Here is a 281,038-nt window from a genome sequence, read left to right as displayed (position 1 = left end):
ATTTCTTGTTTGGTCTTTTCCTCTCCCTTACCCCCCTCCCCCCCCCCTTTTTTTTTTTTTTTTTTTGCATTGACAAATCCTAAATGTCATCGATCTCCTTCGAGAAAGAGCCTGGCTGCCCAGGCAAGGGAAAGGAGCAGCCAGGAGTTGGTGAGAGAAAGCGTGAGAAAAGAAAGAAAAGGAGAGGAGAAAGGTAGATCCTATTGCAGCAGACACTGAGATGGACGTAGGCTTTGGACACAACAACAGTTCCCCCCCCCCCCCAAGAGCCAACCAGGTGCAGCCCTGCTAGGCCGCCTCTTCCAAATCAGCTGCAAAAAAGGCAGGCTACTGTCTGCTTCGTCATTCAAACAGCCAGAATCATAGAATAGTAGAGTTGGAAGGGGCCTCTAAGGCCATGGAGTTCAACCTCCTGCTCAATGCAGGAATCCACCTTAAAGTGGCGATGGAAAAAGGTCAAAGAGTTCTTTGCCTATTGCACACTATTCGTTCTGCCTAACCTTCTGCCCTCACTAAGCCTCTGAGCACACTAGGATCTGGCTTCCCCCCCCCCCACCCACATTAATCATCTTAAGAAGTTAGGTAATTAATGACCTCATGGTAATTTTAATCACTATCAATGTAACAGATTAGCCTCGGTGCCTAGGCCAAGCCCCTTTTCTCTCGTCCCCAAGAAACACAGGGAGAGGCGGGCCTGGAGTTGTAAGCCAGTCAGGGAATTGGTGGAACTATCCAGCTAAGAGGGAAGCCTGGCACTTGAGCTAGGCTCCCTGACTCAATAGCTGAAACAAGATGGGAGCTGTCCAAGGTAGCAAAAGCATCTAGACCAAGGAGCTAGGCAGGAAGAGTGTTGCAGCAGCATCTGCCAACCAGCAATTGAGAGTCCCCTTGCAGACCCAACCTTCCTGACCCTAGAAGGGCTTAAGGGAGGTTCTTCTCATCAGAAGCAGAACTTGGGGAACGGTGCCTGGCCAGCCTCTAGTGTCCAAATGGCAGCTTCTATCCAGGCCCCCTATCATCTTTGTTAGAGGGTTCCAAGGAGGTTATCAGGGGCAGGACTTGCATAGCCCAGGAGCCTCCGAAGTCCAGATTTAAGACTCTAACCACTACACCGCACTGGTTCTTCTAATCCTTCCTAATCCTTTGCTTGCGATGCCTCCTAGAGACCTTTTCTGCCACAGGAGAGAGCCTCTTCTTAGGGAAAGGAGGAAAAGAAATGGAATACCGACAGCTTAGTGTTTCAATGGAATGCAGCTCCCCTCCGCCAACCGCCCACCCCCAAAGTTCACTCCCAGTTCACGCTCCATTCTTAAGAATCAGGAAATTAATTTGCTCCCGTTTCGGTTTGCTGTCGAGTGAGCTGAAAATCTAAACGTGCCCAGAATCTAAAAGTACCCTAACCCTAACCCCACCTCTGCTTCAGCGTGGGTTTCCTTTTGCTCTGTGCTTGCACCTGCAAGCTTGCAAGAAAACAGCTTCACCCAGACATATCCCACCCACAAAAACCCACCTTGCTGACACCAACAGGTGCAGGATGGAACCACAGCACTGCTATGCAGCACGCAGGAAATAAGCCACGATTTCTGGCACCCACTTTCCCATGCCCCCCAATCACCATAAACATCGGACACCAATCACCATGGGCACAAAGCATCAATCACTCAATGTCCATATAACCCTGCCCTCTTCAAGGAATTTGCCCTTGCTGACCCCTTATGCATGGAATTCTCTACCCAAAACCCCTAGGCCCACTCCCTCCCAGCCATTAGCAATAAGTACCCATCACCAACCGTTCCAGCTTCATAGAACCCATCACCCTCCTGCGACTCCTGCTATTCTCCCTCGCTGCCCCTTGTTCCTAGAGATGCCTCCCAGAACACCTGTGCCCGCTCTCTCCCTGTTGAGCATGATAAGCACCCATCACCAGCCATCCCACCTGCATAGAATTCAGCTCTCCTCGGTGGCTTCTGCCATTCTGCTTTAAGAACATCAGAACATCAGAAGTCCCCTGATGCTGGATCAGACCAAGGGTCCATCTAGTCCAGCACTCCGTTCACTCAGTGGCCAACCAGCCATCGGCCAGTGACCAACAAAGCAAGACATGGTGCAACAGCACCCTCCCACCCATGTTCCCCAGCAACTGGTGCACACAGGCTTATTGCCTCGAATACTGGAGATAGCACACAGCCATCAAGGCTAGTAGCCATGGATAGCCTTCTCCTCCAGGAATTTATCCAGCCCCCTTTGAAAGCCATCCAAATTGGTGGCCATCACGACCTCTTGTGGTAGTGAGTTCCATCATTTAACTCTGCGCTGTGTCAAGAAGTCCTTTGCTGATCCTTATGCTTGGAACTCTGTCCCACAATACGTTATGCCCACTCCCCAGTCATGACAAGCGCCACGCACCCGGCATCCCACCTTCCGTCAGGGATGGAGACAGGTAAAACATCAAGCCTAGTTACCCAGAAAGCTTTTTTGCCACATTGAAAAGCACCACCAGTCCTTTCGGTCCTTTAAATTCATGAGGGATGGGATCACCCGTTCCGTTCTTTTTGCCTGGAACCTCGTGGTGCTCCAGTTCCAGACTGGAGGACAGCATGAAGTCACCCAGCAACTGCACCATGAAGCCCTCTTCCCATGGGGTGTGGGTGGGTGTGGGTGGGTGGGTGTGTATAAAAATTTACTGCATTTATATCCCACTTTTTTTCGTCCAAGGAACCCAAGGTAGCATACACAATCCTCCTCTTCTCCATTTTATCCTCACAACAACATCCCTGTGAGGTGGGCTGGGCTGAGAGTCTGTGACTAGCCCAAAGTCACCCAATGGGTTTCCATGGCCAAGCAAGGACTAGAACCTGGATCTCCTGACTGCCGGTCTAACAGTTTAGCCACTACGCCACACTGGCTCTATGTATAGTTATATACATTTGCTTTTTCCTCTCCAAATACCTTTAAAATTCAGGATTTGTTTTCCAGGCAATGCTGGAACCAAAAAAAGAAAAGACAAGGCTAGTAACACACCACAGCACCCGAGACTTGAGCGATGTGGTGACATTATGAGCATCTCCCAAAGCAAACATCGTTATCGAAAGGCCGTGAGCATTAATTACAGCGAGAACAGAACAGCCTCAAAAGTACCTGTGTAGATAGATAGACATGCAAAGAAAGAGACGGGAAGAGAGAGAGAGAAATGGATGCAGAGAGAAGAGAAGGCAAGAGAGAGAAATAGATTAGATTAAGATAGGTAGGATGATAGACAGAAAGATATGCAAAGAAAGAGGAATGAGAGAGAGAGGGAGGGAGATAAATGCAATGAAAGGAGACGTCATGGATAAATTGCTCGAGCCTCCTGTTGCAACAGTGGCATCACGGGGCGTGAATTTACGTCCACGTTCAGTTCATCAAACTGGATGTTAACACTGCAGCAATTTGGGGCTCGTTGGACGCTGTTCCGTCAGAACCACTGCCGAGGCAGTCCAGCACTGCACTGCTACAAAGCGTCTCTCCGGACTCCACGCCCTGCAGGCTGCTGTGGGCCATGCTCCGTACGGAGAAAGCGGGGTGGGGGGGCAGCGTGTGCATTCCCTGGATGTTTCGAACCTGACTAGGAGTGGAGTTTAACATCCCGGGGATTCCTAAGGAACCAAAGGAACAGAGATCCACAATCTGGATTATTTCTACACACGCCGACGCACAAATGCAAAAGAAACTTTAGGCAGAGCTTGTTTTTAGATGTTTATGCTAGTCCTCCTCTGAGGAATGTATAGGGTGGTATGGCCCCTTTTGCCCCACCGACAGCCCTGTGAGGTAGGCAAGGCTGAAATGTAAGAGCCTCACTGCCTCTGTCTCCATTGAGCAGATATCAAACAACCTGCATTTTACCACTCCGTTGAAGATTTAGTCAGTAAATTAATTTTATGCCTGGTATGGAGAATGTGGACAGGGACATTTTTCTCCCTCTCTCAAAATACTAGAACCCAATGGGGTTGTCCCATGAAGATGATTGGTGGGAGATCCAGGACAAATAAGAGGAAGGACTTCGTCACACAACGCAGAGTTAAATGATGGAACTCACTACCACAAGATGTAGTGATGGCCACCCATTTGGATGGCTTTAAAAGGGGGTTGGATCAATTCCTGGCGGAGAAGGCAATCCATGGCTACTAGCCTTGATGGCTGTGTGCTATCTCCAGTATTCGAGGCAATAAGCCTTTGTGCACCAGTTGCTGGGGAACATGGGTGGGAGGGTGCTGTTGCACCATGTCCTGCTTGTTCATCCCTGGCCGATGGCTGGTTGGCCACTGTGTGAACAGAGCGGTGGACTAGATGCACCCTTGGTCTGATCCAGCATCAGGGCTCTTCTCATGTTCTTATAATTCTAGATCCTCCCTTTCCATTAAAATTGACCATCAAGGCAGTTCACAATCCATTTTAAGATGATAGAACAATATGTTTTAGCATCAGCTTTAACATGTTACGTGACATCAGAAGCAGAACAGCAGTACTAAATAGCAGTTAAAATAATAATAATAATAATAATATGATGATGATGATGATGATGATGATGATGATGATGATGATGAGCCCTAAAAGGCTTGGAAGAGCAAGGCAGGTTTAGCCTGGCACTAAAAAGATGAGTAACTTCATTCCCCGGTGAATTCACATTATAGTGAAGTGCAGTCTGGCCGTGGGGAAGGAACTTGCCAAATGGATCAGGACACATCAAAACTGCCTCTAGCCTCTTAGGAAATTTTTGGTGTGTTTTTTTTAAAAAAAAGAAAGAAAGATTGGGTTGTAAAACATTGATATTATTTGCCAGCTGAACTCTCCATTCATTCCACGGCAGTTTTTGCTGAACGTCTGGAAAGCGGGAGCAAGAGGGTGTGATTTGCATCCGAGAAGCATCTTGGAAATGGAGACCGGCTGCTTGACCCTTGACCCTGCCTGCCCTGAATCCATCACGCAGACCCGACCTGCTTCTGAATGCAGAGGTCAGCCCCAAAAGAGGCACTTTGGGCTCAGCCGCGAGATGAATTGTTAACAATAATCTGTCACAGAAAGATTCATCCTCAATTGCACGCCAGGAGCAAAAATTATCCAATGTTTATTGTTATGCCATAGAACACACACACACACACACAGCAAGTCTTTGGTATTAGCCATTAAACCTGATTATTCATCTGTTATCCTCTTGATCGCTGTTGCGGAGAAATGGAAAGTGCTCTTGTTTTATTATTATTGTAAAGAAGGGGAGAGGGTAGAAATCCCAGAGTAAGGAAAACAGATCACAAAAAGCAGCAGGGAGCGCGGGGTTCTGTCTCTCCATCTGCTTTGTGGTTTGGTTTGGGGGGTTTTGTTATAGGGCAAAGCGGGCAGAAATGGGATGCCTGCAGTCGACTCCAGTAGACGCTACCTGTACAGTGAGGAGGCCTGATGGAAGCAGGTATTGAAAAGCAGAAGAAGAACAACTCACCACTGGATGTCTCCATCTCCTATCACCATTCTCCTGATCATCATCATCATCATCATCATCATATTTATATCCCACCTTTTTTCCTCCAAGGCAGCGTACACAATCCTCCTCGTCTCCATTTTATCCTCACAACAACAACCCTGTGAGGTAGGCTGCGCTGAGAGGCTGTGACTGGCCCAAAGCCATCCAGTGAGCTTCCACGGCCGAGTGGGGACTAGAACCCAGATCTCCTGACTCCCAGTCCAACACTTTAGCCACTACATCACACTTACACACTACACCACACTACACAAACTTAACTTCAGTTTGTCCTGTTTCCACATCTGTTCAGAGATCCAGTACGGTGTAGTGGTTACAATGTTGGACTGGGACTCAGGAGATCCAAGATCTAGTCCCCACTTGGCCATGAAACTCAGTGGGTGAGTTTGGGCCTGTCACTGACTCAGCCTGACCTACTTTGCCTCTCAGTAGACATCAAGCCGGGCTGGCCCTACCATGAGGCAGAGTGATGCATCCACCTCAGGCATCAGATGCAGTGTGGACTGTGCCCTGGGCCAGCCTAAAGCCCCCAGATGCCACAAAGGATGCCACCCCATGGGCACCCTTGAAAGAAGATGCAACTGCCAGTCTGATTTTCTCTCACACATGGAATGGGGGCAGGGCACCATCCTCTCCTTTGCCTCAGGGAGCAAAACACCTTGGGGCCTCCCTGGTATCACCAGCGCCTCCTTCCCCATGACAGATCTGCCTTTTGCTTAGCTCCTTTAGAGTTCTGACTGGAACTCGGAGCGGATTCACTGCGCCACTGACGCTGGAGTCTTCACTGGGGTGCACCGACCCTTCTCCAGTGCTGGAGTAAGATTCAAATGCCAGTCCAATTGGCTTCTACACATGTAACTGGGGAGGGGGATACCATCTCGTCCTTTGCAGCAAAATATCTGGATCCCCATCCCTGTGTGTTGGTCCTGACCCAAATTCAGCCCCACCCCATCTGGGGAGCAGCCTTTAGCTTCGAAGGAAACCAAGGCTGACCCCATCCCTAATCTCCTGCCATCTCATCTAGTTTGGCATGATGGAGGCGCAATTCGAACCTGGGACTTTTCCGTTTATAGCCCCTCCCGTTTGCCTGTTCCCGGCCAAACCGCTAGGCCTAGAGCCTGCCTTGAACCACATCCTTCTTGCAGTCCCAGAGTTACGTAAACCCTTACGAGCGAGGCGTTTTCTCCTGCACTCAGCGAGGAAAGCCGCAGCGTTGAGGCCTGTCACATTCAATCACTCCTAACTTTTACTCGCTCGCACACAGGCGCACAGCACCTTTCGCGCCACACCGAACGGCCAGGCCTTTCCCTTCCGAAAGAGCCTCCACGGCCGCCTCACCATGGCAACGGGAATTTGCCCCTCCAGAAAGAGAAACCAGTGAACCACCGCTAAATGCCGGAGAAAGCCAAGCCGAGATCGAGAGCTGTAAAAATAACCCGCGTCCGACTTCGAGAAATCAGACATGTGCCACCGCAAATCTCTGTTGAAATCCAGAGGGGGCACGAAATACCTGCCGGGTGGCATTCTAAAGCCCATCCCAGCCGCTTCAAAGAAAAGGAGGCCACTGCGCCTTCCTTTCGCTCCCTGCCTTTCCCCCTCCCTCTGCACCAATTTCGTTGCTGAAGAGGCAACCAGAACATTTCATCTGCTTCCGATTCACATGTCCCAAACCTAGGAAAATTCTGCTTCTAGGGAATACTTTGGCTTCCTCAACACCATTGTAGTCATGCTTGATTTGTAGGAAGAAAAAAAGAAAGAGGGAGGGAGGGAAAGGAGAACGGAAGGAAGGATGCCAGAGAGCAATTCCATCTGGAAATCCCACCTTTTAATTAGACCCCTTCCTCCCCGCCATCTTTGATTTGTGGGAAGCAGGAGGGGAATTCTTTGGAGTTAATTGGCGAGGGAATCGCTCCCTCCATCTCTTCTTTCTTACAACACGCTAAGCTTTGGTGTTGCAAACAAATGCCGGGGGTCCTGTCCTGCTCAGATGTGGCAGAAATGAAAACATGGGAAGGTTGTTTTCCGTCTTCTTAATCATGGCATCTGTCTATCCCTGCCAGCGTAAATGCACCAAGCGAGGAGAACGTCTCGGGTTCGGTGGTTGGCACCTCCGGAAAAAGCCAACGTTTTTTGTGAAGTCCCAAGTCTCTAGCTCTCATGATGGCAAAAGGAAGCTGGAAGCCGCGTGGCCGATGCCAAGTGAAATCACAGAAATCAGAAAGTAGAGGTAGAGGCAGCAGAAATATATATATTTCAAAGACACCAATCTAGGCAGTTGTGATTTGCTCACACACTGTGGCTTTCCCAATGGCCACAGAAACTGCTCTGTTTCCTGTCCCCTCTCAATAACTTTAGTTTTACTTCCTTACCTCAAATATTTATACCCTGCCTTTCTGTCAGGAGACTCCGGGCTGCGACCAAGAGCATTATGAAATACGGCAAAGTAAAACTAGAACTAACAGTATTAAATGTGGATCGGAAGGAAGAGCAATAACCCCTGGATCGGTTTTCCTCATTCTGGTGTCCTGGACTGCATCTCCCATCATCCCTGGCCAAATTCTGGGGAGCACAAGAGAATAGGTCCTTTCTCTCATGCCCACCCACCATACCCAGAATGGCAGGGGGAGACCCAGGGCAGGACTGCAGAAAGGTTTACTTTTAGGCCTCAATGATTATTGTCAAATCCACCCCTTCGAGAAGTGACCAGTGGCGTCGTGGAGGTAAGGCTGAGAAGCATGCCGCCCCAACTGTTTAATGGCTCCCCTCCAAAGCCGCCACTCCCTCAGGCCCTCAAAGCAGCAGATGGATTTGCATGGAAGACACTAGCAAAGTCCGGGTCACGCCCAAGAAAAATCCACTTTAGCCAAATGGATGGGGGCGCCTTGGCCCGTTCCGCCTGCCCAGAGGCCTCCTGCTACTTGCAGGGAAAGCTCTTTGCATCCCTTTAATGGACCCATTTAAGAGCAAGGTGCCTTTGAACGGGGAGAGAGCTCCGTCTCAGTGGCAAAGAAAGGGTCTGGATAATGAGCGCCATCCATGTCATGAGCCTGATGTGCCAAGCCTGCCCACACACACACACACGGCCTATGGCGATGGGTGCAAATGTCGCCCCTGGTTTAGAGATGCGTTGCAGCGTCTTGCTGGCTAAGAGACATCTCTGCAGGGCTTTTTGAAAAGGGAAGGAAGTGAATTCAGCAGCCCCAAAGTTGCCCTCGCCACATTTTAGCGGTGTCGAAAAGAGCACGCTGCTAGTCCGGCCTCTCCAGAGTTCCAACCCACAGGCCGCTAATTCATTGGAGGCCCCTCATGCAGGCATGATTGCTATGCACAGCCAATCTACCTTGCAGGGCTGTTGGCAAGGTTTATGGAGATTCGATCCGGGAACACTTGAGAAACACTCTGAAAATGCAACGTGTGAGTAGAGAGCTGGTGTAGCGTGGGGGCTAAGAGGCGGAGCAGCTCATCAGGAAGTCTTCTGTTCAAATCTCGCCACTTCCCTGTACTCACCAGGTGTTCTCTCTCAGCCTCAGTCTCCCCATCTGCAAATTGGAGGAGGAGGAGGAGGAGAACACTGACTTACTTTACAGGGTTGTTGTACGGAAGTCAACTAGATACGGACTAGCTGAAGACCTTTGAACATTTGTCCATACTGTGCACAGATGAATTATGCTTACATTCCAGATGAATTATGTTTACAATCCCAGTCCCTTAGAGGCATCATACAACACAACCCATCATCCCCACCTGGCTAGGGATGATGGAAGATGTAGTCTGCCAGATCTGCGGAACACATCGGGTTGGGAATGGCTGGGAGATAAACGAAATTAACTCCAGACTCCTGCCTGAAGAGAAGCTTCTGCCTTACTTTCCCTTCTGTTGTTTTCAATCTGCACGGGAGGCATGTTTTTGACCCAGAAGGCCTTCCTTCTGATCTTGTTTATTCATTTGTTCCCTTTGTATCTTGTGTGCCTTCAGTCTCTCCCCTGGGTAGAGGGCATAGAAGCATGAGAGTTGAAATTAGACCATGGGTGAAATAGAGAGAGGGGGGAAACACTCTACATATGCCCAGAGGGGCATGATCTCTGCCAGGGATGAATTCTGGAATCTAGAGCCAGGGCCAAGCCGTCCTTCTAATTAAGCCTCATGCTCCTCTGCAAAACAGGATGCATCATAGTGAGTGTTGCTTGGGCAGCATCTCATAATGGTTGTCCTAATGCTACAAGAGATTCGTAACAATTGCAGACCTACATCGGTACATGAACGGCGGTGACACCACGCTTGTAAACAGCCCTTTACCCACTCACCAGTGGCAAAGGAGCATTAGCACTAGACAAACAGGCAGGGAAGCTTTTCTAAATCCAAACTACTGCCAGGAGGATCATCCTGTTTGATGATATCCATGCACAGAGAGCATCTCGCTCCATGTACACACGTGCGCTTCAAGTCACAACTGTTTATGGCTCTCCAGAAGATGGGGCTCACACGTGCTCAGAGCAAAGCAGCCACAAGTATGATTGCCACACGCCACAGCCTTCGTGTGGGTTTCACGCCATGGAACTCTGCATGGGAAATCTCCAGCGCATGAAGCAAACTGAACTGTAAAGGCGCCTTTACTATTAACGCGCACGTCGCCGTTTCTATAAGACACTGTGACAGGCCAAGTTCTCTACAATTCCAGTATCAGCTACACACACCCCAGAACATATCAATGGCCTTGCTAGATGGATGGTGCATCTATATGACTTGGGACCAGGCTATGAGAAAGACCACGTTCACACATATGAGCCTGCCTACGTTTTTTAAAAAAAATCTGGAAAGACCCGTATCACAATCCACCACCATCAGAGAAACTTTTGGTGGTGACATGAGACAGGGCCTTCTCGGTGGCTGCTCCCAAGCTGTGAAACTCCCTGCCCAAGGAGGATAGGTTGACTCCCTCAGTGCTGTCCTTCCTCTGAGAAGCAAATAGAGGTTCACCTGGTGCCTTCACTATACTCCTTCCGTCTCCAGCTGAAGACTTTTTTATTTTCTCAGTATTTTAACACCTAATTTAACTTAAATTTAAATTCTGCTGTTTTAATTCTGTATTTTAATCTATATCAATTCCTGCTGTGTGGTTTTATCCTGGTTGTGCTTTTTATATTGTATTTTGTATTTGTGTTTTTAGACTGTTGGTTGTTTTATTATGCTTTTCATGGTTTTAATTTTTGTGAACCATCCAGAGAGCTTCGGCTATTGGGGGGTATAAAAATGAAATAAATAAATAAATACTTTCCACTTAGGCAGACCTTTCGCATGTAAACTGCTCTGTTGAAGGGGAGCTTTAAATTGATTGTGACTGCTTCTTCCTTTTGTTGGTGTTTTTAATTGGGCTTTTAATTTCTTTGTCTTTATGATTGATTCAGTCGAATTTTTGTTTTAAGCTTGGTTTTGGTCTTGCTAGCACTGTGACTGCCATTTTGGGGTGGGTGGGCGGGTGGAAAAGTGGGATATAAATTAGCCAGCGTGGTATAGTGGTTAGAGTATTAGACTGGAAGCCGGGAGATCCGGGTTCTAGTCCCCACTCAGCTATGGAAACCCTCTGGATGACTTTGGGCCAGTCACAGACTCTCAGCCCAGCCTCCCTCACAGGGTTGCGGTTGTGAGGATAAAATGGGGAGGAGGAGGATTATGTATGCTGCCTTGGGTTCCTTGGAGGAAAAAAAAGTCAGGATATAAACGCAATAATAAATAATAATAAAATAAATAAAATGAATCCATACATAGTGTTCAGTTTCCGACAGTGGTCAGCCGTGTCCCCTCGGTAAGCTGATGGCCTTCCCTGGGCGCCTACCTTTGTTGCCAGCTGGTCTGAAGTTATAACTGCCTGTATATATGAAGGTCCCGTTTAGCTACGGCAGTTCCACTCAGGGGGGAATAGCTGGCAGTATCCCCAATCTCTTGTGAATTTGCCAAAGGAAGCCAGGAGCTCTGCAATGTTGTAAACACGGGCCTCACCCTGCTTTGCGTCCACTGAGTAGTGAAGTTGGGTGATGTTACATCTAAAGGAAGTGTCCAAGGTGCTGAAACCCTATCCCCAAAATGACTTCAGCCACTTAGATAGCCCCATTAGAGGTCTGGCTGGTTCCGACTGAACCAAATGGGTTCAGTACTCTGGACAGCTCCTTTAGAGTTCTGACTGAAACCCAGAGTGGATTCACTGCCCTGCCGACATCGGAGCCACCAGCCTCCATTCGTCCTGCGCCTTACTTCACACCCTTCATCATGGGCCCACCTGTTCCTTCTGCTGAGTGGGGCCCTGTCCCTCTGCCCAAAAGTCCGGCTTCATGGCGCCACTGCAGATATCGGAGGAAAGGCTGTGCAGCACAAGCAGACCCACGACCACAGCTAATGGGGACACCCCAACCTCAGTTGCTGAGCAGCGACCAGACTCGCCGCTGGTTCAGAACTCGGATCCTAAGAGAAGGCGTACCGAAATTCGGCCTCAGTACCCTGTCCCATCGCTGTTTTCTTAAGAGCCACACTCGTCATTTATTAGAATCAGACGTTCCTAAATCCGCTTCTTTTCTGACGCTTCCCTCCAGCCCCCAAACACGTGTCAGTTGCCAGCCTCACGCTTCTTGCTAGCGGGCAGAACATGCGCCCCAAATGGTCCAGAACCAACAGCAGTTTCTCTTTTAGCCATCCCTGTGTTGACCCATCAGAGACATGTTGGGGGCACCTCGCTTTGGGTCCGATCCTGCCATTCTGGCCCTGCTGGCTGGGGAGCAGATGCTCCCCAATTCCCACACATTTCACCTGCAGACCAACATCCTCCACCTTTCGGTTCTAGGTAGAATCCTGCAGGAACATCAATGTCTAGAATAATCACCTCCGCCGCCCTCCAACCACACAGCCTCCAACAAAGACTTCCCCATTTGGAGGGATAAAAGTGGGCGCTCTATACCCCACCCCTACGGTGGCTTCAGCCTCAAATCATCACCAGACACAGCTTTGTGTATCAGTGGAGGTTAAGATTAGGGCTGCTAGTCCTCATTGCCGACTGGAGGACTTTTCCTCTGAAAGCCTTCACACACACACACACTGATGCAACGCAGAGCCACCAACAATCCCCGAATTCAACCCACAAGGTATTTTGAATGGGCTTCGGCCATGATGCAGCATTCCCCAACCTGGCACCCTCCAGATGTTTTGGACTTCAACTCCCATCAGCTACAGCCAACACGACCAATGGTCAGGAATACAATAAAGTCAATTACTGTTGCATATTATATCTATGTATGTTCGTGATGGAGGGCCATCAAGTTCAGTATCCTGTTTCCCACAGGGGGTGGGGGCACACATGGCCCCTGGAAGCCCACAATGGAGGCACTGCGGTGATGCCCAAGCCCACCTCTGTGGCTTCTGCTCTCCAGCAGCTGGTTGTTCGTGGTATACTGCCTCTGAATGGGAAGGCTCCATTCTTGGCTAACGGGACGGCCGGACCTCTCCTCGTATTACCTGTATGAAAATCGCCTTGCACAAGGGGACCAAGGAGCCACCTAGACAGCACCCTGAGTCCGACATATCCGCAGGGCACCGAGTTGGGGAAGGTGGATGTCAAAGCTGCTCTCCTCCCCCCCACCCCATCTCAAGGATCCCTCGTGATGCTCCTGGATGGTGCCCACCTTCAGCGCCACCCCTGGAAGGTAGGGCTCCACCAGGCGTGCTGCTGCGGCTTCTTTTGAACTTGCCAAGGGCTTTGCCGTTCCTTCCACAGCTGCTCAACCCACAGTTCTGTGGCTGGTGGGTGTTTCTTTTACAGACCAGGGGGGCAAAGAAACAAGCCCCAGGCCACGGAAAGGATCTGTGTCACAGCTGGGAGGGGGTCACCATGCAAGGCAGCGTGGATCCATCCAGATCCTTTCAAGCGCCACAAACCCAGCCTGCCAAAAGCTGGCAAAAGACCAGGGCTATACACCTCGCTCCGTTCTCCCTGCCCTATAGCTTCACATCTCCTTCCAGAATTTCACTCTGGATTCACACCTCCTTCCGGAATCCCAGTTGGTCCAAAAGCCACCCAAGGGTCTTGTCTCACGGCACCTCTGAGGCTTCTCACCTTGATCAAGAGAATCCACCGCATGCGTGGACCAGAGCAGTCATCTCCCACAAAGCGCCTTCCAGATGGCTTGGGCAACAACTCCCACCATACTGGGTGGGGATGATGGGAGTCACAGCCCAAACCATCTGGAGGAGCCTCTAGATTAGGCAAAGTCACGCTAAAGAACCCACCGCGTCAGGTGCAGCTTTCTGGGGCTACACGACTCCCTTTGGCTGCTTCCTCCAGTGCAGTCCAAACTCCGGAAGGTCTCAGGCACAGAGAGCCTCCCAAGCCCCGCTCCCTGGGACCTTTTGCTCAGCCTTTCCCAACCCAGCACCCTCTGGCTGGGGATGATGGCAGTTGCAGTACAAGCCCTTGGGGAGGGCTCTGGGTTAGGGAAGGCTGCAAGCAAGGGAAAGGGGGGGTCGACCCCTGGAGCTGTCTGCATGCAAAGTGGCCACGCTACCTCCGAGCCACGGCCACTCCCGCTGGCCACACTTTGATTTCACTAGCCTGAAAAGGCAGGTCAGGTGCATTGCACAGTCCATCAATCCACGCGAAGCAACCTGGCACACCTGCCCAGCCTGAGACGGTAGACACACACCGGTTGTTCGATAATATGGGCACCGATGCCTGACCTACGGTGTGTTTATGATACAGGGGAGCTGCTTGCAGGGGATTAAAACACATGAAGGAGCCCAGAAATAAAACAACAAGCCTCTAGGCCCTGTCCCCTCCTCCCCTTGGATGATGGCACGGACCCTTCGGGATGGACACAGCCCTCGAGGGGAGGGGAACCGGGAGCCGCTTACCTGAAGCCAGGAGGACCCACAGCAAATCTGCGGCAGGGACTTCCCACGGACGGACGGTGCGCGAAAGCCAAGGCGTGTGTCCTGGTTTCCCCTCCGCTGCCCGGGATGAAACAGCAGAACAAAAGAACCTTAAAGAAAGGGGGAGACGGGAAAAGCCAGCCTCTCTGCTACATTGCTTGCCAGCGACAGCAGTGTGCAGCAAAGGGGAGCGAGTGAGGGTGCATGCATGCATGCGCGTCTCTCGCTTGCCGTCTCCCTCAGTGCAGCTGTGGAGCAACCGTGCCCCTGCTCGCTCGCTCCCTCGCTCCCTCCCTCCCTCGGCATGCGCAGGGCGGCTGGGCTAGTCGCAAGAGGCAGCCCAGTAGAGCCCGTCTCCGCCTGGCAGGCAAGGCTCCTGCTGTGCACAGCTTGGCCAAAGGAGGTGAGGGTTTTGGAGGTGGGCGGGGGGGGGGGGTTGGAATGGAGGAATGTGGGGGGGAGAAGGGAACAGCCGGCAGGTCCAACCGAAGGCTTCCCTGACTCCAGCGTTGCCAGGCAGGCACACTTTGGGAAATCATGGATGACATTCCTGGTGAAACACACATGTGCACAGTCAGCTCGCATGCAGTGATTGACACTCAGGTATCTCACTCATGTCATGGAACTCATTTCATAATGCGCAGACAGCACCTTTTTGCGCTTCCACAGTGAGAGGGTTTTTTTTTTTGCACTCTGATGCATTCTGCTTTCTCACGCCCGGCTCCCACAAACTATCAGACTTAACATGATTCGTCAGAAGAGGCTGGGGGTCTGCAGGTGGGGGAGAGAAGGAAGGTCAGGGTTATATCCCCCAAAACTGATCGCTCACGTTGGCTAACTGTGAAATGCCAGTTTGCGATCCGATATGTTGCAAAACCCTGCTAATGCGCCATCTGCCAAATCCAGGTAAGCGTGAAGGCATTTATTTGCTCACTGGGATGGCGATTTACACGTCACCCAAAAAGAGGAGAAAAAGAGGACACCGATCTGCATAACATTTGCACATGCAAATTTAAATGCCTAGGTGCAAATCTAGACATCGCTACGATTATTGAAATAGAAATACGAGGCATATCACCCTAGCAGAGAAGGCGGATTACGTCTCAGCCGGCTGTCCAGGTGTTGCTACCTGTGGATGGACAACTTCAATGCCCCTTTGCTCCCACTTCAGAGGGACGGGGGTCATGGGAATTGTAGTCCAAACCATCAGGATAGGAGAACACTGGCCACCCCTGTTATAAAGCTAATATAGACACTGGGGGCTTGGGAGACCCCAGGGAGGTTCAGGTCCTTGAAATCCCCCCCCCAACAGATCCTCCCACAAGGGTGCCAAAAACGAGGGCTGTTTGCATCTGTTCCTGGACTGAGCACCACAACTGAAACTAGGGCTCAGCCCCAGAACCTCTCAAATTAAGCTCCACCGGCACAGCCTTGAAGCGCTGCCCGCCTGCTGTTGTTGCTCCCAAGGAAGCACGCAGGAAAGCAGGCCCCTCTTGCTCACATTAACATGCAGCCAACGCCCGAGATCTCCATCCGTTCTCTTCTCCCCACGAACGGGGCGTCTGGAATGCCTTGGCTGGCACCCTGTGTAACGGACAGAGTCCCTGCGGCGCTCGTCTTTGCCGTAGAACCTTTAATGGGATCGAGACAGACAAGGGCATGTTAGGGAGCCATGGGCTGAATTCTCATTCCTTCCTCTCTCTCTCTCTCTCTCAGTCCAAATTTATGAGAATGGAAAATGAGCCCAGCCAAGGGCCAAAGTTCCCTGCTTCTAAGGCAAGACGTGCGAACCGGTGAGACTGGAACGCATCAAGGTCCTCCGATTTCCATTTCAGAGTTCAGTTTGTCTCATTCCTGAAATTGAGAGAAAGAGTACTATGGGGGCATTATTTCTAAGTGTGAACCCAAATGTGTATTTCCCCTCCTACACCCACACCCATTGGCTGAAGCATGTCCATTTTTCAAAACGCAAAGGCCTTTTTCTAGCAAGTCCCTTTTTCGAACGCGATCGCAGGCACACGCCCTCCAGCTTTGGCCCAAACGCGCACTCCGGTTCAGGACTGAGAACGGGGCAAGTTCCAAAGCCTCCTGGCCTGAAATGAAATTCTCGTGCGTCCCGACTTCCAAACTCTGGCAGCAGAAACAGGCTTCTGCCTCTCCTTCTGCTTGTCCCGGGGGAAGGCAAGGAAAACTAGAGTGGGAATCCCTCTGTCTCCAGAGAAATCAACAGAGAGGCCTTATGCACTTTCCAGCACACCTTTACATTCATGAGGACTAGAAAGAGTGATCTTCAAGAAACCAGACTCTGCTCTCAATGCCACATTTGTGCAAAACCACAGCATGTCCAAAGCTCTGATCGTTTATCACCCTTCTTCTGGACATTCAGAATATAGGCAACAGGGAATCAATATCTGGCAGCATCGGGAGCTCCAAAGCTGTTCTTGTTAAGTCATTTGGCAAGGCCTCATTCCTGCACACACGCAAACACCAGATCCGGCTTTCCTTTGAAGCGCAGGTTCAAAAGGAGATCCGTGTGAAGTCTGTTTTTCAGACACAGGCATTCGCTTGCCTGGTGTCAATTAGGAAGACGTGGCAGCTCTTTTCAGAAGGCTTAACCTAGAAAAGGGTTTTGCATCTCTTTCATGAGTAAGTGCGGAACGGGGAGAGGTGAGGAGAGAGACAGCTTCCCTTGCGTCTCCTTTGCAAAAATCACACATCTCCCCACGAGGACAGAGAAAGTTTGCTCATGGCCGCTGGATGTGGACGGCACAGAGTCAGCGTTGGTGGCTTGTCCCTCCGTCCAGATGAGCAGCACCCAACTTGCGCTGCCTTCGGAAGGCCGGGTGCACAGCTTGGGGGGCGCTTGGATCCATCGTGGTCATCCAGTGGAGGCTGGGGGCTCCGACGTCAGTGGAGCAATGAATCCACTCCAGGTATCAATCAAAGCTCTAAAGGGGCTAACCAAGGTGCTGAACCAGTCTTGGGGTTGGAGAATCAGCACTTTGGAGGATATGAAGAAAGCTGTGTCGGCTGCAGGATTTTTGAGGGCCCTTGGGCTTCCTTTTTCAATGAATCTTCCTTCTCTCTCTCTCTTTCACACACACACACACACCGGTCACCAGATGCTCTTGGTCCTGCTCCTCCTCTTTCCCTTCATTGCTACCACTTGCTGGCTTGACGGGCAGAGAGCCAGCGTGCAAGGAGGCCGTGGGCCCCACATCCTTCTCACCACCATGGCTTGGGCCAGAGCGAGAGGCAGCTGAAGCAGCGGGGTTTGGGGCTGCATTAATAGAGGTATAGCTTCCAAATCACGTGAGGTCCTGGCTCCTCTCTATTTGGCCCTGGTTAGGCCTCATCTAGAGTATTGTGTCCAGTTCTGGGCTCCACAATTCAAGAAGGATGCAGACAAGCTGGAACGTGTTCAGAGGAGGGCAACCAGGATGATCAGGGGTCTGGAAACAAAGCCCTATGAAGAGAGACTGAAAGACCTGGGCATGTTTAGCCTGGAGAAGAGGAGATTGAGGGGAGACCTGATAGCACTCTTCAAATACTTAAAAGGTTGTCACACAGAGGAGGGCCAGGATCTCTTCTCGATCCTCCCAGAGTGCAGGACACGGAATAATGGGCTCAAGTTAAAGGAAGCCAGATTCCAGCTGGACATCAGGAAAAACTTCCTGACTGTTAGAGCAGTATGACAATGGAACCAGTGACCTAGGGAGGTGGTGGGCTCTCCCACACTAGAGGCATTCAAGAGGCAGCTGGACAACCATCTGTCAGGGATGCTTTAGGGTGGATTCCTGCACTGAGTGGGGGGTTGGACTCGATGGCCTTATAGGCCCCTTCCAACTCTACTATTCTATGATTCTATGATGGTGAAGAGGAGGAGCAATGCCAGGTGCATCTCGCTAGCAGGGCCCTGCTGAGATGTGGGCCATTGGCAACTGCCCACACATACCAACCCTTGACCCCTGGGAGGAAGCAAGAGAGGGGCGGCACACCAGGTGGATATTCCGAGAGGCAACTCCAGGCATAAGGGGCAGCGAGGGAGAAAGGGCAAAGGCAATCACTGGAGCAGGAGGATTTGAGATGGCCAGGTGGGTGGGGGGAGGTTGGAGATGAAGGAGCAAAAGGCTCCTTCCCCAAGAACGTTTGGGTCACATCCTGCAAAAGTCGCTCGCGATTCACAGGCTACCTAAACTGAAATACACAGACAGCATCACATAACCCCTTGGAAAAATCCCATGCTCTGTGGACACGAAATGCTGATTATTGGGGTGGAGGAAAATGGGAGAGGAAGAATGGAATGGAGTGCTTGGAAAAGGGCATGGCTGGCTGGCTGGCTGAAACCCTGAATAGGAGCACTCTATACTGCATCACTTTGCTGCAATCACTCATAACTCCATTATTATGTAAAGTCGTTAACAGATATATATTTGTGTGTGTGTGTGTGCTGGGTCTTAGATAGCATCAATCGTTTTAATTTAACAAATGTCCCCGTATTTGCATTTTAAACGCCAAACTAATAGCAAGGAGAAGGAAAAGATCAATCCATTTCATTTCACACAGAAACTTCTTTTTAATAAAAACAAATGTCTTTGAACCTTGAGTATCTTCCAGCTGAATTCTTTGAAATGCTTTCATCCTTATTAAAAATGCTAAACAAATGCTCCTTTTAAGAAAGTTGGCCTTCTTTTTCCCCCCTCTCTCTCCTCCTCTTCTTTTTAGCTATGGCACTTTTCATCTTTGCTTTCTTCTTTAAAATAAAAAAGGCCTGGCCGAGAGACACCCATCAGATGCAAAACAAGGTCTCCCTAGGGCCCCCATCACCGGTTACCAAATGCCACTTTGGGCTGCTTTTACAAGACTTAAGAGCACAGGGAGAGTGACAGGGCAATGGTGGTCTTTGAATTCCTCTTCCAATCAGCAAGGGTGGGGGGGATGCAATACAAATGTACAAAATCATGCATGGGTTGGTGAATGTGCTTCGGGACGAAATACTAGAACCCAGCAGGGTCATCCCGTGAAGCTGATTGGTGGGAGATCCAGGACAAATAAAAGGAAGGACTTCTTCACATAGCGCAGAGTTAAATTATGGAACTCACTAGCACAAGATGTAGTGATGGCCACCAATTTGGATGGCTTTAAAAGAGGGTTGGATAAATTCCTGGAAAAGGCTAGCCATGGCTACTAGCCCTGATGGTTGTGTGCTATCTCCAGTACTGGGGGCAGTAAGCCTGCGTGCACCAGTTGCTGGGGAACATGGTTGGGAGGGTGCTGTTGCACCATGTCCTGCTTGTTCATCCCTGGCCGATGGCTGGTTGGCCACTGTGTGAACAGAGTGCTGGACTAGATGGACCCTTGGTCTGATCCAGCAGGGCAATTCTTATGTTCTGCGTTAAAAATATTAATTAGTATATCATTACTACACAATAATATTTCTATCCATCATGGTCAAGTTACAATGTCTACTTTTATTTCCAGATTCCAACTAAATCGTAAGACTTCTCTGCTATAAGCTGTGGAATCCCGATCTGGTGGATTCCACAAGGCCAAAAACTGATGGATTCTTGCTGCTATGAATCACGTTGTTTCATCCGCCCTGTCTCTCTCTCTTTCTGTCCTTGAGTACTTATTATTTCCAGCAGATCCAGGAGAAGCCCTGTAGCAACTGTAATAATCCTCCTGCTCTTCCTTTCGCTGTTGATTCAGTGACTCAGCACCTCTTCCGCGCTAATGCTGAGCAAACTTTGAATCCATCTTTTGGGCAAATTAAAATGGCCAGCGCTTCTGACACAAGTGCTATTTCCATCCCTCAGAAAGGTCATTAATAATCTCCAATGAATGTTAATTAATGCACGCAGGGAGGGATTCATAAAACCGATGAGCACTTAGTCGTTGGAATGGGGTTGTGGCAAGGAAACAAAGCAGAAGGAAGATGAAAGCCAAGACTTTAATGAGATTAGGAAGGGCGAAAGGCCAGCACAGTTAATGCTGAATCCAGTTTTTATTGGGATGGGGGAAGACGCAATGGTAGATAGAGTTGGGTTGCAATATAGCAGTGGGTCAGTGTAGGCTGATCGCTACCGTGAATCTGCTCTGGGTTGCAGTCAGAACTAATCACAACTCTGAAGTAGCTCTCCAAGGTGCTGAACTCATTTGTGAGCTGTGGAAGACTGAAGTCTGTGACCGAAAGTTAAATCACCCTTCCCCAATCTACTCACCTGCAGATGTGTTAGGCTGCAACTCCCATTCTCCCCAGCAAGCATAGCCTTTGGGGATTATGGGAGTTTCAGTCCAACACATTTGCAGGGCGCCAGGATGAAGAAGGCTGTTTTCTAGAGCTCCTTTCTAAAGAAAAAGAAAATAAAGAGTTTATTTGGCGTGCCTTCAAAATGCCAGCCACTGTGTGAGTTAAAGGCAGGAGTTTAGGCACCTGCAGGATACTGGAAGACACAGAGATAGAAAAGGAGGACAAGCTGGTTCCATCTGCCACACAGTCCAGAAGGATCATGCATTAGAAGACAATGGCGGCGCGTCCCTCTCTCCGTAACAACAAAATAACGTCTCTTTTGGGGGTGTTTACAAATGTTTTCCTCCCATGCATTCCTCTTGAATGCCTCCCATAGTGTGAATGCCACACTAGAGGCCTTCAAGAGGCAGCTGGACAACCATCTGTCAGGGACGCTTTAGGGTGAATTCCTGCATGGAGCAGGGGGTTGGACTAGATGGTCTTGTAGGCCCCTTCCAACTCTGCTATTCTATGATTCTATGATTCTATCTTCCTTCTGCCTTTGCAATGCTCTTGACGGTGTATAAATATAAGCAATTCAAACACTGATTCAGCCGTCTGCCTTGGACTTTCCCTCCACGATACAGGGCAGCTCTCTGCTTCTTAAAAACATTTTAAAGGACCTCTTATCAGTTTTATTCAATTGACTGTCATCTTTTTTTTTTTTTTTTTTTTAAAGACACTCAGACACAGTCAAGGTATTATTTCAAGTTGGAAAACTGCTTGGCTGAGATGGATTTGTGACATCACATATGCCAGCCAATCAGTGCTGTGCACAGACTGTTTCCCTTGACTAGGAGCCCTGTGAGGGAGATTGCTGTGCAAATAAAAAAAGGTGGTGAGTCCTCTTCTGCGATTTCATCCAGCCAGGCCTTGCCCACACATTTTCAAGCTTATCTCCAAAGTCATAAAGGACTAGTGACATCAGAGTTCTCAGAGATTCAAGCCAGATTCCCTTCTTGGAGCAGTTTGAGCATGCAACACACACTGTCCTGGCACTGATAAAGACAGAATGGCTTCCACTGATGTTCCACATGCATTTGGGCCAGCATGTTCTCATTCGTCTTGCCGCCAAGCGCATATTATCGATAAACTGTCGCAACGACTCAGATGAACATGGCAAGAAATGTTAGGGCTTATTGCCTCATCGGCAACAAAGGCAGAAGATGGAATTGTTACGGGGCTGTTAATATCAGGCAGTTCATTCTCATCCAGTGAGCAGTCACCGAGGGGCGTCATCCTGCTGACATCGTCTTTGTTTCTGACGCAGAGCCACGCGGATCAAGGCAACCATCCAGCGGTGGTGCTTTGTCCCCAAGAGACAAAAATAGCCGCATGGCTCTGTTGGGCTGAGAACTGTCCCCAGCACAGGATTGCCCGTGACCGGACAACTGTGCCTCAGGACAGTCAAGACGCTCTCTCCATTTTGTCAAATTGAAATTAGAGATGGGGAAAGGCTTGATACCGTTGACGAGTCTGCATCGCCCAGCATTTTGCCACTATTTCCCCTTACGTCTCTGCTTGTCACCTTCACTTCTCTGCTCCTACCACCCGGAGCCACCCAGATGTCTCCTGTTCTCTCCAGTGATTCTCTCTCGCTCCCCTTTATGCCTGGAATCCCCTTCCAAGGACACCCACCTCTGCTGAGGATGACAGTCAAGGGGGTGAGGGGAAACAGAGGCAGGCGGCCATTGGAAATTATTTTAATAATAATCTCCAGGCTAGGTCAAAAATTGTTCAAAAATCCCAAGACGCCAAGTTAAAATCAGATGTCTTCAGGTGCACACTGGAGATTATTTTTTAAAAAGGCCAAATCCATGAGGGGGCAGGAGCTCTGCACACATTTGCTTTGCATGTGGTACGGTCCTCTCCGATATTTTGCTGAATGCTTTTTGGGGGAGGGCACAGGGCCAGCTGCTTGTGATCCTGCTCACACCTCTATGCATGTTCAGAAAACGTTCCAACGGGGCACCAGAAGCCCTCGGTCTGATCACCAAGGATACTGCCCATGCCTACTCCCAAAAAAAACCAAACTTGTCCTACAGTTTGACGCCCTGAAGACACGGGTTGGAGGGGAAGATTGGCAGTGGTTCATAGAATCATAGAACAGTGGAGTTGGAAGGGGCCTATAAGGCCATCGAGTCCAACCCCCTGCTCAATGCAGGAATCCACCCTAAAGCATCCCTGACAGATGGTTGTCCAGCTGCCTCTTGAATGACTCTAGTGTGGGAGAGCCTACCACCTCCCTAGGGAACTGGTTCCATTGTCGTACTGCTCTAACAGTCAGGACGTTTTTCCTGGGGTCCAGCCGGAATCTGGCTTCCTTTAACTTGAGCCCGTTATTCCGTCTTCTGCACTCTGGGAGGATCAAGAAGAGATCCTGGCCCTCCTCTGTGTGACAACCTTTTAATTATTTGAAGAGTGCTATCAGGTCTCCCCTCAATCTCCTCTTCTCCAGGCTAAACATGCCCAGTTCTTTCAGTCTCTCTTCATAGGGCTTTGTTTCCAGACCCCTGATCATCCTGGTTGCCCTCCTCTGAACACGCTCCAGCTTGTCAATAGACCATTCAGTCAATAGGCCATTCCAGCAAGATACATACAAAAAGACTGAGCATATATTTAACTATTAAAAGGACAAGTAATCATAGAGGATCTGATAGAAATGGCCAAGTTCAAAAACTTGGCCACTTGCTCAGTGATTGACTTGTCTGAGCTCTGCAGTAATAGGGACATTAGGAATTCAGTTGGGTGACCAGGAAAAGACTGTAAAATGGGGTTCAGAAGATCACTCCTAGCCCCTTGATAAAATCTACAGAGCACATGTGATGCAGTTTCCACCTCAATATTTTTACAGGGACAGCATCTGTTGGGGAGTGGGATTTTTTTGTATCTGCCATCTAAAAGTTTAGAGGGAAGGACGTTAAGTCTGGCTAGTGAGAATACTCTCCTGTATTTGGCAGCGGTTGAAAAACCATGTTTTGGCAAAGCTCCTCCATCACCACCAGACTCTTGGATAAGTAACGGAGAAACCCTGGAGTCCCAAAGGACATCACTTGAAAACACAGGTGGGAAAGTGGGCCCTGCAAGTTTTGGAGATACCCACTAGGAAAGCCCTACCTTAGCAGGGCAGTTTCACCCAGAAGGAGGAGGCCGTGCAAACTGAGAGCCCCCTCGCTCACCTTCTCTGACCTTCTGGGTCGGGAGCTCTACGCAAAATAAAAAGAGCAGCAAGAAAGTGGTCCGTCTTTGGGGCCCTAGCACACGTCCAACCATGCAAACCTCTGGTTCCAGCCCTGTTTGTAAGAGAGAGAGAGGGAACGAGAGCATGTGTGTTTTTAAATCTGACATGTATTTAAATGCGACCTGCGTGTCTCTGGCAGAATTGCACTTAGAACATGAGCGAGTTCAATTCCATTATAGCCCCCGCCCCCTGCCAAAAGAAAAAACCCCAACCCACCTTCTGAACACACCTCTCAAGGACACGTCCAAAGGAAGGCGGGGAAACTAAATTAAACAGAAAGTAAAAACCCTCAGTGGTTTCACAAGATTTCAGGGCGAGGTTATAGCCTCAAGGTTGCATTAGAAATTTAATCTCAGGATGGATATACATCTCCTTAGATATATTGGAGGGATTTAAACCCCACCTTTTCATAAAATTCCCAGGGCACCTTTCAGAATTTAAAAGCATGATAACTGCATCATTCAGACTCGAGCAGATTGCTTGCTCGTTCTAGAGAAAGATACGGGGTGCTTCCGGACGAGGCTTTTCTGGGGTCACACCCTTGCCTCAGTCATGGATTTTTATCGGAGCCATGCGGGGGTCAATTCCCAGCCCTCGCAGGCGTTCCACCCGCTTCTGCCTTTTCTCCTACTGTTAAAAGAGAAAAGAAGGAATCGCTGTCCATGAACCCTCTAATCCATCGCTCTAGGAGCCCGCTGTCTGGAAGCAAGCACAGAGAGAAACAGAGATTTCATTGGGTTATTTATCTGACATTTATAAGATGCCACCCAGAGATCTTTCAAAGAAATGCCTTGGAGAGTTGGCAAACACTTGATTACAACAAGAACCCAGGACAACAGAGCAAGCGTATAAAGACTCAGCAAACAAAAAGGATTTTGCCGGGTGGCAAAAGGACATACGAATGATGCATCTCCAGGCCAGCCAGTCTGGCCAAGAATGTTTTAAATTTCATTGATTTGAGTGGTTGTACTTTCAAACCATCGAGTAACCCAAGCTGTCTGGGCAGTGTACAAATAACCCTTACTGCAGACTGTGGGTTGTGAGGGTGGCTCATTTGTGGGAATTAACCCACCATGGGTGGTAAAAGAGCTCACAGATGACACGCTAAGCCATCGTGGGTTAAATAAACCATCATGGTTTATTTAACCCATTGCAGGTTAATGTGTCATCCAAAACCAGTCAGTGTACAATAGTGTAAAAACACTACACAGAATCTCACACATGGGGAACCAGTAGCAAAAAAAAAAGGCCTTTCAGTGGTCACCTGTCTCATCTCTGCAGGTGAGAGCACCTGAAAATGGATTTTTGTTTTGTTTTTTGTTCCACAGAGAAATGTAAACCTGACCAGATACCCAGGAGGTGATTTTTCATTGTTTCATTTCCCCCCAGTTGCATCCCACCTTTTTGGATCTCAAAGACTTCTGACGATAGCTTGCAGCAATTTTATCTGAACTCACACCCTTCCAATCTGTTATTATACTACAAATCCCATTATCCCCAGCAACACGGACCTTGGTGGGTGGAGATTATGGGCATTGAAGTCCAACGCATTTGCAAGGCGCCGCTTTGGTGAAGGCTGGCTTAGAGAATTCCAGCAGTCTCTTTGCGCGTTACATTTTGATTTTTCTGGGGCGTGGGGGGGGGGGGTGTATTCATTTGTTTCGATATTTTATAAGTTGCCTTTCTGAACCAAGTCCATCCAAGGGATGAACAAAACACGGGCATGGAGGTGCAATGTGAAGATGCGGCACGCAGACAAGAGTAGAGTCAATCGCAAACCTGCGTTTCCGGCCACGTAAATCGGCAGAGAGCCCTTACGTGCAATCATTCCATTTCAGCAGGGTCCAATGCTCTGCTGCAATGCTTGCTTGGCGGTTTTTCTGCTTGAGGGAAGGGCTCTTTCTCCACCCCTCTCCGATTCATGCAAAAGGAGATTAGGAAGGATCATCCCCTCGAGAACGCCCTTGATGGCTTCTCCATCAAATCTCCTCTCTGCGCTGCGTTCCCCTCACCCAACAGGCTTTTAAAGACCAACAAGAGTCGGAGGACGGCTGTGAGATCGCTGCGCTGGGAAGATTAAGCAAATGCGGCAACAACATGGAGATAATGCTCTGTCCTCGCCTGCGTGCGCCATGCGCTGCCCAAAGCATCTTTTGATTAACAACACCGGTACTCTTTGGTCAGGATTAGTAGCGCTACTCAGCAGCAAATTACTATCGTGTGACATACAACCCTGATTTGAGTCCGGCTCACTTATGTACTCCAAAAACATCAGGATTTCAAACCAGACAGCGATAAGATGTTGCACGCACACGCGTGGCGCTAGAAGCGTTGCCACATGCATTCGTCCGGCAGGACTCCTGTGCCGTTCCAGGCAGAAATCTCAGAAGCGCCGTTTCCCCACGTCACTGCAGCTCCAGGCTAGGAGAAACTGCATTCAAACGAGCGCTGATGGCTGGTGGCTACTGGCTAGCAAGCAAGAGAGAAATGAAACTACCTGCTGCAGAGAAACAGGTGGCAGTTGAGCTGCTGGCGCTTTGCAGCTGGTTGGCAAGAAAGAAGCTTCAGTGGCGGCAAATTTAAGCACAGGTCCAGGATTGTTGAGGAAGCCAAGCTTTGTAGCGCAGAAACTAGCTCCTCCCCCTTCAGGCTGGGAACACAAACTGCTTTAGGCTAGGTGGAAATCAAGCCTGAAAAGAGCATCCCCAGTTATACCCAAAGTCCTTGTGCCAGGTGTGATTCCTGGGCCGAGTTTCTGGAGCTCTTGGTACCTGTAATGGACAGGGCCAGCATCCAGGGTAGACACGGGCTTGAGTGGCTGCTCCCCTCCTCCTCTTCCCCACTGCAACTGCCTTGTTCAAGGTAGGCACGGGCTTGAGTGGCTCCTCCTCTTCCCCACTGCAACTGCCTTGTTCAAGGTAGGCACAGGCTTGAGTGGCTCCTCCTCTTCCCCACTGCAACCGGCTTGTTCAAGGTAGGCACGGGCTTGAGTGGCTCCTCCTCTTCCCCACTGCAACTGCCTTGTTCAAGGTAGGCACGGGCTTGAGTGGCTCCTCCTCTTCCCCACTGCAACTGCCTTGTTCAAGGTAGGCACGGGCTTGAGTGGCTCCTCCTCCTCCTCCTCCTTGTCTCCATTGCAACCGGCTTGTTCACCTGCTTCATGCTCTGGCCCAGACAATGGTGGTGGTAAGAAGAAGCAGGAGTCACCTACCAGCTCTCTGCCTGTCGAGCAAGCAATTGGGAGCAATGCTCAGGGCCGGTGCTACCATAGAGGCCACTCAGGCGGCCGCCTAGAGCGCCAAGCTAAGAGGGGCGCCGGGCACAGCGCAGCACTCATGCGCGTTGGCTGTGAACCGGCCCGGCCCGAGGATTCAGCTGGGCCTGGGCGGGTGAGATGGCGCCCCACGCTTGCCCAGCTGAAGCAAAGCCAGGGACGCTGGGGTGGGGGTGGGGCGGCTCCACGTTAGGACTTCCGAAACATGCCTGGAAGAGAGAGAGAGAGAAAGATAATGTATGGGTGCAGGGGGTGCAGGGTGTCTTTGAGTGAATGCATGTGTTCATGTGTGTGTTTGTTTGGCGTGAGTGATGTTGAGTGTGCGCACGCGCGTGAGTTGGGGGGGTGATTTGGAGGTGATATTCCTATTAAATAATGCATTTTAGACCCATAGACGTTCCTTTCCAATTTGTTTGCTATAATTGGCATGATGTATGTCTTGCACTTTAAAATAAATTTAGCAGTTTCAAGTTTTGTGCTTCTTATTTTTCCCAGGAAACATATGTCCTTAAAAATCTAAGTTGGCATTTGGGGGGGTGGGGGGGTGAAAGTAGCTCACCTTGCCTAGGGTGCAAAATAATCTGGCACCAGCCCTGGCGATGCTGAGCAGGGAGCAAAGGGAGCTCGTGACAATGGCTGTGGGGAGGCAGGTTCACCGGCGGAGGGGCCCATGGAGGGCATCTTACCCACATGTGCTCCAAAAGGCCCAGCACTGCCCCTGGATGTATTAAAGCAGATGTCCCCAACCCGGCGCTTCCTAGCTGCGTTAGACTACAACTCCTATCATGAGCCAACAGGAGTGGATGATAGGAGTTGTCATCCAGCACATCTGGGGGTGCCCAGTTGAGGAAAGCAGTACGAAAGAGTCACACGGATGTCTGTATTGCTGCCATTGCAGCTCTGCGTAGTGGGAATATCTTTCGCCGCCTTTTGTGTTTTCAATGGGGAGCAGGGCAGGATTCTCTTTTTCTTCCCCCCCCCCCCGCCTCCTGCCATCCCTCTAAGTGCAACTTAATTGCAGCTAACTCTCAGCAGGACTGCAGGATTATGAAGAGACTGGCTGGGATTCAATCGCGTGTCGTTTTCTATTCACTTGTGCAAAGATGGGTTCTTTGTTTTGTCTTCTTGGAAAGAAGTCTCACACACACAAGAATAAAAGAGGGAGGTTTGTTGAAGCTGACTGGAGGGGGAAACCTTCCAATATATCCCCCACCCCCAAAAAAAGAAGGGAGGAAAGCCTTTTATTTTTAATAGACAGAGGATTCGGGAAAATCTTTCATTCCTCCTTTTTCAAAGATCCGAACCCTGTTTAATGAAAAGAGCGAGCGTGTTTTAATGGGCAAGCAGTCAATTAACTCTGCAAACTAATGCAGTGTTGGTTGCATTTGCAGGAGACTGAAGGCATAAAAGGGAGACGCCAGCCTGCATTTTCTGTCAAGGGGTAAGGGGAGATATCGCAAAAGGGCTGGATCCACCAGAGAGAGAAAAGGTCAAGTTCTGCAGAGGACGCCCCAGTATCTTCAGAGCCAATTCACGCTAATAAATTAATCTCTTCCTCTAAATACTTGCATTGGTTTTACAGCCAATTAGCTGCCATGGCTGAGAATGACAGACATCCTGGTTCTTATTGTATTCTGTTCCTGCCTCTTGGGAATCCTTTGTTAAAATCGGAGGAGGAGGAGAAGGAGAAGGAGGAGAAGTTGTTGCTGAGAACTTCCTTCTGGTATGAAAACAGAGGCATTAAAGTTCCAAGACCCACGCGGCCCCCGGCTTTTCTCAACGTGGCCCTGAGAACATGCCTCCGAAGCATCTCTCCAGCACAACTTCCCCTGACTTATTGCCCCCTTCAAATAAGTTGGACTACCATTCCCATCATCCATAGCCAGCAGGGCCAACAGTCATGAGAACCCTTTCGTGAAAGGAAAAGTGGGACCACAAGCATTTGTAATGGGTGGGGACAATGCCGACAAGGGACTAGCTAACACCAGTGTGCTTGTTTCTCCACGAATTGAGTTTCCTTCTGAAATGCCAGCCTCCGGATGGCTGAAATTTGTTTCCTCTCCATCTCTCTCTCTCTCTCTCCTCTGGTTCATCAATCCATGCCCGGAAATGGTTGCTATGGTGATTGCCACTGATCCTGTCCCAATGTAGAGCATCACAGCCTTCGGCCAGCCAGCAGCAGTATCCGAGAATTCAATTGCTTGGCAGGGAAGGTAGAAATTATCCCCCGGTGGTTGGCTTGCAGGAAAAGATTTATCACTTCCATCCCGCCTTCAGCTCGTCCCTCTCGGAGAAGCGATGGGCTACGTGGGGAAATGATGCCGGTGACGCTTCCCCAGCGCTTTGCTTCCATGAAACAAAACGGTGGGCAAACGCTAGCCAGAAACTGAGAGTCTGGAGCCTGTGTTCATTGGCTCTGTCCATGTGTGGGTGTCATTACTGACAAAATCCCAGACTGGTGGGCAACGGCCGTGTTTCCAGGGTCACCTCATTTTATGCTGTTCTATGTTTTTCCCCTCCTAAGCTGAGCACTCATTAGATACAGCAGCCATTTCCCCAATATAGCAGAAGAATCTCTTCACCCCGCCCCTCCCCAAAGCTTAATTAAGAGTATAGGATTGCTTTGCCCAATTGTTGTCCTAAACACACATTCGGGAGTAAGACCCATTGAGCTCGATAAAGTCTAGATCTGAGTCAACACACCTAAGTTTGTGCTTGTCATTTTAAAAAGTTACAAAACGGCGGCCAGCTGGAATTCCTTTTGGGCAACAATGCAAAAAACCCCACCGCCCTGTGTGATACTACAAAACCACCTGAGAGTTACTTGGATGTAGAACAACACAATACTAGAAGTTTGGTGTACTTAAAAAGCCTTCTGAAACAACGCCATGCTAAGAAAGCAGAATGTAAGACTTCAAAATGGCCTCCAGAATCACTACCCATGCATTCCGGAATCATGGATTTCATGATTTCTTCAGCAGACAAGCTGACATGGAAAAGTTTTCCTCCTCCATGATCCTGCTCAGCAGTCAATCTGAAATCCAGCAACCCACACACTTCACAAGAAGTTTCAGTAATCCAGCAAAATGGGGCAGGCCCTACCATTAAGCATAGTGAAGCAGCTGCTTCAGGTGGCAGATGCAGTAGGGTGGCAGAAAGCAGAGGTGTGCCCTGCCCTCCCCTAAGCGATCCTGCTGCCTGTGGATGCCGTGGAAGATGCTTTACCATGGCCAACGTTGAACTAAGATTCAACTGCCAGTGCAGTTGGGTCCTACCCATGGAACCGAGGGGAGGGGGCACCATCTTGTCCTTTGCCACAGGCAGCCCAATGCCTTGGGTTGGCCCTGCAGCGGAGGGAGAGGAAGGCATCCCCATCTGGCACGGGCATCTGAAAAGGTCACAGAAATTCACACCTCCTCTTGCCGGGTTCCATTACAGTGAGGGAGAGAATTCCCTCTTCCCCACCATGACACGTCGAGCCAAGCAATTACCAATTAACCCAGAAAACCAAGCATCCCAACTGCCGCAATTAATAGGAAACCACAGTTGTTGTAATTAAAAGCCTCGCATGAGAGGCCGATGATGAGGGCCGGGAGGCAAGGAAAGGCGGGTTCTCCCCAGCAACCAGGCCGCCGTGCTCAAATGAGCTCTCTGCGGCTGCCAGCAGGTTCGCGGAGTGAAGGTCTCCCCAGATTTTGAGGGGCTGTGGGGAGCGTTCACACTGGCTACAAACAGGGTCCAGGAGAAGCATTGGCCCACTCAACAAGGTAGTGGAAGTAATCCAGAAAGATCCGATGCCAGCAGCGACGCGGCCGTCCTGCCACGTTTGCCAGCCTCCGCCAGCACTTCCCAATGCAACGGGGGTAACGGAAAATCTAGAACATCCACCGGCAGCCTTCCCCAACCTGACCCACTCCAGATGTGTTGGACTACAACTCCCGCCATCCCCAATCAGCATGGCCACCAGGAGTTGTAGTCCAGCACAGCTGCAGGACTGGCAAAGGCTGTGCAATGGTGCGGAATTCCAGGCAACTTAACCCCTTGCACTTCAACTCAGAAGTAGCTCCCAGTGAGTGCAATAGGGCTGTGATGGTCTAGGGGTCCCCCTATAAGACCCTGGCTGCTAGAGGGCCTTGGGCAAGTCACTTAGTGAACTAGCTAAGTTCAGGCACCCCATAACATCTGCCTTCAAAGCCAGCACGCAGGCAAGAGAGAGAGAACCCAGCCACCAGGACAAGTATTCATTTCATGCTAAATAAATAAATGACGGACACATCTAATACCCCATTGGCTTTCCCTAGCCTAGTTGCTCTCCAGATGTGCCCCATGCTGGCAGGGGACGATGGAAGTTGCAGTCTAAACCCACCAGAGCACCACAGGCAGTATACAACACTGCTATTCTGCAAACTTAAAATAGCGCTACGGAGCTCCATGAAATATTTCCGCCGCGTGCCCGTTCGCACAATAGGTTTGCACGACTGATTGTGCTCACCTGCTCGCACAACCAGTTGCACAAATGTAGGGTTTGTTAGAGTCTCCTCTTGTGGCTTAGTTCAGAACCTAGCTTTCAACAGCCCGGGATCATTTGCACTTGCGGAAGGACCCTGCTGGCTGCCTGACCCTGGTCAGAAAAGGCTGTTTGAGAACACCAAGGCGTGTGTGAAAGTTCGGTTCAAGACCAACGAAAGGAAACATCCCTTTCTGGAACGAAGGCTGAACTTATGGGGCTCACTCCTCCAAGATGTAATGGCAACCCAACCATTTGGATGATGGGTTTTTTTTTAATGGATTCAGCCCGTTCAGAGCGGATCCTTTGGTTAACCACTCTATGCCGTGAAATCTCAACGGAGTTCAAAGACCGCAGAGCTCCAAAGACTGCATGTTGGGGGTCAAATGCCAAGGGATGGCCATGCCCCCCTCCATGTGCGGACAATGAATTCCCCAGAGGCCTCTAGGTGATGACTGTTGGCGCATGAATCCTGGACCAACACGGACCTTTCGGTGTGCCTTTTTGAGCGATTTTAAAACAGTGACACAGTTGCAAGACGATAACATCCAAACCGTTTCCCAAAGGGCTCGTTTTGGGGTGGGGAGTTTCCCCCCTAACCATGCTGATAAAAAAACTGCCGCCCACATCAGCGCTGGGGTGGCTTTGCAAGGAAGCGTGGCGAGGGGCGCGGGAGGCAGGGGAAACAGAGCTCAGGTTGGGTTTTTGTAGGCATGTATGAAATTCATTGCCAAACAATTTAATTGGCTTTCATAATTGCCTCTTTCCAGCCTGCCTGCTGGGAGTTAATGTACAATGAAACAGGTTTCAGCATCAGCAGCAGTGGCTGCTCTGTCCTGAGACACACACACTCACACACACAGATGCCACGTTCCCACAACAACCAGCATGCGCCATGCCTGCCTGCTCTTCCCTTTGGCACGAGCCTCGCGCACTGAACATGCCCCATCTCTCCGCTGTGCAAGCCCGTTGACTTCCTCCTCCCAAAAAGAGCGGTGTCTCCAAAATTACTCATGAACTGCTTTGGCACTGCCGGCGCCAAACCCCGGCGTCGACGGGCATGCGCCAGGGGGCCATGAAGAGTTGGAGGGCCTCGCTAGGCTTTGGTTCGCTGGCCCCCATCCTCTGGCTTTGAAACAGCAGGTAGAAATTACCAGGGGGGAGGGGATATGTTCCTGACGGGGAAAGGGCGGGGTGGGTGAAGAAGGGTGCGGCGTGCGTCATTTCCGGATGTCAGGCTCGTGTTCCAGCCCCAAGAGCGGGGCAAGTGAATGAAGTGGCAAACCCGCTCTCCATCATCAAAGCCAAATGATGGACACCATGCAAATCTTTCCCAATGCCCTTCCAAACCTTGGCAGAGCAGAGGGAGAGGCGCTTAAGGGTGGTGGGGGCACACCGCAGGCCTCTGGCTTGGAAGCAGGGTGCCATTTCAAGTCCGTTTCCTTAGCTCTAGAGCAGCCTGCCCCTGCCCAGGTGCGTTGGACTACAAGTCATCCTCAGGGGTCCTTCTCCACAAGCCCCTGCCAAAGGAAGTGAGGCAGGTGGCTACCAGGAGGAGGGCCTTCTCTGCTGTGGCACCCCAGCTGTGGAACGAGCTCCCTAAAGAGGTTCGCTTGGCACCTACATTATATGCTTTTAGACGCCAGGTGAAGACCTTTTTATTCTCCCAGCAATTCAACAGTCTATAAATAAATTTTAACTTGGTGTTTTAAATTTGTAATTTTGCATTGCTGCTGTTTTTATCTGGTTGAGCTTTTATATTGTATTTTATATTGTGGTTTTATACTGTTGTTTTATACTTTGAATGGTTATTCATTTTTGTGAACCACCCAGAGAGCTCCGGCTATTGGGCAGTATAGAAATGTAATAAATAAATAAACCCCCAGCATCCCCAGCCAGCCATGATGGGATTTGTAGTCCAACACATCTGGAGGATTCCAGGTTGGGGAAGGCTGCTCTAGAAAAACCTGGCACCAAAGCAAGGAAGGAGAAAGAAAGAGCTACATGGCGTCTCTCTCTCTCTCTCTCTCTCTCTCTCACACACACACACACCTCTCTCTCTCTCTCTCTCTATCACACACACACACACCTCTCTATCTCTCTCCCTCCGGCCATGTCTTCTTTCCTTTGCTTTGGCAAATGCAAGAATCGGAAAGTGGAGAAATACCTTCTGCACATCATTTTGTACCATGTTCAGAAACACCTTGCTGAAACATGGCAAGATCTCCCCTGCAAGGCCCTTTAGGCTACCTGCGGCTGCTGCTGCTGAGCACAGATCACCACACCGTGCCTCGGCCAGCGGAGTGCACCAGTTATCAGCCACTCAATTATCCTTATCCGTATCATTTCACCCACGTTCAGAGAGCCTCACGCCAAAGCTGAAGAGACCCTACCCTGCCCCAAAGAGCTTGCAAACAAAATTTTGACCCATGGAAGAGAGAAAGAGAGAACATAAGGAAAGTGAAAGGGTTTGTGGTGGGGAGAGGGAGGGAGGGAGGGAGAATTCCAGAGGTGCATCTATGCCCATTTGCTGTCATGTACAGAGAAACTCACTCCGCTTGGCGAGGGTGCCCCCGGCGGGGTGAAAGCACACGCGCCCTCATCCGCCTGCGTCAGCCCCCCCCCCACCCTGCAGGGTTGTTTTCCGCAAAGCAATCTGCCCGCGCCCAAGGGTTTTCTACCTCCCCGCAAAGAATGGGAGGACCTCGCCTGGGCACGGTTGAGAGGCTTTGAAATCTCCTTCCTGCCTTCCAAATAAATGGAAGTGCCCATTCCAGGTTAAACAGGCCAAATCAGAACTGAGGATGGAGTGAAAGGGGGGGGGGAGAGAGAGAGAGAGAGAGTGGAACATCACCATGGAAACCAGGGGACTTCAGTTCTGGTACTCATTGATGCTGGATGAAGGGATTTGGGCGATGGGGGGGGAGGGGGAATGCTTATTTCAAACAGCTGTGCTTCTAATGAGACTAGCAGCCCAGCACAGAAAGCAAGGCTAAATGCCTCGATCCATTGTGCATACTCTCGCTAACCACTACACCACACTGCTGTATTATTTTATATATATTGCTGCTTTACACCAACCTGTTTCTATATTGATACATTTGTGTATGGGTGCACGTGCCACACCTATAAATACTACATCAGTGTGGCGCAAGAGTTTTGGACTGGGGGTTGGGAGGCCTGAATTCCAGTCTCCCCTGCTGGGCCATGAAGCTCACCGGGTGACTTTAGGCTAGTCACTGACTCTCAGTCTAGCCTACCCTGCAGGGTTGTTGCAAAGATAAAAGGGAGAAGAGGAAGATTCCTCTTTTCCTTGCAAGAGGAAAAACAGTGGGATATAAACGTAATAAATCAACAAATGCATGCGCACGCACAGCTGTGATCTGTTGGCCATCTTGATATTGCTGGCAACGGTGGCCCAACAGCACCGCCAAAGCCCACTGTTGGTTTGGGCTGTATTACATCTCCATCTAAAAATATCAAGACCGCTACAGCAGACGTACCTGCCAACTTGGGCACGCAAAATATAGGCTCCAGCAGTCCTTCTGGCTCTGTTAGCCCTCTCCTGAGCTTGTACAAGGTATAGCTCTTCGATCCATATGCACAGTGGGGCAAAGTTTTCAGATTGGCTGGGGGTGGGGTGGGGGCAACTGACAGTCTCTCTCACATGCACGCATGCGCACACACACGCAGAGTGCTTCAGGCATGTGATTTCTGACAGCACTGTGCTAGCAAGACATACCAGCAATGCCAGCTTTCCTCCGAGGTAGAAGTTGGAAAGCAATTCTAGGGCAACACAGCAAGCAGACCCGGTCCAAATCTCAGGCGGATGGAACCGGCGGCTCATTGCATAGCTCTATCTAAGGCTGCAAATCAGAAGAAGAAGAAGAAGACGAGGCCCAGCCCTCTGAAATTGCAATGACAATTTTATTGCCGCCGTTTTCGTGCCGCTGCGTTCGTTTTGTTGCATCCTGGCATGGCACGAGAGATAAATCTGCCTCCTTCGATACACGCCATAAAAAAAGGTTGCCAAGTTTCTAACGCCATTGCTAGAGGGAGGATAAACCTGGCTGCCAGGAGAGCCATTTCTCATTTCCGGAAGGTAATACAACTAGTAACAGTGGCAAGGGCTACGTAAACCCTACGTAAAATAAAACCGGCGGGAACAAAGCAAGCCAGATTCTGTGATCTGAAACCCGTCGGTTTTGCTCCTGTCTGCATGTTATGCACAATTTATTCTGCTGCTCCACAAGGCGCGGCTGAGACTCCTGAGCAGCTGATTCGAGGGCAGTTCCATAGCCCTGAGGACTAGAAACGTACCCTTTTCCCCTTTAGAATGACAGCCGCCGTCTTGATGCAGAATTCAGGCTAGGTTTTTCAACGCTCTTCCTGGCACGCTGAACCACTGCAAACCTGGGCTCACAACAGAGATCTCCTGGATATCCCCAATGTTGAATAGGGCAGGTTTCCATTATTTCAGTTTAAAACAACCACCACGCCACCTTGTACCAAACGTTCAGGACTAGAAGCCGCAAAGGTGTCCAAGTTAAAGTTTCTTCAGCCAAAGACTCTACCTAAGCCAAAGACCCAGAAGAAATGTGAGGTTTATTTCTATACGCCAAATTTCAGCTGTTATCTCACTTAAAAGGGGTTGCCCCCTGCAAACATTCTGGTCCTTATGATGGGAAAGAAAGGTTCGCTTGGCAACAGGCCGGAAGGTCCATTTCTTGACCCCTTAGCATGCTGTTCTTAGACACACACCTCTCTAGTCCAACCTCTCTCCACCCACTTTTCCCCAGTCCAAATGCACCAAATTCTGCATAAGCAGAAGATCCTCAATAGGAAGAAATACAACTATTTAAGAATTCATGCAAATGCACCAATGTTGCATAATTTATACCAGCTGCAGTGTCTTTGCTTCCAGTTGGGAGTTTTGCACAGAATTCTAACACACACATGTTGATTTTACTGGGTTCGCATTCAGGCTAACTCAGCTTTATAAAAGCATTCAGGAAACAGGTGTAAGAAAATGGATTTTTTTTTTATTCCTTTTTTTTAAGTTCTGATGTTTTACAAATAATGCTTTTACTCTGATAATAAGCCTTGGAGCAATTAAAAAAAAAACAGCACAGGCAAGGCAGTCAGACTCAACACCCATAAATACAGGCTGGAAACAGACAGACAATCACTAAGATATTTTTTTCATACATGATCTATTTTTTTTTCCTTTTAATGTCACATGTTGACAATTGCAAAAATGGTCTACGGAATACGTGGGCAAAAAAAAGGCAGTAGATGGGTTGCTCTGAAACACCAGAGGCGATTCCGCCAACCCTTTACACCGGCGCAAGCCCTTGGGCTATGATGGGCTTTCACCGGCGCAAAAGTTGTGACTTGGGCCCCTTCTAAATGGGGGAGAGAACAGCACATCTGGAACATGGACATTATTCACGTAAAAATCAATGACATTTTATATGTATTCCTTTTAAAGGAGAAGGTTGAGTTTTTCCTCTCTTTTTTTTCTCAATAAAATATTACATTTCATTTAATACTCTGGTACAATTCTTCATACATTGCTGGGGGGAAAGTGAGGGGGCAGCTACTTCAACTTAGATGAATGTAACAAAGATCTTCTCTCATTGAACCATTATAGCGTTATTGTCTTAAAGTCTCAAGAGTGTTCATAAATAAAGGAGAAAAACAGTCTTGAAATGACACGAAAATAAGAATTAGCATTTGGAGGAAGAACACGAGAACCAAGACAAAATTATGATATAAACCACCACCAACCCATTGGAACATCTGGGGCTGGGAAGGATTTCAAACTGCTCAAAGCTAATATCAAGTTCCTAGACATCAAGTTTTTCAGTCCTGGTAGCTATCAGTTCTTTCTAATTTCCCCCGCTATGGTTTATTGCTAGGGGAGAGCAACTTCAATGGTCATTGTTTTAGCACAAATTTCAACCAGGGGATGGGTAGGGAAGAGATAAAAAGAAGATTTGGTCGAGATGAATAGGAGGCTTTAAAAAAGAAAGGAAGAGTTAGTATAAAATGAAGCATGTGTCGAACATTCAGTAAGCAATGGCACAGAGGCAAACCCATAGGCCTGTGTTTCTCAAACATTCTCAAACTCTTTCCTTCTCAATTACAATCGAGACATACCTCGTCCTTAAACTCCGCAATGCTTCAGCGTGTGTGCAACAGTAAGTCACCACGTGCCCACTGGGACGCTCTGCACACAACACTGATATGGTTGAGCCCCCTAACTCACGCAGAGATGTGACAGGCAGCCTCCTCTGAGAGCGGACCGCTTTGCTGCTTTCCCGTGACGGGGGGCGGGGGGCGGGGAATGATCAGGAGCTGCGGGCGCAGGCAAGTCCATCTGCCCGCCCACCCCAGAAGGTGCTCTCCCAGTTCTCCCCGTTCTCGGAGTCTGGGAATCGTTGCCCCGGGAAGGGCTCATCACATTTCAGTCCCACCCATCGTCAAGGTCAGGAAAACCGGCCACGGAAAATAAGGGCTCTCCCAAAAACGGAACGGGGGTTGTGCGCACTTTGAGCAAGGAAACACCATTTTCTGCTCGCTGAGGAGACAGCCCAAAGATCCTGCATTTCAGATTTTGAAACTTTCCATCGAAGAAAATAACAAGAAGAAAACACACACACACACACTCAACCCAATTCCAGGATAGAAGGGCGTCCTCCCAACCCAATCCAGCATGCAAAGTCTTCTCCGACAGAACACTGAAAAGTAAGTTGTGGGATCAATTCCCACAAGTTTGGGGGGGGGGGGTGTCATGGAAATCGTAGTCTAACAGGGCCAGATCTATACCAAGCAAGATATGACACTTTGAAAACATTTTGAAAACCGTTTATGGAGTGCGTCCTGGGCTTCAACAGTTGTCACTACTGTTACAAACTGTTTTAAAGCAGTAGTGTAGCTCCTGCCCAGGTCTAGAGGGCACCAGGTTGGGGGAGGCAGATTTAACAGCTGTCTACTGGGTATAGGTTGTGGCCGGGGGGGGGGGGCAGGGTCATTTGATCACACACCCCCACGAGCCACTGCAAATCGCTTCCACCTCCCCTCCATTTCTAAGTTCACAATTCCGTTTTGTACATGATGATAAAACCGTTTCAAAACTTTAAGACACACTAATTAAAATATGTAACAGCCACTGTGGATTCTGGCCACAGTCAGGGGGAGAGGACTCGTGCTACAGACATTCAATGCCGTGCGGCTTGTGCCAGGAACACACGCCGTTCGAGTCTGCATTTAAAAGAGACAGCTTTTTTAAAAAAACAACATGTCACAACATACAACTCCTTTTGGTTTTCAGCAAGGCCCAACGATCTTATTCAAGTCCTTTTCCTCGCACAATCTTCAAGAAAATTCTTCTTCAAGTTTGAAAATTGACATTCACGTGCCCTTAAAAATAAAAATAAATCCACACGTTCCTGGCACCGCATTCCTACGGAAGAAGAGGCTTCTGGAAACACGCCATCGGGAGAAGCGCACCGCCGGGGTTATCCTGGGATGTACCCTTTGGGGGGTGGGGGCCTGAATGGGTGATCCCATTTCGAAAGTTCCCTGCTTGTAGAAAACGAGCATTTTTAAAAAAGTTCCCTGCTTGTAGAAAACAAGCAGGGCAAGGAGAAAGGGTTTTGGCATTCAAGAGGCAGCTGGACAGACATCTGTCAAGGATGCTTTAAGGTGGATTCCTGCAATGAACAGGGGTTGGGCTCGATGGCCTTGTAGGCCCCTTCCAACTCTACTATTTTATGATTCCATGATTCTATGGCTAGTTTTGTGTGGGATAACCGCCAGTCCCTCCCCAAGGACTACAACCCAGCGAAGGTTGTATCATGCGCTTCTCCTGAAGGGGTCCTTCGGCTCCTAGTTTAGCAGCAACAACCAGGGGGAGGGGGGGGAGAACAGAAAGCCCCCCCTTGCATACTGGAAGGACATGTGCCATGAATCTAGGCCAGCCTTTCTCAACCTGCGGCGCTCCAGATGTGTTGGACTGCATCTCCCAGAATGCCCCAGCCAGCTGGCTGGGGCATTCTGGGAGTTGTAGTCCAACACATCTGGAGCGCCCCAGGTTGAAAAAGGCTGATCTAGGCTAAGAACCAAACCAGACAGTCTTCTCGCTCTGCTTTAAGGTGGAGTTGTATCCCTTTAAAATGCTCATTTGGGGGCGTGTGTTTGTAATCGCATTCTTCCCGTTTCATCTCCTCCAGGGCTCAGCTGCTCTAGCCCCCTTCAGTTTACCCCACCCCCACTTGCAGGCAGCAAACTCGGGAGGGGCCATTTGGGGAGGAATTTAGGAATGAGAGGAACCAAATTTACCAACCTCACCAGCTCTACCAAAAAAAAAAAAAGCACCCTAAACCATTGATGTTCTAGAGCTGCCATCCTACCTGGTGCCTTCCAGGTGTTTGGGGGTCCACCTCCCGCCAGCACAGCCAATGGTCAACAACGCGGAGCGTTGCTTTCTGAAACATCTGGAGGCAGCCAGGCTAAGGAAAGCTGGTCAAGAGGGTTTTCTGGGCAAAGGAAAGTAAAAACAGGGTGACGAGCGCCCAGGAGTCACCCCAAAGACCCTGGTAACTTCTGCAGCCACAATCGCCCCTAAAAGTTAACAGGGTTTCAGCCCCCCCCATTTTTGCCCACCCCCACAAAAAAAAGGGGGGGGAGTTGAGGCAGAAGCTCTCAAACTTTGGTCTTTGTACTCGTTTCTTTCCATAGGTCTCCCATAAATGTAGCACATTAAGATAACGACGTTCGAACTCCTCTCTTTCTAAAAAGCAACATGCGTACGCCCTCACCATTCCAGCCTGGCACCAACAGAAGCCATCTTGCAGCCCCTCCCCACAGCGCAGAACTACGTACTACAGAACAGGGCTCCTTGTGCAGCCAAATTCACACACACACACCCTCTGACAGGGTCACATCAGGAGTTTCCCTGCCAGTAACAGCCAGCGCTTCGGTGGGGCACGGCACGCTGGGGAAAAAAATACTGGGGGCAAGTGCCAATACACGTTACGCAGGGGAAGAGGAGGACCAGACACGGGGATCCTGTTTCTGGAAGCCGGCCCGCATTAACGGTAAGGTGTCTTTTCGATTTTCCAACAGCAGGTTCAGCTCCAGAAATTGTAATACAGAAAACAGGCAAGTGATGATGTTGAAGGAAACCAGGGTGGGTGGGTTAATGAAGGCAGAGCTCTTATTTCCATCAGTTTGGGTATTGGGGGGGGGGGAATCCTATCTAGGGGGGCACAAGGTTTTGCCTCTCCCTTTCACTCAAATAGATGAGTGGTCTAACACAGACCATCTCCGGCATGCGGGCGGGAGAAAGCGACAGGGGCCCAGGAACTCCACCCAGGAGTTTCACACCCTCACCCCAACATCATCGGCTTGTGACAATGGATGCCTCAGTCTGGGGGGGGGCTCTGCCACACCTTTTCCATGGGCCCTGACCTCTTGACTATTGCCACCATCAATGAGTGGGGCCGGGCGGGGGGGCTTTGCTAGGCTGGGAGATCAGAGGAGAACGCAGGAAGGGTAAACATGAGCGGCCCCGCACGCAGAATACGGCCCACAGGCAGGCCGCTGGCTGGGCCGCACGCAGCCAAACTTAGACGTAAGACACAAAGACATCTGGCAGAACAGGTCACAGGAGTTCCCAAGTTCGAAGACAAGGTGCGTGGTGAATAAGGTAAAGGAAGCAGAGCGCTCGGGAGACCTTCCTCCCGGCTTTTAATTCAACCGAGCTCAACGCGCAAGAAGCAGGGCTGGGTGTATGACGCAGTTTCAAACCATGCGGCGGAGGGGGCAGAACTCAATGGCCCGGGAAGCTCACTCGGCTTAAAATAAATGTTAAAGAAGGACAAGAATACGCTCTCCAGCAGGCAGAGGGTCCCATTAGCCCCTTCACCTTCCCTGTGAACGACAAAGAGTGCACGAGTTATGGAAAACAGTAAAAACTGCAGTAGTAGTTCTTCAAAGAAAAGAGAGATTATGCACATTTGCTCAGTTTGCATGACTCAAGCCCTCAAAATGAAGCTTTCCTAGGTGCAGCGTTTTTATTTTATGATATTTAAGCACGACGTACACACAGCCCAGGCCACGAGAGGCCAAATGTCACGGCGCTGCCTTTGCGTTAGGTTTCTGGCTCCCACGAGAGAGACTTCACTAACCTAAGCGGCCAGCTCCCGCACCACACCGCAAGCGCAGGGGTTCGCCCGTCCGCCTGGGCCCGGAGGGAACGGCAGCCCTTCGAGAACACCTCTGACACCGCCTGCGTAAAAGCCGCAGGGAGGCGGCCTGGGCCCGCTGCCGGGATCCCGGCACGACGCACGGACCCGCCTGCTAGCAGCCAACCAAGGCGGTCCTGGCACACCGGAGGGCTGGTTTCTGCAGGATGGAAACATGGCTGAGGCTTCCAGCGCGGAGGAGAGACCCAGTCAGAGAAGCTCAGTGACACCTCTGCAGGAGAAGCTGCTTGTGGGGTGGGACAGAGGAAGAAACCTGGCCAGGAAGGGACCCAGCTTTGGGGGGGGGGGCAGAAAGGCACTTGAAAGAAGGCAGAGCGCGACAGAACGTCTAACTGAACGGAACACGCGGTTAAGTAGCCTTTGCAACCCGCCCGGCCCTTCTAAGGCAAGGCCAAGCGAGAGCGCCCGCCGTGCAACGCGAAGGACTCGGCAGCGGCCACAAAAACCCGGCTGCTTGCCCTTCTTTAAGGAGACAGGCAGGGAAACAAAGCCCCAGGAGGAGAGGCTGAAACAACTGGGCATGTTGAGTCTGGAGAAGAGAAGGCTGAGGGGAGACAGGAGAGCACGCTTCAAATACTTAAAAGGTTGTCACACGGAGGAGGGCCAGGATCTCTTCTCGATCCCCCCAGAGTGCAGGACACGGAATAATGGGCTCAAGTTAAAGGAAGCCAGATTCCGGCTGGACATCAGGAAAAACTTCCTGTTAGAGCAGTACAACGATGGAATCAGTTACCTAGGGAGGTTGTGGGCTCTCCCACACTAGAGGCCTTCAAGAGGCAGCTGGACAACCCTCTGTCAAGTATGCTTTAGGGTGGATTCCTGCATTGAGCAGGGGGTTGGACTTGATGGCCTCAGAGGCCCCTTCCAACTCTGCTATTCTATGATTCTATGAATGGGAGGAGAGGCCAGCCAGATCGTTCCAGGGCTCCATTTAGCACCCCAATGTTCCCACCTGACGGAGCAGCTGGCTGGACCCGCCAAGGGATGGTCATGAGAAGGCCACGTGGAAGGAGGTGACTCCCCGTACGCGCCTTCGGTAAACAGGCAGAGAGGCTGGGTTACTTCTCCTAAGACACTCCCCCAATTCCTGAGCCACATCACTACCACCCCCAACAGACCCCCCACCACCATTAGAATAAAGCCAAGACTTCCCCCTCACTCACCCCCAACCCATCAGGGAACAACCAGGCAGCAGCCCCAGGGGCAAACTGCTTCCATTTGGTGGAAAAAAAACACATTATTGGAAGTTATAGAAAAGCGTCTCCGTTTTGAGAACAGACATGGAACACCATGAGGACTAGGTGCTTGATCAAATTAGCGATCGACAGGCCCTGCTGTTCAAGGGATGGTCGTTGGCGGTTCCCTGGAAGCAGGGCCTGGGGGGGGGGCGGAGGAAAAGCAGAAGAGGAACAAGCTTACGATTAGCGTGACCCTTTTGCTCCCCCCAAAGCATGAGTTTTTTACCCAACTTACTTCTCTGTTTTTGTTTTTTAAGGGCATGAAAAATTCTTTTTTTAAAAAAAGAAATCTGATTGGATAGAGCTTAAAAACTTCTAAAATCCAGAAAAGAGAGAGAGAGAAAGAGAGAGAGAAGAGAGGGGGCAAACGTTCAAGTACAACAGAGTATTGGTCTGTGCTGGTGGCAAAAGAACCGTGACGTTCAAGAAGGGAAACCAAAAACAAAAAAAAAGGTTAAAATAAAATCAGCCATTGTAGAAATCAGACATTTTGAGGGCAAAGGCAGGAAGGGTTTTCGGTGACAGGTGGTCTTTTTAAGTTCTGCTTATTACTTGAAGGGTTAAAACACCATAAATATAAAGAGGCTCTATGCAGCTGTCAAAGTCCACTCGGCGTGGGGACGCTTCTCAAGTCGCTTCAACTTCACTTTCTTATAAAAAAAATATGGGTATTTCGGTTCTGTAAAGGGGGAGAGAGAGAGAGAGAGAGAGAGAGAGAGAGAGAGAGAGAGAGAGAGAGAGAGAGAGAGATTTCAGAAACACATCCAAGGATAACCGGGTTCTGCAAATTCCGTGCAAGGGCAGAGATGGTTCTCAGCCGGTGAGGAACTCAACAGGCTGAAGGCTGCAGCTTTCATTCATGTTTCCAGTCCCTAGGAATGTAAACAGCTTTGAAAGCAGCCTTACCCCACACCCCACCCCACCCTACCCCCAGACTGGTGCCCTTCAGACGTGTGGGATTGCAGCTTCCATCAGCCCCAGCCAGCATAGCCAAGAGTCCAGGGTGATGGGAGTTGTTGTCCAGAACAACCAGAGAGCACCAGGTTGCTGACCCCTGTGCTGGGGCAAGCTGAACTCTGCGGTTTTAAGGGCTGTCACCCAAACATGAGAAGAATCTGCTCGGTCCTTAGCCAGACTAAGGCCCTGTCTAGAAGACTCCTTTAACCGCAGTGGTTTAAGGTTTCTGAACACAGCCTAATTGTCCACCTCACCAGGGACTAGCAGCTAAGCCTTCAGAGTTTCATTCTCTGCTACCAAGATCCTTTCACTGGAGGAGTTGAGAAGTAACCCCCAGGACCTTGGGCCTGCAACGCTGCACTTTGCGGTTGATCCACGCCCCCCTCCGGTCCAGGCCCGGGTCCCTCTGCAAAGCCCGGCCACAACTCAAGAGACCTACTCGCCTTCCCCGCCAGGAAGCCCTCTCAGGTCATCTCATCTGAAGCTTTTCTGCTGCTGCATCAGACCGACGTTTTCGTAGACTCTCATGGCGTTATCCTCTCTCATCCTGCAGGGGCAAGCGAAAGGGTTTCAAGCCCATCAAAAAACAAAACACAACGGGAAGGAAGGGTTAGGGCGCATCGCTGGGTGGTGGAATGGCTCCAATGGAAGGGGCACAGCGCCTCTGAAGGAGAGAAGAGCTGGACAGAAGCTCAGTTAAACAAAACAACCACAAACTCTGGTCCCTTCAAGATGCAGAAGAGCCAAGCGAGGATGCTGGTGGTTACAACAGGCACAGGTAAGGGCGCGTTTTTGTCTTGCAACAGGCTCTGAGAACACCCGGGCCGCGGCTTTCTGCTCACAGAACCTGCCTCCAAAGGACCTGCAGAGCGGTCCTGAGGCCTGGACCACTTAGGTGGCGAGGAGAAGGAGGGGGAAAGGCGGCCTCTGAGCAAGAAGGAGACAGCAGGAGCTCCTCTCCCCACATTGCTGTGTGAAGCGCTGCTCTGAGCCCGCCTGCTAGCGAGATGAAGGGAAGCCCGGAGCAGCAGATCACACAGAGGTGCGACAGGCAAACCTCCTCGGAAAACACGTCACCTTGCTGTTACATCTCTGCCTCAGCTGTGATGGAAGGACCCCAAATGCACCCAAGTACAGAGAGGCAGCCAAAAAGAGACCTGTCCCTCTCGCCACACACACCCCAGGACTGGAAAGAGGGAAGACCAGGGCCACAAGAAGCCATTAATTAAAAATGTAAATACTTGGGTTTCACTCCTTCCTTCCTTCCTTCACACCAGGGTGGATAAAAATCAATGATTTTTTTAAAATCAGAATTTTTTTTATTTAAATCTGATTTTTTTAATAAAATGCTTTTTGAGGAAAAATCTATCTAAAGATAGTTTTCTATTTAAGATGCATTATGGTCCAAAGGAAGCCAGATTCCGGCTGGACATCAGGAAAAACTTCCTGACTGTTAGAGCAGTGCGACAATGGAACCCGTTACCTAGGGAGGTTGTGGGCTCTCCCACACTAGAGGCCTTCAAGAGGCAGCTGAACTACCATCTGTCAGGTAGGCTTTAGGGTAGATTCTTGCATTGAGCAGGGGGTTGGACTCGATGGCCTTGTAGCCCCCTTCCAACTCTGCTATTCTATGATTCTATGACTCTGTGGGGACTAGAACCCGGATCTCCCATCTCCTAGTCCAACACTTCAGCCACTACACCACACTGGTTCCTTTGCAAATCTATGTACACAGACAGAATCAACCCCTTACTTCTTAAGTGCTAAGTTTCAAAAAAATCAATGAATAGAGTGCACTTTGGGGCGGGGGGGGGGGGAGGTCACATGATTAAACCGAGTCTTTCTGAGTAGTGATTTAAATCAAATCCACCCCGCCACACACAGTTCAAGGATTTCTCAGCCAGCCCTTGTGTGCTGCTCTCCGCCATCCTTGGGTCTTCCCAAAAACGAACCCGCCCACCCGTTGCTTTCGGCCTCTGCTTCCACTCAGCGGGCAAACCTGGACGTGCAAGGAGGCTTGTGAGCGTTAAGACCGCGAGCACTTCGTTGAGGAAGCACAGCCTTAAAAGAGGAAAGCTGGGAGTGGGAGGTTGCCCGCCACGAGCGACTTACTCAGGACAGGTCGGGGTCGGGGTACACGGTGGAAGAGGACTCTGGTCTCCGCTGGCCTGGTCCGCTAAGGAGTACTTAATGTTGGTGTACTCGTGTCCTTTCCTCTTGCTCTTCTGAAAGAGAGAGGCAGAGCGTGAGGAAGAGGGGGAACACGTCTACGTAGCGCTTGCGAGCATGCAGAAATGAGCGTCCCCCGAACACACATGGTAACACTATTTCATGTCAAAGAAAGCTCCCAGCCTCCACCAACAAGGACAGCCTAGAAAACGGGTCTCGGCCCGCCGGCCAGAGGTACCTGTTCCTCCTCGATCCTGCGCTGTAGCGTTTCGATGTAGTGCTGCACGGCCATGTAAATAAACCGGTACTGGGCCTCCGTCTGCACCATCCCTGACCGCTGGGATCTCACCATCTGGATGGTCTTTGGAACGTCGATGTCACAGTCCACACCTGGAGGGGGGGCGGGGGGGGGAGACCCATCAGCTGGATGCTCACCCTGCAGGCGTTCATACTCAAGCCCTCCAGGAGCAGCCGCCTTTGCAGAGATGCTCCCAGGGTTTGAGAGTGCGTTGGGGTTGATCTGCGGGTGTTTTGTTGAACCGTGGCTTGGCGTGTCGTCTGAACGCAGCCGGAGTGGCTTGTTAACCATGCAGCAGGGCTTATTTTGCTCAAGTAAGCCACTTTGAGGGCCCACGGGTCTATCTCAGGTTGTTCAGGGCGTTCACAAGCCACGCTGCACGGTTCACAAGCCGGCTGCGGACAGGCTGAATCACAACCTGCACTCAACCCGTGAAGGTGGCTTAGCATGTTGTTTGAACAGCCCTAGATTGCAAGGACCCGGGGAAGTGAACGGAACAGGGCCTTGCAGGAGTCACAACAGCCTCGCCCAACCAGTCCAACCCTCAAATGCCCAACAGTGCCCCGCCCACTGTTCCCCGGCTGATCAGCCTTCACAGCAGCAGGGGAACAAGTGGTCTGAATGAGAATTGCTGGGGGCAGGGGTTAAGCACACCCCGCCCAGAAGTCCCCACCCCTGACCTCACAGGTGGGGAGGTTTGCGCAGGGTTCCCATCCCAGCGCCGCAGGCTGCCCTCAGGGCCAAAAGGACTGCAGACTTCTGAGCTACACCACCAAGCCAACGCTGCCTAGTAGTGCAGTCTCCCTGCCTCTCTGGCCTGGCCGCTTGCAGTGACCAGCAGGGCTCAATGAAGGCCGCTCCATCCATGGGGCTCCTCCTCCTCCTCCTCCTCCTCCTCCTCCTCCTCCTCCTCCTCCTCTCTCTCTCTCTCTCTCTCTCTCTACGTGGCCCCTTCTGCCCGGTCCTTGTAACAGTTATCTACAGGTAAGACTTCCCAACTGAATTAGCTTATTTCCTTTTCTCTCCCCTTCCTTTTTCATGATGCGTATGAGCTTGTATGCCATTACGTGAACCGCCTTGAGCCTCAAGTTGCACAGGCAGAAAGGTGACCCATCAACGTAGTAATTAAATGGACACAATGAAGCATGGGTTTTCCTGTCTATTTGGGGGGATCTTAACCAGGGTTAAGGCAACAAAAAGCCATGGTCAGCTGCCCCGCCATCTCCTGGCCTACCTCGAGAGGGAATGTCAGGGACTCACCTTTCTCTCGGATGATGTCGATAAGAATATCGATCACGATGAACGTTCCAGTCCGGCCGATTCCGGCACTGTCCAAGGAGGGGAAGAAACGACACGCATCTCACATTTGTGCTTCTTGGGACACAGAGACAACCTTGCGCTCAAGAGCCAAGGAATAACCACAACATGACGGTACCTGCAATGGACCACGACTGGACCGGCATCCGAGATGTTCTCCTGCTTGTGGTGAACTTCTTCTAAGAAATCCAGGACTCCGCCAGGGTCACTGGGGACGCCGTGGTCAGGCCAGGTTCGGAAGTGATACTGCCAGACTGTTCGCTCAGTGTTGCCCTGGGGGAGACGCCGGCAAAATACATATTACAAGGTGCCCCTTCGGGGGGAGGGGGGCAATGGAGAAGGGCCTGCGAAACCCAAACGGGAGATGAGGGAATGCTTCTCAGCAGGACACGCCCCTCTCCCCCTGCCCAAATCCCCCCAGCCGTTCCAGGCAAAGGAGAAGGGGAAACAGGGGAGTTATGGGAGCTGGCTGCAGGCCACTGATGAAAGGATGGCCAACCAGCAAGGCTTGTAATAATCTGGCGGAACAAGGCCATGGAGACTTCGGAGGTGACCAAAAAGGCAGAAACAGAGAAACAAGTTGCAAAAGGTGGGCAATGGCTTCAGCGAACTTAGAAGGAGCGAGACCACGAAGTATCAGATGACCCGGTCTCAGAGAGAGTTTTACTTAACATGCACTTCAAATAAAGTCTTATAGGAACATCAGAAGTGCCCTGATGCTGGATCACACGGAGGGTCCACCTAGTCCGCACAGCACTCTGTCCACACAGCGGACACAACAGAGCAGGACATGGTGCAACAGCACCCTCCCACCCATGTTCCCCAGCAACTGGTGCACCCAGGCTTAATGCCTTGGATATTGGAGGTAGCACATAACCATCAGGACTACTATTATTATTATTATTATTATTATTATTATTATTATTATTATTATTATTGAACCCAAGGCAGCATACATAATCCTCCTCCTCCTCTCCATTCTAACCTCACAACAACAACCCTGTGAGGTAGGTTGGGCTAAGAGTCTGTGACTGGCCCAAAGCCACACGGTGGGTTTGCATGGCCAAGTGGAGACTAGAACCCGGATCGCTCGACTCCCAGTCCGACACTCTAGCCACTACACCACACTGGTGTAGCCTCCGATAGCCTCCTCCTGCAGGAATTCATCCGACCCCCTTTTAAAGTCGTACCTGTTGTTGTTATGTCAGGGTTGTAGAACCCTCAGGTGAGGGGGCCCAGCCTACCAGGCTTTCCCAGATGACCACACCCCCTTCCCCCCCCCCGCGAGCAATCATGGGGTGGTGTCCCAGCAACCACGCAGTTCCTTCCCAACTGCAAAAGAATCAAGGGACTTGCAGTTCAAGTTTCGACTGTGGGAGGGAGGGCGAGGAGATGGACAAGGGAGACCGGAAGGTGGGGCGGAAAGGCGAAGCGGAGAACAGCGACAGCTTCCCACGGACCGGTCGCCGCCTGCGTCCCGCAAAGAGCATCAGCCGAAGCCAACGGACCGGCGCCACCCGCACGCACCTGCCCAACCTTCGAGAGCTTGAGTTCGCGCAACGTGTAGTCGTGAGCCGCGCTCTCCTTGACGTTCCGGACGCGCATCACGCCGTACTCCTTGAGCGCGTGCTCGTCCGGCCAGTATTTCACGCACTTGCTCTGGAAGACAAAAACGAGGCGGCCGAATGCTGCGGTTTGTCTCGCTCCGGTTCCGGTTCGAGTCAAAGGAGAAAGAGGCACTTAAGGGTGTTTCAAAAAAGAATAATCTCCCGATTCCTCAACAAGGTAGACCGCTTTGTAAGCGGTGTCTACATACCAGCCTTACAAATAACAGCTGCAATCCCGATTTATTATTCATTGAATTAGTCGTGTTTTAATAGCACTCCAACTATGTTAGCTGCTTTGAGTCATTTTACCTGAAGAGCGGGAAATGAACTCCTTAAAACACCAGAGTGTTTTAATCCTGCCCTTCCTCCAAGGAACACAGGTGGTCCAGGCCTCCCCTCACAAGAAGCCTCCTGGGTAGGCCAGACCGAGACGCAGTCATAGGCCCAAAGTCAGCTGCCAGCTTCTGAGGCAGGGGCCGAGCAACTGCCTGGCCCCCAGGAGGGTCATTTCCTCAAGAGGAAGGACGGCCTCCATTAAAAAGGTCTCCTCAGAAGGAAAGGATTCCTCACAAGTGGGACTCTTGCCAGAGGGCTATAATGAACTACAGCTGAGCCCTAGGTGGGGCTCAAGAGGCTCTGGCAACAAAACCCTTTTGTTTCAGCATAGCCAGTGCTGGAAACAACACTGTTCCTTCAACTCCTCGTCCCTGGTATCTTGTTTGCCTGACCTTGGACTCATGTTTGGAGCTCTGTATTATCGACCTTGGACTCGACACTGCCTCTGGACTGATTATGTTTGCGCGCTTGACCTTGGCTTGCATTCCTGACTTCTCTCTCGACAATTATTGTTTGCCAGTAAAACCTCTGTGTTGCTCTTGGCCTGCTTAATTCACTCCTCCGTTGCCATAAACTCTGCGTGTGCGCGCGCATGCACAGAGCAAGCCGGTGAAGAAGGCAGGGGGTTAGGGCCACAGCCTCCCCTCAAAAGACTAACCCAACCTGGAACGATACCACCCACCGTATTCGCACATTACGCAAACCCAGCTCCGGCAGCTTCCCACTTGCCTCTCCCCCACACCCGTGCTGAATCAACACAGAGACGTTTTTGGGATGCGGGAAAGGACGCAGACGCGTGCAAGCAAAACGCTGCAGCGCCAAGTGGTGACAGTAGCCAAGAATTGATTGGAAAGGTTCCTGGCAAGACTGAAAGTGTTGGTGGGGGGAAGCAGATGGTCCACAGGATAATCGACAAAGCCCAGACAGCGCACTGCCCGGGACCAGGCACCAAACAACCCCCCGATGGTGCCGCTGCAGAGATCCGAGATCCCTTTGGCAGAAGCCGCAGGGAGAGAGGCTCAGGAGTGCCGACCTCCGGAGCAAGAAAAGGAAACTGCGCTGAGCCAACCAAGCCTGGCCCGGGAGTTTGCCAGAAGAATTCTCTCGCTCCCCACCCACCCCCACTCCCTGTATTTATAGAAAGAAGGCAACCCGCAGTTTCAATTCAGGACTTCCTACCAAGAGAGCAGCTGCGGGAGAAAAACACCGAGAAAGAGCAATATGTGCGACGTCGAAAAGGCTGGATGAATGAATAAACAGCAAGCCGATGAATGGAGCTCGGAAGGGCGGGGGAAGAAAACTGAAGGAACTCTATTCATACCAAGCCGGGCGGGCGCTCACTTGTCTTTTTTAACGCCACAAGAATAAGCTTTCCCCCCACACACACACACACACTTCTTTATTAAATGGTAAAGCTATATTGCAGCGCAACAGAGGATTCTGCAGTAGCGATGAAGCCTCTGGCAGCGATTGGCTGAGATGCCTCGAGGTCACGGAGAGGCAGGGCAAGCGGAAGGGCCCCAGGGCGAAGAGTACAGGCTCGGGGCTGGCAGGCAGGCTCATTTCTGCTTTTCGGAGGCGAAGGGCCTCCTGCTGCTGCAACCCCATTGAGTCACTCTGCTCAGAGACGGCAACAGCTCTGCCAGAAGTCTCGGTCCGGCCGCCGTTAAAAGGGGGGCAGGGGGGGGAGACGGACAAAAGAGAAAGCGGAGGACTAGAGACGCTGCTTCTCTTTTTAAAAGCCGAACTCCTCGTGCTGAAAGCATTCCTCAGTGCTTTCGCTTTTAACTTCAGCCCTCGAGGAACCAACTGTGCTCCGTCAAGATGAGGCGATGCTGAGGGCCCGCCCCCCCCCCCACCAGGCTGGGAGACTGACCCGCGCCATGAGCTCATCTCAGGGGTCCTTTCCCCCCACCCCCGGCTCCCCATCAGTTACCTTTCCCCGCTCGACCTCCTTCGTCGTCATGACGATCACGCGGGAGTTCTCCTGAAACACCATCCTCCAGAAGTCGTTCACGGTGTTCTGCAGGCAGCCTTGGGTGGCGATGTAGCTTTTCTTGGGCTTCGTGTTGTTGCACTTGGCTTCAAACTCCGGCTGTGGACGGAGAGGAAATGCCGCCGGGCCGGTCGTCTTAGGACGGGGGCCGCGGGAACGGGCGGCAGCCACCAAAGCCCTCCCATCGTGGCCTGGGCTCTGGACTTGGGGCCCTTCTGCATCAGAGGGGAGGTCTCGGGACATTGCAGACACAGAAAATGGGGGAGACACTGCCCCCGCGCCCTGGAACATCTGGGGCAGGGGTAGGCAGAAGGTGGATCGCCAGGTGTTTGGGACTTCAGCTCCCAGAAGACCCTGCCAACATGGCCAATGGTCAGGAATGCTGGGAGATGAGGCGCAGAACGCCTGGAGATGTACTCTCCGCCCACCCCTGATCTCGGGAAGCGGCCATTGGGACAAGCCTTCCCCAGGCGAGGAGGAACGAACAGGTCTTTCTCGGCTCCTCTTCACCACCGTGCCTCTCCCAGCAGCAGCAGGAGACATTCCAGCCACAGCACATGGGTCAGAAAGGGAACGCGGCAGCCCCCTTTCACCGAGAAAGGCTCTCCGTCGGAGCGGGGGAGGCAGAGAACACGCACCTCCCTGCCAGAGGGGCCTGGAGCAGCCCTGGAAAGGGATCCCATAGGGAGCTTGCCTTTGTGAGAGTCCAGCCATCGGTCCATCGAGATTGGGATTTTCCACTCCAGCCTCCCGCAACCTGGCACCCACCAGACATCTGCACAAGAGTTTAACTGTGGGTGGTTATCCATCAACAACCCAGAAAGAGAACCCATGGGGTCTGTTCACATCACACATTAACCCACACTCGGCGGCGGAGTGTGGGTTGTTGTGGTTGAATTGCTGTCTGAACCCAGGACATGTTCTGCAGGGCGGCTTGTTAACCCCCCTGAATAACCCAACAGCAAACCAACGGCTCTCAAGGTGGCTTGCTCAAGAAATTTAAGCTCCCCTGTGGAAAATGTCCTGGATTTGCGCAACACGCTATCATATGGCTCAACAACCCATACTCAACCCCTGAGAGCGGGCTAGCGTATTGCACAAATCCAGTCAGTTTGTTGTTGGATTGCGAACTCTGAGTTGCTCGTGGTTCACAACCCGTAGTTAAACCATAACGCAGGGTTTGCACATAACAACAAGCCACAATTCAACAACAACTCTTGGTCAACCCATACTTCGGGTTGTCATTATGTGTGAACCAGATCAACATCGTCCCTCGTTGTAATATAAAGGATTTGGGGGTAGCTTAATCCTGAATAAGCAATTAAGACCTGATCCTAGCTGATGAAAACTCGTAGAACTGGTTCACTGATATGGATCAACCCCACTGTCTCGAGTCTCCTTGGGAGCATGGTTATAGGAGCTGGCCTGAAGAGCGCCTGAACTTCAACATTTACCATGGCACCACTGCCTCCAGCTCAGCAAAAGACTAAGGCTACACATTTCCCATTGGCCGGAGAGGCCCCCATAAACCAGGGTTGCTCTTACCATGATGATATTGGCGTTTATATAATCGGAAACCAGCTCATTCGGATCACCGTCATGAAGGACAACTCTGGTGTGGTCAACTGGAAGGAGGGAAGCACAAACAAGCCAAGGCGCATCGTGTTAAACAGCCGTTAACCCACAACGGCTCCATCAGGTTCCGCCACAGTCAGGCAAGGAAAAGGTGCGGCAGCTGGCGCTTTGCCTTTCGGGCCACAAGGGGGACATTTGAAGGCCGGCGGGCTAGTAAAAAGAAGGCCTGTGGGCAGACTGGCCAGCTCGTTGCATCTTCTCTCTGAGCCAAAGAATCCACCTAGCCAGCCATCCGCCCCAGCCTCGGGAGGAGGGAGTCGTACTCTCGCACATCTGCGGGCAGGGAGAGCACAAGGTGTGTCAGGAGGAGGGAGAGGAGGTCCTGCGATACTCACAGGGCAAAATGTTCTTGTATCGGTTCTTGTTCTTATTCTCCTGCCGCTGGCCCTCCTTACGGCTGTACAGGAGTTTGCACTCTTGCTGCTGGAGAGTCTAAAAAGAAAGCCAAGCAATGGGTCAAACACACTTGAGCAAGTTTTCCGGCCTCTTCCCCCACACCATCTCCCTGACTGGGCAAGTCCCTTCCAGTAAGGGTTCGACTGTCAATCACACTGCTGCCAATTAGTTTCCGGGTGAAGAATAAAGTGTTGGCTATTACCTTTAAAGCCCTACATGGTTTGGGTCTAGGCTACCTGGTTGATCAGGGGTCTGGAAACAAAGCCCTATGAGGAGAGACTGAAAGAACTGGGCATGTTTAGCCTGGGGAAGAGACGATTGAGGGGAGACATGAGAGCACTCTTCAAATACTTGAAAGGTTGTCACACAGAGGAGGGCCAGGATCTCTTCTTGATCCTCCCAGAGTGCAGGACACGGAATAACGGGCTCAAGTTAAAGGAAGCCAGATTCCAGCTGGACATCAGGAAAAACGTCCTGACTGTTAGAGCAGTACGACAATGGAATCAGTTCCCTAGGGAGGTGGTGGTCTCTCCCACACTAGAGGCATTCAAGAGGCAGCTGGACAACCATCTGTCAGGGATGCTTTAGGGTGGATTCCTGCATTGAGCAGGGGGTTGGACTCGATGGCCTTGTAGGCCCCTTCCAACTCTGCTATTCTATGATTCTATGATATCTGCAGGAACACTTTCCCCACCCCCGTACAATCCGCCTGGCACACTCAGGACCTCTGGGAAGGGTTTACTCCAGTCAGCCATAACAAGGCTGGCCACTGTTACCCAGGGGACCTTTTCTTCTGCCGCCCCCAGACTGTGGAATGGCCTGACGGAGGAGATTCATCAGCTTAAAGCTCTCTCTGAGTTTAAGACAGCCGTAAAGACTAGTCTTTTCCAGCAGGCCTACCCAGATGAATTTTAAACCTAACAAATTTAAGATGCTGTGATTGTTATTTTAATATTGTATTGGTTTTATATACTCTTTTTACTAATTTTATGTATTATATTGTATTTAGTGTTGTGCTCTGCCTCAATCCAGAGGGACAGGCGGGTAATAAATTATTATTATTAAGGCAGTAATTAAAGATGTATTTGTAGAAGCTTTGGGAATACAGGCAAGTCTTTGATCTGATTTGGGGGGTTGTAGCGACATTCATGTTTTCATGTTGTGTTGCTTCTATGTGGGTCGATAGCCACCTTCTGCTGCTTGAAAGAAAGGGCAGCGTAAATAAATAAAATACAAAACCCAGCGCAGGGAGCCAGAGACTTGCCAAGGGGCTAGCAGGGCCCAATCCACCACGGCGGACTTGGTGGGACGCGATGTGTGCAGGGCAGCCTTCACCTCCCTTTATCTGCGCTCAGAACATCGGCTGGTAGCATTTTTTTTCTCCCTCTCTCAAAATACTAGAACCCAGAGGGGTCATTATCCCGTGAAGCTGATGGGTGGGAGATTCAGGACAGATCAAAGGAAGGGCTTCTGCACAGGCAGCATAGTTTAAATTGTGGCATTCATTAACACAAGATGTAGTGATGGCCACCAATTTGGATGGCTTTAAAAGGGGGTTGGATAAATCCCCAGAGGAAGAGAAGGGAAGGCTGTCCATGGCTACTAGCCCTGAGGGTTATGTGCTACCTCCAGTATCTGAAGCAGCACGCCTGTGTGCACCAGCTGCTGGGGAACATGGGTGGGAGGGTGCTGTTGCACCAAGTCCTGCTTTGTCGGTCCCTAGACGACAGCCGGTTGGCTGCTGTGTGAACAGAGTGCTGGACGAGATGGACCCTCAGTCTGATCCAGCTTGGCATTTCTTGTGTTCTTATGCTGGCCTGATTTGCCTCCTTAGCAACGTTTAAACAAGCCCGCCCACCCCTCTTTTGTTCCCAATAAATTGAAATGTTCAGCCGGCCTCTTGAAACGTGCAACACAGCCAGAGAGGGTCTTTCAAGACAGGAACACGGAAGGACCAAGCGAGGCCACGGTTCCCCCTAGTGGTGTTCTAACAACTCCACACCCACACCAAAGCCTTACCTTTCAGGTAGCCACCCTTGCCCCATATCTACAGATGATACAGCAAACCTCAGCCTGAAGCAATGAAACCTGGCCAGGGCAGCACCCCATATACATCCCACACGCAGCCCACTGTTTTAATGGTAAGACCGAGCCTTTAAAGATGAACAGCAACTCACGAGCACGGTTCTAAATAGATTTATCGAAGACCTAAATGCACGACCGAAACCCAAACGTTAGGCCCCCGCAGCCGAACAACTAGCTGGTGAGTTCAAATCATCACTCTGCTTCGCACGCAATGACCATGGCTTGCTAAATTCTGAGTTGTTATTATGAGTGAACTCAGGACTATGGGTTAATTATGGGTTGTTGCTGTTGTACAACCATTGGGAGTCGAAAACTCTCGCTAATCTACCGCAAATCATAGGAGGTCTACCTGTAGGTCCCAAAGTACATTCCGCCCACCCCTTGCCTTAGGTTCCCACCCTCCCAGAACCTGTGCCCATTCAGGTTTCCAGCCCTCAGCCTGCTCCACACATGCAGCGACTTTTTCCTTGGGGCCCACGTGAGTTTTTAGTCCCTGCTAAACGCCCAGCCATCCCGGACTGGGGATATTTTGTTCGCCAATAGCTTTGCTTCCTAAGCAGTTGGAATGCTTGTGGACATTCCGTAACATGGCACCAGCTCTACTAACAGAAGCTGCCACCAATGCTATGCAAGACGCAGGCAATTACGTATCATGACTGTTTCGGATCACTTTTTCTACCGAGCCAGATGGATGGTTATTTTTGGTAGCTGGTTTGGGCTCCGTGTGAGGCACCTAGAGCCCTCGGACTTCTGAGCCTGGACCAATGCTTCAGCAGCATAAATATACAGCCATAACCCAACTTTCCTGGGCTCCCATTCAGCACACCCAATCCCACTGCAAGGGTGCCCTTAACAAATCAAAGAGCGCCACTTGGGCAGGTTCTCCCCCCCCCCGCCCCCAGTTCGAAAAAGAAAAACAAGCGAGGAAGCCACAACACTGCCTGTTCGTGGAGCACTTTGCCCACCCCGACGTTTGGCTGACATTACCTCAAACTCTTCCCAAAAGCCCTGCTTCACTTTGTCCGTGGTCTCCGCCAGCTTGCTCAGCTCTCGCACGCGGCTCTCGATCTCGGCTGCGTTGATGCGGGTGGTGTTGAGGGGCTGGTGGAAGGGGGGGGGCGAGGAGAAGAGAAAGAGGCAGGTTAGTTAACCCAGACCATGCTAAGAACCGCTACTTGGCCGGTTCGTCAGCCACGAGCGGACCGGGAACAGTGGGCCTTCCGGGAGCTGGTCTGGCATTCCAGCCCTCAACCCCCACCCCCCAGGCATTCTTCACACGACGCCCCACACCTTGAGCTGCTCTTCGCCTCGCTCCTCCTCGGCAAGTAGTCCCTACCTATTCCGGTCCCTATACATAAAGCTTCCCCCTTCATTTATTCATTTATGACATTTCTACCCTGCCCAACAGCCGAGGCTCTCTGGGAAGGCGCACGATTAAAATTAAGTCGGGGTCGAAGCACTGTCTGGCATAAGCAAAGGCTAAAGCAGCAGAGAGCAGGTATAGGAGAGGACCTATGGAGTATAGTTCAAATTCCTTCAATACTTATAATGCAAATTATCTTGTGAGTTGTTTTGGTTGTGGAAGCACATATTTGTTAAATATATATCATTGAATCAACAAAAAAATCTCACAAGATAATTTGCATTCTAAGTATTGAAGGAATTTGAACTATACTACATAAGTCCTCTCCTATACCTGCTTATTGAGAAGGCCACGCTCTTCTTTTTTCTTAAAGCAGCAGAGAACCACAGCAGAAACCGACCCGGGCCCTCGACTTCATTTGTCGCTTTCTGAATGCCTGCTGCGATTTCGAATTCTTGTCTTTTTTTCCCCTTTTTGCAATCCCCCACCTCCCACAATCCCATAATTGGGGCAGGGGGGAGCCAACAAATGACAGACGACAACAAACGTCAAGCAATCCACCACGGTCACTGTAAAGCCCCGAATCCATTCAAAACCGTTCCCAGCAGCAAGACCGGGACAGAGCAAGAGCAGCAAGGAAGGGTTCACACCATAACCGAGAGCGCACGCAAGGGGCCGCCGGCCTCCTCCCAAACCCTCTTTGGGGGGTGCCCTCCAGTCCAAAGGGCTGCCCTCGCACCTGCTTCAGCTGGAGGACGGTCCCCAGAGTTTCGACCATGGGGTTCTTCTTGTAATGCTCCACCAGGTCCGTCAAGGAGTCAAACTTCTCCCCTCCTCCGACGTCGTACTTCATGTCCTTCGAAGGAAGGGTGGAAAAGGTGCGGGTGAACTACTCCAGAAGCCAGCACGTGTCAGGCTGCCAGGATCTACGCCTGGGTATTTATTTATTTATTTATTTATGACATTTTTATACCGCCCAATAGCCGAAGCTCTCTGGGCGGTTCACGAAAATTAAAACCTTAATAAAACGACCAACAGGTTAAAAGCACAAATACAAAATACAGTATAAAAAGCACAACCAGGATAAAAAACCACACAGCAAAATTGATATAAAATTAAAATACAGAGTTAAAACAGTAAAATTTAAATTCAAGTTAAAATGAAGTGTTAAAATACTGAGAGAATAGAAAGGTCTTCAGCTGGCGATGAAAGGAGTACAGTGTAGGCGCCAGGCGGACCTCTCTGGGGAGCTAATTCCACAACCGGGGTGCCACAGCGGAGAAGGCCCTGCTCCTAGTAGCCACCTGCCTCACTTCCTTTGGCAGGGGCTCATGGAGAAGGGCCCCTGTAGATGATCTTAAGGTCCGGGCAGGTACCTTAAGGGCTCTGGAGCCCTTTCCTAGGGCTCTGGAGCCAGATGCCCATCAGGAAGGTGAAAGCAGCTTCTACCAGTCAAGAGGAGGGGATAACCAGCGAGGTGGAGGCCGAGAGTCCAAACTTTCCACCTCCAGGAAGCAACACATGGGCAAACACACACACACCACCCCACCCCACCCAAAAAACAATTCAGCGATTCCCCCCATAACACATTTTCCCCCCACTTACACATTTTTTCGCTTATCTGATTTGGCTGCGCCCCGTTCCTTTACCTGGCACCGGATCATGACGTGCGTCACTTTGGATTTCCCATCATTGCTCTCTCCTTTATCGTCCCCCGTCCGGACAGAAAGGACAAAGTCCCCAGGGTGGCTCTGGCTCTCGCGGACGAGAAAGCTCCCGTGTTTCCCTTTTTCCGTTAACAGCTTCTCCGCTTCTTTTCCAGAAAGATGGCCGTGGAACCACCTTGGGGAAGACAGAAAATGCAAGGCCGGTCACTCCATATTTATCTATTCGAGGCAGTTCTATCCCGTCCTTCGGGTCAAAGGACTCCCAGAGCAGCTTACAAGAATCAACTGCTCTCAAGTTTAGAGTCGAAACCTCCTCGGCCCACTTCGCCTGCACTCGGCAACTGCTAAAAGCGTGTGCTTTTAATAAAAATAAAAACGGAAAACATACTTTGCTCTTCTAGCCAAAGAGGGTTTATTATTATAAAGACGAATTATTAACCGGATCTGCTGCACCGCAGCGCCACCACTGCAGAAGGCCAGAGGGTGGTACTGCAGCTTTCAATCCAGAAGCGATCAGGTGATACAAGGGGCCAATAAGGTCCTTTAAAGCTGCCGGCAATGGCTCGATGCCCCAGGCTGAGCAGTAGGCTTGGCTCAGGGGCAGCTGCTTGCTAAACGCAACACTGGCCACACCCAGCTCTTCCAGGTGAGTCCGGAGACAGGTGCTGCCTGTACCCTACCACGATCCACACACCCCACCGGGAAATCATCCTACTTGGCGCTCAGCCACCTCCTCCAGGCACTCTCTGACATCTGTCTCACCTTTCGGACGTGGGGTCGGCACAGTTGAGTGGATACTTCAGCTCAATCACGTCGCCATTCTTCTCCTTGAGCTGCCCGTGATGTTCCATGTAATACTGGACCAACTCAGCCAAGGTGGCAAACTTTTCCCCTCCATAGAGGTCGTAGTAGTCGCCCGTATTCTGGATCTTGATGTGGGTGACCGCTCCATTCCGCCTGGGCGCAGGCACCGAGGGGGAGAGAAGGAAAACAAACCAAAAAAGCTGACTCGTAGGAATGTATGAATACAAGTGGTACGACGTCGCCTCGTATCGGGTCAGAACAAGGCTCCGTCTCGCCCAGGACTGCCTACACCCGCCTCATCCAACCTGTCACCCCCCCCAGATGGTTTGGACTACAACTCCAATCATCCCTGGCCATTGGGACTGATGGGAGTTAGGGAAGTCTGCTCTACACTGGACTGGCTGCATCTGTCCAGGATCTCTAGACATAGTCAAGGTTTCCTCTCTCCCAGCTCTGCTCCCCTCCACCCTAGGGACAGAGAGAGCTGCTTTTGGCTGGGTCAGAGCCTTGGTCCATCTAGCCCAGTACTGTCAACACTGACTGGCAGCAGCGGCTCTCCAAGGTTTCAGGCAGGATTCTTTCCTCGCCCTACATGCTGGTTTTGACTTATAAAGCCTTACACGGCTTGGGACCACAATACCTGATGGAACGACTCTCCTGACGTGAATATACCCAGTCACTACGTTCAACATCTAAGGTCCTCCTCCGGGTGCCTACTCCGAGAGAGGCTCAGAGTGTGGCAACGAGGGACAGGGCTTTTTCGGTGGTGGCCCCCAGACTATGGAATGATCTCCCTGACGAGGTTTGCCTGGCGCCAACGCTATCTTTCCGGCGCCAGGTTAAGACTTTCCTCTTTGCCCAGGCATATGGCGGCACATCTTAATCACCCATGTTTGTTTTTTTAACGTTTTTTATGTGTGTATGTTCTGTGTTTTAAAATTTTAAATTTTGTATACTTGTTTTTATCTCAATTTTAGAATTTCTGTAAACCGCCCAGAGAGCCCTGGCTATGGGGGCGGTATATAAGTGCAATAAATAAATAAATAAATATAAATAAATACATGGAGAAGCTGAGGATCGAACATAGGGCCTTCTGCAGGCAAAGCATGTGCTTGATCACCCTGAGCCACAGCCCCTGCCCAGACTTCATGCACCACATCCTTTGAAGGCAGGGAGGGGAAAGTATTGGGCAGTTACACCATGCAAATACGCTACTCTCTCTCTCTCTTCTTATTTGCAGACATTTACTCTGGGGCAGCCGCCCGATTCAAAAAAAGGCTTAGCAGATTCATCACACGACTTTTGACTGCGGGAGCCAGAAGCTGGGAGGCTCCTCCCACGTGCGAAAAGCTCTCTCCGCACGCAAGCGACTTACCGAACAGAAAGGGTGAAATCGCCCGGGTTGCTTTTGCTGGGCCGGGCCAGGAAGCTGCCATCAACGCCTCGGGTCAGGAGCAGGTTCTCTGCCTCCACACCAGTGATGTTTGGGTGAAACCATCTAGAAGAAGAGGGAGAGGGGGAGACAAAGGATTGTTTTAAAAAGCCACACTTTAGGCAGCCAGAGGTACTGAGCGCAGAAAGCGAAGTCAGCAGCAGCCAGGCTGCTGGCAAATTCTTTTGAGGCTCCCTAAAAACAATGGAAAGGGCTTCTAGACGGCCTCCCTGCACAAACCTATGCTGGTAACACAAGAAGGTACCTTAGACTGAGACAACTGATCCATCTCTAGCTCTGCACTGCTGACACTGACTGGCAGCGGCCCTTCAGGGTTTCAGACATGAGCCTTTCCTAGCTCTACCCAGGAATCGAACTTGGGACTTCCTGCATGCAAAGCAAGGGCTATCCCGCACTGCTACAGCCCTCCCCTAGTTTTGGTCTTATATGGCAAATTAAAGAGAAAAAGAATCAGCCCAATTCTGCCATTTACAGCCACTTCCCTGCCTGGTCGCCTGGAGGTGACACCCAATTATCACAGGCGAGCAGCTGTTTACAGACCCAAGCGAAGAAAGCCGAGGCGTTCGGAGGACGCAGACCTTCGGAGGCCTCTCTTCTCAAGATGCAAAGATTCCTATTCATGGCAGGAGTCCCCTGGAAAGGATCTCGGGGGCCAATCGCTACATCAAAGAGTGTAAGGCAAACCGAGAAGGCAAGCACAACCTCATGCCTCACGAACGCACGCCACACCGCAGCAGAAGGCGACAGGGCTCAGCTTCGGAGGGTCCCTCTGCAGCGTTGGAGGCCGGCAGATGGAGTCAAGAGCCAACTCCGTCCCGAGGTGGTAATAGCGCGCCCTGATGCCAACGCCTTCCCTATATCCTCTCGGTCTCAGCCACCCACAGCCACCCTCTCCGGAGACTAATATAGCACCTTGCTGGACAAAAGCCTCCATATGGGCTGCACCTTTGGACTTGGCATTCGCCGCCTATGCCATCAGTGCTGTCTGGATTATTTTTAGAAATCTGGTTAATGAAGCCAACGTTTCGGATCAAGCTGAGCTTCCTGCCCCAGAGGGAAAACTCAAGGCCCGGGGAGTTGAAAAGCCGAGGGGAGCCATTATCAGTAATTAATGTATATAACACAGCCTTCTCCGCCCTGGTGCTTTCCAGATGTGCCGGGATACAGGGCCCATCATCCCCAGCTGGCTGGGGATGATGGGCCCTGTACCCCTGCACATCTGGAAAGCACCAGGGCGGAGAAGGCTGACACATTGCCATCAAGGTACATGGCACTTGGAGCAACAGAACCAAGGGGCAGGTCCCTGCCCTGACAAGGTTACAATCAAGATCTAGAGTTCAGCAGGAAGCATAGGTAAAGTCGGTGACAAAGAACAGATCTACCACAAAAGCATCAAGCAAATCAGACAAAGAACTCGAGTCAGGCATCTGTCAGGCAGATGCAAGAAGTGCCCTTGATCTTTTGTAAAAGACAGCAGGAAAAGGAACGGAAGGCCTTCCTGTCTAAAGCTCTGCCCCACCGGCCCCTCCCAGGCACTCACCGCAGAAAGATGCTTGCAAAGAAAAGGTTTCAGATTGCTCAAGGAAGCTAGCCAAGCTATACACCACAGCGGGGCAAGGCAGAAAAACTCCAAGGCGACTGAGCTGAGCAGGTAAAAACAAACAAACAGAAAACTCTTCCTCAATTCCAAATATGGTAACCAGCGAGACTCCCAAGAGAGCTCAATACCGTCACGAGGGAAAAGATATTGAGCAATCAAGCCTGAGTAGCCCGTTGCAACTGGAAAGCGATGTACGCAAAACAAGCAGAGAAGTCGGGGCACAAGCTGGAAACACACACACCCCCAATTCAAACTGCCGCTCAGCCCAGAATTCCCTTGGTGGGTCCAGGCAAGCCTTTGCTCTCTTCTCATTGCTCTCTAGCTGCCTTGCACGGGCATAGATCTAGGGCCCTCAGCTAGAACAGTGGTTTTCTGTTCAGACCTAAAGCCGGATCATAACCAGTTCCGGTTTCTGAACCAACGTCATCTGACAAACTCATGGCTAGCAAGTGGATGCCAAAGCGGGTGCTGAAGCCATGGTGTGAAGGTAGTTTGCAATCCTGCTGGGCAAAGTGAGTTATTATTATTATTATTATTTGTATACCGCCCCATAGCTGAAGCTCTCTGGGCGGTTTACATAAGATTAAAACACCTAAAAACAATATACAAAGATTAAAAACCACAAAAACATACAATATACACATGCATTTAAAACCACTATAACGTCTTTAAAGAACTATGAGCCTAAAAAACAGACCCAGGCGTATCCCATATTGCTAAATGCCCCCAAATACCAGGATATTTTAGCTTAAAGCTCTTATTGCCAGTAGCTAAGCAGGCATTTCAAACTTACAACCAACAAAGCACAGTCTAGGACATCTCTCTCTCTCTCTCTCTCTCTCTCACACACACACACACACACGCACGACCCTGCAGGGATTGACATGTGGGACTGACATGCGGAACATGTTGGGGAAATCTCAGGGAAGGTAGAAAGGGAGGAAACCACGGCTTGCCTGTACACCTGAAACACAAACCATACCTTGTAGCCATATGGTACCTGATGGAACGCCTCTCCCGACATGAACCTACCCGTACACTGCACTCAACATCTAAGGTCCTCTTCCGGGTGCTTCCTCGGAGGGACGCTCAGAAGATGGCAACAAGGGAGAGGGCCTTTTCAGTGCTGCCCCCCCCCTCCCCAATTATGGAACAATCTCCCCGTGAGGCTCGCTTGGTGCCAACATTGTTATCTTTTTGGCACCAGGTCAAGACTTTTCTCTTCTCCCAGGCATTCAACAGCATGTGCACAGTTTTTTTCTTAACTGACCCCAGAACAGTTGTTTTTAAATGGATATTGTCTTTTTTATGCTTTTTATGTTTTAAATTTTGAATTTTTGTTTTTAAAGTTCACTGTTTTTAATCTTTGTAAACCACCCAGAGAGCTTTGGCTATGGGGCGGTATATAAATGTAAATAATAATAATAATAATAATAGCCTAAACCATGGTTAGCACAAGCCATGGTTGGTGTTATATCTGATCCAAGACAAATTGTGTTCTGGTGAACTCGGGGGTTCCTTTTATTGGACGTTCCTGAACGAGAGAATCAGCAACCAGCAGACAAGCTCCCCTGAAAAGCCAGGTCTGCCACCGTGACCAACCAACTCAACCGATGCCCCAGAAGGTGAACCATTAAATCTGCACCTCAGAAACTCCTGCATAAGTCCCATGGCAGAAACGCAGACGGTCTTCAGCAAGCAAGTTGACCCAAAAATGGCACTGCGGAAGGTAGAAAGTTTGAAAGGCTTTGGCTAGGCACCTCTTTGACTTCAGGAAGGGAAAAGGATGCAACGGGGGAGAGGGTTGCCAGCTTGAAAATCACTTCTCACCATTCTCCGTGCTGTTCTTTGCCTTCCTGCAAGACCTCTTTCGCTCTGACCTTTTACCACCCACCTCTGCAGCCCACCACAAACGTTTTCCATCGCACAGGTTAAGAAATGCAAGTTATGGGCACCCCACAAAGTCTAAGTGAGCATCACAGAATTCTGAGGGGGCTTTTTTTGTGGTGGGGGGAGGCATTGCAGGATTTAAAAGAACCATTATGGAGGCATGAAGCAGAGACCATAAAAAGCACCGGACTCGAAGCATCGAGCAGAACCCGGAGGAAGAAAACAACTTCCGCCGGTCGCTGACTGAGGTCGCTGCTCTATTTGCAGCTTTCGCTCTAAGGCTATCTGGTGCTCCAGGTAAATTTGGCTCCAAGTGGGAAGAGGCATTTGTCGACAGCCTGAAATAGAAGGATCTGGGGGCGTATCACGTCAGACGTAGGCCAGCAAGTTATGCCAAGTGGTTCCGGAGACACGCTGGGAACAAGAATACTTGGACAACTTCAGACGTACATTTAAGGACGATAGCCCGCCCAGCGCTAAGGTCTACGGTGGGTAAGACAGTTTTATAAACACCGGGGGAAATTATGAAGGGATTGCAGCAAGATCAAAGACTTCTCAAAAGAGTTTTCTAACACCATCGGAGGATATGACAGGCTAAGGACTTCCCCTACAACCTACAATGTTAAGGATACGTAAAGGATACTATTAACAAAGCAGAACCAGGAATTAACTACTAATATGTTTGGTACTGCTAGAGTAGAATCAGTATTATATGGAACTGAAATATTTCAATTGAAAATGTGATCAGGAGAGTATGGAACAAGAAAACTGATAAAAGTGATAAACATTATTTGATATAGAAAAGGAGAGAGGAAAAATGTCTTTCGAGGAAAAACATGATCATATTTTTGAATGTCTGGATTGGAAATAACAGATACATACTGAATGTACCTCCTGGAATTATTTTACTGAAAAACCTTGTAATGGTGTAATGGAAGAAGAGCGCAGTGTACATTTTTAAAAGGGAAAAACATATACTTCTGGCCCCCAAAGACTGACAGTATTAAGCTAAAAGGAGGAAAAGGTTAAATGAGTCATCACAAAATAGGGCTGGAAAATTATTTCTCATAACTAGGATCAAGCCTTTCATAAACAGTGGTGAGGGGCTTCCAATTTTTTTTAGCAGCAATCACCTTCTTCACTACTCCCAACAAGAACCCTCCACCATATCCCAAGGCTGTCAACAGGTTGCAAAGCAGGCAGAAATGCAATTGGAGAAGCTTTCCTTTCTACAGAGGTGTGATAATAAATCTCATCTGTTGAATATCTACCTTCCATGCAGCTGTGGAAAGCACGAGGAGAGCCCTGCCAGAGAAGAAAAGGGACGAATTTGCCCACATCCACACCAATTGAGCAAAGAAAGGTCCAATTTCAATTGGACCTTTCTTTGCTCAATTGGTGTGGATGTGGGCAAATTCGTAGGGGAAGAGAGAGAAGGGATTTGAACCCATCAAGAAGCAGTGGTAGGTAATGCTGAGAACCAATACCGAATATTATTGGACTACAACTCCCATTACTCCTGACTATACAGGCTGGGGAGAGCTGGTCATGCAGAAATTGGGGAGAGGCTCCAGATTCCACACAATAGAGAAGACGGATCAGACCCGGTGTCCATTTTCCCAGCATCCCACCAGCAACCAGACGAATCCTTTCCACGAGAAGGGTGTGACGGCATCAGTCCTTTTCCCTGTTTTCTTCCCCATCCAGAGGTAGAATGCTTCAAGACACAGAGGTTCTGCTTAGCTAATCACAACTAACATCCACTGACAGCCCTCTCCTCACCTTTACCTTATACCTTTAAAACACACATTCTAAAATCTGCAATCTTACAGCCACTTACCTGGAAGTAACCCCCCATTAAACTCAATGGGGCTTATTTCTGAGTAAGAGTATACAGGATTGCAATAAATTTGTTTCTTCGTGCTAAGATAAAAGTGTATATCCAGCTCTCCTGCCCTAAAAAAAGGTTTCCATTTAATCACAGAAAACTCAGAAGAGCCCTGCTGGATGAGAGCGAAGGGCCATCAAGATCAGGGGCGGGCAACTTGTGGCCCTCCAGATGTTGCTGGCCGACAACTCCCATCAGCTCTAGCCAGCATAGCCAATGGTGAGGAATGATGGGGATTGTGGGCCAAAACATCTGGAGAGCCACAAGTTGCCCGTCCCTGACCTAGTCCAGCATGCTCTTTTGTACAGTGGCCGCTGCACAACTCCAGGAAGCCCACAACTCTTTGAAGGCATGAGCCCTCTCCTGTTGTTGCTCCCAGGCATCCGACATTATACATCAGCGTTGTGCCGCCAACTCTGGAAGTTCCATAGGGCCATCACAACTTGCAGCCTACACCCACGAAAACAAGAGAACAAACAGGAACGCCCAGGGTCAGTGGCTGCTCTCGGGGGGGGGGGGGTGTCGCACCTTGTGGCAGGGAGTTCCGCAAGTCCAGCTTAAGGAAACAGAGGCAGAATAATTGCTCTCCCTTCACTAAGCTTGCACTGGGGAGGGGGTGGGGTGCTTCCATTGTAGAGAAACAACTGGGGGGAAAGATCAAATCTCTTTCGAAGCCTCTCTGTCTTTCCCCCACCTTCCTATATAACAGGGATGGGCAACATGTGGGCTTCCAGATGTCGCTGGCTTACAACTCCCATCAGCCCTAGCAACCACAGCTGATGGTGAGGAAGGATGGGAGCTGTGCGGCCCTCTGGGTGTTTTGGCCTACGCTGCCCACGCGATTTATAGTAAGCGAGCTCTGTGTATCACATAACACTGTTGCACAAGCTTAGAGCTGGAGGTAGGATGTCTGCTTTCACCTGAACCTCTAAAAAGCAAGTTTCTAGCCCCTGTGGCTGCACAGACATGCTGGAAACTGGGTTTCAACCGGCTAAACATGGGTCGCTTTCAAGCTGTGTTTAGGTCCCAGAAAGAGTGGGCGACATATGGGCCGCCAGATGTTGTTGGCCTACAACTCCCATCAGCCCCAGCCAGCACAGCCAATGGTGAGGGGAGTTGTAGGCCAACAACCTCCACAGGCCCACAAGCCTCCCACCCCTGGGGGGCAGAGAAGGGGGGGAGCCCCTCGTGGGGGTGGGGCTCCTCGCCCCCTTCCTCCCCATGGCAACAGCAGGGAGGTGGGGGAGGGGCCAGGCACCCCCTCCCCCACAGGAAGAGCGAGGGGGCGGGGCCTGGCTCTTCCTCCCCTCACCGCCTCCTCACCTCCTCGAGGTCATCTTCCCGTCTCCGTCTTCCTCACATGGGGCCCCTTCGCCTTGCGGGGAGCCCGGCCCGGGAAGCGGGGAGCACAAGCCAGCCCGGGCCCGGCCGCATTCAAGCCTGGGAGGGACAGAGACACAGAGCAACGCGTCGCAGCTCCCAGCGCGTCATCAACCCGCGACGCGCACTAGCAACAGTAGGCCCCGCCCTCCGTGGCGGACTCCCGGCTCTCCTCCTTCTCAGAGCGAGGCGGGGCATGGAGCCGGGAGTGGGCTAGAGTGGCAGTCAACAGCCGCAGTCCGCCGGAGGGAGACGCTCTAGGCGCGCGGCGCCTCTGTGGTAGTGAACACCCTTTCCACGCTGGGCACGTTTGCTTTTCGTCTTTCGCACGCTTTGGGGATGAGTTTGACCACCGACAGGAAATGAATGGGATTTTTTAAAATTACATTTATTACATTTACATCGTGTCTTTTTTCCTCCAAGGAACTCAAGGCGGTGTAGATAATCCTCCTCCTTCTCCATTTTATCCTTACAACAACAACCCTGTGAGGTAGGTTGGGCTGAGAGCCTGTGACTGGCCCAAAGAGAGAGCTTCGGCTATTGGGCGGTATAAAAATGTAATAAATAAATAAATAAGTCACCCAGTGTGCTTCCAAAGCCAAGTGGGGGACTCGACTCCCAGTCCAACACCAAACTGCATAAGGCAGCCTTCGTCAATCTGGAGCCCTCCAGAGGTGTTGGTCTACAATTTCCATCACATCCCCACCCAGTGCAGGCTGTGGATGATGGGAGCTATAGTCCAACACCTTGCCAGCTGAAGGGGAGGTAGCATCAGAGAAGGAAAAATGAGACAATTGCTTCCCCAACCTCAGGGGTGCGTTCAGCAGCTCATCTTCCAATAAGACACCTGCCATCATATTTTATTTATTTTCAATAAATTTATATATCGCTTAACAAAGGAAAATACCAAAGCGAGGTAATACAATGCAAAAAAAAAACCACGACGAGCACACGAAAATACAATATCAAAGAAATGGTAAAGATGGCCATTTCAGCACATATTAAGCAGCATACTCGATCAACACAAATTTAAGGGCGCAATCCTATATGCACGTTTAATAGAACAACGTCCTGCAGCTTCCTGCCTGGAGGATGCTGGGAGTTGTAGGACTTTTTTTCCTATCCAAACAGGCATAGGATTGCGCCCTAAGTGCAAAGGCTTTCGTGGGGGTGGGGGAATGTTCTTAGTTTGCTCACCATCTAAAGCTCATCACCGCTAGCACATGACCTTTTTCAGCCTTCCCCAACCTGGAGCCCTCCAGATATGTGGAACTAAAACTCCCATTATCAATGGCCATGCCGGCAGGGGATGGTGGGCGGTGCAGTCCAACACACATCTAAAGGTCCCCAGCTCGTCTTCTCCTTTAGCTCCGCCGCCCAAGAAACTCAGGCTGCCCGCTGCGCAAGGCAAACTACATCTCCCAGAATACGCTGGAGCGTGCGCGGTGACATCACGCCTCCGCTCTCTTTAGCGCCGCGTTCCCGGATATTGCCTCCTTTTCCCTTCTCCGAAGGTAAGAATGGCGGCAGCGCTTCTTTTCTCTCCTCAGGCCCGTCGTTCGGATCCGCCGCCATCCGCCCCGGCTTGGCCCCCTGCGACGGGCGGGTAGAGCTAGGCTGCTCGGGCGGCGTCTGGTGGACGGTGCGGGGCCGTTCTTTGGCTGGGGGAAGAGCGGGGTCCGACCGCCGGTACGGGGGCGCCCCGGAGCCTTTAGGCCGGGGCTGCTACTACTCGCACTTGGGAGGCCGGTCGGTTCCAAGGGGCTACCGTATTGCGCGGAAGAGTCCCGCAGCACAGGCAAGGACACGTGTTGTCTCTCTTCCCTGGGAAGAAACTCCTGCGTGTTTTTTCAGTGGGATGCGGGGGAAGCCGCGGGCTTCTTCTCTGCACACTCTTTGTCTCTTTCCCCACTCTTGAAAACGGCCCTGCCCCTAAAGAAACCAAAGGGCCGCTTCATTGATGGGCAAGATCACCTGTTGTGGTTTTTGCAGCCTTCTGCAGGTCAACCATAGTGTCCACTATTCTCAGCCACAATGGGAGATTAGGTAGCGGAGGGCCGCTCTAGGAGACGGCTCTTATTGGGGAGGTGGGCCTTTGGTTGCCATGCCTGATCCCTCCTGGCTTCTATTTTTGCCAGCCTTGATATGTGTCACATGTTGGCTGGCCCAAAGGGTTGCCTTTGAACATGGGGCGGGGGTGTCTTAGAATCATAGAATAGCATAGTTGGAAGGGGCCTGTAAGGCCATCAAGTCCAACCCCCTGCTCAATGCAGGAATCCACCTTAAAGCAACCCTGACAGATGTCTGTCCAGCTGCCTCTTGAATGACTGTAGTGTGGGAGAGTTCTAGTCCCAGGCAGTGTGGGTTGGGATCTTCTGTGTTTCTAGCTTGGCTGTAGAGATAAGTTGCCCACAACATCATATACAGACTGGGGCCTCGTTTTATAAGCCCTAAAGGCCTTTGCTTGTTTCCTTGCTCAGATCTAATATCTCATTGATAAGTTTCCTTGTGCCAAGGAGACTTGGAGCATATCTGTCATAGAGCAGGTCTTTGGGCTTAATATATTCAATTTAGAACTTTTTGGCTATAGTGAAACTGATTCTAGGAGACAAGCGCTAAAGTCTTAGCCACACTTACCTACAACTAAGCTGTTTGGGGACTTTGTAGGCCTTGTTTCTGAGTAAGCCTGCATGGGATGTGAAGACTTTTTTTAAAAAAAATAGTTTGCTGAAATGTTTTTCAATGGAGTTGCATTGTCCTTTTTCATTCTTCCTTTTCCCGTTTCTTCCTTATTTTATGCAAGTCATTAATCTTAATTTCTCTATCTCTTAGATGGCGGGCGAGAAGAAAACCAAAAGGGTCCGGAAAACCCATACCAGCCGTAACCCGGTGCTGGCCCGGGGTATCGGGAAATATTCCCGGTCGGCCATGTACGCCCGGAAAGCCATGTACAAGCGCAAATACAAAGCTCCAGAAACTAAGGTAGAGGAAAACACTGTGAGCTCTTAGTTGCATAAGTAACATGCTGTACATTTCCTAGAATCTGCTGGAGAAACGATTCCAGACTCTGTATATCCCAGGTCTGATCTTCCAGGGCCTCTTATGCGTTGTATGGTATGTTAAGGTTGCGAAAACCTTTCAAAGGTTTGTTTCTTTTTTGTCTGCAGATAGAAAAGAAAAAGCGAGAGAAAGATCCAGCCACTATCACAAAGCCTGTTGGAGGCGATAAGAATGGAGGCAACAGGGTGGTCAAGCTTCGCAAAATGGTAAGGATTCTGCCCCAAAGCGCAAGCAGTGGGTGCAGTATAGATTTTAGGATGTGAGGCTGCCAAGGCTGTGCTCAGACCCCATCTTCATTCTGCGTTTCCTGGTTTTGTTGTTTTCCTTCTTCCTTTTTGCCACTTCTCCCATCCCCTTCTGTAAAATGGCAATAAAAATAGCTTTCAATGCAGTTTTTTGTCAGGGTAAGCCTCAGAATGTATTTTTTTTGGCGGGTGGGCAGCCATATGGGTGACATTTTCCCATTCCTGAGATTAAAAATGTTGAAAAATGAGCATTTCGTGAAAGAGAAGGCTCTGAATTCAAAACTCTACTGCAATATTATTATTTCCCTGTCTTTAGCCTAGGTATTACCCGACGGAAGATGTACCCCGCAAACTCCTGAGTCACGGCAAAAAGAACTTTGCCCTGCACAAGAGGAAACTGCGGACTTCAATCACCCCGGGGACCGTTCTGATCCTCCTCACTGGTCGCCACCGAGGCAAGGTAAGGGGAACCCCAGTGGCCGGTCTGTTGGAGGGACAGCAGCTCCCTGATTTGCATTCCTTTCTCTCTGGTTCCAGCTTTACTGGAATTCTTGGAGGGGAAGCCTATTAGTGGCCACTGGTCCTGATTGGCTCTATGCAGCTTCTGGTATCAGAGGCGGTGTGCCTATGTCCAGCGCTTGCTGGGGGTCGTGGGTGGGAAGGTGTCCTGCTTGTGGGTTTCCCAAGGGCAGCTGGGTGGACCCTTGGTCTGGTCCAGCATCAGGGATCTTGCCTTCTAGTTCTCATGTTTACAAACCTGCTCTGTCTTGTTTTTCTAGCGGGTGGTCTTCCTGAAGCAACTTGGAAGCGGTCTGTTGCTTGTAACAGGTAAGCTGGTCTTTGCATGTAACAGTGTGGTCCTGTGCTTTACCGGAAGGGTAAGCGGGGCTTCCCAGCAAGCAGTTGTCAAGGGAGTGGGGAGGCAGTTTGTGGTGCCAGTGGTGGCCAGGGCCAGTTCAATGAAAGCTCCGGGCCCTTAGCCTAACTCACCCTGTTCCGATCCTTGTTTCTGCTGCTTTCAATTATTTCGTGGAATTTGTAAGTGGGCGGGAGTGCACAAAAGCAGGTGCCATAATAGATGTGTTGGCCTTTAAAGGCACCCTTCCCCAACCTGTTGGCCCCTCACATGTGTTGGACTACAAGTCACATCATTCCCAGCCAGCATAGGCAATGGACACAGCTACGCCTCTGGAAGCTTATATATTGTGTTAGAAAAGTACGACTAAATAGTAAAAATGGGGTTGAATAGTAAACATATTTTCTCCTAGATGATGCATTTGTATGATGTGTCAAAGCCTTTTGTATATATTACGTAGTTGTAATCCTTACAACAACCCTGTGAGGTAGGTCAGTATTATGATACCTCCATATTGCAGGGGAGGGGACTGAGAGTGCAAGAAAAAAGAGAACAAGTAGCACACGTGACACATGGCATTTCCAGAGCGGCTTTCAAGAATTAAAGTAACGTTCGCAACAAGAGCAATAAAATAGTCACATACCACTTGGGAATGTTGTAGTGGTTGGTTTATTTCTTTTAAATTTTTGAAAGCCACTCTGGAAGTCTTGGTACCAAAGGGTGGAATGTTAGGTACTTGTAAATAAGTAAAAAGAAATGTTCATGCATTTTGCGGAGTATTCTGGATGTTTCCTGTGTTGGCTGTATTTTCTTCTAGAGCCCAGGACTGTTAGATAAGCGTGTTTTTTCTCAGCTGATGGTTTCAACTGGTGCTGCGTGGTTGTTTTGAGGAGGGGGCCGGGCCATTTCCTGGTACTTTGAGGCCACCACGTAATAACCCTCTTCCTTCTGCCTCTTCTCCTCAGGGCCCTTGGTGATAAACCGTGTTCCACTGCGCAGGGCTCACCAGAAATTCGTCATTGCCACTTCGACCAAGGTTGACATCTCTGGCGTAAAACTTCCAAAGCACCTCAGCGATCTTTACTTCAAGAAGAAGAGGCTGCGTAAACCCAAACACCAAGAGGGTGAAATATTTGACACTGAGAAAGAGGTGTGTTGTGTGTGTGCGCATAGCTGGCTGGGGTACGCTGAGAATTGTAGTTCAGTACATCTGGAGGGCACCAGTTTGGGGAAGGTTGGTCTAAGTCAGCTGGGAAGGGCTCCATGGGCACCTTAATTAAGTATCCAAAATTAGGCACTCTCCTCAATTTAGAAATGCGGTAAGTCTTTGAAGGGAAATATTGTAGGTTTTTTCCTCTTTAAAAAGCCATCCTCTTATCCATACATAAGAAAGCAAAATAAACAAAAAATAACATGCCCAGGAGCACCACTGCTAAGATCAGCTGATAGATCTGCTTGTTGTAGTTCAAGCGTACCTTAAAATCCAAATTTCCAGCGTTACTTTTAGGGAGTTCTGAATCGGAATGAGTTCAGGGAGCCTGCTGTGCCTCTGGCCGTCTGGGTGAAGTTGGGTGATGGGTATCAGGCTGGGATTTGCCTACCTGCTGCAAAAGAGGCTGCCTTGTGCAGAACAAATGTGAGAGCCAGTGTGGTGTAGTGGCTGAAGTGTCGGACTGGGAGTCGGGAGATCTGGGTTCTAGTCCCCACTCGGCCATGGAAGCTCACTGGATGGCTTTGGGCCAGTCACAGGCTCTCAGCCGAACCCACCTCACAGGGTTGTTGTTGTGAGGATAAAATGGAGAGGAGGAGGATATGTACGCCCCCTTGGGTTCCTTAGAAGAAAAAAGGCATAAATGCAATAATAATAAATATGGCCAGGTTTATAAAGAAAATGCCTTGGGGGTTTAGAGATGCAAAGGCCTTTGGAGAGAAAATTGTTGGGGGGCAGTTTTTTCCCAGAGATTTTTTGGGAAATTGGTGGTAGGGGACGGATTTCCCCCTCCACACACCCATTTTTCTTTATTCTCTGTCCCGCTCCTCCAAACCTTCCCACCTCTAGTGGTCGTTCTATGGTTTGCAGATCTCACCTCATGTAAAAAGTTAGCTTTGACCCTTTAACTGAGATTGGGGAGGGGGGGCAGCCCTTTTGTCCTGGGGTCTTTTGCTCCTGTGCTTGGCAGTATCATGAAGGAGCGTTTTGCCAGGCTCATATTCCAAAGAACAACTCGTTTAATCACAGCACCAGAGTAGTTGGAAGTATATTTTGGCATGCCAGTCTAGAGCAGCTGAGAGAAGAGGGAAGGCGTCATGGGCTGCTGGGGGCCCCTGATGCAGGGGGCTTTCAGCTCCCACCTAAAGTAAAGGACGCTCGGAAATCGCTCAATAATTTGCACGCTCTCTTCCCCCTCTCAGAAATACGAGATCACAGAGCGACGCAAGGCGGACCAGAAGGCCGTGGACTCCCAGATCCTGCCACTCATCAAGAAGATGCCTCAGCTTCGGGGCTACCTGCGTTCAACGTTTTCACTTTCTAACGGAGTTTATCCTCACAAATTGGTCTTCTAAATATAATCTGGAAACACCACAGTAAACGTTTGGAAAGAAAAAAAATAACCCACCAAAGCCTCTGCTAGTCCCATTTCTTTTCTCACGTTTTATTCTGGTTTATCTCGCCTTGAACAGATACTGCCCATTGTTGCCTTGTTGAGAAAATTAGGGCTTGGTGGGGGGTTGTTGCGTGGCTTTCCTTTGAGATTTCCCTTCTTTAGCAGTGATTTCCCTTCTCACTGAACCTAGGCTGGGAGCCGTCTCCTTACTGACGGTTCCTTGCCCACCTACTCCTCGCTCTTCAAGCAGGCATGGTCAGGATTCCAATATGTTCGTTGCAGTAAACCCATAAAAAGACTGGTGATTTCCTAAGTTGGTGGGGGAGAGTTTGGGGGCTTTTGGACTGTAGTTCAGCATTTGCATTCTAACTGCATACCTCCAGGCAAGCAGGTGTGTTTAGACCCTGTTCCAGGTTTGTGTGACCCTGGATAAGGGTCTTAAACACCCCTTTCGCATTCAGCCTGGCTTGTTTGTATTTTGGTGTTGTAGACATCGCTCTGGCTTTTTTCTATCTTTGGTCTAAGAGTGTGCTTAGTCCTGACAGAAGTGGCTGGCAACTCTCTAGCATTACAGGGTTGTCCTAAGCTCAGTGTAACTAATTCTTTGGCAGGCTGTGGACACTGGTTTGCATTCTGTCTTGATCAGGGGAAGGCTATCTGCTGTACTAAACATCTGGAGGGTGTCAAATTCCCTACCCTGGTCTAGAAAAGGGACTGGGGTTGGTATTAAAGCTGGTATTAAAGTTCATGGAAGAATTACTGGTCACAAGTGGGCAATTCTTTCCTTGTATTTCAAACCGAATCTGCTTTTGTGCTGTTCACCTTTTATTCAGAAGACTCAAGCTTTCTCTCCAGGCTTGGCAATGAAGTTTGTAAATCTGGTTGGCCCCTGGTCATTTGTCAGTAGGGGGAGCTAGCAGGCAATATTTTGACTTGGAGGTCTGGCTGGCTGTATCAAGCAAGCCATTATGACTCCTCAAAAGTGTAAAAAGACCAGCCTGAGTTTAATTTCCTTTTTCCCGTGCTTTACAATATAAGGGGGTGACCATGTTTCAGCTTCATGTCCAAAGCACAAAAAAATAAGCTGGTTTTTTTTAAGGTTCAGCTTATTCAGCATAACAAAAGGCAAAGATTTTGGATTGTTGATGGTTTGCATTTCTAGATACCCTTTCAGGCTCAATGCCTCCAATGGGCAATTTAAGAAATGTAGCCCTGGGCAATTTAGGGGCCCTCCAGATGTTTTGGGCTACTATGTGCATAATCCCTGGCTGGGGGTGGGTGGGGTCTGGTTCTCATCTTTTCCCTGTGTTCTTGTGCAGGTGGGGAGATGGCAGCTAGGGAAATGGGTGCAGGCTTGGATTCCCTGAAGAGGGGAATGCCTTGAGCCATCCATGTCAGTTATGCTCAGCAAGAGGCTAGCTTCCTCTGTTCAAAATGTTCACCCAATGAGACAAGTGGCGGGGAGGGGGGGCGGAACCCAGTAAATCTGTAGGCTGCTCTACATAGACTGTTGTCTCTCTCAGCTGGTTGAGAGCCCTGTTGTGTTCTTGGGCCTTTGCACGTCCTTCTTTTAAGCCAGCAGGTCGTTTTGCTGCTGCCCAGCTTTGCTGAGTCATTGCTTTTTGCTGTGGGCAGAAGAAGGGCCGAGGCTTTCTCTTCCTCGCACGTGCTTGGTGTGGCCAAGAGGAAACGTTTCAAAGGTATCCACTTCCCAAAATAGCTACGCAAATTTAGCGGTGCCCTTCACCAGCGTCGGATCTGCTTGTTGTAAAGCATCCTGCAAAAAAGCCGAAGGTGGCTTGCCAATACAGAGGGGGGAAAGGGGGAAATGACGTGAGGCTGGGTTGCCCGGGAAGAAGGCCACGGGATGCTTCAGGCAGTTGGCTTTGGTAGCGAGCTTAGCTGAGAGAGGAGTTGCATCGTCCTATAGTATGGGGCTTCATTCAGAAAATACGTGTGTTTATGCTCCACTTTCACACCACAGAGCCTGCCCCAGCTCACCTCCGCCCACTGAGTTTTGCTGTCCTTCACGCCAGCCCTTCGAAGCATCCCTTTCATGGAGCCTTCTTGCAAATGGAAGGTCGCTCAATAAGCTAAACAAGGGTCCAGACTCCCATGTTCATTCCTGTGTACATCTTTTGGCTAGGGGTACAGATTTACAGCCCAAAAGGAATGGGGCGGGGAGTTTTTCCATCCAGCTTGAAAACATTTTCTTTCCTTGGTTAAAACGTTTTGACAGCAGTCCAAAGCTTTCTCCCGTTGCGTCACTGTGAAGTATCCAACACCCGTCTTTCGTTCATAAGGAGAAAAAATATGAATATGGCTGTTAATGCCATCTTTCCCCCCCAAATATTTTTAGTGAGTTTCATATTTTTTAAAAAAAATGATATAGTACATACTGGTTTATAACTTTATAATGAAACTATAAGATAAGAACAAGACAATCAGTGGGTACGTTACATTCCTAGAACTGAATTATTTTTCAATTTAATTTCAGGATTCCAAATTTATACAAAAATTAAGCAACCTTTTGCCTCTTATTTGTAAATCATGAATTATGTTCATTTATATCAAGGCATCATTCCAACAGGGTCCCTGTGAGTATGGAGATTCTATTTTGTTTGAATTAATTGCAAAATTTATGGAAGCTGCCCAATTTCCATAGAAGCAAACCTTAGTGTTCAGACCTTTGTCGCCTAACCTGATTTAATAATTTCTCTATCAGGGCGATAGACAATAACTTATTTTTCCATATCGACATTGAGTTTCCTTTCTCCAAATTAGTTGAGCTGCCACCCATATAAAATTCAAAAGCTCTTTATGTCTTATTTATTTTATTTATTTATTTATTGCACTTATATACCGCTCCCATAGCCAGGGCTCTCTGGGCAGTTTACAGAAATTCTAAAATTAAGATAAAAATGAGTATACAAAATTTAAAATTCTAAAACACAGAACATACACACATAAAGCATTAAAAACCATCAAAAAACTAAATGTGGGTGATTAAGATGTGCCGCCATATGCCTGGGCAAAGAGGAAAGTCTTAACCTGGCGCCGGAAAGATAGCAGCGTTGGCGCCAGGTGAGCCTCATCAGGGAGATCATTCCACAGTGGGGGCCACCACTGAAAAGGCCCTGTCCCTTGTTGCCACACTCTGAGCCTCTCTCAGAGTAGGCACCCGGAGGAGGACCTTAGATGTTGAATATAATGACCGGGTATATTCATATCTTAAATTTGTATTTGTTCTATCAAGTAGAGATAACCAATATTGCTATCTTTGATGAACCCAGTAGACTTTATTATCACTGGGCAACACTTGAGGAGATTGGATTCTTCGTACTGAGGCTTTTGTTAATCCGTAGATAATATGTTCGTGATGACACCTTTTAATTGGAAGATCTCGGGGTTTTAATTATTGAGTCTTGCTATGCTTATTGCATAGGAATCAGTTGCCTGGTGAGGTTGTGGCCTCTCCCACACTAGAGGCCTTCAAGAGGCAGCTGGACAAGCATCTGTCAGGGATGCTTTAGGGTGGATTCCTGCATTGAGCAGGGGGCTGGACTCGATGGCCTTGTGGGCCCCTTCCAACTCTGCTATTCTATGATTGAAAAATTAGGGCAAATATTTTTATTTTCATCATTATTTTTATATCCTGCCTTTTTTTTGTCTCGCAGGGGAACCCAAGGCAGATCACATGGTCTTCCTCATCTCCATTTGATTCTCACAACAGCCCTGTGAGGTAGGTTAGGTTGAGAGTCCCTGACTTGCCAAAGTCACCCAGTGAGGATTAGAATCCGGATCGCCCGAGTCTCTAACCACTACACCACACTGGCTCTACGTATGACGGTTTTGGAATATTTTATTTGGAACATATTAGGTTTATGGAATATTTATTTCTGATGTTCATATACATGGGTAATCTAATATAAGTTAGCATGTGTCTGTACATTGGTATGTATTAGTTTATCTTAAGTTCACGAATAAGATAGATAAAGATTCCAAAATCATCATACATAAAAATGTAATGGACTTGATAAAAGTGAGAATTCCTCTTTTATATAGCAAAATATGTCAATCCTGCAGTACAACATCTATAACTTTGAATCTGGATGGGAAGACAGGTACTTGTATATTTTGCAGAAAGGATGGACAACAGTTTAATGATAGCTACTGATGGATGACTGGGTACCTAATTTGTCAGCTTAGAGCATGGCACTCCCTGCCCATTAGCCATGCTGGGTGGGGCTGATGGCAGATGAAGTTGGACAACATGTGGAAAGTATTTATGAAATGTAGATCTCCCTTAATTGTCCTGGATCGTCTCACAGACTGGAAAGAAACCATAGTGACACATTCCATGTAGAAAGTCCAAGTTCAATAATCCCTGGCATCCATAGACTGGGTTCACACAACATGATAACCCATAGTCAAGAGATGAGTATGGGTTGTCGTTGAACCCTGGATTGTTGTTGAAATGTTGGTTGTTGTGTTGTTGGAACCCAGCCACAATAACAAATGAAGTTTTGTTAACCATGAACAACCCTCAGATCACAACTCCGTAACAAACCATGGGTTCTCTTTGTGGATGGTTTGTGGTTAACAAACCATGGTTTGTTAGTGCAGGTGGATTCAGACATGATAATCCACATGTTGATGTCAACCCACAGTTCAATGACAACCCATGCTCAACCTTGGTTGTGGGTTATTGTGTTGTTTGAACCCAGTCATAGCCTAAGCTGATATAAGGCAGCATCCCAGGTCCTGTGTTTGCCAGGGCCCCTTTGGTGAAAGATATGGGTGGATAATCCTACAAAAATAGCCAATCAAGCGAGACAGAGTATTGAGTCCTGCTCCAAGAGCAGTAAATTAAAGCCTGTCTCCATCCTTCGAAACCCGTCCAGCAACTTTTCATGCCATAGGAATGACAGTGCCCAGGAGCTCCAATTAAATAAATAAAAAAGGAAATGACAGGAAATTGCCCTTGCAAATGCTTGACAAGTCTCATCAGCAATCTGGAAGTGCAAGGGAATGAGCCTTTGTAGAGCATGGTGACTGCTCACCGTGTGATGTGCTAGATATGTGTCATGATATAGGCTGGTGTTGGCAGTCTCTGCTTGGCAGCTTAATCTAAGGGCCACATCCCCTGCTGGGGAACTACTGGATGGTAGTTCTTAATCTTTCTATGCCAGTTTTGCAGGCGGCATTATTTTTCCATCCCAAAATCCAGGGGACAACAGATGTAGATGGGATCCCCATAAAACATTATGGGTCAATAAAATAACCCCACCCCCCACAGTTTATTACTCAGTTCATGCTTATCCTCTATTCTTCGGCCTGAAATAGTTTTGTGAGTTGCATTTTGTCCAAAAATACATTATAAGGATTCACTGGTTATTTTGACTTTTTGGCTTAAAATGCCCCGCTGAAGTCAGAGCCGCCACTGATGCAGCTGGCATTTATTCATTCTCTCTCTCAGTGCGCAGCAGTGCAACAAGCCTGTTATCAGATGGCACTTGGGCCATTTGTAAAGCAATTTAAGTTGAACAGGATGAATAACCACCCGGTGTACCTGATGCTATTTCAGGATTAGTTCTGCTGTGTAATGGAGAGAGACCAACATTGTCACACGTGGATAGCGTCCCGTCCTCCTGAATAGTAATAGCATGAATTTTAGGAGCCTGGAAATCGCTGCTACAGCAAGAAAATATTGAAACTGGGGAGAAAAAAAGACTTGGAAACCAGGCACACAAAATGGGAAGGGTTGGTTTGAAGAGCAAAAAGGATTACAACGTAATAAAAGCACATCGTCGTCCATCCAGAAGACTTCTAAGGCTGCAATCGTAAATGCATTTACCTGGGAATAAGTCCCTGCGCATATGTTGAGCACATGCATTGAATTATGCTGCACCACTTGGAAATTTATATGTAAAATAAGACCTTTTGGAAGAATTCAAGACATAATTCACTCATCACTTACTTTTTTTCCCCGTGAAAAGCCCTATATGGGTTTAGTGGGGCTTCCTTCCAAAGAAGAGTTTTTAGTAATGCAGACAGAGGTAATGGTTCAATTGTTTCACCAGCACAAGCAGACAAATATGGCCAAAAATGGGGAAGTGTCCAATTTAGAGATTCACCCTTTCAAACAAAACACGGGTCATGTGAATTTGTAAGCTCCTTGGGGCAGAGATGTGCCCTTTCCCCACTCCAATGAGGAACAGGTTTTGCCCACTTCTCACCTATGGGTTTGAGTAACTTTCAAGTTTTGTATTTCTCCATCTGGACTAGTCATGGTGACACAGCTTTGTTTAACCTTTTCTTAACCAGTGTTTCCTGAGTCCGACATCTGATGGGTTCCATTTTGACAAGGTTTTGGCAGGGAGGTAACATCCAGTCATGTCATAAACTTGATTATGATTACTAATGTTCTACAGGGTGAGTGTGTGATTTTGATCACGCCTGGTTCAGTTTAATCAAAGCAAACGCCTGATGGCTCATTCCCAAGTGTATTTGCCCGAGAGTCAATGGAATTTAATTCCAGGTACATATTCAGAATCAAAGACCTGTGTGTGTCCCTGTTTAGGGGATATTTCAGGGATGTAACTGAGCCATTTTAGGGGATGAAATTGACAATGATTAAAAGAAGGCTGTGAAGCAAAGTGCTACCCTCTGGCGCCATCTTTATTTGGGTTCAAATGAGTAGCTTTGTTAAATATTTTAATTAATATTTCTAAAAACTAGGTGGCATACTGAACATATAAAACTATACGTAAACATCTTAATACCAAATTAAACCAACTTTGTAAGAAAACTAAGCTAGCCGTACTGGTTCGTGAGGTGGGAAAATCAAAAGCTACTATTCATTTCCTTTGAAGAAATCTTTTTGGTCCCTGCATCAGTCGCTGATGGCTGTTTCGTATGTATTCTGTTCAATAATTCGACCTCTTGCCCCTTACATTGTAAACCAGACTTGTGTGGGTCTCTTACTGAAATGCCCGTGGCACAATCAATCACCTGGGGGATGGAGATGAAAAACACTATCCAGCCTTGGGTACCACTTACATCTTCCTATCAGGTTTGCAATAATTGTCAGCAACATCTGACCCAAAATGTAAAATAAAAATACATTTGAACCCAAGGACAAAGCAAGGGTAAGATTTCCTACAAGGCCAACGGAGGCATCCTGCCTGGTGTTTAGAATGGACAAATCGCAAAAAAAAAGGACGAAAAAGGGACACAGATCTGCAGCAAGATAGAAACATTGAAAATACATAATCATCATGACTGTATCTAACAGCACTTGCTTTGATTTTGGGGATGTTTGCCTAGCAGAGACCATCACACACGGAGATCTCCGCTCATCTCATTGTGTGTCTCTATTGACACACAATAGAGAAAGCAGTGTTGGCTCCATTCAGACATCACGTTAAACCATGGTTCATGGTAATGATGGTTTAGAACCCAAGCTCTGAGTTGAGCTTCCAAACAATGAGCCTTAAGAATGGTTGTGCCAATTTTTGGCTTTTGTTACTCAGCACTCTTCCAGGGACAGATTAAACACGTATGCTGTTTGTTCATTCAGATTTTATGGTAAACCACAGTTGCCCATTGAGTTTAGTCACTGATTCCAGGGTATAGTTAAGTTTCTTTGACCATGATTTGGTGTGTATGTTGGAACTGGACAAATGTGGTTTAAGAGCTACAGTTAGGATGGATTTGTACACCTCTAACCTTTTCTAAAAAATCTCAGTTCTCTTAAGACAATGCTCCACTCGTATGGAGCTGGAGGAGTAATTTCCAAGTACTGTTGGGGGTTGTGTGTCTCTCGCACGCACACACCAGCAAAGTTCAATTTTCGGCTCATCAGGCTGTGAGGCTACAAATGGAGCATGAAGGTTTCATATGTAATCTCAGCTGTGATCATATTTTATTATGTATGGCACACAGATTGCAAATATTCTATTATAGTGGAATATAGGGGGTTTGGCTTCTGCACTTGATTGAACCCAGCTCAACTCATCAAACAAATGCAAAGATGTGATACAACCAGGAAACTGCATTTTCTCATACTTCCACCTCCTCCTCTAGTAGCATAACTACTAAGTGGCCATGTAGATACTCATAGGATGGCGCTCTCTTAATGTTCTTCAAGTTTGATCCTTGACATGTTTGCTTGTTTCCAATATTTTATTCGGAACGTATTAGGATTTTGGAATATTTATTTCTGATGTTCATATACATGGGTAATCTAATATAAATTAGCATGTGTCTGTACATTGGTATATATTAGTTTATCTTAAGTTCATGAATAAGATAAAGATTCCAAACTCGTCATACATAAAAATGTAATGGACTTGATAAAAGGGAGAATTCCTCTTTTATATAGCAAAATATGTCAACCCTGCAGTACAACATCTATATAGCACCAGACATAGAAATGCAAAGACTGGCTGGCTGGCCGGCCAAGGCACAACTTGGTGGGCTAGCCACATTAACGTACTTTTATTATTTTGGTAAAGTTTCTTTATAACTGATAGGGAAATTGCAAATTAAATTTAGCAGCCATTTCTCTGTCCTTCCTCAAAGAACAGACATAACTAACAGAAGCTCGCCTCATCGGGGCTGGTTACTACCACCCTCTGACACATTTTAAGGCTATGTGAATACAACTTAAAGAAATTATTGTTGTTGTGATTTAAAAGGCTATTGGTATGTAGTAGATAAAAAGAGTGGATTTTGTTTGTTCTAAGAGAGATATTATGAGGGGCAGCCATCTCAAAACTGGTGCTCTCCAGATGTTTGGGCTACAACTCCCATCAGCCTCAGGCAGCATAGCCAATGAGCAGAGGTGATGGGTGTTGTAATCCAAAACATCTGGAGGGCATTGATTTGGGGAAAGCTGCTGTATGTGGTGGTGACGGTGGTGAGATAATCCTGAGGTGAGGAAGGAACACGTTTTGTTTTAATACACCTTGTACAATAATTATTATTATAGTGGTGATAATGGTGATGGAACGAGTGAGAGAGTGCGTGAGGCAACGAAACCTGAGGGGAAAGAACCCTGCAGAAGCGTTCTCTGAGGGGAATAAAGGACCCTTCTCCCACCCTGGTGCCCTGTGGGACTACAACTCCCTTCATCCCTGCTGCCTGGGGATAATGGGAGCAGTAGTCCAGCGCATCTGGACGGGAAGGACGAGGCAAGTCTAGTCAGGCTGAGCCTGAGCGGGGGAGGAGGGGCACCGGGGAGGAGGGGCGGAGCCGCCGGCTTGAAATGGGCGGCCTCCATGCTTCCCGGGACCAATGAGAGGGCCCCGGCCGCCCTGTCCCCGCCCCCCTCGTTGTTCCCCTACCTCAGTCAGTCCGTCACTCACTCACTCACTCTCCGCGGCCCCCCGCCGGCTTTTCTGTCAGACGGAGAGACGAGGGCGCGAGCTCAGGAGGAGGAGGAGGAGGAAGAGGAGGGGAGGGGGCCTGTTCCTCGCGCGCGCTCCCTCGCTGTCTCTCAGCGCCCGCGCGGTGCATGCCGGGGCCGCCTTTGCCCCCCACCCCCACCCCCAGTCCTGCTGCTGCTCCTCCAACATGGCGTCGCGCTGTCACCTGTGTGTGTGAGGGGAGGGGGCAGCGACCGCCTGCCTGCCTGCCTGAGGGGGCGCCTCCCTCCCTCACGACCTGCCCCTCTTTTCTCTCCCTCGCCGGGCTCCTCCCCGCCATGGTGGGGGGCTGAAAGGAGCCTTCGCTGCCGCCGCCGCCTCGGCGCCCGCCCGCCCCCCTCCATCCCTCCCCTCCCTCCCTCAGCCCCCTCAGCAGCAGCAGCAGCAGCAGCAGCCCTCCCCGCCCTCGCCTCCCGTTCCCCTCCCCTCAGCAGGTGCTGTCAACGCTGCCGCCGCCGCCTCGATGGGGTCCCCGGCCGGCGCTCCGGGCTCGGCTGCGGCCGCGGCGGCGGACTCGGCGCAGTGGCTGTCGGTGAAGGAGGAGACCATCTTCCTCCACGACGGGCTGATCCGGGTCACCGACCTGGCCGAGCTGCCCAGCGAGATCATCGGCGTGGCCGAGCCCGGAGACACCGAGCTGGAGGTGAGGAAGGAGGGAGGGAGGGAGGGAGGAAGAGGAGAATCTGGCCTTCCTCATCACCCCCCCCCCGCCATGAATTAGTCTTTAACAATAACGTTGGTGGGGGAGGGATATTTGGCCATCATCACCATCATCATCATCATCTCCCCTCAGTTTAGGCTTTAACAGGAGGTGTTGTGGGGGGGGGGGGGAGTATGCCCTGCTGGGAGGGGATCTGGTCAGCATCCTCATCCCTGCAAATTTAGCCTTTAATAATAAGATGAGGGGTAGAGGAGGAGGAGGAGGATCTGGCCTTCCTCATGATCAACAATAACATGATCATCATCATCTTCACACTCTCCTATCCCTGCTCTATGAATTAGTTTTTAAACATAAGATGGGGGAACGGCCGGATGGACAGAGAGAATTTGGCCTTCATCACCAGCATCCAAACCTCCAAATGGATCTTTTAACAATAACATTGATGCCAAAGTGAGAGGATGGGAGAGAGGGAATAATGGGGTGGGAAGGAGGTCAGGATTAGAGGAAGCCCCTTAATTTTGACATTGTTTCCTTTATTTTGACCCATTATTTCCCCCTTGTGTGACTCTTCTTTTACCACCCCCCTGTAATGTTGATGATGTTTTTGATCAAGACTGACCCAGAGGAAAGATTTTGACATCTTTTACGCCCCCCCCCCCCCGTTACCCTATTACTCAGGGATGGGGTGGGAGAGGAAAAGATGGGATGTCAAAACTCTGTCTGTGAACTATGTGGTACCCATATTTGAGTACCCAAAATAGAGAATATGGGTTGTCAAAATTAGACAAGAGGGAAAATAAAAAAGGGCTCTCTCTCCAAATCTGTGGTGTTGGAAATGGGGAGGTTGTCTGTAAATTAGGTGTACCCCAAACTAAGGATGTCAAAATTGGGAAGGGGGAGGAAAGAAATGGTAGGTAGTTCAAATGGAAAGACAGGATGAGGGAAAAATAAGGCTATTAAGTTGCAATGAATTGGGAGAGGGAGAATACAAGATGGGGCAATGGGTCAAAAAAACAGAATTGGGAATAGGAGGATGCCAATAAGCAAAAGATGGGGGGAGTGAGAGGTCAGAAGGGATAAGACAGAGGGTCGAATTGAAGAAGATGTGGAGACAGTGAGGGCAAAAGGTTACAGGGACGTTGGGTAGGGAACAGGTTGTGGCTGGGCTGTGGCATGTTTGAGGTAAAAGACATGGGGAGCAAAATCAGTGAGGAATGGGTACAGGAAGTCAGAGGTGGTAGGCCGGAGGTGATGGAGGCTATACTGTGAAGTATTAGGGCCAAGGAGATTGTGGTTACTAGATGGAGAGTGTAGGGAGCTGTGTAGTATCAGGTGGAGAATCAGTATTTGGTGATGATGATTTTGGGGTGTGGATAACAGAGGAACACCTAGGTTTTCCAAGAATGTCTCAGCCACCAGGATCATAATAGGGGAGAAGGGGGAGATCAGCAAACATTAAGAGAGATTAAAGTATCAAGACATACACAGACACACATTCTGGCAGGTCTGTCGATACCCAAATTTCTTGAAATGATGGCTTAAAGGTGATTCAGCACCAGGGAAGGGGGTGGGGGAGATAGGATGATAAAGCTATTGGAGCTTCCCTTGTTTGAACCAGGAAGGGTGAAGCCTCCCTGTCTTCCTTTTCCGGAAAGGTGTCTCCTGACAATTGATCCTATGGTGGTCTTAATTATTACTGTTAGTTTGTTATTTAGCAGTTATGCGAGTTTGTTTTTACCTTGACTTGTGTCTGAGGTGTGTTTAGGTGTTGGTACCTCTGCTGTGGTTATCATGATTGTCGAAAAGACTCGTTTCCACCTCCGCCTCCCCTTCTCCTCCTGTAAATGTGAGCCGTTGATGGAGAACTGTACAGAGCTGTGATTGTGTGTTGTTTGTAATGTGTTCTTTGGGGGAACTGCTGTCAGTCATTTCTGCTGGCATCTCGTCCATAGTCTGCATCGCTTTCTCATGCACCTCCCTCTGTCACCCCGCCCTCTCCCCCAGCAGTGTGGCTCTCAGTGACACAGGTTCTTTGTCAGAAGCTGGGTGGCGTGAACCGAATGGGGAGGGTTCAGCAAGCACTGCTTGGCAAAAAGCTCTCTTATCGCCAGAAAGAAGGTGACAGCGAGGTTAATTCCTTGTTTGTGTCCTTCAGCTTAATGAGGAAAAGGAATATAATATTTCCTAGTGTCTTTTTTTTTACTTTTGGGAATAGTCTAGGCATTGCAGGCCGGTTGTTATTAAAATGAATGCTACCAGCAATGCAGGGCCAGTCTTTTGTGACCGACATCTGCTGTTTCTGGGGGAGTGAAGAATGCAATGATTCATTAGTCTTGTGGTCCAGAGTTCATCTTTTTGATATCAATACAGCTTGCATGCAGAAATGGGGTTGAAACATTAGTTTTGTGAGCTTTAATGGCTCAAATAATCACATGCGAGGTAGTTGTCATCTAGACATATATATGAACATTCCTGTGCATTTGTTGATCAGGAGTGTGCCATCATTCCAAGAATTATTTGGTTAATTATCTTGTACAGTCCCTAAAATTGATGATAAACTTGCCACAGGATTGAAATTAACAAGTGAGACTTTCTGGATTATGAAATAGAAACTGCAATTCACAGGCATTTTACTCTTATACTATATAGTTTACATTACTAATTGAACATGGATTTGTTGTGACAGGCCTTAATGTTATTATTACATCTTTCATCTGTGTAAAATAATGTAAATAGCTACCTGAATATATGTATTTAGGGTGCAGACCTATCAAAACTTTGTAGTACAGACAAAAATAGAAAATCACAAACCTGGGGTCTGGCATGGGCTTCATTGTGATGCTTCTGCTATCTAAAATGCAGGAATTCTAAAACTAAATCAGTGGTTAATACTTTGTCAACCCCAGTCACAAAGTTTCTTCTGGTTGCAGGATTTCTGTTATATACCAGTTCTCCTCCGGCTACAAGGTGCAGGTTCTAGATTGTGCACAGGTTCTGGATTATGATAAACAATTTTTAATCTATATTTTATATTCTGGAAAATACAGTAGACTTGATGGGGCCATTTTGTTCCATGAGGTGAATATACATTTATTTAATATATAATATGGCTCAACCAACAAATGGATATATCATCATTAACAGTCATTGAGACAAAACACTTTTAAAACGTGTTAGTCACTAGCTATTTCCCCCCAAAACTATTCTCCACATTAATTATCCCAAATGCAAAGGACAGAGATCAGGAATGCTTTGTCTGAGCTGAGCCCAAGACAGACAGTGCTCATTTTGGCCTACAGATTCTGAGAGGCATTGGGGCTTAGGATACTTGGCACAGATGAGAGTGGAGGGACTGATGGTTCTGCCTTGGGTGAAGGTGGGGGACAATGTTCCCTTTCAGCCCTGTTTTTATAATTTTATGGGGCAACAGGTCACAAGATCACCATTGCAGATATTGCATCTCAAATTGAACCAGCGGACTAGTCTGTTACGCTCAGGTTATCTAGAAGCTTGAGCATGGACACAGCATATTCCCTAACTTTAGGCTTTAAAATTAAGTGTTTGATTAAAATGATCTCCATCTGACTCTTTATGGCTTATTGTCTACTGCATCTTCTTCCTTCACTGCACATTTCATTTATTGTTTCTGTAGAATTGTATGTGCAATTGCCCCCAGTGTACCACTGACACACATTGTGTCAAGAATTTGGGAGCATTGCTTCATTAGAGAGGTCATGATTAATGAGAGGTCTTTGTAGGTGTGTCCTGGTAACTTTGGCATGATAATTATTAAATGGAATACTGAAGAGGTTGAGAAATTCATTCAGGCAAAGGGAGAGTTGGAAGAGGGAGCGGATAGTGTTGCTAATTCAAGCGATCATATACTTAACAACAACAGAAATGACTTTAGCACATATGGTTGCAGAGATAAACCTTCCAAACATTGGCAAAGTGTAAATGGCTGCAGCAGCATCTAGTTGTCTTGCTGTGGTATTATAAAGAGCCATGGTAGTCTCCTGCTACAAACGTTCATACAACTATGAATTCCAACAGAAAGAAATGGCCATGAAACTATTTTATTGGGGTGGGGAGAGGGTATTATAAAAATGTGGTGAAACGGAGCTTGAATTATATGTATCCTATGAGAAGTATAGCATAAATGAAGAAATAATGCACTTATAAAAAACAAAAATTAGCGGTGTGTTAGTTAGCGACAGAAGTTCTCATCCTTAGCACCAAGCAATGATGGAGCTTCAGTTAGCCTTGCTATATACAGTTCCAGGGACCATTGGTCAGAAGTATGGTTGAGATTAGTTTTAAGGTCTACGCAAGGAGCAGAATGAGAATGCTGTATGTGTGTAAGATGGCCAGCTCTCAAGCTGGCTTATACATTGTTCTGATTAATTTAATCCAAACCTGCAGTGGATACTTACCTAAAGTTGCCTGGCAGTACCCTGAGGCCAAGCCGTTGCAAGATTGCATGCACCTTAGAAGCTGCTTTTTGCTACTGACCAGGGTGGCAATATTCCCTGGAGGTTCCCATTGGTGATTCACCTTGGCTGTCATACTGGCTACACAGAGGGGAAGTGATGATTCCTTTGCTGGCCTCTTTTGGGTGGTAGCATGTCAGCCCGCCAATTATTTCATTAGGATCTAATTGATAGGTGTCCAATGACTAATCAGCCCATTCCGAAGGATCCAGACACGTGCAGGAATGCCCTTGGGCAAACCGGGGAGTGATAGTTCAACCGAAAATGAAGTTGAAAACCACATGATCATTGTGAAAGGGTTAAGGCAGTTTAAGGGTGATAGCTCACCAAACAGATTGTAATCTCTGCGTTTAGGAGATACTTAACACTTTGGAAAACACAAATAACCTGACATACAAAACATACCCTTGCATTTTATTTATTATTACACTCCCTTGCCTTTCCTCCAGGAGGTTTAGGGTAGCTGATTGGCTTTGCCCTACTCGCAATAATCCTGCAAAGTAAGTTGGCCTGAGAGATGGTAAGCTTCAGAGCTGAGGGGGGTGGTGGTTCAGCCTGGGTCTCTTGGGCCAGCCCAAGCTCTACCCATCCACTGTTACACAATGGCTTTCCATTGCGTTTTATACCTACGATACAATCAGTAACATGCATTCAGGCATGTGGGTTACTGACCAAATCTTGGCCTGCATCCAAACAGCCACACAACTCATTCTGGGCACCCAGAGGGGCTTGGAGCTTGCATTACTTCAAGAGCAGGCCTCCCATGCCATGACAAACACTTTCAAAATGGTGGGGAGTTTCAAAAAGAGCTTTTGACATGGTATGGGGGTGTCTTTCAATCCAGAGTGAAAAACTAAATATCCCACTCAGTGCACGTAAGCCCTTGGGCACGTCCAGCACAGCTCTTTGGATCCTACCCTTTGTTTTTCTCCAAAGAATTCCATCCCACGTATTCATGTCATTGTCCTTTTTAGCATGTGCTCCATTCAGCTGCCAGCTTGTGCAGCGTAGGTTAACTCAAATGTATGAGCATAGCTGAGTTTCCTTCTTCATTGCTGGGCCTGGGAACTTGCCAGAACTGCACAGAGATTCTTCTGGCACCTAAACAGTATCCATGATGGCTTAAATCTGAAGCAAAAGCCTCCAATTGCAAGCTTCTAACTGAATGAAATGTAAACATGGCATCTCTGGACTCAACCCAGCGTTACGTGAGTGGACTTCCACTTGTGCAGCAGAAGTCTCCTTCCCCTCCCTCCCTGCATGCCCTCCAGATCGCCCCTGCAGGGTCTCCTAATCCTCCAGACCAGCTTTGATGGTATGGGGTGGGGGCTGTACTAGGGAGGGGTAATTCACAAGGAGAAGTCAAAATTATATTTTATCATGTAAGCTGCTTGGGAGGAGCCCCATGGTCAAAAGGTGGGATATAAATTGTACAAGAAGGGGCTGAGACCAAACTGACAGTTGTGTCATGTGGATGCAGAATTGTTTTATATCCTTCAGCCTGGTGGTCTCACAGTGTCGTAAGATGTGCTAACAAGGCTGCAGAATGGGGCTTTTTTGGTAGGATAAATGGGTAGGATAGTGAAGTGAAAGAAACTGACTTATTTGAGGGTTCTCAGTGAGTCAATGACAGGTACTGGGAGTTGAACCCGGGGCTCCCAAACTGAAATGATGATGATGATGTGCCTAGACATAGAGGCACAGCAGCAAGCATCCTGAAAACTTTGTGAATTGGCTTTGATCATACAAGCCATCAAGAAAAGTAACTTTTTCCTCCCATTCCCTCAAAGCTCCTTGCTCACTTCCCCACTCTCCCTTTTCCTTTTTCACAAAGTGGGTCAGTGAAACTTTTCTTTTTCTCTTTTCGCCTAAAGCGTTTTATAAGCTACACACAATATATGCCGCTAATTGGGCTGCGCGGCTGTCACTGGGGAATCATTTCTCTATGGCCCAGTGATAGCAGAGTGGTAGCGAGGGCTGCTTTGTTCAGTTTGGTGTGAGCAAAATCGCTGCTTACTTAGAGCACCATTTGAACCAGAACTTACAAGTTTTTGAACCATAGCTTTTAATTATAATGCAGAATGAAATAGAAATGTGATAATTTTGCATGAACTATAGCATTTTTAACGTTCTGAAATGTTCATGGAATTGTTCGGTATAGTACTTGCCTGATGTATAGTTTTGTGTCACTTGAAAGCCTACACACTTCAATAGAACCCAAATCTGAACTTGGTTTGATACCAAGCTCCTGAGCAGCTTGGCCACAGTGCAGACTACAGATGTTTGCTGAGTCAGTGAATCTTATTGTGCAGTGAATGGTCCCAAGTGAAGGAAATAAATGCAAATAAAAGTTCTTCTAGCAAGCAAGTTTTTATCGCAAAACGGGAAGAGCCTGAGGTGGACTTTGCTGTTGTGAATCAAAGGTTAAATGGAAACTCTTTGGACCACACAGTTATGGGCAGGAGCCAAATGTTTGACACAGGCAGATAGAATGGTGGTTGCAGGAGAAGAAAAGTTGTGTAGCACATGAGGCTCAGTGGAAATAAAGTAGTGACTACAGATAGCAGAGCAAGGACCAGGCAGAAAACCTAGGCATCCGTCTGTGCCATCCATTTTGTAAATTACTTGGTAGAATAGCAATATCCACAGTCGTGCAATAGAATCTCTACCTCGGTGCCAGATTTCTAGTGAACTATCTTAGGTTTTAATTGGCACAGAGACCTAAAACGAATGTAAGTGGCACACAGTTGTAGGAAGAGTTGAGTATAGAGCTGGTGCTGTATTGGTCCCAGGGCAAGAATGAACATGAGTCCATGTCATGCGCTGCTGTCAGTGCTGTGCTGAAGTTAATGCGCCACTCAACTGCAACACCTACACTGCACTGGTCAACAGAAACATTCTGGGAATCTATGTAGTCCCAAATCATAAGTGACAAATTACAAAAATGGGTGGAAATCCAGGGTTGACCTTGTTGCTCTTGCATATGGGCTAAGATGGTTTGCTTCCTGTTCTCTCGTTAGCTTCCTCCCCTGTTCCGTTTCCTTCCAAATGGTAGCTGTTTTGGTCCATTGCAGCAAAATCAGAGTTGTGTAGAAATTTCACACTATCAAGTAAATGGTGGCATGGTGGTGGTGATGAGATTTGAAGGTTGCTTAATGCTCATTAAAATCTCTGGGGATCACCTCCCCACTCCCATTCACAACATATTTTTTACATATCGTATTTTCCCCCTACCTGCTTCATCAGGCCACGTGGGAAAGTAGTTTAGCTGCTGCTTTGCTTTCATCCTAAACACTGGGGAATTATTACAGCCATTTCCCCAAAATGTACAGAAAGAACAGTTTTTATGGTCTAGATGTCTTGAAATAGATGCATGTGTGCAACTAACAGGTGTAGCAGGATCAAGGATGCATTTAGTTTTTGACTGACATACCATTATGAGATAGCCTTAGCACCAGCTGATCTCATCATTCGATAGCCTCTTCGCAGTGGGTAATCTTGTTATTTTCTTCATGGGACAATCTTCCATCAAGGCCCAAACCAGGATCCATAGTGCAGTTTCAATGGTAGGTAGATAACCTGGCGGGTGTGCCTTGGGCAGCCCTGAAGAAGTGTGCGTTTGTTTGAGATCACTATGTCTTCGTAACCGTGTCTAAGTTCCAAGTAGCTACTGCAGGGTGTGCAAAGGCCTTATGTGAATCATCTTGGCTTTTTAAAGAGCAGGTCATAGGGACATAGGAAGCTGCCTTATACTGATGCAGACCATGGGTCCATCTAGTTCAGTATTGTTTACTCTAACTGGCAGTTAGAGTTTCAGGCAGGAATTTTTCTAGCCCTACCGGGAGATGCCAGGATTCAGAAATGGGACCTTCTGCCTGCAAAGCATGTGTTTTATCACTGAGTTATAGTCCTGCCCATATGTGATGCTACTCATGTCAGCATTTGCCTCCCTTCCTTGCTTCTGGACATCACAGTTTGGCTGTCTTCCCAATTTTTGTTCATCTTAAAGGGAACGGGGTTTGTGGGCTGCTCTGCCACAGTTGTCCTTTTAGAGTAGTGGTTTGTCAGACTCAACTGAAAATCAAATTAGTTAAGGTTCTTTTGCATATACCTTTTGCATAGACCCTTGATAGAATTCTAAAATAACCTGCAGGAAAACTGAAAACATGTCATAAGCCACTTGCAAGCCATAAATCCTGGTTGGTAGCTGGATTGGTCCTTGTGTTAGAGGTGAGCACCATTCTGATGGCACTGGCAATAGAAGATCCTTCAGCAATGGGCCAACAATTGCTCATGTTACTAGGGCTGGCCATACCGTGAGGGGTGTTTCAGAGGAAGGGCTGCTAGCACTACCAATCCAAAGGCATTGTGCAGGAATTCCTTCTTTTTTTCCTCTGCTAAGGAAAAAAGCAGTAGGAAAACACAAGAGGGTTATAAATTGAAGTCAAAGATGTCCAACCCCCTTTAAAATTTCATGAATGAGGCAAGCTGATAGCGCCACAAAAACCTAATCTGTAAACACCCCTGGTAGTGATATCCGGCTGCCTCTGGATACACGTTTTGGGTGCAGCTAAAAACAAACAGATGTTTAACTCAATCATTTTTCAACCTGAGGAATGTAATGTGGAAAGGTAAAATGAAAATAATATATTTGAATGTAAGAGAAATGTTTTAAATAAACAGAATTGGAATTTCTACCTCAAGCACATTATCTTTATTTCCTCTGCCCTTCCACACCTGTGTAAAGACTTCAAAGTTCGGCCAGCATGAAGATGGCTGAAGAAGAGTTCCACTGTCAGGGATACCTGCCTGGAGGTGACAGACAGCCTGGGTGTGGCAGGGCAAGGTGTGGGCTGGCCCACCTGTTCCATAATGCCATTGAATAGCATTGCCAAAAAGGGATTTCACAGGGGCAAAACCTTGGGGAAAGTACTACTGCCAATTTCCAAAGAAAACCCACTCAACCTAGAGTAAGGTGCTGCTGCAAATTTTAACGCTGAAAATCCTAATGGATTTTTAAAAGCAACTGTGAGTTTTGGACACTGCTAAATCAATACCTGTAGCAGTTGTCTTGTCTACACCGGCTGATGTTTCTTTGGTTAATTATCCTTCAAATTCATTCTGGATAATCCTATTTATTGTATTTTGAGTTTTGTCCTTGGAAATGATTTAAAAATAGTGCAGAACGCCATCAGAATTGTTCATGGAAAAGAAACTCTTTCGTATAGCATATCATGTAATCTCATCTACAAAACATAAAGAACAGCTCTTAACAAAGAGAAGGTTGTAAATTCAGAAATATAGATACTGATGATAAGGGGAATTGTAACATTACTCTAACTACTTGATCCAACCAGATGGTGGTTGGACTTTAACAGTGCCTTTGTGCAATGCAAGTTGATAATAAATGCTTAATAAAAGTGCCATTATGTGTGTGAGATGCATACTCTCACTAGATCAGAGCACATGGGGGTGGGGGGAATCAATATCAGAAAAATTCTTCTGTGCAGCCCTGGCTTTTAACTGCTTAGCTATTAAGACAATGGTGAAAGTAGTGAGGTCAGAAGGTGAATGAAGCTTGTGTGCTTTCTTGGGGACAGGAACTAAATAGTAGAATTGACGCTTGAGTAGTGTCTAATCAGTAGCAGGAAATGTGGGTAGTTTATCATTTTGGGGTACTCTCTATTTGAATAAGAGAGACCAGAGCAGTGGGGTCTTGGTGCCTAGCAAAGCAGGTCTTTGGAATGGCTGTTCTGCGGCATCTGTGCTCTTTAGTATGACTGAGCTGTTCCAGCAAGGCCGTTAGCTAGGGCTTAATTTCTAAAAATGGAGAGACCTGCTAATTAAAAGAGGAAAGAACTGCTGACTGTGATATTTTGTCATACTTTTTCCGTGCAGTTTTTTCTTTGAAGTGGTGTCGCTTGTTCTCAGGAGGAGGAAGGCATGTCATAATGTCTTGTATCTGAGGGGAAACCAGAGAGGGATAAAATGAATATTGAAGAACAGGGCAAAACTGAGCAGCTTTAGATCTCGGCGCTGAATTTGTAAAGCACAAGGAGAGAAAGTTCTGTCACCTGAGACAGTCTTTTTTTTAAAAAAAAAAACTCCATTTGTTCTGCAACACTTGAATTCTGAGTCCAGACGTCCCAGTTTGCCTGCCATATGAAAGCTGATACAGAGCTTATGCCATAGTGTCATACTTATCTACAGGCTCAGTGACATAAGAGTGTGCAACCCAGCGCATTGCTTCATCATCGCAAACTTTTCCCTTTTTTTCTTTAGATCTTAACGTTTGAGACCAAGGATCCAACAGAGCTGTCTGAGCGTCTCCGTTCCGTTTGCGGAAATCAGAGCAACGCTTATGCCCGCCTTCTGGAATACCGCTTGAACGCTCTGCGTGGACTCTGGAACGCCCAGCGGCAGCTCGCCTTGGAGGAGCAGCATGAACGGGAAAGCTCTGGGGACGAGGAGGCGCTGGCCTTACTCAAGCGGCAAGGCCTGTTGCAGCAACCTGAGCAGGCGCCCTTTACTTCGCGGATGGGGCTGCTCTTGGTCTTTCCCCTCATCGAGTCCCAAAGTAGAACAGACCCGTCCCTGTGTAACATAACTGCCGAGGTGCTCTTGACTTGCCTTCGTGACTGCCAGCCCTTGAGCTTGACTAAGGAGCCGGTGGACTGTCTTAATGGTATCGAGTCCTTGCTGTGCTCGTGGTTGGAGGAAACGTCCGCCTCAGGCCAACAGATTCCACACAAGCAAAAAGAAAATGCTGCTGCTGCCCTTGTTGCCTTGGCTTGTGCAAGGTAGGAGAAGAGGTGAAATCTGGGTGTGAGGATTTTTTTGTTGTTCATTTGTTGTGTATACCTGTATTAAATAGTAGCAGAAAATCCTCGGGTGTCCCGCTGCTGAACTAGATTCCGCCCGGCGACAGGTATTTGGCTTTTTTGACCCAGTGCTGCCTTTTCTCCTGCCCCCATTTTAACTTATAGCAGCAGTGGATGGAAGAGGAAGTGCTGTCATGACAGGAGGCAGAGGGGGGGGCAGTAATGGGCAGCTCTCATCCTTCATGCCTGCTCTAACGGCAGGTTCAGCTCAGAGAGCCAAATGAACTTGATTTAGATTTTAACCCAAAGTCGTCTTTCCTGCACTGCTACAGAGGGATGCTTCGGTTGCAAGCAGCATGTTAGATAGGGTCCCAACTAAAACTGCTGAGAAGAAAACTGAAAATGATGAAGAAGAGGTTGTTTGTTTTCTGGGCAGGGGGAGAGATAAGCCAGAGTTCCTGATTCGTACGTCGCCTCAAATAACTCAGGGACAGAATGTCCCTGGGTTCATAGAATCATAGAATAGCAGAGTTGGAAGGGGCCTACAAGGCCATCGAGTCCAACCCCCTGCTCAATGCAGGAATCCACCCTAAAGCATCCCTGACAGATGGTTGTCCAGCTGCCTCTTGAACGCCTCTAGGGTGGAAGAGCCCACAACCTCACCAGGCAACTGATTCCATTGTCGTACTGCTCTAACAGTCAGGAAGTTTTTCCTGATGTCCAGCTGGAATCTGGCTTCCTTTAACCTCAGCCCGTTAGTCCGTGTCCTGCAGTCTGGGAGGATCGAGATGAGATCCTGGCCCTCCTCTGTGTGACAACCTTTTAAGTATTTGAAGAGTGCTCTCATGTCTCCCCTCAATCTTCTCTTCTCCAGGCTCAACATGCCCAGTTCTTTAAGTCTCTCTTCATAGGGCTTTGTTTCCAGACCCCTGATCATCCTGGTTGCCCTCCTCTGAACTCGCTCCAGCTTGTCTGTGTCCTTCTTGAATTGTGGAGCCCAGAACTGGACGCAGTACTCTAGATGAGGCCTAACCAGGGCCGAATAGAGAGGAACCAGTACCTCACGTGATTTGGAAACTATACTTCTATTAATGCAGCCCAAAATAGCATTTGTCTTTCTTGCAGCCATATCGCACTGTTGGCTCATATTCAGCTTGTGATCTACAACAATTCCAAGATCCTTCTCGTTTGTTGCTGAGCCAAGTATCCCCCATCTTATAACTGTGCGTTTGGTTTCTATTTCCTAGATGTAGAACTTGGCATTTATCCCTATTAAATTTCATTCTGTTGTTTTCAGCCCAGCACTCCAGCCTATCAAGATCACTTTGAAGTTTGTTTCTGTCTTCCAGGGTATTAGCTATCCCACCCAATTTGGTGTCATCTGCAAATTTGATAAGCGTTCCCTGCACCTCCTCATCCAAATCACCTCCTCGTCCAAATGTTTAGCTGCTCCCTCTCACAGCAGCAACAATCGTGCAATATGCACCAGCATGTTTGCTCACTCATAGTAACCCAGAGTTTTTAAACATTCTGGGGTTTTGTGATACGTGAACTGGACTGCTTGTTGTGGACTCTATTGCAAAACTGAAGCCGCTATGTATGATATTTTGCTTCCAGTGCTACCTTGTTCACTAATCCATGGACTTCCTCGCCTGTATTGAAAATTGGAATATTATTTATTTATTTATTTATTTAGAAATAACTTACATCGCCTATGGGGTGGAATTGCCAGGTCTCACAATGCTTTGTCACAGTCTATTACTGTTGGTTAATTCCTCTTCTGCCCATTTTCTTCTTTCAGTTTAGTAGAGCCACACAGTGCCCATTTTTTGTGCCATTTAGCTTTCCTTTGGGGAAGTGGTTTTTTTTCCCCCTTTTCATTCTACTGTGACCTTCTTAAAACTTCTGCAGATCAATGTCCGTGGCTAGAGCATCAATATTTTTGAATTATCTGAGATAGCTATGGGAATGTAGCCTGCACTGGCTGATGCCTCATTTGCATTATTTGCAGGGCAACACAAATCACTAAACCTTTAGAAATTGACACGAGCTGTGCAGTGATCAGTCCAGAGGTGTATATAGGATATTTTTCATTATCATCTCCCAGAGATCACTGACGGTTTAAAGTTATTGTGGTGTCTTCATCATTTCCAGTTTCAAGCGGTTATGACATCAGCTTGTACGCCTAAAAAGGGAAACATAAAAATTAGATACGGCTAATAAAATATTGATGTGAAATGTTTCTTTTAAAATTAAATATGATTCCAAAGTTATTTTAATGGTCACAAATGGATTCCTCAACTTGTACAACCACAGAAATGACAGCATACGCATTTTCCTATATGGTATGGAAATGTTTGTATATGAAAAACAACATCAAAAATTATGCCATTTTATGTGGATCCCTAATATAATCTCTTGGTACATGTGGAAACACTTCTTTCCATCCTATCTTAATTATGTTTGCTTATGTGATGGATCTTTACTGTACAGTAACAGCATCCTACTGAAGAATAGTAAGTTGCACAACCCATGGAAATATTCTGCTAGTTTTGAGTACTGCTATTCCCAAATAACAGTTCACTTATTTGATGTAAGCTTTTTCGAATTACATTTTTTTTTTGGAACTTCATGGCCTTGGGTAGGTTCTGCCTTAAGTTACGTATGTCTCGTGGGGTGGGGTTCTCTGAGGGGAGGTGTGTCTGCTTTCAACTTCCATGCTGAAATTCTGTAATGGATTATGGAATGGCGGCGATGGACATTCCTTTGAATCCCTGACTGCTTTCAGTGGTGTTGCCCTATAACAGGGGAGGGAAACTTGGAGGTGGGTCTGAGGCCATTTTTGCCTCCCCCAGAGTCTCCCACAAACCACATGATGGTAGTGGCAAAAAAGTAGTGATTTGCTGCCATTTTTTTGATGGCCAACTGCTACAGAATGCTAAAACAGACACATTTAGCTTAAAAGCCACCAATTATTTTGCTGCTGCCACAAATTTCAGCAGTGCAGTGGCGGTGGGGGCTACATATTGCAACCACTGCCCTATAAGATAGTGTTTGGTAGCATTGATTCTGTCCCCCCACTCCATCATGTCTGCTTGTACCTTCAGCATGTCACCATTGTTCTTTGGGTAACAAAAGTAATATTGGCACCAAACGATAGTTGTGTCTACACTCTTACAAATACGCTGCTTGGTTTCATGTCAGCTGTGTGCTTTTTCACAATTGGGTTTCTATAGTCTGCACTACACTGATGTATATCAGTTGCACATCCAGTTTTTGACAGTGATCTACTGAGTTGCAGGATCTCCACTGATGGATTCTTCCATGGCACTCCAATTGTGATACTACTTTGACAGTTCCTCTCGCATCCTTGTAGGTTTGAGCAGTGGCTCTGGATGGTGAAGATATGGTCACAGAGAAGAAAACAGGCATGGGCAGGGTCTGTTAGCCTGTAAATTATCTGTGTCCCCCACCATCATCCATCCCAGACGATAATAGAATCTGAAAGGCTGGTGAATGCCTCCATGTCCTGTTTCAGGAAATCATTAATGTATCTGGCAGGTTTAGATAATTAAGCTTCATGTAATAAAATCTCTAATATGTAATACCCTATTTCTTCAATTCTAAGACGCACTTTTTTCCCCATATAAACATCTCTAAAAATGGGGTGCGTCTTAGAATCACAGGTGTGTCTTAGGGGTTTTTTTTTCTGTTGGTGGAACTGAAATTAGTGAGCGTCTTACAATCGAAGAAATACTGTACGTGTATCAAGTCATGCTAGGCCCTTGTTGGAATTCCGTGAAATGAGGTAGAAATTGGAACACCCCCAGGGGATCCGTATGTTTGCAAAGTAAGTTGTTTTGTCATCTTGAGGCTTTGAACTAGTAAGCGTTTGCTTGACCATTGACTTCTCCAATCCTTCTGCTGCTCTCAGTTGATGTGTTGCTGCGTTTCCAAGAAGTGACTCTGCTGCCCTGTGTTTTGGCTCTTTCCTCAGGGGATCACTGAAAACGTTTGTTCACACGGTACATCTTCTACAGAAGCAAACAGATTTGGGGTCCTTGCCTGTGGCCGATGTGTTATACAGGTAGGAAGGAGGATTTTGATCATGCCACACCTCGCTAAACATCTATGGGCATGCAGCAGTGTTGATATTGTTTAATGATCTAAGCATGGTCCAGAAAGCTGATGGTCAACAGTTAGAAAAGCCAGTTTTCCCCTCATAAGAACATGAGAAGTGCCCTGATGCTGGATCAAACCAAGGGTCCATCTAGTCCAGCACTCTGTCCACACAGTGGCCAACCAGCCAGCCATCGGCCAGGCATGAACAAGCAGGACATGGTGCAACAGCACCCTCCCGCTCAGGTTCCCCAGCAACTGGTGCACACAGGGTTATTGCCTCGAATACTGGAGATAGCATCTTGGATCTTGATAAGCACACAACCATCAGGGCTAGTAGCCATTATAAACCTGAAGCACACCAGTGGTTCTCATCGTTCATACAGAGGCCATCCACGATCAAAAATATTTGAATTTTTATTTATTTATTGCATTTTCATACCGCCCAATAGCCGAAGCATCGACCTCTATGTAGCTAATTATTTCCATTTCAGAGAAGATTTCTCTTTCTTTCTGCACCTCACTTTGTATCTGCTCTCTAAAGGTTGCTGCTTTTGGAAGGGGGACCTGGGTCACCCTCTTGTTTGCTTGGGGGCAAGCACATGGTGTCCTGGGGTTTTGAAGACATGTTGCCAGCACCTGATGCCAACCCTGGCTCAAGCTCAGAAAATAAAGGTGAGATGAGTGATTTTAAACAGCAAGATTTATTTTTACATTAAAATGCCGTGCACTTAAAATACCTGATGTCGTATGTTACTAATATAGATTAAAAAACATGACCCGGTCATGGCAGGGGTTGTGTGGAGGCAGCCAAAAGGCATAATTGCCAAAAGAAATGCAATTCCTTGGGCATGGGGGGGCATCAACCACACCAATCTTTTTTTGTTTCTGCCACTGCCACAATACAACCTGTAGGAAAGTCCATGGTGTGTGTGTGTGTGTGTGTGTGTGTGTGTGTGTGTGTGTGTGTGTGTTGGGAATGGCCCCAGGACACCCATTATAAACCAGCAAACCACTGGGGTTTTTTTGCCACAGCTGCAAATTTTGGGGGTGGGGTTCAAGCAAATGCCATTGCCTTTTCTTAGGAATAGAAATATGTAGACCTTTTGTGAGCATATTGGTCCAGCAGCAGTAAATAATCCTAGTGAAGTCCTGCACACATCCAGACTGCTTCTGCCTAGGATAGGAAAAATAGCTTCTGTGTTATCCCAAGAGGCTGCAGAGGGGATCGGTGCTGTCTCCTCTCTCCAAATTTCCTGACTTTGGAAAAGGAATCTTTCTGAACAGTTGTTTCCTCTTACAGATGCAGACTTAGGGCGCTGCCTTGCAGCGGATGGACTTTATCTTTATACAACAAACTCCGTTGGCAGGGGAATAAGCAAATTAGGGTCTGGGTTACACGGTACCTTACGGTAAGTCACAACATCATTAAATGCCCAATTTGTTTATATTGTCAGTTTCTGTAATTGGCTTTTAAATATAGGCTAGCAAATGATTTTGAGGGTTGTGTCTAAAATAATGAGTCTTGCTGAGACCAGAGTATTGGGAACAACTTGTGGATTTAATTGTGTGGCTTCTACTGTTTTGAATGCTGTGTAGCACTTTTTGTGTAATTTTTGTGTTATTCCAGCTTCTGGTGGGTTTTCAGGCTTAAAACTACTTGGAAACTAACTCCTATATTGCAATTTGAATGACTAACTCTGACAAGGTCTGCAGATCATGTGCTCCAGAGCAGTCTTTATTCTCTTGGGTTTATAGGTTGCCGCCCATCCTGAAAACATGGACTCGGAAACAGGCCTTCTGATGAGCTCAGTAGAACTGTTCTAGATTAAAGCTCACAAGGCTCACAGGCCATGCAGCAGCAGAATTACAATTTGCAATCAGTGCTAAACTAGACGTGTTGTTGTTGTTTGTTATTTTGGGGGCTCTGCGTTTGTGGTTTGTTTCTGAATCATCTCTCAGCGATATCCAGTTCAAGTGTGACCACAGATTTTTTGGGCAGTACAAATTTTTACCCCTCTTACCTGTTTAGAAAAATCGCACAAAGATCTGGATGTCCGTACTTTACTTAATGCTTCTCCTTGATTGTTGTTTCTTGGGGTGGGGAGAGTTCCCTTCTTAATAAACGTATTTATTTACGTATCATATTCTGCCCTTCTACCCCTAACTCAAGGCAGCTAACAACCACCATAAAAGCAATACCACAATGCTTTCCTCCCCTACGTACTGCTTTTGTTTCAGAACTAGGTGCCCTCTTCATCCCTGCTCTATATGTGAATGGGGCAAAGACATGCTTTAAAGACATGATTGTCTCACATGTCTAGTTTGGCCCCATCATTCCTCTTTGAAGCAGCAGGCTGCAGTTTGTAAATTTCAGCCGGGTTCCTGGTTTTCCATCTCCCATGTACTAAATTGTGTCTGATAGAAAATTGCTGAAGCAGATGCAAGCCCAGTTTGCTTGCTGCCGCTTGAAACATAGCTGCTTCCTCTGCCCCCATCAATCCTTAATATTTCACTCTGTGTATTTTGAAAATGGTTTGCTTATGAGGTGTTTCAGAAAGGTCAAAACCCAGAAAGGTTTCATGATTGAATGGAGTCGGGATACAAATGTAATAAATAAACGAAGGCGCATCATAATTGAAGTGTTCCTCCCTGGCTTTTCCCTTCAGAGGCTTTGTGTATTGCCGAAACGAAGAGTTGGAATCTGGCTGGGTCGCTTTTGGCAACAGCAAGCTGCTACACAGGCCGGTCTCTTTTGATAACAAACCTCACTCCCTTTTCCAGGTCATCGACCAGAATACCCTTCAGGTAAAGTAAAAAGAGGGAAAGCATCTTTAGTTTTCCTACCCGCTGTAACAAGGATGGGCAGCTCGTGGCCTACAAGTCCCCTCACCCCTCACCATTGGCTATGCTAACTAGGGCTGATGGGAATTGTAGGCCAAAACACATGCGGCCCAGCCCTGCTTCATATAGTTTGAAAAAGACTGATCATTTTTCAGAGATAGTATGGTCCAATCAGCTAAGTTATTAATATAATCGTCCTCTGGAAAGTAAAATGAAACGTCCCACAAGCGCTTTGTCTTCTTCTGTAGAACCTATTTATGCAGCAGTAAAAGCTTTATTGTCCTTTGCCATGAAATGTAGGAATATAACTTGGATCTTGATAAGTATTCCAAATAAATAAATTAATATTTCATGTCCTGCATATTTCAGAGATGACTTAGTAGCAGTCTCTCTTTGAAGGATAGGAATCCAATATCAAGCCTGTCTGTGGATCAGCAAAATGGTGCATGCTGGCTGTATCTGTGACTCATGGCCCCAATCCTAAGACTCGCTACATCAGCAAATAAGCCACTAGCATGCAGCATATCAGTTGCTGAGCCTGCATAATGTCTCAGATCGGGACAGTATCCCAGAAGTGGAGAGCTGGTATTGGAGGCATTTTTGTAAGCTGATATGCTAGTTTAGGCATCTGTGATGGGTGATTGTGTGTGGGGGGGTGGGGGGGATAAATGATTCCCAAGGTCTGGAGGACCTCTGCTTATTTTTCTTGCATCATGTTTAGATTGCTCTTGAACCTTTCTTAAAAGCTTCCTCTAGAGATAGCAATTATTTTGGCCAGAGTGAGCAAGGCAGTTTTGGAAAGCATGTAAATAATTTTTCACATGTTAGTGGAGTAATTTTTCTGTTTCACTGCTGGCCTAAATGTTAACGATTCATGCCGATAATTCAGATGGGGTCCTGTGCTGTTATGATGCATGGAACTGCCTTGTACCCTAGAGACCATTGGCCCATCTGGTCCAGTACTGACTGCTCTGGCTGGCAGGTGGCTCTAGGAACATAAGAAGCTGCCTGACACAGAGCCAGGCCATTGGTCCGTCCAGCTCAGTGTTTGGGCAGCGGCTTTCAAAGGTTTCAGACAGGAGTCTTCCCCAGCCTTACCTGGTGATGATATACATTGAACTTGAGACTTTCTGTACGTAAAGCAAGTACTCTGCCTCTGACTCCAGGCCGTTCTCAGTTTTAAGGGAGTAGAGTAAAATCAATCATATGGGGGAACGTGAGGGTGGGGTGGGGAGTTTTTGATGGGTATATTTTTTATACGTAGCTAACTTTTCAGCATGCTTGATTGGCAAGCATGAGTTTGCAAAGCGTGAGCGCCTTTGCTTTGTAATGATTTCAGCAAGCCATGTGATCAAAGCAAGATCTGTTTCCGATGCTTAAAAAAAAAAAAAAAGGCCAGATCTGTATAGGATCCGTTGCTGTTCACATCCGTCCAAAGCATAAACATTGATCTTAATTGCAAGAATTAGACCAGTGAGTCAGCTAGCCTTCTGCAAAATCACTCAGTGTGTTGTGGTACTTCCAGAATCAGTGTTCATACTGTGAGCCAGTAAAACCTTTTTCTCTCCCCCACCCCGCTTGCGTCTTTGTTGTGCCTCAGGTATGTCAGCTTCTCCCAATGCCAGCAGATCACTTTCCAGTAGGCAGCACTATGACCACTGTACATCTTTCTTCGGATGGGACCTACTTTTACTGGATCTGGTCTCCTGCAAGCTTGAATGAAAAAACACCAAAGGGACACTCCGTCTTCATGGATGTCTTTGAGCTCACTGTGAGTGCCGTTCCCAAGGGCGAGAACTGGGCTTGTGTCGACTGCTTATAGTACCTTTTGTCATTTATTGTGGAGCGGTGTCAATTTGCGAAATATTTTCCCTTCCGTGCCTTATAGCTGCTGCCGCTCCCGGACAGGGATAATTTGGCCTCAGAAATCCATACTCTGCTAACCTCCCAGATGGATTGCTGCAATGCATTTTATGTTGAAAATGGTTCAGAAGCTTCCATTAGTACTGAATACCAAGGCCAGAATTTTGACTGGCACAGCTCTCTTTCGCCCACGTCACGCCAGTCTTAAATGAGCCACTGGCTTCCTGTGTGCTTCCGACCCCAATTTAAGGTGCTGGTACTTTTCCTTCAAGCACTGAACGCCTTAGGACCCCAGAACCTGTCTGTCCTTTAAGATCACCTGCCCAAGCTCTGCTCCATGTGCCTCTTCCATCTGAGGGGAGGTGGGCATTAACAAGAGAGAGGGCTTTTACGGCAGTTGTCCCACAGCTATGGGGTGAAGCCCCCCCCCCCACACTCCAAAGAGGCTTACCTGATGGCCATGTCTTTCAGGCACCAGGCAGGAATATTTTTAGTTTCCCAAGTGTTTTGATCTTGTTGCCCAAATGCCTCATTACTTTGTTTTAAGGCTTTACCTTCCACTTTTTCTTTCGTTGATTTTGCTTCCATTGTGGTCCAGCCATTCTAGCGTGTGCTGCCTAGGGAGATTCTTCTGTCTACATCGCTTATAAACTTTGCAAACTTAGCCAAAGCCCTTCCTGTTCTAGCAAGCTTTTCCAGCAAATTATTCTTCAGGTTGTTAAAATCGTCTGCTGATTGTTGCTGCTCAGTCTTCTTCTTCTCCTCAATTTGCATCTTACGTGCTTTTGAATTGCCGTTTTAATCTTTTTTAAAAAAAAAAAAGTCAAAAGCCGACACCTTCACATTGCAACATGCTCAAAACTATACGTAGCTGGCAGGATGGGTGGTGGTGGTGGTATCCTCTGTCATGATATAGATTTAATGCTTCTCCCCTTCAATCTTGTGTTTTGGGAGTAGGTATGATTTCAGATGCAAGTTTATTCCCCCCCCCCGGCCCCAAAAATGGTTAAATCTCTGTGTTACCTTGATTCGTTGGACTAGATGGAGAATGGCGTCTGTGCAGCCAACCCCCTGCAGGAGCGCATTATACTAATGAGAAAAGAGGGGGACTCGGCCAAGAGTATTAACGAGATGCTTCTGAGCCGGCTTTCGAGATACAGAGCCTCTCCCTCAGCAACCTTGGCAGCACTGACGGGCTCCACCATCTCCAACACGCTGAAAGAGGATCAAGCAGGTGAGACAGGAGTTTGTCGCATCCTGATTTTGCGCCTTCGTCTGGTTTGATATGAGGGGTCCTGGACTTACAGCCCGGCGTCTCTCACTGTACGGAGCAAAACACACCAGGGCATGATTACAGTGGATGATGTGCTCCTTCTCAAAACCCAGCGTCAGCCTTCCCCAGCTTGGTTCCCTCCAGACGTGTTGGGCTACAACTCTCAGAGCTGGTACACCTGGAAGCTGTAGTTGGAACACTTCTGGAACGCTCCAGGTTGGGGCAGGTTGTCCGTCATACTGTAAACTAGCTGTAGGCTTCTCTTCTGGGCTTGAATCTCCCTTGTCCACCTGTCCGTATTTTTCTCTCAAAACCTTGCTCTGTTTCACTTTTTGTCCATGTCAAAAGTGTTTCTTTGCTTCTCACCACTTTCATCTTGTCTTTTCAGCTGCGAACACTAGTTGTGGCCTGCCTCTCAAAATGCTACGGAAGACTCCGATATATACGTGCGGGACATATCTGGTGATGCTAGTCCCACCTCCGGGGGGCTCCGGCAGCTCTGCCACGCGGTCGCTCTTTGGTGGAACCAGCGGTTTGTCATCCTTGAAAAGTAAGTTCCCTCCGGCTGCCTTCTACTCCTCATTCTCACCAGGCTGGCTTTAGGGGAAATGGCCACGTCGCTTGTTTGAAGGAGCAACTCCTTGCTATTCTGCACAGTTCCTAGCTATGTTCTCTCCTTCACGCACTGCCTTTCTTGGAGGCAAATCATTAGTTTATTCCATCTGTCGGCCTCAAGGGATGAGGCTTCCTTCTAGTTTATTTCCCAGTGGTTCTTTGGCTTAATGTTGGGCTAACCAAGTTTGAACCCTGAAACCTGCTTTCAGCGCAGGGTTTTGGCCGAATGACCTGAGATGGACAACCAACCATTTTCCTTTGCATGTCAAGGAGTGGTGTTCTTTCCATCTATTTTCTCCCTGTCCCTCTGCAATGCTGGAAGTGAAATTGGTTTGTGGTGAGGGGGGGATTGAGGCTGGCGGTGTCTCGCCTGGCCCGTGGCACACGGTGGTGATGCTGACTGTGCAGCACCTATTATCATAGAATAGCAGAGTTGGAAGGGGCCTACAAGGCCATCGAGTCCAACCCCCTGCTCAAGGCGGGAATCCACCCTAAAGCATCCCTGGCAGAGGGTTGTCCAGCTGCCTCTTGAAGGCCTCTAGTGTGGGAGAGCCCACCACCTCCCTAGGGAACTGGTTCCATTGTCGTACTGCTCTAACAGTCAGGAAGTTTTTCCTGCTGTCCAGCCGGAATCTGGCTTCCTTTAACTTGAGCCCGTTATTCTGTGTCCTGCACTCTGGGAGGATCGAGAAGAGATCCTGGCTTTTGACTCTGTCCTGTTGGCTCCTAGTCCACACCAGGTGCGAGGAGGTTTTGAAAAGTTTGGGATGGGAAAGGGAGAGAGACACATGGAGCAAGAGGAACATTTGTTACAAATGCAAAATGGTAATAAAGGTGGAAGTATCTAAAAACATGTGCAGTGATCCTTTCAGACACTGTTCAGTAACTATTGTTAGCCACACTCTTCCACCACCCCAGAGACACAAATTCTAGCAAAAGGTGTGGCTTCCAGTTAAGTTTGAGCCTCAGCATCCCTTACCATAAGAATTAAGCACTACCCACATGTAATGATTAATGATTTTCCCCGAGGGGAAAAAAGTGAGCTTTCCAGGGATTGATTGCAGATTCTTTGTTGAAAGTTCTGGCTTCGAGTTTGGTGTACAACATATCGGACGGGCAGTTTGCAAGCCGAGCAGATCTCATCGATGCTGCCGGGAGCTCGCTGGGACGTGGCGCTCTTGTTCCTGGTCTAGGTATGGAACGGGGGGGATGCGTTTTAGATGCTAATGGCAATAATGGCATCAAATGGATTATAGATTTCTCCAACCAGAAACCTGCTTGCTTTAAACAGCTAAGCAGTTGAAACACACTTTTTTTTAAAAAAAAAAAAAGTGCTGGAAATAATCTGTCAAAGGAAGAACAGGCCAATGAAAATTGAAAGAAGCAATTGACTGCAAATACTTATAAATAACATAGATAGTTATAGAGTGTGTAATTGTTAATAATAATTACTTGAAACTATGTGCTCATTCTAAACCTTAGCAGGGCTAAGGTGGCAGTGGGTTGAGCCATTGGCATTGTGGGATGTTGTGGTTGCTTTCATTAACTTTGGAGAGGGTCATGAGCAAACCATTTCTTGCTTTCTTGTCACCAGCGATAGTAATTTGTTACCTATAAGTCTATTTGCAAGGTAAACACCAGCTTTGGATATGTTGTTGTGATTGTAGAGAGACAAATGAGGCATCAAATTAAAGTAGGTAGCTCTGCAGAAAAAAATGTGATTTCATTGGCTTATCCCCCAGATCGGATAAAATAGCAAACAGGCACAAACCCAGTTTTCAGTCTCTGAAATCTCCCATTGGCAGTAAGAAATCTGGCTTTCAGAAGATTGAAAGGAGATCTTCCAAGCCATTGGCTCAGCTGCTGAGGTTAAGGACATATATACAGTGAAATCATAATATTTAATATACAAAGATAAAATAAAGATTAACAATATTGCATTAAAAGTGCAATAACACATTGCACAGTTCAATGTATAACTAAACCAACGTAGAAAAAGGCCAAACGTGTTTTGACAAGAGGTCTTCGTCATGGTCTTTAGAAGAATGTCCTAGGCGGTTTGAAAAGACTGAGGCCTGGCATATTTTCAAAAGGGAGTGACACCCTATACCACATAATTGTGGGAATTGTAAAGTTAGCCCCAATAAATCTTCAAGGAGTACACAGCAGCCTGCATTGGTCACTGACGAAGACCTCTTGTCGAAACGTGTTTTGCCTTTTTCTGTGTTGTTTTAGTTATACATCGGTCTATGCAATATGTTACTGCACTTTTAATGCAATATTGTTAATCTTTGTTTTATCTTTGTGTATTAAATATTATGGTTTCACTGTATATATATCCTTAACTTTTTGTTGAGTATTATATGGTTGTTTGTTAAGGGTTTCACCTTTCTTTGCTCTCAGCTACTGAGGTGTCATGGAATGATTAGGAACATTCCAACTGCTCCGTAACAAACAAACCCTTTAGGATCAACTAAATGGAGCTGTTGGTGGGAAGGGACGAAGCAGCACTATCACAATTGGGGGTGTGGGTCACTGTGTGTGTGTATGAGAAGAGACAGAGGAGTTGTTACCAACCAAAAGTGCATCTGTAAATTTTCATGTGCCTCCATTTGTTTTGCATCATGTACCACTTTTGATAAAGGGAGCTGTTGGTCATTTTTGTGCAGGTGCGTGCTACGATGCTATGAATAACATGATCTGGACGTGCTCAAACGACTATATTGATCAGTGGTGCAACCCTGGGAATCAAGCCTTCCATTACGTCTGCCAGAGGCTAGGAGTCAGCCATATAATTATAGAGCCAAAAGGTGAGTGGGGGGAATCTGCTGTCAGCACCCCATACAAAGGAAGGGTCAGTGAAATGTGAGATGGGCAGCCTAGGCCGGTCAGTGTTGCCTTTAAGCCGTGTTGCACCTTACAGGAGAAAGCAGCAGGGCAGAGCTGCACTTTCGTACAAAGTTAAAGAGGGTATATATAGACCAGAGCTTCTTTTGATCAGACGCAAGAAAATCACCAGGGTGTTTGAAGTTCGCCTGCTTTTGAAGTTACAGACTGCAGTGCTCTGGGGTGGTTCCTTTGAAATCTGTGCAATTGCGCTGAAGGAAGGCAATTGACTGCTACAGCTGCAGGAGAACGGCACCGATATACTGGACTTTTGAGTTCAAACATTAGCTCTGGGATAACCAGATGCCTGGTACTACTATCCTAACTTATATAGCAATTTGAATTTGCAGAGGATTTACTCTCACGGAGACCTCACGAGGTGTTGTGCTTTGGTTTCCATCTGTAAATTCACTGAGGTTAAGAGATGGTGACCTAACAAAGGCCAAACCAGGTCGAAGCCATCTGTTCAGTGAAGCCCCTCTCCTAAGGCTTAAATGCTGGCAGGAAGAGCTTTAAGGTAAAATAAACGGGTACTTTTGGCCCCACTCTTTTCCCTTTTGGAATGCAGTAATCCACCATCACCACCCAAAAAAACCCTCCTCTGAAATGGAATTCGAGCCCCAGGTTGAAAGAGGTTTCTGGATCCCTCCTATAAAATCGACATCTCTCTCTCTCTCTCTCTTTCTCTCTCTGTTTCTCTCTTTCTGGGTGCTTCCAGATGGAGGGCTCCTAGTGCCATCAACCAAAAGGCATTTGGACCTATTTCATCTTTTCCTTAACAGTTTTTTTTCCCTGGTTAAAAAAAGAATAGATGGAAGAAGTGGTGCGAAAACATGGGAGGGGGTTACAAACTGAAGACATTATCTGGATCTCCTGTAAAATTCTGTAAATGAGGCAGGACAACGGTACAACAAAGGGCTTGTCTGGAAGCACCTTCTCTCTCATATACGAAGAGCTGCTGTTCCTGGTTATTTGAAACTGGGGACCTAACTCCAGTCTCCATGTCCTTCTCTTGCTCCACTGTCCGTTATACCATCTGTCCATTGGCTCACGTAGCCACCTGGCTAATGTTGTTATGTCCAGCAGAGAGTGCCTCTCCAAGAGCTCAGTCCTTGCCTTTCCTAGCCTTGCAGCTTCAGATACTTTAACCTGCGAATGCTGAGGACTGAGCCTGAGGCCTTCTGCACGGCACCGAACTTTTCCCTCCTCCTCCTTGCAACATGTTCCAAATTATTTGAAAATCTTGTTTGCAAATCGTTTTAGAGATTTTTTTAAAAAAATAATAACTTGCATTTCGTACTAGGCACAGAGCACATAGAACTCTGACGATACATTTATATGAAACTTTATTGCTGTTGTTCTAGGAGATGCCATAACCACAAACGAGGTTATCAATCAATTACTGCACCATGTTGGTGCTATGTGTATCCATCAGCTCAACCTGCTGGCAGCAAGTAACAACCTTCCAATCACAACATTTCTGGGCAAGCAGCATCCAATCGAAGCCCATCATCTCAGCAGCATTTGCGACATTATGGAGAAAGCCATGGTCAATGGGGACACCTGCATTATACGCTGCACCCTGGTTGTCTTCCAGGTGTGTACGCATGTGACAGGCACACCTCAGCTTTGCTTGTCCGTTTATTTGATTTGTACCCTGCCTTCCTACCAAGAAGAGCCTCGTGTGGCGCAGAGTGGTAAGCGGCAGTTACTGCAGTTGAAACTCTCCCCACGGCCTGAGTTCGATCCCAGCGGAAGCTGGTTCTCAGGCAGCCGGCTCAGGTCGACTCAGCCTTCCATCCTCCCGAGGTCGGTAAAATGAGTACCCAGCTAGCTGAGGGGAAAGGTAACCGTGACTGGGGAAGGCAATGGCAAGCCACCCTGCTTCAAAGTCTGCCAAGAAAACGTCAGCGAAAGCAGGCATCCCTCTAGGAGTCAGCAATGACTCAAGTGCTTGAACGAGAGGTTCCTTTCCTTTCCTACCAAGAAAAACAGCGCTCAAGGCAGCTTACAGTAACAAATAAAACTTGATTAAAACTATAATAAAACGAGGCATTGAACACAATAAAAACGCACCCATAACATCATAAAAACAGTTGTGCTTAGTTGCAATTGCATCTGCAGTCCTGGAGTAATTTGCGTGGGGGGGGGGCACTCAAGGGAACCAAGCACCTTCAGTGGGGCCTGGAAGAGGTGAGACTGCAAATTGAGAATTTTCTCACACCGCCTCTGAGTAAGGTCAGAATGGCAGCAGTGTTAGGATGTTGGTGGGACTTTTGTCAGTTTTGGAACGCCTCCATCAGAGAAGCTCCTGATGGTTGCCTCCAAGGGTGGGGAGAACTATGGGCACCAATATGTATGTGTCATAAAGGAATAATAAATAAATAATAATAAATCAACTTTTTCTCACTGAAAATTAAACAAAAACTAAGCCTAAGCATCTTTTAGAAGTTTATTGCTTGTATGCTCTGGCTTTTGTGGCTCACAGTTAAATTAACGAAGGTTGGGGGAATTTTTATGTGATTGTGGTTTACTGTTTTTCCTTGGATTCTTTTGCTTTTGTCCCTCACCTTGAGACATATAAGTATATGAATGCAATAATTTCCCGTGTACTCTTGTAATGGCACATTTATAAGCCACATTCCAACACAAGCATTTCTCCTCCTCTTCCCCAACGGTTGTCCTTGCAGGTGGTTTTTAAGTTTTTCTTCAGCCCCCAAACAGAAAAGAATCGCGACACTGTAAGACGGTCCGGCCTCTTGCTTTGGCAGTTACTGATGGCACCAGTCGACCAGATTAGCGCTGAGATTCAGAAGGAGGTCTGTCTGGCAATCAGGTGCGTTACCTCATCTCATTGTAATACATCAAAGATTTTTATAGTCCTATTCAAGATAATTTCTATTAAAATGTCTAAAGCCTCAGTCAGTAAAACCACGAAGCAGACACCAGAGGATAGCAGCTTGTAGCCCTTGGACTGACACTGGCCTAAGGAAGAGAGCTAACATGGACCTCATTGCATGCCAGGCCCTGCCTCCCTCCCCATTTTTCAGGAACCAAGTGCTGCTGGAACTTTCCCCCTGTGCTTTGCTGGCTTAACTTAGAAATATTTCAAAGCATGAGGGCGGATGTTTGCTGGGAAACCAGACAAGTTCTGTCATTCTGAGTTATACAACGTTCGTGTGTGTGTGTGTCTGAGCCTGTCACTGCAGTGCTCAGCTCTGGACTGATCTGCAGGCCAGTGTTCTTTCTAGTCGAGGGCTTTGCACTCTGAGGAGGTCATGTTGATGGAACGCAGTCAATTAAAACGATAAGGAAGTCTAACGGTGCTTAGAGGCAGAGAGCACCTAGTGCTACCAGTTAGAAGGCATTGGGCAGGTAAACCTTAATGGATTTTCTGCAGTAAGAATCAAGACAGAAGAACTGGTGGAAAAACATGGGATGGTTATGAATGGAAGATGAAGTCATCTGGACACAGACGCGGACCCATAACATTCCGTGAATGAAGGAGGGTGATGTCCCAATAAAAGCTTCGTCTGGAAGCACCCAAATTTCTGGCGTCAGCTATAGGATTTGGGCGAAAGCTATATAGGAAGCAAATATTTCTATAATCTACTTCAGGGTGACACTTTGTGGTTCTGTTAATGATGGTACAGGTGCTGTTTGGGGACACTTCTCTGTGGTACGCACACTTTGTTCTTTAAGCCAGCTGGAAATTCAAGATGGCCTCCTCTCTTCCATTTACCACATGCTTTGTCATTTTGCCAAAGCAAAGGGAATGTTATCGTGTAACATTGCAATTCTGTGTTAAGATAACCAGGTGGCACACATCTCAAGGGCAATTCACTCAAATGAACCCATTGCAGCTGTAAACGGGACATATTCCAAGACTTTGCAAGAACAAAGTCTTCCAGAGCAACCTCCATGCCTCACTTTACAAACTGCTGTGTACTCAGTTCTGGAATAATGATGCATGTTTTGATCCAAAGCTGATTCCCCCCCTCCCCCCGCCCCACTTCTGCTGATTATTTTGGTACATTTGTTAATATTATCAAATTGTCACCTGTTTCCTGGACAATTTTGCTTGGACAAATTCAGTTTTAACAGACTGGCAAAGTGTAGAATTGCATATCTTCATTGTAGTAAGAGCCAGCTGTTGTGCTCCAGTATCTTAGTGCTGGACTTGGACTTCTATTTCTTTATTTATTTTAAAGGCACCAAGCTTTCCTCTTATTCTCAATTTTTAAAAAATGCTAAAAACTTCCAGAGAAGTCACTGTGATTCATGTTAGTCTGCTGTAGCAAAAATACCAATTTAAAAAGTGCACATTACAAGGTGCCACAAGACTTCGTTGTTTTTCCAAATGCTAAACATTCCTTTTTTTTCTCTCTCTTCTCTCTTTTTAAGTTCTGGTCTAAATATCCTGTATCCCGGAGAAGTAGAAATTAATAACTTGCTTAAACTGGTCTTAACGGAAGGTAAGCTTTTTTTACCAGTGCTGGACTGCACATTAATTTGCAAACAAAGTACATGATCCTGAAAACATAGCCTGGTACACATTTAATAATAAAAAAAAAGAGTTTTAATTAGTGTCAGTTTACAGTAGAACCCAACGTCGACTTATAACCTGGTCCCCCATGAATTATTCCACTTTAGGAGACAGAAACAGTGGGCTTGCTCAGCTTCGAGATGTGATCATGACTAACCTGGCTGAGCAGCTTCAGAACAACCGATTTGGCAGTGAAGATGATGAGCATTACAGGTGAGCAACCTGAGTCTGCAGAGAGATATCCTGAAAGTTTTGGGGGAGGGGATTTTACAACGTAATTCCTGTCTATTGAAAGGAGCCATTTATTGCTGCCAGTGACCAGTTTACAGACACAAAGTATAAAATATGCCACAGCCTCTAGGTAAGACAAGTTAAAACTAAAACAGATAGATGATCAGTTTAACACTGGCCAAAACTATAAACTAGCCCAAGTGCACATTAGCTGAGCACTTGTTTTAATTGCAATATGGAGTAAACGAACAAACTGTAACATCCCTGCTGTCACTGAAAAGATTCCTTATAGCTTAGCAGTAACACTCACAATAACCTTGTTCTCTACCAGGAAAATTAATTCTCACTTGATACCATGGTAAGATTGCACTGTAACCGTACATATAGCACAGTTTCAAGGTCCCCTGAGCCACAAAGGCAATGCGCTTTGAGGGAGATTGCTTATAATATCTCCTCTTTAACGAAGCAGAGTGTTGTGCATTCGTACGAGGCAGCATAAAGGAAATCCTGTATTTATACATATTTAGGGCATTCCAAAAAATAATAATAATAATTAGCACCTTGATTCCCAGTTGGATTTTGGATGCCAAAAACGGAAAGCAAAGGAAATGGATGGTATCAAGATATTATTGATGGCGTCAGGCTTTGAGCAGTTTGTTGTGAAGCCTGATCTTTGGATATGCAGACCCTTCTGAATAGTTCTGTAGATCTTGGCCAGTGTAAGTTAAGTGAAAAAGAAATGTGTCTGTATTACGCTAGCCACTAGGGCTGGATGCCGGAAATATTGAGTGCACCACAATTTGCACATGTGAGTTTTGAATTCCATGTTAAGTCCTTACCATTTTACCATGTCTTTCCTGCATTTTAAAGACTAAACGATGAACTTTTGCACTACATTCTCAAGATTGTTGTCCGAGAATCTTGTATCTTAATCACCAAGTGCCAAACTGTATCCAGAGATGAATTTCAAAGGCTCCTCTCAACTGTGCCTGTGAGTAACACCCTCTCAGCTTGCTCTTTTCCAAAAAGCTCCTTTCTTTTGTGGGCGCAGTTATGATCAGGGCAGTGCTGCCGTGTCTGCCAGGTTTCAGGGGAGGCCTCTCTTTTGTGCTTGGGTTGCAAAGAGGAGACATGCCAAACCTTGCAGGTGAGGCCGTAAACCGCTAAGACCACCGGTGCCCTTTTCGACTTCGTCCTGACATGAAAGTTAGGACCTTGTTAAAGAAGCATCAACTATTTCACACTATCCTCTGTGCTTGCCTTGGATAGAGGTCTTGCAATGCCTTTCATCCACACATTGCAACCCTCCTCCCTCACACCCTCCTTTCCCCCTAATTTTAAGCAAATAACAATCCTAATTGAGAGCTTGTAGGTAAAAGAATGAATGGTCAGGTGAGAAGTCCATCGGTCCGGTCTTGCCTTCTGCTGTGAACTCACTAGATAAACCACTGTAGATGGATTTGATGTAGTATTGTATTTTATTCACTTGTAAGCCACTTTGGATACTTCCATAGAAAAGTGAGCTATAATTTATTTATTTATTTATTACATTTTTATACTGCCCAATAGCCGAAGCTCTCTGGGTGGTTCACAAAAACTAAAACCATAATAAAACAACCAACAGTCTAAAACACAAATACAAAATACAGTATAAAAAGCACAACTAGGATAAAACCACACAGCAGAAATTGATATAAGATTAAAATACAGAGCTAGAACAGTAAAATTTAAATTTAAGTTAAAATTAAGTGTTAAAATACTGGGAGAATAAAAAGGCCTTCAGCTGGCGACGAAAGGAGTACAGTGTAGGCGCCAGGCGGACCTCTCTGGGGAGCTCATTCCACAGCCGGGGTGCCACAGCAGAGAAAGCCCTCCTCCTGGTAGCCACCTGCCTCACTTCCTTTGGCAGGGGGTCATGGAGAAGGGCGCCTGTGGATGATCTTAAGCAGCTGATATAGTATTTACTGCACTTCTGTCCTGCCCTTGCTGAAAGGAGCTCAGAGCTGCACACATACCACTCCTGTATCTTTATAACAACACTTTGAGGAAAGTTTGGCAGAGGGTGGGTGACCAGCCCATGGTTCCCCCGTGAAGTTCAGCGCTGAGTGGAGATCTGAACCCAGATTTCCACAGTGCCAGTGTGTCACGCGGTCTAGCCATTGCACCACAAATGTGAATGAGGGGTCTCCAAAATAATAATAATTGCCTGATTTACAGGAAAGCTTTGAACACCAGTGGGGTTAGAAAGAAGCAGCCTGAACTTTAATGTAATAGAGATCCTGGCAGGACATTCAGGAAATGATTAGCAGAAGGATGTAGGTGGGACCAGATCCTGCTCAGACTTGTCTATCCACTGCACTTTGGATGGCCACTAGGCCAACCAGAGCTCACAAAAGCTGGATCCTGTGTCCTCTCTATACATGTGCATCATTGCTTCCTATTTGCATAATTTCATAATTTCTTGTGGTTTTGCTAACTACGTGGAAGAGCAATGAGTTAAGGAGAGAGGTGGAGCCCTGTCCCTTTGACTTTCAGTCACTTCTCCAGCAGGCCAGCACTTCATACTTTCAAGCATATCTGCACGGCCGTAAGGGCTAGCAACTTGTGTGTGTGTGTGTGTGTTAAAAAAAGAAAGCTGAGACTTTTCAGGAAGCTGAATTCTGCACCCAGTGCAATATAATGTGGGTTTTTGCTCTGCTCCCACAAAATCACCGCATATACCCAGCCTTAGCTTATAGACTTCCCATTTTATTAACGGTTGATTTTCTATTACCTGCCTATGTGTCAATTGGGCAAAACCCAGCAATTGGCCACACATCTCCTGAATTTTCGCTTGAGTGGATGAGTTTTTTTGCGATGTTCTTGCAGTGCTTTGCAAAGCTGTGACAGCCCAGCGAAAGAATACTTTCACATTTCCCTTGTACCCTTCCTTGTTTGTTCTCTTCCTTCGTGTTTCAAAAATAGCACGCAGCCCTTTTTCTGTGCTGATTTTCTTAATGAAATGTTGAGACGATAACGCAAACGGTGCTCATTTATATTAAAGGCTGCCTCCTCCTGCCTGCGGTACCTGATGGCCGTACAGAACCATCTCCTGAGTAATACAATTTTGATTAAGCCTGACGAAAACGATGACAGTGACAGCTCCTTGCAGGGAGAGACATTGAAGGTACAGGTAAACACCAAGATTAAATTCCAGTCCCTCTTTCGACAGCTCTTGTGTTGCTGCGGTTCAGCCAATGGGTATACCCTCTCTGTGCTGTGTTGTCGCTTCTCGTTGTCTCAATGTGATTGTGCGACAGAGAGCTAGAAGTGTCTGTGGGCTTCAGCCAGGATTCGCGGCCATGGCTTTGGGGGTGGGGTGGGGCTGAATGTGGGGAGGTAGCTGCTGTTAACACCATGCATGCCCCAGTCCAGAAGTCACCTGCCCCTCTAAGGACATCAGAAGAGCCCTGATGCTGGATCAGACCAAGAGTCCATCTAGTCCAGCACTCTGTTCACATAGAAGCCAACCAGCCATCGGCCAGGGATGAACAAGCAGGACATGGTGCAACAGCACCCTCCCACCCATGTTCCCCAGCAACTGGTGCACACAGGCTTACTGCCTCAAATACTGGAGATAGCACACAACCATCAGGGCTAGTAGCCATGGATTGCCTTTGCCTCCAGGAATTTATCCAACCCCCTTTTAAAGCCATCCAGATTGGTGGCCATCGCTACATCTTGTAGTAGCGAGTTCCATAATTTAACTATGTGATGTGTACTTTCACTTCAGTTGTTGTGCAGTGAGGACCAGTGTGTGCTGCCTCCCCACCCCTCACAAGTTCCAGCCCTCATATGATTGTCCCTCGGAAATTCCTCTTTTGCAGGCCAACGCACCAATTCTACACACAATTGCTTTCATAACCTATAATTCAGTGACCCTGCTTACTCTGTGCAGCAAAATCCCTGTGCTTTTTTTTAAGTGTGGCAGACTGTCCTGGGTTTGACACTGCTATAGTTACATTTTTAAAAATCCATTAGAAATATGCTTTTTTTGCCATTTGTTTTTTAATATATCCACCAGTGGGCCTTTAAAAAATATGGTAAATTCCCCCGGGGTGGGGTGGCAATCTCTTTGCCCTGACTTCAGCATAAGGATGCTCAGCATCAGCCTGCTTCCAGCCTGCATCACTTTTGCATGAGCTCATTCATAAATCCGTTCTGTCCTATTTCTGGATCTATTATTATTTTTACAGCACAAAAAAAAAATCATAATTTTTTTAATGTTCCCCACCACCACCACATAATATACAGTGTACACGGTCATACACATTTTATCCTAAAGTATGCATTTCTGTTTGCATTGCAAAATTTGGAGACATGCAAAAAAATGAAGGAGAGCTGCATTTCAATCCGAGTATGAGTCAGGGTGCTTCCAGACAAGGCTGTTATTGTGCCATTGACCTGCCTCATTCATGGAGTTTTATGAAGGGTCCAGACGTCACGGTCTCCCATTCATAACCCTCCCATGTTTTCCCACAGTCTCTTTGGTCTTTTTTCTTCTTCTCCTTCACAAAAGATACACTAAGGAGAAGAAGACAGAACAGCAGCTCAATGCCTTTGTCTGGAAGTGCCAGGAGCCGTCTGTCCAGAAGTGCCCTGAGTTGCTAGCTGAATGCTATTCTAGACGGACATCTTCACAGCCCCGTTACACAGCCCGGCTGACTTGGTTCTAGAACTGCTGCTTTAACTGAGCCACTCCTGAGAGGGAAAGTTACCCCTCTGTGCCAAAATCTAGCCTTTCAAGTACTTTAAAATTGAAACCTGTCATTAATTGTATCACTGCAAACAGTGGATCTATTGACAGCAAAGCCCTGCAGTTTGAAGTAGGATTCCAAAGAACTTCCCCCCCCCCCCCCATGCACTCTAGGGAATATTAGCAGCTTATCCAAAGCAAGAGGGCAAAACGTGCTTTTATGCAGGGGCTGTACGGCTTTTTTGGACGGTTAGCTTTGCATCTCTTATCTTGGCTGCTTACGTCGTTTGAGGGGTTGATCCCCTGCCCGTTTCGCCTGGTGGTGTCCCCTGGATAGAGACGGGGCTGGAGAAGATCAGCTTGCGTTCCTCTCCGCAGGGCCCACACGGGAGCAGCCCATGTTTGGTTGTGCACTTCTGTTTCCAGTTCCGTCAGTCTCCTTTTTGCTCTTCACTGCTGTGTTGGTGTACTTGTCCTATATGGCCACTCGAACACGTTGGTGATTGTATGAAGTAAATGATAAATGTGTCCATGCTGTCTCTCATCCTACAAACACGTTTTTGTTTTTTTCAGTTTCTCTCTGCAGTTGCTCTCATCCTCTCTTCCCTTCTTAGGACTGTCTGTTTCGTTCCTTGTCTGGCCAACAGGCAGGGCTGGATTAACCATTCTGATAAGTACTCTCCAGAGCTGGGGCCCAGCCTTCCTAGAGTCCCTTCTGTGCTGAGCTAACATGTGTGTGAACTTGCCCACCTCTCTAAAAAATCCCGTTAAAAATAACATGCCCACACTGTAAAACAGGGAAGCTGCAGCCTTATTCCTAGCAGTAGACGAATATTAAGCAATGCTCTTCTTCCCAGTCTAAGTAGTAAGTCCTAATTCTGTAGAAGATTTTGCCAAATGGGCAGGACGGAAGTAAGGGAGTCTCTCTCTTTCTTTCTCTCTCTCTCTCTCTCTTTCTCTGTGTGTGTGTATGTTCCTGTGCCTACTAGGATTATTGTCCAATGAAAGAAACTTTAAGGCTCAATCCTGTGCATGTTTAGACACAAAGAAGTGGTTGGCTGAGGGATGCTGGGGGATGCAGAATGTTTTCTCTCTAAACATGCATATTTTTTAATTGTATATGTTTTAATAAATGGCTTCAATTTGCATAGGAGTGAGCAATAATTCTGATGGAGTGGGGGGCATATTTCCTTTGTTAGATGATGTGAACACCATCTTAGAAGGGGCATTCGCCCAACACCCCACCCCATTCTGTGTGTGCATGTGTGTGTGAGAGAGAGACAGAGACAGAGACAGAGAGGAATGCAGAAAGCCTCTACTGAGATGCTGCCTACTGCTTGCATTTTTCTTAGAATTCCTATTTAAAGAATAGTTGATCTCTCTTTCGCAAACCGTTGCCCAATCACTTTGGGGCATCTCTTTAAATCAAGTCATCAAACTGACTCAATAACTCCACGTTGTGTCCCTGGTGCTCAGCTGTGTACAGGAATACTGGCCGACCGTGGTGTTGTGTGTTTGAGACCTAAGGCCTCAAGAAAATGGCTCACTGGGGCTTCTGTGTCCTTTCATCGGGCCTTCTTGACAGGGAGCCGTTCGCGTCACGACTGATTCTTCATTTTCTCCATAGCACCTAGACGCATCTTCTGTTTTTTAAAAGATTGCCCTTTTGAGTTTACTTAACACACTGAGGCATAACATCTTTAAACTAAGGCTGGACACCAAGAACAGTGGGTTGTTGTTTTTCTAGACCGTCAAAGGTGTTGTGTTAGAAGCATCGTTTTCATGGTGTGCTCACTCATTTCTTTTTGTCTTGTTTTCATCTCTGGTCAAAGAGGGGAGAGGTTTCTTTGCAGGCTTTTTGAAACACAGCAAAAGGCCTCTGAACAGAGATGATGGACGAGCGTGTCCACCACAGGCTCTGGTGCCTCTCTCCGGCCGCCTTCAGCTCCCTGAAGAAGCTGTGGTCTGTCTCCAGCCTCAGCCTCGGAGAGATGTGCTGGTGCTAGGTTTCATTGTCACGATCATCACATTAACTTTGGAAGCCCATGCTTATTTTTGTTCTTGTTGGTTGGTTTGGTTTGGTTTGGTTTAAAAGCTGGCTGTCCCCTTGGCCGTGTAAACACACCTGTTTTCTTAAACACTTTTTGTGCCTAGGAACTTAAGGCTAGTATCTTGGCTCTGGCTACGCAAATCCTGACGGGGTGTGACGAAGTACTAGAAATGCTGCAGCAAGTCACTACCGCTCTTATCAACAGCGATATTCCAGACAGGGAGCAGAGGTAAGAGGATTCACGTTGCTTCTGCCTCACCCTTTCTATCAAATGACCCTCAAGGCAACATCGCACCTTAGTCCTCTGGACAGAGGATGGGGTCGGAGAGTGCTTCCCTGGGGCTCTTCAGCATTGGAGCAGGGGGTGCTTTCTGGCTGTGGGAGTTGGGGGGACTGAGACCCTTGCAGCTTCTCTTTCTGTGGCTGATGGATGGGACCAGGATGCCCTTCCACAACCCACAGTTCAGTGTTGTGTGTGCAAACCAGGTCGGTAAGTGAGGATGGGGCAGCACTAAAGGTAAGCCTTGGTCAGAGGAAACCGTTGGGACAGGACTTGGGTCCAGAATTGAGGACCGGGACTTGGGAGGGATCCGGGGAGCAGCACAGAAGAGAGCTTGTTGTACGGAGGGAGGCGAAGGGAGGAAGCAGGAAGTCTGTTGAGGGTTAAGAGGAAGGTTAGCCGGTTGGGCCTATATATGCCAGCGCAAGCCTAGTGAAGTGAGGGCAGCAGCAAGACGGACTCACTCCAGAGGGCTTCTCGTTGCAGGTTAAAAGGCCTGGAGCAGGTGACCAAAGCCACAATGCTGGGCCACTTGCTTCCGGTGCTGCTGACCTCCCTGATGCACCCCAACCTCCAAACGCTGACCATGGCGGACGCCCTGATGCCTCAGCTGGTGCAGCTGGTCCTCTACACAAGCCAGGTACGGCCTTCCCTTTCTGCCGCTGGGATTCCTGACGCCCTGATTGGAATGACCTTTGCTATTAAAACCCAACTGCAGAGTAGCAAGACTTCTGTAATGCGTACTGACCCGCTGAGGGTGCTTTTAAGTGTGTGTGTGTGTGTGTGTGTGTGTGTGTGTGTGTTTCTCCATCCTGCTGCAGCAGACGGCATGCTTTACTTTCGTAATTGGAACTCCCTGCAGAATTTGATTACCCAAGATCTATTTAGGCTAATTTAGTTCCCTACACCCTTCCCAAAAATGTAACTGAACTGCTTGGGTACAGGGCATCAGTTCCAGGAAGAGGAGGTGCATGTGCACTGTTTCCAGTTTTCCGGTTATTTCACACACACACCCCTTAACTGGAGAAGCATCACATGACTTTTTTAGGGTCTGACAATGTATTGAGCATGCCATTGCCCTGCCTTGTTCACAGAACTTTTCAGGGGGGTCCAGATGATGATGACTGACTTCGACTCATAGCTCTCGCATCTTCCTTTTTCGTTGAGAAGAAAGAGCTGCACTGGCAGCGTTGGGAGCCCTCTGTGTGGAAATGCCTTTAAATAAACCGACTGCTTTTGTCTTGTTTTACAGACGGCCTTGCTGCTGAAAACCCAGTCGCCGGTTTTCTCCGAAGTGGGCAGTTCTCCCGGAGGGGCATCGGAACAGCGGAGCAAGCTGTTCCCTGATGAGAGGTGATTGACGTAGCATCCTCAGACTGCCCTTGGACCCTCAGCACTCACTACTTTAATGCCCCGAGAGCCCTCTCTCGTTTGCTGGCGGTGTCCCTCCCAGACTGACCGTTATTGAAGAATGATTCAGAGGCGAGGAACTCCACAGGGTCAGCCTTGGATTACGCTGTGAAATTGCTTTGGAGGCTCCAAAAACCTCTAAGGAACTGAAAGTGACTAGTCCGACTGAAGCTTTCCTTCTCTTTTCCCGTTCTCCCCTGGCCTCCTTAAGGACTCTGCAAGAGCAGCAGAAAAATGCGAAAACGTTGAGGTGGAGATTATTTCACAGGCACTGTGCTGTGAACTATAATGGGCAAGATGTAATCGACTCATCCTGATCTTAAGGACTTTAGGATACAGCCTGGCAGGATGCTGGATGAGCTCGCATGGCTTTAAAAAGACCGAGAAACGGCCAGGGAGGTCCTCGCTTGACCCGTGCTGAGTAGCGGGTGGGGTTGATTATCCCCACACCCCTTTTTCTATTGAAAATCACACACACACACACACACACACCAAAAATGTGCTATTTGCCCTGCAGGGAAAAATTTGCAGGTACTCATATGGTTTCTGTGTTTTCCCAGGAGAGCAAATAGGAACTTGTAGGGCAAGGGGGTGGGGGATTTTTGACAGGAAAGCAGAGCAAGAAAAAGGAGTTGCCCTCCAGCTCCATTACATTCCAGCATCTTTGGAAATCCAGTGCTCGCAATGGAGAACCGGCGTCACGTACTGCCAGCGACCCACCCCTTCACAAGAGTGGCTGTCGCATTTTGCACCAGCGGAAGCTGCCAAACTCCCCTCAAGGGCAGCCCTGTTAATTCTACATTTCAGTGGTCTAGCCACAATGTTATGGTGATCAACCTTGAGCTCTAGACCCAAAACTGGCAGTGGGCTGTAGGTGCTTCCCTTCTTGTGCCTCATTTTTGTATTACCCAAGTTGTTTATAACACCTGTCTTTTTACGAGAGTTGAAAGGAACATCTCATGGCTTCTCATGGCGTTGTGCAAACAGTTGACTCTGGTCAAAAGGGGTTTTGTAGGTTTTTGAAACCGTAGGAAAACCTGCCCGACCTCTTTGAGCAGACGTGAAAATCAGACAAGCGTCCACCCTACAAGCAACTATTCCTCTGTTGAACTGCCTCCCCCTCCCCCTCCCTTGTCTTCAGTCCAAGGGCCCCTTCGCACATTACGTGTTCCTTATTGCGACAGGCTTCCACTGCAAATGCTAGGTTTTCACAAGCCTTTCGAGGTAGTTGACTAGATTCTTTTTCTCTTGCGCCAGAATGCTAGAAGAGAAAGAAGAGCCAGGTTTCCTGACTGGCTTGAAAATCCCAGCTCCTTGGGCTGCTGGGAAAACGGTGGAGACGGTCCATCCTGTGAGGGACAACTACAAATTTAAGGAGACGGTGCATATTCCAGGGGCCCGTTGTTTGTACCTGAGGTTTGACAGCCGCTGCTCCTCGCAGTACGATTACGATAAGGTAAATGAGGCCCAGGATGGGAACTCCAGTTTGGGCCGTGCTGTTGTGCCCTTCCATTTCCTCCAGTAGAGGTTGCACAGGAACAGCTTCTGCGGATTGTGTCCTTCAGCACACTTGGCTTTGGGGATGCTCCTCTGCTTGATCGTCGAGGCCACCGGGCCGTGCTTCCAGACGGAGGGCGCCTGCCACTGCCAATCCAAAGGCCTGGTGCCGCTCTTCTGTCTTTCCTTCCTTCGTTGTTTTTTTCTCCTAGTAAGAGAAAAACGATGGAAGAAGTGGTGGGAACTCGTGGGAGGGAGGGTTACAAATTGGAGGCGTTGTCGTCTGGACCCCCTGTAAAATCCTGTGAGTGAAGGAAGGGGATTGCACAACGAAAGCCTCATGTGGAAGCATCCGTCCTGTCTGTAGCCCTTCTCCTGATGTCATGAAGATGAACTGTTGGAGGGTTGGAGGATGGAGCGGCCCCTGCAGCCTCTGGATGGGATCTGAGAAGCTGGGGAGATGATGAGCAGATCTTGCAGAATTAATTTAGGGTGCAGTCTTATGCATGTTTAGGGAGGGGGGAAAAGGCCTCAAACTCCCAGCATGCCCCAGCCAGGAGGAGTAGGAAGGTGCTACTATCCCCCGCTGCCCCGTGTCCCGGTACAAGGGCTTGAGGGAAACAGCAATTACTTTGACCTGAGAAAATGTGGAACTGGGTGGCAGGCCCTCCTGGTAGACGCCGTTGGGCCTGAAGTAAACCGCTGAAAGCAAGGGTGGTTCAGAGGAAGTTGTTCACTCCTCCTGGTTTAATAGTCGCTTTGGCAGGGAAGGGGCGGGGGCAGAGTGAGAGTCCGAAGTGGGAAAATGCAGGTGCCTCCTTGTCTGTAAAATCAGGGCGCTACTTGCTGGTCTCCTCCAGAGCAGTTTAGGAATTGCGTTCTGTATTCACCCTGCTGTAAACCTGCCCGTTGTCTTTGTTTCCACGCCACCCTAACAGCTTCTTTCACGTTTTCACAGTTGGTGATCTACGCAGGCCCCAACACAAACAGTCGGAAGGTTGCAGAATACGGGGGCAACACCCTGGGATATGGCAGCCGTAGCGTCTTAGGGACGGGTTGGCCCAAAGACTTAGTAAAGGTACAGAATTACCATCTCTCTCTCTCTCTCTCTCTCTCTCTCTCTCTCTCTCTCTCTCTTTTTCTCTCGAAGAGCGTCATCAGACAGGGGCGAAATCATGGTTTCCTGCCATTGCTTCTCTACCCCCGCTCCTGTTCCATGATACTTCCTCTTTCCACCCGGAGAAGAAAGAAGCTAGATGGCTCCCTGCATTTGGTGGCTTGTTTAATGGACTCTCTCTCTCTCTTTCCCAAAACATAAGGTGGAAGGGGACACCGTTACCTTCTCCTTTGAAATGAGGAGTGGCCGAGAACACAACACCCCAGACAAAGCCATGTGGGGCTTTGCTTGCACTGTCCGAGCGCAGGTATGCTTGTGCGTCCTGAAGTGACGTTTACTACCATAAACCTAAATATGCTAAATTTAGAGATTGGGGCAGGGGGTTGGAAAGGCGGAAGGAGAAATTGGGAAGGTTCTAATGAGGCCCCTGGCCAGTTGCTCTCAGCTTGTATTCACTCTTTCCCCCCCTTTCAAATCCCAATTACCTAGAACTTATTTAGTGTGGGCATTATGATACCCCCTTTTTTTGGTAAACGGACAGGCCTTCTGTGCTTCTGCAAGGGAATATGTGCATTTCCAGAGCTGCAGCCTGTCTCCTCACTCCCATTTTCTGAGATGTTGCTTCTGACATTTTCAGAATAAATCTTATCATGCGATTCAGAGTAAGTTAGAGAAGAGAAACTACTTTGGGGCAGGGCCATATTTTTTTTATTTGCACGGCTGGCTTCTGTTTTAACTCTCTTTTTAGTGCCTGCAGTTTTTCCTGGTTTCATTCATACTGTTAATATTGCAATCGTAGTTTTATTTCTATTTTATGTTTTGTGATTCAATTTGTATTTTATGATTAGCCCTTCAGGGCTGAAAGGCGAAGATAATAAAAACAAAAGCACGTAATTGTTGTGTGTGCATTTGCCCCCTTGAAGGAATCCTCAGAAGATGTGTCGGGGGGATTACCGTTCTTGGTAGATCTTGCTTTAGGCTTGTCCGTGCTGGCGTGCTCTATGCTGAGGATACTCTATAACGGACCGGAAATAACCAAAGAGGAGGAGACGTGCCAAGAACTTCTGAGGTCCAAACTTTTACAGAGGTAAATAGCATGTATGTGGCCAAGCGGAAGAGGGCCCCGTCTGCTGGTTCTCCAGGCCAGATCCCAGGGGCTTGTGAAGCCTCTCTTTCTTCCAGGCTTTGGTTAGCATTCGTAGAATGGCTTATTGGTGAAGCTGTTTTCAGACCTTCAGACCTATATCGAGGAAGAAGTGCATTGCGTGCAAAAGAGAGCAGCCATGTCAATCACACCCTCTTCTAATCCGCTTTACTTTGGGAATGCTAGAGCCAATTTGGAGGCTTTGTAGATCAGGGTAGCGTGACAAAACCACAAAGACAAGTCTGGGTTGGAAAGAAGCAAAAAGACGTCCTACCTGTGTTTCCCTTTCTAGGTGTCAGTGGCAGGTGGAAGCCAATGGTGTGATCTCTCCAGCCCTCACGCCAAGCCCCTCCCCGCTGCCTCTCACCATCGACGAAGACCGTGAGTTCACCTACCCGTCGGATGTTCTCGTGCCCCCAGTTGGTCACTACTTTGACCTGCCACGGATCAGGCTCCCTCCCGGAATCATGGTCAAACTCAGGGAAATCTCCGGCCGTGCTCGGCCTCAGTTTAGACCCAGCATCAGGTATCTATACAGCTTTTCTGTCCTCCCCACTCTGTTTCTTAATGCAGGCTTTGATTTGGGTTGTCTATGCCTGTAGCTTTGTCAAATGCCTGGGTTTAAAATAGCTTCATGTCAAGTAAGCAAACTGAAGTGAACCGCCCAGAAAGCTTCGGCTATTGGGCAGTATGAAAATGTAATAAATAAATAAATAATAAATAAGAGAGAGAGATTTCTTTAGTCCCTCTGTAGTCATTATTATATGCTGGGAGTTGTAAGACTTTTTTCCTATCTAAACATGCATCAGATTGCGCCCTAAGTGTAGTTTAGTGTAATTTCGGAATTGCCAAATCCTAGAAGGCAAACCAGAATCAGAATCCATGGTTTGAACTGAAGTAGGTATGCAAACCATGGTTTGACTACTTCTGGATTGATGTGATATCTGAATTGATAAACCATAGTTAAGGCTGTTGCTCTCCTTCTGAAGCCCACTGTCCCTAGAAGTAGGAATGTTGAACAGATGAAATTTGAAAGCAGAAAAGCAGCTCCATGGTTTGCTTGTACAGCTGGAGGCTCAGCCATGATTTGTATTCCAAACTACGGTTAACAGAAACCATGGCTTCGTGTGATGTCCAAACCGAGTCACAAACTTCTAGAGATCCCTGACCCTTTATGCAGTTTTCCCATTTGCCCTCTTCTCTGTGGTCCTACAAACCTTGTCATTGGGCCAGAGGGATCCGGCGAGTGGCCGAGTGGCCGAGTGCTGCTTCACCAAGATAACGCACACCTCTTTGCTAACCTGTTACTTTTGGTTTCCACTTTCAACAGGGAGGTGATCCAGCCAGACATAATGGAAGAAATGGTAGTTTCATGTGTGATCAAACACTTGAATCTAGTCGATGCGCTCCAGTCCCTCATAAACTTCCAGTATCAAGAGGAGCACGCGGAGGAATATGACTTGCTTTGTAAAATTATGGGAGAAACCTTTAAGAAGCTAAATGCCATGGAAAGGCAACTGCAGGTAAGAATGCTATAAAAATAAATGTCCTGTAGAGAGAAAGAAGACAGTGGTGCTTTTAGAATTAAAATGTACCTCCCCCATGAGGCACTTACTGCTCTGATTTTTCCTTTTCATAAGCTAATGGTGACCCACTGCTTTTACGGTGCTCTTTTCGTTTGGACAGAGTGTCGCCGAACTAGAACAGAAATGGCAAAGCGAAGTGGAGGATGCCGTGCACGGGAAACTGGAGAACAACATGCCCTTCTTTTACGATTATCACTTTAACGAGGTAGGCATCACCCGCTGCCCCCCACCAGTACCGGTAAGGCTCGGGGAGCTCAGACCGTGCTCCTTCTGAACCGCTGTGCTCTTTCTCCATTCCTATAAAACATTGTGCTGGGTTTATTAGCGCTCAAGCATAAGTCATGTGCTCTTTAAAGCTGACTGATTGACCCTGTGTTGGTAATTAGACTGTAAGTTATGATTGGTGCGGCTTCCAGGAACACGGAGTATACGTAAGGGAAAAGGCATCTCCAAAGTGGATCAGGGTTTACCCAGCGTACATGATAGGGTAATAAAATAAAGCAGTTGGAAATAACCACAACTGTGAGTAAATTGCAAAGATGGCTGCCAGTGTTTTAAGGCTTCCTGATCATTTAAGAATGGGCCTGATCCTGGAGTAGGCGGCAATTTCAGCAAAACTAGAATTCTCCTTATCATAGAACAGTAGAGTTGGAAGGGGCCTCTAAGGCCATCGAGTCCAACCCCCTGCTCAATGCAGGAATCCACCTTAAAGCATCCCTGACAGGCGGCTGTCCAGCTGCCTCTGCCCTTGAGACTGACGGGAAGAGGCACCTTGGCTATTTTTGCCAGCGAGAACTGCTGTGTAGGTTCAGGTCATGGCGCATCTGATCCAGCATCTGTTTCTCAGCGGTAGCCACCCAAAGACCTCTTGGAGATTTGCAAGCAGGGAGTCATAGTAGGGGCCAACCCTTGATACCTGCCTTCCCCAGCCTAGTGCCCTCCAGACGCTGGGAGTTGTGCCTTCCAGGACTACTGGGTTAGGGAAGGCTGCCCTAGTACAACCTTATGTCCTGTCCTCGGAGATAGACTGCTTCTGAACACAGAGACCCAATTCTTACCGAACTAACAGCGCCATCATATATGTGTTTACAGGGGATATATAGCTCATTTTCCCCCAGTGGGACTTCCTCCCACATAGGTTTATACAGACTTGAAGCCTAGGTTGGTCCCCGTGCTGGCTGAGCATGATGGGAGCTGCAGTACATCACGTTTGGGCTAATGAGTCAGGGAAATTTTCAGTATGGGAAGGAGAGGGTTTGAATCCCAAAGCATTCGCCTTCTGCTTGTTGTGAAGGGCGGTTGGGTCCCTGTCGTTGGGACAAGGCAGAGGACACCTGATTGTGGACAGCCCATCTGCCCTGAGGATTCGGGAGGGTGCTGCCTTCCTGTTCCAGCCTCACAAAAGAGGAAGGGAGAAACGTGTGTCCCGAAGGGCACTGCGCATGTGCTGCCTTTCAGTTTTACAATCAACTCACCTGCCCATTATCTCCTGACCTGTATATCTGGACTCCCTTTTTACCCCTCCTTTAGAACAAGATGAAGGAACTGGAACTTCTCTGCTCTATGAAAGAGCTTTCTTTCGATGGAAGCGATCTTGAGAACATGGTTCTTTCGCTGAGGTTAGTGGGGTCATTGCATTTGGCAGAGGTTCCCTTCTTGGGCTCTCTGTCCCTTCCTTCATTTGGGCGGTGGTCAATTTGGACTGCTGCACGTGTAGATCCCAAACCCTCATTTCTATTCTGAGGGTCCCAGTATCCAGCTCTTCTCTGCAGCCTCAGATCCGAGGAGCATGTTCTCGCCTTATGTTTCCGAAGCCATGTTGCACATCCAACCCGTCTGGGTTTCTTGGATTTACTTTTGCTGCTTTTCAGGGAGAAATTCTTCCAGGAAGTAAACTCCCTGCTCCAGAAGCCTTTGCATCCCATGGCCAAAACGAAAACGCTGGTCAAGAGCCTGATGAACCGAGCTGAGCTGCTCTTGCATGTCACCATTGCTGCCCAGTCCGGGCTCACAAGGAGCATATCTGGCACGCCCGCGGAGACACCAGGTAAAGACGTTGGCAGCTGGAAGGAGAGCTTAGAGGGACCTGTTGCCTTCAGCTAAGAGCTACCGGCAGTGCCCAGTTTTCAGTGGAAGCTACAAAGTGTCTTGTGGCACCTGAAAGTCTTACTACTTTCTTCGGGAATAAGCTTTCATGAACGCTGCCGGTGAATGGTGTCCACAAAAGCTTACGCCGGAATAAAATAGTAATGTAAAAAGAGAAAGAGGCTCCTGTGGCGTTACACCCCACAAGTCAGTTCCCTAAAGTTTTAGGGATTTAGGGATTAGATTTGTAAGTCTATTGTGTTTTGAATGTTGACCTGAGTGGGTGGAGATTGAATCTCTTAGGAGGGGGGAGGAGGATATATAAGGGAGTGACTGAGGTGATAAGTGTGTTTTTTAAAGTACTTTGGTTCGAGGGGAGAATTAGAGGATCAGGGTAAAGAGGGTTGTCTTTGGAGTGTAGTGTGCAGATAGTCAGTTGGTGTATATTAAACAATCCTGATAATAAAGAAGGTTCAAGAGTGAAGGTGTGGGAGAAAGGAAAGCGTGTATGAGAAGAGAGAAAGGATTGGATGAGAGGTTTTAACAAGGGTCTGAAAAGTTTTATGATGAAACAAAGTTTGTGAACATTGAAAGAAATTTTTATTCAGTTTGTTTGACTACCACAAAAATCCCACGTGTCTCCTTGGCATTTATCATCTGCAGTTATATACCTATAACAACCGTTCTGACATTAATTCACCATCAGCACCTATAATTCACAGCGCATTATTTTATTCCTGGAATGATTCCTGTTTAACCCCTTCTTTCTCCACATAGTTTGTAGAAAGGTGGTGTTTGTCCCTCACCTCCGGCTCATAACGTGGTGGCGCTTAGCTTGAGCAGGGAGTGTCCGCGGACAGGCCCGTGGTCAAGAGCCTGTGTCGTGGCACAGTTCCCAGCAGGGAAGCGATCCGCGCTGAGTGTGTTTGGCGGGGAATCCCCCTGAAGGGCGGTTGCCCTGTCCCCCTGGGTTCCGTTAAGAACCAGCCCTCCTTCCTCCCCTCTTAACATTGCAGCTTGCAAGTCAGCGTCTGAAACGAAGGTGATCTCTCACGCCGTTCGCCAGCCCGTCTTTCTCCGCAGCATGTCGGCACCGTCTGACTTGGAAATGATTGCGAACGAAGACCTGGAGTTCACGAGGTCAAGCCAGAGGTAAACGTCCTTGGCCGTCTCCTTAAAAGAAAGCCTGCTTGCGAAAGCCAGCCCCTCGGTGTAATTGGAGCAGGCTTCCCCGACGCGGTGCTCTCCAGATATGTTGGACTTCCGTTCCCAGGTGTGATGGGAGTTGACTCCATCCGGAAGGTGCCACGTTGGGGAAGGCTGAATGAGGGGGCTGATAATCTTGCTAATGAGATCTGTTTCCCGCCCACCCCCATAGACGCCGCCACATTACCAGTCACAGAAGCAGCTCCTTTACTCTTCTTCAGTCTCTGACCATCGAGGACAGCCGAGATAAGCCCACCTACAGCGTCTTACTGGGGCAGCTGTTTGCTTTCATCGGGACCAATCCTGACCAAGCCGTAAGTCCAACCCTTAGCCTCCTTTTTTCCAAGCTAAACGAGCCCAGCTGTTGTAACCTCCCCTCAGGGGAGATGCACCAGCCCCATAATGAGTTTAGTTGTCCTTTTCTGCACTTTTTCCAGCTCCACAATATCTCCCTTTTAAGTATGGTGAGCAGATTTTGGTCCGGTCGCTTATTGGTAGCCAGTGCAGTTCTTCTAGCAAGGGTGCAGCCTGCTGGCGGAAGGAGATCCCCGTTAGCAGTAGGATTACGCAGATCTTTGCCAGTGTAGAAGAGCCAGGACTTCTACATCGTAACAGATCAGGATCGGCTTTGATCTAACCGTGACTTATGATGGAGGGACAGGCTGTAGTCTTCAGTGTTGTTATTTGAAAATTGAGCTTCCTCCCTATAAGTAGGGATTTGAATCCAAGTTCCACCCATCCAAGCAGACACTCTGCCCTCTGCATGCCACATCTCACGAACTTGCATCCTTCAAGGAAGAGGTTATGCTCTGAGCCAGCTGGCCATCGTGTCTCAAGTCAGTCAACAGAAAACAGTGTCGATCTTCCAGCAGCGGGGTCCTAAGGTTCTCTCATCCCTCTCTTGCAGGTATCTAGTAGCAGTTTTCTGTTAGCTGCTCAGACCCGGTGGCGCCGTGGAAACACCAGGAAACAGGCTCTGGTGCATATGAGGGAGCTCCTGACAGCAGCTGTCCGCGTTGGTGGTGTGACTCATCTCGTGGGTCCAGTCACAATGGTACTTCAAGGAGGCCCGCGGTCAGTTCTCCTCTAAACGTCTCATTGGCAGGGCTGGAGGTGGCGGGAAGTCAGCTTGTGCGGAGGCCACGTTTCCTGCAGAAACAGACTTGCTGAGAAGATCCTGAGAATGGCCCAAATTCGCCCGCTCCGTCCTGTGGCACTTTGGCCAACAGCGAAGCACGTTTCAACTCGTGGCGAGGGCAGGGGTCACAGGGACAGGGTTGGGGGAGGGTTGGTTGGGCTGTTGGGAAGCCAAGGTCCCGACAGGTTTGCAAGGCAATTGTGTCATAGATGGGCAGCCCTTGTAGAATGCTTTGCCCTCATAGGGTTTGCATTTAGGTCACTTTGGCTGTAGCTGCAGTGCAAAGGTACATTGCTTTTATATCGGTGTAGCTGGCCTGGCTTCTCCCAATGGTCTTTTTGGTGAGGTGCAAAGAATTCTCTCCTAGAGATGCTCCCTCCCTCCCTCTCCCTCCACCCCAATCCTGTTCCCAGGATTCCCTGAGGAGAGGCCATGGCGGTTACCACTGATCTTAGGCCTGTCGTGTGAACATGCCCTCTGGTTCCCTGCTGTCTCTTTCCCCTTTACTAGTGTTTGTTTCCTTATTTGTCTGTCTTTTCCATCGCCCCTATTGGGTTTGATCTTGCCCTTTCAAGGACGGAGGGCATTAACTGCACCAAGCAGTTGAAACGTGCCCACATTTCTCAGATAGGTCACCCACCTTTCCTCCAAGGAGGAAGGGCTTCCAGAGTCTGTGTGTTTTGGAGCTCAACTGTTTTAACTCCCTGCAGGATCGAAGAGCTCACCTGCGGCGGGATGGTGGAGCAAGTGCAAGAAGCCTTTGGGGAGACCATGACCTCGGTGGTGGCGCTTTGCGCTCGCTATCCCATCGCCTGCGCAAACAGCATCGGCCTGCTGTGCACTATACCGTACACCAGGTAGGTGCGCCCCACTGTGAGCAGCCTTTCGAGCACCTCTCTGTGGATTCTATTACACGAGTCGATGTTTCCCAAACAAAGCTTTGAAAGGACAAAGTTTCACAGTATTTCACAGGAAGCTTTTGGGAACGTGGCTGGTGATGCCTTTCTGCTGCCCTTTGCCCTACGTTCTCTGGCTGCCTTGCTGTTGACATGTCTTGCCGGCCCACCCATCTGCCCACAGCTGGATCTTTCCTTTACAAAAATGTGCTTTTAAAATATCTCATTTAGGTTTTTATGCTAAAGCTGCAATTGCACACAAAAAAAGGTGTGTGTTTCTCCAGTGAAGTGTGAGTGTACTAATAAGTTAAATTTAACCAGAAAATAAGAGCTGATCTCAATAATCCTGCTGACCAAGAGGGAATGAGTGCAGGAAATAATCAGAGGGACAATTTCAGTAAAAAATTAGTTTTATTTCACTGTCATTGGCTCTTTATGAGTGATGGGATTGCAGGTCAGTCATAGAGCCGTTTTCAGGTGGGGCTTCTCTCCTGTCTGAAGCCCTGGAGAGCCCCTGCCAGTCAGAGTGGTAGACAATGTGGAGTGAGACCAGGCTCAAAGTATGACTCGCTTTAAATCACACCAAATGGGGAGATACAATTGACCCTATTAGAATCTTACCCATGGAGATAGCCATTCTGGAATTAATGACTCTCTCTCTCTCTCTCTCTGTGTATTAAATGGCATGTAGAGCTACAGAGATAATTCCATTTCCAGATGTTTGAAGAGGAGCAATGCCTCAGCACTAAAAAGACTAGTGTGGAAAGGGTCCAAACAATTCTACAGAGAATGCTAATGCTATCTTGCAGTTCTTGTCAGTTTCATCCCAGAATTTGACTGTGCATTGTACGGTATTTGGTGCTTTTCTAAGCCCAGGTCTCAGCATTCAAAATCTAATTAGAAAGATGGAAACAGTCAAGTAGGCGACACCGTAGTGTTATACAGAGCTGAAGAGCAGGAAATTAGACTTACAGGCCCCGTCGGTGTGCTGTGTGGTTTTCTGCTTGCACATGTGTTACGAGGGCTACGATCTCACGGCTGCCCCTGCCACCGTGCTTTGTGTTTCTGTGCAGGAGCGAAGAGAAGTGCCTGGTGCGGAGCGGCCTAGTCCAACTGATGGATCGGTTGTGCAGTTTAAGCAGCCAGGCTGAATCCAGCAACAATGAGAAACAGACAAAGAAGCAGAAGGTGGCCACCATGGCCTGGGCCGCATTCCAAGTGCTAGCCAACCGTTGCGTTGAATGGGAAAAAGAGGAAGGTAAGGCAGGCTGCGGGCCGAGCACTGGCCGCGTGTGACGGTGACTGGTTAGTCCAGTAGAGAGAGGTGGGAACACTTCAGTGAGCGGAGTTGCGAGTGGGTGCTCCTTGTACACAACCCATTTCTTGAAAGCATCGTTGATGAATTAGAACCCCAACCCTAGTGACAGTCCACCCCTTCAGTTTAGGGTCCTTCCTTCCTTCCTCCCTCCCTCCCTCCCTGATGGGACATTTACGACTGGGATCTGCCTTTCGTCAGGGCCCCGGGGCAGGCAGTTCTGAGTGAAGACCTCAGTGTCCATTTTGTATGGTGCGGGGAGCCCAAGGAAAAAGCCAGAAGGAAACGCCTCTGCTTTTCTTCTGGCTATGATAGCCTCCGTCGGTGCCTGTTCTGGCAGGGGTGCCTGGCGTCTTGCACTCAGGCACCGCAGCAGAAGTCACTGACGCAGGGCGTAGACACCCAGAGTGCCACGGTTACTCTGTGTTTTTGTGCAGTTGGGCAGAGCTTTTAATAGGTTTGATCTCATCCTAAACCTGATACATGAGGTCAGCTAGTCTTAAACTGACCTAAGCCAAGTCGTTTTTGGATCGAGTATGTGTCCTTGTGTAAATACCACTATTAAAAATGAGGCTTATTGTTCAAATCTTGTATGTTTCTTAAGCGTGCTTTTAAAAAATGGTTACTTCACTCGCTCTCCGACCTCCAATCCCAAATCACCGCTTTATCGTGATCTAAACTTTAGAGTGACTCCTCCTCAACCACAATCCCTTTTGTGCTCCTTTTGCAGGTGGCTCAACGGAGGCCGTGCACTCGGGTCTGGCCCGTCAGGTCTCCAGTCTCTTAACCAACCACCTGGCACGTGCCACAGAGTGCTGTGGCAACCAGGCAGCTGGCAATGATGCCCTCCAAGATGTCCTCAGCCTTCTGAATGACCTGTCAAGGTACAGCCCAGTTAGTAGCCTCTAGTTTGCACAGTAGCCTATAAAAGATTAATTTTAGGAACATAGGCCTTGGGATTTTTAAAAAATATATATCTTGAAAGAAATCAGAAAAGAAATATGTTTTAAGCAGCTTGGTATGTTGTGTTCTTAGGCCTAAATCTGTTTGAATGGCAGAATCCAAGGTCCATGCATTTAGTTTCTCTCAGTTCTTTTTCAATATTATATCTGACTTGATCCTGCAGTCTTGCGCACATCCCTGAAATTTCACGGAGAGTCATGGAGAGGGTTTTGTCATTGAAAATGACATAGCCAGAGCTCTGCAGTGACACGGTGTTTTATTTATTTATATCCAAATTGGTGCACGTCATGATAGCATTAGAGCTGTCCTCCTGCCTCTTTAATGGGTAGTGAAAGTGGAAAAGTTTGCATTATAATTTGGAAATAAAACAAGAAAATCTACTGCTAATCCCAACAGTGGCTGGAATACACCAAAAACAAATCCTTGTAGTTTATGATTCCTTCGTGACTGCAGACACACTGCTTCTAACCTAACGATATCCTTTCCTGTTCTCCAATGTCTAGAAACCACATTGGACATTTCTGCTGCACTATACAGAACATCCTGTTTTCATCTGGTTTTGTTTCAAGACTATATATTTTGACCCTTTTAAAAAAAATGGCCTTCTAAGCTACCGGTCTTTCTCCTCTTCCAGGAGTCACATTGGCAAAGCCATCCTGAGCCAGCCGGCCTGCGTGTCCAAACTCCTCTCTCTGCTCTTGGACCAGCGTCCCTCTCCAAAGCTGGTCCTCATCATCCTCCAGCTGTGTCGCGCTGCTCTTCCGCTCATGAGTGTCGAGGACTGCGGGAATGTTGAGCTTCCTCCCTGGAGCTACTCCGTGCCCTCCCTGAACAGCGAGCAGGATGACCCCAGTGACCCTGCTTCCAAAATTGCCTCCCTGCTCTTAGCAAAGCTGGCAGATTACGTGGTACCAGGTAGAGAAATGCATAAGATTCTGCTGTGATACTGTCTCGGCAGCTAGAGAAATTCATCGGTGCCGCAGGAGAATTCAAGAAACATCACGTGCTTTTATGAGCTGTCTTTTCTAAGGCTTTGGAAGCTCCAGCAAAATGCTACAGTTTGCCTTTTCGATAGGGGCGGGTCATTGGGAGCACATTGCATCCGTTCTCCCGTGTCAGCACCGAGCCTGGTCTCCAAAGTGCTCAGCACCCTGGGCCCGACAAATCTGCCCCATGTTCCAGCGGAGCCTTCAACATCAAGTGGGAACGCCCTCTTACCATATATACGCACCTCCACAAGGGGTTTCCGAGCAGGCTTCTTGTTCGCTGCCCCCCAAGTCTTGAATTCCCTTCCCCCAGAGACTCACTAAAGCCCAAATCTAAGTTCCGGTTGTGCAGGCAGAATCTCGAGTTGGTAGAGTAGACAGGGCCACTTCAGGCTGCAAGTGGGAGGAGGCCATCTTTGAATGCTCCCAGGAATGAAACACTGGCAAGCAGGAAGGTTACATCAACTGGGATTGTTTAGCTTGGAGAAGAGGAGGCTAAGCGGGGACAGGATAGAGGTGGACAAAATGATGCACGGTGTGGAGAATGTGGACAGGGAGACCTTTTTCTCCCTCTCTCAAAATACTAGAACCCAAAGGGGTCATGCCATGAAGCTGGTGGGTGGGAGATCCAGGACGAATAAGAGGGAGGACTTCTTTACACAGCGCAGAGTTAAGTTATGGAAATCACTACCACAGGTTGTGGTGATGGCCACCCATTTGGATGGCTTTAAAAGGGGGTTGGATCAATTCCTGGAGGCAACGGCAATCCATGGCTACTAGCCCTGATAGTTGTGTGCGATCTCCAGTATTCGAGGCAATAAGCCTGTGTGCACCAGTTGCTGGGGAACATGGGCGGGAGGGTGCTGTTGCACCCTGACCTGCTGGTTGGCCCCTGTGTGAACCGAGTGCTGGACTAGATGGACCCTTAGTCTGATCCAGCATCAGGCCCCTTATGATGTTCTAATGTTCTTGTTCTGGGCTGCTCCCTGCTCTACTCGGGGGTTGTTCTTTACCTGCAGGGAACTTATGAAGCATCCAGTCAGATATCCCCGTGGCAGATAGGTCCACCTGCCATGTAAACAGTGAGGGCTCTATTCTCTCATTTTGTTGCATGTAGAGACCAGGCCTACATATCCACCGGCAGCTATGTTAAGAGAATTTCAGTCCTACGGGCTTTTTGTGGCCTGCGTGCCGGTAGGATAAGGCCAAAGCATTGGCATTTTGGGATTGATGCGCCCATCCCTGTCGTTTGACCTTGGCCGAGCTGTCAATCAAATTAAGTTTCTAGTGTTGATAATATCACCTGAAAGGGTCTGCAACGCATCGAAGGCTTCTGCTTCAAGGCTCGTTTTCCTCCTGCTCACAGGATGCCAGACTGTTCTTTCTCCCACCGCCTCTGAGCCGGATATCTCGCTGACAAAGGCCAGCCCGAAAGGGTCCGTCAAAGGAGACAAAGACCTGGGAGAAGAGAGCGAGGCTGTGGATGGCAAACTTTCCATTTTCATTCATAAGCGGGAGGACCAGTCATCTCACGAAGTCCTTCAGCCACTGCTAAGGTAACTCGGGCTCCGTGCAATGCCGTGAAGAAATCTGCCTGCCGCAGCCACGTTCACGCCGTGCTTTTTATTCTTCCCTTTGTAGTAGCTCGGAAGGTCGGCCATTTCGCCTTGGAACGGGTGCGAATATGGAGAAGGTGGTTAAGATGGATCGGGACATGACTAAAGTAAGGACAACAGAACTTCGTCTTGTGAACAGCTTAATCCCTTTCTCAGAGAGATCTGTAATAACAATGTAATAAATAGAAATAAATAAAAGAATACTTCTAATTGCCTCCCGCCGGGAAGAGGGCTTGCCAGTTGGCGCTTTTGTATTTAGCCTGCAGCACTGGGGCGGTGGGGGGGATTGCGTTGGCCAGCGCACGCAGAATGTGGAGCGAATTGCGGAAGGTGTTCCCTTTCTTCAGAGCGGCTGCTGCGAAGTGATTACAGAGGAGGCAGCGGCAGCTCTGCGGAAGGCCACCAAATGGGCCCAGTCCGGGCTGATCGTGAGCGTGGGGCCGCCGGTGGAAACCGTCAACCCGGAAAGTACCAGCGGCCTTTCAACAGGGGACAAAAAGAAAACGGCGCAGACCTCCGTTTGCAGGGAGCGGAATTCAGAGCTCGCCAGGTAGGAGAAGCCTTTGCTGGCATCCGGATACTCGAAATACTTGACATCCTGATGCGCAAAACGGCGCTTGCCCAGTTGACGTGTTGGGAATTGCTTTGTTGATTGGCTCCTCCTCACTGTGGGCTTTGCCTTCGTGGTGATTAAGAGTGGTGAAGGTGGCCTGAGTAATCCTGGGTTTAAAATCCCCCCCCCCCCCCCCCGGTAAAGCTGAGCCAGTTAACAAGGGCCACAAATTCCAGGTTGGAACTGACTGAATCCAAAGGTTTACTGTGACACAATTCCCAGTGCAGGGACAGTGGAGAAATAATAACACAACTCAAGAACGACATAAATGGATACTGTTGTTTTTATACTGTTTCATATGTACACACACCCCTGTTTCATCCTTGTATCGGTCCAGATGCCAAGGTCTGATTCTTTGTTTTACCAGCCCAGGGTCTCACGGCTTGCCTAATCACAAACGGCTCTGACCCGCAGTAAGCATCTCTGTAAACAAAGGTTACACAGCGCCAAACCTTTCCACTGCTGCCGTCCATTTTGCTTCGTCACGGCTGCTCTGGGTTTTGTGGAATGCCACGGCTCTTTGGGCCTGGCGGGGCTGCACTGACGTCACTCTTTCTCAACAGAACGGACCCTGTACGGCCCTTCATCAGTGGTCACGTAGCAAACAGCATGGCAGCAGAGGTGATCGCTTTGCTTCACAGCTTGCTCATGGCACCAGAATCCAACGCGGCTCAGATATGGACGACCACAGCTGAAAAAGTAAGCAAGGGGAGGATTGCATCTTCTGTGAGCGTCATAGATGTTGTGGTTTGGATTTACATGCAAGCAGGGTCTTCAGCAAATCATGTCTCCTTACCCACTACCTGGCATGTGGCTGTTCCACGTTTCAGCCAGCCTACCAGCCTTGGCTGTTTGCCCTCTGGGATGCTATCAGGGGCTTAAACTAGCCATTAAACAGGGCATTTCTCCACCCCACCCGCCCTCCCCATCCCAATTTTCTGGTTTTCCATTCCAGTTGACAGCTGGCTGACATTCCATAGTTCCTGGATGCTACTGGCTGTATTTTGCCCTCAGACCGTCTGGGCTCTTTAAAAACTACTTTTTAAATGTTTACAACTGTACATACTTCTGCAAACCTAGAAAGTCCCCCAGGTTCTGGAGAAATCACCACCTTATTTGGGGATGGCTTAATTAGAATACTCTATGAATGAAACAGTCCGTCAATATAATGTAATCGGATAGCATATATAAGTGCTTCCAGATGAGGCTTTTATTACACCATCACCCTGCCTCAGTCACAGAATTTTATGGGGGTCCAGATGACGCCATCTCCCATTGGTGACCATCCTTTGTTTTCCCATCGCTTCTTCCATCTTTTTTCTTTTTTTTTTGTACAGCCAGATAATCTGTCAAAGAAAAGAAAAACACTGAATTACTGTACAATGTCTTGTGATTGCTACCACCAGGACCCCTCCATCTATAGTAGTTTGGACCTTACCGGAACTTTTTATTTTATTCTGTGTTCTTTTTAAAGTCTTACCACCTGTCCTGTGTCTTTGGGATGAAAATAAGTTTAAAAGCTCTTCAAGTCTATATGCCCAGGTGTTGCGGTTCCTGGCACCCTCATAGAATCTAGCCCCTCCTGTCCCTTGCTAATCTCTATTTATGTATACATAAATAGATCTCTTCCGGCAGGCCTATCCAGTAGAATTTTAGGATACTTTTTAGGATGTTTTTAGGATGTTTTTAACAGTGTATGCTATGTTTTTAATCTGTATTTTATTATTGCTGTTCTTCCCCGCCTCGATCCAATCAGAGAGGCGGGTAAGAAATATATTATTATTATTTATTTATTTATTTAATGATGGAGTGCTTTCTACCAACTCCAGTTGGTGGCCCAGCTATGCCCCTATCTGGACAGGGATAACCTAGCTTCAGTTGTCTGTACTCTGGTAACCTCCAAATTAGATTACTGCAATGGGACAGCCTTTGAAGATGGGACAGCCTTTGAAGACGATTCAGAAGCTGCAGGTTGTGCAAAATGCAGCAGCCAGATTGTTAGCTGGTGCAGGAAGGTTTGAGCATATAACACTGATTCTGGACCGCTTGCATTGGCTGCCTATACGTTTCCGAGCCAAATTCAAGGTGCTGGTTTTAACCTATAAAGCCGTACATGGCTTGGAACCGCAATACCTGATGGAACGCCTCTCCTGACATGAACCTACCCATACACTGCACTCAATATCTAAGGTCCTCCTCCGAGTGCCTACTCCAAGGGAAGCTCGGAGGATGGCAACAAGGGAGAGGGCCTTCTCAGTGGTGGCCCCCCAATTATGGAATGATCTCCCCGATGAGGCTCGCCTGGCGCCAACATTGTTATCTTTCAGGCGCCAGGTCAAGACTTTTCTCTTCTCCCAGGCATTTAACACCATTTAACAACGCTAAGTTTGTTTTCTAACGGACCCCAGAACTGTTGTTTTTAAATGGATACTGTTGTTTTTATGTTTCTGATGGTTTTTTAAATTTTGTATACTTTTTTAATGTTCACTGTTTTTAACTTATGTAAACCGCCCAGAGAGCTTCGGCTATGGGGCGGTATTATAAATGTAATGTAATAAATAAATAAATAAATAAATAAATTATTATCTCCCCCTTAGGTTCTGTCTCGCGCTCTGATGTACATTCCTCAGCTGGGGAAGTATGCCGAGAGCATCCTGGAGAACGGCAGCAGCAGCGGAAGGAAACTCGCCAAGCTTCAAAGGGTGGCTCGCCAGGCAGTAGCAGCCCTGTGTGCTCTCGGCGGCTTCAAAGAAACAATCAAAATCGGCTCTGAAGTACAGGTGACCAGCCGTGCTCTAACGCCCCGTCACCACCAACCCACCTGCCCCACTAAATTGAGGGCAAGCCTTGTGTTTGCGGCTAATAATAATAATAATAAAATTATTTCTTACCTGCTTCTCCATTTGGATCGAGGCAAGGAACAACAATAAGTATAAATAAATAAAATTGATTAAAAACATAGTACACGTTATTAAAATTATTATTATTATTATTATTTATTTATTTATTTATATAGCACCATCAATGTAGATGGTGCTGTACAGAGTAAAACAGTAAATAGCAAGACCCTGCCGCATAGGCTTACATTCTAATAAAATCATAATAAAACAATAAGGAGGGGAAGAGAATGCACCAAACAGGCACAGGGTAGGGTAAAACTAGCAGTATAAAGTCAGAACAAAATCAAGTTTTAAAAGCTTTAGGAAAAAGACATCCTAAAACCATCCTAAAATTCCACTGGGTAGGCCTGCCGGAAGAGATCAGTCTTAATAGCTTTCTTAAATGCTAAAAGACTTTTAAGTTGACGAGTCTCCTCCAGCAGGCCATTCCACAGTCTGGGAGCAGCAGAAGAGAAGGTCCTCTGGGAAATACCTGTCAGCCTAGTTTTGGCTGACTGAAGTAGATTCTTCCCAGAGGACCTGAGTGTGCGGGGCGGATTGTACGGGAGAAGGTGATCCTGCAGGTAATCTGGACCCAAACCATGTAGGGCTTTAAAGGTGATAACCAACACTTTATACTTTACCCGGAAACTAATTGGCAGCCAGTGAAGAGATTTTAAAACTGGTGTAATGTGGTCCCCCCTAGGTGTGCCGGTGACCAACCTGGCTGCCATATTTTGAACTAATTGAAGTTTCCGGACTAGGCACAAAGGTAGTTCTATGTAGAGCACATGGCAGAAGTCGAGCCTCGAAGTTACCAGCGTGTGCACCATAGGATAAATGATTATTTGCGTGATGGCTGCTGTGCCCCTCTGCCCAGGGTGCGAGGTTTGCTACTGCACCCTTCACGTTTAATGGTTTATAACCCTGGGTAACTGTTCATTTTGTTCATAAATGTTCTCTTTTTTTAACAGGTTCTGGGTAGGGGAATAGCAGGAAGTATTGGAGTGGTGGCATCTATTAACGAACAGGAAGGTATAGCAACGGTCAAATTTCCACCTACCAGTATAGACTGTAGAAAGACCTCCCAAGCATCAGACATTTTAACTATCCCATTATCTAGGCTCTGTGTTCCAAGATCAGAGGTAAGGTCATTTTAAAATCCAACGTGGAGTGTCATAATGAGCTGTTAAATTTAAGATTTGATTTCAACGACGATTTAAATTGTTAAGTCTGCAATTTAAATTGTTAAAAAGGGCTGAGGCTTTTTTGAAAGTGGGGTGGGGGAGTTTGAGGACACTGTGAGGAAGGGGCAGTTTGAAAGTTCTATGCAAGTAAAATGTAACGTAAATCTTATTTGTCTGTTTGTTTAATTTATATCTCACCTGTTTGCCAAAAAAAAAAAACGGCATGCGGTGTAGCCATTTAGGCTATCTTACTTTTCTTCTTCTTGGTCTGTAATGTTTAATTCAGTATGTTTTGTGATGAATGTAAAAATGAGACTCTATGACTCCAGGTAATTCCCTCGTTTCCCAGCAACTAACGACTTGAATTTAACTTTTTACCGTGCCCCCCCCTCCACCACCATCAGGCATTGCCTCTCCATAAACTGTCCATTACTGAGAAGGTAGTACAGGCAGTCCAGTCCATGTTGCTTCCTCAGGAGGGGAGTCTTTCTATTCATACCTCACTTCCTGCAACAGGAGATGGCTCAACTCCAGTAATGGCAGTGGTCCGACTCCTTGCTGAAATTAGAACCAGGTGAGTGGTGGTGGTTCCGGCAGTACGTGAGATGCGGCTGGGAGGCAGGACGTGAGGAGGGCTGGGTGCGTGGCTAGCTGGGTCGGTGGCGACACCGCCGAAGCGCAGTTGACTCGGGGCGAAGACGGACATCATGTACCGACGGACATCATGATAGAAGTCACGGCGGGTCTTGTAGGGCCATCTCGGTTGCCTCTTAACCTGGGAATCGCATTGCTAGGCAGCCCTCGGAGCGCCTCAGCTGCCAGCCGGCCGGCTCGCTCCCCACAAACGTCCGTCTGCCTCTTCATCTAAAGAGCGCTGCGTGAACATTCATTCATGGTTTTACAATTAATATTTTTAAGTACAAACGTGGCTTTTTGTGGGAGGGTCGTTTGGTGACATCGCTGGCGTAGAGCGGCCAATCAAAATCGCGCACAGCCTGCTCCCGCTTCAAACTCACAGGGCCAAATTTTCTGGAGCTGTTGGAGAGGAAAAGTATATCTGGGCTGCACGCAGCGAGGGGGCTTCCAGATGGGCCCCACCGCTCTGCATATGTTATGTCTGTCTTCACCCTTAAAGAAGCGAACAGCCAATATATCTGGTGTAGAAGTTGGATAGTTAAACTGAAAGGGCTTCATGCGGGACATTAACATTTGGGGGGGGGTCTTGCTAAGCAGCTCTATCTTAAGCTATGCTGTCTGTAAAACAAGAGCTCCTTGACCTGTAGAGAGGTGCTAATTGCTTAATAGTGCAAACAAAGGAGACCTTCAGCTGCCCCAGCCCGATTACCATGGTAAACAAGCCTGGCTTGGGTGCCCTGGCGGCATTCTCAGAGCTGCTTTCCGTGAGAAGCTTCTATGCAGCTGGGGAAAGAGTCAAATGACCCGGCCATGTGATTGAGACTTCATCTGGTGAGTCTCTGCAACAGGCCCAGAAGGTCGTGTGGGCTGATACCTGTCCCCACGCGCACACGTTCCCAGCCTGCAGGAACTGCTCCTGGAGAAGAGGCTGTGGCTGGGAGAACAGCTAAACTTCCGCTCCTGAAAGGGCACTGCCAGCCCCTAGTGCAGCAATTCACTCTCCGAGTCCATGGCCGTATCCCATCCCAATTTAAGTTTATTCAAGTGGAAGCAATTTCTGGGTTTGGGACAGAATATCACTCTGCATGCTTTGAGAGCAAAAATTGCACTCGTAAGGACTGTGCAGACATAATGCTTGACCCCCTAGCTGAGAGCCCCAACTTAGCTCCTGGCCCCAGAGAACATGTGGAGGGGAACACCAAGTAGAAAGGACGGAAAAGCCGGGAAATGGCCTTAACCGGGGTCTTCAAGAGTACAGTTAGAACAAAAGACAAAGGATAGTTGCGTGCAAAAGGCACATGATAATCTCTCTTCATGTTGCAAGGGCTGGTTTTAAGGGGCTGGTTCCAAGCGTGGACTCTGCTAAACCTCGGTCATGCTGGGTGCGGCTTTTTTTAGAAAGACTTTATTCCCACATTTTCTCCAAGAGACCTGAAGAGGATCTAAAACCAGTAGCTGAACTTGCAGGCGGGAGCTCCTTTACTCATTCCACAAGCGATGCAACCTTTGTAACCTTGCGCACGTTCTGGGGCGGTTTTTAAATCACTTGTTCGCCTTTTGTCTCCTCTTTCCTCCTGCCCCCGCCTCTGCCTCCCAGAGCGTGCCTGGTGATGGCACAGCTGCTAGAGGACAGTTCTTTCTGTGAAGAATTCATCCAGCAGTGCCCAGCTGCTGTGGAAGTCCTTAACCTCGTGGCCCAGGAGTGCAGCCCTGGTAGGAACTCCGTCTGATTTTGCCCAGCTAATGTAGCAGCAAGCTTGAACACGAGGACAGTGTGTGTGTGTGTGTGTGTGTGTGGACAGCTGGGAGGTCAGTTCTGCAGGAAGCAGGTTGCTGGAGTAGCCTATGACATTTCTGACAGTTTTCCTCCTCCTCCTCCTGCCAGATAGGACGTAAAGGACTCATGCTATCCCCCAAAAGCGTGCCGAGACATGTTGACCACCTGAAAGCCAGATGTCCCTTATTACAGCAGTTTTTCACTGCTGTAATAAGCTACTCCTCAGCTACTGTGGAGGGAGCAAATGAGATCCTGACTGGGCGTCATTGTAGTGTCCCGGCTGCAGTGTCAGGCTTGAACTGGAGAGCCCAAATCCACACTCAGCCTTGAAGCTCATTGGGTGACCCGAGGGCAGGCCTCGACCTACCTTCAATTCTCAGCCTAGTGTACCTCCCAGGGCTGTCGTGACGATAAGGTGTGGGAGGGAAGCAGCCTCAGGAACCCGGAGGAAGGGCGGGAGGGAAACGAGATGAGCAAGCGTGTGGAGCGGTATGTGAGAACTCGACTTGGTCGGTCCACCGGCGCTTTGCTAGTCCTGCAGTAGAAGCCCCTCGGGATGCTTAGCCGCTGCTGCCGCCGCTGCAAACAAAGAGGTTAAAAGCACGTCGTTGGAGAGGTGGGCAGGAGAGGAGGCCGGTGTGTCATTGCTGGCTTTCTGTGTACCCTTCTAGGGGAGAGGCTCCTCGTTGTGGAAGTGCAGTGCGAAAGGTTAAGGATGCTGTACCGCGACAGCGCCCGCCCTCCGCCGCCGCCGCTCCAGGCAGACCGAAGGCAGGTAAATATATACGCAGAGCCCTCGCCTGCCTCTCCCTTAAGCTGCTCGTTCACCCGAGGAAGGCAGACGTCAAGCCATTACGGCGCAGAACGCCCCACACTACCTCCGTGCAGGGCTGCCTTCTGCCTCGTGTGCTGTTCTTCAGGACTTGCAGGCGCAAAATCCAGTTTACACACCGCAGTGGTGTATAATTAAAAGCAGGCCTGTCTCTTCTTGGTTCAGCCCAAGGAAATCACCTGGAGCCCTTGCAGGGTCTTCCCTCCCGTGCGAGCCTGCATGTTTTCCTCGCACCTGACCGCTGTGACCTTCCTCGCGGACCCCAGCGCAGGTGGAGGGCTGCCTCGTGGCACCTTCATTTACGCCACGTCACCCGTTCCGGTCCAGGTGAGAATTCGCGATGGGCAGACGGTCTCATGCTCACGCATGCAGGAGTGCTATTTCGGAAGGTGCCCGGAGCGTCTTTTCCTTCTTGGTTAATGTCTGTATGTGTGGGGCGGGGGGTGTTCCTGTTCCCAGGCGCCATCTTTCTATTGGGAGATTGAGATTGTGTCCTACGGAGATACGGATGATGACACAGGACCAATCGTCTCGTTTGGCTTTGCAACAGAAGCGGAAAAGCGGGATGGAGCGTGGACCAACCCCGTGGGCACCTGCCTCTTCCACAAGTAGGTTATAAATACATTTGCTCTGGAATCAGAGCTCGTTTCACTGTCTGCGGAATGAGAACTTGTGCAGGCAGCCGTTATTTCTGTTATGAGGGCCCCAGAGTGAGACAGACAGACAGACTAAGCAGGTGGCTATAGCTGTTGTACTGTTGGGGGCGCAAGCTTCTGACTTGCACAGCACTTCTCTCTGTTCCCTTCAGGGGCCGTCCTTCCCCACTGGGCTGGGCTCTTTCCCTTGGTGGTGGAGGAGGGTTCACCATCTAAGTGCTCGGTGCTTTATAAAGTAGTAGAGGACAGGTCCCTGCCCCAAAGAGCTTACACAATTTGGCATAGGGGAAACACTGGAGGATGGGAAGGCAGATGGTGGTAAAGGGCAACATGTGCTTTTCTTTCAGGCACCCGTCCTTGGGCTGAGTTATAATAATACGGGGCTATATGCCAAAGTCTTCATAGAAAGCGAAGGGTGTTGAGGAGGGCTTTGAAGGGAGGTTGGAGGAAATCCTGGGCATAAGGGAGAGCAAAGGAGGAAGGAGCAGGGCGGCTTGAGAGAGCAGGAGACCTTTGGGTGGCTGAGGGTGGCGGATGATGCGGACAAAACCTGGCTGAGCCTGGCTGCTCAGAGGGAGGGGTGTCAAGGCGCCCTGCCTGGTGGGCCCCAACCAAGAGGCCGTGCCTGGAGCAGAGGAGCCTCAGAAGCACCGTTTCTTTTTATTTCCAGAACTTTTTCTTATAACCTCAGGGCCGGTTACATTCCCCCATCTCCCCATCCCCTCAGATCAAAGCTCCTCCCACTGAGAAAAGAGCTTTTAACACTCACTTCTGAGATAAACCGCTGAGAGCTCCGGCTATTGGGCGGTATAAAAATGTAATAAATAAATAAATAAATAAATAAAATAAAGACCCTCTGCGGGGCAGAGGAAGACTCTTGCTTGGAAAAGAGTTCTGTGCATCTTGAAGGCTTCCTTCTCTCAACTTCCCAACGCCTTCAGCTCAAGGAAAAGGGTCGTTCAGACCCCTCTCTGCATCTTTGATTTTTGTAATCCGCTGAGCGCCATGCGGCCCTCAGCAAAGATGTTAATGTGTTTTTCGATCTCTGTATGGTATGTTGGCAGGCTCGCTAGAGCTGACTTTAGCTACTAAGCTCCCGAAGCTCTAGCAAAAGATTAAATGAATGCTTTCTTCCTTTCTTCACATGGTCTCAGCAACGGGCGGGCCGTTCATTACAACGGTTCCAGTTTGCTGCAGTGGAAAAGCGTGCGGCTGGATGTGACCCTCTCTCCTGGTAAGAACATAAGAAGAGCCCTGATGCTGAATCAGACCAAGGGCCCATCTAGTCCAGCACTCCGTTCACACAGTGGCCAACCAGCTGTCAGCCAGGGACCAACAAGGCAGGACATGGTGCAACAGCACCCTCCTACCCATGTTCCCCAGCAACTGGTGCACACAGGCTTATTGCCTCAGATACTGGTGGCAGCACATAACCACCAGAGCTAGTAGCCCTTGATAGCCTTCTCCAGGAATCTATCCAACCCCCTTTTAAAGCCATCGAAATTGGTGGCTGTCACTACAACTTGTGGTAGTGAGTTGCATAATGTAACTCTGCGCTGTGTGAAGAAGTCCTTGCTTTTATCTGTCCTGAATCTCCCACCCATCAGCAACTTGGGATGACCCCACTGGGTTCTAGGATTTTGAGAGAGGGATGCCTGCTTTGGCTGTGCTTAACCAGCACACGTCTTTGGTTACAGCCACATTTGGAGGGGCAGAAGGAGACATCTCTTTCTCTCTCTCTCTCTCTCTCTCTCTCTCTCTCTCTCTCTCTCTCTCTCTCTCTCATCACTGTGCCATTCCTTTAGGTGATGTTGCAGGCATTGGTTGGGAAAGGGCAGAGGGCACGCCTCCTCCTCCAGGACAGCCAGCCAAAGGCAGAGTGTATTTCACGTACTGCGGACAGCGACTGGGACCGTACTTGGAAGATGTGTCCGGGGGAATGTGGCCAGTCGTGCATATCCAGAAGAAGGCAGGTTACGTGCCCTCCCTCTCCCCCAGCCAGAGTTCCCCAGAGCTTAGTCCAAGTCCTGTTTTCAATGCCGGGCCTTGAACACATGGAGCAACAATGATGGAGGGTCCCTCTGGGTTTGGGCTGAATGCCTTCCCCTCCCTCTATGGTGTAATCCTAACCAGCCCCATACGCCTTGAGTGGGAGAGCCGGAAGGTTCCACGGTGAGTTTGGGGTCCCCAAACACCTCTCGGCTGAGGACATTTTGAGCTCCAGGCAGGACGTTTCTTGATACGTTTATTCCATGGAGGAATTTAAGGCATTAGCTTCCCGAGTTGCCCTTTTTAAGCTGGCTTTGAAGACCTTCCTATCTCAGACAGGCCCTTTTCTGAGGGGCGTTTTGGTTGCTTGGCTTCATGCCTGCTCATAGTTCCACTTTGTCTCCCTCTCCTTCTATCTGTATTGTTTTAATCTTAATTGTGTTCGGTTTTGGGAGTATGACAGGACTGAAAATCAGGCTGAAAATAATTTTCAATTAATAGATATATTATTCATTGCACAGTGGAGTAACTCCTTCATTGACATTTGGCTCTTATCCTTTTTCAAATGTTAATTTTCCTTATCAACGGCGCTACGCTAAATACCGTTATTTTAAAAATATGTTCCATGCTTTATCAGGCAGCAGAGAACCTCTTTCTGAAGCGCATTTCCTAAGCTGAGGCGTGTGCCTTCCCTTCCTAGTGAAGTGCAGCAAAGAGCACAAAACTGTCACACTGCACAAGGTGACCCCCCACCCCCACCCCTCTGCTTTGTGCCTGTTGCCCTTCTAGAACACCAAAGTCAGAGCCAATTTTGGGTCCCGCCAGTTTGCCTACGCGGAAGGCCAAGCTCACCGGAATGCCGCTGACCTTTGCGTCGACCTCGCGGAAGAAATCAGTGCCAACTTCGAAGTGTTGCCTTTTGCCATGGCTTCCGACAGCGACAACGACGCCGGCACCAGCACTGCCTCTGACCCCGGGACTCACGGGCCTCCTTGCAGAATCGCGGCCGTGGCCACGGCTCAGCAACGTGAGTGTTCCTAAGAGCCTTCCGTCAAGGCTGCTTCCACCTCCCGCTGACTAGTCCAACCCACCTGGGTCAGATCATTGGCAAACCAAAGGCTCTTTCCCTCTTGGAGCTCCATCAGACGAGCATTTTATTGCACACTCATTACTGGACACTTGTGGATTTTCACGAGTCCCTCTCACAGCGCCATCTGCATTTATTGCTCCCCATTATAAAATAATCCCAAACACAGTAAAATCATGCATCCGCCAACCCTGCCGGAGAGAACAGTAACACAGATAAATCACAGTTTACACAACGCAGCAAAAAAAGCAGTCCAAAGTCTGGGTGAACAAATAGGTCTTTAGCTGGTGCCCAAAGGCCTGTAAGACTCAGCACCAGCCAGATAGGAGGGGTGGAAGGGTTGAGGTGCCTGAGTCGAGCTTCCCCTGTCTCAGGTTGCCACATGTGGAACTCCGGGCAAAGGTGGCACGGTCAGGGGGTCATCCCAGCCAATGTAATCAAGTTGCATTCAAAGACAAGTTCCTTCCCTCCACCTTCTTCTCTTTTTTTTTTTTTTTTGGTCTTGGTTCCAGAATACGACAGTGACACCTCTTGCCATTACAAGATGGAACTCAGCTACGAGAACTTCATCACGTCGGGTCCAGAGCCCCACCCCCCTCCCATTGCAGACGATGAAAGTGACGACGATGACGACGACGACATCCCGCGGGTAAGCCTCACGCAGCGCACACCGCCGGGGCGCCCCTGTGCGCATCCTGACCTGCTCGGTTAGAGAGGCTGCTCTGTGCCGTCCACAAATGAGTTGGGTGTATGGATGCTTGTGCTGAAAGGCGGAGCTTTCACGTTGAATGAAGAATCTGAGACTGCAGTGCGGTAAACTGGAGTATCTATACCCAAGTTCTTATCCTGCTTTTTCTTGGATTTCTCATTTTCAAAGTGAGCTACGTATCGGTGGTGTTGGGATGGGGGTTGTGGCTCAGGGTTAAATCATGTGTTTTACACTTAGAAGATCTTTGTCTCCAGTATCTTAAAGACCTCTGCAGAGCGACTGCTTCTCCGGGTACATACAACCTAGCAGGCAGGACTGTAGGTCGTCCCAGATCTGACATGAAAATGTTTGCCTTCCCCTTTTAGGAGGATCACTATGCCTTGCTAGTTAAAGCCTGGGAGACCAAAGTGTTCCCTACCATTAGAAGACGATTCCGCAACGAAGCAGAGAGGAAGTCTGGCTTGGATCAAATTAAAGGAGCTTTACAACTGGGTATGCCTGTTGGAAATACTATTGTGACTTTAGCACCAATTTGTAGACCCTGCCTAGTCTGAGCAACCTTCGTTCTTCTATGTGTTTTCATGTTCCTTTGAGATACAGGCATTGACCTGGTTTGCATGTAAAGACAAGCCATGGTTTAGTTAACCATAATTTCTTGAATTATCAGTTGTCATTACTTGCAAACTCAGAACTATGGGTTAACTAAGGGTTATTAATCCCAAATAACCCATGAAAGGAACCCATGGTTTATTGTTGAGTTGTGAATTGTGGATTGTTTTTTGCAGTTAGATGCAAATCCAGAATCATGGTTTGTTTTGCCAGGCTACAGAAGCAGCGGGCAAGAGCAGTAAAAATAACACGGCCTCTTTATATGCCAGTGCTGCAGTGCTGCAAAGGCATTTGGGATACAGGGATGGAGTGGGCAAAGGAGAAGGGAAACAAACCATAATCTAGGGACTGAGAAAACAAACCATGGTTTGACTGCCAGACAAGCCCCAGGTTGGGCAGGAAACCATAGTTTAAATAAATCATGCGTTAGTGTTACATGCGAACCAGGGCATAGATGTCCATAAAAGGTTTTGCATGCCTACCAGAAATTTTGGTCTGTACCAACCAATTCATTCAGCCATTTTCCGAGAAGTCTTGCCCGGACTTATTCAGATGGAAAGAATGCAAGTAGCCATAGGCATCCTTGATGGACAGCTGTTCTTTGTTTCAGGAATGGTCGATATAGCCCGGCAAACGGTAGAATTCCTCTATGAAGAAAACGGGGGTATTCCTCGAGACCTGTACCTTCCCACAATTGAGGACATCAAAGACGAAGCCAATAAGTTCACCATCGATAAAGTTCGGAAAGGTACGTCTCTCGCTGTGGTTTTGGGAAGTTGGGCTCATAGGGTGGGACTTTGGCCTTTGCTTCTCCTTGGGTTCAATTAAGGGTGGATTCATGACTTCCCCCTGGGTAACTCCAAATGGGACTGCCTGCCTGCCTCTGAGAAGCAGGTGAAACTCTGCACAGACATTGTGCCTGTGTGCGTGGAACATATTCATACACAAAAGCCATCAGTTTGAGGTTGCAGTCGTGAAGTGCTGATCGTGGACGTGTATACCGACCATCAGGACAGAAGGCCTCCACCAGTGTTTCCCCTCTTATCATTCTTCTCCTCGCATCTCCATGCTGTTGCCCTACAAGCACAACAGGCCCAGGAAACACGACAGCCAAGGCCAAGTTACTGCAGAAGACCACAAGCAGCGGGCCACAGCTGGGGAAATGGATGGGCGGGGGTCGCTTTTCTAACCTGGGCTGGCCTGTACAGGCCAAGCTTCATAGCAGCGTTGCCCAGTGGTGGGGACGCTCCTCAAGAAGGCCCAGCTGTTTCTTGTCTGAGGTCACGATGCGCTGACCACCTTTCCCATCGCTCCAGGCCTCACCGTCGTCACCCGCTGCCCAGACAGTAACAACGTGGCCCCCAATGCCGTCGGGACGGCTCTGCCCAAGTTTGCTATCCGCGGGATGCTGAAGACGTTTGGGCTCCATGGAGTCGTTCTAGACGTCGATTCGGCAAGTGGAAGGTCCCTTTGGGTCTGGGGGTGGGGGAGGCCTGGGGCGCTTTGGCTGCAGTCTGTCACGGAGGGAGTCTGTCGTTTCAGGTGAATGAGCTTGTCCAAGTAGAGACTTACCTCCGGAGCGAAGGTGTCCTGGTGAGATACTGGTACCCTATTGACATGCTCGAACGACCACCGGCCGGCTATCGGAGGACTGCGACAAATGGGCTGGTTTCTCTGGACAACTCAAACATCCAGATTCACAGGTAAATGGAGATGAAATCAATGGGCAGCCCAGGTGCGCTGGACAGATCGTTCTTTTTGCCTCCATGTGGACGTGGGAGGCCCCCATCTAAAAACTGTAAAATTTGGTTCTCTTCAACCAGAGTGGTTTGCCCTTCTCTGCTTTGAATCAGAAATGGAACAGCTGGGCTTGGTTTTTTTACAGGATGGCTCTGTTGAAAGACTGAATGCTGGGTTCTGTCTGTGGGGCTGCCGTCGTGCCGTTTTCTGTCTTGGCGTACGCCAAAACAAACGGTGCTGGAGCAGCGCTTAATGCTAGACTATAGGCATTGCAACGCAGCATCTTTAGAATGCCATTGATGGGAGAAGGAAAAGGGTCCCCATATCTTTAAGCATTCTCAAGAGGAAGCTTTGCTTAACTGTCTTAATCCAGGTAATCAATCCCAAACAAGGCAATATGTTAATCATACAAACTCACCCTTTGAATGGATTTATATTACTGGTATTAAATATTGTCAGCCATCTGTGTTGGTGTGCATGTCTCCTGTTGAGTGAGACATGGCCCCCAGAAGGTATAAAAATATTCCCTTATAATTTGTAATATTCCATATGTGGTACCGGCAACGTAGGCGAAGTCTGCATTGGGTGTTCTGTTCTGAGCAGAGGCGAGACTTCTGGACAATACTGGAGCTGTCGTTTCCTAATCCTGGATGGTGTTCGGGTTTAAGATAAATAAACCTGAACTGTTGGATGAGATCAGAAGCTCTGATTATATAGATGTTGTCTGTGACGTGCCTTGAAATGTGGGCTTTCTTTCTCTCTTCTTTGGCAGGGAACTTTTACGATGTGAAGCTGCGCTCGCTAGGCTGTACTGCCGCATGGCTCTCCTCAATATTTTTGCCCCCAAATCTCCTCACATGTTTACTCGTCTGTTTCACATCCCTGCCATCCGGGACATCACCCTGGAACATCTCCAGCTGCTATCCAATCAGCTTCTTGCACCACCTCTTCCTGGTAAAATGGCACTTCTAAAAGCAAATAATAATAATAATAATAATAATAATAATAATAATAATAATAATAAAAAGATAGATAGATAGATAGATAGATAGATAGATAGATAGATAGATATTCAAGGTGGGGTACAACGCTAATCAAAACACCATAAAATACAAACAACTAATTCAAACATTTTAAACCAGTGCATCATAAAAAGCAGCACACCATTAAAAAGGGCATCTTAAAATTCCGCTGGACAGGCCTGCCGGAAGAGATCAGTCTTTATGGCTTTCTTAAATTCTGGAAGACTGTTAAGTTGACAAATCTCTCCCGGCAAGCCATTCCATAATTTGGGAGCAGCAGAGGAAAAGATCCTCTGGGTAATAGTTGTCAGCCTTGTTTTTGTTGGCTGGAGAAAATGCTTCCCAGAGGACCTGAGTGTGTGGGGCGGATTGTACGGGAGAAGGCGATCCCGCAGATAGCCTGGACCCAAACCATGTGGGGCTTTAAAGGTGATCACCAACACTTTATACTTCGCCCAGAAACTAATTGGCAGCCAGTGAAGGGATTTTAAGCCTGGTGTGATGTGGTCACGCCTAGGTGTACCGGTGACCAGCCTGGCTGCCATATTTTGAACTAGTTGAAGTTTCTGGACTAGGCACAAACCCCCTTCTTACTACAGAGTAGGCTTAACCATATTCATAAATGAATGTCAGTGAGTGCACGCACCTGCCGATGTGCACACACGCATTTCTGCGTTAGTTTAATTTCATTTTCATTCACTTATTACTTATTTCTATACCACTTCATAGCCAAAGCTCTCTGGGCAGTTTACAAAGGTGAATGAAGACGTCTTTGCAGTGGTTGGGCTTTAGCAATGAACATGAGACCAGTTTGTCCTAATGACTTGAAAGGGAAAAAGGGGTGGGGGTGGGGGAAGGAAACAGGCATTCAGAGAGGAGCGGCTTTTCCTTTTTACTTGACAGACGGAACCATCGGCTCCAGCTCCATCCTGCTGGCCCAGTCCCTGCAGCACTGCATCCACTCGCAGAACTGCTCGGCCACAGACCTCTTCTACCAGGGCAGTTCCCAAACCGTCCAGGAGTGGCTCACGGTGGCCATCACTCGGACGCTCCATCAGGGAGAGGACAGCCTGCTGGATCTGACCAAACAGATCTGTTCCTTTCTGCAGGCAAGTAAAGAATGTTCTGGTTGTGTTGGCTTCGGTCTAAAAACAGCATTCTCGAAGCTATGGAGGCCTCTCTTTCCTGGCTCAAATGTCCTTTTCCTTGTCACGGTGTCAATTCTTTGTTTTGTTTAGAGCAGGTCAGAGAAAGCTCTGAAGGAGACCGAAGCACAAAAAGCTCCCTCCCTTTGCCCAAGGGAGGAAATAGCGGCTGGGCAGGAAAGCTTCCCGCTTCTAGTCCTCGTGCGACAGAAAATCAGCTCCACCCTTTTGAGAAAGGGCGCAAAAAGGGGGCTTCCGGGAAAGGCGTTTCTTCCGCCATCTCCCTGCCTGCCTCATTCACAGAATTTCACAGGGGGCCCAGACTCAAAGCCCTCTCGTGCTTTGCCACGACTGCTTCTGTCTTGGATTCCTTACCGTGGAAAATCCATTAAAGAGAAGCCGGCATAGCTGCACGAGGGCCTTCGAACTGGTAGCGCAAGGAGCCCTCCGCCTGGCACCAACTTGCTTCCTATGTGCTTCCAACGTCCCTGGCAGGATCGTCCCTTCTGGCTTTTGCCTATTCCCGTCCAAGCCTCGCCCGTAGGCATCAGCAACTGCTGAAAAACCCTCCAGAGCAGCCTCCCTCAACCTGGGGCGCTCCAGATGTGTTGGACTGCATCTCCCAGAATGCCCCAGCCAGCAGAGCTGGCTGGGGCATTCTGGGAGTTGTAGTCCAACACATCTGGAGCGCTCCAGGTTGAGGGAGGCTGCTCCAGAGGGCGCCACCTCCTTGTGGCCTCCCACCACCCCGATGTTTGCAGGGTGCGAGAACTCCCCGCATCAGCTCCACGTTCACCAAGCCCACTCTCTGTGAGACAGTTAAATGTGTTTGGTTTTTGTTGCATCGATTCAGAAAGGCAGGAGTAATGGCTGCGTTTCCAGATTGCGGTTTCCTGACCGTTCCAAAATTCCATTTTCAGAACGCTCCTGATCAGTTCCCATCTGAAGAGTTCCCCATTTCCGAGTCCAAAGTCAACATGGACGTCAATTTCCCCGGCGCGGCCTTCGTGGTCGTGTCCTGTAAAGAAAGCCAGTCTGGACTCCGTAAAGAGTAAGTGACCGTGAGTGAACAGAGAATAAGGCTTTGCTTAAAAACACCCCTGCCCATTCAAGGAATACTCTGTGTGTGGGTGAGTGTGTGGGTGTTCCAAAGCCAATACCGCCACGTTTTATAGATTGCACTGCTCCTGGGAAGGGAAAATTATGCATGGTGGTAATCATAACGTACAACGTAATTTCTAGCAGCCGTTCCGTTTTCTTTCCTAGCTCCTCGCTGTACAAGGCCCCTTGGGCCCGGATTCTGGTCTATGGCCTGGGTCACAAAGTAAAGAGGAATGGCCAGCTAAACCTCATTGAGGCGGTTTGCTACCCCAGGGATGCTTCTCCAACCAACACAGGCCTGACCCCTCCTCCCACGACCAACCAGTATCCTTCGGTCATCATCTCTACGGACAAGATCCACATCAAATTGGGTAAGGCCTGTGTTACGAGTCAGATTTCGGGAGAATGCCTTGAATACAGCTTGGGGCTACATTGTTCAGGACAGCCTTCCTCAATCCAGGGCCCTCTAGGTGCTTTCGAGCGCTACACCTAGAATCCCCCATCCAGTTACGCTGGCTGGGGGATTCTGGGAGCTGCAGTCCAATACACCCAGAGGGCAGTAACTTGGGCAAGGCTGATTGAGGCTCTCAGATACCAGCGGTGGTATCCTAAATGATTGGAGAACCGTTCTAGTAATGGTATAAATGAGAAAAACGTCCCACTCTTTACATCCTGTCTTTTGAGAATTCCAGGGGTCAGCCTGGCTCAAGGATATGGAGGTGGGAGAAGATTTTAAACCCCTTTTCTTCCCCACCCCCCACCCCAATGTTTTGAAGTTTGTCTCCTCTCTAATGAGCCTCATGTGGCGCAGAGCAGTAAAGCAGCAGTTTCTGCAGCCAAAACTCTCCCCACGGCCTGAGTTCGATCCCAGCGGAAGCTGGTTTCAGGCAGCCGGCTCGGGTCAACTCAGCCTTCCATCCTCCTGAGGTTGGTAAAATGAGCACCCAGTTAGCTGGGGGAAACGTAATCACGGCCGGGGAAGGCAACGGCAAACCACCCCGCTGTAAGGCCTGCCAAGAAAACGTCAGTGAAAGCTGGCGTCCCTCCAAGAGTCAGTAATGACTCCGTGCTTGCACGAGAGGTTCCTTTCCCTTTCCTTTCCTCCTCGCTAATAATATCGCACCATTGCTGGAAGCGACCTGTAGCAGCGCCTCCATGTCTGTGTCTCCCATCCCAGGTGTGTCGCCCCCTCCTGGCGCTGTGCTGGTCCTGCATTCCTTGCCCTTGGAGTTCCCGCTGGCCATGGCGTTTGCGGAGCAGCTGCTGACCTGGAAACTGGAGGACTACGACGGGAAATCCGAAGAGGAGCTGGAAACGATCCCGGCCTCCGTGCTCCTGCAAGTGGTGGAAATTCTAGGTGAGAGGGGTGCTGCTCGTCTCAGGCTTCCCCACCAGAAGTGGGAAAGCGTCATACGCTGGGATAGGACGTAAGGCCACGCAGCAGGTCGCCGCCCCAATGCCATGAGCTGCTCTGAAATGAACAAAAACACTTCACGTGCTCAGGGGAATGAGCAGCATCTAGGAGCCAGTTCCGGTGCTGGCGGAGAAACCGGGCCCCTGCTCCTCAGGAGACCTCCCCCATAAAAGGGACTTTCGAAGCTCTGGGAGGGAGAGGCGCAACTCCAGCCACGACGTGGCTTCTTTTGGGCACCGTGGAGGCCCAGGAGCTGACCTGTTTTCCCCTGGCTTCAAAAAGGTCCACAGAGCGAGAGCGGGGGCTAGGGCCTTCTTAATGCCTGAGATGGAGCTGAACACTGTCTGGCCCACTAGCTAAGGGTAGGGTACAGTTTTCACAGCCTCAACGCAAATGTCCTCAAAAGCAGATTTCTAGGATTGGGCTGCATGACTCCAAATCCACTGCAAAACAGTCCAGGTTCTGTTGTAAAGGCCCATCGCTCCAGTGGGACGTTTTTGACAAGACCTGACTCCCTGACATTCCGCTTCCGTCCTTCTAGGGAACTTCCTCTGGACGACCAACATGGCGGCCTGCGTGAAGGAGCTGCTGTTTCATCTCCTGGCCGAACTGCTTCGCAAAATCCACGGCTTGGAGCAGAAGAAGAACCCCGCGGGCTTGTCTTCCTCCATCGCCCTGCAGCTGAACCCTTGCCTGGCCATGCTGATGGCCCTCCAGTCCGAACTGCACAAGCTGTATGACGAAGAAACCCAGAACTGGGTGTCTGGAAACGCCTGTGGCGGGTCCGGAGTGGGGGGAGCGGACCAGGGGAGGTTTTCCACGTATTTCCACGCTCTGATGGAGGTCTGCTTGGCCGTGGCGGAAGTGACGTTGCCCATCAACATGAGCATCACAGCCAACGTGATGTCATCGACGAGCGGCCCAAATCTCAGCGATTCTTCCTCCTCCTCCTCTTCCTCTCCCGGGCAGACGCCCCAGAGCCCCAGCCTCCTGTCCAAGAGGAAGAAGGTGAAAATGAAGAGGGAGAAGACGTCGGCTTCGGGGAAACGGACTTCGTCCCGCGCGGCCGATGCGGACGCCGCCCTGCTGAGCATCGGTGGGAGCAAGCCAGAGGACATGCTGTGGTTCCACCGGGCGCTCACCTTGCTCATCATCCTCCGACACCTGACGAAGAAGGACCCCCAGGGGCTGGGCGTGACCAACGACGCCGTGGCCGACGCCTGCCAGGCCTTGGTCGGGGCGACGGCTCACAGCCGCCTGCTGGTGATTTCCGGGATCCCCACCCACCTGGAGGAAGGCACGGTGCGCGTCGCCATCCGCAAGGCCTGCAACGCCCACGGCGGCGTCTTCAAAGACGAGATCTACATCCCGGTGCAGGAGGAGGACCCTAAGAAGACCAAGGACAAAGCGGAGGGAGGGGAATCCCGGACGGAGCTGGACAAGCCCGTGGTCTCCGGCAGCGTGGACAGCTTGGACGTCAGCAGCTCCAGCAGCGTCACGCCCGCCATGAGCGTCAGCGCTTCTGCTTCCACCAGCCAGGCCTCCCTGTGCAGCTCGCAGGGCATCTCCCGGACAATTAGCGACATCTCCGTAGACCAGTTCCAAGGCGTCTTGGAGACGGCCGTCCCGCCCGCTCTGCTGGAGCCCCACGTGGTTTCCAGCCAGGAGAGTTTGGACCTTTCGCTGTGCAGCACGGGAAGCCTGGGCAGCCTGGGCAGCCTCGGGGAGCAGCTGGACAATGTGGAGACCGCCTCGGTCTCGGACGTCGGGTCGATGTACACCGTGACGTCGCTGGACAGCCAGCCGGTCTCCTCGAGGCCCATCAAGGGCTTTGCAGTGGTGGAGGTAACGGCTCTCGGCGGACGAGGGTTGGGCAGATTCCTGGAGGAGAAGGCTATCAGTGCCTAGTAGTCCTGCTGCCTCCAGTAACAGAGGCAGTAAGCCTGTGTACTCCAGTTGCTGGGGAACATGGGCGGGAGGGTGGGTGTCCCATGGACAGCTGGTTGGCCAACTGTGTGACCAGAATGCTGGACTAGATGAAGCCCTGGCCTGATCCACTCTCGGGGCTCTTCCGATGTTCTTAATGAAAGGTGACGGGTCAATGTGCCTGGCGCTGTGGTGCACCTGCCTTATACAGGGGACAGCTAGCTGGCTTAAACATTTATCTAGACTGCTTAAGACAGCTAGCTGCCCCCTGTATAAGACCAAGGCAGCGGGAAGGAAAAGAGAGGGGGGAATCCCTCCCTCTGGAGTGGGAGTAGGAACTAAATGACAGTTTGTTTGTTGCTGCTGAGCTGAGACTTTGCAGGTAAGTCCGGCAAGCCGTTAGTCCACGAGGTTTGGGGGCATTTCTTAAAATACTAATTTGTTGCATCCTGAGCTTTGTCAGCCTACTTTGTCAGCTGCACCACTTTTTATAGGCTTTTGCCTCCCGAAAGAAAGCTCAGACTTGGTTCGCTAGCCTTTGAGGGGCCACAAGGCATTTTGCTGTGTTTCATGCTGCAGAGTTATACAACAATCCATCCTGAAATCCAATCCAGTTGGGCTGGGTTTTTTTTCTCAAAATACATCACTTAAAAATCACTGTAACGATGCTGCAATTTAATTTTGTTTGCATGGTATTCAGGGTTCTTGATCTTGGTTTTTCTTTTCAGAATTTCGATTTGGAAGAGGCAAATTAGTTTGATAGGGAGGTCCGAAGGGGTTGGTTGGAATGGGTGAATGTGCCGAGTGAGCCAGGAATTCGGCGTCACAGGAGCCAAAGAGGCGCTCGCCAGCGATTGGCGAGGAAGGTGCTTCCCTTCGAAATCACACCCGAACGTGTGTTATTGTTGTTTTTAACAAAGATAAGATCCCGGGCCAAGATGGAGAAGATCCGAGCCAGCTTATTCAACAGCAGCGATCTGATTGGCTTGTCGAGTTTGGACGGGGAAGACGAGCTCATGGAAATGTCCACCGAGGAGATTTTAACCGTCTCGACGGTGAATCAGAGCTTGTTCGATACACAAGGGAGTCCGGCGCTGGAAGATTACTTCAATGACAAAACCATCAAAGGTGGGTGCGCTTTCACATTGAGCAAGTGCGCCTTGCACACACTGTGGGCCTGAGGGAGGGCGATGCCCGCGCCCGGAACAAACCGAGCAACATTCATCTAACGGGGTCTTATGCGAGGGAAGATCCTGACGGGTTTTGCGGCGGCTGTGAGGCGAAGGCAGCTTCACGGCACTGCTTGAGTTTGATACCCAGGCAGGGAGCCGGGCCAAACCCTTTCACAAAGGGCAGCCTGTGGAAAGAAGTGGCGAATGAATGAAAGAATGAATGGATGGAACCCTGGGATGCCCCCCGTCCCAAGGCCTTGTGCATCTGTTCTGCCTTGGCCTCCTTAAGGGATTTTCTGTGGTAAGAAATAAGAGAAAAGAAGTGATGGGGAAACACGGGAGGGTTACAAATGAAAGACGTTTCTCCCTAAAATTCCATGAGTGAGGCAGGGGGATGGGGGTGTTGCACGGCAAAGGCCTCGTCTTCTGGAAGCACACGCCGCCACCCCGAATCACTTTCACCCACCCCCAGCTTAAAACAGACGGTACCACGTGTGGCGTGAACGAGCAGGGCACCGTTTAGCGGCGCCGGCTTTCCTTTTTAGCAATTCTGTTGCCATTCTTCTCCTCCTCTCGACTTGCCTTCAGGCGACAAGCTGGTGCCAGGCGCTCGCGACGTCCTCACCGAAATCTTCAAGAGCTGCCTCCATTCCGAGCAAATGCTGAGCTTGACGCCGGCCAAGCCCACCAAAGTGGCCGAGATCTACCTGAGCAAAGAGCAGATCAATGCCCAGACTCCCGGGAACCTGCTGCACACCTTCTTCACCAACGTTCGCCCCCCGAAGAAGGTCCTTGAGGACCAGCTCACCCAGGTGGGCGTGCGGCGTGCTCTGGCTCTGCCGCGCTGGGCTGGGCTGGGCTGGGAAGAGGGGGCGGACCGCCCTGGAGAAAGGCGGGGCCTGCAGCCTGTCAAACCAGCTGCCGGTGTTTGTTCTGCGTCTCACAATGTGCGACCCCACCCCTTTAGACCGGGATCCCGCTGGCTCCTCCCTCTTGTTAGTACGTACATTTATATCCCATCCTTCCTCCAAGATGCCCAGGGTGGTTACATCGGCCCTCACAACGACCCTGTAAGGTAGGCTAGGCTAAAAGGAAGGGGCTGGCCCAAAGTACGGCGATGGAACCCATGACCTAGGGAGGTGGTGAGCTCTCCTACACAGGAGGCCTTCAAGAGGCAGCTGTCAGGGATGCTTTCAGGCAGATTCCTGCAAATGAGCAGGGGGTTGGACTGGATGGCCTTAGAGGCCCCTTCTAGCTCTGCTATTCTATGATTCTATGAAAGTTTCTCATTGCGCTTTGCGGCCTGAGTGGGGATTTGAACCCCCTCCGTATCCATTGCTGTGGCAGAATGGTTCTCTTCTCCCGGAGGAGATCCTGTCCAGTTCCAGTCCTGCCGTCTTCACAGTAACCGGGGCAGCTTCTGCACGAGTGTCTGTGTGGAATTGCCACGGCTCGTTCACACGCATTTTCCGGGGGTCCACAGGATGTCGTCGCCCCCTTGCCATCCTCCCCTGTTTCCCCACTGCGACTTCCGCCTTCTTTTTTTCACGGAAGTGGAAGACGACGATGTCCAGAACCCCTATTTAAGTTCTGTGAATGAGTCGGGGCGATTGCGCGGTAAAAGCCTCACCCGGAAGCGCCCTGAGTCCCAGAGCTCACCGTTCCTTTTCCTTCCTTCTTGCTGTGCTGTGAAGATCCTGAGGAAATACGGCGCTCCCAAGCCAAAGTTTGACAAGAGCAAGTACAGCAAGGCGGGCAAAGAGCAGCACCCGGTGAAAGTCGTGAGCAGCAAGCGGCCCGTCACAAAGCCCCCGGCCAAGGAGAAGGCTGTCCTCAACAGCGTCAGGTGAGAGGGTTTTGCCTTCCTGGGTCCGCTGCAGGCAGGCGCCCTTCGGACTGCTCATCGCTAGCGAGCTCTCCGTCTCAAAAGCGTTCTCCTGTTTGAAAAAGAAGAAAGCAAGCTCATCTCTCGGCCACTTTTCTCAGGTGTTGCTAAAGAGGGAGATGGATATATTAGAGAATAGCGCCAGGATTTCCTGGGAAGCGTTGGAATCTAGTTTTTCAGTCTGAGAGGCTGGTTTTTACCCGGTATTTCTCGGCCGGCCGGATGAGCGATCTCTCGATTGCGCCCAGAGCGTTTCCCATCATACAGAGCGATGGGCGGCGCATTCAATAGGGAATGAGGTTTGGGGGGGTCAAAGGTTGTGGCTTCAAGCAAGCTTTCGCTCTGCCCCCCTTTCATTTTTACAAGAGTCGCCCCATGCTCTCCAGCAGGGCGGCCCCAGAATAAGCCCATATGGGAGCCGTGCCCTGCGATGCACAGGCTGAGTGCTTCCAAGGGTTCGAAAGCCGTTTCGAAATCTTGGGAGACAAACGCTTCACACAAGCGCAGTGGGAATGCCTCGTCTGACATGAAGCTTTTTCCCTACGACAGCAGGACGGCTTTGAGTGAGAAGAAGCCGACGGTGAAGCCCAAATCCCCAGAGAAAGGCAAGCCAGACGACAAAGACCCCGACAAGTCTCCCACGAAGAAACAGGAAGGTGGGCAGCTGCCGGTTTTCTCTTCCAGGCCTCTGGGGAAACGCCCGGGCTGTAGAACTCCCCGCCTCTGGAGCTGCAGCACGGTTCCTGGCTTGCAGTCACCCCTGCACTGCTCTGCGGGGCTCCTTCCGTGGGCTTTGGCCGTGGTCTTCTACTTGAATTGCCTTGGCATTCTCTCATGGGGCTTACTTTTAAAAAAATCCCCCAAAAGCCCCTGTAGAGAGCTAGAATAGGAGGGCGGGATACTTGATCTTAAAATGAATGAATAGAAATCCAGACGAGGCCGTGTCCATTTCTGAGATTGGGAGGAAGGAGGCAGGGCACAGCAGGGGGCGCACGCGCGGCCTGTGTTCATTCGACTCATGGGATGTTTTTTGGGGGATGATCCTTTCAGTTCCCGAAGAGAAGTATCTGACGCTGGATGGATTTCACAGATTCGTCATTGATCGGGCAAAGCAGGACATCCGTAGCGTGTGGCGAGCCATCTTGTCCTGCGGTTACGACCTCCACTTTGAAAGGTGAGACTGGTTCTCTGCCCCGCGTGTGCCGCTCTCTCCCTCGCTCTCTTTTGCAAGAGGGGAGCTGAACGGCGCTCAGCTAACGGCTGCCCCACCAAGGGGCTCATTTTGCGTGCCTCCCTTTGCCAACCTTTGTGCCAGCGTAGCCCTCGCAAGGCGCCGTCCCCCCCCTGGTCACGCCCTCTCCCGCTCCCCCAGGTGTGCCTGCATCGATGCCCGGCATGCTCAGAAAGCCTCCCGCAAGTGGTCCTTGGAGACGGACGTTGCCCTGGTCCAGTACATCAACCGCCTCTGCCGCCACCTGGCCATCACGCCGGCCCGGCTGCACCCGCATGAAGTCTACTTGGACCCCGCCGACACGGCGGACCCCCGGGTCTCCTGCCTGTTAAGTACGTGTGCCTGCCGGACGCGGAGCGCCTGACCCCCTTTGGGAGCCTCTGTGCTGAGGAGGAGTGTGGGTGGCCTGGGGGGAGGGGGGAACGCTTTGCCCTCCGGCCCCGCCCCGCCTCGCCTCCGTCCCTGACCCCACTGTTCGGTTGCAGACGTGCCCCTCGAGAGCCTGCGGCTACGCTTCGCCCTGCTGCAGTCCCTCAACACCACTTTGGAGACCTTCTTCCTGCCTCTGGTGGAGCTCCGGCAGACCGAGATGTACACCAACAGCATCGCTGCGCTGCTGCAGGAGGCCAAAGGTCAGAGCTTTGCATTGGCTCTGGGGGAAAGCGGCCCGGCAGAGGGAATTCTGGGACATCCACAATTCATATTCCTGACTGGAGAAGCCATAATCACGCCATCTCTTGCAGGGTGGGGGGAAGAGATGAAAGGGACAGGCCTGACTCCTTCCTAATGGGTGAACGGCAGGGAATGAGGCTTAAGCCTTAAGAGGGGATCCAGCGTCCTGAGGGCGTTGGTTTCAGAAACACTCTGGATTACACAACTGCTATTACTACTTCTACTGGCTATTTCTTCAGGAAGGCCTGTTCTAACACAGCACGTTGTGTCTTCGTATTTAGGGTTCATCTTTTACGACACCAAAGTGACTGTCATGAACAGAGTGCTGAACGCCACTGTGCAAAGGACGGCGGATCACGCAGCCCCAGAGATCACCCTGGACCCGCTCGAAATAGTTGGAGGTATGGTGGCCCCCCCTTGCTTATTCAGCAGAGTATTTGGGGTGGCTGACTGGGGTTGGGAGAGGAAGGGGGTCACGGTTTCAGAGCTGGGGGGAGTTCAGCTTCCCGGCCGCTCCAGCCTCAGCGCTCTTTCTCTTCCTTCTCCCTGCTCTCAAACAGGAGAGATCTGCTCCTCGGAGAACTCCTACTTCTGCCAGGCTGCCCGGCAACTGGCCTGCGTCCCGTCCTCGCAGCTCTGTGTGAAGCTGGCCAGCGGGGGGGACCCCACGTACGCCTTCAACATCCGTTTTACGGGCGAGGAGGTCCACGGCACGAGTGAGCAGCTTTGACTTCTCCTCCCGCACAACCAGGGGTTCCACTCCCGGCAGCCGTGGGGGCCAGCCACACGCGGACGGCGCTCGGAGAAGCGGGCAGGAAACGTTTCGCACGACGTTCGCCCCCGGCTCTTTCAGGGTGGAGGCGCCACGGCCGGCCGGCCTGCCTGCCTGCCGGCCTCCCCAAATGCTGCCCTCCCCAAATACATTGTCGTTCATTTCTTATTTCCTTAAAGTGCTTTGCAGTTTTTGTCCCGGTTCACTTTCCACTGTGTGGAAGATGTTGGGCACACGGTGTTGAACTGTCTGCCTTGTTTCAAAGCAAAAATTGCGTCCGATTGGACGCTTCCGGAAGTACGTTTCCCCTTTAAAACAAGGTGTGCGCTCCCTGCATGTCTTGTTTTAAGGGGGAAGGGGTGTTCCCCCCCCCCCACTGCAGTGCAAATTTGGTCGTGGGTTGGTAGGGGCCATAAAATCAGCCCGGGAGGGTGAGTGCATGTGGCCCAGCCCTGGTCTAGCAAGTGGCTCGTGCAACTTGAGTTGAGTTGGCTGGTTGAGAGACCTGCTCTCTGGAGGGCTGCTTGCCCGCCCCCCTCCCCCTCACTCCCTCTTTAATGAACGACGGTGAAGAATTACTCGTTGCGCAAGAGAAGCCCGGCGTCCAGCTCGTCGTGCGGCTCTGAACGCCTCCTCCCTATTTCTCCCAGGCGGTTCCTTCCGCCACTTCTTGTGGCAGGTCTGCAAAGAGCTCCAGAGTTCGCTGCTCTCCCTCCTCTTGCTGTGTCCCAGCTCGGCAGTCAATAAGAACAAGGTACGCGATGCCGACGGATGGGTTTCGCGTCGCCCTGGCGAAGCCGCGGCTGATCGGTGCTCTCACTTGCCAGCCCCGGAGAGGTGGCCCTTTCTAGGTTGCAGCGCGGGTGTGTGTGTGTGTGTGTGTGTGTGTGTCCTTCAAATGCTCACTTGAACTGCAAGTGTCCTCTTGACCCTGTGGGGAAGAAGAAGGCGCTGTGGGTCTGCCCCTCCATTGGGAGATGAGAGGGCGGACCAGGGCCTTCCCACCAGCCTGAACAGTCTCCTTCATTTCTTCTTATTTTCTCCCTCTTCCCTCCCCATCCCCTTTTCCTTGTGTGTCGTGTCTTTTTTTAGAATGTAAGCCTGAGGGGCAGGGACTGTCTTCTTTATCGATCAACCTTTTTGGCTGAGGTGCGGGATAAAAATACTCTAAATAAATAAATACGTAAACTGCCTGGAGCAGCATTTGCTTGAAAGTCGGGGTGAAAATGCAACCAGTAATAAATGAACAAATCAGAATTCCTGGGTGGACGCTGCTTCCTGGGCTAACGCTGTACTTCTCCTCCTCCCGCTGCTCAGGGCAAGTATATCCTGACGCCCAGCCCCATCAGCTACGGGGAGGAGCAGCTCTTGCATTTCTTTGGGCAGCTGCTGGGGATTGCCATTCGGGCGGACGTCCCCCTGCCCCTGGACCTCCTGCCCTCCTTCTGGAAGGCCTTAGTCGGAGAGCCCCTGGACCCAGACGCTGACCTCCAGGAGGCGGACGTGCTGACCTACAACTACGTCAAAAAATTTGAAAACGTAAGTCTCTTAATGACGTCGTCTCCCCCAGCCTCACTTTCAGGCACTCTAGAAGCTGCTAGCAGACAACGGACAGCTAGAAAGGGGGGCAGTTTCCCCCCAGCCAAGATCTATACTGGATGAAGAGTGACTAGAGGTCTCCCCTTCCCTGACTCACAATCTGCTTCAGTGGAACCCTAAAGAAACCGGTATAGATCACATTGCAGGCTGAGAATCAGGAGGTCAGGCAGCGATGAGTGGTGCAGCGCACAGAAAAGGCAGGCTAGACATTTTCAACGTTCCCTTCCGAGTTCTTTGGAGTTTCCCAACCTAGGGTATTTTCCTTTCCTTTTCTTCTTTTTTTTAACAGTTTTTTTATTAAAAGGGGGAAATATAAACAGGCAATAATCAGGGCTTCTTATACATTTCTAGTTATAAATATCGGAAAAGGCAATATCAGCGAAAGTTACAATTCCAGGGAGAAGGAAAGCACAGGTGTTACCGGCCCTGCTTGAAGTCTGCAGACTTACCTGTAAATCCCGAGGCCTCTAAATGCCCAGAGCCAGCAGCGCCTGCCCCCAAACTCTAGGAACGGGGCCCTTTTTCCTGTTCCTTCATTTTTGATCGTTCTAAAGTTGTGACTTGGTACTTTAGGGGTTGTTTTACGTCAGTTTGAATGCCTTAACGGGTTGGAAAGGCAACTCGGAAGTTTTATAAATACTTCTCCAAATATATCACACGCAACAGTATGCTCATCAAGGAGGCAGCAAAGAACGGCCACGCTTCAAGGCACAGCCCGCCAGGAATGTCTGCAACCGCCCCGCCCCCCACCCCCAAAAAACCCTCTTTGAAAGCAATGAAACTTTGGCAGGAGCTCATCCAGGATCGGTGGGACACGGGAGGGAATCGTGTCCAGGGAACGGCGCTGTCAGGTGTTCCGTTTGGATTCAGCCAGCGGTTCCTCTGCTCCCTCTTGGAAGCTCCAAATAAGTTTCGCGCTTGGTTATTCCTCAGGGCTGTTCCTTTTGGCTGCATTCCCAGAAGGATCTGGCTTTTTCCAGCTGCCTCTTGGGGTCATAATTCAGGCAGAGTGCTGTGTCACGGTGCTGACTCAGGCATTGAGGAGCACACCCTGAATGACATTGTTTTATATCTATCTATCGATCTATCGATCTATCTATCATGCACACACACACTTGTGCATTTGTATGTTTATTTCTACTCCAGAGCAGTCTGTCTTGAAGAAAACGAATGGCTTCTCAGTCTGCTCAGGGTCCAGCCACCGTAAGGATGGCAGGACGAGATCTGTGTACCCCTTCATGAGCGCTAGGGAGGCTAATTCTGTGTTCCTGGCAACAGCCCTTTTTCCTAAAGGGAGAGCGAGACGCTGTCACCTCTCCCAGCTCCAAGGCTGTAGAAGTGCCGCTCCTCAGGGCCAAGGCCCCTCCCCGCATCTCGCCTGCTTCCCGATTCTCCCTTTGCCTCTCTTCCCTGCCGCTTCTGGAGCCGCTGCCCCGTGCACCCTTAGTGATACTGATGACACAAGCAGGGCCAGGGCCCTTTGGACCAGAGCTCCAGGCCCTTCCTCTCTAGGTGCCCTCCTGGCCAGAGGCGCTTCTACACAGCTAGGGGTTTAAGAAAGGGTCCAGTCTTCACAACTCCTTGGCGATTCTCCCACCTGCGCAGTGTTGGTTCAGAGAGCTCAGGTCGGCTGGCCTTCCGCTGTGCCTGGCCGTGACCCTATGTCTTACGGATTGGCTCCCCCAATTTCAATGAACCTGGGAGCCCCATCAGCATTGAAGCTCCAGCCGTGCGTGGCAGGGCACGCGGGGCTCTGCTTTGAAGCCTTTGCCACGGGCTCTTGCCTGGGGAAAGACTGGCCCAGGCAGGCCCCTGCCACCTCCCTCTCCGATGTCGCCCTAGCTCAACGACGAGACCGAGCTGGAGGCCCTGTGTGCTGAAATCGCCTCCCAGCACCTCGCCATGGAAAGCCCCGACTGCCCCAACAAGCCCAGCTGCAAGTTCACCTACCTGACCATGACGGGCGAAGAGGTGGAGCTGTGCGCCAGAGGCAGGCACATCCCGGTCGTGTGAGTAGCAGAGCCCAGAGGGGTGGGATACGGGGAGCCCTCGGCGGCACAGCAAAGTGCCAGAAGGGGGTCGGGGAGGGTGCATCCTGGGCGCGTGAGTCAGGCGAGGAGTTTCCCCGAAAGGACAGGACGGAGCCGGAAAAGGGCTCAGAATGATCTCGGCAGTCCCTTGCCTAGGAGGAAAGGGATGCTATCTCGCTTCCGGGGGGAAAGGAACTGGGGGGGTAGGATAAAGGGTTAGACATGGATACATGGCGTGGAGAGAGGGATACACACAAACAAAAATGGCACAATTCCCCGGCTGCGTTTGCATGGGACATTAAGCCAGGGCTCTGGAGAATCGTGGCTTAGTGTGAGCGAGCAGAAAGCTCGTGCAGCCCATGAGCTCATGCTCTGTTCCTCTGCAACCGGCTAAACAAACTAGGAACAAGCTTCTTTTACAAGCTTGGAGTCATAAACCAAGAAGAAACCCTGGTTTGTAATCCTGGCTTGTAAAGGGAGCAACAAGCCGGGATCCCCCGTTCACCTGACGTGCTGAACAAACCGCTCCGGGTGTGGCTGCACGAGCCAGGAAGAGCAAAGGGGGAGCTTCATGGAGCTTCTTCACAAATAAGCACGTTGTTACCTGTGAACGCAGCCTGTGTGTGTGTGCGCGCGCGTAATATCTCTTACTCCTCACTCTTTTAAAAATGTATTTATTGTTCATTTCCTAAAATATAATGATATGACCAATAACAAAAACTTGCTGCAGACATAATCCACAGTGAGAGGAACAACGGAAGGCCTAGGATAAATCTCTCTCTTTGGCCGAACGCACTCATGGCTACGTGCAAGTTTTTCAAAAGCCTTTCAGTCCTGAAGACTATAAAGCTGTAAAATTTCTGTACTCACGGAGGGCTGCAAGTTGTATAAAACAAAGAACCGTGGAGACACCGTGCACAGAATGTCAAGGCTGTTTAAAATCCCCACGTTCAAAGCATACAGGCCGCAGACCAACTTGACGGTTGAACAGCAGGTGGAAGTCTTTGGGGGGACTTGAGAATGGACAGGGAGCCCAGAGCTTTTTCCCACGGGCTCCGGAACAGAGGCCAGTGTGTGTGTGTGTCCGTGTCCCCGCCCCAAATCTCTGGACATCTTTCTTTTTCTCCAGGTGGGAGAACAAGGACGTCTATGCCACAGCCATCCGGAACCTGAGGCTCCGTGAGATGCAGACGCCGGAGAGCGTCATGGCCGTGAGGGCCGGCCTGGGCTCCATTATCCCTCTGCAGCTTCTGACCATGTTGACCCCCCTGGAGATGGAGCTGAGGACTTGTGGGCTCCCCTACATCAACCTGGAGTTCCTCAAGGTACGCCGGGGCTGGCTGCACCGCAGAGCAGGACCGGTCCCAACGCCACCTCCAAGCATTGGATGGACGAAAGCAGCTACGTCTGCCCAAACAAGGGGAGACCCTGAGAACAGAGAGCTTCGGCTATTGGGCGGTATAAAAATGTAATAAATAAATAAATAATAAATAAACACCCCTGCTTTATGTGCCTAGGAGCACAGGGGGCTGATCTCTCTCCCCCAATCCCCCAGGACTGTCTTTACCATCTCAACAGGACAGGGAGGCTTTTCTTGATTAAAATCTGAGCCAGCTAAAATGTAACTCACCGTAGCAGGGGAGAAAATGGAAATCAACCCAAAAGCTTGGCAAGAAAGAAAATTCAGTAAGGTTTGGAGCCCTCTGGGCACTGTTGTTTGGCGTAAGAAAATGTGATGCAACCCGACCTCTTTGCTCCCTCCCTCCCTCCTCTCCCTCCCTCCCCCTGTGGCAGGCACATACCATGTACCAAGTGGGACTGATGGAGACCGACCAGCACATTGAGTTCTTCTGGGGAGCGCTGGAGATGTTCACGCAGGAGGAGCTTTGCAAGTTCATCAAGTTTGCCTGCAACCAAGAGCGCATCCCCTTCACCTGCCCTTGCAAAGACGGCGGGCCGGACACAGCCCACGTCCCGCCGTACCCCATGAAAATTGCACCCCCGGACGGCACTGCAGGTAAAGTCACACACACACACACAGAGGCTCCAGAAAGCCCAGTTGGCAGGAGCAGACTTCATTTGCATATTTGAAAGAGGAAAGAATATTTCAGGCCTCTCGGCAAACTGAAGGCCGAATGAACAAACGAGGGGACGTGATCCCCAAATGTGGTGCCGCGGACAAATGTTCTTCCTAACGTCACTTTGACCTCCACACCAGTTGACTTGGTGGCTCTCCTTTGTTTACTTGCTGCTACGTTTTTCTGACCCCTTCCTGCCAAAGCCTCAAAGCGGTTTATAGTTTGAAATAAAGGCTTACAATCCGAGACAGATGATAACGAAAGAAAAAGAGGGCGGGGCTCGGAAGGAAGGAAGGAAGACGGAAATGTACCTGTTCAGGTACCAACTCTCTTTCAGAGGGTCCCGTAATGTTCTTCTCCATCTCAGGTGGTCAATGACTGCTAGTCATGACAGCTACAGGTGGCCTCCAGTGTCAGAGACCTTTCCCAGGCACGTGATGGGCTGGGAAACGCATCAGTTGAAAAGTTTAGGGTTGTCACTGATGTTGACGTCGTTTTATGGGAGGGCGGTGTTTCAGCACATAAATGATAATGACAATATGCCTCTGGACACCAGTCGGGGAACACAGCTGGGAGGGTGCCGCTGCTTCATATATCAGAGGCCAGACTTTGCTTAGGGCCAGGAGTTGCTTCATACATCAGAGGCCAGGCCTTGCTTAGGGCCAGGGGCTTCATACATCAGAGGCCAGGCCTGCTCAGCTCAGGTACGGTAACCTAACCCTAACCCTTCCCAGTCAGTTTGGAGTGGTTTCAGTCAGGCTCTCATTTCCGAGAGGCTTTGGACCAGCTGCTTTGATCTCGGCTAGCCAAGTTGCCCTTTAAAATGGGAGCCTGTTTGAGGCCAGACGACGAGAGATCTGGTAGGCAGAATTCAGCCTTGCATCCTAAAGGCTCCGAGGTCTCCTAAGAGACCACAGGGCTCTCGTCTACAGGGCGCAATAAGTCTCTCTCTCTCTCTCTCTCTCTCTCTCTCTCTCTCTCTCTCTTTTCCTGCGGTTCTTCACAGGTTCTCCAGACTCGCGCTACATCCGCGTCGAGACCTGCATGTTCATGATCAAACTCCCACAGTACTCCTCCCTAGAGATCATGTTGGAAAAGCTCCGTTACGCCATCCACTACCGCGAGGACCCTCTCAGCGGCTGAGCCGCTCCCCATCGAGACAAGGGACGCCGTTCGGGAGGCCCCCCGGAGAGGCCCCCGCTCAACTGAACGCCTCCCGGTGACGACGGGGCGAGCGTCGGGAGCCGATTCTGTCCTCCAAACCTTCGCTTCGGCAACAGCGGTGGCCGGGAGGCTTCCGTTTCATATTTGTAGACTTTTGTGGTGGATGGGTTGTCTTTGCTGCCTTGTTTGTGAAATATTTATAGGATGAGTTTAGTACACAGACCGATGTTCACAAACCTCAACATCCTTACATTTCTTTCATAATTAGAAGAATGTGAAGCGCTGAACAAGAATTTAATGGCGAGGCTTCCAAGGTGGCGTTCTTCCCCCTGACATTTCTGAGTGCGAAAAAATGGAGCTGCTGCCGGCACCGTCTGTGTTCTGCAACCGCTAAGGCAGCGGGACTCTCCCTGGGACTCCTTATCGGCCGTTCTTGTTTTCTGCCAGGAGACGGGGTGGTGGCAACTTCACAGCATTCCACATATTTGGTGTTTGGTGACAAGGAACTGATCGATTCATGGTTTGGTGACAAGGAACCGATCAATTCATGGTTCCACAGAGCCTAAATGTTGACGCCACACACTTGTTTGGGGGTTCTGTCATGCCACAAGTCTGAATCCTTCTTTCCAACCTGCCCAGTGAATTGGCTCGCACTCAAACAGACCTGCCTCTCAGGTCTCTGCAGGAGAAACACAGCCACATTTTTGCACTCAGAAATGACCGGAGGTTAGGGTTAAAATGCTGCATCCGGAAAGGAGGGGAGGAAAGGCGGCGGCAGCGGCTTCCGGGAGCCCATTTTACTCTTCCTCGCTGACATCGCAGGCAGGATCCACTTGGGCTTCCTATTCCGCGGCCTTCCTTTCGTTTCAGTCGGGCTTCCGTGGGAACCGGTGGGGGCGCTTCCCCTCTGAAGCCAAAGGAAGCTGAGGAACAACCACGCTCAGTGGGTTGTTCCCAGGCCCCTTGTGAGGCGCCAGAAAGGGTCATCACATACGCACATTTCTCTCCCCCCCCCCCGCCCTTGACTAATGTGAAGAGCGTCGCAAGCATGGAATGAAGGTGGCATCGCTGGAACCAGCGGCGTTGGGGTTGTCCTCCGACCCCAGGGCTCTCTGAAGGGCCCTGCTTGGCTTGGTGCTATCCAGGAGTTTAAGTGCCAGCACTTAGTTCCAGGCGTATCCTCTCTGCCCGGCAAAAAAAAACCCTCACGCGCATCTGTCCAAGCTGTATGCGGAGGCGGCTGGGAGTCAAGATTCCGAATAGTGTTGCTTGTCTGTAGCCATGGGAGAGCTGTATGTATTGTACATTACTGTGAATACTGGTCATTATTCGGGTTGCGTGATGCGTGGATGGAGCTTGGGGGAGCGAGTGAGAAGGTGAGTGTGGCCGATTTTAGGGTTAGCTGTCGGGGTGTAAAGGATCCAACTCCCATTGTTAGAGGAGGTGAAAAACTTACGCCTGCTTAGGCATCACTTTTAACTCCTGAGCTTTGCCCATTTTCTGGCTGAAGTGGGCAGGATACGTTCCGACTAAAAGCCGTGCGGCGAGTTTACAAGCACCCAAGAGAAACAAACCCAGAATGGAATAAAGGGGCACGGACTGATTTTGTTCCTTCCACAAAGGATACTCTGCGCTAAGAGCCTTGCTTTACAGAGATCCGGCTGTTTTTCTTTTGAATCGCCTGGTTTTCTCTTAAGGGGACTTCTCGTTCCGTCAAATACCTCACAGGCCTTTCCGTTGCCACATCGCCAGCTGTGAGTAGAGGAGGAGGCTCCTGCCGCCGCTTCCCTCCTAGAGGATGTCGGCGTGTCGGGACTATCCACACCTGGGCCCAGAAGCGTGTGTGCTGTAAAGTGACTCGGTGTATATTTATTCCAATTATTTATGGTTGCATTTAACGAAACGAATTGTCCTCCACGGTGTTTACACCCCACCCAGTGTAAATGGAGCTTCTTCATGGGAACATTTTTATGTCCAAATCTTACGCCCTTCATCTGCATGGAAGAGCAGGCAGGGGCAAGAGAAGGGCGCTGCTGCTGCTGCTAGGTAAGCCTGAGCCCGTTGCAAAGAATTTGGCCGGGATTTCCAAAATCTCTCAAGTCAGGTCTTGTTCTGTCTGAACACTGCCTGTAGTCTGGAGTAAGAGTCTCTCTTGCTGCCTAGGCTGGGCTTGTGAGCTTTCTTCCTTTTGTTCACTCCTTCCTTCCGAACATAAAGCCAACGGGGAACAGGGAAGCGGAGTTGAGCCTCCGTCGTGGTATGTATTACACACACTATTCACTTGCTCAAATGCTCTTGGTCAAGTACGGAACACCCTGGGCTAAAGGGAATTCTTACTACTTTGCACGTGCTCCTTAATACTTGGCCTGGAAACAGAGAAACCCCTGTAACGTCCACGCTGTATTCATCTACAAAAGTGTAAACCGCAAGAGACGAAGAATTGCAGGCTGCCTGCTCTCCAACTCACTTTGGGATCAGTTTGATGCACTGTACTTTTTAATTTGTATTTACTTACAGCAAACGTGTAAATATTTTGTACAAAAGAGGAACGTGGGCCAAGGGCAAGGTTTCTCCGGCCCAAGGCAGATCAGCTGCCGAGCTGACAGAAGTGTGTTTCGTTTGCCATTATTTTGTTAATTTATTCTCTCTGCTTTTTCACATCTCGATTCTACCACAAAGGTCTCTCCTTAGAACTGTTATCCTTCCTCAACTCTATCAAAACACACCACCTTAGCTTCCCTCTGTAAACCCACCATAGTGCTTTGCCCTTGGAGATAACACTGCAAAGTTGGTTGCCACTTGTTTTTAAGAACTCTTTGGCTTTTCTTGTATTTAATAAATGCTTACTTTTGGTGGAAGTGTCCTTAACCCTTTGTTCTTCATCTGATCTTGACAGCTGGGGTGAGGGCCTGTGATTGTATCCCTATTGCTGTGCTGTGGACAGCCGCCACGCACTGGGAAGCATCTGGAACTAGGATGCCCTAGAGGGGCCCAGCCTCTGGCAAACTTGGACCAGAGCTCCTGTGTATGTGTGTGAGGATCACCATTGCTTCTTCCTCTAACGCTAAACTTGCCTGGGCTACCAGTTATCTGTTCATAGCAGCAAGACCACCCAGGTTATAGTATTGTGAATTAAGGTCTTTGGGGAGAGCAGGGATGGACACCACAAGATTAAATTCAAGAGGAAGGAAAGGAGGGCACGCCTTTTGCCTGTCCAGTCTTTGCTTTAAAGTGCTCAGGAACGGGGCTTGCAGCCAGCCACAACCTTGAGCCCTTTACTGTTGTATAACACCGGAGAAGCGGATGAAGAGGGTTTTTCCTCCCTTCCCATGACCCTCCATCCCTCAGGATTGCAGCTACAAAAGTGGGAGGATAAGTAAAAAGCTACCTTCCCATTAACAAGGCATACGACTGCCGTAGATACAAAGTTTTATTACAAGAAATTTAAAACAGACAGTCTCCAGGACAGAACAATCAGCAGAGAGAAAAAGAAGAACAGAAGCCTGTCTCAGTTTTTAGGACATTTACTGGGCACTTCGGGTATTAAAGATCATGTTATTTACACACACAGGCACAGCCACGATAAATTATGGCTTTTCCCAGACCTGACGGGGAAAAGCAAGAGATCGCCAAGTACGGGTAGAGAAATTATTCCCAGCGGCACGCACTGCCTGCTGACTGGACCAGCAACAGATTTTTGAACGCCTTGCTGCATTTTGTGCGCGTGTGTACACCACGTCTCTCCACAGGAACACAAGGCCAAGCACTCTTTAAGCAGAACACCTAAAAGACTCCAAATCTGTCCTACAGTTAAAACGATTGGGCTGATCCCCAGACGCAGGCCTGGCCCTCTACTCCAGAGCAGAAACACATTGCACATTCAAGAAAAGCAGTCCTAACACGAGCCAAGGGGTTCCTATTGCCACATCTCTGGCCTGCAGCTGCGGTATGCTTGCATCACAGGGGTCCCCTCCAGGAAAAAATCACTGCCACGCTGGAATAAGGGCAGGAAAAGGCAACCCAGAGGGACTTGGAAACCTCCCCTACTCATTGTCAGGATAGTCCGGTTCCGCTCGCCACGGCTTGGCCTGTGAAAGAGAACAGCAGGAAGTGAAGGCTGGCAGAAGGGCAAAGGAGCAACGCACAACTCCAGATCCCGCCATGCGCTCGCTCGTGAGTTGCAGAACCAACTCATTTAGGAGAACCATGCCGTCCTAATGGCAGGCTTATGGAGAATAGCAGTTGGTTTAAACTAAATAGATGAAGCAAGTAAAATTCCTTTAACCAGGTGACATCCCTAAAAATTTGTTGTAAAAAAAAAAGTGTGCGTGTCCTGGTGGTGCAGCATTTTTGCATGCTCAAAGGGCCTTGAGGAAAGTGAGCCAGGCCTTGTGAGACAACCCGGGTCTCCCGCAGCTCTTACCTTGCTGCTGTTGTACTGGGCAGTCCCAGTGGGACTCCTGCGTCCGTCACTTCTCAGGCTGCAAGGAGAGAGCAGAAAAAGAGGGCCGCTGACATTGGCGACGGGGACCTGAAACTGACGTCACGTCAGCCTCAAACAGCTTGATTAACTGACTCTTACTCAAAGGATTTCTAACCTGCCTCTCAGGTCATGGTCCTTTCAAAGCAGTATACTCTTTAGATAGATAGATAGATAGATAGATAGATAGATAGATAGATAGATAGATAGATAGATAGATAGATAGTTTTGCTTTGTTTTACAAAATCTCATGACTTTTCCAAAGGTTTCCCCTGATTAATGGACAGCAGCAAACAAAATTCAATGGGCAGCACGCCGACCAAACACAGATTGAAATGAAAACATTCTTCCGAGTTCTTTTAAAACTCTGAGGATGGCCACCGCGGCCCTCTTTTAAGAAGAGGCAGCACCCACTCAGCTAGGCCCACAAGCCCCGCAGTCGACCTCCCTGCAACCAGTGTTCAGAGGAAAAGGCACAAAGGGGGGCTGGGGTATCCTGCCCCGAGGAGGAGAAAGCCACGTTCCCCGCGAGGGTGGTGAAGGCGGGACGGAAGTTCTCCTCCTCCCGGAAGGGGGGCACTTTCCAGATTGGCCTGGTTCCACCTCTTGGAGCAGGTGAGAGAGCAACCCGCCCCGAGAGGCATTCCTCCACCGAGGGAGCATTTGGTTCTGCTACGAACTGCAACCAGGAGAGCTGCAAAGCACAGGCCAGTGGCCAGGGAACCTCTACCTGGGCCGCGTGGGAATGGCCACTCCAAAGCTTGGCTCGTAGCTGACAGGGAAGCGGAGGGACGAGCGCCTGGGGGGCAGGGAGGCAGCGGCAGGGTCGGCTGGGCCCCAATGGGGCGCTCTTCCACGGCCACCTCCCAGGTCCTTGGCCTTCCCCGCCCTGGGGGGGCCAGCGTGGTTTTCCCGGATGTTGTTGGGAGAGGTCAGCTGGATGCGCCTGGCCGCCACCTGGTTGCCCCGGGGGTGGCTCCCTTGGACAAGCTGGGGAGGCTTCTGCTTGCTGAACTCCTCGAGGTACTGAGGTGAGATTTCCCCTGAAGTAGAAGAGAGAGAAATCAGGAACCGTCGCGGAGAGAAACAGCCACAGACACGGAGCAGACCTACAGTCCGCCTTCAGAACATTACGTGCTGTGCCTGCCACTGAGAACTGACTGCTCAGCGCGACGTCGACGTGGAAAAGGCCCCAGGTGCAAGAGCCAATGGTAAGCGCCAGAAGAGGTGGAGCCCTCCCTGTCCAGCCGCCGTGGGCCTCTAACCCCAAAGACTGCTGCCCCCATTGGCTACAGGAGCAAACCGGCACGAATGGAAAGAAGGCCGCCCCCTTCCTGCATGGCCATAGTGTCGCCGCCCCTCATTGCCCCCCCCCCATGCCGTGGCCAGTCTCTGCCAGGGAGGCGCGTCCCCCTCTTTGGCACGGGAGGCAGAGAGATCATCCACACTCCCTGGAATTGCCCTGCTTTGGGCAGCAAAGCAGACGCTTCACTGCTCACCGGAGCTTTCAGCTTGGGAACCTGCCCGCCTGGCCAAGAGGCAACGGCCGTACCTTGATGGCGAATGCGCCTCCGAGGCCGATCCGGTGACTCTGTTCCCTCCGAGCTCTCCACGGCCGGAGCCCCCGGCTGCGACGGCGTTCTTCCTGTTGAGGGGGTGGTGGCTGGACGCAAGTCACACTGGTCCTGGGTCAAGAGAGGACGCCGGTCATGGGGGGCCTCCCCAGAAAGAGCTGGCTTGCCTGCAGCTCCGCGTGAACTCGCCGTACCTGGTGATGGAAGAGGACCTCTTCTTCGAGCTGGACGCCGCAGAACTCGCACGGGAGCATGAGGCTGCCGCACGGGAGCTCAGGCTGCAGAGGAAGCGTCTCTCTGCCGCTGCCGGCCGAGCGCTCGCTCTGCAGCTGCTCCCACAGGTCCCGGAGACGCTCCGACCGAGGGACGAAGGTGCTTCTCTTGCTAAAGGAGGCCAAGGCGCTTCTCGGGTTGCAGCCAGTCTGTTGTGCACACAAGGGCAGAACGCGGCCATCACTTCCCTCCTTCTCAGGTGCCCCCAGCCGATGGGGAGGTAGGGCAGAAATAGCCGGCAATGGCCCACCAGTTCTTAACCCAGGCCTGGAGCGACTCCCATCCACAGAAGCCGTCCACGGCCTGCCCCCCTTTCCTGTGAGCATCGTGGGCATCAGGGGGAAAACAATCTCTATTTTAAGCTGAGGTTATACATATCTGTGTTTCAAATATACCGCTTGGGCTCTGCATAGTTTGTTTTGGAAAAACGAGAGCTGGGCAAAGAGGCTTGCCAGTCAAGCACCACTGCCTGAGACAGCTCTACTCGGAGCACTGAGAGACCCGACCTCCTCCTCCTCCTCCTCCTCCGACGGCCTGCATCACAGCCAGCCTCAGAGGCCAGGGAGAAGGCAGCCCAGCGGGACACAGGAAGAGGCAGGTCAGGGCCTGCAAGCACAGCGTTCTCCGGACTGCGAAGGGAGAGCCTTAAAGCAAAAAAAGGCACACAAGACACCTGTGATGCTGATCATGCACGTCACTGCCAAACTGGGGAAGCCCCACCCCACTGAGCCCAGAGGCCTTTGACCCACACCTTTTCGTCTCTGTTGCTAAGGGCTAGAAACTTGCTCTTATTTTATCTAAACGGAAAGCTACAACTTCGAGCTGGTTGTCAGAGTCCCCAACGCACATGGACAGCAACCCCCAGCCCTGCCTTCAGCGCAGTTGGACTATGTCAAGGCAGACCTCGGGGCCCTGTTCCACAGAGCAGCCGGCTTCTCCCGTCTGTCAGCATTAGGGAGATACACTGCAATATACAAAACCTGGTGAAGGATTAGATCGCCCTCGGGGTACAGCTCCTCACAGAATTCACAAGGCAGCAGGATCTCAGCTGCAAGGCAAAGGGAGACAAGATTATACACGCTTCACCACAGCGCCCACCGAGAACTTCTGTCACTGTACTCTTCCTTACAGCCTGGGGGGGGGGGGTCACCATTCTTGCCATTTCAATGCCAGGCCACCAAGGTTGGCTGACGGCGAGTCACCCAGAGCCTATCTGGGCAGCAGAGAACGGCTCTGAGCCTGCGTCTCTGCAATCCAGTTCTGGCCATCGGAAGCAAACTGGCCCCATGCCTCCCCCCACCACAAAGGGACCAGGAAACCTCAGAGGATTCTTTGGGGCGAGGCGGAGTGCCCCCTTGTGTGCATTCGCCACACTCAAGTTTTCTAGAATGTCGCTCTAGATTCAGAAGCTCCCCCGGCTCTCTCCTGTTCCAGCAAAGATTTCTTTAAAGCATTTTCACCCTGCTTTTCTGATGATGACGCTCCCAGGACAGTTTGCATATGAACAGCACACATATAAGACAGTCCCTGCCTTCAGGCTTACAATCTAAATGGCACAGCACAAAAGGAAAAAGCAATGGGGAGGGGAAAGGAAAATAGGTATGTCCAGGCACCAGTGTTTTTTTTTTTAATTAAATAGTTCTTATGACTAGCTGCATTGGAAGCATTCAGGGAAGAGGAGGAGCCCGATACAGCTGTTCTCTCAGCAGAACTGACAGCTCTACTTCCCATCTCTCCCTCTGCTGCAGCCTCACGTAGTGCATTCTAGCGACTTCTACACCATGAAGCTAGCATGAACTACATTCAGGCCACCTGGGTTGAAATGCAGCAAATACGTTTGCAGAAATCAGGAGTCTTTCCACAATGGTGAAGATCGGCAAGTCGGTGCAAGGCCACTTTAGAAATTCAGCCTTGCGCCCAGGTGCCTTGGGGCGCGGGACCCCCACACCTACAGCCAGTCTTGCCTTTCCACCCCCTCCCAACAGCACACAGCCCCTCCTGTCCCTGGATCCTGTGCGAGCTCCCCCAACCCCAGCGGCCTAAGCAAGCATGCACACCCTTTATTGAAGCCAAAACCTTTGTGAATGTTTTTTTTCAAAAGTTCCTGCACAGGAACTCGAATGCTTGTGAACATTCCATGGCATCGCAGCAACCCATCCAATGACCAGAGGGCCTCCCAGACACCCAACACCAAATAGTTACTTACTTTTGGACCTGTCTGTAGTGTTAGCAGGTATCAGCAAATCCCGAGAGAAAATACTGGAGTCATTTGCCTCAGCTGAGTTCTCGGCTGGCCCAGTCCTGGCAGGGAAGATATTCTTCCAGAAGTCCCTCTGGACCTCTGTCCCACTGGGCTCACGAGAGCTATTTTCGTGCTGCAAGCTAAGAGCCAACAGGTAATCAAAGTTGCAGTCCGGCTCTCCGCCAAAGGGCAGGGGGGCTGCTATCTTTTCCAGGTGGGCTGCGTGGGACGAAACAAAAACCAACATTAAGAACAAACACGGCGGGGTGCTTTGGCCTTTATCGTCATCACCGTCTGGACTTCTCATTTGCAAAACAAGCAGCAGCAACGCAAGCCCAAAGGTGCGGCCGTGCCTGTCAAAGCTTGTGCAAAGGCTCCCCTCGAACTGGATTTCAAGGACGGAGATGGGACGGGAACTGTTCCCCCTGACATAGTCAGCTGTACCGAGGAGAGCCAGGATACCGTTGCACCGAGCTGTGAACTGGTGGCCTCTGAGGCTGCAACGCATATAGCCGCCGGGAGCGTTAAGGAGTCAGGCGACGGACCGGTGGGCTCCCTTCGCAGCCCCCGCCTTACCCATGTTTAATGGTAACCGGGGTTTAGGGTGTGACCCTGCAGCCTCATAGCCCTCCTTGAAAGGTTCAGTTTAAGAAGGCAGCACAAGGCTTTGTGCGGCTTCACCTTCCCTCAGGAATTCAAGGCTGCTCATCCAACATGAGCCCTCGTCACCCCTGCAGTGGCTGCACGGTCACTTCCCGGTGGGTTAAACGCCTGCTGTTCCTCGTCACTTCACTCCCATGCTGAGAAGTGAAGCGCCGGCTAACGCACAGGAAGCAAAGGCGGCGGAATGCTGCCTTTGGGAAAGAGAGCGCTGCCCAACATCACTCCCGCCCAGGAGGACAGAAGACCTTGCGACTCCGGACGGCCCGCAACACTGACGTCCTGCCTTCCCCCACTGCCCAGGGAAACGGGCTCAGCCTCATTCCTTTTGCCTCGCCTTCAACCAGGGAGGAGCCGAGTGGTCTGACATGAGGGAGACTGTCTCCTGCAAAGACCTGAGCAGTGATCAGCTCCAATCATTTTAGAAAGACGGTATTAATTTTTTAGGGAGAATACCGCTTCAGAGCCAGTAAGGTACAATAAAAGTAAAGGCGCAAAAGAGATTTCGTGTACCTGACCTACAGAGCGCCACGGTGAAGCTAGGCCGCTTGCTATTTCTCCAGGCTTATGTTATCGAGCGGCACGAAAAATGTCAGAAATAAACAGAGCACTCGAAATACTCCAGAGAAAAACGACACCAAATGCCAACTTTGCGGATTTTCCAATGATGCCGTTACCTCGATTGCGATCGGGCTGTGGCACAGCGCCGGTCCTTCTGCCGAATTCCCTGGAGAGCTGGTCGCCCGAGAGACAATTGTAAAGCCTACTTTCCGGAAAGTTGCTCATCCTTGACAGGGATCCTGCAGCGTCGTCCGGACGGAGGATGTTCCTGATGGTCTGAATGTTACGGAAAACCACCTCGGAGTTCAAGCCGGGCTTGGCCTGGCTGATTCTCGCCTCCTGGGCCTGCTTCGCACAGTCCTCCGGGTGGCCCTGCAGGTCTCTCAGCATCACGTTGCGGCTGCACCGGCTGCAGCGCTCAGTCCGAGCCCCGCAGTAGTCCTCGTGTTCTTGGAGCTTGTTGAAGGCCAGCTCGATCTCACAGTGCTGGCAGGCCGTGGGCCGCAAGGGGCACGCTGAAGCCTGCAAGGAGAAGGGAGCAAAGCAGGCACGGTCGCCCTGGCCTTGGAGGTGGAGGGAGTCAACGAGGCACCTTTCCTGGATGACTGGAAGGCCAGCCTCAGGAAGGAGTTTGGGGAAGCCAGACAGTTGGCGCGGGTTCAGGAAGGGTTGCCGGATGCCCATTTCTCAGGTAGGAGCGTGCCGAGGAGCTGCGTTTCCAGTGAGAATCCCAGCACCGGGTTATGAAGGTCAGCGAATTAAGACTCAAAAAGGGGGGCAAATATTGTTTGTGTGAGTCCAGCTCACCACACGTGGTAAAAAGAAATCCAGAGTGCCGGCCACCTGCCCTCTCAGCCCGCTCGGTAGCCGCATTCACACCATCTTCAGTGCCTGTTGCCGCTGCCACCTCAGTTTTGCCACACGCACAAGCGCATGCGAAAACACAGCAGATCCGAAGCAGCCCTCTGTTCACTGCCCCCCAACCTGCACCCGCCGCAATGAAAATAGTATATTCCTGCCTTGCAAATGAGTCTTCTAAAGACCGGAGAAAGGAGGGGGCGTAGCTCATTGCTCTGCAAGCAACAGCTTCCAGGTTCAAGCCCCGGCATCTCCAGGTAGGGTTTGGGGAAAGTCCTGCCTGAAACTCTGGGGAGCCCACTGCTGCCAGTCAGTGTCAACAAAGCTGAGCTTAGGTGGACCAATGCACAGCAGCTTGGGATGCTCCTACGGATTCTCTTGCAGTTCACAAAACGCTTCCCCACTTACGAGCACCCACCCATGGAAGCGGCTATTTTACCAGGCCGAAGCCCCTGCTTTGTTGGTATCCCAAGAGAAAGGCCAGCCCGTGAGAAGCAGCATACTAACCCTGTGCTCCTGTAACAGACCACTGTCCATCTTCATGCTGCATTTGCAGGTGACCTAGGATGGAAGACACACGTGCGTGGACAAAGGACAGAGCAGAGATTGTGATTAAACCTGCCTCGCGGGGAGAAGACCTACTGGAGCGGCCTCCTGCAACCTGGTGCCCCACAGATGAGTTGGCTGCGGGATGGTGAGAGCCACAGCCCATCCCACCTAGAGGGCACCGGGTTGGGGGAGGAGGTGCTAGGGAGAGGGGAAGAAGTGCCGCTGATCACCTGCGTGTGCTCCAGCTCCTGATGGTTTCTCATCTCCAATTTCGGGAAAGGCTCCATGCAGATGGGACAGACCCCAATGTTCCGACGGCAGTGGATCTCGTGGATGGTGAAGTTCGCCGCAGGAATGTCCTTTTTGCTGTAAGAGACAGACGGCCCTTGGACAAGTGCATGGAATCTGGAATGCTGCCTTGGGGGCGTGTAGAAAAGGCGGCATCCCTAAACCACTTAGAAAGCCGGCCCCTCGTTTTTATTCCTCTTCTGTGAAGCCCTCTCCAGCTGCAGTCCGGGCTTGGAGGTTCCATGCCACGGAACTCAACGGGACTGAGAGAGACGCCCCCTCATTCGGCACAGCTCCGTCCTCCCTGCCCGCAAGCTGGCCAAAAACAAGCCACCCACCCTGAGGGCACACCGGCACGTTTACAGTTCGCGGTTACAAGCTAAGCAGAAGACAGGATACAAAATTCAAGGAGCTTAATCTTGCAAAGAAGCAATCCCACCGGGGGTGGGGAGGGATTTTGCTGCTGCTCTGCGGCTTGGTCTCTTCCCTTGCAAAGTGACTGGCCCTGAACAGCAGCTCCAAAGCCTTCCCCCAGGCCTTCCACAGGCTGCTCTCACAAGCAGAATAAGCTGGAGGGCCAGAACCAGCCTTCCAAAAGGCAACCATCTGTCTATAGTAAGTTGTTCCCCTTCTAAATGCTTCTGACTAACCGAGATGATCTTTGGTGCAACCTTGGCTTAAGAGAGAGCAAAGAAACAGACATCTGCCACACGGTATTCAGTCAAGGCCCCTTGACTTTAATCAGCTGTAGCCCTTTCCAAAGTGGAAAGTCAATCAGCAAGCCTCCTCCAAGGGCAAATTCCATGTTGCATGGAGGCCTCCGCAGAACTTACAGGAACCCGACTCCCAGGAAATCTCCCTTCGACAAATAAAGCTTAGGAAAATTACAGCCCACAAAACAGACTTCTTGACAGAAGGAGAAAAACAGATATATTAGCTACAGACCTGATCACACAATCATTAGCCTGGGATAGCCACCCCAAACTCATGTAAACACTTAGCATTCAAATAAGATTATTTCAAATATTCCGAGCACTTCACATTATCTCAATAATCCCTATAAGAAATCCTGAACGGCATGCCAACGTTATCTCCATCATTACAGCTTACAAGTGGGCAGTGAGGTCGTGAGCAAGTTCATGGCAGAAGGGGGGGGGGGGAATTTTCACCAGGGATTTCCCAGCCCCACGTTCTTTTAGCCACTACACTATATTAACCTATTCAAAGGACGGATCCAAGGCAAGAACATAAGACAGTGTGGAAGGCGATGCAGCTGAAGCTTTCTGGAATTTCTTGTGTACGAGCACAGGGTTTTCCCGAAGACAAAGATAACCGACTTATAGCCCAATCGTGCAAATGTACCCAAGTGCTGTGGAGCCTCTGCCTGGCATGCAAAAGGTCCCGGGTTCAAACCCCAGCAACGACCCCTGCCTGAAACCCTGGAGAGCCATGGCTGCCAGTCAATGCCGATTTTTTTTCTCCCTCTCTCCTAAAACTAGAAGCCAGTGGGGCCCTCCCATGAAGCTGATGGGTGGGAGATTCAGGACAGATAAAAGGAAGGACTTCTTCACATGGCAGAGCGTTAAACTATGGAGTTCACTACCACAAGATCTGTTGATGGCCACAAATTCAAAGGGGTCGAATAAATTCCTGGAGAAGGCCATCAGTGGCTAGTAGCCTTGATGGGATATCTATCTTGCTTGTTATTTCTAGAGCCAAGCTTGCTACTTTTGCCTGATTTCTACCCTAAACCCTGAGGTTAAATTTTGCCTGAAATCTAGTTTGAAAACACCAGGGCTCAGTCTAAAACATGCCAGGCAATGACACAGCACAGAGTAAAACTATGGAACTCACTTCCAATTTGGATGGCTTTAAAAGGGGGTTGGATAAATTCCTGGAGGAGAAGAAGGGTATGTGCCAACGTCAGAGGCAGTAAAAGCCTATGCACACCATGTTCCTCACCCACGTTCTGGGGAACATGGGTGGGAGGGTGCTGTTGCACCACCAGTGAGGGAGGAAGCAGCAGTCAGGCACCTCTCCACCGTGCCTGGGTCCAGCTCCAGCTGAGAGCCCCCTCCCTCCTGCTGTCAACTGTAACTGCTGAACTTTACAACTAAGATTGTAGTGCCTGAATTTGCTTTCCTTTTCCCCCTCCTCCTCCTCCCTCCCAATCCCCTTTCCTTTTGTGTCATGTCTTTTAGATTGTAAGCCTGTGGGCAGGGACTGTCAAGAAATACTTTTGTAAGCCGCCGTGAGAGCCTTTTTTGGCTGAATGGCGGCATAAAAATCCTTAAATGTCCTGCTTGTTCATCCCTGGCCGACGGCTGGCTGGCTGGCCCCCGTGTGAACAGAGCGCTGGACTGGAGGGACCCTGGGCCTGATCCTGCCTCAGGGCCCTTCTGGTGTTCTTAACACGGGGCCAGATGGACCCAGGGCCTGGCTCAGGAGGCAGCTTCCTGTCTTCCTAGGCCCACCCCGTCGGCAGCCGCTCACTTTCGTTTCTTACCAATTGCTGCACAGCCGGGTTTCACATTCCTCCTCTCCTGCCGCTGCAGCAGCCATGGTGCTTTCGCTGTCCTGGGGAGGGAGGAGAGAAGAGGTCACTTTCCCTTTTGGTTTCCCTGCCTGCCAGCCAGCCTGCCAGCCTGCTTACTCACTCACTCGCATCCTCTTCTGAACGCCTTTCACAAACCTCTCGCCCAGCCCGGCGCCCTTCCTTCCTCCCTTCCTTCCTTCCCTCCCTCCCTTCCTCCTTGCCCTGCCACCACTCTTCTGACAGGCCCTGAGGCCCATGTAACCCACCACCACCAGTGAAGCCCACAGGCTGGCGGGGGTGGCAGCCTCGCAGCGTGACTTGGCCTGACCTACCTCACAAGGTTGTTGTGAAGGAGGGAGGAGCCAAGCTAGAGCCTCGTCGGCCGCCCTCGAGCTCCTTGAAGGAAGGGCGCGAAGAGGAGGAGGAGGAGGAGGATGGGGGGGGGGTTGTCCACATCTCTTTCTCCCCCCCCCCCGCAAGAAGGCTCCTCCACACTCAGCCCCAAAGCCAGGCGCTCGCCCGCGTCATCCTGTGGGGCGAAGGCCAGGGGCGCCTCTCCCCTCCCCCACCCCGCAACCGCCCTAATTCCTCTCAGAAGGGACAAGCCCCAGTCTCCTGCCGCTGATGGAGGAAGGGGAACGAGGACGGCTAGCGGAGGGGACATGTTCGGCTTCTTCTGCCCGCCCGCCCGCCTGCCTGCCCCTGGCTTACCTCGCTAGCTCTCGGCCCGAGCTGCCTCTTCTTCGCCGCCTCCGCCTCCGCCGCCTCCCTCACACACAGCGAGCGAAAATCGGGAAACCGGCCCTCAGCCGCCTCAGCGCTTCCTAACCTGCCCCCCGCGACGCGATTGGCCAGCGCCCGACTCGCCGTTGGCCGGCTCCGAGCCCCCATTGGCAGCCGGTCCTGTCAAGCGCGCCTCTTCCCACCCCCGTCCCCAACAAACGCGTCTCCTCATTGGTCCAAGTAGGGCAGGCGCAAAGGCCCCTCTTCTCCTACCCCCACCGCGGCGAACGCACGACGTAGAGACGTCATCGGAAGTACGCCACGCCCCCGCCTCAGCTGAACCGTGGAATGCCAGCCGCCAGCCCTCCCAGCGCAGGCAAACCGTGCTTCTGTGCATGTGCAGAGTGCAAAATACTGCACCTGAGTCAGCGCTGAGGACTCCAAGGGAGAGAAGGGGATCGGGGCCTTCCTGAAACCACCATTCCAGGGAAGGCTCCTCTTCCCTCAGCTGTCATCACCAGCAGGCTGAAGCAGAGGAGAGGGGATGGGGCGCACGGCCATCACACCAACCCTGCTGAAAGGCCGCTTCATTTTTCCTCTTCCTTTCCCATCCCTCTTTCCTTGTGTGTCGTGCCATTTTAGATTGGACGTAACTTGTTTTACTGATTGCCTGCCAACCGCTCCCAGAGCCTGTTTTGGCTGAGGAGCGGGATAAAAATACCTTAATTAAATAAATAAGAAAAGTGGCTTCCTTTTATGGGCCGAGGCCTGCCCTCCCTCCTTTCAGGAATGCGGCCACCGTGCGGGAGGGATGAGCGAATGCATGACAGCCAAAAGAGGAAAGCCCCGTTTGGGATGTGGGTTGACATCTTCCGTTTATTTTCTTACCTTCGCTGCAGTTATACAGGACAAACAGGCCGGCAACAAAATGTTGCAGCGTATCCTCACCTCCTCACAGAAAGGCTCCTGATCAGGGTTACAGCCAGCAGGCCAGGCCCTGCTCCAGGATACTTCATTCTGCCCCCACCCCAACTGCTCCCACCCGACTTTTTCCAACTGTCAATTGACATCCAAGGGATACAGAATACGCTCTATCCTCACAGGACCTTTTGTCCCCTTTGTGTGCTTTTGACACCTTTCTCCCCCCACTCATTGTACAAAACTCTAGTTTCCCCCAAGCATGTCAATATCTCCCTTTTGTGCCTCCATGCCATGCCACCCCACCCCACCCCACCCCACCCCCCGCAACTCATGGCTCCAGTTGTGTTGGCACTCACTCCCCAAGTTCACTATTAGAGGGAGTGATGAGAAATGGCGATGTCAGGCTGAGTCAGTCACCAAATACTGAATCTGCCACACTGGGTTGTGTCACCAGCTTGTTTGCAGCCCTTGATAAACTTGGCCACCAGCAAGCGTTAGTGCCCCCGCCCCCACCAGAAGGTCACAGCTGCCCTTGACAGGCAATTGCTCACCGCTCCCTCGCCTCCAATGAATGGCCATACAGCCATTCATGGGGCCCAAACACTCCTTTCGAGGAGGACTGGGCCTTTGGCACTGACGTGGAAAAAGTTACAGCACCATTTCTTCTCCCTACCCTATCCTTTTCCGAGAAACTCACTATCGCCTATGCATCTTCTGGATGTAGTGTAGCACAGCCTTCCTCAACCAAGGGCGCTCCAGGTTGGTTGGACTGCATCTCCCAGAATGCCCCAGCCAGCAGAGCTGGCTGGGGCATTCTGGGAGTTGTAGTCCAACACATCTGGAGCGCCCCAGGTTGAGGAAGGCTGGACTGTAGCACTTCCTGCTTCAATGGGAATGTGTTTAACTGGAATGTGCTCTGGAATAGAGCGCAATATAAACTCGTATTATTATTATTATTATTTATTCATGGTCACACTGTGGGAGGGACACAGGGCTTGGGTTTTTATACACGTGTAGATTTCTTATTAACATTTATTTATAAAACGCTTCCCTCTCCAAAATATACAAAGCACTGTATAGCAGCATCAAACAAAAACAACGCCCAAAATAAAACAAGCAACCCAAAAGTACTATTTCTTTTGTCAGTCAGCAGCAATAGCAACGTCGGGGATGGGATGAAGAATCTTGTGGCACCTTAAAGGGGAATGCATTTATTCTGTGAAAACAAAAGTAGTTGACATGTTTGCTGCACGTGAATCATTTCAAAGGGGTACAATACAAATGTAATTAATTTAGGTTTGGTACCGAGATATCTTTGGATATGCATTCAGGATAACTAAACAGAACCTCCATATGCTCAAGTGACAGGAAGCCAGATTCCGGCTGGACATCAGGAAAAACTTCCTGACTGTTAGAGCAGTACGACAATGGAACCAGTGACCTAGGGAGGTGGTGGGCTCTCCCACACTCGAGGCCTTCAAGAGGCAGCTGGACAACCATCTGTCAGGGATGCTTTAGGGTGGATTCCTGCATTGAGCAGGGGTTTGGACTCGATGGCCTTGTAGGCCCCTTCCAACTCTGCTGTTCTATGATTCTATGTTCAGAGGAGAGCAACAGTCAGGGAACAAGAGCAGGAGAGACCTGTACCGTCCAACGGGTCCTGGAGGCATCTGTCTGACTACTCCGGAAAGCAGAATACTTGATCTGATCAAGGCCCACCTTGATCGGATTCAGCTTCAGGGCTCTTCTTATATTCCTTTTATAAAGGGACAAAGAGGAACCTGAAACAAAGCAAATACAGAATACAGATTGTGGGGTTGTGGGAGAGAAGGTGCAGCTCAAACAAATCAAAGAAACCACAGCAGCCCACAACATACAAAACGTGTCTTTAGTCCTCATGAGCACAAAAAGCCCAAGTGGCAGAGACATCTCCCTGCTCCCCTCATTTGGGAAAGGCCCGGTGCTTTTGGGGTACCCATATCATTAGTCAGAATCAGGAGAGTGCTTTCAGGTCCCATTAAAGCAGCCTTCTCCAGTCCTATCAGACCCTTTAATTCCACACTAGAAGACAGGGTGCAGATGAAATTCATTTATGCACAACTGTCTCATGTTCTTCTCATGTTCCCTCTAGGTTGGAAGGCCAGCTACAAAGAGGACCGTAGGGCTCTTTTCTTTTTTTCTCACCAGAATGACCAGGGGAAAGCGCGCACGCAGTCCCCCACTACCACAAATTATGCAGTCGAGTTTCCCGCATTTGGGGAAATCGCAGGGGTCAGCACACCCGGAGTGCAATGGATGAGCCTCACCCTGGGAAAACCACCTTCGTGATCATGGTGTCTCCCCTGCCAGGTAAGTATGAGTTGGGAGGGCCCAAGCACCTCCTTGCCCTTCGCTGGCCCTGCTAACCACCACATGGTGACCTTGCCTGAGCGCTTCTAGCAGGCTGAGGCCAGCGGGGCAGCAACGGTGCCCTGCTCCAATGTGGCGGGTCCGTGTCTCGGGGTGCCCCACAAGCCCCCAGCTGCACCCCGCTTTTGCTCCCACAATGCTCTGGTGTGCGCACATTTGCATGCGTGCCCCCTACGTCACTCCCAGTGCTTCCTCCCTACACAGACTTCGCTGGGTATTCCATTGGAGCTGCGAGGCAGCAGGGAGGAGCTTGGGCACGCATTGGCGAGGCAGCAGGGAGGAGCTAGGAGCTTGGGCACGCATTGGCGGGGTTCACTACCCTTTCAGTCTTCTTTTTAAAAGAAACCAAACACTTTGGGCATTGATTAGTTCCCTCACAGCCCTCTCTCTGCTGGAGATTACCCCAGGGGTTTAGCTTCCAAGGCAATAATAGAGATGATCAGAAAACACTTGAAAGTGCAAAACAGGAACATGCAAGAGACCTTTCTATCTTTAAACCAGAATGACCAGGGGAAAGCGCGCACGCAGTCCCCCACTACCACAAATTATGCAGTCGAGTTTCCCGCATTTGGGGAAATCGCAGGGGTCAGCACACCCGGAGTGCAATGGATGAGCCTCACCCTGGGAAAACCACCTTCGTGATCATGGTGTCTCCCCTGCCAGGTAAGTATGAGTTGGGAGGGCCCACGCACCTCCTTGCCCCTCACTGAAGCTGATCTTTAAGATACAGAGAGTGGCACCTGGACACTCTGAAATGTAGAGAAAGGTACAGTGTCATTCCTATCACCTTTAAAGCAGTTGACTGAGCTCTTAGAAAAAGGTTCCTTTTTCCTGCTGTATCAAATGTTTCACCTCTCCCGGTCTCCCATAGTGCTCTGCTGTATACAAATCTGCATGCGGAACTGAGTCACGCTGCGAAATGATTCAGGATTCAACACTTCTATAGCCAGGCAGCAGAGGGAGCAACACACACCCCATGCCCCCTTCGTATTCCTCTTTTGTGGAGGGTTTCCTTTCCCTTTCCTACTCCCCTTTTGTGGGAAGAGAAAATTAGCATTTATATAGCGCCTATCAAATACTCAAAGAACTTCACCTTACACAATTGCTATTTAACCATCCTGGTCACACCAAGTCTGTTGCTATGTCTGTGCTAAGGAACAGTTCCGGAGCTCAATCTTGGTACATGTTTATTTGGAAGTTGTTCAGTGGGACTTCTTAGGATGCGTGCATATATATGGCTTGCTGCTCATAATTCGCCACCTTGGCATAAAAAGCTGTTACTAGAAATAATGGTGTTAGTAAAAAAAACCTTCTCATTTGCATGTCTTCCAAAGAAGGTCCCCATGAATGCACTTCTGCCATTGCTCACATCAAAACTCTTTCACACTCTGTTCATTGATCACTTTAATTTGGAAAACCGGCTCTCCAGCATGGCAAAATTAACAAAACACCAAAGTGGCCCATGCCATCCCACATAAGACCATGATAATCCATCCCTTTTCATCGTCGTTTGAAACTTAATATGGCAAAGACTGAATTGCTTGTTTTTCCTCCTAAACCTTCTCCTCACCTCTCATTCTCTCTTACTGTCAACGATGTCACGCTTACTCCGGTCAAGGAAGCTCGTAGTCTTGGCTTTATATTTGATTCCTCGCTCTCCTTTATTCCTCATATTGAGACAGTAGCTAAATCCTGTCGTTTTTTCCTGTATAATATTGCCAAGATTCGATCATTTTTGTCTGTCTCTTCTGCCAAGACTCTTGTTCATGCATTGGTTATTTCTCGGTTGGACTACTGCAACCTTCTTCTCACTGGCCTTCCTTCTTCTCACATCAGTCCGTTGGTTTCTGTTCACCACTCTGCTGCTAAGATCATCTTCTTGGCTCGCCGCTCTGACCATGTAACTCACTTCTGAAATCTCTTCATTGGCTTCCAATTCACTTCAGAATCCAATATAAACTTCTCCTGTTGACCTACAAAGCTTTTCACTGTCTAGCTCCTTCCTATCTCTCCTCTCTCATCTCACACTATTGCCCCGCTCGTGCTCTTCACTCCTCTGATGCCATGTTTCTCGCCTGCCCAAGGGTCTCTCCTTCCCTTGCTCGGCTTCGTCCATTTTCTTCCGCTGCCCCTTACGCCTGGAACGCTCTTCCAGAACATCTGAGAACTACAAGTTCAACCGCAGCTTTTAAAGCTCAGCTAAAAACTTTTCTTTTTCCTAAAGCTTTTAAAACTTGATTTTGTTCTGACTTTTATACTGTTAGTTTTACCCTACCCAGTGCCTGTTTACCCTACCCTGTGCCTGTTTGCATTCTTTTCCCCTCCTTATTGTTTTATTATGATTTTATTAGAATGTAAGCCTATGCGGCAGGGTCTTGCTATTTACTGTTTTACTCTGTACAGCACCATGTACATTGATGGTGCTATATAAATAAATAAATAATGAAGAAGAAGAAGAAGAAGAAGAAGAAGAAGAAGAAGAAGAAGAAGAAGAAGAAGAAGAAGAAGAAGTTGACATCAATTTAAAACCCACATTATGACCATAGTAATATTAATTTTTTTCAGATAAAAATAGAGGGGCAGGCTCGCTATCCATATCTGTGCCAGCAAAGAAGAAGGGAATGAAATCGCGTGGTTTAGGAGTGGCGTGCAACCACCCACACAACACAAACCAAACAGAAGAACTCCGGTAGAGAAAACTGGGAAGGGGTTTACCAAAATTCTAAAAAGGATCAAGAGACCAACACACATCACACAAACAGCTCAGACTTTATCTGTTTTTTCACCAGAATGACCAGGGGAAAGCGCGAACGCAGTCCCCCACTACCACAAATTATGCAGTCGAGTTTCCCGCATTTGGGGAAATCGCAGGGGTCAGCACACCCGGAGTGCAATGGATGAGCCTCACCCTGGGAAAACCACCTTCGTGATCATGGTGTCTCCCCTGCCAGGTAAGTATGAGTTGGGAGGGCCCACGCACCTCCTTGCCCCTCGCTGGCTCTGCTATCCACCACATGGTGACCTTGCCTGAGCGCTTCTAGCAGGCTGAGGCCAGCAGGGCAGCAACGGTGCCCTGCTCCAATCTGGCCAGTCCGTGTCTCGGGGTGCCCCACAAGCCCCCATCTGCGCCCCGCTTTTGCTCCCACAATGCTCCGGTGTGCGCACATTTGCATGCGTGCCTCCCAGTGCTTCCTCCCTACATGGACCCCACTTCGCTGGGCTTTCCATTGGAGCTGCGAGGCAGCAGGGAGGAGCTTAGGCATTTCCTTCAGCTCACGCCCTGCTGAGAATGTGCTCTTTCTACAGCCCCCACCCCCACCCGTCTCCCACTGTAAGAGATTGGCTGCAATTCTGTGGCTGTCACTTTTTGAGCGTTGGCTGGGTTCGCTGCACTATCAGTCCTTTTTTTAAAAAAAAAGAACACAAAACCTTGGGCATTGGTTTGCTTTCTTACAGCCCAATCTCTGCTGGAGATTCTACTACAGGCACAGCACTCTTTATCTGCAGAGGAAAGAAACAGGAATGTTAACCCTGGAGCCTCTGCCCTAGCACCTGTCACTGATCTCTATAGAAACGGCTGATGGAAGATATGAATCACCCACCCATTTTAGCTGAATGTACAGAAGCTCAGAAGAGTCTTTAAGAACAGGCAGCCTTGCTGGTCTGGACCAAAGACTCACCTTGTAAACTATCCTGCTTCTGAGACGCTCACAAGGAGGGCATGAAGGCCACCCACCCCGCTTACCTACCCATCCCTAAACAGGTATTAAAATTTCCAATTACTATTTATCTATATTGGTGGTTTCTATGACATTGTTCAGTAAAAAAAAAAATCTCAAGAAAATATACAGTAAAATAATAAAAAAAACACCAAATACGTAAAACACTGGAAAAAATAAAACCGGTAGAAGCAGCTATGAGAACAGCAGAGTGCATCAGGCCATAATTAAAAGAAGGCACATTAAATTAGATGCTGAAATGCCAGACAAATAAAGTGGTCTTCAGCTGACCCAGGCTCACATCAGATCTGGAGCCAAAGAGCCTCTGGGCCATGATGTTGTACAAACACAGGAGTTATTTAAGAATTGGAGAGATATGATCCATATAGCTGGTTCCAGCTCCACTTTGAACTAACTGAACTTTTCAAGGGCAGCATGAACCACACATTGCAATACTAAGTACGTCATTTATTTATTTATAGCCTGTTCTTCTACCCATAGGGCAGTCAGAGTGTATTCACAACATAAGAAAAAAAAACCAAAATATATACCCAAAGGAAAACGCAGAAAGCAAAAAAACCACCCCACCTAGTTAAAATACTTCTATAAATAAAACAAAAGTCAACAATCTAAAATATAATAGAAAAACTGGCAACAATAAAACTTTAAATATTAAACACCTGTCAAAAGAAAAGAGTTGTCAGCTTAAGAGTAACAAACACAACAAGGGCTGGAAAAAAGAGCATAGCAGAAAGGTTATCAGAGCTGTTGCTTATTGAATCATAGAATCATAGAATAGCGGAGTTGGAAGGGGCCTAAAGGCCATCCAGTCCAACCCCCTGCTCAATGCAGGAATCCACCCTAAAGCATCCCTGACAGATGTTTGTCCTCTAGTATGGGAGAGCCCACAACTTCCCTAGGTAACTGGTTCCATTGTCGTACTGCTCTAACAGCCAGGAAGTTTTTCCTGATGTCCAGCCGGAATCTGGCTTCCTGTCACTTGAGCCCGTTATTCCGTGTCCTGCAATCTGGGATGTTCGAGAAGAGATCCTGGCACTCCTCTGTGTGACAACCTTTACTGCTTCACATCTACAAAAATCCCAAAGTGGTTTACAACAATCCAATAAAAACACAAAAATACCGTTTTAGAGAGAGTTCAGAACTGTTCATGGCTGGGAGAAAGCCAAAGTAAAAAGATACGTTTTCCACAGATGCCTAAAATATGCCAACATTGAGACCTGATATATCACAGAGAAGAGACCATTCCAAAGGGTAGCCATTAGCACAGACAAGGCCCCGTCACCGTGCCCTTGCCATACAGGAATGCATAGGCTGCGGTACAGTACACAGGACATCCCCTGAAGATGGTACTGGCCGGTGAGGTTGGGACAGGTTGGAGATGTTTGGAGAAGGCTAACGATGGCTACTAGTCCTGATGTTAGAGCTGGTCTGCAATGAGAGGGAGAAAGTACCAATTCAGGAAAAGAAAGGGGGAGAGACGTTCTCTGGTGCTATGAAAAGCGTGTGTCTTTAACGAGGAATCTAAAAAGCTCCACGTTTCGGATAGACAATCCTTCTTCAGGTGCTGAATATGGATACAGGTTGTTAAAATTCCGTTACTCTTTCTTTTAAATTTTAACAATGTGTATCCATATTCAGCACCTGAAGAAGGATTGTCTATCCGAAACGTGGAGCTTTTTAGATTCCTCATTAAAGACACACGCTTTTCATAGCACCAGAGAACATCTCTCCCCCTTTCTTTACTAGTCCCGATGGCCATATGCTACTTCTCGTATCAGAGGCAGTATGCCTATGTCCACCAGTTTCTGGGGAACATGGGTTTGAGGGTGCTGCTGCACTCATGTTGTGCTTGTGAGCTTCCAGTGAGCAGCTGGTTGGCCAGTTTGAGCAGAATGCTGGAGTAGATCATAGAATCATAGAATAGCAGAGTTGGAAGGGGCCTACAAGACCATCTAGTCCAACCCTCTGCTCAATGCAGGAATCCACCCTAACGCATCCCTGACAGATGGTTGTCCAGCTGCCTCTGGAATGCCTCTAGTGTGGGAGCGCCCACAACCTCCCTAGGTAACTGATTCCACCGTCGCACTGCTCTAACAGTCAGGAAGTTTTTCCTGATGTCCAGCCGGAATCTGGCTTCCTTTAACTTGAGCCCGTTATTCCGTGTCCTGCACTCTGGGAGGATCGAGAAGAGATCCTGGCCCTCCTCTGTGTGACAACCTTTCAAGTATTTGAAGAGTGCTATCATCTCTCCCCTCAATCTTCTCTTCTCCAGGCTCAACATGCCCAGTTCTTTCAGTCTCTCTTCATAGGGCTTTGTTTCTAGACCCCTGATCATCCTGGTTGCCCTCCTCTGAACACGCTCCAGCTTGTCTGCATCCTTCTTGAATTGTGGAGCCCAGAACTGGACACAATACTCTAGATGAGGCCTAACCAGGGCCGAATAGAGAGGAACCAGTACCTCACGTGATCTGGTCTGAACCAGCAGGGCTCTTCTTATACGATTGTGGGCCAGGCCGTCGCTGTTCAGGCTACTAACCACTGATGAGGCCTGCCTTCCAAGAATTTGTCAACTGATGCTTTTTAAACTCATTTAAGCTAAGGATTCTCCGTCAATACATTCTATGTCAGTGGATTCCACTACAGAAGTCTTCACTGTGCAACATGCTTTCTATTGTGTGTCCTGAATTTAAGACCAATTTTGTTAGGTCACCTGATCAAAATAAATATCTGTCCACCTTTCCACATAGGGAAGACGTTCCTTTATGTTTTGATTATCCTTTTCTGTTCCATGAAATAGGGCAACAAGGCCTCAACACCTTAATCAGAGGCATTACAGCTGTGCTGTTTTTTTGTCAATGCCTTTCTGAAGAACCTCCTGCCTGGAAATTGATTAACAGATCAACAGAGTTGATATTTAGATTAGAGCCAAAGTAAATTTGAATCAGCATCTCTGACGTGCAAAGGGTCTCCAAGGAGATTAGCCTCAGGAAAATAATAGAGATGACTAGAAAACAGCTAAAATTGCAAAACAGGAACACGTGAGACCTTTCTATCTTTAAACCAGAATGGCCAGGGGAAAGCGCGAACGCAGTCCCCCACTACCACAAATTATGCAGTCGAGTTTCCCGCATTTGGGGAAATCGCAGGGGTCAGCACACCCGGAGTGCAATGGATGAGCCTCACCCTGGGAAAACCACCTTCGTGATCATGGTGTCTCCCCTGCCAGGTAAGTATGAGTTGGGAGGGCCCACGCACCTCCTTGCCCCTCGCTGGCCCTGCTAACTACCACATGGTGACCTTGCCTGAGCGCTTCTAGCAGGCTGAGGCCAGCGGGGCCGCAAGGGTGCCCTGCTCCAATCTGGCGGGTCCATGTCTCGGGGTGCCCCACAAGCCCCCCAGCTGCGCCCCGCTTTTGCTCCCACAATGCTCCGGTGTGCGCACATTTGCATGCGTGCCTCCTGCGTCCACTTCGCTGGGCTTTCCATTGGAGCTGCGAGGCAGCAGGGAGGAGCTTGGGCATTTCCTTCGGCTCACGCCCTTCTGAGAATGTGCTCCTTCCACAGCCCTCCTTCATCCTTCACTCTGAAATGAGAGTGGCTGCATCAGGCACAGCAAACCTGCATCTGCCACTTTTTGAACACTGGCTGGGTTTGCTGCCCTCTCAGCCTTTTTACAAAAAACAAAAATTACTTTAGACACTCATTTGCCTTTGTTACACCCCTCTCTCTGCTGGAGATTTTACGACAGGTACAGCATTCTGATTCGCAGAGGGGGGAAACAGGAAAGCAACCGTCGCTATGGAAATAATGTCTTTTTGGAAGGTTGCACTGAATGTAGCAAAAATGTTTGAGCACTATATATATTTTCATTCAGAGAACTACCCTAGAATAGTGAGGGACAACAGATTTCATTTGTCCTTCTCACTCCTTGTATCACCCATTCCTCCCCAAATGTCTCATCTGCTGATAAATTCTAAATTGTCATCCTTGAAGCACAGACTTACGCACTCATCATCATCACCACCACAGATTAAAGCCTCCTTCCTTCCCCCACAAACTTGGTAAAACCCGCCCTGGTCTTTCCATGCTCACTTTCAAAATTGTAGTTTGCACGGCGGTCCCAGCTCATTCATTTTCTTCTATTTACTCTTGCTTTCTCACCCTTAGCTCCTATCCCAAGCCTACTGAAGTGGAAATAAATCTCACTGGAATTAAACAGCGTTGACTTCCAAGTAAATGTGCATCGGACCAGGGCGCTGATCTCATTCAGGAACTAAGTTACTGAGACCATTCTTCTCGCAAGGCATTTCGAAGGATTCGACCCCTAAGACCTCATTGAAAAAGCACTTTGACCTTTTCTATTCCTCGCTTTGAGGCAAAGACCCTTCTTATTAAAAAAAAAATCATTTATTAAAACATTTGAATCCCACCCTATATCACAAGGATCTCAGGGCGTCGTATAGGTAAAATCATACAAACAATATAAAACAAATAAATATACACAGCTAGTAACAAATTAAACCAGTAATAAGCTAATGATCTCTTCTCGATCCTCCCAGTGTGCAGGACACAGAATAACGGGCTCAAGTTACAGGAAGCCAGATTCCGGCTGGACATCAGGAAAAACTTCCTCGCTGTTAGAGCAGTACGACAATGAAACCAGTGACCTAGGGAGGTTGTGGGCTTTCCCACACTAGAGGCCTTCAAGAGGCAGCTGGACAAGCATCTGTCCGGGATGCTTTAGGGTGGATTCCTGCTTTGAGCAGGGGGTTGGACTAGATGGCCTTGTGGGTCTCTTCCAACTCTGCTATTCTGATTCTAAAACCCCGCGTGAAGCCCTCCTGTGTGCACTCCAAGACTGTGCAGATTTCCCCTTCCAGCTACAGCCCCTCATGTTGCATTGAAGGCTGAACCGGAGAGTTCCCCCCACCCCGCACATAATGCTCAGAAACAGCTTTGAAAAGGAACGAGGAGATAAAAAAGGGAGAAAGCCATAAATGCTTCTGTATTTGTGTGTATTTCCTAAACATCAGGAGGGCCTTAAAGAACACACGGAGAAGCTACCGATAAGCCAACGCAAAGGGCATGTAGGCGTGCCTTCCCTTGCTATTGCCACTCAGCAAGTAGTATTCAGAGGTAGACTGGTTCTGACCATGGAGTCTCTGCTTAGCAGTCACGGCTAAAGGCGTTGAAAGACCCGTACGCCATGAATTTCTAGGATTCCTTTTTAAAGCCATTTCAGGGCATCACCATTCTTTTGTCAATCCATTTCATTACGTAGCCCCGGGTTGCAGCATCACAGGAAAAGGAGAAAAATGTCTCTGTCCAACTCCCTTTTTACCATTGATCGTTTTATACATCTTTTATGAGGTCTTCCTTTTTTTTCAGAAAGGAAAAGACCCGTTCGTTTTAACCTTTCCCTGTAGGGAAGGTCCTCCAACCCTTGGGTCATTTCTGTTTGCCCTTTCCTGCACCTGTGGTGTGGCCACGTTTGTAATAGCGTGTATTCTGCTTTCAAATACACAATGTTACAAATGTGGCCACACCATAGATTTATGAAAAGATATTACAATATTGGCTGTTTTATTTTTAGTCCATTTGCTAGTAATCCCCAGCATGGAATCCGTTTCATCACCACCACACTGAATTCATGTTTATATCGCAGCGTGGGAGTTTACATGCTCCCTCCATGGCAGAAAAGCAACCCACAAGAATGAGTTCTAAAGCATAAAAAATACTGCTAAAAATTAATCACTGAAGGATTGAAAACATCACCCAGTCTAATTGCTGTATCGCTTCACCATGCACACAATGCAATGCTGTGTGTATCTCATTTATCCTCAGAGGACCACTGCAGGGAAGGTTAGGCTGCGGGAGAGGAGAAGGACTGCTACAAGATCACTCAGGGACACAAAGTACATGTGACATATCTGAATGAACCTGCAGGGCTTCAAGGAAAAAAGGAAAGAATAGCAAAACAGGAACACATGAGACCTTTCTATCTTTAAACCAGAATGACCAGGGGAAAGCGCGAACGCAGTCCCCCACTACCACAAATTATGCAGTCGAGTTTCCCGCATTTGGGGAAATCGCAGGGGTCAGCACACCCGGAGTGCAATGGATGAGCCTCACCCTGGGAAAACCACCTTCGTGATCATGGTGTCTCCCCTGCCAGGTAAGTATGAGTTGGGAGGGCCCACGCACCTCCTTGCCCCTCGCTGGCTCTGCTATCCACCACATGGTGACCTTGCCTGAGCGCTTCTAGCAGGCTGAGGCCAGTGGGGCAGCAACGGTGCCCTGCTCCAATCTGGCGGGTCCATGTCTTGGGGTGCCCCACAAGCCCCCAGCCGTGCCCCGCTTTTGCTCCCACAATGCTCTGGTGTGCGCACATTTGCATGCGTGCCCCCTACGTCACTCCCAGTGCTTCCTCCCTACACAGACCTCGCTGGGTATTCCATTGGAGCTGCGAGGCAGCAGGGAGGAGCTTGGGCACGCATTGGCGAGGCAGCAGGGAGGAGCTAGGAGCTTGGGCACGCATTGGCGGGGTTCACTACCCTTTCAGTCTTCTTTTTAAAAGAAACCAAACACTTGGGGCATTGATTAGTTCCCTCACAGCCCTCTCTCTGCTGGAGATTACCCCAGGGGTTTAGCTTCCAAGGCAATAATAGAGATGATCAGAAAACACTTGAAAGTGGAAAAGAGGAACATGCAAGAGACCTTTCTATCTTTAAACCAGAATGACCAGGGGAAAGCGCGCACGCAGTCCCCCACTACCACAAATTATGCAGTCGAGTTTCCCGCATTTGGGGAAATCGCAGGGGTCAGCACACCCGGAGTGCAATGGATGAGCCTCACCCTGGGAAAACCACCTTCGTGATCATGGTGTCTCCCCTGCCAGGTAAGTATGAGTTGGGAGGGCCCACGCACCTCCTTGCCCCTCGCGAGCCCTGCCAACCACCACATGGTGATCCTGGCTCAGCATCTTCTAGACCTCTAAAGCAGACATACCTGAAATCTAGCCCTATTCCAGACATGTTCAATTGGATCCTGGAGAGAGATACACCCACAACCTCCCACGCTCTGCATCCCTGGTTTATTACCACAATGCCCTGCTGCAAGCAAATTTGCATCGCATGCATCCACCCCCCTCACCCTGCTCAGGTTTCTGTCTGAGCTCACAGGCGGCCGGGCAGCAAGCGCAACAATGCTTTTCCTCTCTTCCAAGGGATTCCTCTCTCTTGTGAAATAGTGGCTTTACCCGCTAGTCTAGCGTTGCTCTGTCTGCGGCATGGGGGCCAGGGGAAGGTAATGATGACCGTCGGCATATCCAAAAGCTGCCCCACACATCACTTTTGGGGTGTTTCCTGATATGCCCATCCGGTGCTCCCAGTATATACTGGGACCATATATTTCATTCTGATTATTTAAAACAGCACACGAGTGCCAAACTTGTAGCCTCAGCCATGTCAAGGAACTATTTCCTTTCAGTTGCTCTCCATCCTGTTCTAAAAGGAACCCCTGAGACAATGGATGTCAAGGTCCAATAAGCGAAGTAGCAAGTCAGGGAAGGCTTAAGTGGATCAAACAAGAATATCTTACCTGTTTCTTGCACATGCTGATTATTTTGTAGAATTTGGAGCGTCTTGGGCTTGCGCTATGGGGGCTAGAGGGGATGCTGCTGTTATAATTCAGATGAAACTCCTCCTGAAAAATATAGAACAAAGCTCAGATTGTCCCCCGTGGTAGCAGCCTTTTCCCTGAACTGGAAATCTTAATACAGAATTTCTAAGGCCACTTTCCATCAAAGATGTTTAAAAGAAAGCACCAGCTTATCTATGCATTTTAAGAATATAAGAGCAGCCCTGAGGCTGGATCAGACCAAGGGTCCATCTAGTCCAGCATTCTGTTCACACAGTGGACAACCAGCTGTTGACCAGGGACCAACAAAGCAGGGCATGGTGCAACAGCACCCTCCCACCCATGTTCCCCAGCAACTGGTGGCCACCACTACATCTTGTGGAAGTGAATTCCATACTTTAATTATGCACTGTGTGAAGAAGTCTTTCCTCTTCTCTGTTCTGGATCTCCCACCAATCAGCTTCTTGAGATGAGCCCATTGGGTTTCTAGTATTATGAGAGACGGAGAAAAATGTCTCCCTGTCTACTTTCTCCACACCAGGCATCATTTTGTACACCTCTGTCATGACTCCCCTTTACCTGCAGTTTTTTTTCTAAGAGAAACATTTTATAGGCAAGAGGAGAAGGGAGAATTTGGGCCAATTCTGCTTGGCAATATGGCAACAATGCTATGCACACTTAACTCTAAGTCCCAATGGAGCGTACTTCTGAGTAGACCTGTATAGGATTGCACTGTAACAGTGTTTTCTCCCATTATTATTATTATTATTATTATTTATTTATTTATTTATATAGCACCATCAATGTACATGGTGCTGTACAGAGTAAAACAATAAAATAGCAAGACCCTGCCGCATAGGCTTACATTCTAATAAAATCATAATAAAACAATAAGAAGGGGAAGAGAATGCACCAAACAGGCACAGGGGAGAGTAAAACTAACAGTATAAAAGTCAGAACAAAATCAAGTTTTAAAAGCTTTAGGAAAAAGAAAAGTTTTTAGCTGAGCTTTAAAAGCTGCGATTGAACTTGTAGTTCTCAAATGTTCTGGAAGAGCGTTCCAGGCGTAAGGGGCAACGGAAGAAAATGGACGAAGCCGAGCAAGGGAAGTAGAGACCCTTGGGCAGGCGAGAAACATGGCATCAGAGGAGCGAAGAGCACGAGCGGGGCAATAGTGTGAGATGAGAGAGGAAAGATAGGAAGGAGCTAGACTGTGAAAAGCTTTGTAGGTCAACAGGAGAAGTTTATATTGGATTCTGAAGTGAATTGGAAGCCAATGAAGAGATTTCAGAAGTGGAGTAACATGGTCAGAGCGGCGAGCCAAGAAGATGATCTTAGCAGCAGAGTGGTGAACAGAAACCAACGAACTGATGTGAGAAGAAGGAAGGCCAGTGAGAAGAAGGTTGCAGTAGTCCAACTGAGAAATAACCAATGCATGAACAAGAGTCTTGGCAGAAGAGACAGACAAAAATGATCGAATCCTGGCAATATTATACAGGAAAAAACGACAGGATTTAGCTACTGCCTCAATATGACGGACGCTTGGCAGGGAGTCGTAACTAATACTGTCTCCTTGGCATGTGTGGCATAAATACAAAACTTGATGGCCTACAAAGTCCTCCCCAGCTCTACGATTCTATGACAAGGTATAATTAATTTGTGGAATGCACTGCTGCAAGGTGCAAGGGTGGATTTGAAGCTTACAAAAAATAAACAGGGGTGTTTTTTCTTTGGGATGAAGAGAAGGTGACGGGGAAAATGTCCCCTGCTTTATTGCTGCATGCCAACCTGCTTGTTCGTTCAGGTGTAGGACCAGTAAGGAGTTGGCAAACCTACCAACAATAAAGAGATTGGGACATTTTCCCTACTTGGTATGGCTTTAAAGGTACGAGGCGGAGGCCTCTCAGGATCCGGACCCAGTAATGCTATGGCTGCCTGTCTGAAGTGAACTCTGTATGCATATAAAAATCGTAAGTGGCTTTAGTATATCAAAACTTAATAAAATTAAAACTATTCTGAAGTAGTAAATCACAGAGGTTCAAGGATCCTTGCTTCAGAACATCATAGCTAAATTATGTTCTGTGTTGTTCTCTGCACGTGGTTCACGTGTTCCCCCCTCTTCTCCTCTGGCTCTGCTGAGACCAGATGCTTTAGCTTCTGTTTTTGATAAACTGCCTTGCTGTTTCATCCAAATTGTGATTCATCTTAACTATGTATGATTTGTTTGAAAGAAGCCAACTTCAAACCATGGATAATGAAGCTGGCCTGTTTCAACAACCCATAGTTAAGATTAACCCTAGTTTAGGTTTCAAACATAACCGTAATTCTGCAGTTAATCAAACAGTGGAACCAAAAGCTCCGGACCTCCACAGCCACACTGGAGGAGAGGGGGCACTTAAAACTGCCTGCAACTCATTCCCGTCACATTTATCATGATATCCAAACTGGCCCCATGTGTTTTTTTATATTCCCCACCCCATTCCAGGGTGAGACTGTTCCAAATGGGTGCAATTTCACATCTACCATTTCAAACCTATCTAATTTACTCTCACCTTTATTTTATTTTCTTGATTTATATACCTACCTTTCAATATGTCAAAATTCCCACATGAACATCAGCAGTGAACCTCTTCTTTTTGGTACTCGTCTTACTGCTGCTTCAGTGGGAGACAAATAACCCTGTGTTTTGCCCACAAGCTGAGTAGAGAGGCAGCTCTCTCTCATCTTCCATGGCACTGCACTGCAGGGAAGCGCTTTGGAAAAGAGCAAACTATGCAACTATTTCTGCCCAGCAGTACAGAAATACCATCTTTACTTCCGAACTATTTCGGTTGTCCCTTTGAAGCAAACAAGCCAGGGAAAGCAACAGTAAATTACTGCTGGAACGTCCAGCAATTACGTAACACTAAAATACTGCTGATTAAAGGAGTGGGCCACGTGCAGCAGTAAACCATCAGGGTTAACAATGCACCATTAGTTTCATTTTGTGCAAGATGCAAACCAAGGTCTCAGATTTCAGGGTGTGAGGGGAGAGGAGGTTGTCAGAGAACAGCACTATACCCATAGTGGTATAGTAGCCGCAAAGATCCCTATCTCTCAGTCAAACCTACCTCACAGGACTGTTGAGAGGGTAAGAGCAGTGGGCTCACAAAGGAAGTGAGGCAGGTGGCTACCAGGAGGAGGGCCTTCTTTGCTGTGGCACCCCGACTGTGGAATGAGCTCCCTAAAGAGGTTCGCCTGGCACCTTCACTATATGTCACTCTGAGTTCCTTGAAGGAAGGACAAGATAAAAGCTGATAGAAAAATTAACTAAGGAGCTTGTGGCTTGAGACGATAATGATGGTGATGATAATAAGCAATGCTTTTTACATCCCTGCATAGTATGACCCCATTCAGAAGTCACCTTAAGCCATGGTTTTAACCAGAAAGCCAGGCCGTGTTCAGAAGACACCTTAAACCATGGCTTTAACTACTGGTACAACCAATATATCAGCCAAAAGAACATTATTACTACTGATATATCAGCCAACTACTATTACCAATATATCAGCCAGAACATCTAATAATAATAATAATAATAACATATCAACCAACTCCTATTACCAATATATAAGGGAGAATATCTATTATTATTATGATTATTACTACTGATATATCAACCAACTACTACTATTACTGATATATCAGCCAGAACATCTCTTATTGTTACTATTGATATATCATTCAGAACATCTCTTAATATTATTATTACTATTGTTATATCAACCAACTACTATTATTACTGATAAATCAGCCAGAACAACTCTTATTATTGTTGTTGTGACTATTATTACTGCTGTTGCTGTATCAGCCTGAACATCTCATTATTACTATTACTATTATTGCTGTTGCTCTATCAGCCAGAACATCTATTATTATTATTGTTACTATTATTATTGCTGTTGCTCTATCAGCCAGAACATCTATTATTATTATTATTGTTGTTGTGACTATTATTACTGCTGTTGCTGTATCAGCCTGAACTCTCTCTTATCATCCTCATGACTACTAGTATTGACAGATCCCTGAGAGGAGTCTCTATGTTTTCTATGTCGTCGTTGTTACTACTGATCTACCAGCCCGAAGAAGGTCTCTTGTTGTTGTTGTTGTTGTTGTTGTTGTTGTGTTTACTCTGACGAAGAAGAGCTGCTGAGGCGGCGGCGGGGGGGGGGGGCTCGAGAGGCCTTTGCCGGCCTTCGGCGCCTGCGAGGCGCGTGAGGGGACGGGGCGAGTGGCGGGACGGCAGGCCGCGCCGTGCCGTCCCTCAGAGGCCGCCGGGAGGCGAGCGAGCGGCGCAGGTAGGCCTTCTTCCTCCGCCTGCCTGCCCCGCCTCGCCTCGCCTCGCTCCGCCCCGCGTGGCCCGGCCCCCTTTTCCCGCCCGCTGCCCGCCCAGGCAGGGCCGGCTGGCTGTGGCAGCGGCGGCGGCTGCGCGCGGCGGTTCTGCGCTCTCATCATGGCGGCGCGGGGCCATGTGCAAGACCCCAACGACCGGCGCCTCCGGCCCATCTACGGTACCGTCGCCCTCCGGACGCGCCCCCACCCCCCCTGCCCCGTGGCGCGCGCCCCCCCCCTCAGCGCGTCCCCGCCGCCTCCCCCCCCTCACCCCTGTCGGCGCGTGCGCGCGCTCCCGCCCTTCGCTTTCTCCCCCACCCCCCCCATCCCTGCCGCCCCCCATTGCTGGCTGCCCTTCACCCCTCAGCGGACCCCTTCCCGCCTTCCCCCCCCGCCTTTCCCTTCTTCTACCCCCTCCCCCGGTCAGGGAGTGGTGTTGGGGGGGGGTGTTACCTCATGAGCCCTAATTTGAGGGAGGGGGAGGAAGAAGAAGGCCAAACAGGCGCCCCATATATATCTTGACTGCGATATGGGGCTCGGGGAGGGGGGCAGAAAGAGGTTAAGGGGAAGGATGGAGGGCTATTAGGCACCCCATTCCCGACCTAGCCCCCCCCACATCCCAGTAAGAGGTCACCCCATACCCCCCACATCCCAGTAAGAGGTCACCCCATACCCCAGCCACATCCCAGTAAGAGGTCACCCCATACCCCAGCCACATCCCAGTAAGAGGTCACCCCATACCCCCCACATCCCAGTAAGAGGTCACCCCATACCCCCCCACATCCCAGTAAGAGGTCACCCCATACCCCCCCACATCCCAGTAAGAGGTCACCCCATACCCCCCACATCCCAGTAAGAGGTCACCCCATACCCCCCCACATCCCAGTAAGAGGTCACCCCATACCCAGTAAGAGGTCACCCCATACCCCCCCACATCCCAGTAAGAGGCCACCCCGTACCCAGTAAGAGGTCACCCCATACCTCAGTAAAGATACCCCCATATCTTTACTGAGATGTGGGGAGGGAGAATAAAGGCTAAAGCAGGCACCCCCATAGGTGCCCTTATTGGGGGGGAGATTAAGGGAGCCCCCCCATATCCATCCATATTGTGATATTGGAGGGGGGGTAAGTAAGAACTCTTTATGTGCCCTTTATTGCAACTTGAGGGTGGGGGGGGCAGATTCAGCAGGCACCCCTTATGATATTGGGGTGGGGGGAACTCAGCAGACACCCCCATATTCACCTTTATTTGTTTGGCAGGGCTGAATAGTAGAGAATGAACGACCTGAAAGTTTACTACACACAGTGCTATGGGGGGGGGGAGTGAGTGAGGAGGAAAAGGGGGCTGTTATGGGATTTCTCCCTAAACTTTACCGCCCCACAGCCGAAGCTCTCTGTGCAGTTTACAACAATTAAAAATAGTAAATATTAAAAGTATACAAAATTTAAAAACCATCAAAAACATAAAAAAGTATAAAAACAACAGTATCCATTTAAAAACAACAATTCCGGGGTCCATTAAAAACAAACTTAACGTTGTTAAATGCTGTTAAAATGTTAAACATTTATTACTTTTCTATACTGCCCAATAGCCGGAGCTCTCTGGGCGGTTCACAAAAATTAAAACCATTCAGAGTATAAAACAACAGTATAAAACCATGATATAAAATACAATATAAAAGCTCAACCAGATAAAAACAGCAGCGATGCAAAATTACAAATTACATCTTAAAGTATGTTTAGGTTAAGTCCCTAGGAAATACCTGGGATTGCAGTGGGGGAACGAGTCCTATTTCTGCAGTATATTTGGATTCCATAGCAGGAGGCTTAAGAACTTCTTTATATCTTGACCCTCCACTTCCCCAGGAGAAGGTGGTGGTTCGTGGGCCCTGTAGTTTCCCCCCCATACTCTCTATTCTGGACTGGAGGGGCGGAGGACCCAAGCCCTTATAAAATGGTTCAGTATGGTAGGTGAGGTGCTGGTTAAGTCTGCCTAGAGAGTGGGACTTCCACGTTCTTATCCTATAAAACAAAACACCTCTTAACTTTTCAGGTTTGGAAACTATGGAACTTTTTCTTTGGTGCGTAGAGGATAGGATGCACCCTATCCCTTACTGCTTAATCCCTGTCTCTTGTGTCCTGAGTGAATCCCATAATATTGTGGAATACAAGGGGCTGGAGTGAGGGCAGCCGAGTATGGCCTAGTAGGAATCCATTTTTAGCAGGCAGTCCCTGGGGCATGTGTTTTTAATCTGACAGGCGGTGCTGGGGTCCAGGGAATTTAGCCCTATATGCATCCTTATTGTGGAATTCCAGCAGTTGAGATAGTTAGGGAGAAAGCATGAACCATTTTTCTTACGTACAGATTTCCTAGTGCGGGGCAGTACATGAACTCAATGCAAGTAGGTTACCTACCTTATTATGCCTGGGGTATAAAGTTGTGTTTGTTTGGCTCGTTTGGTATGGGTTTGTGTGTCCCCTTTTTTTAGAACCGTGCACTGGGGAGGGTGGTGTTTGGTAGCTTTGAGATCATGGAGTAGCATAGGCAGGGAACTGCATGGAATGCAAGGTTCCTATAACGGTCCTTTTTGCAAAACGTTGGGGTCTCGCTCTTTCTTTCTCCCCCAGTGGTATTGTGCTTGCAAGAAGCAAGGAAAAATGGCATTCAAGTCTCTGGCCCTGTTGGGTACTTCTTTGCAAAGTGAAAGGATTGATATGTGTGGTTAAAAATCCCCAAAACAAATCTCTTCTATCAGGATAGTGGCTCAACCCGTTTTAAACCACGCTGTTCATATGTGTCCTGTAAGGCTCTTCCTTGCCAGAGTTGTGCTGCAAACTGGATCCAAATATTAATTGTTTCCTTGCTTCAGGGTATGCATATAGCGTATTCCTTTTGAATAGACTGTTACTTCATCGGTTCACTCCTGTGCTATGATACCTTTAGATTTCCCACATTTCAAATCACTGCATTTCCAAGTAATGCAGGAAAAAGCATTTGGGGAAACTCCTGTTTTATTAGGCAGTGACCACATTAATTTTGTACACCTCCCCACCCCCTTATACGAAGTGTCTGGGCACCTTCCTGCAGTTTAAGGAAACTACTTTGTGTTGCATGCTGTTATTTTGGTGGGGGGGGAGTCTTTTGCTTAGGAAAGCAGGGTGCTTTGATGCACATTTTTTGCAAGTGCTGGTAAAGTCAGAAAAAGTGTAGTATTTGCTATATGAAGGTCTTAAATGTTTAGCACTGAAGGAAGTTCAAGCTAAAGCAGAGCATTTCTCAACTTGCCAGTGTAAAATGCTTGTCAGGAGGCAAGTGCCTTTGTGCAGAACTAGTATTTTTCTGATGTGGAAGCTTTGTGGTTTAAGGTGCAGTTCTACAGACACAAATCTCCGAGCTTTTTCTGCACTTCAAATAAAGTCAAACGGAAGGTTTTGTGTGTGTATCTTGTATAGTCTGCCTGTTCTCTGTTCTCTTGGCATGGACTAGGCCAGAGCCTAATTCTGCTTAGTGTTAGAGCTGCCGTTGCTTTTGCAAAATAAAAATTCCTTGAGCATCAATTTGTACAGCCTGTTTCAGTGATGTGGACTAAAGTTATGTTTCTCCACCTCTTTTGAATGTATTGGAGAGATGAACAGTGTGTTTATGAAGGGACGTTGCATTTGAAAGCTAGGCTGGAAAAGACTGGGAGTTATTTAATCGATTGTTTTTAATAACCTGCTTTTACTGTCTTGAACTTCTCTATGTAGCTAGTGGAAATACTCATAAAAAGAAGTTGTGTGCATAAAATTGTTTTGATGGACAAATACTAAGGTCAAGCAGCAGCCCTAATAAATGTGTGGGCCTGGCAAAATCATGTTGGGCATATCAGAGCTGCTTACTCCGGAGCAATACCCTGAAGATAATAGGATTATTCTGAACTGGGTAGCTTGGATCATTAGGCTGGAAATCCTCCCATTGATTCCAATAGGAGAAGGTCAGGTTGGTTTACAATTTCTAGCTTTAAATTATTGAAAGTTGGACCATAGATTTTAGATACTTGTTTAATTATTACATTTTTATACTGCCCATAACCAAGGCTCTCTGGACAGTGCACAACTAACACCATAAAATACAAGTTATCAAAATTTAAAATGTTGAAAGTTTAAAAAGGCAATATAAAACCAGATAAGTTACAGTCCATCTGAGAATACCTTGAATCAAATGCTACTTTCATGGTGTAAAGATTCTCACGTCTTAGTTGCAAGGAGTAGTCAGTTTGTAATTAAACATGTAGTGAGGTGTGAGTTCTGTTAGTACATTGTATTGTCCTACTAGATAGATGTCCATCACCCTTCCTCAACCTGTTTGCCATCCAAATATGCTGGAATACAATTCCCCCCTACAACTATGAATTGGACACGTGCATGTTGTAGAGATACTGCATGTTCACTCTGGTGACAATTGCATTTTCCTGTGCAGCTAATGTAATGTTTGGGCAAGCTTTCCTTTCATCACATCTCAGCAACATTCAGCTTCTTATTTGATGACAGTTGAAAGAGTCCTTCCCACCAGTGCTTGTCTTTTATCTCAGTTTGTTAGATGTTGTACGGAAGCTTAATTAAGCTGCCTTAACTTCCTCCCCAAAATACTCCACCCCTTAGAACGATGCTTTAATATTCTGCATTTTACAGTAAATCATGCTGGTAGCTGAAATAATTATGCTGTGATAGAGGACTTTGGCAACATTTTAGGTTCCGGAGAAACTTGTTCGATGCATGATCTTCTGTTTCAGTTTTTGCGTTCAGTATGGCTCGCCACGTTTCCAGTTGCTCCAAAAAGTTTCCTTACTATCTGTCACAGCCTCATTAGGTGGTGGGAGCCTCCATGGTACAACAGTAAACTGATGCCAGATACAACAAGTTTAAGCAAGCTCTGTCTACCATGGGCCCCGAATGTTGTTCATGCTGTATGTGGGGATTGGAGCCAAGAATGAAAACCAGAGCACAAGGTATTAACTAGAAAGACTGAGCACCTGAGCAAAGACTGCTGCTCTGGCAGGACCCAAGCGGATGCAGGTAGCGGCTGTGATCCTACTGTGGACCCTCCAGAATGGTCTTTCTTCTGTCAGCTGCCCATCACCTAGTTTTATGTATTTATTTATTACGTTTTTATACCGCCCAATAGCCGAAGCTCTCTGGGCGGTTCACAAAAACTAAAACCATAATAAAATAACCAACAGTCTAAAAACACAAATACAAAATACAGTACAAAAAGCACAACCAGGATAAAACCATGCAGCAAAAATTGATAAAAGATTAAAATACAGAGTTAGAACAGTAAAATTTAAATTTAAGTTAAAATTAAGTGTTAAAATACTGAGAATAAAAAGGTCTTCAGCTGGCGATGAAAGGAGTACAGTGTAGGCGCCAGGCGGACCTCTCTGGGGAGCTCATTCCACAACCGGGGTGCCACAGCGGAGAAAAACCTCCTTCTAGTAGTCACCTGCCTCACTTCCTTTGGCAGGGGCTCACGGAGAAAGACCCCTGTGGATGATCTTAAGGTCCGGGCAGGTACATATGGGAGGAGGCGTTCCTTCAAAGAACCTGGCCCCAAGTCGTTTAGGGCTGTGAATACCAGCACTTTGAATCCGGCCTGGACCTGGACTGGCGTAATGTGGTCTCGCTGGCCAGGTTACACATCTACACACATGTACGTTTGCAGAGAAAAATTGCCTTAGCTTGATATTTTACTTACTCTTTAAAATAGAACCACTATTTGGATTATGTTCTTGCTTCCAGTGAATTGCTGGCCAAACTTCTGTGGATTGCTTGCTTGAGAGTTATTCATTACCATCTTGTTTTGTTCCTCTTTGGGTCACTCTTGAAATGTTTGCTTATGAATTTACACTGAAGTCTATTTTTGCACTCATGTTCCGAATATAGCCAGCGGATAGAGAGGGCTCCTCAGCCCTGGACTTGGACGTACCCAAGGCCAGAGGACTTCTCTATCCCAGTTCCCCATCCATAAAGGGGCAGTAATAGTGGCCTACCTCCCAAGGTAGTTGTGATAATGAACCAGATGAAGGTGGTAATTCCTTTTTGCTGCATGGACAGTTAACAGCAGTGCACAATCCCCTCTCCAGAATCCTTTCGTAGGTTTTCATAAGAATCTAAGAATTGCCTGGCTGGATCTGTTTAAGGGCCATCCAATCTAATGCTATGACTCCCAACAGTGACAATCTAAGATGCCGTGGGAAGCTCCTGTAATACCTTTGCCCTCTTGTTTGCCTCCAGCATCCAGAAATCAAGGGTACACTACTCCTCACCATGGAGGCTTGTCACAACTAATATTCATGGCTATTAGTATCTGCCTTTATTCCCAAATCTTCCTTTAAAAAACAGCAACATATAAGCTAATGGGCATTGCTGCATACTGTTTTAACAGCTTCCTGAACAACTACTTCCTTTTATTGGAGAACAAGTGTAGTACAGGATATAAAAGTAATATGTCCAGCAAATTTGATTGAGAAGGTACCCAGCTCCTAGTGCGGTTAAAGAGAGTTCTAGTCTTGTGCGATAAATAATATTCCCTGCTAATTCCCTTCAGAGTATTTATTACCTTATTTACCTCTTCCCTGAGCTCTTTATCCATCTATTTTGTTTATGTTTCCCCCTGTGCCTCACTTGGATTTTGCCAAGTGAGGCCCAGGGAAATCTCAGCTGTTATCTCTGATGACAGCTAGGAGATAACAGCAGGGATGCAGGAGACACCACCCGAGTCTTTTCGTACACCACACAAATTTGAGGACTTATCCCCGTGCGCCTTTCCTCATTGGGGAAAGCACGCCATGGGCCAAGGCGCCTTCCTCCTTTGGGCCTATAACTAATCACTATGTGAATATCGCTCTCTAAGAAGACTGGGCAATAGAAACCCTAGATTTCCAGTCTTCAGTGGTAACCTTTGAATGTTTTTCCTCCTCCTCTTTTTTTTTTTAGATTACCTTGATAATGGCAATAATAAGATGGCGATCCAGCAGGCAGACAAACTGCTGAAAAAACACAAAGATCTTCACTGTGCAAAGGTGAGCTCAGGGTTTACTTTATCTTGCCAAATTGTTTGTATCTTGAATCTTAAATAAGCAAAGACAGACTCAGCTCTTTGGACTGGGCTGGAACATCTATCAGAAGCTTTATCCTCTTGGCTGCTATTTTCCAGAAGAGAGGTTTTTTTCTGCTACTCTTACCCCCTGCTTTCTGGGAACGGGGAGGGATGGGAGCATGTTTGTGTTTTGAAACATCCCTTGATTTCTTTCTCTTTAGCCTAACCTTTTGTTACTAAAAGCTTTCTGTCCTCCAAACACCCAATCATGTGCTTAACCTTTGTTGATGTTGTCCGAGCCCGGGTGATACGGCTTGTTGGAGGGAGAAACAACCCTCAGATAACCCACGGGTGATGTTGGTGATTGTGCGAACTGGGCTAACGTCCAGTGAGATCTGCCTGTTAGAACATAGAGGTTTTTATAAATTCATTTGAAGCCTCTTTGAGTGCCACTTTTGGTAGAAAGGTGGGGCGCAAGTCAAAAATAATAATTTAAAAAATGTCCCCAGGTGACACAGGAAGTTGCCTTATATAGAGCCAAGCTATTGGTCCACCTACTGAGGAGCCTTATGACAAAGGTGAAAGAAGAAAGTGCAAAAGCCGGGTTGCAGTTAAACCTCTAAAAAACCAAGATTATGGCAACCAGCTTGATTGATAACTGGCAAATAGAGGGAGAAAACGTGGAGGCAGTGACAGACTTTGTATTTCTGGGCGCAAAGATGACTGCAGACACTGACTGCAGCCAGGAAATCAGAAGACGTGTACTTCTTGGGAGGAGAGCAATGGCAAATCTTGATAAAATAGTGAAGAGCAGAAACACCACACTGACAACAAAGGTCCGCATAGTTAAAGCAATGGTATTCCCCGTAGTAACCTATGGCTGCGAGAGCTGGAGCATAAGGAAGGCTGAGCGAAGGAAGATAGATGCTTTTGAACTGGGGTGTTGGAGGAAAATTCTGAGAGTGCCGTGGACTGCAAGAAGATCCAACCAGTCCATACTCCAGGAAATAAAGCCAGACTGCTCACTTGAGGGAATGGTATTAAAGGCACAACTGAAGTACTTTGGCCACATAATGAGAAGACGGGATCCCCTGGAGAAGAGGCTGATGCTAGGGAAAGTGGAAAGCAAAAGGAAGAGGGGCCGACCAAGGGCAAGATGGGTGGATGATATTCTGGAGGTGACAGACTTGACCTTGGGGAAGCTGGGGGTGGCGACAGCCGACAGAAAGCTCTGGCGTGGGCTGGTCCATGAAGCAACGCCAGGGACTGAATCTGTGTCTTCTGCATGCAAAGTATTGGCTCTGCCATGGAACTTCAACCATTCCCTGTGGCATATGATCACCATTGGATGGACCTCTGGGTTCTTTTTCTCTGCAATGCTTCCTTTTCATAACTGTTGAGAAATCCCTGATAAAAGCTGTGTCTTTGATCCACACGCAGGTTTTGAAAGCAATCGGCCTGCAGAGAACTGGGAAGCAAGACGAAGCGTTCATTTTGGCACAAGAAGTAGCAGCCCTCGAACCTACGGATGATAATTCCTTGCAAGCTCTGACTATCTTATACCGGGAAATGCATCGGCGTGAGTATTCTGGCGATCTTTCCTCCTCCATATTTCTGATAGATTTGACTGGGCATGGGTCCGCTGAAGATGATTTATCTGGAAAATGGGTTTAAAAACGCACTGCTAGTGACTTGTTATAATGGTCCCAATTCGAAGGCAGTAGTGTGATACCAACCCGCACAATATGGATGCCGTGGGAAACTGGAGAGGTGATAGGTTAAATAATGTTATGCTACAGGCATTGCAGAGTGTTCAATGCTGGGTTGTAGGATTTAGGAGGAGGAGAGGCAGGACTTAGGAGGAGGAAGGACAGGTAGTGTTGGCAACCAATTTGGATGGCTTTAAAAGGGGGTTGGATAAATTCCTGGAGGAGGAGGCTGTCAAGGGCTACTAGCCCTGATGGTTGTGTGCTACCTCCAGTATCTGAGGCAGTAAGCCTGTGTGCACCAGTTGCTGGGGAACAGGGGTGAGAGGGTGCTGTTGCACCATGTCCTGCTTTGTTGGTTCCTGGTCAACAGCTGCTTGGCCACTGTGTCAACAGAGTGCTGGACTAGATGGGCCCTCGGTCTGATCCAGCATCAGGGCACTTCTTACGTTCCTGGAGGAGAAGGCTATCAAGGGCTGCTAGTTCTGATTGCCATCTGCTACCTCCAGGAGCAGAGGCAATATGCCTCTGTGCACCAGATAAGACCATCACCTGCCATCACCTACCTAGGGAGGTTGTGGGCTCTCCCACACTCGAGGCCTTCAAGAGGCAGCTGGACAAGCATCTGTCAGGTGTGCTTTAGGGTGGATTCCTGCTTTGAGCAGGCGGTTGGACTCGATGGCCTTGTAGGCCCCTTCCAACTCTGCTATTCTATGATTCTATGATCTTCATTTCTTAAGCATGTCTCTGAGCCCCATGTGTGGCCCAGAGGCGTTCATGGCGAAAGAAGATGGGAGCAGCTAGACTCTCACTTGGCTTTGAAGCTATTCCATCTGCCGGTAATTTAAAAAGAAAAAAAGTTAGAGGAGCAGGACAAAGAAAAGGTGTCCCAGGGCGCACTGCTGCCAACGGTCCTGGTGTTGCCCACCCCTGCTGTAAACCCTAACCCGCATTTATACCTGTTTCTTAAATGTCTGATCTAGCGGAGCTGGTCACAAAACTCTACGAGGCAGCTGTGAAGAAAGTCCCTAGCAGTGAAGAGTATCACTCCCATCTCTTCATGGCCTATGCCAGAGTCGGGGAATATAAGAAGATGCAACAGGTAAATTGCCTGGATTGGAGCTGGGTCCATTTAGATTGAGAATGACCATGCCTTTCTAACCCACCCACCAAACAGTCTAGTAGGTGCTAAAACAGTCTAATAATGTCATTAAGCTTCCCTTATGCATAATATGCAAATCAGCTAATGAGCAATTGTTAAAGTCTTTTAAAAGGAGTAGTGGGTTTGTTTCACCACCCAGGAAACATGTTTTTAAGCGTTGAAAAATTACTTGCTCTGTTTTTTAAGATATTTATTTTTATTATTGTTAGAAGTTTTTTATTTATTTTTAACAGCACCTACACAGACATCACATATAATACATGCAAACAAAGGTATACATAAAACAACTACAATTACACTAAAAACATTTAAGGATAAAGTTAAAGTACATTTTTTAGCCCTCTTCATGCCAAAAATGCCCACTAATTTCTTAATTACCATTTATATATCAATCAAATTCAGTTATTTCTTATAATTTATCTGAGTCTCCTACATTGGATTCACAGAGTTGTCCTTCATTTTTTAAGATATTTATGAACTGAAATGGTTTTAAATTCTTTACATCTAAAGGTCTGCCAGATCTCAGCCTACCTTCTGCCTTCGCCTGAGTTACGTTACCCAAGGATGCAAAGGGATTATTGATTGTTATTATTAGCTGTCTTCTGAATAGCTTCCTTTTTTTAAAAAAAAACAAGGGAGTTGAACACACTCCTGGAGTCTCCTACTTTCCAGTACAGTTCAATTGGTCCTCCCTGTTTCCAGCTGGATGTGGCCAATTTAGGCAGCAGCTGGTGCCAGGCGAAAGGGGCGTGGTTCACAGAGATGCAGGCGGGTCGAGGGTTCCCTCCTGCCTGCATTGTGATCTCTCTACTCCTATTGACAAAAGAAGTGAGGCCTGCTGTGTCTCTACATCTCCTTTTTCTTTCCTCTCTGTGTGTCACTTCAAAAGGTTTGTAGATCAGGGGCTTTTCCTGCAGGTCACCCGTGTGCCAGGATGTTCCTATCATCTTACAAGTCTTTTTGGGGGGGCTGTGAATTAATCTAATGAAACTGAAGCATTGGGGGAATGTTTATTTACACCACCTTCTTTTCCAGGCTGGAATGGCTCTTTATAAGATCGTCCCCAAAAACCCATACTATTTTTGGTCTGTGATGAGCTTAATTATGCAGGTGGGTGCAGCACGTCAAGAGAGATGACGTTTCCTTTGAAATTATTCTCCACTCTGTTTGTTTGTTTGTTTTAAGGTTACGAAAGTCCTGTCACCTTCACAGACAGACTGGCTGTGAGTTGCCGGTGCAGAATGTCCTATTGTAGGACAGCCTTCTCTGACCTAGTGCTTTCCAGACGTGTTGGACTGAATCTCACATCTGTCCCAGGCAGGATGGTCATTCGCCATGCTGGCTGGGAATGATGGGAGTTGTAATCAAATATTTCAGGAGAGTACCAGCTTGGGGAAAGCTGTCGTAGACTTGCTGGGGCACGTCTGCCATCTCTCTCTCTACAGGAAATTCCAGGGGCCTTATCCAGACACCCTTGAGTACTCCCTCGCATCACAGACAGGCCATTCTCCCACCCTAAAGATAATTCTCATTCTATCCAATACCTTATCCAGCGCTATGAGATGGGTGGAGATAGGAGCTCACTGTTTGCTTCTCCACCTCGCTTCAACTTATAATTGCTCCCTTAAGGGCACAATCCTATGCATGTTTTTGACAGAAGAAAGTCCTACGAATCCCAGTATTCCTCTGCCAGCCAGCCAAGTTGTTGCCTGGGATTAACTGATTGTGGAACCCTGGACGTCTGTCTGGCAGGAAACATGATTAAACTATAATTAAAGTAAGAGGGGGAAATCCTCTTTCAGTCTGAGGATGGAATTCCATTTCAGAGCAGCTCCTGAGGTGGGTGGGGACGACGACGACGGACATGCTAGTGGTGGGCGGAGCAAAAGGGGCGGAGCTAACTAGGCCAGCATATTCCACCTTAAAACTGTTACTGCCAGTAACTAAGCCTCATTTCCACCTTTTAGAATTGGAGGGGGGACTGTACAAAAGCTGAGAAACCACCGAATGATGTGTTTCCGAGGGGAGGGGGAAAGGGATGTGGCCTCCCAGGGGACCCCGGGAAACTGGATTTGCACCCCTAAATTAAAGGCAGTTGGGTAGGAGAGCTGGGAAAGCGTTTCTGCCAGGGGGTTCTGTGCTGGGTGGCCCAGTGGCTGATTCCGTATATGGCATCTTCATATGATCATCTTCTTCTCTTCCAGTCTATATCTGAGCAGGATGAAAAGCTCTCCAAAACCATGTTTTTACCCCTAGCTGAAAGGATGGTAGAAAAAATGGTGAAGGAAGACAAAATCGAAGCTGAAGCAGAAGTAAGATTTTCTTTTGAAGCCATGTATTTCAGCTCATGCTTGATTACGACACATAAACGGATTCAGATGACGCTGTCGCTACTTTGAATAGCTCCTTCTGCATGTCGTGGAAAAGCTGGTGTTGAGGTCTGGGTTAGAGCAGGTGCCTAGCTGAGAGAGGCTGGAAGTCTCTAGGAGCAGTAAAGCAGGAACTGGAGCCTGCCCTAGATCCACATCCACGCTTCACCTCCAAATGTGTGTGAGAGAATTCCCCCTTGTTTTAGTTACTCCCCTGGCTTGGCTTCCTAGGATAAAATCTGGGTTTCCTTAAGGGAGTAAAAGTGCTAGTGATGATGTTGATGATGATGAAGATGATGATGATGATGATGATGATGTGTATCCCGCCTTTTGCCCAATACCGGGCCTCAGAATAGCAGAAGAGGATCCAAGGGACATATAATTGCCTCAAATGTGTTGGCCTTTGATTCAGAAGTCTGCTTCTCTGTTCCTGCAAACCCCAGAAAAAGGTGCTTTTTGATCCAGTTGGAGCCTCAGCTACATCATAGCCCTGTGCATATCTACTCAGAAGTAAAGTCTCACTGAGTTCAATGGGACTTTGTTACCGGTGCACATAGGATAGCAGACTAAGCGGCTTTTCTTTTGACAAGAACGGCCCCAAAGTCGGAAATGATCAGGCAGAACTTTTGGTTTGCGTGTTCGTTTTTTGTTTGCTTTTTAATTCCTAGGATTTGCCCTGCGTTTTCCAGTTCTCCCTGCTCCCCCACCCCCCTCTGTATTTGGACCATCATTTTCCAGAGCGCCTCTGGTATGGAACAAGGAGCCATTTCAACCACAAGCAGCTTGAAGAAGCTGGAAAATTGGAGATTCAAAAGGCAGAGAGGTGGGGTGGCAAAGGAGAGCTGTACCCGACCAGGCGTGTCAAAAGTTAGCAATGCAGAGCAATTGCACACTAATAGCTCAGCAAGGAATAGAAGAGTAGCAATGAAGATACACGTCTGTATTTCCCCAAATCCAGCAACAAGCGTCAAAAACGTCTCGCTCCCTTTGAATCCTCTCTTTCGGAAGACAATTGCACAGCCTGCTCCTCAACGTTGTGCATCCCGCTGACTCTTAATTTCACTTGTATCCCATTCCCTTCGCCTTCTACAGGTTGAACTTTACTACATGATTCTGGAACGCTTGGAGAAATACCAGGAAGCTCTGGATGTTGTAAGAGGAAAATTAGGGGGTAAGCAATCTGTCTTTCAAATTAGGCAAATAGCTAAAAATGGAACCTTGTGTTCAAAGGCACTGTGCCTTTGAATGCCAGTTTGGGGTGGGGAGTAGAAACAGGAATTGGCAGTCTCCTTCGCACTCCAGCGTGGGTAAGCATCAATGATTTTTAGAACAGCTTCTTAAATTAAAAAAAATCAGTTGTATGAAGTGCCCCTTAAAAATAACCTGGTTTAAAATATCTGAATGTAATATGAATATTAAAGTCTCCAATCATAAACTGATTCTATGTCCCTCCATTAAATACATTGAGTACATCCAGGTGTCACTTTAAGCCAGGTTTCCTGGCTTTAATAACCCATGATATGAACAAGCAGGGTCCAGGTGCCTGCAGCCCGTTCACTCCTCCCTTCACGTGAACAAGTAAACAAGGCAGGATTTGTAAGCCAACAACAAGCCCTGGTTTAAAGCTGGCTTGTTTGAGTATGCTTAACTCTAATCCCAAGCTCTTCCTTTGTGGTTTGTTTCCCCACTCGCAAAGGCAGGAGTGAAGTGGAAGCTTTAACTTAGTGGCCACATTCGAATGTCATTTTTAGCCAGGAATCCTGGCTTCAGAAATTGAAGTTGGGAGGTAGGATATAGGCATCTTTGGATGGATGGATGGATGGATGGATGGATAGATGAATGGTTACCATGAAGCGTATCAATCATGGGCCTGTGCGAATTAAGGAAGGAGGAGTTTGCTTCTGGCCAGCATCACTCCCCTCCTCACTGTTGGGGGCTTTGCTGAGGCAGGAGCAAGGAGTGACCCTGCCATGGCCCCCATAAAGTTCCCTGCCGTATCAAATGCAGAGCTCCCCTCCGGCTCCCTGTGCAGTTGGTTCCAGCTGCGTCATGTTAAAATGATGTGATCTGTTCCGCGAAGATTAACTTGCCCTGTGTCACCTGGCAGACCCTGTTTATTTATTTATTGCATTTCTGTACGGCCCAACAGCCGACGCTCTAGCCTATCCTCAGAGCACTGCTGCTTGTGCATCTCTGAGTTTCCCGCCCCAGTCATTCTGCATCTGTGGGTCAGGTACCACAAACTTGCAGGCAGGCCCACTGACGTTTTTTTCACTATCCTGTCCGTGGCCTAATCGGGGTAGGCGAGGAGTGGAACGGACTGCTTTTGTGTTTGTGGCTGAAAAGGGCCAGGGCTGATTGTGTGAATTTGCGACTCTTTGTTCAACTTAGAGAAGTTAACCAGTGAGCTCCAGAGCAGAGAGAACAAGTGCATGGAGATGTACAAAAAGCTGAGCAAGTGGCCGGAATGCAGCGCTCTCTCGAGGAAGCTTCTCCTGAAGAAGTGAGTGAGAGTTTGGGTTGTTTGTCCCCCGCCACAGCGCTGAGGCGAAAGGACCAGGCTCCTCCCTTGCCAGGGGGGCGAGGGCTGGGGGCTGGGTGTTCAATCCTGCCCTCACGTTCCCAAGGCAAATCAGCAAGTTGCGTGGCAGTCCCGGGGGAATCTTTTCTCCTTGTTCCTACCTTGTGCCTAAACCTGTTACTTGTCTTCTTTTTCTTCCACGGTGCCTGCCGCCCATGGGCGGGTGGGGATGCCTGTCTTATGGAATAGGATTGTTTAAGGCGAAGGTAGTCAGCAGGGCACCCACAGGCATTCAGACACCCTTTATGCCCACGGAGACACCCGACGACTCCTCCCTGTTTGTCTTATAAAAATATTCTGCCCAGCCCACCACTGGCATGCAGCTCCCAAGAGCTGCTCTGAGACTGAATTCAACCTGAAAGGAGTTCCCTGACCCCGATTTACAATTGACACAAGGCTGTTTTAATCTCTCCCACTAACTTAATCCTCCTGAAGCCTTCCCCTGCCTGGTCGCCCCCCCCCCCCCCGGGCAATTTGGGACTTGAGCTCCCATTAGCCCTGGCCAGCATGGCCAGGGCTCAGGAATGCTGGGAATTTTAGTCCAAAACACTCGGAGGGTATTCTGTTGGGGGAAGGCTGTCCTAGTGAATATCAGGGCACTTCCCCAACAAGTCCGGAAATGTTACCCTCCCTAACACTCATGAGAAAGGAATGAGATGGTTTTTATGCTGTGCTCAGTTCTTCTACTTGCCTCTCTTCTGTTTCAGCCCAGATGACTGGCAGTTCTATATGATCTACTTCGATTCCATCTTCCAGCTGATCGACACAGCCTGGACCCCTCCAGCGGAAGGAGAGCAGTGAGTGACTTGACTAGCTTTTGCGAGTCTTTGCCAGTCTTGGAATGGGGAGCCTGCAAAAGCCGCGGGGAATCTGTGGCTCGTTTCCACAATACACCTGGCGGTACCTTGCTCCCAAAGATGGCACTGGCTCACGTCCACATCCAGGCCCTGAGCCGCCTTGAAAAGAGGGGCAGAGAGAAGCTGACGGATGCCCAGAGCAGTCTCCTCACATGAAGTTCCACACTTAAAAATGGATACGTTTGCTCTCCTCTCTAACACTCTGGCGGGGAGGGGGATAGACCTGAGCAGGTCCTCTCCTGGGGCAGCGTGACAAGAGACATCCTAGGTAGCACCTTCCCTTCCCTCTGGTCGAAAAATAGATCCACCTCTATTCTTAGGTTTGGCTGACTGCTGAAAAGTGGTTTTCAGATGTATGCTGTCTGTTTTACGTTTTTATGGTTTTAAATTCTGTACATCAATTTTTAATGTTATAAATTTTTTGTAAATTGCCCAGAGAGCTTCGGCTATGGGGCGGTATATAATAATAATAATAATAATGATAATGATAATGATAATGATAATAATAATGAAAAATACCACCACCACCCTGAAAGGCCAATGTTAAGAGCCAGTGTGGCGTAGTGGTTAGAGTGTTGGACTGGGAGTTGGGAGATCCAGGTTCTAGGCCCCACTTGGCCATGGAAACCCCCTGGGTGACTTTGGGCCAGTCACGGACACTCTCAGCCCAGCCTCCCTCAAAGGGTTGTTGTTGTGAGGTCAGAAATGGAGAGGAGGAGGATTATGTACGCCACCTTGGGTTCCTTGGAGGAAAAAAGGCGGGATATAAATGTAATACGTAGATAAATATTGGTTCAGTCCATAGGCCCCCACGAGCCAAGGAGAACCTTCAAAGCCTTCTGGTAATGCACTTCCTTCCACGCTCACCAGGAAGTTGGCCCCGGGCTCTTAAAATGCTGGTGTGTGTCGCAGCAGCCGCCACCTTTCACAGATGGAGTTGGAAGGAAGACCATCGTCTCCTTTCTACTTGCCTCAGTTGCCTACTCCAGCTGTCTCTTGGCTCGTGAGTAGGAGCAGATAGCTGGGGGTGGGGGGTGGGCAAGGGGAAATAAGGAGAGGCCTTTGCCCATGTCCTTCTTGCTCTTCTGCCTGGGAAGAAGGCTAAAGAGCTCTTGGCTTCTGCAGGAGCAAGGAGTTAAGGTATAGAATTAGGGCTCTCCTGGAGGACAGGAAGCTGTTGGGGACTGTATGGATCCCTGGAGCACCAGTTTCCTGCCCCATCCTACCCTCATATTGATTACTTATTTATTTGATACATTTACCTCCCACCTTTTCCTCCCATGTGCCCACAGCAACGTACACGATCCTCTTCCTCCTCCTCTCCATTTCATCCTCACAGCAACCCTGTGAGGCGGGTTAGTCTGAGAGCCAGTGTTGGGCCCAAAGTAAGCTCCATGGCGGAGTGGGGTCTTGAACCCAGGTCTCATCAGTCCCAGGTCAACATGCTCTCCGCTGGCTCATTACCTACGTAACGCATACGTAACGAACTGAACCGGTGGGCAGTCCAGTTCTTGGGTCACAGAGGGTTTGAGCCATGTTGAGTCATAGCAACCTGCCCCAGCCAGGTGCCTTCCAGATGCGTTGGGCTACGATTCCCGCTGGCTGGGGCCTGCTGGGAGTCGTAGTCCAACGCATCTGGAGGTCACCAGGTGGGGGGGGGGAGGCCGAGTTAGCGGATAGCCATGCAGCGTGTCGGCTCTTGACCGCAACGGCCGCACGGAGGTGCTGGAACTCACGGCTCCTCCTCGCCCGCAGCTCTCTGGAAGGCGAAGTGCATCACAGCGCCGAGCAAGCCGTGTCTTTCGTCGAGCAGAGGGTCACGCAGGAGGCTGACCGCGCCCGCCCCCTCCGGGGACCGTACCTGGCTCAGATGGAGCTCATCCGGCGCTTGCGGTGCAGAGGCTGCAGCGGAGAACACAAGCTGGGTAAGGGCCGTTAATAGGCTGCCAAACGGAGCCTCGCGAGAGAGGGCCCCCGAACTCCCTCCTGGGAGCGCAGCAGCTGATGCAAACCGTGCACAAGAATTGCAGACACCCACCCGTGCTTTGGGGAGAGGATTGTTTGTGTTCTGTTTGGGTCCTTGGTGCAAAGAGGCAGCTCGCGGGTGGTAAATATTTGGACGTCTTGGCTGGCAGGGTGGAGCCTCGTGATCTTGTGCAGTATCAGGAACCAGCGTTTTAATTTCATACCGGCCGGCGTGGGGTTCAACTGTGGCTCTTGAAGTTGCCCCCTTCCTATGAGAGAGGCAAAATTCCACTCTCGACGCCCGCCAGCCCCAACGATATTTGAAGGGCCGCAGGTTCCCCGCCCCTGATCCGAGGTCTCCGTTTAATGATGGAGTCACGGCAGTGAATAAAGTGAACTCAGGAATGAAATCCACAGTGAATCAGGCCTGGCCATTCTCCTTCATGTGATATGGTGACCGACACTACTGTGTGCTTTTGCTAAAGAGGGTTAGATGACCCCTTTGTCTGCCCCATAGAATATAACTTGAGACAGAGACCGTGACGTTCTGGGGACATTATGATTTACGTTACCTCCCATCACAACCACAGAACTTAGTAAGTTCTCGTGTGTTGTGACGGGAAGTAACATAAATCATAATGTCCCCAAAACGTCACGGTCTCTGTTGTATGTTGGATTATGCCATCTGTCTGCCTATGGGACCCAACTTGCTTTACAAACCCGGCTTTCTCATGATAGTCCTGAATTATTATTTTTAAGTACACCAGGGAGTCATTCCAGTTCAGTCATGTAAGCTAAGATATAGATAATCTCAGTTCCCTTCGCTTACCCATTTTACTGCACAAAGAAGCACCTGAAAGCACACCTTTACTCGCTCACCTTTCATTTGTTAGGCGATCCAGAAGAACTGATGTTCCAGTATTTCAAACGGTTTGGGGATAAACCCTGCTGCTTCACTGATCTCAAGGTGTTTGTTGACCTTCTCCCCTCAAGCCAGTATACAAAGGTAAGTCCTGTGGCCACTTGAGTCCGTCAAATGACTGCTGAGTGTTTCTTTCTTTTTCCTTTCTCTCTCTGCTCTATTTGTCCCAATGACTGAGAGGTCAAAGAAGGTAAAACTCATTTGTGGAGCCACTTTGAAGTGTACACGATTTTATTTATTTTATTTATTTATTTATCATACTTATACCCCGCTCCTCAGCCAGAAAAGGCTCTCGGAGCGGCTTACACTTAGCAAAAAAGACAGTCCCTGCCCTCAGGCTTACAGTCTAATAAAGACATGACACACAAGGAAAAGGAGTCAAGGAGGGAGGGAGGGAGGGAGGAGAGAGAAAGCGAGAAAGGAAGAGAGAGAGAGGGAGAGAGAGAGAGTCCAGCAGGAGCAGGCCCCGATGTTACTTCTGCCTGCTCCTGTCCCCTCGGTCCTTCTTCTTCCCCACAGGGCCAAGATGGCAGTTTGCCCTGGGGGGCGGGAAGAGTCCAGCAGGAGCAGGCCCCGATGTTACTTCTGCCTGCTCCTGTCCCCTCGGTCCTTCCTCTTCCCCACAGGGCCAAGATGGCAGTTTGCCCTGGGGGGGGGTAAGAGTCCAGCAGGAGCAGGCCCCGATGTTACTTCTGCCTGCTCCTGTCCCCTCGGTCCTTCCTCTTCCCCACAGGGCCAAGATGGCAGTTTGCCCTGGGGGGGGTAAGAGTCCAGCAGGAGCAGGCCCCGATGTTACTTCTGCCTGCTCCTGTCCCCTCGGTCCTTCCTCTTCCCCACAGGGCCAAGATGGCAGTTTGCCCTGGGGGGGGTAAGAGTCCAGCAGGAGCAGGCCCCGATGTTACTTCTGCCTGCTCCTGTCCCCTCGGTCCTTCCTCTTCCCCACAGGGCCAAGATGGCAGTTTGCCCTGGGGGGGGTAAGAGTCCAGCAGGAGCAGGCCCCGATGTTACTTCTGCCTGCTCCTGTCCCCTCGGTCCTTCCTCTTCCCCACAGGGCCAAGATGGCAGTTTGCCCTGGGGGGGGTAAGAGTCCAGCAGGAGCAGGCCCCGATGTTACTTCTGCCTGCTCCTGTCCCCTCGGTCCTTCCTCTTCCCCACAGGGCCAAGATGGCAGTTTGCCCTGGGGGGGGTAAGAGTCCAGCAGGAGCAGGCCCCGATGTTACTTCTGCCTGCTCCTGTCCCCTCGGTCCTTCCTCTTCCCCACAGGGCCAAGATGGCAGTTTGCCCTGTGGGGGTGGGGGGGAAAGAGTCCAGCAGGAGCAGGCCCCGATGTTACTTCTTATTATATTTTGCAAAACGCAAGGCTCTTCTGTCTGACAAAGTGTTCTGTGAAACTTAAAAGCCTGCACGCTTCCACACCAACCTTAAACTGGCCGAGCAAAAGTACAGTTTTACCTTGTTTTTATCTGTTCCACTTTGGCTTTCCTATTCTCACCCACCCTCCTGTGCGTGACAGTGTGGCAAGGGTCCTGTCCGTTTTAATTATTCACTGCTAGAATGCTTTTTTGTATCATCGGGGTAGCTTTCCTGAATGATTTCAGCAGCTGAGAATCCTGCTGCTCATCCCATTGTTCTCCTAAGCCCCTGCAGCTAGAGGGTTAAACGCAAAAAAGCCCAGTCTGTCAAGGGCGGTAAACAAAATTGCTGAGGACGGTGGTCGCTGTGCTGTCGGCGTTCTGGCTTTTTTGTTTGACTGTTTCCATCCCTTTGTTGGCTCTCCCCAAAGGTCACTGGACAATTGAGCATAATCCAGAAGATGCTATTGCTAAGCTGCTTGTAAACATCACTGCATTAAAACAATTGTTACTTTCTTGTCCTTCCCTAAGCAAATATTAGGAAAGATGTAGCTCCCTTACACGGAGTCAAGCCCAGAGTCTGTCTTGCCTGGTCTGTTTGGCAGTGAGTCCCCAAGATCACCGGTGGAAGGTGTGTGGTGGTGGGTTTTTATCTCCAACCTTATACCTGCTTGTGGCTCCTGAATTCAGAAGGTGCCGGAGCTCCATGGGAGAAGAGCCTCTGCTTTACGCACAGCAGGTCCCAGGTTCGATCCCTGGCGAAGGGCTGGGAAAACTCCTGCCTGAAGCCCTGGGGAGCCCCTGCTGCCAGTCAGTGCTGACAAAACTGGGCTAGATGGACTGACTCCTGTGTTCCTAATTATAGGCCTAAATGTAAGGGAAAGCATGATTTTAACTCCTTGGATATAGGGATACACACACGTTTCACGCCTCAAATGCTGGCTTTCCGAGGCAGGAATCTTACAAAATAAGCAGAAGGTCATCTGTGAAGTTGGCCACTTTAGAGTGAAATCTGATAATCTGGTGCCAAATTCAATACCTCAAGGGTCTGGGCTGTCTCCTGTTTTTTCCAAGAGAATTTTGAAAGCATCATGGCCTTTTTGAGGTGGTTGAGCAGGATTTCTAGCGGTCAGGTGGGGAGAGTGACTCCACAGTCTCTTTCCCACCTGTACCTCGCTCCTTCTCGCCTTCTTTAAAAAAAAAAAATGTTCTAGTCCTCATTGGATCCCAGAGGTAAGGGATGCTGTGTTCTTCTCTCACTGCGTGCCAGCTTTCCCCAGATGTTTGCCCCTGTACACGGGATGTTACCCAAGTGACTGTGTGTGCATTGGAAACAACCGCTCCCAGGCGTTAGATTTAGTATTTTGAGAGATTCGGGTCCTTCCAGTTTTCCTAGCCCTGCAAACCTGCATTGCTAGCCCAGGCTGCCTTCTCCCATCCCTGCCAGGTTAAGCAAAACTAGAATGTAACAGTTTCCAGTTGGAGAAGTTAGGTGCTTTCCGTTGTAGCATCTAGATATGCATGCAAATGCAATCTACTTACACATTTTGAATCTTTGTCTGCAGATTGTGAGATAAATAATAACTGGGCTCAACTTCAGCATCCTATATCTCTTCCAGGGCTGTCAAAACACACACACACACACACACGCACACCACACACACCCCTCCACTCATCGCACTTGGTTCTTGCAATCCCACCCTGGTGCAAACCTCTCCTTTCTTTTCCTTGCAGTTCATCAACCAGTTGTTGGGGGTCATCTCCCTGTCTGCACCCACAGACGGCAAACCTGCCCTCCCCCCTAACATCAAAGCTCTGCAGCAACACCTGTGCGTCGTGCAGTTGACAAGGCTGCTTGGCCTCTACCACACGATGGAGAAGCCCCAGAAGCTGAGCGCCGTCCGGGACTTGATGTTGCGGTATCGGCACGGGCTGGATTTTGGTGAGGAGAGCCCGAACGTCAGACTGCTGCACCATGCATAGGAAGCCCGAATGAGACGCTTAGGGTGCAGCGCTATGCATGCTTACTGGGAGTAGGCCCATTTAATTCAGTGGCGCTGACTAAAGCGTCAACATGCAATTGATCAGCTACATGCAAAACAATGCCTTTATCAAGCCAGCTTCTGTTTAAAAGTTGGAAGCTCAAGCTGTCGAATTACATTGCGTGTTGTGTTGTGTTTTTCCATAGGAAAATCCTGTTTGAAAACAGAGTTGCAGTTTTCGGACTACTACTGCCTGCTTGCTGTTCACTTGCTCCTTGACATCTGGCTAGAGGCAGGTATGTCCTTACGAGCCCCCACTGCTTGCGTGTAAATAGAGATCAGAGAGGGGTAAACCAAAGTGATCCCTGGGGGGGGGGGGATTGGAGCAACTCCCCTATGAAGAAAGATTGCAACATTTGGGGCTGTTTCGTTTTTTTAAAATGGGAGTAAGGTGGGGCCCGTGGTAGAGGTTTATAAAATTATGCAAGGCGTGGAAAATGCGGAGGGAGAGAATTTTTCCCCTCCCTTTCTGATAATACTGGAACTAATGAAGTTGAATGGCTGAAAATCCTGGACAGATAAAAGGGAAAACTTCATGAGGCGCGTAGTTAAAACAGTGGAATATGCCGCCGCAAGATACAGTGAGGGCCGTCAACTTGGGACAGCTTTAAAAAGGGGGGACAATTTGTGGAGGATAAAGCTGCCAATGGTTACTAGTCCTGATGGCTATATGTTGCCTCCAGTATCAGAGGCCGGGTGCCTCTCAACACCTGTTGCAGAGGAACAACAGTGGCGTGGGGCTGTTAGCGCTCCTGTCCTGTTTGTGGGGCTCTGGTTGCTGGCCTCGCTGGGCCCGTGGTCTGACCCAGGAGGGCTGCTCTTTCTACCCTAGACCATGAGTTTATTTGAGACTATCTGAACTGCAGTTCATTATGACCAACCGATGGCCCCATTCAGACAGACTGGCAACCATGGTTTCTTCCTCTGAGAACGAGCTGTGGGCTTCCCTCTCCTTTTTCGTCTTATTTCACACTCCAGAGGGGACATAGGAAGCTCTTGGTTCTACATTTAAACAAGCCATCGTTCCCCAGTATATCCAAACTCTGGAAACTATGGCTTGATTAAAGTCAAGTGGGTGAACAAATCAGGAGCAGCAGCTGAGTTCAGGAAACTGTGGTTAGTTTAAAATTGGAGGTTATATCTGAGCCAGGCCTGGGCTACAAGACTGAATCTAATCCGTAGATGTCTTCCCGTTCTCTAGTCTGGATTCATTACATGAACCATCTCTGTGCCCCAGAAGTGTATGTATTGTAGACACTCTCTGTACAGAACAAGGAGAGTTTATGATCCAAGACACAGAAGGGCCCCTTCTTGCATTACCTGTGACCACGGCTGCCACTTTGCATGCAGTCATTTCTCCTGTCGCTGTGGCCGTGTTTGAACCGGGGTCGTAGTGCGAGAGGGGTGGCCGGCCCTGGCGACAAGCCAAGCTGGCGTGGGAAATGGCCACCTCATCTCCCCAGTTCAAGGTGTGACGCGAACTTGGCGCTCCGATGCCAGCCGAGGGGAAGAGCGCCCGTGCCTGCTGGGTTGGCTGGCCCGTCCTTCTTTCTTTATTTCTTTATTACATTTATATACTGCCCCATAGCCGAAGCTCTCTGGGCGGTTTACAAAAGTGAAAAACAGTGGACGTTAAAAAAAGGATACAAAATCTAAAACCATCAAAAATATAAAAAACAACAGTATAAAACAGTATCCATTTAAACAAAAACAGTTCTGGGATCCATTAAAAAGCAAACAAAGTTAGCATATGTTGTCAAATGCTGTTAAATGCCTGGGAGAAGAGAAAGGTCTGGATCTGGCGCCTGAAAGATAACAATGTTGGTGCCAGGCGAGCCTCGTCAGGGAGATCATTCCACAGTCAGGGGGCCACCACCGAGAAGGCCCTCTCCCTCGTTGCCATCCTCTGAGCTTCCCTCGGAGGAGGCACTCAGAGGAGGGCCTTAGTTGTTGAGCACAGTGTATGGGAGAGGCGTTCCGTCAGGTATGGTGGTCCCAAGCCGCGTAGGGCTTATCTGGTTCAAGGCTTGAGCGTGACGTTCTCTCCCCAGGTGAAGAGCCGGCTGCCTGGCAGTGCTTGACGTTTCTAGAAGAAGGGCTGGCTCACAGTCCCTCGAACGCTCAATTCAAATTGCTTCTCATCCGGATCTACTGTATGCTCGGGGCATTTGAACCTGTGGTGGAGCTGTACTCCAGCCTCGACGCAAAGCACGTTCAGCACGACACCATCGGGTGGGTAGCTGATCCTTGGCACGGACCCGTTGGCTCGGCCCAGGGTCCAAGAGCCCCGGCCCTGCTGGGGAATGTATTCTTTCCCACCGTATCCTCAAAACTTTAGTCCACTTCGCCAAGGCGAAGTCTTTCAAGCAGCTTTAGGGTTTGGCTTCTCAGTTGATGGTTTCCTCCGCTTCTCATTTACGTGTATTTTGAGTTTTATACAACCTTTTCCATGAGACGGGAAATTACTTTGCAAGAAAAAAAAGACGGGGATTGCCATTCACTATAAAAGACAGGTCTCTGATAGGATGGCATTCTCCCTGGGGAATTCTCAACCGGGGCATTTTAACTGGCGTAATTCTAAATCTATAATATACATTTGCTTCACGCCCCTGTAAACAACTAATTTAGCAGGAGAGTCCTTTTGGGGGAGAAGATGGAGAAGACCTGGGTCTTGCACTGGGCAAAATCCAATCCAGATCACGTCCTGTTGGTTGCTATTCCTTGATTCTTACGTTTTAAAAAGTGGTTTGTACTTTCTACTCTTAGGGCAAGGAAGGAAGGAAGGAAAGAAAGAATCCACGAGCGTTTAGCTGTTCAGTGAAGGGGGGGAGCAGCCGTTTCATGGTTGTGAATGTGTTTTGTTTTGCATTGCAGCTACTTGCTGACGCGCTACGCCACAGCCTTTGGTCACTATGCCGCCGCATCGCAATCCTGCAACTTTGCACTCAGGTTTTTCCACTCCAACCAGAAAGATGTAAGTGGCAACGGTGACCCCCAAGTCCCTATCCCAGATTCCCCTTCTCAGAGAGCGCCTGCACGTGATTCCCGCGGGGCGCTTCTGCACAAGCCCCGCTGGAATCGCATAGAATCACACCTTCCCTCCAACCCCTCCCTCTCTGTGTCTTGTCTTAGACTTTTTAAGCCTGGCCACAGCTTGACTTGACCGGTAATACCTAAACTGTCTGCTGCTCCTGTGAGCCCAAAGTAGCACTTTGAACAAGCTGCAGCTTCTGAACCGCGTTCAAAGGCAGCCCCATGGAGAGCGCACTGCAGTAGTCTTACTGGAGGTTACAGAGTGTAGCCAAGTTATCCCTGTCCAGTAAGGGGGGTAGCTGGGCCACCAACTGGTTCCTAGTAAGCACTCCATGTCTCTGAGTGACCGGGATGGTTCCAGAATAACCCCCAAGCTACGAATCTGCTCCTTCAGGGGGAGTGTAACCCCATCCAGAACACTGTCTTTCACCTTCCAGGTATAAGAATGAAGGGTGTTGTGTGTGTGTGTGTGTGTGTGTTTGTGTTTTATTACACACACACACACACCTGCAAAAAAATGAAGTTTCCCTGCCATCCAAAGTAGGTTAAACACTGATATAGTCACTGTACAAAAAGTCAGGACACCCTGGATCAAATCCCTGCTCAGCTATAAAACTCACCCCTTGAGCCAGTCACCCTCTCAACCTAACCTACCTCGCAGGGTTGTTGTTGAGGATGAAAGGGGAGGGGGCATGTGCCCTGCTCTCAGATGCTTGGAGGAAGGGCGGAATAAAAATATAGTTCACCGTCATAATAACTCAGCTTTCATTAATGCAGAGGCCGTTGTTGTGTGTTTCCTTCCCAGACCTCAGAATACATTATTCAAGCCTATAAGTACGGTGCGTTTGAGAAGATACCGGAATTCATTGCTTTCAGGAACCGACTAAACTCTTCACTTCATTTTGCACAAGTCCGCACAGAGCGGATGTTGCTGGACCTCTTACTTGAAGCAAATATGTGAGTCTAGAAGCGTGTCCTTATGTGAGAAGTTGTGGCAGGCTGGAAGCTGGTTAAAGGGAGAGAAAGAGGTTGAAAAGAAGTGGGCTGCTGATTCAGGCCACCTCAAAAGTCTTGGGGGACCCTTCCCGGGGTCTCTGGTTGAAGCACTGGGCGTGGTATTTGTCACTCTGGAAATCTACTTGTTCACATAAATTACTCAGGTTGCAGAATTTATTTTATTTATTTATACTGCTTGATACCCTAAAACAGCCTTCCTCAACCTGGGGCGCTCCAGATGTGTTGGACTACAACTCCCAGAATGCCCCAGCCAGGTGGCTGGGGCATTCTGGGAGATGCAGTCCAACACATCTGGAGCGCCCCAGGTTGAGGAAGGCTGCCCTAAAACATCTTAAGTGGTTGACATCAAAATACGTTTAATATGTAAAAAAAAAAAACCACTGTAAAAACAATATGAACAATAGATATGTTAAAAATGTTCCAAAGAGAACAACAGTAGAGCAGAGCAATGTCATCAGTCAATGACCAGTCAGGGAAAGCCTCAGTAAACAGACATGTCTTTAAGAGGAGTTTAAAACTTGCCATTTCCCACTTCTCGGGCCGCACGTGGCGGCTTTTCTGGGCACACGTTCGATTGTTTTCTGCGTGGAACAGCCTTCCTCAACCTGGTCTCCTCCCAAATTTGTTGGACCAACTCCCATCACCCACAGCCGTCACTGCCCATTCCATGCTGGCTGTGCATGGTGGGAGTTGTAGTCCAGCACGTCTGGAGGCCCCTGGGTTGGAGAAAGCTGGCGTGGGGTACACGACTGGCTTTAAGTGCAGTCGGTCGGCCGGGTTTTAGCCCAAGTCCGGCTAGAATCCTGTGAAAGCCCCTGACTTCCGTCTCTCTCCCCATGAACTAGATCAACGAGTTTGGAAGAGAGCATCAAGTCCATGAGCCTATGTCCGGAAGAGGACGACATTCCTTGGAACGACTTGCGGGATAACCGAGATCTCACTGTCTTATTTAATTGGGACCCAAAAGACAGGTACGTACAAACGGCCGCTGCCATGGGAGGCATTTTCCAAAGGCTGCATTTGGTGGGTGCAGAAACTCAGGCCTGGGGTTCCCCAAATGGCCCCTTTCCCCTGGTGGTTCCATGGATTTTGTGCCATTCCCTCCCCCCCAAATTCTAAAAGGTTGAGATGCCTCTCCTGAGGGTTAGTTAGTATTTTATTTATTTTATTTTATTTATTACATTTCTATACCGCCCAATAGCCGAAGCTCTCTGGGCGGTTCACAAAAACCAAAACCACAGTAAAACACCCAACAGGTTAAAACACAACTACGAAATACAGTATAAAAAGCGCAACCAGGATAAAACCACACAGCAAAGTTGATATAGGATTAAAATACAGAGTTAAAACAGTAAAATTTAAATTTAAGTTAAAATTAAGTGTTAAAATACTGAGTGAATAAAAAGGTCTTCAGCTGGCGACGAAAGGAGTACAGTGTAGGCGCCAGGCGGACCTCTCTGGGGAGCTCGTTCCACAACCGGGGTGCCACAGCGGAGAAAGCCCTCCTCCTAGTAGCCACCTAGTAGCAGTAACCCTGGGTCACAACTCTGGGGAGAGACAAGCCAGAGTTCCTGGTTCGGATGTAACACTAACCAAGCCAGGGATAGAGAGCCCCTGACTTATGTAGCTGCTCCCACTGGCAGGGGCAGCCAAGTGGAAGCAATTGAGCCATGTGGGCTAAGCTCATGGTGACTCCGGGTTGCCATTACGTGCCAAATTTACATGCTTGTGTTTGGTCCCTTGGATTTGTTCCCCAGTTCCCATAATGAGCCAATATTTCTCGTTAAAATTGTCTGGGTATCCAGAATTTTACATCTTCCTTCCCCACCCCACACAAGTGGATTGTCAGGATTTCCCAAACGTTGCTAAACCTACTCTTGATTTAAGGGTTTTGTTTAGAATTTGGTTTAAAGAAATTGTGGTGCCCATTCCCTTCTAATTGCAAGGATGTCTTCTTTATTAGATTTAGCTTAACAAAATTGTTACTGGATGTGGAGGGATTGCAGATCCTAACTCTTTCACATGACCATAAAGAGGTCTTTTGAACAGCAGCATAAACCGATAGCAGAGGGATGAGGGGGGACCCTACAGACACGCTTTCCTCTTGCACAGGTGAGCTGGTGCAAGGGGCCGAGGGCTTTTCCAGGCTGTTCTTCCCCTTGTTTACTGGCCTCAATCCTGGCAATGGATGAAGAAAACGCCGCACCGGCCTTGTGGAAGAGGCAGCACGCTGCAGCAACGGCCATTGTGCTGGACTTCACATTGCCCATCTCAGTTTTGCTTGGATTGGTGCCTTTGAGTCTGAATTCCTGGTTGATCTCTCTCTTCTCTCTCTCATAGGGACATTTCTGAAGAGCACAGAAAACTCTCCTTGGAGGAAGAAACCATCTGGTTGCAGATTCGGTCTTTGACTCTGCGGTTGATAAGCGGTCTGCCGACTCTCAGCCACAACGCTCAGCCAAAGAACTCCGAGAAAACCACCGAGAATGGCGTTTCCTCCAAGATTGACACAATACAGGCTCTGCTGCGGGAGCTGGACGCGGCCGTGAGTTCTGGGAAGCGGTTCCTTGAGAAGAAAATCCAGGTACAGCGAAGCGAAGCGGTTCTCCACTTCCTTAAGGAGCTTGTCACTGTGCCAGGAGAGGCAGAGATGAGGTTCTCCTAACCTTCTGCTTCTTGTTCTAACTGGAGCACCCAGCGGGACTAACCCAGAGCTGTTGCTATGTAGTGTTTTTAAGTAAATTCCACGATCGTCTCAGATCTTCTTTCGATGCCTGCTTTGGCCTCCGCTGTTTTCAATGCATAGTTTTATGATGACGCTTTTGATTTGGTCCATATGGACTTTATATATGTTTTTATTGTACGTGGCCCTGATAGCTTTTACTACAATCTGCCCCGCACACTCAGGTCCTCTGGGAAGAATCTACTTCAGCTAGCACAAACTAGATTGACAACTGTTACCCAGAGGACCTTCTCTTCTGCTGCTCCCAGACTGCGGAATGGCCTGCCGGAGGAGACTCGTCAACTTGACAGTCTTTTAGAATTTAAAAAAGCAATAAAGACTAATCTATTCTGGCAGGCCTATCCGGTGACATTTTAGAATGTTTTTGGGATGTTTTAAGGATGTTTTAATCATGTATACTATGCTTTTAATCACTTTTTAATGTGTATTTTATATCATGTTTTTATACTGTTTGTTTTATACTTTGAATGGTTTTAGTTTTTGTGAACCGCCCAGGGAGCTTCGGCTATTGGGCGGTATAGAAATGTAATAAACAAATAAATAAATAAATAAATAAGGGCAACTAATAAATCTCAGGCCGTAGCTAGACCGAAGGTTTATCCCAGGATCATCCCGGGTTCGTCCCTGCCTGAGCACTGGATGCCCTGTGTGGCACTTAGATGAACAGGTTTGACCCCAGGACAATCCTGGGATAAACCTTAGGTCTAGCTATGGCCTTAGAAATAAATGCTTAGAGTTGGATCCAGGACCTGCCTTCTGAAAGAGGAAGGGCTCCAATTTGGGGGGGGGGGATTCCTCCTCCCCCCCCCCCCACACTGCAGCTCACTCCCCATTCATCAGGGTCTCCTGACTCTCTGTGTTGCATTTTCAGGAGTTGGAGAGGCTGCTGTGAGAAAGTGGGGGCGGGGAAGTCCCATTTCCATCAGCGCGGTTGAGCCAGGGCAAATCTGCATCCCTCGCATAGGTTAAACGGGAAACAACACTGTTTGTCTCTCTTATGGGAAAGATGTCATATTTAACCTCCTCTCCCCGCCCCCCCCCCCCCCGGGTTCTTCTTCTTCCCTAGTATCCGGTCCTTGGTCCCCCTCCGTCGCGCATGGCCGGCTTCTTCAGCAGCGGGAGCTGCCAGTGCCAGACCAGCTTGTTTTATCTCGTTAGCGAAATTTATGAACTCGATACCAACGGCTTGGGTAAGTTCCTGTCGTTCCTGGGGCCGGAAGCCAGTTCGGGCTGGGGATGAGGTGGGTGGGTGACTTGGAAGTATAGCTGGATTTTCAGATAGGTTTGACGACCTGTAGGTGTCCTACGGGCTGCTGTGATGTCACAGAATGTTCAGGCATGATTCTTAGCTCAGCCATCTCCAACCTGGCATCCTCCAGACATGCTGCATTACAACTCCCAGCGTCCCCGGAGCGCGCCAGGTTGTGGGAGGTTGCCTTTCACTTAACGTTTTCTTGAGTTTTGAAATGAACTCAAACTCGCCTTTGGCTTGGTGAACTTCTTGACTGTTTAAAAAAAATTAAAAATCAAGCGACTGTTTTAGGAAAAAATACATGCAAAGAAGCAACAGCTAGAGGAATAGGCGTGCGATCACAGTCGTGAAACAGAGACTTGGGTGAAGCACAAGGGGAGATTGTCTCCGTTATTATGCGTGTGGATAAGAAATTTGATAACTCTCCTTTATTTCAGAAGATTCGACAGCAGTTCAAGAGAGAATAGGGAATAGCTTGAAATCACTACTGGAACAACTAACAGGTAAATCATTTTTCAAATAACTCCACAGAGTTCCTAGCCTCCATATCACTCAGTCAAAACTGTACATACGGTATGTTAGCCATTTCCTGTCCCAAACAACTACCTCTTAATAATGCAGTGGTTACTTTTAGTTCTTTCCTGCATCTAATTTCCTTCTGACCTCACTGTTTAACATTCTCCCCCCACTGTCTATACACCAAAACTCTCAATAACGGCTCACACATCTGATGGAGTGAGCTATAGTCCAAGACAACTTATGCCAAAAATAAATGTGGTGGTCTTTCACGTGCCACAGGACTCTTTTGCCGTTTTAGCTCCTCTAGAGCACCAGTGGGGGCCTTGGATGCACCTGTTCAGCTCCCAGGTGCAGCCCCAGACGTCTCCAGTGAAAGCAGCAGCAGCTACAAAAAAGCAATGCGTTGCCTTGCGTAAGACGTATACTTTCACAGGTCTCACCCTTCCCCCCTTCTGTATCTTTTCTTGAAGATCAGTTCAGTAAGTGCAAAGGTGATTTGTTGGCAGTCGAGGAGGGCAGCTTCAAAACCAATCCAGACATTTTAGAAAATCTAGTCTTCTTTGTGGAGGTGAGTACGAGGCCTGGAAAGCCGGCGCCCTTCCCCTCGCCAGTTGCGAAATCCCGCTGTGTTCTTACAGGGCTCTTCTCTTCCTCCCAGACCATCTCCATTGTCCTGTGGGTGTGCAGTTACTCAGACACCGTGCTCCGGCCCTGCAAATCAAGCTTCCAGAAAAAGAAAAAGAAGAAAAAAGAGAGCGTTATAGCAATGGTATACCATATACAGTTTTATGGAATTCACTTCCAGATGAGGTGGCGGTGACTTTTAAAAAATGAGATTATGCTAATTCAGCCTTCCTCAACCTGGGGCACTCCAGATGTGTTGGACTGCATCTCCCAGAATGCCCCAGCCAGCTGAGCTGGCTGGGGCATTCTGGGAGTTGTAGTCCAACACATCTGGAGCGCCCCAGGTTGAGGAAGGCTGTGCTAACTTAATAGAGAATAGAACTCTATCAATAGTCATAAGCCGTGAAAGCTAAAAGGAACTTACGCGTTCGGAAGCGTTATTACGATGACGACTATTACGGTTCCTTTTTATGCTGGTATTCTTCCCAGTAAATTAATGCTTTTGTACGTGGATGGCCAGAAAAATGAATGCATCACTTCCAAAGCAGCCGCCGATGCGATACATTAATTCATTTTATTTCTGTCCCGCTCAATAGCTCAAGCTGTCTGGGCAGTTCACAACCATTACAAACCGCAAATGCAAGATAATAATAATAATAAAAAAAACATACAAACCCTTCAACACACGAAATTTAAAAACAATTTAAAACAGCGAAAAACAGTGGCAGAGATACATCTGAGGAAAATGCCACACAGCAAATGAGATAAGAGTAAGCGGTGCACTCCGAGTCACAGTGTGTGTGGATGCTTGAGGATTCCGTGCGATGAACAGTTTTAGGCAAGATGACCCGATTCCCACTTGCTCAGCTACTATGCAGATGGAAACGCTGTTTATCCTGTCTGTTTTCACACTCCTCCAAATTTTGTTTCGCAAAATATACCAAAATATGTACAAAAGCGTGTCTTATTGCAAAACACGCATTTTGTATCATTTTTGTATACTTGTGCTAAAAAGAAGTCTACAAAAACACGTGTTTTGCAATAAGATGTATACAAAAAGGCATGTTTTGTGAAAAGACTTTAAAAACGTGGGTTTTCGTTTGTTTTGGTGGGAAGTGGGGATCTCAGCTCGATGCTGAAACGGGTCGGAATGGACTTTTGTGTGAACACAGGCAAAACTGACATGCATTAGAAATAGACAGCTGTGTGTCTACCCCTAGTTGTAACAGAACAGCATACAAGGAAAGAATGAAAATACTCGAAAGGTTTGCCTGATGGAGAGAACAGCAGATGCTTTTGGTTCCTCTCATTTGTTTTAGTTTCTCCTTGATTTTGATAACACATTTTCTTACGGGCAAATATATTCCAGTAGTATAAATGACTCAGCACAATGAAGTTGGATTCAGATTTTTTTTTAAAAAAAAAATCTAAAATGATTCAAGATGAAATAAAATGAGTCGTTGCTGTGTTGTGCAAAAGCACGGGACATCTTTCATCCCTCTCTCCACCACCACCCCTTTTCTGTCTCTCTGTAGCCCCCCGTATTCACCAGCTTTCAAGATTACATTTCCGGGCTCCAGACACTCACTTCCAACGTGATAGACCATATCAAAGGGCTTGAAATGACTCTCACTGCACTTAAACTTGAAGATCTGTCCATAGAAGACAATTTACTGTCACAGGTGAAAAAAATGCTGCTTCTAAGTTGAATGACGAAAATGCCTGTCTTGATGGTGGGCTTGGGAGGCTTTTGTCGTCGCTTCGCAATTTCCCCGGGTGCTGCGCTTTTACCTTTTGCCCCCTAAGAATGAACGGCAGACATTCTTGCGCGCTGGAGAAAGGGAGGCAATGCATTCAGAGACGAGGCTGGTACTCGCTGTGCTCCGAACCCTAAGTCCCAAGCCATCGAGAGTTGAGTCTGTTCCTATGCCAGGTTCCGTGTCTTGTGACGGGAATGTTTGGAACTGGCTTCTGTGTGTGTGAGAGGAGTAAGAGAGAGAGTTATATTATGCTGCAAAGCAAAACCCTGCAATTGCAGTCAGCCTCCATGCGAGGGCACCAAATGAAGCAAAAATGCTTTAAACCTATTTCCAGGGTTGAGATTGCATTTGAAATTTTTTTAAAAGCATTTCCCAAAAAAACTACAAATGCATTTTCACACTTAATAGAGGAAAAGTGCACACTTCTGAAAAATCTACACAGAAACGTGCAGCTTTCCTGTTCAAAATGCATCCTTTTTCCGTTCGAACGAGCCAGAAACCAGGTTGGAAACGAAACCAGGAGTGAAGTGAAGTGAGCTTCAACGTAATTTTCGGAGAATTTAATCGTTGACGGAGGTGGGAAAAGGAGGGCTTGGTATTGGTGCCCGTTGCGTGTGGACGCAAAGACACACCTGCTGTACAAAAGATGGGCTGGTGGGAAGGAGAGGTTCAAAAAGTCCGGGCGTTCAGATTTGGGGTGGTGGGGTGAGGCCATGGGTTAGGTGGCGATTGCTGAAGTGAGTAAGGAAAACCCTGGACTCCTCTCTAGTGTTTAGAAGCTTTGAAGCAAAACACAGCTCTGCTCTCCTGCCAAAACGACAGCAGACCCGCCCTGCAGAATTCTCTCGCTCTTTCGGTTCCTGTTTACTGCCGGCGCCGGGGTTGGCTGCTTTCAGCCTTGGCCTTTTGCACACAGCGTAGAATGCATGGAAAAACGTGCACCTGGTAGGAAAGTGTTCTGTGAATTTCCCCGCCTCTTGACAGCAGGCAGGTGGCTTTCCAAAACGTCTTTTTCCATGGCCCTCCACCCTCTTGAAGCCCGGTTTTCTTCCTTACTCCCCCAAAGCTTTTTGCCTTCCACACTTGGGGCGGCTTACTCATTCAGCACATTCCTCGTTATAGGTCTGTCTTCTAGCTCTATGTTTTGGAGGCGGGGGCATTCTGAAAGCAAATAGGAACTCTCTGTCTCTTTCTCTTCTGGCTCATCTACACCAAGCAGGATATCCCACTATGAAAGCAATATATAAAAGGCTTTATAGCAGCATTGAAGTGCACTGCAGGATCTACACTACCGCTTTATAGCGGTACTGAAGTGCACTGACAACTGTTGGGGCCCATGACAGAGCTACACCAAGCAGGATATAACACTATGAAAGCAGTATATGGCATGTGTCAATGGGCTCCAGCAGTTGTCAGTGCATTTCAATACCGCTATAAAGCAGTCATGTGGCTCCTGCCTTTTATATATCGCTTTCTTAGTGCAATATCCTGCTTGGTGTAGATGAGGCCTTCCTCTCCCTGAACTTTTTCTTTCCTGATGATGATGATGATGATGATATTTGTATCGTATCCCTTGGGAATCCCTTGGAATTTTCCTACTCCCATAAGTCGAAAGTTTGGGGCTTTTTACAGCTCGTAGAAATCGCAAAGTCTGGCACTAATGATTCTCAGTGGTTAACCGGAGCCACGATGCTAGGAAGAGAAGCCCATCTAGCAAGTAGGGTTGAGACAAAACCTGGGTTAGTTTTCAAAACGAGGTCACAGCCAGGATGGCCCGCATGCTGCTCTTCATTGAGGAGAACAGCTAGGCAGATGAGCAGAGAGAGTGAGTGTGAGACCCATTCCTACCCAGCTACTCCCCACCTGTCAAGTCCAAAATACCACATCTACTTGATGGGCAGCGATGATCCCTGGACTACGGATTGATCTGACCCACAAAACAAGATGTTCAGGAGCCCATGAGAGCTGGTTACAGCAAGACTGCTGACTTCACCCACCTTGCTGCCTGGAACGCCAGAGGTCAGGGGTGTTTAATTCTACACTTTATCTATATCAATCTTTGGAGACATTTAAAAGGGTAATGAAAGGGGTCGGGGTCACTTCATGTTCACCGTGATTTAGATCATCTGTTGATTATGTTATCCTTATGTAATCTTTTTTTCCCCCCGCCAGGAAGAAAAGAAGTTTACAAAGACTGCGTTAGGGAAAGTCCAGAACAGTTACCAGCATGCGATTCAGGAAATCGGAGAATTGCTGAAAAAGAGACTTGATACCATCAAAAATCTAAAGGTTTGAGGAAACTCATCCCGGGTGCAGAAGGCAGAGAGTGAACCCTGGATGCCAGATGAGAAGCAGCGTCCGACACCCCTTTGACATAAAAAAATCTGGAACTTCCTCATAAATGCATGAAGGACTTTGATCGTAAAATAGTTTTTTTTATGTATTAAAAAGATATATTCAAACTGATTAAATTATTGTACATAAAAACCAGAAGCAGGGACCCTCCTCTGTCAGGGTTAGACCACTTTTTATACATGTTCATAAGCATATTGTAACAAAAACAAGCAGAACCACCGAATCTGTTTCACTTCTCTTTGGGGGTGGGGGGGAGGCAGTTCTCCAGAAACTGTTTGGGGGCTCGAGGTCTTTAGAAGCAGCAATAGAAATCCAGTATAAAGCATATTTCAAAGGAGTTTGTATTTTTTTTCCATCACACAATGCAGCATTTATAGTTTCGTGTGCAAGTTTCTTGACTTAGAAAAGCAGAAGTCGGAGAGGCCCTGTGCTTAGCTTGTGGGTCCTGATGAGCCTCCCCACCCCAGGACCTCACACACACACACACACACACACACCACATCAGAGCTGTCTTCTTGTTTAGCAAGACACCTGGCTCAGAACAGGTGGCGTTTCCCCTTGAACAACTATTCACATAACCACCCTAATGACAAACGCTACTGGTTCGAGGTGGGCTAAACTTCAAACCGTTTTGTGTCTTTTTTCCACCCTTTAGAACAGCCTTCCTCAACCTGGGGCGCTCCAGATGTGTTGGACTGCACCTGGCTGGGGCATTCTGGGAGTTGTAGTCCAACACATCTCGAGCGCCCCAGGTTGAGGAAGGCTGCTTTAGAAGGAAAGAAACAAGATCTAGAAAAAGAAGGTGTTGATTGAAACTCACTCAAGATTGAAATAGTTACGAAAAGTGTATAAACCTGACTGAAAACTCAACTTTAGCATAGCTTAGTAGAAATCAAAACCAAACGGGTGTATCGATATGTAATTAGCAGCTCAACATGGCTCTCTTCTTTTGTGTAAAGAGTTACTGGTTCATGCAAAGTGAGGTTGTCTGTGCTCCTGGGTGTGTTGTCTGTCAGGTTTAGGGCTGCATTTCAAGCAAGCTGATAAGAAGTGGGGAGATTTATGTAACTCTTTCTTTATAGTTTTCTAGTCTAAAATAGATCCTGGTCATTCTTTGGGAAGTGAGATCAATTTTGGATGAGACACAAGTGTGGAGAACAGGGAACTCGAATCCATTTCAAATCCTTTGAATTCTCTCCATCCCATCCCACCCTAGTGCTCCGGTCACATCTGAAACCGTTCTAGGTGAGGACTTCTGTGCATTCCTGATGGATTGTTGAATATTTCCTAGGTGCTCAAACTTTTGAAGAGGGACTGAGGTCTCTTGGATAAAATTTGGTCTCGGCAACAGTGGCTTTCAGTAAGGGATGTTGAACTAGTTTCCTACCGAATTATACAAGGAATAGAAATAACAGATAACAGCTGTTTTTAAAACAAAACCAAGAAAAGTTAGTGGTCCTGGTAACGTCACTTCAGTTTTACTGGAAACAAGATGGCGGAATGTTTTTAGTTGTTTCTAAACCTCTCTAGGTCCCTGTGTAGAATCCAGACTCCGTGAACTTGGTGACTAGGCCAGGGATAGGCAAGCCCAACGTTGGGGCAATTTTTGCCATTGGTTTTTTAATCTGCAGGGATCTATAGGGACCTTCAAATGCCCAGGTCCAAGTTCCACGTGTCTTCTATTTAGTTGATTGGATGTATCATTGTGATGCATCACCCATCTCCAGAGTGCCTGCTTGGGCATTTCAGTCTGGTTCCTCGCTGTTGCACACAGCTGGTGAGAGCTGTCAAATCACCTTGACCCCTAGAGAGATGTGCCTCAGAATTGAAATGGAAATCAGTTTTTGTTTAAACATCTGGAGGTGTTCTTCGTAGGAGAACACTGCTCCAGCTGCGTGTGCGAGTCTGAGAGAGAGAGAGAATACTGAAATGTGGATTATTATTTTTTAGCAAGGTAGCTTACAGAATGAATTCCTTCTGTGCTTCCTATAAGAGTACCTTTTGGTGAAGGAGAGGCCTTTTAAAACACTGGTTAAGCAAGGATCAGACTCCAATAGACCTCTTGATCCAAAATGCTCGTACCGCAAGAGATCTCAGAGCCAAAATAGCACCGTGTTTGTTTTTCTCTGCACGGAACAGAATGAGAGGCATGGCTTTCTGCTACTCAGCAGAGGTCACCAAGGTCTTAGGTAGGTGTGGTTGCCAGTGGTGGTGAGTGTCTTTTACTAGCTTCGTTGGACCGTAAAAGCCATCGTGCTCTGAATGACTCCTGTTGTGGTACCTGATGCCCGTTTGGCTTGCTTTTGAAATGAATGTGTGTTGAAATCCAAGGCTTTTTTTGTCCCTTTTAAAAATCCAAAATGAATTCTTGGAATGCTGAGTAATCAAATTTTCCCTCTGCGAAATGGGTATCCTACACTTTCGGGTTCTTAAAACGATTGCAAAGCTTTCAATACCAAATCAAGGAAAGGACGCCATTTTTCCAAGATGCGAATATATAATTAGATAGTCCTCACTCTTCTGTTACACAGAACGGTTAATTACAATTATTTTTTAATGATTATTGTTTGGGCTATGCAGCAGAGGCAATTCTAATATTAACCATTCCTAGCGCTTCTGTCCACTACAGAAAGAGAATTCGGAAAGGAACCCCCCCCCTCCCAAATATTGGAAAAGTTTTGATCTTTGTGAACTATACCACAAAACAGGTTCTTAGCAAACCAGAGGTTTTCTTCCATCTGAATTTGCAAAAGAATTTAGCGCTGTTGTTTTATCCCATCTATTGCAGAGGTTTAGCAGACACGCAGGCATAGGAGAAAGCTACAAAAACGACTGTTTACAGACCAAGAGTAATTAAATTGCTTTTAGGTAGTGTTGGATCATGAGCCAAGATCCTTTAGCAATTATCTCTGGCTACCATGTCCTTCATTAAATGCATTTTCTTGTGGATCAAGCTGAAGGGTGTTAATCTGACCACCTTCCTCTCCGAAAAGCAAACTACATGCCCTTGCTGTGTTGTCCGTTTTGATGGAGGGGTTTGTATCTTTTTAGTAATTTTTAACTGTTTAAAATTTGCATTTATACTTTGCAATTGTTATGTTGAATCATGGGGTGGGCGGGTTGACTTTTATTTTATCCTATAAAGGGGGTTTCTGTTATCTGCAAGTCACTTTGGAGGTTTTTACTTTTTCCTTGATTTGCGCTCTCTAATTTATGACTCTGGAAGATCTGTAAAATGCTTCAGCTGCTGATAGGATTTAAGTAACAAAACTGCTACCAATCTGCTTTAAACTGGATGGGTTTATAATTTATATTAAAAAAAAAAGTCAGTTTCTTTATAAATCAAGTTTTGCTGCCTCTTTTTTTTCCTCTTTCAGGTTGGGAAATGTCTAAAGGAGAATTGTCTAATCCCCTTTTTCGTGGCTGCGATCCTAAGGCTGCGATCCTATGCATGTTTTAGACCGGAAAAAGTCCTACCACTCACAGCATTCCCCAGTCAGACTTTCGTAGAACTTCTTTCCCTGTCTAAACAGACAGAGGATCGTTGTGCCTTAAGTTGGCAGCCATCACTACATCTTGTGGTAGCCAATTTCATAGTTTAACTGTGTGAAGACGCCCTTTTTATCTGTCCTGAATCTCCCAGTGTTCAGCTTGGTAGGATGACACCATGTTCTGATATTTGGGGAGGGGGTGAAAAAGATCCCTCTCTCCATACTACGCTTGATTTTGTACACCTGTCTGGCCTCCCCTCAGCCTGCTTTTCCCCCCAGCTAAACAGCCCTGCTCCTGTAACCTCTCATAGGGGAGCTGGTCCAGCCTTGTGAGCATTTTAGTTGCTGTTTTCTGCACCCTTTTCCAACTCTACGATACCCCCTTTTCAGGTGTAGCAACCAGACCTGTACACAGAATCCCAAGTGGGACTTGCCCAAAGGCTTCCAGTGGGAACATAGCTGAGTTGGGATTTTAGACCCAGTTCTTCTCGTTCTGTTGCCTCCCACGCTCTGGGGGGGACGGGACCTGAGCATTCCTACCTGGGATATCTGGCCTTAATCCAAGATGCACGGAGAAGACTGCGGGTTCATTTGCAAAAGGCTCTCTGTGCATGCTCTGTGGCACTCCCCTTTCCCAAAGCACTGCAAAGCCTACAAAAAGTCCCAGATGAATTCAAATGCCCACTACGCCATGGAAGCTCACGGGTGGCTTTGGGTCAGACACTTGACTCTCAGCTCGACCTACCTCACAGGGTTGTTGTGAGGGTAAAAACAGGAAATGGGGGGGGACATGGACACCGCTTTAGGCTCCTGGGAACGGGGGTTGGGGATCGGGGGAGAAGTCTGAACTTAGATGTAGCAAATAATACTCGGGGTGTTTATTCAACACAGAAGGAGGGGAAGGCTCTCTGCACATGCTCTTGAACCCTGTTTTTGTCAAGTGCAATAAAGGAAAGGGGGGATGATGATTGGAAAAGGGGAAAACAGGCTCTGGGGCTGAATCCTGCCACAAAAGCAAGCCCTGCTTCCTCGCCCTCTGAAATGCAGAAGTGGGCATGATTCAAGGGGCATGATGCAAGAAAGGCAAATGCTATTTTGGGCTGCATTAATAGAAGTATAGCTTCCAAATCGCGTGAGGTCCTGGTTCCTCTCTATTCGGCCCTGGTTAGGCCTCATCTAGAGTATTGCGTCCAGTTCTGGGCTCCACAATTCAAGAAGGCCGCAGACAAGCTGGAGTGTGTTCAGAGGAGGGCAACCAGGATGATCAGGGGTCTGGAAACAAAGCCTGGAGAAGAGAAGATTGAGGGGAGACCTGATAGCACTCTTCAAATACTTGAAAGGTTGTCACCCAGAGGAGGGCCAGGATCTCTTCTCGATCCTCCCAGAGTGCAGGACGCGGAATGACGGGCTCAAGTTAAAGGAAGCCAGATTCCGGCTGGACATCAGGAAAAACTTCCTGACTGTTAGAGCAGTACGACAGTGGAACCAGTTCCCTAGGGAGGTTGTGGTCTCTCCCACACTAGAGGCCTTCAAGAGGCAGCTGGACAACCCTCTGTCAGGGATGCTTTAGGGTGGATTCCTGCATTGAGCAGGGGGTTGGACTCGATGGCCTTGAGGGCCCCTTCCAACTCTGCTCTTCTGTGCTTCCAGGAGGCGGCCCTTTGACAGCGCCTTCCTTGCCTGGGGGAGGCGGCGGCTGGTGCAGTGGCGCTGCCGCTGGTCACGTGGCCAAGGCCCCTCCCTCCCGCCCTCCCTGCCAGTAGAACCTTCCTCCTCCGCCCCCCCCTCCCCTCCCCGGCCCTCGCCATGCACACGGTGTTGCTCGCCATGGCTCGGAGGAAGGTCGTCTTGGCCGCTGCGCTGCTCCTCTGCGCGGCCCTGGAGAGCGGCGCCGCTTTGCACACCAAGGGCGCCCTGCCGCTCGACGCCATCACGTTCTACAAGGTGAGACACCCCCCCCACCTGGAGAAAGGGAGGGGGGAGCGGGCTTGCGCGCAGGTGGGAGGGGGCGTCCTCTCCACTCCCCCCTCCCTCCAGCACCCACCCGCGCCCCTGATGGCGCCTGGCACGCGCGCGCGCACACTGAACTGGGCACGGTCTAGATCCGCTCTGGACTACAAGTCCCAGCAGCCCCAACGCGGCCAGGGGTGATGGGGTCTGCCATCCCCAAATATTTAGAGGGCGGCTTGCGGGGGTGGGGGGCTGTTCTACCAAGATCGGAAGGAGGGAGGTTTCGTTTTAGGGTTAGGGTCGCCCGGTTTTGCTTTCGTGGTGGGCGCGCCTGGTCCGCGACTCGCGTCCGTTCGCCAGACCCGCAAGAGCGCGCTGGCAGCCGGGTGCCGGTAGGTCCCACCCACCGTGCAGACCCCCGCCCCGCTTTTCTATGGATGAAGGGCGAACCTGGCAGGCTCCGGCGCCACGCCCCCTGCCCTTATTGCGGGGGGGTGGGTGTCCAATGGCATCGCCCCCCCCCACCACAAGTGATTCAGGGGTCTCCCCCCCAACCCGGTGCAGCTCCTCCATGCGGCGCTGGAGTGTTGGACTACAACTCCCATTGTTCCCAGCTAGCATGGCCGATGGTTTTGTCTGACCCAGTCCACATCTGGCCGCTTTTCATGCTGTTGAATACATTCATCTCATTCGTTGTTTCCAGCTTGGCGCTTTGGCTTCCGATACAGAACTGGGCCTTTGGAGGGCAGAAATGTGCCGTTTGGGTCATGCTGATTATTGCATTAAAAAGGAGGGTCTCTCTTTGTGTGTGTGTGTGTGTAATATTAAATGGGAGAAAACGCCTGGGTCCCTGGGCATGTTTATCCCTTGTGCATAGCCTTGCAATGGGCGCGGGGGGGGGGGGGAGCTGTCATTTGCCTTTCTTTTTCCTCTCTCTCTCTCTCTCTCTCCTTCCATTGGCAACTGTGACCCATTTCTCCCCTCCCTGCGTTTCAAAACCCAATAGGGGAGAGGAAAATCCGCCAGGGAGCTGTCGTCACACCTCACACCGTCGCCAATCACAGGAGTCCAAGTGGACACCCAGGGTGGTGCCAAAGTCCCCTTCGCTTCCCGACTCGAGGGAGGGCAGGCAGGCAGGCAGGCGGCAGGATTTCTGCCTGGCATCTGCCCCGGCGCCTCTTTCAAATCCCAGAGCCTTCTCGCCAAAACAAGCTCAATTTTAAAACATGCAAATTCCCCTGAGCATAAGCAGAGTGTTTTTCTCTTCGAAGCAAGCACATGGCAGGAGGATCAAGTGCTGGAGGGTGGTGGGGGTTGAGAAATGGTTGGGAAGAGAAGACGGCCCTGCTGGATTGGACCGAGGGACCAGGGTGGTGTTATGGATGCAGTGGTGCAGTGGTCCACCTCGGAGAGCTGCTTTAGAGTTCGGACTGAAACCCAGAGCGGTTTCACCACCCTACTGACATCGGAGCCACCAGCCTCTGCTGGCCAACCCCATGGCTGTAGGAACCTCATAAGTCAGCCTGGGACCAACAATTAGCCCTTCCCTATTTTTCATTTTCAGCATGAAAGGGCTATATTTCCTCCAGAGACAGAGGACCTATTTTACTTTCATGAGGACTAGTCAACGGGGGACCTCTTCTCTGTCATGAATTTGTTTAAATTTATTTATATAAAACATTTCTTGGCCTCCTTTCAGGACAGGAGCCCTCCCAAGGCAGCTTACAACAATACATAAAAAGCAGCAGCAAGCCCAGTTTAAATCCAGTTTTAAAAAACCCTTCAAGCTCACATCTTGTGCTGAAGAAGGATCCGTAATATTAACGCCACGTCACGCTTTTACACAGCATGTTTGGAGGGTTCAGAACACTTTATGATTGCACCTATTAAAGCTTTCGGCCCGGCTGTTTCCATGGGAAGCGTGGGAACCGCGGAGGCTGCACCCGAAACCGTGGGAGCTTTGGGCCTGTTCCGCTCCGGGCAAGCAAGCCACGCCTTGACTGAGTCTTCAAGGCTGGGCCCCCTGCGGCAACTTTCTCTGATGTGTGGGGTAGAGTACGTTGCAGCAGCTGCCCTTAGCATTAAGGGGGAAACTTGGTTACCTGTCTGTCGAATGGGATCAATAATGGCCAGCTCTACAGGAGTGTTGTGAAGGGTTATGTGAAGACTATGCTTTGGAAATGCCTGGTTTAAACAAGATGCTGAGCTGGCGAAACAGAAAGGCCCTACCTAGCTCGGGTGGGGCGCCCGTTGTGCAGGTTGAAGGTCCCAGATTCAAATCTCAGGTAGCATGGCTGGGGCTCTACGTCCCGCGTTATCCCTGCTGTTGGCCTGGTTCAGACAACACCCTAAACCATGCTGCTTAACCACAAAATGGTTAACGGAATGCATTGACAGAAAACATGCTTCAAACCCCAGCATTCCCCAGCCGGCATTAGGAAAACTGGGAGCCGCAGGGCATTTTTCTGTCCGAGCATGCATAGGATCACCCCTCAAAACTCTCAAGAACAAATTAGCCTTTCGGGGAAACCTTTTTCACAGCATATGCTGAGTTTTTTTAACTGACCCCAGAATAGTTGTTTTTGTTTGCATTTTATGCTTCTTCTGGTTTTAAATTTTGTATATTTGATTTTAGTGTTCACTGTTTTTAACTTTTGCACACCGCCCAGAGAGCTTTGGCTATGTAATTATTTATTGCATATAAATGTAATAAATAATAATAATAATAATAATAATAATAATAATTTTTCTTGTCATGATCTCCTGCCTTTACTATTCCAACAACTCTCCCAGACCTTGATATTTATATGCTACTACAGATAGATCCATTAATCCTTTTGAACCTTAAGGATTAGAAACTTGTATTTATATTCATTCTGAAAAACTTTCATTAAATAAAAATACAAGTTTCTAGCCCTTAAGGTTCAAAAGGATTAATGGATCTATCTGTAGTATAAAATTCATTATACTCTGCACCTAGTACCGGTTTTGAAGACTGGAGGCAGTGCAATTAAAGAACACAGACAGTCCTGTCTGTTAATGATGTTTTTAGGTGTGGAGTCAGTGTGCTGAGTCTTTCTTGATGTCTAGGAGCGTAACTGGAGTTGGGGCTCTACATTGACATGTGGGAAGGAGCATCAGAGTGCCTTTTTAAAAGCACATGCAAATTTCCTTTCTTTTAATGGCTGAGTAATCATTAAGAGCCCTGAGTTAAATATTCAATAATTGAAACACTCCATTTCTTCTGTATGCCATGGAATGGGCTCGTCCCGGGCAGGACACATTAAAAGTGGGATGGTCTATTGAAGCTCTTGTTATGCTCTTCCGTTAGGTGATCCCAAAGCACAAATTTGTCCTGGTGAAATTTGACACCCAGTATCCTTACGGGGAGAAGCAGGATGAGTTCAAAATCGTGGCCGAAAGTTCAGAATCCAGTGATGACTTTTTGGTGGCCGAGGTGGGAATCTCAGGTGAGTTGTTCTGTGGGCTTGCGCCCAGGTGTCAGGAGGATGGTCACCACTTCCAGACCGTTAAAACTATATTTGTAGACATGAGGTCTAGCAACTTGATTTATTTAATTTTTTAAAAAAAGAAGGCTGTGATCCTCCAGATGTAGAATACTTCATATCTTCTTTGGTATATGGACAGAAATACATAAAACCCTTCGTGTCTGTACAATTTTAGGAAGACATTTCCAGTTGATGTGGGGCTCGATTAATGTGGGCTGTGGACCGAGTAAACACATTTTTAGGGTGCAGAAGGAAGTGTTAGAAAGGAGCAGTTCATCAATCAACAACTGTCAACCAAGTGAAGCAATTTTAGCTGATTAGTCATCTGCCTTCAAATCAGTTTGTTCAACCCTATTGAGTTTAGATATTGCCAGACCTTTGAATGTAGGTTTCATTTTGACACGCAGAAGAAAGTGTACGAGTTTAATCAAACAGAAGCTACCTTTTGTGATTAGAAGGAAAGTGCTACCTATTATTATTATTATTATTATTATTATTATTATTATTATTCTCGTTTCCTCTTACAGTAGCACACCAGGCCCCAAATAAAAACCGAGCAGCAATGCAGAGATTTAAAATGCAGATTTAAAATAGCAGAGTTAAAAGACTAGGATAGTAAATTGCTAAAATACTGGCAAAATAAAAAGGTCTTCTTCATCTAGCACCGGACATTTTACCTCTCCTCTCCACAAAGTTTCTAAAGGTGATGCTTCTCTTTGGTTGTGCGGCTAGACCTACCTGTGAGGTAGGTAATTTAGGCTGAGAGACTGACTGGCACATGTCTAAGTCGGGATTTGAACCCAGAACTTCTGGATCTTAGTCATAGATTCATAGAATAGTAGAGCTGAAAGGGGCCTATAAGGCCATCGAGTCCAATCCCCTACTTAAGGCAGGAATCCACCCTAAAGCATCCCTGACAGATGGTTGTCCAGCTGCCTCTTGAAGGCCTCTAGTGTGGGAGAGCCCACAACCTCCCTAGGTAACTGATTCCATTGTTGTACTGCTCTAAGAGTCAGGAAGTTTTTCCTGATGTCCAGCTGGAATCTGGCTTCCTGTAACTTGAGCCCGTTATTCCGTGTCCTGCACTCTGGGAGGATCGAGAAGAGATCCTAGCCCTCCTCTGTGTGACAACCTTTCAAGTATTTGAAGAGTGCCATCATGTCTCCCCTCAATCTTCTCTTCTCCAGGCTAAACATGCCCAGTTGTTTCAGTATCTCTTCATAGGGTTTTGTTTCTAGTCTGGCCTTCCTCAGCTTCATGCCTTCCAGATATTTTTTACTTCAACTCCCAGCAGCCTCAGCCAGTATGGTCAATGGAAAGGAATGCTGGGACCTGTAATCCAAACTATCTGGAAGGCACTCAGTTGGAGAACGCTGCTCTAACCACTAAACCTTATTGGCTCTCAACAAAGAACCGTCCTCTAAGCTTGGAAGTCCCACTAACTGAAACTGTTCTGTCACCAACGAATCAACTGAAGCTTTGGTGGAGACTTGCAAATGTCCTCAAACATTATGTATTTCCCCCCCGCCCCCAGCCCATCTGCCCATGTACAGCTACATCAGCCGTTTGTGGCTGCAAAGAAAAGACAAGTTTTACGTGCGTCTGCAACTGGTAGACTTTCGAAATGATTTTTTTTTAAAAAAACTGCCCCTGATAAATCTGGTGCAGTTTTAGATGCGGAAATCCCCTGTCTAAATTGTCACCTGCCATTTTCTCCACCCCAGAAATAGGATGAAGGAGCTAAATGCAGGCGTAGGACCTCTGGGTTTCCTTGCGTGCCGACACCCTGACTGACCCTCACTTTTGCTTCATGGGGTGGGGGTGGGGGGCAGCTCAGCAAGGAAAATGGGCAGTTAACCTACCCCAAGGTCTTCTGAGCGAGTTGTAAGGCTCTGCTGATCTCCTTTGGAGTAAAGCCCCATTAAAATCCATTGGATCAGCCTGATCCATCCTGTACATTCTTGTATTTCAGAACAATAAATTTACTATTTCTTTATTTCTTTATTGCATTTCTATACCACCAATAGCCGAAGCTCTCTGGGTGGTTCAATGTATGGCAGTGTATGCAAAAAATAATTGATTAATCTATCAACTAAAATTCATAACATTAATTGACTGAGATTTCTTTGATCACCTGATTGCACTATGTTTATAAGTTTTCCCTTATTTTGGTCACCTAGAAGCCATTTTTACACGCCCCAGGCGATTAGAACAGTGGCTGTTGACAAGTGGGTTAGTCTGCTGATGAGCCCTAATATTATTTTATGACTGGACATCTGTTTTACAGATTATGGCGACAAGCAGAACATGGAACTGGCGGAGAAGTACAAACTGGATAAAGAGACGTACCCCGTGTTTTACTTGTTCCAAGATGGCGACCTGGAGAACCCTTTGCCTTACAAGGGGCAGGTCAAAGCGAGCGCTCTCCAGCGCTGGCTGAAAAGCGAAGGCATCTACATGGGGATGCCGGGATGCCTGAAGGAATTCGACACCCTAGCGAGCAAATTCATGAGCACCGCCAACCAGCCAGAGCGCCAGGCGCTCCTGGAAGAAAGCCGGGAGCGCCTGGCGAAAGCCAAGGAAACGGAGCGGAAGTCAGCCGAACAGTACATCAAGATCATGGCCAAAATCCTTGCCCAGGGCGACCAGTTCGCTGACAGCGAGGTTTCCCGGATCAGCAGGCTCCTTGAGGAGAACAAGATGAGCGACGGGAAGAAAGAAGAGCTCCAGAAGCGCTTGAATATCCTCGCTTCCTTCCAAAAGAAGACAAACGACGAGAAGGAAGAACTCTGACGCCGAACGGGAGAAAATGGCGCCTAAGCTGTGCAATCGAAGCGGGTCGAGTCCCAATCTGGTGCTCCTTTAAAACAAGCAAAAACACCCCACTCTCTTGCAAAGAGGCTGCAGCTTTCCTCCGCTGAGAGAACCGTTCTTCTTTTTGCTCTTTCTTAAATACTCTGATGAAGGCATCCCTTTTTTCGAGGGGAGACACTGTCATTGCCAACTGAAATCTCCAGTCCATCCTAATAGCACTGCAGTGGAAGATCCATGAATCCTTTATTTTAAAAAGGCAATGTTTCTTCCCCCACCCCACCCCCCAATGAAAGTTTTTTATTAATGTTTTTACTCACAGGTGCTGTCCTTATCAGGCGTGTTTTCAAGATGGCCGCCCTGCGGACTCGGGCAGCTCAGCCTCTTCTTAAGTGATGGGACGTTCAAGGTGGCCGTCCTTTGGACACTGGGCGACCTGTCGCCATTGTTAGAATTCTCAAGCTCCAATTTGAGAAGTATGAGACTTGCCGAATCCGTAATGTGGTCCACAACTCGTGTAATGTCGCCTTCTAGCTGTTTGAGAATCTATTTGGGCAGACCCAGGCAACAAAAACAGGTTTCCTGAGTCCTTGGTGGACCGTCATTGCGTTCAGCTTGGTATGGCACCACTCAGAATGGCCACCTGAGGAATATTGATCAGTGCCCTTGGAGGACAGAGGGACAAGATGGCTGCCCTATTGCGGTGCAGCCTGTCCTGAGGAATTTGACTGTCCACACAATGGTGGGTGAGGGTGGGGTCGTTTTTGCGTGCGTGTTTTTTGGGGGGAGCACAGCTTTGATTCAAGCCAAACGTTGTTCAAGAGTCTGAGGCGAATGTGCTGTTCGTCTCTTACTGATCAGTATTTGTGGTACGTAATTTGCTAATAAAGGTTACTGGGGAAAGACACACAGTAAGCCATGACCCCCCCCCCCCTGCTCTTCTTTTTCGCCATGTTGTTAATCAAATTGCCAATAGCTCCTCGCTGAGCTATTGAAAGCGGAAGTCTCAGATCTGATAGCTGCGAGCTGATATCCAGTGTGGAAACTGGCACTTGAAAATGGATCCGTCTTCCTAGTTTTTATCAGCTTTCTAGCACTTAGGCCGAATTACGCATTATGTGTGAATTCTGCAGTTTGCACGGCCCACGTTTGCTTTCTTTAAAGCAGCTGTGGAGGAGGGCAATTTTGGATCGGGGGCATGGCATAGGGGTAGAGATCACCCTCCCACCAGGCTATGGCCCCAATCCGATTTTCTCTCTCTCTCTTGTACGCACACACACACAGAGCTGCTTTTAAGAGCTCCCCATGGTCTTTTCCATTAAGAAAACTCTCAAGTAATATCTAGTTTGCCTGCAGACTTCCACTTCCATCTTCACTATCTTAAGGTCTAGAAACTTGCCATATATATATCAAACAAAAAGTGAAAACTGAGATTCCTAGGAAGCTGAATTCTCTGCCCAATTGCTAGGGAGAATTGGGTGAGAAGAGAGATGCTGAATTTTCCCAGTTCCTACCAATTCACCGCACCCCCACCCCCACCCCACAATTTGGCTTGTTTGGGTCTTGGAACCTAGCAGTGGGGAGAAATATTAGCCTGGGCTTTTCCATCCCCCAGGGACGGACTCTCCCCTCTGTGCGCCCTTCAGCATTACTAAGCAAATATGGCATTTCAGCCTTGGTGGGAATGTGGTAGCACGTTAGCTTGAGAAGTTTCTGAAATGTTTTCAGAAACATTTCAGAGGGAGAGTGTGTGTTTGATTTCTCTAAGGATGCAACCCTATGCATGATTAGACAGAAAAAAAGTTCCACAACTTTGCTAGCTGGGGAACGCTGGGAGTTATAGGGCTTTTTTTCTGTCTAAACATGCATACGATTGCGATCTAAGTTTGGGGTACCTGGAAACAAGGCCTCCTTTTTTGAATTCTAAGAGCACAGAGCGCAGTTGCCCAGCAATGATCAAAAGTGACTCTTTGGACACACCTTCCAGAGATGCTCTCCATGATTATTTAGCATCATTTCATCATCTTTGTGTGTGTTTTAAAAGAAGGGGAGCTGCCCATGATGGGGGTGGGGGTTACTCAACACAGAGGAGTGGAGTACCAGACAAGTTCTCTCTTTTTTTTAAAAAAAAAAATGGCAGCGTTGTCTGCGTGCGCCCCCAAACTGCGACAAAGGAGCCTCCTGTCTGATGCTTCCCTTTCTCAGTTCAAAGACACGAGAAGAATGAAATCTCTGGAGTTTTAGCCAAAGGCAAAATGAAGACATGAAAAGCAACCGCTCTGACGGACAGTGTAAAAACACTGTTCCAGGACAAGACCCCAAAAAAACCCTTGCAAGGCTGCCCCTCCCCTGGGTCATTTCCCTCTCTGAGGCCGAGGTGCTGATTCATTTCCAGAAGGTGCCTCTTCATGGGTGCAAACGGTTGTCTCCTCGAGCGTAAACACAGGTGGCAGGAGCAGCAGCCCAGTCGTCAGGCTTTTTATTTCCTCCTCTGTGTTGTGTTCCGTGTGTCTCTGCGTTTTGTGTGTGTGTTTTTAAAACAAGTTGTTGAGCAGGTACACTTGCTTAACGGTACCACTGTAATTGTAGCCTTTCTTTGGACCGGTGCCGAGGACATTTTCTCCCCTGTTGTGGAGGCCCAAAGTGCACACAAATCCCCTTCTTGCACCAGGCTGTGTTAATTCTGTGGAGTCAATTGGCCATTCGATGACCATGTTAGAGTACATTCCTGTGCCCTATCCCGGCGCACTAGGACATGGGTGGGTAAACCTTAGCTCTGGAGTTCCCCGATAGCCCCGCCCCATCCCTTGGCTCCACCTCCTCTCTCACTTGTTGGTTTCCCAGTTTTCGTGCAGCTTCCCCCCTAAAAGATGGAAATGCTTCTGAACGCGGAGTTACTGGCAGTGAGAGCGTCAAGCTACAAAAAACTTCCACACCTTGGACAGCTCCTTTCGAGTGCTGGGTGAAACACGGAGTGGATTCAGTGGACTGCTGACATTGGAGCCGCCAGGCAACACTGGCTGGCTGGCTGGCAATAATAGGGAGCTGTATTCTAACACAGCTGGAGAGACCCTGGTTGGGGAAGGCCGTATTCGGAGCTTAAAAGCGTTGTTGGACAAGAGAAAAAGGTCATTCTTCAAACGGACACAATGGAAAATCACCAAACATCTATTTTATTTATTTATTTATTTAAAACATTTATATCCCACCCTATATCAATAAGATCTCAGGGCGGCATACAGATAAAAGCATATAGTATAAAACAATAAATATACACAGCTAAAAACACATCTAGGAAGCTGTGGTGCACCTTAGCCCCTGACAGATAATAGAATCATAGAATAGTAGAGCTGGAAGGGGCCTATAAGGCCATCAAGTCCAACCCCCTGCTCAATGCAGGATTTTGGGCTAGCCAGAGAATCATAGAATCAGAATAGTAGAGTTGGAAGGGGCCTCTAAGGCCATCGAGTCCAACCCCCTGCTAAGTGCAGGAATCCACCCTAAAGCATCCCTGACAGATGGTTGACCAGCTGCCTCTTGAAGGCCTCTAGTGTGGGAGAGGCCACAACCTCCCTAAGTCATTGCTTCCATTGTCATACTGCTCTAACAGTCAGGATGTTTTTCCTGATGTCCAGCTGGATCTGTCCAGTATGAACACATCTAATTAGCCTGGGAGACGTCCTCATGGAAAAGGTGTAGGGTATAAATTTAATTTAAAAATAAAAAAATAAAATAAAACCCTCTTCTAAAACCATCCCGGCCCAGTCTACGGCATCATGTTTGGGATGGGGTTGGAGTTCACTTTTGTTTTATATAGCCTTTCAAATTCAATTAACCAAAGCTACACAGTTTTGTTTTCATGCATCAACAAAATTTGAGAAAGAAAAAGAGAAAAGAAAGAAATATTCTTGTCCAAAAGCAATGCTATTTAAGAGCAACCCCCAATGAAAAAGAGAAGGAAACCAGTTTATAAAAGCAGCCTTGAGCTATTTATACTAAAAGGCTCAAGGGTGCAAATGAATAAGGCCGGTTCCCATTCCACAAAGAATCACCTTTTTATTATAAATAGAATCAACTCTGCTCAATTTTAAGCAGAATTTTAAAAATCGACAATCTGCAACTTGTAATTCCATCCATTCATTTTCCATTGTGTCCATTTGAAGAAGTATTTTCTTTTCTCTAATGGTAGATTTCCTTGGGGTACCTGACATTCTAGGATTTTGAGAAAAGGAGAAAACCGTATTTCCTATTAAGTCTCTCCCTGTGCCTAGTTAATTTTATAAGCTCTCCATCACATCCTCCAGGGACTTTAGGCCAAGATTTGTAATAATTAAACATCTCTGACAGTCAACCAGGAATAAGTGTACCTAAACACACTATAACGTTTTGATCGTCAGCACAAAATGGGGCCAAGTTTATTTTCACAGACGATTAACCAAATTCCTGGAGGAGAAAGCTCTCAACGGCTACTATCCAAGGCAGTAAGCCCATATACACCAGTTGCTGGGGAACATGGGTGGGAGGGTGCTGTTGCACCCGTGTCCTGCTTGTGGTTGGCCATGTGAGGACAGAGTGCTGGACTAGATGGACCCTTGGTCTGATCAAGCTGTGCCCTTAAAAGGTTGTCACACAGAGGAGGGCCAGGATCTCTTCTCGATCCTCCCAGAGTGCAGGACACAGAATAATGGGCTCAAGTGACAGGAAGTCAGATTCCGGCTGGACATCAGGAAAAACTTCCTGACTGTTAGAGCAGTACGACAATGGAATCAGTTCCCTAGGGAGGTTGTGGGCTCTCCCACACCAGAGGCCTTCAAGAGGCAGCTGGACAACCATCTGCCAGGGATGCTTTAGGGTGGATTCCTGCACTGAGCAGGGGGTCGGACTCGATGGCCTTATAGGCCCCTTCCAACTCTACTCTTCTTTGATTCTTCCGATGTTCTTATGTGATCCCTCTTGATGCCTTAGCATTAACTGAACAGCCCTGGAGTGCACTGCATAACTTCCTTGATCCGCCAGCAGGGGGAGGTATTGCTTTGCTCTAGTTACGAATCTAGTGGGACCAATTTGGTAAAAGCAAGAAGAATGGAAGCCGATGGTGGGTTTCTCCCCGTGTGCTATTCTGGAAGTCCTGCGGGAAAAGACACACACAGAGAATTTCTCTTCTTTTCCTTGATCTCTTTTCCTTTAAATCCTCTTTCGTTTCCTTTCCCTTTCAGCCCCTCTTTTCATTGCCAGCCCTCGCCTTCTTTACCTCTCCAGAAGTTCTTTTAACCGGGACCTGCTTTCTCTCCCCGCCCCCCCCCCCCACGGGGCGTTTGGCAGCTGGGCAGCCGGCTCCCGCTGTCCGCGGCTGGTGACTGGGGCGGGGCGGGGCCAACGAGGGCGGGGCGGGGCCGAGAGCCGGCCACTTGGCTGCCCGCCCGGCCCTGCTCCCCGCAGCTCCAGCTCGGGCTGGCCAGCATGGCTCTCTTCGCGCCTGGCGCTGCGGCCCCGGGGCTCCTCCGGGCCCCAGACGTGCACTCGCCCCAGGTGAGTGGAGCAGGCCAGGGCGGCCCCGCGGCTGGGCGGCCCCCCTCTGGGCCCCCTCCTCCAGCCTCGCCCCACCAAGCCCACTTTCCCATTCTTTCCCCCTGTCAGCCCACCCCGTCTGCCCCCTTCTTGCCACCCTCTTTTTCTGCCCCTGTGAACCCATCATCCCTTTTCTTTCCTTCCTTCCTCCCTCCCTCCTCTTTCCCCTTTTTCTTTTCTCCCTGTCAGCACTTCGGATCTTTCCTTGCCTTTCTTCTTTCCTCCTTCTTTTCTCTCCCCCCCCCCACACCGCTCTTTTCCTTTCCTCTTCTCCCTAGGCTTCCCCCCTCTTTCTTTTCCCTCCAACCCAGCAAATGCCCCACGCACCCAATCCCCCCCCCATCTTCTCCGGACCTCCCCCCCCCCCGGGCTTCCTCCATCTCGACCCTTCCCTGCTGCCCCCACCCCCGTGTCCCTCCTGCTCCCCCCCTCCTGGCAATCCACCCTCTCCTGGCCGCCCGCCCGCCCGCCCGGGGGGGCTTCCAGACGGACCGCTCCCCGCGCCAGCAGCCCAAAGACCTCTTTGACCCTTTCGCTGCTCTGGGCGCGGTGCTGGGCGTTGGGGGGCTTTCTCCTGCCTCGACGCCACGAGCCCCGTTCGGAAGCCTTTCCTCCTCCTTCTGTGCTACTCGCGGGGGGTGGGGGGCTGCAAGTACTCGCAGGGGCTGAGCTGGCTTCCCCCACCGTGCGCCAGTGCTCAGGAGCAAAGTGCCTGCTGGCCGTGCAGAAGGTCCCAGTTCAATCCCGGGCATCTCCCAGTAAAAGGACTAAAGAGCAGGTAACGGGTTAGGGTTTTCTGCCGGAGCCCTCGGTCTGCCCCTGCCAGGAAGATGAGGCCGTCCTGAGCTGGATGGGGGATCTACACTACTGCTTTAAAGCGCTTTATAACAGTTTTGACAACTGTTGGGGCCCAGGACACACTGCATATGCAGGTTTCAAAAAGTTTTCAAAGCGCTTTAAAAGCAGTAGTGTAGATCCCCCCTGGACCCCCACAGAACGCGTCTTCCTCTGTATACACTCAACCCCTGCTAGGTGCCACACATTTAGTCATTTATTTGATTTACCTCCCGCCCTTCCTCACGAGGAGCCCAGGACAAACTCTCTATGCACTTTAAGCACTGTGTAGGACTATATGTGAAGCTGCAGGAATACATCCAATAATGATCTCTCCATCCCACCCCTTCCAGTTTTTTGCTGCCGTCCACTGGATTCAAGCTGTCATGGCTGCTTTAAGGTACTGCAAACTCTCTTCTTTCTGGAGGCATGGTGGGCTGAGAGAGAGACCTTTCGAGAAGAGAATAAAACAACGACATTTATTTAAAAAGAAATGAGAATGCAGCCGGTAGGGAGTTTGGGCAAATGCGAACCTTCTCTCTGCCATTCTTGGCCATTAGGTCAGGGGTAGCAAACTTTTGGCCTTCCGGATGACTTGGATTACAACTCCCATCAGCCCTAGCCAGCATAGCCATGGTGCAGGATCATGGGAGGTGTAGGCCAAAACATCTGGAGGGCCAGAAGTTGCTCACCCCTGCTTTTAGACCAGCCTTCCTCAACCTGGGGCGCTCCAGATGTGTTGGACTACAGTCCAACACATCTGGAGCGCCCCAGGTTGAGGAAGGCTGTTTTAGACGATTGCATGCATCATCTGGAGATTCTATGTCTTCTTCTTCATCATTATTATTTATTATTGTTTTCTGGTCTGAGATCTTTGCATGAATGCTGGTCAATTTCAAACACCCCTCTACAAATCTGGGGAGCAGTTTCTCTGGCAGGGCAACGTCTGCACAGAGAAGGCTCTGAGCTCACCGTGCCCCTGTCTCCCTTAGGGTTCAGCCTATTTTGTGAGCTGTAGCTAGACCTTTTATGTCTCGGAGGAAGCAGCGGGGACACATTGTGCTTGCATAAAAGAGTAAAAAAAAACTTAGTACCAGTACTCTAAAATGTTTAAGTTTCTTCAGTTATTTACTTTAAAAAAAAAGAAAAAAGTGCCAAATGTGCGTCACGATTGCCAACTGACCAGGACAAACAGCTCTCGGGAGTGCCTGTGCCGTTAACAGCAGCTGCACCTGCAGAAAATCAGCCAGCGCACCTTCCCCCCCCCAAAATGGGGGGGAGTATTATCGCATGTTCTTGTTCTTAGATCCAGCTGCTGTTGAAAGCAGAGGAGCAGGGCTTGGCAAAAAATCTTGGCAACCCGTGTGCATGTTACGTCATGGCTATGCCTTGGTATTAATCAGTCAGAACACTGGAAGCTGGGAGCAGAGGGGGTCAGGATGGAAAAATATAAGCAAGCTCTCAAGAGGGGGCACCAGTGTTTTCCTTGTGGTGCTCCTGCTCCTTCGGGGTGGCACGCAGAAACTGCACTGAGATCTTCCAAAACAAAGTTGGCAACCTTCAGCTCATGCAATCAACTCTTTGTTTCTGTAGCGTAATAGGGTCCAGTTCAATGATCGGCTACGCCGTGTTCCAGAATACAGCCAGATCCCCTGAGGTAAGGGGGTTTCTTATATTGGCTTTTTAAAAAATTTTCGAGCCAGCTAAATTGCACTTTACGAAACATAGCCCGATGGGAGGGGCAGCCATCTGCACAAAGTATGTTTAGAAAGTTCAAGTGCATTCTCTCCTTGTTCCTAAAACAAATATTTAAGTCTAGAGGCTGAATCATCATTGTCTTCAGCCGAAGCTGCTGGTCGCTTTCACAATGCTCTCGCTGCCCAGCTCTATTGATAAGCTGTGCTGGAGCAGAACTGCAAGGCTGACAGAGAGCCCCTTGCAAGAGGTCAGCTCCCCCGCTGGCTGATTTTCATACCACAACGAACCCATGTTCTTAAATTGTGCGGTGTCATAGGCTCCAATTGCCTTTTGACCTCTTTTGCTTGAGACCGCCCCTGTTATGAAATGCTTGGATAGGGGAGGGGGGAGGTAGGGTGGCCCTAACCGAAATCCACAAGCCCTCTTGTGTTTACGAATTTTAGGGTGTTTTTAGGATGTTTTAATAATGTATATTATGTTCTTAATTCAGTTTTATGTATTTTATATTTACTGTTGTTCCCCGCCTCGAACAAAATGGAGAGGCGGGAAAGAAATGATGATGATGATGATGATATCGTATTTTATGGCTGCTAACAGACTCTAGGGCAATTCACCCTTGCATCGAGCTGCTGCAGCAAAAACAACAAAGAGTCTTGTGGCACCTTAAAGAATAACACATTTATTCTGGCATCACCTTTCCTGGACATTGTCCAAAGTATCGACAGAACCTTCTGCTAATAATAAATGTGTTAATCTTTAAGGTGACACAGGACACTTTGTTGTTTTCAGACAATTCCGATGTCCTGGCCTTATCTTTGACTTAAAAGACAACCCTTTGCTTGGCTCAGCTTCAGACAGGATATTGCAGAGTAAAATTGAATGCAATGTGCAGCAGATGGGAGCAGAGCCCCTGGGAATATATGCCCAGGCGCCAGGATGCGTGCGTGTGCTGGCAGACACTCTTGATATAAGCATTGGCGTGTTTACAAGTGTGCCCCCGTTTTATCTGCCAAATGTTGGAGGTTCTATCAGCAGGAGAAGCATCACATATACTTGCATCCAAGGGAGTTGGTTCCAGTTCAGGAAAACTTCGGCTCTACTATATTTGTTTGTGTCATGTTCAAGAGGGTTGCAACTTGTGTTCCCTGGCAGAGCTCCAGTGGACCTCTACAGGGAGGCCACTGCGAGGTTTTGACAATGCCCCCTGTCATATGTCTGTCTGTCTCACTGCACAAGACAACAGGACAGAGACCAGAGACCAGGCTCCACACGAGTACTTTGAATTTGGAGCCCAGTGACAAATCGATAACCAGTACAGTAGGAACCAGATCAGAAATACATGCTCTGCTCTCCAGGGCCCACATAAAGTCCTCTAGGGGTTTGAAGATCACATCCAGCAACTTGAACTGGGCACAGAAACGAATTAGGAGCCGTTGAAATTGGTGCAATAGATGATCTAAAAAATGGGCATTTTCACCAACTGCAGATTGCAAGGAGGGAGCGTGGGTCAGTGGCAGAAGGTGCCCGGTTCAATCCCTGACATCTCCAGGTAGGGCTGGGAAAACTCCTGCCAGAAACCCTGGAGAGGTTGCCAGTCAGTGTTGACAATACTGGGCAAGATGAGCTCAGTATAAGGCAGTTTCCTACGTTTCTACGTTAGGGACACCCAAATAATCGATATGTAACCGGCTCCTTTGCGTCTTCCCCGCAGGTGCGGCCTCTTTTCTACCTGAGCCTCTCAGATCTCTTTCTGGGGGTTTGCTGGCTCACCGGGGCCCTTCTCTATAGCAAGGAGACCACCAAGCCAACAAGCCAGGAGGCTGCCTGCTACAACTTGCAAGCCACAGGACAGGTGAAGCGGAGGTTGTGCTTTGGCTGGCTACCGTCGTAGAAAGCGGTTTTATCGGTGGCCATTGCTACAAGGCCAGGAGGGGAGTGGGCTTGCGTCGCTCGTATGACGAGAGGGGGGGGCGACAGAAACACCTGTCTGGGGCCCCACTGGTCAGGGGCAACATCACCATCTAAGTGTGAAAATGGGTTGCTTGAATCAGCTGCCAGGACTGATGTGTCGGCCTTTTAAAAAAGAGAAGTGTCTGTCATGTTTTGCTGTAAGATGCCACAGGGCATGATGGAATCAAGGAATCAGGAATGTTGGAGAAGTCCATTTGGGGGGTGGCGTTTTGTGAGTTTTCCTACACTCAGTCCCCGGCACTTTATTTCACTTCCTGCTACATCAATCTGCAGTGAGTTGGGACGGGTTCTCCAATTTGCACAAATAACGGCCAAATTTGCGTAATTTGTGCAAATTTGGCCATCATTTGCGCGAATTTGGCTGTACGTCGCAAATATTTCTAAGAAATGTGCACAAATTGCAGAACCTTACACAAACACACATGTACAAAAAAAGTTCTGGAATTTGGGGAACTGCCTGCAGTTCGGTTTGCAAAGTGAATCACACACACCGTGGGACTCGTTGATCCAAAAAAGAACAGGTTTTCTGAGTTACAGACATCCCTGCATGGGTGTCATGGTCCCGGCCCACCCACCCCAAATATCTAGAATGAGGAGGCAGGGGCTCTCAGACAGTGGTGGCTGGTGGCTCCGATGTCAGTGGGGTGGTGAAAGACCGTGGAGAGCTCCTTTAGGGTTCGGACTGTTCCTGACTGAAACCTGGTGCAGGTTCACCACCCAGTGACATTGGAGCCACCAGCCTCCACTGAATAGCGATATGTTATTTAATGGCCTGCAGTGTTTGACTTTGCTGCTGTGGAATGCCTCTTACGCTGCTGGAAAAAACAGTGCCGAACATTAACTCCCGTACACAAGAGCACGTCTCTAACTCTGGCATTACGGCATGCCGTGGGAACGCCTCTCGTCCTGCTTCTCACTCCATCCCCGACCCTCATTTAAGGTGAGCGATACCTATAGGTTATACGAGGATACCCAGCCGGGGGGGGTAACTAAGGTGAAGTTCTCTACATGCCTGTCGCTGAATAGAGAAGCGTTTCGTTTCTTTTTCAGACATGGCAAGGTGCAGCAGCAGCCTGGCTCTCGAGCCTGCGTTCAGACAACACAATACACAACGGGGGTTTAGGTTTTTAACCGTTAGTTGAATAGTCAAGCGTTGGTTATTGTGTCGTCTCTCGGGCAAAAAACACCCCACGGTTGGCTATTTCGTGTTGGATGGGAGACCCTGTGTAAGAGCAGGTTTTAAGTATCAGATACATTTTTATAAAAAGAAAAACAATGGGCAGCTAGTTTTCCAAACCACTAGACCCCTGCTGCCCGTGTATCATCCGTCATGCCAGGAAATCCCGACTTCCCATTTCCATGATTTCACTCTTTCCATTTGAGCAAAGTCTGAGATGGAACACATCTGGTCTATGCGACATTTTCTCTCTCCGACTCCCACTCCCCTCTGCTTAGTTTTGCCTTTAAGAGGGCGTTCGGCTTCTCCTGAAGCTGTTTACACATCCAGGGGAAGTCGGAGCATCTTGACGGTATACAAAAAATCCTGGTGGGCTTCTTAAGATGCCGAGCTTTGGATAAATAGGCAGGGGGGTTGCCCAACAGTGTACCTAAGCGCCTGTTAATCTTGTCCCCTTGCTGCTTGTTTACACGGCCTCCTCTCCCTCCCCCCAGTTCTGAGAGGCAGAAGAACAATTTCAATGTTGACCTCCTGTCCTGTCCCATCCGAAGGTGGACTCCGTGCTCTGTTGAAATGCGGCCCTTGTACGGCTCGCCTACGATCCCCTCAATTAAATCCAAATGACCTAGAAAGCCTTGGACGACATTCCACTCCGTTTGGTCTGCACAATGCGAGAGGGAGAGGCAAAGCCGTTGTAATTAAGGGTGGAACGTGGGGAGGGGGGAGGACAGAAACATCAGAAGAGCCCAGCAAGAGCAGACCGAGAGACACGTCTTGTCCGACGGGTGAAGACCAGATGCTACCAGATGTTCACACTAGCAACTTATATGGATTACTTGCTTCTTTGGAGCAAGATTTCATTTAACTGTCATGGGCGAACAGCCATGGAAAGACCTTTCTTCCTCATATATATATATATATATATATATATATATATATATATAATTCTCACATATATAATTTTTAAGTCATCATAGCTAGTGACCTACACAATGTCATGTGGAGGATGTTCCACAGGTTCCAACAGTAAAATACGTAGTTTGCACAGAAGTTTTGGATCTGTCTTTAATCTAGTGCAACCCAGTTTCATTGATTGGGTGACCCTGAGATCTCTTTGCCTTCTCTCGCCACCCCAGTCATTATTTCAAGAACTTGAGCAAAACCGTGCTGGAGCAGACCCAATGTCCACCTCGTCTTGCATGGTGTTCACACAGTGGCCAACCGGCTGCCCACAGGAAATGCCCAAGTCGGCCACGGGTGCCATAGCATCCTCCCACTCGTGTTCTGCAGCAACTGGGTCCACACTGACATACGCCCTCTGGTACTGGAGCTAGCATAGAGGCATCTGGACTAGTAGCTGCTGAGTCTCCTCCATGAGTTTCCCTAATCCCCTTCTAACGCCGTCCAGGTTGGTGGCCATCACAACGTCTTGTGGAAGAGAGTTCCATAGTTTGGCTCTGCACTGTGTGAAGAAGCCCTTCCTTTGATCTGTCCTGAATTTCCCACCCCTCAGCTTCATGGGATCACCCCATGAGGTTCTAGCACAGGGCTTCAAAACCTCTTCCAGCCAGAGGATGAGATTCTATTTTTGGCAAAGTTTTCAGAGGACGCAATTCCATTAGTGGGCAGGGTCAGCAATAGAAAAGGCGGAGCCAGAAGAACAAATATACCAGCCTATTTTAAGCTTAAAGCTCTTACTGCAAATAACTAAGTCTTCACAGGGCATTTCAACCTTCCACAGTGAGGAAAACTCTGCAAAAAAGGTTGAAGAAGCAGCAATCAATTGGCGGTTGGGCAAAGGGGTGGAGCCAAGGGCAGGGGGTGGGGCTTCCTTGCGAACCCTGGAGGGCTTTATTGGTACTGTGTGACACTCTCCGTTTTTGCTTTTCTAGATCTTCTACGTTGCATCTTTCCTGTACACTGTCAATTACACCTGGCACCTTTACACAGACCTGAAGGTGAAATACAACCAGAACTTACACAGTCAGCCACCCCAGGTAAATCTTGTTTCGGCAACAGCTTGTATGTTTTATTATGCAGGGTACATTCACTGTTTAAAGCAAAGACAAATGTTGCTGCCTAAAATGTTATGCAAATTAAGTCAAAACATCAATTTCCCAGAGGACTTTTTCTTCTGTCGCCCCTGGATTGTGGAACGGCCTGCCAAAGGAGATTCGTAATATTAACTCTCTCTGTGATTTTAAGGCAGCTTTGAAGACTAGCCTTTTCCGGCAGGCCTACCCAGATTAATGTAAAATCAGGAATTTTTAAAATGTGTTGATTCCTGTACTAATGTTGTTCCCCGCCTCGATCCAAAGGGAGAGGCGGGTAAGAAATTATTATTATTATTATTATTATTATTATTATTATTATTATTATTATTATTATTATTAAAACCACAGGCACCTTTAAGATTTTTACAACATGGGAGCCTGGGCAGGGAGTCCCTTCCAAAATGTCACAGGCACGACAGGCCATCTTGTATTTTTGCAGTTTCTGCTCCACCTGCCGTACTCCGGCTATAGCCCAGTTTTCCCCAACCTGGTGCTCTCCAGATGTTTTGGGTTGCAGCTCCCATCATCCCTGGCCAACAACCATGTTAGATGGGAGCAGTGGTCCCAAACATCTTGAGGGCACTTTCCGCTTTCTTGCAACCTGGAAAGGACGATGCATTGAATATGATTTAACAGCCAAGAAGCTGTTTGCTCTTTTGGTTAACCGTCTACCAGGACATTTTTAGCCTATAATATGTTATCCAGAGTTCAAGCTGATCAGATGATTTGTCTGGCCTGACAGGCTGCAAAATACCTTCCTGCTATTATTAGGGCGGCGCTATGGAGCAGCATTAAATAACGAACTGTACACTTCACGGCCCCCCATTGACCAGTCATTTCATCTTAATGTTTGTCTTTTTTTAAAAAAAGGAAACCCCAGGAGGTTTAACAATAGCGTACCAAAAGCAACACAATAATATAAACAACAAATGATTTGGAAAAAGTATCTAATGAGAACAATGCTTCATAACCCAACCAATAACATTTCAATTTGATACTTAAGGAAAAACAAACACAACTCTATGAAACTCTGAAACAGTTCAGATTAAGTCAAGAAATTCCTACAGTACCATTTTGTACTTCAAAAACAAAACTTAGTCTGTGTTGCTACAGCCATTATTCTTCAGGTCTTTGCTTCCTTAGCAGAGTTTTTAGGGGGGTTCATTGGGAGAGGGAGCCTTATTTCTAACGTGTATGCTGTAAGGTGCTAGTAGTTTCCAAACAGGAACTCTAGTACCATGTTCCTAATTTTCTGCGCCATGAGTGTTGAAAATATCCAGCTAAATCCCTGCTGCTCCACAGTGCCACCATGATAAATGGCAGGAAAGGGTACTGCAGCCTTTAGGGTCAGACAGATCGGGTGATTGGAGGAGCCAATAAGGGCTCTGAGGGCCATTTATAACTTTCTGCCTCAGCCTTGGCTCCCTAGATTGGTGAACAATCCCCCTGCAGACCTGAAATGCTTGTTCTGGTGGGGGATGCCTGACCTCGTTCGGCTTTGACACATGCACGGAAATGCATCGGTGTGAACCTGAAGGTGCCAACTTTCACACCCTGCAACTGGGGCGAAGGGTTCATTCTCAAGAGTGGACAAAGCCATCTGTTCACTGCGTTGCCTGTAACCCCAAAGTTCAAGCGCCTTCTTGGCTTAGACAGGAGGCCCAGGACCGGCTGTGCATCCTCACGGGCTGGGACCAGTGCAAAAGCGTCTTGGTGACATGTGGGAGGGTGTCTGCCTGAGATCCACTCCCCAACTTCGGTTCCTTGCCAGGAGCTTCCGCTCAAGTAGAAAGCCCGGAGGCCATCAACCGGGCAGTCCACAAAGGAAGGGTTGCTATTTACCAAATCGGTATGCCGAGCGGAGCGCGTTGGCGCGAGGAAACACAGATGCAAGTCTTGCTGTCGTCATCTGCCTTTGAACAACACTCGACAGGAGTCAGCGTCAGCGCTGGAGAATCGCGGGACAAGGATGTTGTTCTGAGAGCACCCAGACCTGGAGGACTAGCTAAATAAATACTCCACCTGCTCGGCCGGCCCTCTCTTCACACCTGACTGAGCTGAGCGATGGCCGCCTTGTGACACCGCCCTCCCGGGAGACAAGGCCCCCTTTGTACGGCGCTTCCTGGTGGAGACAGCTGCTGTCAGATTGGTGCGCGCTTCGCCACACCCTAAGAAGTGAGAAACCCCATCAGCTCATGGTCCGCTGCTCCTAGACTCTCTGGGTGCATCCAGGGCTTTTTCGGAAATGGGGCTTCTGCGACAGAAAACAATATTCCCATTTCATTCTAACACACACTTATGCTGACCCCAACATCTGGGTGTCTTTTCAATAGAAACTGGATTTTGTATCTGTGACAATTTAAGAACATCAGAAGTGCCCGGATGCTGGATCAGACCAAGGGCCCCTCTAGTCCAGCACTCTGTTCACACAGGGGCCAACCAGCAACAGCACCCTCCCACCCATGTTCCCCAGCAACTGGTGCACACAGGCTTACTGCCTCGAATACTGGAGATAGCACCCAACCATCAGGGCTAGGAGACATTGATAGCCTTTGCCTCCAGGAATTTCTCCAGCGACAGAAATGTGTCAAAAAAGACATCAGGTGTCAAACTATGTTTCTTATTAGAGGCTAATTTTTCTCCAGTAGAATTAACCCTAAGACCACATTAGTAGAATTGTAATATATGCTCCAGGACTCCTCCCCTCTCCCCCTCCCATGGATTCTGGCACTAATATAGAGGTAGGTAATAACAAAGCACATTTTAGCATTTGCCACACGTGAGTCTTGGGATGTTGTTGGTACTAATACATGTATTGGGGGGAAAATAGCAAGATAGCAACGTTTTAGTGGCTAAGATATATGTGATAACATTTTACTTTGCATTTATACACGCACTCATCTGTATTAATATGTTCTGATTATTTTGCATGTCAAATGGTGGGTAGGCGGCTGAGAGATAAAAATATAATAAAGTAATTGTGGAACTAAATCTCTTTTATATGCTTTCCCCCCACTTTGCAGATGTTAATCTACGTAAACCACATCGGCCGAATAGCAATCATTTTGTCTAGGTGAGTTTAATCAGCTTGAATAAGACGACCTTTATTCAGAAAAGAAAAGGAAAAGCATGGTTTTAAAAAGCAAAAACAGTGTATATTTATTTATTTTTAAAAATACACCACTCATTAAAAATGACCAAGGGCACAATTCTGTGCATGTTTAGACAGGAAAAAAAGCCCTACAGCTCATTCCCCAACCAGCATGTCCAAACATGCATGAGGTTGTCCCCTAAATTGGGCACAAACTGTTGTTGGGAAGGGCTCCTGGGTCAGCCCACTTGAGATCCACAGGATCTGTGCAGGAGCACGGGGCCCTTCTGAGACAGACCAAAAGTCTGACTCAGTCGAAATCATGTATGTATTTATTTATTTATTTATTTATTGCATTTATATCCCTCCTTTTTTCCTGCAAGGAACCCAAAGCGGCGTACCTAATCCTCCTCCTCTTCGTGTTATCCTCACAACCACCACCCTGCGAGGTGGGTTGGGCTGAGAGTCTGTGACTGGCCCAAAGTCACCCTGTGGGTTTCCAGGGCTGAGTGAGGACTAGAACCCGGCTCTCCCGATTCCCAGTCCAACACTTTAGCCGCTATGCCACACTGGCTCTCATTTTCCGATGTCTCTTTGATCTTCTCTCTTCTCTCTCCAAACCTGACCATCCTATTTTTTCTGCCTTTGCTAAAAAGATCATAGAATCGTAGAATAGCAGAGTTGGAAGGGGCCTACGAGGCCATCGAGTCCCACCCCCTGCTCAATGCAGGAATCCACCCTAAAGCATCCCTGACAGATGATCATCCAGCTGCCTCTTGAAGGCCTCCGGTGTGGGAGAGCCCACAACCTCCCTAGGTCACTGATGTCTGAAATGAGAGATGTCTGAAATGAGAGTGGCTCTCTGAACCAGGACACTGTCCCTTTCTTCTTCTTCTTCTTGCAGCATAATCCCTCTCTTTTTAGTGGTTCCTGTTTTGGGGATGGGTAACCACTATGAATGTTACCGGAACTTCACTGTGCAACATGGGTAAGTTGATCCCGCTGCAGCAGTGACCTTTGTGTGTTTGCTGGTGAACTAAGAAGATTCTCTCAGAAGCAGTGAAGATGTCATAGAGCAGCCTTCCTCAACCTGCTGGCTGGGGCATTCTGGGAGATGCAGTCCCACACATCTGGAGCGCCCCAGGTTGAGGAAGGCTGTCATAGAGTCATAGAATAGTATTATTATTATTTTAATTAATGTATATAGCACCATCAATGTACCTGGTGCTGTACATAGTAGAGTTGGAAGGGGCCTATAAGGCCATCGAGTCCAACCCCCTGCTTAATGCAGGAATCCTCCTTAAAGCATTTGGGGGTACCCTTAAGGCTGGGGTGGTTAACCTGGAGGCCCCAGCCTTGAAGCACCACTCAGGCTAATATCAAAAGCCCTCAGTGTGTGATGAGTTCAGTTCTCTGGCAAGAGTGACCTGTCCTTTCCATAGGTGGGAAGGAAGAAGAAGAGAGAAAAGTGGTGACTCCCCATGGTAATAAATACGTGCCCAGGCCCCTCCTCTGTGTGCCCCCACTGAAAGAGTTGAGACAGGTGGCTACTAAGGAGAAGGGTCTTTTCTGTGGTAGCACCTTGGTTGTGGAATTCCCTGCCCAAAGAGGCCTGTCTGGTGGTGCCTGCATTGTGGTGTTTACAGTCCCGGGGAAGACTATCTATAACTTCATCTTCCCAAGTAAATAAGTTGTGTTACTGCTGCTGGCTTTTGTCCTGGTTTTATTTTTGTTTTAAATTTAAGGTTTTTATATGAGGTTTTACTATGTTGTTGTATTATATGGCTTCAAACTTTGTTTTGTGAATTACCCAGAGAGCTTTGGCTATTTGGCAGTATAAAAATGTAATAAATAAATATACAACCCCGACAGATTCCACACAAGCAAGCCTCATGGGGGGGGGGGGGTAGGTTGCCCGCCTCTGCTTTTATAGCAACCCAAAGCCCACCTCGTCTTGCCTAACAATAGGACCGGCCCTGCCTCTGTGAGCCTCTTTGCAGTGGAGGCTGCGGCCTCCAACATCAGTGGGGCGGTGAAACCACTCCAGGTTTTAGAACTCTAAAGGAGCCGGCCTCCACCGCCGATTTGTCCTTTACCAGAGACCAGCGTCGGCCTCTGCCTCATCCCTTTTGTTCTTCTCTGCCATCAGATGCCTCCTGATGCACACCGAAGTCACGCTTCTTCCTGGGCCCCAGCAGCTGGCCTGCTCTGCAATATATCGGTACGGCCTCGGCGTCTTCCTTGTCTCGTTTCTTGCCAGCTTCCTGACAATCCTGGTAAGAGACACGCTCAGTTCCAAACATCAGTATGTGCCCAGACCTCCTGGTGGTCCGAATCTGGAATTGGGTTACTGGTGAACGCTTAGGAGCCTGAGTGAGTCCAGAAGGAGAGGCAAAAGACCCATCACAGGCAGGGGTTGGTTAGTTCCCAGAGCAGAAAGTAAGGGTCAGAGGGCCCAGAGGCACGTGCAAAGCCAAAGGGAAGGAAGGAAGTGTGTGTGGATGGATGGATGAAATTGTTGCAGTTGTTATAGGAACCTGCCTTGGTCCATCTAGACCAGTATTGTCAGCACTGGCTGGCAGCAGCGGCACTCAGGAGTTTCAAGCTGGAGATGCTGCCAGCAATTGAACCTGGGACCCTCTGCATGCAAAGTTGTGTGCTTTGCCACTGTGGCAAAGAGTTTAAAAACTTTACAATTCGAAAACTTTAAAAACAAATCTAAAACTTAAAAACATCACCAACAGTGGAATTAAGAGCAGGAAAGAATCTTAAAAAATAGGGTGGCTCATGGGAGCTGTAGACCCAAACAACTGGTTGGGAACGGCCATTTGTAATGTACGGAAAAACGAATGTAGCGAATTTCTCGCTCGCTCTCCCAAGTGAATCCGGAACCCATTCAAGGGTGAACATCAATGTGAACTTCCCGCCCTCCGCTCCATCACCTCATTGCTGTAGCCCAAATCTATTTGCCTCTGAGTCTAACTATCAAAATCTGATACAGTTGCCCCTTAGTTAAGAGTTGGTATTGAGCTGTGCAAAAGTTAGCTCTAAAGTTGAAACAGGCGCTGGCGTCAGAAAAGATTACGTTCAGTTGACTCTAAGGAGACCAAGGCAATGTACAGGGTGTGGGTGTGGGTGTGTTTGTTTAATCCTGTTTGAGCCTCACAGCAACCCTGCGAGATAGGTTCGGGAGAGAGGGAGAGAGGAAGTGACTGGTGCAATCCAACCCTTCCTTGCCTGGTACCACCACAACCACAATAATAAGACTTCTGACAGCCGTTTTTTTATGTCGCTGAGTTTTCCCCTCTCCCCCTTCGATTCTGAAGGTCTTGCTCATCCGCGCCAGAGCCCTGTACAAGAGGTTTGTGAACTCGACCGGCTACGTGGGCGACCGGCAGTGGGCGATGATCAAGATGGTCGAACAAGGCGTGGTTTTGTACCCCGTGGTGTTTTTCTGCTGCTGGGGACCAGGTATGGTGTCGAGTGGTCTACATAGAAGTAAGCCCCCTTGAACTCAATGGGACTTACTCCCAGTGGGTATAGCAATGGTGCAGAATGTCAGCCCCCCCCAAGTGACCACGCCTCCATCCCCTAAGCCCCACCCACTTTCCCCAACCGCTTAGTGGTTTCCTGGTGCAGTTTTCCTCCATCCTGAAAGGTTGAAAGTGCCTCTCCAGAGGCCAAGCGACTGGCGGGAAGAGCTTTAAGCTACAAGCTGCTGGTATTTTGGCCCCGCCCCTTTGATTTGGCCACACCCACCACTGGAATGCGGCCCCTCCCTGGAATGGAAATCGGCCCATGTGCTGAAAAAGGTTCTGTGCTGAATTTTTTAAATTTTGTTTTATTGCGTTCCCCACCGCTCCCCTTCTTTCCCCCACAGCCTTTATCCTTGGAATAGTCAAGCTGACGCCTTTGGAAAACACTACAATGTACATGGCGCTTTATGTTTTAGAGGTAAGCATCCCCCCACCTGCACACACACACACGCTATTCGCACACGTACACGGATACTAGAACTCTTCTCTCCCTGTTCCATTCATTTGAGCTTTTCAGTGAACTTAGGTTTTCGATGGGGATTGGGGCAGACATGACCCCCGGCCCACTCGCCACTCGGACACCGTCTTGCTGGGTGATCTTTGTCCACTCACTCTCGGCCTAACCTACCTCGCAGGGTTGTTATGAGGATATGATGAGGGGAGGCAGGAAGGAAGACCTACGGGTGATGCCCGGGGCTCTTTGGTAGAAGGGCAGGAGAGAAAACGAAGAACTTCACTGGGCCCGAGTAGCAGACAAAAGAAAAACAACTTTGCACACACACATACACTCCCTCCCTGCCCAAAACCCTTCGGTGGCTGTTTGCGAAGTCAGTGGATCCCTGAGGCTGTTTGGAAAAAGCCAATGCATTGCAAAAGCCATTCTGCAGCACCCAGCAAAAGACTCCGTGATTCAGTCTTCTTTAATTACTCAGTGCATCCTGCTCAACACCGCCGTGTTCATCTGCTTATTATTACATTTAGATCCCACTTCTTTTCCTCTTGCAAGGAACCCAAGGTGGCTTATGGGGTCCGGTCCCCTCCCCTCCCCTCCCCTCCCCAACCCTGTGAAGCAGGCTGGGCTGAGAGTCAGTGGCTGAGCCAGGGTCTCCCCGTGAGCTGCATGGATGAGCAGGGTCTTGAACCCGGACCTCCCGCACCACACTCCAACCCTCTAACCACTACCCCACACTTAGGCTCCTGGCCTTCTGGCACGGATGGCCGTCCCAGCCACCACCACCTGACCCGGGGCGCTTTCCCTTCTTCTCCCAGGCCCTGACAGCGTCTTCCCAAGGTCTGCTGAACTGTGCCGTTTACGGCTGGACCCAGCACATGTTCCGCTGCATGAAACGCAAGGCCTGTCGGGACGTTGACACGCAGACGCCGCTGCTGCGCTCCCAGAAGCGCTTCTACGCCAGCACGCTCCCTGCCGACGCCCGGGCAGGGCCCATGTCTGCCTCCACCACCGCCGTCACCTCCCCGGTGTTATGAGCGAGAGGAGAAGGGGCGGCGGCCCAGGGAGGCCACTTAAAACTCTCGCGAGGGGCTACGGCGAGCCAGGCGTTCACCAGAGGGGCTGGGCAGGATGAGCTCGCGGGTCCCTGCTCACTCCAGAATTCGACGAGGGGCCCATGCGATCCCACCCCTGTGTGCATACGAGCGGCACGATCCAGAAACGTGTCAGTCAGCGTGGGCCGCTGGCAGAAAGGAGATGAGGGCCAAGACCACCGCCACCCCAAGCAAGAAAACGGAACTCTTCTAACTGGAGCAGGACGGAGGTGGACTTTCTCTCTCCGTGTGCTTGTGTGTTTAACAGACGTTCATTCCGTGGAGGCTGGTGGCACCGATGTCAGTGGGGCGGTGAATCCGCTGGGAATGTGTCACTCCTTGGTGAGCTCCTTTAAAGTTCTGGCTGAAGCCCAGAGCGGACACACACACCCCCGGCCCCACTGACCTCAAAACCATCAGCCACCACCGCACCCGTTATTTATTCAATTAGAAAGGGCGGGAAAGGGCGGCTCCCTTTGAGTCCCGTCAGGTCCTCTGCACAGCAACTGTTTCTGTGAACCGTGAGGCATCAGGCACGATGCTGTTGAGGCCGCGTGGGATTTCTCACAGGGTGATAAAAGCCAGGGCGGGGATGTTCCGTGCACCTCAGCACTGCTTGACCACTTTGTTGTTTCTCGTTAGACAGTAAAATGAAAAGCAGATGCGTGTCCGTCAGCTTCTTTGACCGTCACACCAACGGAGCGGGCATAAGAACATAAAAACGTAAGGAGGGCCAAGCTGGATCCGACCAAGGGTCCATGCAGTCCAGCACTCTGTTCACACAGTGGCCAACAGGCAGGACATGGTGCAACAGCACCCTCACACCCTTGTTCCCCAGCAACTAGTGGAGACATCCAGGCACCCAATACTTGTATGTAGGGCCGGGGGTCAGGGGTTGTTCCATGATGTGCTCTTTTTACGCTCGTGTACAACCCTGCGCACGTTCCAGCGAGACCCACACACCTGCTGATAAAGAGTCTTTCGGCATTGGCAAATTGAGCGCCTTCGGCTAAGAAGGCGATTCCCACCCAAAGAGGTCCACGCTCAGACAGTGCCGGAGAGGATCATGCCACAAGGGCCCAAGCACTGAGCCTTCTCAAAGATCCAGATGTACAATCTGATTTGGGGGGAGTTCGCTGAGCCAACAGAATCGTTAGCCCTTACACCCAAATTGGGGACAGGCCAGCTTTCACCCAGCTATGCCCTGATGGGGAACGTGGCTGCATTGTTGGTGAAGCTGAGCTCCAGGCCTAAAAGTAGACTGCGGAAAAGAGTCTTCCCAAGGTCTGAAGCGCACACGCGCAAAGCGGGGGTGGAGGCTACAATTTGTACTATGAACCCCAAGAGCAATCTACCTTTCCCTGGGCTGAAGCCCCATTCCTGCAGACCGGAAGTAGTAAGCTGTGCAACTCCTGGTCTCAGCTGAAGACGAAGGAACAGAGGAAGGCTTGAGGATTGGAAGCCGGGCACCCCACTGATAGCACCTTGCACTGGTGGCTTCAACAGGGCCGAGGTGAGCCCTTCAGGGATTTCCGCAGCGTGGCCCCGTGGCTCCAGGAAGAAAGGAAAGGGGGACTCTGGCTGCCCAAACCTGAGCGTCCTTCTACGCAGCCAGAGAAAGGCTGTGACATCACAACTTGGACATGTGCTATGGGATGAAGACTGAGCTGGGTCCTTCATCCCACGTCACCAAAGAAGGTGCTTAGGTGAGGGGTGGAGGCTGTACTTGCCGGAAACAAAAACCCTACTGGCACTTTCTTATTACCTGTATTCTGTTAACAAAAGGTGGCGTTACCTGCTTAACGACAGGTGTGGAGGCTGGATCGCAACGCCCCCAGCTTCAGCAAAGGAGAGGAAAAAGGCACAGGGAGGATGGAGCTGAGAGCAATCACTGGATCGAGCCCTTCCATGTCTAACGGACATCCTCCAGCGCACGGCCCAAAGGCAAAGGCCGGGGTCCGAACTGAGCAAAACCTGAGGGTGCTGGATAGATAGCAAGAGGGGTGTCTGGTCAAGTGCCTGCCTCCTCTCCCAACACTTGTTGCTGCCACCTCCCAGCGTCTGGTGCCTGAGGCGCCTGCCTCCCTCTGCCTACAGGGAGGGGTCGGCCCTAGAGCTTTGGCTATTAGGTGGTGTGGAAATGCCATGGAATGAATAATAATCAACAGTGCTGCTCTGCCTTTCTCAAGCAGATGTCTGTTGTTCTGGGCTTTCCACGCTGTGGAGACAAACTTGTGGGTGAGACTACGGCTCAGCCGGCCTGATTCGGCTGCACTTGGGCTGCGGGGGAAATTGCAAGGGCAATTAAAAAAAACTTTTTAAAAACCGGCAGACCTTTTGAAGCTTGGTGAGACAGAAGACTAGGGAAGAAGCAGGCATGGGTGAGCTATGCTGCCCTTCACTGGCTGAAACTGGAATATCTCTGTAATATCCCCGTGCTCAAATCAGGGACTGAAGCATTTTAGGTAGGAAAGATACTCCTGTAATATCTCTGCAAAGGCGTGGATTTGTGCCAGTGGGGTTCATGCAAGAGAACTTTGGCTATGGCAGCCTTCCTCAACCTGGGGCGCTCCAGATGTGTTGGACTGCATCTCCCAGAATGCCCCAGCCAGCTGGCTGGGGCATTCTGGGAGTTGTAGCTCAACACATCTGGAGCGCCCCAGGTTGAGGAAAGCTGGGCTATGGGATAGTATATAAATAATAATAATAATAATAATAATAACAACAACAACAACAATTTCCTTCCCCGTTGGTATCCTGGGACCGCAACATTTCTGGCATATTCAACAGGAAAAAGTGTTTAGCTGCCATGGCGCGTGGTCTCTGGCTGACGAAACTATTTCCATTCATTCTTAATTTTTCTGTCTTCTATTTCTTTCTCTCCTCCCCCCTCCCTTTTTTTTTACATTTTGCAATTCGAGAACATTTTAAGTTTTATTTGAACAAAGACCGCATGACAATATTTGTATTACAAAGACTATCTACAGGGGATTCAGTAGTGCCTTTGCACACCACTGCCCGGGCGTGGATATCTTGAAGTTAAAAGTGTCTAGGCCAGATGCAATGGGAGGCTGGTGTCTCCGGTGTCAGTGGGGCTCTGAATCTGCCTGGGGTTTCAGTTAGCACCTTGAATGGCTCTTTTAGAGACAAGACTGGTTCTGAGTAAAACCTGGGGTAGATTCACCACCCCCGCTGACACCGGAGACACTGGTGAGATGGGAGTCTTAGCAGGAGGACTTGAAACTGCAACGAGAACCCCGATGGGTCATTGTTGCCCTCCACGAGCCCTGTTTTTAGAGCAGCCGTCACTCCTGCTCCTAGCGTTCTTCCCCGTCCTTGGCCTGCCCCAGCACAGTTTCCCGGGCAGTGACAGCAATTTCCCCAGTCTTGGCACGATGACCGTGATAAAGGCCATAGCCACCAGCGCTAGAGGAATCACTGTCCCCAAAGTGTGTTTGACAATGGCTGTACTCCAGGACAACGAGGCGTACCCTCCGTCAATGCTGCCCCCTGCACCCCAAGAGTTGCAGAATGGGGGGGCCCACCCGTGGTTACAGTGGCAGTTGTGAAGGTTGTTGCAAATGCCCCTGCTGTGACATTTCCTTCTTGGGTCACAGGAGGTCTTCAGAACGGCTACCGAGACGCATGTCTGGTTGACGCAGACCTTACTGCTGCCGCACCGGACGCCATCAGGCACTGCTCCGAAGTCGTAGTGGTCCGTCGCCTTGTGATACACAGCACTCAAGCACGTGGCGTTCCCAACTCTCGTCTCAACGACCCTTGTGTCGGTCAAAGCTGAACCGATGCTTTTGTTGCTCACGCAATGCACTCTCCCACACATGACGTCCTTAAGCTTGCATTTCACAAAGTTGGTTCCCGTGGAGTCGCTCCCGCAGTTGGCGTGGGCATTCCCGAGGGTATTCAGGGCTTGGAAGCAGCTGGGTGGAGCCGCTTGGGTGCCCTCGTTGCCAAAGATTCTGCTGCACAGCGCGTTGTGGGTCCGACACTGCTTCCTGAAACAGTAGGCTTCATGCAAGTCGCAGGGGGTCCCATCCTGCACATAGACGTCCCTGGGGCACCACTCGGACTGCCCCTTGCAATACTCCGGAAGGTCGCACTCGTTTGCCGTCATCCGGCAGAGGTGTCCGCTTGGAAGGAACTGACATTTCCTACAGCACAGGCCAGAGGCGCACACCGCACGGGGCGTCAAGGTGCAGTTCGCATTGCAACAACGCTCCAGTTTGCATTTCTGGCTCCCACCACAATCACATTGTTCCCCAGCATCCACCACTCCATTGCCACAGCGCCCGTATATCAAAGCATTTTTAGGCACATTGTTCAGACAGGTCAACTTCCCGCTTTGGGACAGTTGTCGGAACGACTGGACGCTGCAGTTACTGAACTGGCTGAAGACGGCGTGATGCGATTGCATGATGCAACTCTTGTACCTACCGCAGAAACAGCCGGGGCCGTCTTCGTCAAGTCCCATGTGATGACCCAGCTCATGAGAGACGGCCTTGGTGAAGGGGATCAGCTTCTTTTCTGTGTAGGCCACTACCCCCGCGGAAAGGCTCGGGTCGCAGATGGCGGCCCCGTAGGACCTCCCAAGGGCGTTACCAAAGTTCTGATGAATGAACAAGTGGACAGTGTCATGTTTTGTCATGGTGACCAGATACGCTACTCTCCAGGAATTGAAACTCTGAAGAACAGACAGGATTTCATCGGAGGCATTGATACGGTTGCCTTTGTTCCAAATCTCCAGTCCCATCAGGATGACGTGCGTGTTGAGAATATGGAAGTACGTGTTCACTGTGTTAATTGTATCTAAAACTATAGAGGTCACTCTCGTATCGTTGCCAGCTTCAAAGCAAAACATGCCATGGTCCACCACGATAAACATCTCTACATACTTCTGATGTTTCGTGAAACTACCCTGCCTGGTTTCCCATTTTTCTCTTCGGAGCATTGCCTTCTCATCGCCTGGTCCCCATGCTGAGGATCTGAGTCCTGGCTCTTCGGTTAGGTAAAGAAGGTGCTGGAATGTAGACGATTCCTGCAAAGGCTCAATGCCGTAACTTCTGCCTTTGATTTTCAGGAAGCCCCACAATCCTGAGCAGGTCCTCAGCGAGACAAGCGAATCGACCACGCCTTCTGCGTATCCTTCGTAGTAGCATTCGCTGGCGGCGTAGGGCTGGCTTTCGATCCGTTCCCCCTTGGCGTCGTATGTGAAAACGGGGAAGTTTTTAACCAGGAAGTTCTTCTGGGGCGTTAGTCGAATGACGTAGTCCTTTCCTCCTGCCTTGATTACATAGGAGAGTTCATTTCTCTTGGCCTTTCCTGGCTGTGCTGCGAACTGCCTTGGAATGACCACTTCGTAGGGGCTGTACCCTGGCGGAGTAGGGGAGGGAAGGATGGACCCCAGCAACGTGACACAAGTTACTAACTGGGGAACCAGCCAGCTTTTGCGGTCCTGGCCACCGCTCACCATGATGCATGTCAGTGTTGGATCCCACTTGGTTTTGGACAAGAGTCACAGCTCTCGAACCGCCTGGAGCCCAGATGGATGGAGACATTCAATGGGAAAGCAGAGCCCTGACTTTGGTCTCTGGGAGCTTCTTTAAACCCATCAAGAGCTACGAAATCAACCGGCTCTGCCCATCTCTACCACTTGATGTCCGCCAACGTTCCTCAGCTGTGAAAGGGGTTCAGAAAGCCATGCCCCTGATATCTGTCAGCACCTGAAACGGGGCTTGAGCAAACCTGACCACATCCCTCCGAACTGACATAAACCTATGCTGCCGAAGGACTCAGCCACTTCCTGGCCTGGTCACCACCATATCTCTGTGTTAGCAAAGGTTCTTTTAGTCACTACCTGGGCAATACCACGGACCACAACAAAGAGGGGAGAGCACCAGGGAGAGGAGAAATGTCCCAAGAGTTCGGCTTCTCTCTCCCCACCACTGAACCTTTAATTTAATCTTGTAAAGATGGAGACATGGAGGTAGTGGCAAAGGGGGAAGTGGAGAAATCCTCCCCACCCACCCATCACCTCCAGTTCAAAA

At 48.9% G+C, this 281,038-nt stretch overlaps 8 protein-coding genes, 1 long non-coding RNA gene and 6 other non-coding genes across 18 annotated transcripts; 5 read left to right on the top strand and 10 right to left on the bottom strand.

Moving 5' to 3' along the window:
- Positions 1-41,796: 41,796 nt before the first annotated feature.
- Positions 41,797-68,200, bottom strand: PTPN11 (protein tyrosine phosphatase non-receptor type 11). 2 transcript variants are annotated; one of them, XM_063143950.1, is made up of 17 exons: positions 68,030-68,200; positions 61,251-61,373; positions 59,834-60,028; positions 59,054-59,246; positions 58,144-58,260; positions 57,029-57,142; positions 53,896-53,992; positions 53,471-53,550; positions 52,620-52,700; positions 51,866-52,024; positions 49,514-49,645; positions 48,105-48,259; positions 47,930-47,997; positions 46,610-46,761; positions 46,315-46,427; positions 44,642-44,749; positions 41,797-43,924 (listed from the first exon to the last, which is right to left on the bottom strand). In XM_063143950.1, exons 1-16 carry the CDS (start codon positions 68,041-68,043, stop codon positions 44,677-44,679), a joined length of 1,866 nt encoding a protein of 621 aa, XP_063000020.1. In that variant the 5' UTR covers positions 68,044-68,200; the 3' UTR covers positions 41,797-43,924; positions 44,642-44,676. The 2 variants fall into 2 exon arrangements, with proteins under 2 accessions (XP_063000020.1, XP_063000019.1); XM_063143949.1 differs by having other exon boundaries at positions 44,646-44,749.
- Positions 68,201-70,895: 2,695 nt separating this feature from the next.
- RPL6 (ribosomal protein L6) lies at positions 70,896-74,869 on the top strand. The gene is made up of 6 exons (XM_063143889.1): positions 70,896-71,068; positions 71,254-71,352; positions 71,708-71,851; positions 72,171-72,219; positions 73,213-73,397; positions 74,660-74,869. The coding sequence occupies exons 1-6, from the start codon at positions 70,919-70,921 to the stop codon at positions 74,810-74,812; spliced, it is 780 nt and encodes a 259-aa protein (XP_062999959.1). The 5' UTR covers positions 70,896-70,918; the 3' UTR covers positions 74,813-74,869.
- A 9,878-nt stretch (positions 74,870-84,747) lies between these two features.
- On the top strand, positions 84,748-173,610 carry HECTD4 (HECT domain E3 ubiquitin protein ligase 4). Its single transcript, XM_063144102.1, has 76 exons — positions 84,748-84,927; positions 95,718-96,235; positions 100,254-100,343; positions 100,920-101,050; positions 101,679-101,787; positions 103,045-103,183; positions 104,820-104,990; positions 106,124-106,316; positions 106,744-106,905; positions 108,050-108,163; positions 109,640-109,780; positions 111,221-111,453; positions 112,547-112,692; positions 114,261-114,331; positions 114,510-114,615; positions 115,504-115,624; positions 117,677-117,805; positions 121,523-121,647; positions 122,185-122,338; positions 122,951-123,051; positions 124,366-124,564; positions 125,564-125,683; positions 125,925-126,029; positions 126,646-126,809; positions 127,159-127,392; positions 128,197-128,389; positions 128,553-128,657; positions 129,983-130,071; positions 130,324-130,499; positions 131,554-131,689; positions 131,916-132,057; positions 132,651-132,817; positions 133,592-133,738; positions 134,851-135,035; positions 135,823-135,976; positions 136,690-136,970; positions 138,408-138,597; positions 138,683-138,764; positions 139,005-139,207; positions 139,834-139,969; positions 141,868-142,050; positions 143,124-143,294; positions 143,741-143,910; positions 145,570-145,685; positions 146,421-146,524; positions 146,747-146,908; positions 147,041-147,189; positions 148,392-148,471; positions 149,043-149,206; positions 150,016-150,253; positions 150,826-150,962; positions 151,388-151,514; positions 152,242-152,379; positions 152,948-153,084; positions 153,174-153,334; positions 154,144-154,325; positions 155,297-155,502; positions 156,459-156,589; positions 156,805-157,010; positions 157,817-157,996; positions 158,595-159,898; positions 160,900-161,107; positions 161,740-161,963; positions 162,846-162,997; positions 163,586-163,692; positions 164,087-164,210; positions 164,409-164,599; positions 164,753-164,899; positions 165,221-165,340; positions 165,500-165,655; positions 166,362-166,465; positions 167,029-167,250; positions 169,153-169,319; positions 170,470-170,665; positions 171,135-171,357; positions 172,425-173,610. The coding sequence occupies exons 1-76, from the start codon at positions 84,748-84,750 to the stop codon at positions 172,559-172,561; spliced, it is 13,266 nt and encodes a 4,421-aa protein (XP_063000172.1). The 3' UTR covers positions 172,562-173,610.
- Positions 173,611-175,994: 2,384 nt separating this feature from the next.
- On the bottom strand, positions 175,995-187,447 carry TRAFD1 (TRAF-type zinc finger domain containing 1). Its single transcript, XM_063143764.1, has 12 exons — positions 187,315-187,447; positions 186,574-186,644; positions 184,010-184,145; positions 183,738-183,791; positions 182,489-182,894; positions 181,116-181,370; positions 179,890-179,957; positions 178,831-179,058; positions 178,615-178,747; positions 177,793-178,105; positions 177,006-177,063; positions 175,995-176,670 (listed from the first exon to the last, which is right to left on the bottom strand). Exons 2-12 carry the CDS (start codon positions 186,627-186,629, stop codon positions 176,626-176,628), a joined length of 1,752 nt encoding a protein of 583 aa, XP_062999834.1. The 5' UTR covers positions 186,630-186,644; positions 187,315-187,447; the 3' UTR covers positions 175,995-176,625.
- A 1,798-nt stretch (positions 187,448-189,245) lies between these two features.
- LOC134410592 (uncharacterized) lies at positions 189,246-205,568 on the bottom strand. 2 transcript variants are annotated; one of them, XR_010026277.1, is made up of 4 exons: positions 205,144-205,568; positions 201,995-202,099; positions 189,895-190,028; positions 189,246-189,463 (listed from the first exon to the last, which is right to left on the bottom strand). It is a non-coding gene; the product is annotated as an uncharacterized LOC134410592 (long non-coding RNA). The 2 variants fall into 2 exon arrangements; XR_010026276.1 differs by lacking the exon at positions 205,144-205,568 and adding an exon at positions 204,618-204,772.
- On the bottom strand, positions 190,441-190,604 carry LOC134410910 (U1 spliceosomal RNA). The gene has a single exon (XR_010026301.1). It is a non-coding gene; the product is annotated as a U1 spliceosomal RNA (small nuclear RNA).
- Positions 191,164-191,327, bottom strand: LOC134410909 (U1 spliceosomal RNA). The gene has a single exon (XR_010026300.1). It is a non-coding gene; the product is annotated as a U1 spliceosomal RNA (small nuclear RNA).
- Positions 193,452-193,615, bottom strand: LOC134410907 (U1 spliceosomal RNA). Its single transcript, XR_010026298.1, has one exon. It is a non-coding gene; the product is annotated as a U1 spliceosomal RNA (small nuclear RNA).
- On the bottom strand, positions 197,467-197,630 carry LOC134410906 (U1 spliceosomal RNA). Its single transcript, XR_010026297.1, has one exon. It is a non-coding gene; the product is annotated as a U1 spliceosomal RNA (small nuclear RNA).
- Positions 200,415-200,578, bottom strand: LOC134410905 (U1 spliceosomal RNA). The gene has a single exon (XR_010026296.1). It is a non-coding gene; the product is annotated as a U1 spliceosomal RNA (small nuclear RNA).
- Positions 201,138-201,301, bottom strand: LOC134410908 (U1 spliceosomal RNA). The gene has a single exon (XR_010026299.1). It is a non-coding gene; the product is annotated as a U1 spliceosomal RNA (small nuclear RNA).
- An 899-nt stretch (positions 205,569-206,467) lies between the features above and the next one.
- Positions 206,468-241,848, top strand: NAA25 (N-alpha-acetyltransferase 25, NatB auxiliary subunit). Of its 2 annotated transcripts, none has more exons than XM_063143810.1 (24): positions 206,468-206,583; positions 213,380-213,465; positions 214,923-215,061; positions 216,172-216,290; positions 217,386-217,460; positions 218,555-218,662; positions 219,812-219,890; positions 221,111-221,222; positions 222,008-222,097; positions 223,913-224,082; positions 225,016-225,128; positions 228,131-228,338; positions 228,585-228,674; positions 230,490-230,670; positions 231,313-231,412; positions 232,277-232,428; positions 233,334-233,459; positions 234,829-235,072; positions 236,298-236,421; positions 236,924-236,986; positions 237,473-237,570; positions 237,661-237,771; positions 239,162-239,308; positions 241,559-241,848. In XM_063143810.1, the coding sequence occupies exons 1-24, from the start codon at positions 206,526-206,528 to the stop codon at positions 241,679-241,681; spliced, it is 2,916 nt and encodes a 971-aa protein (XP_062999880.1). In that variant the 5' UTR covers positions 206,468-206,525; the 3' UTR covers positions 241,682-241,848. The 2 variants fall into 2 exon arrangements, with proteins under 2 accessions (XP_062999880.1, XP_062999879.1); XM_063143809.1 differs by having other exon boundaries at positions 236,921-236,986.
- Positions 241,849-247,035: 5,187 nt separating this feature from the next.
- On the top strand, positions 247,036-254,417 carry ERP29 (endoplasmic reticulum protein 29). The gene is made up of 3 exons (XM_063143784.1): positions 247,036-247,176; positions 250,514-250,652; positions 252,979-254,417. Exons 1-3 carry the CDS (start codon positions 247,039-247,041, stop codon positions 253,482-253,484), a joined length of 783 nt encoding a protein of 260 aa, XP_062999854.1. The 5' UTR covers positions 247,036-247,038; the 3' UTR covers positions 253,485-254,417.
- Positions 254,418-258,962: 4,545 nt separating this feature from the next.
- Positions 258,963-274,919, top strand: TMEM116 (transmembrane protein 116). The gene is made up of 11 exons (XM_063144316.1): positions 258,963-259,031; positions 260,258-260,304; positions 261,498-261,561; positions 263,314-263,454; positions 266,643-266,747; positions 269,828-269,877; positions 270,800-270,883; positions 272,045-272,171; positions 273,222-273,366; positions 273,776-273,849; positions 274,701-274,919. The coding sequence occupies exons 1-11, from the start codon at positions 258,963-258,965 to the stop codon at positions 274,917-274,919; spliced, it is 1,125 nt and encodes a 374-aa protein (XP_063000386.1).
- Positions 274,920-278,241: 3,322 nt separating this feature from the next.
- Positions 278,242-280,464, bottom strand: LOC134410790 (disintegrin and metalloproteinase domain-containing protein 21-like). Its single transcript, XM_063144315.1, has one exon. The coding sequence runs from the start codon at positions 280,462-280,464 to the stop codon at positions 278,242-278,244; it is 2,223 nt and encodes a 740-aa protein (XP_063000385.1).
- Between the last annotated feature and the right edge of the window lie 574 nt (positions 280,465-281,038).

This window comes from Elgaria multicarinata, chromosome 18, assembly GCF_023053635.1.
Source record: "Elgaria multicarinata webbii isolate HBS135686 ecotype San Diego chromosome 18, rElgMul1.1.pri, whole genome shotgun sequence".
NCBI lineage: Eukaryota > Metazoa > Chordata > Lepidosauria > Squamata > Anguidae > Elgaria > Elgaria multicarinata.
The sequence above is the reverse complement of the archived record's forward strand: the minus strand, read 5'-3'. Positions and strand labels throughout refer to the sequence as shown.

What these genes read in the sequence shown, in the direction of transcription:
- PTPN11 (XM_063143950.1), bottom strand. An exon ending in AGGAGGTCGAGCGGGGAAAG is followed by an intron (nt 49,646 to 51,865) that starts GTAACTGATGGG and finishes TTTGTCTTCCAG; the next exon opens with AGCAAGTGCGTGAAATACTG. An exon ending in AGCTCTCGAAGGTTGGGCAG is followed by an intron (nt 48,260 to 49,513) that starts GTGCGTGCGGGT and finishes CGTCTCCCCCAG; the next exon opens with GGCAACACTGAGCGAACAGT.
- RPL6 (XM_063143889.1), top strand. Translation starts at nt 70,919, where the DNA reads ATGGCGGGCGAGAAGAAAACCAAAAGGGTCCGGAAAACCCATACCAGC. An exon ending in TGGTCAAGCTTCGCAAAATG is followed by an intron (nt 71,353 to 71,707) that starts GTAAGGATTCTG and finishes CCCTGTCTTTAG; the next exon opens with CCTAGGTATTACCCGACGGA. An exon ending in CTGGTCGCCACCGAGGCAAG is followed by an intron (nt 71,852 to 72,170) that starts GTAAGGGGAACC and finishes TTGTTTTTCTAG; the next exon opens with CGGGTGGTCTTCCTGAAGCA.
- HECTD4 (XM_063144102.1), top strand. Translation starts at nt 84,748, where the DNA reads ATGGGGTCCCCGGCCGGCGCTCCGGGCTCGGCTGCGGCCGCGGCGGCG. An exon ending in CACGCCCGCGGAGACACCAG is followed by an intron (nt 130,500 to 131,553) that starts GTAAAGACGTTG and finishes TTAACATTGCAG; the next exon opens with CTTGCAAGTCAGCGTCTGAA. An exon ending in CTTCTGAATGACCTGTCAAG is followed by an intron (nt 135,977 to 136,689) that starts GTACAGCCCAGT and finishes CTCCTCTTCCAG; the next exon opens with GAGTCACATTGGCAAAGCCA.
- TRAFD1 (XM_063143764.1), bottom strand. Translation starts at nt 186,629, where the DNA reads ATGGCTGCTGCAGCGGCAGGAGAGGAGGAATGTGAAACCCGGCTGTGC. An exon ending in ACCCGGCTGTGCAGCAATTG is followed by an intron (nt 184,146 to 186,573) that starts GTAAGAAACGAA and finishes TGTCTCTTACAG; the next exon opens with CAAAAAGGACATTCCTGCGG. An exon ending in ACAGCCCGATCGCAATCGAG is followed by an intron (nt 181,371 to 182,488) that starts GTAACGGCATCA and finishes CGTCCCACGCAG; the next exon opens with CCCACCTGGAAAAGATAGCA.
- NAA25 (XM_063143809.1), top strand. Translation starts at nt 206,526, where the DNA reads ATGGCGGCGCGGGGCCATGTGCAAGACCCCAACGACCGGCGCCTCCGG. An exon ending in AATTGGGACCCAAAAGACAG is followed by an intron (nt 233,460 to 234,828) that starts GTACGTACAAAC and finishes TCTCTCTCATAG; the next exon opens with GGACATTTCTGAAGAGCACA. An exon ending in ACTACTGGAACAACTAACAG is followed by an intron (nt 236,987 to 237,472) that starts GTAAATCATTTT and finishes CTTTTCTTGAAG; the next exon opens with ATCAGTTCAGTAAGTGCAAA.
- ERP29 (XM_063143784.1), top strand. Translation starts at nt 247,039, where the DNA reads ATGCACACGGTGTTGCTCGCCATGGCTCGGAGGAAGGTCGTCTTGGCC. An exon ending in ACGCCATCACGTTCTACAAG is followed by an intron (nt 247,177 to 250,513) that starts GTGAGACACCCC and finishes CTCTTCCGTTAG; the next exon opens with GTGATCCCAAAGCACAAATT. An exon ending in GGCCGAGGTGGGAATCTCAG is followed by an intron (nt 250,653 to 252,978) that starts GTGAGTTGTTCT and finishes TCTGTTTTACAG; the next exon opens with ATTATGGCGACAAGCAGAAC.
- TMEM116 (XM_063144316.1), top strand. Translation starts at nt 258,963, where the DNA reads ATGGCTCTCTTCGCGCCTGGCGCTGCGGCCCCGGGGCTCCTCCGGGCC. An exon ending in ATAGCAATCATTTTGTCTAG is followed by an intron (nt 269,878 to 270,799) that starts GTGAGTTTAATC and finishes TTCTTCTTGCAG; the next exon opens with CATAATCCCTCTCTTTTTAG. An exon ending in TTTCTGCTGCTGGGGACCAG is followed by an intron (nt 273,367 to 273,775) that starts GTATGGTGTCGA and finishes TTTCCCCCACAG; the next exon opens with CCTTTATCCTTGGAATAGTC.
- LOC134410790 (XM_063144315.1), bottom strand. Translation starts at nt 280,464, where the DNA reads ATGGTGAGCGGTGGCCAGGACCGCAAAAGCTGGCTGGTTCCCCAGTTA.